The sequence below is a fragment of the Heterocephalus glaber genome, unplaced genomic scaffold (genome assembly GCF_053883595.1).
Source record: "Heterocephalus glaber isolate CG9 unplaced genomic scaffold, H.glaber_assembly_v1.0 deba00000594, whole genome shotgun sequence".
Lineage (NCBI taxonomy): Eukaryota > Metazoa > Chordata > Mammalia > Rodentia > Bathyergidae > Heterocephalus > Heterocephalus glaber.
Window position 1 is genome coordinate 17,429,644 of NW_028258151.1, and position 217,183 is coordinate 17,646,826.

Sequence of the window (217,183 nt, forward strand, 5' to 3'; positions counted from 1 at the left end):
GGATATTATTCCAAAGCCTTGCATCACGCCGTAGATCTTGCAGTGGGATAATAAAGTGTACAGAATGACAGTCATGAAAGTAACATGTATTCAGCCCTTACCAGGCACTGTTTCCAGGGTTCTGGTGCACTCTTTTGCATCTTCTGACAACTTCCAGAGGTGGGAAGCATTGTGGTTCCCGGTTTACACATAGGGAAACTGAGGTACAACTGGTCACGGTTTGAGACTATTATTCAATAGTCTGGTGAAAAATGCAGACAGCAAATAAATACTGTAATAAAGCGCATGTTACCGACCTCCAAGAAGTTGAGGTTGCCAATGGATGGCCGTCATACAGCTACCCTAAAGTCCAACTCACACCACCTTACCTCATCTTCCATCCTCCTCGACCTCAGTGGCAGACACGATGTTTCTTACTCCTTCTACCAATAGGAAACAGACACAGTGACTTGCTGAGGAGGGTGGGTACATAGCTACCAGCAGGGGAGATAGGTCTCGATCTTCAAAACCAGAATTCCTCCAACTGCCCTCATCCATCCGTTCCAGATTGGTCTCCTTTCTCCACAGGCCACCTTGGGGGTAGGGGTGGGTCACAGATTCTGGCATGTTTCGGTGTGCTTCCTGCTCTTTCACTTGGAAAACAGCAGGCCATCGATGGTATCAGAATCCACCTTGTCAGGTTCTTATTTGCAGACACAAGTAAGCAGCGATTGCTTTGGTCGTGTTCATTCTTGGTTTATCACTAAACTCTTTCCAAGATTTTTGTAATGCTTGGCTCCAGATACTCACTTGCATTCCAGAGACCCGTGGCTGCCACAGCCACTCCCACTACTGAATGCTATGGGAGGTGGGCACACCTGACCTGCTTCCTTTGGGCACTCATGGCCCTATGTTGACTTTCCAGTGTCTTGGTGCCCAGTCCCCAAGTCCAGCCACACCTTGGTTGCTCCAAATGCCAGTGTCCTCCCCACTCCAAGCTTTCCAGAGCTCACTCCAACCCAGCAGTGGATTCCATTGATCCTTCAGACTGACCCAAACCCCTGAACTCCCAAAAGCCAATGCCTCCATCTGTTCCCTGACCAGTGCCAGTCCTAGTGTTTTGGGCATTGCATTGCAAGAGGCCAGGATGGGTCCCCAGCCTGGCATGGTAAACAGATGAATGAACCCAGCCCAGCCTCCTGTCAGGCTCTGCAGTTCTGGGCCACCCTTCCACCAACCCCCTGCATTGCCTGCTGCTCTTCCAGCCTTAGCTGAGCAGTCCTGAGCTGAGTTGGGCTCAGGACCTTGGCAGAGCTATGCTGAACCTTTGGGGGCCTTTGAGGGTCCTGATCCAGGGAGGCAGGGCTGAGCTGAGCAGAGAGCACAGCTGGGAACCACCCTTCTGGGATGGACTGGAAATTGCACTTCTCCCCAGTGAGAGAAACCAGCTGGAGGAGTTTCTGGCCAGCTGGCAGGGGTGGAGGAGGGGGACAGGAAATAGGTAGCCAAGCACCTGCCCAGTCTCCACATGACAGGAGCCACTGGGATTTACACTGTGGAGCCTCTGGATGCCCCACAAAGGAAAGGCTGAGCCCCAGAGGCTGTGGGCCCCCACTCAGCCTGGCCAGACTGAAGGGATTAGCAACTCTAAAGAAAGTTGGAGGAAGGGGCTCAGCCAGCCCCGGAAGCACCCTGAGGCTATTAGTGACAGCCCAGCCTAGGGCTGGCCCAAAAGCGGTATCCTTGCCAGGGCACTGGCTGAGGCCACAGAGTCAATGCCAGTCTTCCCAGCAGGGCCAGCTCTGGTGTGCCCAGGGGCACTCCAGCCACCCAACCTGGTGCCACCAACCCTGCTCTGCTCTCCCAATTCCTTTTCCCAAATGTCAGGTTTACCCAAAGACCAGCTGGCAGGGTTTTGGTTGCTGGATCCTGTGCTCACTGGGAATGACTGCTGTTCATGCATATGCTAGTTCCAGGCTGGGGGCAGGTTGCTTCTTGCTGTAAAGTGGTATTTGGCTTTTGGACTCTGTACACACATCTTACCCCAAGGTAACACTGCTCTTCCATCATAAAGTGTTTAAAAGTGGTAGGCAACAAGGTCCTTACCTGGACATTCTAGTGACCCTCTGGATGATTGGCTGGCTGGCTTCCTGGCCATATATCTGAGTATCACTAACTCTCTGTCAGCAGGGCTTAGTATGAGTCTGACCCAGGCTGGAATCCCCAGTGTGCAATTTACTAGCTGCATGTTTCGTTTTTAGGGTTTTCTTTTTTTTGGTTCCAGGGATTGAACTCAGGATCTTGTGCTTGCGAGGCAGGCAGTGGAACCACTGAGCTAAATCCCTGGCCCGTAGCTGCAAGTTTTCGGGCAAATGATATTGCCTATTTGCCATTCCCTCTACTCTGAAAAGGCACCAATTGTGCAACCTGCCTACATAATCTCATTGGTAGCTTCAAGATCCTTTATAAGGCTGGGCCTATAGCTCAGTGGCAATGTGCTTGCCTACCATGTCCATGGCTGTGGTTGCATCCCCAGCAGCAAACACACACACACACACACACACACACACACACACACACACACAGAGACAGAGACAGAGAGACAGAGAGAGAGATCATTTCTGTACTTAAGATGGCCAAATTTGTCTGCAGCTTGGACTTCTCTGAACTTCAGACACTACAATGTGGATGTTTAATAGGCATGTCAACTACAGCACAGCTAAAATTGAACACAGGCACACATAAAAGCAAAGCCCCTCCTCCTGCAAACTACTGCTTCTCAGACAGATGTTCTTCCTGTCACCCATCTCCAATACCTCCTTCCCCTTCTCCCTTCACAGCAGTCAGGCCTTTTCTCCTTAGCAAATATCACTGCCTGCACCCTGCATCTTTGACTTATTCTCAGGTCTACCAGCTGCCTCTCTATTTTCTATCCCATAGGCTTCTTGAGAGAGGGGGCTTTGTCTATCTTGTTCGCTGTTGTCTCTCCAGCTTCTAGAACAGCCCCTAGGGCACCAGTGGAGAGGCTTGATTCATATTCAGGGAAATAGGAGAGGGAGGGAGGGAGGAGAGAGAGGGGAGAGGACAGGAAGGACCCTGTTAACCTTCCTGGATTGCAGCAAAGAATAGGAGAAGGTGTAAGGGGCCTCACTAAGCCCCCTCCCAGCACTGGGGACTGAAGCTTGTTCAGTCAGTGGGGCTTCTGTACCACCCACCCCACAAATTGTATCTCTTTCAAGCTCATAGGTGCCCTGGAATTTGGGTGTGAGGTGCTTACCTGCGGCATTCAGATGGGCACTAGGTGAAGTCCTGTGGCACCGATGGACATACTCTTTAGGGGTTCCCATCACACGCCCCATTAAACCCAGCTCTAACGAGCCCTGTTCTTTCACACTCACATCTGCAGGTAGACAAAGGGGAAGGACAGTCTTAATCCATTTTCTGTTGCCGGAACAGAATACCCAAGTACTGGGAAATTCATGAAGAATAGATTTCATTGGCTCACAGTTCTGGAGTTCTGGAGTCTGAGAAGTTCAAGACCGTGGCACCAGCATTTGGTGACTGCCTTCAGACTGATTCATCCCATGACAAGATTGCAAGTGTGCTGGCTCGGGGTCTCTCTTCCTCTTCTTGTAAAGCCACTCATACCCTCATGGGGGCCCTACCCCCATGACACAGCTAATCCTAATTACCTCCCAGTACAATCAGCATATGATTTTGGGGATTCAGTTTCCCACTGTGGGGGACACATTCAAACTAAGGTGAGGACCAACAGCAGTGTTACTGAGTAGTTACTTTAAAAATAGCTCAACAAACAAAAAAATGTTCCAGGTCTTTCTTGTCTCAAACAAGAAATTGGAAGAGACAAAGTAAAAATGTTGCCAAAATTTATTTTAAAATGATAGGTTAAGGGGTAAGGGAAAAACTAGTTCTGCAGAGCAAATATAGGACAGAAAGAAAAGTATAGAAAGTAACAACAAAGGTACATCCTGGGTCTGAGACCCAGGAGGGTTTATTGTGGGAGATCAGATAGCAAGTGAGTTCTCCCTTTTATACATTTAGATCTCTGGAATCTTGAAATTGACAACTCGGGCCCACTTTTCCTGCTCTCTCCTAGGGTCTTGTAATTGACATCTGCTCATTTCTGCAGCCAGTTTTGCCACCCCATACCTCCTACATCAGCAGCTGAACAACTGGTTTCCTTAGAAGAACCTAACCAGTTTCTGCCATTTAATCTTTAACTCCATTCAAGTTTTTCCAATAATTTTAATAATATCCTTAGAAGCAAAGGAACTTGCCCAGAATCCTGCCTTGCATTTAGTTGTCAGGTGTGTTCCGTTTCCTCCCGTCCTGGGTCAGTTCCTCATTCTCTCCTTGATTTGTGTGACCTTGGCACTTTCGACAGTGACAGGTTAGTTACTTCATAGGATACCCTTCAGTTTAGGTTTTCTGATGTTTCCTCCTGATTATATCAAGGTCATGGATCTGGCAGGAATGTCACATAAGTGACACTGTGTTCTTCTCATGCATCCTGGCTTATGGAAGAAGATTCCAGTTTGACCCACTACTGACAGTGCTCTCTTGGGTCACTTTGTTATAGGCTGTTGACCAGGCTCCTTCACTAGAAAGTCATTTGTTTTCCCTTAGTAAGTTTCAGTGGGGAGCTGCTTTGAGAGTATATAGCTATTCCATTCCTCATCACACTTTCAATTATATTACTAGGCCCAATAGGTAAGATCTGGAATAGTCTCCACAGTCCCATGTGGTAAAGACTGATCCCCAGCCCATGGAGCTACTGGGAGGTAAAAGCTTTAAAAGGTGGGGGCTCATGAGAGGGTGTAAGTCATTGGAAGTGTGTCCTTAAGGGGAATTGTGGGTCCTCAGTCTCTTTCTCCTCTTTCTCTTTCACGTCCCAGCCATAAGATGAACAGCTCTGCACTGCCACACCACACACTCCCTGCCATGGAGTGCTTCCTGGTCCCAGAGCCCAAAGCAGCAGGGCCTCCTATTGTGGACCGGAATCTGCAAAACCGTGAGCCAAGATAATCTTTCCTCTTTATTCATTGATTAGCTCAGATATTTTGTTATAGCAATGGAATGTTAAAAATTTTTTAAAAGATATCAGTATGGATTTATAGATTTTTATTATGGTCAACAGATTTCTGTTCCTTTCTCTTTCTCTTCATCCCTTTCTTCCTCTTTCTTTCCTTTCTTTTTTTTTTTTGGTACTGGGGATCAAATTCAGGACCTTGTGCTTGTGAGGCAGGTGCAGCACCACTGACTGAGCTAAATCCCTGGCCTTTTTTTGTTTTTTTGAGATAGGGTCTCACTATGTACCTCAGATGGGCCTTGAACTCACTATGTACTCCAGACTGGCCTCAAACTCATGGTGATCCCCCTGCCTCAGCTTCTTGAGTCCTGGGACTATAGGCGTGTGCCACCATGCCCGGCCAACCTTCCTTCCTTTTTCTTGTCCTTTCTCCTTTCCCTTTTGCTTTCTTTTACCCTTTCTTTCTTTTTTTCTTCCTTCCTTTTTTCTTTCTTTTGAGTTTTTTTTTTGGTACCAGGGATCGAACTCAGGACCTTGAGCTTGTGAGGCAGGCGTAGTGCTACTGAGCTAAACCCCTGGCTCCTTTTTTCTTTCTTAATATTTGTAGTAATTGTACTTAAAGCAACTTCAAATTGAAAACAGCCCTAATGCCAGTCAACCAAAGACTGGAGACAAATTATAGGCTAACTACATGATGGAATCGTGCTCAGAAATACAAAGGTATGAGCTACCATTACACACAACAATGTGGAAGAGTTTCAAAAACATTATTTTTTTTTCCAAAAACATTATATTGAGAAAAAGAAGCTGCAATCCATGGAGTGAAAATAGTTTGGTTTCAACTATATGATGTCATAGAACAGGAAATACCTACTCAGTGGGGATCAAAACCCAAGAAATCATTTGCCTCCATCCAGATGAGATCACCCAAATAGGGAGAGAAGAAATTTTCTGGTGACATGGAATCGTCTCTGGGATCCGATTACCCAGAGATGCATGTTGCAAAAATTCTTCAACTGTAAATCTAAATTCTGTGCAAATTACTGCCGGTGAATTATGCCCTAGAATAAAGAGGAGAGAAATTTGGAAGAAAAAAAAAATGAAGTGAACTTGGCTACTACTTGAAGAAAACTTCTTTTATTTTTCCATGACTTGTCACTGACTAAGTGAATTTTGCAACATGGTTTTTCCTTGGGTGTTTCCTAGATATTGCCCTGGGAATGACCTGGGTTCACAGGGCAAGTTCGAGGTTCAAGGTGAGGAACCTGGAGATTTTTGTTCTTTCATTCAGCACTGATAGTGCCAGTCATCACTGAGTGATATTTAAGGGGAGAAGAAAAAAACTGGCCCAGCTTCTGTTACATCTGGAAGCTTCTAGTAGCATGTGAGCATCTCAGGCACAGGCCCCTGGGCTGCCTCCTGGCTGCTGTTTGGCCTACACCGGACTTGAGTCTTCTCTGGACAGGATATATTTGCTTTATGTAGAACCAGAGATTCTGCTAAATTTCATAATCATTCTTCCCTGAAGTTGTACCTCATTTGTACACGATAAATGGCTTGATAAATTCCAAGGGGTGGCACTTCTTAGTTCACAAATTGAGATGATTTCTTCCAGAATATGCTGGGTGACCAGGCAAAGAGGGTGACCAGCAGCCTTGGCTCTTCATTTACAGTGGAGATGGCTTCAGAGGTGGGGCCTCTAGGCATCCCAGAAGCTTACTCAACAAGGCAGAAAGGAAGGGCTTAGGCTCTTTCCATGTAATGGTCAATTTTAGGTGTCAATGTGACTAGACCACAGGATGCCCAGACAGCTGCTGCATAAACTTTATTTCCTAATGTTGTGGCAAAGCAGAACAACTCAGTGCTATAGCCAAGTGTTATGGCTCCATGTTACAGCTCAAATGCTACAGCTCAAGTGCTACTGCTCCAGCAATTTGGTGACATGAGAATCCAAAAATCACTCAAAGAGGTGGAAAAAAACCTTTTATTACACCGGTAGACTCTGAGGTGCTCCTACTCTGAAGTCTGAGTGCTTAAGCAGAAATGGAAGCCTCCTTATATAGGGATCTGTGAGGTATGCGAGCATGCTCACTGAAGCAGGGGGACGGAGTTACAGAACATTCCTGAAACACATACTGGGTGAGCATGATCACAGAATCAGAGAGGCAGAGTTAACAGAACTTTCCTGAAAGGGGTGGAGTTAACAGAACATTTCTATAAGGGGGTAGAGCTAACAACATTCTTGAGAGGTCACAGTTCGAACAGTTACAAAATAATTTTCATACATTGGGCAGGAGCACTGTGCCGCACAAACTACTACATTTCTGGAACAAAACATTTTGTGGGAAAAAAAACATACAGGCAAGGCCAGGGCAAGGCAAGGGCCTGTCTTACTGTGTATTATTGCTCCATCACTGATACATGTGTGAGGGTGTTTCTGGAAGAGACTAGCCATTGAGTCAGTAGACTGAGGATAGCACATGCAAAAAGCCACCGTCTAATCCACAGAACTCCCAGATAGAGCATTTGAGCTTAACTCTAAATGGGAGGGGGCCAAAATTTAGTCTATATCTGGAAGGAAAAGGGAGAGGAAGAGCAGAGTTTAATTTTCAAACCCTTCCTGGAGGTGAGAAAATTTAATTGCAGTAAAAAAAGAAAGTCTATCTAGGTCTAGGCAAGTACAGCACACCTGTTACCATTCCATGTGGAGTCACCTGAAAGCCAGGGTCTTTCCATGGGGACCAGGGGCTGCTGCCATCAGAGAAGGCAAAATCCTTGGCCCTGGCACACATTCCAATCCCCTGTGTTTCCTCTTCATTCCCTCCCTCTGGGAACAGAGTTTCCAGTGATGGAATATAATGTAAGGGCCAAGGCATTCCAGCAGGAGAGGAATGCTAGTCGCCCTTATCCATTTCACTTATCCATTTTAGTTACCCATGGTCAAGTGCATTCTAGAAATAAACTGTTAAGTTTTAAATAACTTTTATTATAGTACACAGTATATTGTTATAATCATTCTATTTTATCAGTAGTTTTTGTTGTTAATCTCTTACTGTGCCTAATTTACAAATTGAAGTTAATCATAGGTATGTACATATAGGAAAAACATAATATATATAAGGTTTGGTACTATCTGAGGATGGGGGTCCTGGAATGTATCCCCCATCAGTAAGTGGGGGAGGCTACTGTACCGGTACTGGGTTCTGATCTCCATTCTTCAAACAATTGCTTATTTTAAAAACGTAGCACCACACACCCATGTCCATAAAAACATTACTTGCAGTAAGTGAAAAGTAGAAGCAACCTAATCGTCTACCCACAGATGAATGGCTAAACAAAGGTGCACAGCCCAGGGCTGTGACTCCAACCTCTTTTGCAGCAGTGATACTCTCACCATCTGTACCATCTGATTTTTTTTCTGCCCTCTGGCTAGACTATGGGTTTCTTTTTCAGTGCTGAGGTCAAATCCAGGTCCTCATGCGTACCAGGCAAGTGCTCTACCACTGAGCTACATCCCCAGCCCCAGATGGGTTTTAAAAAACGCTCTCCTGGGCTTTCTGGCTCCTAGTCCTGACAGCTGGTGGCTGAGCCTCTGGTCCTGGTCCTATGGATGTGGCCATCAGTACACTATCATCTGTCACTTCCACAGTTCTAGGAGCTCCTGCTGCCCATCCAGACCCGGGCCCCCCTTTTACCTGTGTCCCTTCCCAACCTAGCATAGGAGCATCTCAGCCACTGTGAGGCTACTGCAGGCCCCACCACCCTGCTCATCCTCTGCAGCAGGCAGCAGTTGATCTTAGTCCAAGGGACTGCTTCCCTAGGACCGCATCTGGCACCACTTGTCTCAGGCTGGGGCCCCAGAACCAGATCCTGGGAAGATTTGAGAAGGGTTCCCAGAAAGCACCAATGAGGTTCCAGAGAGAGAAAGTAAGCCAGGTAGCTGGGGGCATAATAGTTTGGTTGCTACTATGAGCAACTGTGGCTCAGTCCTCCTGGGCCTCTGGGCATGGTGTAAAACATGCCCTAGTTATCCTAGCAAATACGTAAGAGACCCAGTGTGTCGATCTGCCACTCTGGTAGGTCACTGGATAAGGATGACTTCCTGGGATTAACTCCCAGCACATCCCACCTGCAGGGCTGCAGGCTGGAGAGATGAGAAATCCTGGGGCAAAGGCTCGCTGCTGGCTGTGGGAAAGGTCAGTGGACATGGGCTAGTGGGACAGGGGAAGGAGATGGACATTGTCAGTGTCTGTTATCAAGTGGAAAAAGTGTCCCTGCACTTCACCTTCAGAGTCCTCTTTTGCATCACTAACTTCCACATTTCCCACACAGTGTTTGCCCTGAAGTTGGAAGACTGACTGTATGGTGCTTCCCAAGAACACTTGCTGCAAGGCTGAATTTTTGGAGAAAGACTTTGAGGCTGACCAGACATGCAGGAGGCTGATTAGAGACTGCTCTTGGGACAGAGGCCCGTGGAAAAGGATTGAAGTGGGAGAAGGGGAATGGGGGGAAGAGATCTGAGATGCAAATCCCCTTGGGAAATGTGAAACTAGGGAGAGGGTGTTGAGCCTTCACACCCTCATCCCTGTCTGTCATTGGATGCAGGCCACCCCAGGAAGGGAGTGTACCCTGAGGCAGGGAGAGCACATGGCCTGTTGCTGGGTAAAGAGTTTCTGCCTCTGATGGGGGCCTAAGGCACGCAACAGTGCATGCATCACAGTCCCCCTCTTACTGCATGGACCCTTCCTCCATCCACGTCTGGGAGCTGCTTCTCCAGGATCCAGGTAAACCCCTCCTCCCAGCAGAAACCCAAAAGGGAAGAGAAGGGAATGTGGAGGAAATCAGCAATGGTGAGGCCATTGCACCTGGTCTTGGGACCCCACTGATACCTGTTGTTTCCCTCCTTTACATTGAGTCCATGGCCAACACACTATACTTTCTGCCTTAGCAGAAACTTTATCTACTGCACATATTTCCCTGTAAGGCACAGTGCCACTTTCTCACACTTGGGAACACTAGACAGCACTTCAGCCCTGCAGATGGGAGACATTTTAAATGACAACATCAACAAAACCCACAAAACTGCAAAAGAATGTGTCACTAAATGAACCGTGAGGAGGACACCTATTTGTAGCAGGAAAGCTGAAACATGAAAGCAGAGTGTCACCTGTTCCAGCAGAGTGTGGCAGCATCCACCTCAGCTCCAGGAGAGTTGACTCAAACTTTTTGCCACCCTACACATACACATGGTCTTGAAAGCCTGCAGAAGGGCCCTTGGTATTGATTTTGAAGTTATAAATAAATTTTAGTTCGTGGTGAATCTTTAAACACAGAATCCAAGCCAGGCATGTTGCTGGACACTTATAATCTGAGCACTCTGGGAGGCAGAGACAGGAAGATTGCAAGTTTGAGCCCAGCCTGGAAAACTTAGTGAGACTCAGAGAGACCCTGTCTACAAATAAAAAAGTAAAAAGAGCTGGGACTGTAGCTCAGTGCAAAAGCTCTGGGTTAAATCCCTAGTACTAGGAAAAAACAAAAAACAATCCAAGAATAATAAGGATTGCACACATATATAGGTTTGACATGTTAGATAAAAGGATATATCTCTCAAGAGACAAAAAATGAAATAAAAATCAGAAGCCAGGCATGGTAGTGCATGCCTGGAATCCCAGCACTTGGGAAGCTGAAGCAGGAGGATCGCCGTGAGTTTGAGGCCACCCTGGGCTACGTAGTGCGTTCAAAGCCAGCCTGAGCTACATAGGGAGATTTTGTCTCAAAAATACCCAAAAAAAAGAAAAAGAAAAAAAAAAGACTCTATCTCACAATAAAAAGGTCTAGGGATGTAGCTCAATGCAAAGGCCCTAAGTTCAATCTCTAGTAACACTCATACACACATCCACACAAAACCATCTGATGACAAAGTAGAATTTATTTCATGAATGAATGCAAAGTTGTTTTAATAATGATGAAAACCAATATAAATCAAGTGGGCCTGCCAGTACAGACCTGTATTCCTAGCACCCTGGGAGGCTGAGACCAGAGAATCACAAGTTTGAGTACAGCCTGGGCAATTTATTGACTTAGTGAGACCCTAACTCAAAATTTAAAAAATGGTCTGGGGATTTAGCTCAGTGCAAAAAGTCCCTGTGTTTAAGCCCAAGTACCACACACATACACACACACTACATATAATTTTTTACATAAAGAAAAAAATGTCATCATAATAAATATATTTAATAAGGTATTTGACAGAATTCAACAGAAGAAAACATGAAATGTACTCGGGTCCTTGTGCTTTCCAGGCAGGCAGCAGAACCACTGAGCTAAATCCCTGGCCTGAAATGTATTCAATCTTATAAAGGTCATCTTTAAAAATTCACAGCTAAGGGGCCAGGGATTTAGCTCAGTGGTTCTGGCACCTGCCTCCCAAGTGCAAGGACCTGAGTTCGATCCCTGGTACCCAAAAAAAAAAAAAAAATTCACAGCTAATATCATTCTTAACAATGAAAGACTAGACACTTGCTTTTTTGTTTGTTTTGTTTCTGAGACAGAAACTTGTGAGCTCAAATGATGAATTCTCCTATCTGGCTTGCTTCTGTTTTTGATACTGGGGATGGAGCCCAGGGCCGTCTATTAGGCCAAATGTTTCATACTCTTATCACTGAGCCACACCCCAGTCCCAGACTTCTAGATGCTTTTGTCCTGGTGAGGGTTTTTGATCTCTCCATTCCTTCCGGCTCAGCACTCTGCAAGAAAGCATAACCAGGGTGACAAGGAAAAGAAAAAAAAAAAAATTAAAGCAAGGAGAGTAGAAAGCAAAGAGTAGGGCTGGGGATTTAGCTCTGTGGTGCTGCTGCCTGCTTCCCAAGTGCAAGGTCCTGGGTTCGATCCCCGGTACCAAAAAAAGGAGCAAGGAATAAAACAGTCCTTATTAGTGGGAAACATGATCATTTATACAGAATATCATATAACAACACATTAAAATAAATGAATTTAACATAGTCACAGGACACAGATTAATATAAAAAAATCAGTGCTGGGCATGCTGTTGTATACTTGTAATCTCAACACTTGGGAGGCTGAGATTGGAAATCACAAATTTAAAGGCAGCCTCGGCTACATTGCAAGCTCAAGGCCACTCTGGCCTCTATAGTAACATCTTGTCTCAAAAAACAAACAAAAAAATCATATATATTTGTCTAGAAACAAGCAATTGGAAAATAAATTTAAAAATTTTTCATTTATAATATGTCTTAGTTACTTTTCTTGTTGCTGAGACAAAATACCCAACACCCAAAGTTAAAGGAAGAAAGTTTTTGTTTTTGTTTTTGGTACCGGGGATCAAACTCAGGACCTTGTGCTTGTAAGGCAGGCATGGTGCCACTGAGCTAAATCCCCAGCCCTAAAGGAAGAAAGTTTTATTGTTGCTCACATTTTATAGAGGTTTCAGTTCATAGTTGGCTGGCTTGAAGGCTGGGCAGCATGGCAGAGGTACATTGTGGCAGAGAAAGAGTTCATGGTAGGCAGAAGGCAGCAAAGCAGCAAAGTAGTGAAGCAGCAGCAAGTGACGACTGACAAGCAACAACCCTCTTTCTGTCCCTTATATCCTATCCAGGCTACCCACCCTTAGAGCAGGTAACACTCACACCCAGGGTGAGGCAGCCTTATCCCAGCATTGAACCATGAATCAATCCCAGCATCACATCCTTGATCCCAGCATCACACACCCTAGATCCAGCCACCTCTGAAAAGTCCTACTTAGACTACATGAGGCTTTGGGGTGACATCTAGATACAAGCCATAACATAATAACACTAAGTAATGTAAAATATTTAGGACTAAATTTAACAAAAACTATGTAAGGCCTGTATACTGAAAAGTACAAAAAAAAATCTGAGAGAAACTAAAGAAGGTCTAAGTACAGTAAATGGAGAGACGTACCATATTTATGGCTCAGCAGAAAATAAACAACTTGTTTATTTATTTATTTCAGTACCAGGGATCAAACCTATAGACAGTCTATCATGGGACTATATCCCCAGTCCTTTGTTGACTTCCTATTTTGAGACAGGGTCCTACTATGTCACTCAAGCTAGACTCAAACTTGTGATCCTCCTGCCTCAGCCTCTCAAGTAACTGAGATTACAGGTGTATGGCACCAGCCCCAAACAATGTAATTTTTTTAAATGGGTAAGAGATCTAGACAGAGATCTCACCAGAGAAAACATACAAATGTGGCAAATAAGCATATGAAAAAATATTTGACATCATGTGTCCTTAGGAAATTGGAAATTTTAAAAACAATGGAAACCACTACATACTCAGTGGAAAGGCTAAAATCTGAAACCCTGACAATATAAAATGCTAGTGAGGGAGGGCAGCAATAGCAACTCTTATTCATTGCTAATAAGAATGCACAATACAGCCACTTGGTAAATAATTTCTTCCAACACTAAACATAGTCTCACTATAAATCCAGCTATCCCATTCTTTCATATTTACCCAACTGAATTGAAAATTTACGTGCACAAAAATACCTCCACATGAAAGCTTACAGCAATATTATTTATAATCTCAAAAAATGGAAGCAACCAAGGTGTCCTTCAATAGGTGAAAAGATAAAGCTCTGGTGGTATATTCTTCATCAATAAAAAGAAATGAGCTGTCAAGTCACAAACAGATGTGGCTCAGAAACTTAGATGTGTATTGCTGAATGAAAGAAGGGAATCTGAAAAGGCCACCTACTGTGTGGTTCCAGTAATTGGCATTCTAGAAAAAGTAATCTATAGAGACAGTAAGATCAATGGTTGCTGGGGGTTTGGAGGGGAGAAGGGGATAAGCAGGTGGAGCACAGGGGAGTTTTAGGGCAGTGTATGCTTTGTAATACTGCAATGGTGGATTTAGAGACCCATCCATCTCAGAGTGATTCTTAATATAAACCATAGACTTCAGTTAATCAGAATGAATTAATACTGGTTCATGAAGTACAACAAATTTGTAGCATGATAATACAAGATGTTAGCAATAGGGAAAACTGGCAGAGATTGAACATGGGAGTGAGGTAGAATAGAAGAAATAAAGATAGGTAGAAAAGAGACAAGAAAAATCACACTTTTAAAAATAAAAACTGCAGTTTCAGGACAGAAGCCCAGTTGAAATTTGACACAATAAGCCTGCAAAATTTCTTTTTGGCTATAAATGATCTTCAGCCATTCCCTGTACTGGCAATGGGCCTCTTTCACCTGTGAAGAGACCACCTCATTCACCTGTAAAATAGGCCTTTTCCTATGAGTGGGGCATCGCCCTTTTCCCACAGAAAGCGCTGTCACCTTTTATCTGTAGCTGAATCCCCTTTCCATGGATTTACAAGTTCTATGTAGATTTCCACCCCCAAATTGCCCATAAATATACCCAGCCCTGACTATGATTTGTCTCATTTCTCTGAACACCTGCACTCTTCTTCTTTGAGTATGTACTTTTAAAATTTTGCCTAATAAATCCTTTTATGCCTCTTTCTGCCTTCTTCTTCTATGACTGGAGTCAGTGAACCTGCAACTTATGCCACCAGTAGGGTGGGTTTGAGTTCCCCATTGTTGCTTTGGGAGCCTCCTGAGACCCTGTCTGGTGACAGGAACTCTATCTGCTCAGATTTTTTGTATATCTAAAACTGTTCTAAAAATAGTCTATTAAAAAAACCCCAGAGGATTTGAATTTGCAAATCAGAAATGCCATTGGATCCTGCAGGTCACCTGAATCAGGGTCATGCAAACCAGGCAGTCCTTAGCCAGTTGCTTGATGCTAAGATCCAGGGGAATTGTACCAAACTGGTCTGCAGAGAGAGGACAGCAGCTTTGAGGAAAAGGACTGAAGAGCAACACCAAGGGGCTCTAGAGGCAGCTTGGGAGAACAGTCATTTTTTTTTTTTTTTTGGTACTGGGGATCAAACTTAGGTCCTTGCGCTTGCGCAGCAGGTGGCGAAACCACTGAGCTAAATCCCCGGCCCCAAACAGCCATTTTTGTCCTGTGTCTTTCTAGTTTCCCATTTCAAAGTCCAAGGCAGCAAGCCTGGCAGCCCTTCCCAAGTGTGGGTACCACCTGATATCTGTAAGGGGTCAGTGTAGTACCATCCTCAGAGAGACAGTGAAGGATAGGGAGAATCCATGTAAGTACACAATAAATACTAGCTTGTATTCAGCTATTGTTTTGCTTCCGAGCATTGGTGTCCTGGGTATCAAGCCTTCGCTACATGAGTCTTTGGGGAATGCTTCATGTTCATCCCTCCTCAGCCTGGCCCCCACTTAGGACAACAAAAAATAACTCTAGACATTGCCAGGGCCCACTGGGGTGGAGGGAAACATCACCACGGCTGAAGAACCATTGCTGGCTTAGGGAGCAGTTTGCCTGAGCTATGACATATTTCAGAGGTTAAGCACTTCCTAGTGGCTGAAGGGCCCAGGGTGTAGACCTGGGTGTAGGAGGCAGAACTGGAGGGAGAAGAAGTCCCTGGAGATGCAGAGTTCAAAGTCTCAGGAAGCTGACCAGCTCTTCCAGGAAGGCAGAATGAGATAACCTAAAAATGTCTCTCTTCCAAACACCCAGAAATACTGCATAAAATGTAACAAAAACCACTTCTAATATATGACATTTTAAAAATTAAGACGCAGAAGGAACTGGCTCAATGGTGGAGCACTTGCCTAGCATGTGCAAGGCCCTGGGTCTGATCCTTAGTGCCACAAAATGAATGAACAAATGAATGAACAAATAAATAAAAAAGTTTTAAAAACTAAATGTAGAATCAATCCTTCCTTTCTCCCTCCCTCTTTGCCTTTCTTCCTTCATTCCTTCTTTTTTCCTTCCCTCTTTCTACATAGATTTCAGTAACCCCCACCCTGTTGAGGATACAGAACAGTCCCATCACTTCCCTTCCAAAAAAAAAAAAAAATCACCCTTCATGTTGCCTCTTTTCTTCAAGCCATTCTTAACCCTCCATCCCTAAACTCTGTTCTCCATGTATTCTTAGGATGTCTTATGAATAGACTTATTCAGTGTGTACCTTTTGAGACTGGCTGCTTTTACTTAGCATGATGTTTTTCAGAGTCTTCCTGCTGCTGCCTACGGCGATAGCCCATGGCTTTATATTGCTGAGTAGTATCGCCATTTATACCCATTCTCCTGTTGAAGGACATTCTGATTGTTTACATTTTTCCCCTGCTATGTACAATGCTTTTATAAGCATTCACATACAGATTTGAGTGTGAATATAAATGTTCATTTCCCTTGAGTAACTAACTAGGAGTGAGATGGCTGGACCAAATGGTATCTGTTTAATTTGATAAGTGTTACTTGTGTGAGATAGCTGATCTCCATTCCCTTCTTTGGTATGGCCAAGCTTTTTGATTTTATCCATTCTAGTAGGCATGGAGTGGTGTATCTTGTGATTTTCATTTGCATTTCCCTAATGACTCATGATGTTGAACATGGGCTTCTTTGCCATTTTATATCTTCTTTTGTATCTGTTCGAATATTTTGTCCATTTAAAAATCAGATTGTTTTCTTATAGCTCAGTTTTGAGAATTCTTTACTTATTCAGAACACAAATTTATTTTTTTCATAGGTTATTTTAAAAAATTTTAAAGGGCTGGGGGTGTAGCTCAGTGGTAGAATGCTTGCCTAGTATGTGTAAGGCCTTGGGTTCAATGCCCAGAACTGAAAAATAAAAAAGAAAAGAAACAAAAGAGAAAGAAGAAAAGAAATAAAGGAAAAGAAAGAAAAGAAAAAACTTTAATTGTGCTAAAATATATATGATCCAACAGTTACCTTGTTGGCTATGTTTAAATATGTCCAGTGGCATTATTAAATACATTTATAATGTTGTGCAATCATCACCACTACCCATTTCCATAACTTTTCATTTTTAAAATGGAAACTTTTTATCTATTAAACAATAACTGTCCATTCCCCTGTCTCTCAGCCCCTGGCAACCACCATCCTACTTTTCGGTCTCTATGATGTTGACTATTCTGAGTGCTTCATATAAGTGCAATTGTACAGGATTTATCTTTTTTGTGACAAACTTATTTCAATTAGCATAATGGCCTCAAAGTTCTTCCATATTGCACAATTTCCTTCTTTTTGAAGTTTGAATAATATTCCATTGCAGATACCAGCTGATCAAAAAATATAGTGAATATTTTTGAAAATTTTAAATGAATTACATGAAAAGATACCATGAAAAGATACCATTAATCCCCCTCAAAATCTCCCTTACTTCAAACATACCTATCCCACCATTTTTGCAACCTCGTGTTTTACTGTAATAAGTTTTCCTTAAACATTCATTATATTTTTTGATCATACCTTGTATATGCCACATTTTGCTTATTCATTCATCTGCTGGTGAAACTTGGGTTGCTTCCATGTTGAGCTATTATAAATATGCTGCTGTGAACATGGGATATACAAATATTTAAGTTCCTGATTTCAGTTCTTTTGGGAATATATCCTAACATGAAATTGCTCAGTTATATGACAAATTTATTTTTCATTTTGGGGGGAATTACCACACTGTTTTCCATAGCAGCAGGACCATTTCATTTTCCCACTAACAGTGTACACTATCTCCATAAACTCAACAATACTTATGAGATGGTTAATTTTGCTAATAAGCTTGATTGGATGGAAAAACACCTAGGAAATTAACAAAGCATACTTCTGGATGTGGCTGTAAGGGTGTTTTCAGAGATGATTGGCCTATGAGAAGCAAATTGAGAGGAAAACCTGCCCTGAGTGCTTTCAGGAGCATCCATTAGGCTGGGGGCCCAGATGGAACAAAAGGGGAAGGAGGAAGCTTGCCAGCATGTGCTCTATGCTCCCACTCTGTCCCTCTCTGCTTCCTGGCTTCCTTGAAGCAAGCAGCTTTCCTCTGCCACACTCTTCTACCTTCATGTTTCTGCCTTGCCACAGACTAAAAGCAAGGGAGCCAGCTGACCAAGGACTGAAACCCCTGAAACTGTGAGGTAAATCTTTCTTCCTTTAAGGTGTTATTCTCAGGTTATTTTGTCACAGCTACAGAAAACTGACTAATACAACTTCTTATTTTATGTTTTGTTTATAATTGTATGTTCTTGCTGTATTGAAATAGTTATTAATGTATATTGTTCTCTTTGTAGTGTGCAACCTTTTTTGACTGAATATCCATTTTGGGACTGAGGATGTAGCTCAGTGGCAGACCAACTGCCAAGCATGTGCAAGACCCTGAGTTCGATCCCCAGGACCAATATTAGTATAGCCACCCTTGTTCTTTTATGGTTACTGTTTGCATGGATATCTTTTCCCTTCCTTTCACTCTCTGTCTGTGGATCTAAAGCAAGTCTCTTGTAGATAGCTTGTAGTTGGATGATGTGTTCTTATCTGTTCTATCAATATCTGTCTTTTGATTGCAGAGTTTAATCCAAAATGCATCAATCCTTTAAGTTTTATAGGAAACAAAATGTGGAATTACAAACCAGAGTTACAATAGTACTGGCTTTTATACTGATTGTTTTTAAAAAGTGGATTAGTCTCTCAAATCATGTAGAAAATAAAAAGTGGAGTTATAATCTTGTTACAAAATAGTAGCTTTTATAACTTTCACTTATTTATTTTTATTGAGGTTTTTTTTTTAATTAAAAAAAATTCTTTTTGGTACCGCTGATTGAACTTCGGTCCTTGCATTTGCGCAGCAGGCAGCAAAATCACTGAGCTAAATCCCCAGCCCTATTGAGGTTTTTATTTCTCCCTTCAGCTTCAAGTTATTGTCCACTGCCCTTTTATTTTACCTTGCAGGACTCTGGGGTAGGGCAAATCTATTGGTAATGAACACCTTCAGCTTTTATCTGGTAATGTCTTAATTTTCTCCTCCCGTTTTGAAGGAAAGCATTGTCGGATTATAGGCTTCCACTATCCTCTCTTGGCTTATTTTAATTTTTTAAAAATAATTTCTGGGGCCGGGGATTTAGCTCAGTGTTTTCCCCACCTGCCTTGCAAGCCCAAGAGCCCAAGTTCGATCCCCGGTACAAAAAAAAAAAAAAATAAATAAATATAATAATAATAATAATAATAATAATAATAATTTCTGGGGGCCGGGGATTTAGCTCAGTGGTTCCGCCGCCTGCTTAAAAAAAAAAAAAAAAAAAAGAATTCTGGATGCTGTTTCCATGCAAGGATCAGCCTGAGGTAAACTTAAGGTGCTCCAAGTTTCTTTTTAATCTTGCACCTTTCCTAGCCATGTATAATCACTTTTTTTTTTTTTTTTTGTACCGGGGATCCAACTCAGGACCTTGCACTTGCGAGACAGGCTCTGCGCCCCTGAGCTAAATCCACGGCCCAGATTTATTTTAATGTTCTAGTACTTAGGGTCTGGCTCTTAAAAGGGAAAATGAAAAATGAAAGGAGGAAAAAGGACACTAGCCCTTTAAATCTCGTGGAAGACGAGAAGGTGGGGAAGGTGGCTTACAACAAAGAGGGAAGGTACAGCTGGCTAGTCAACTTCCGGTCTCTACACAACTGTGAACGGAAGCAGCAATTAAGATCCCCATGTTTGGGAGGCAGAGTCCTTTTGCTCACCCTGGCTCCTGCAAACTGTGTGCCGGTTGTTCCTGGAACGCAGGCTGCCACAGGGCTGGAGTGGGGGGTGGGTAGCTGCTGTCATACCCTGAGACCAAAATTGACCAAAATTAACCTCAATTCATTGGTTCAAGCCTTCCTTTGGAATTTGTCAACCTTCAATTGACCCATAGGTTTGAAAAGAGTTACATCAAACACTTTGTGCCAGGGTAATTGTTGTTGGAGGAGAGAAGGATTCCAACTGCTTCCCACCTTGCCATTTATCCAAAATCCTCTTCTGGATAGGTGATTTATAACCATTTTCCTAGTCTATGTCTTGTCTTCCCATTGTCTTAACAGTGTTTTTTGCATAGCAAAAGTTTTTAATTTTGGTGAAGTCCCATTCATTAAAAAGATCTTTTTTTTTTGGTACCAGGGATCAAACTTGGGACCTTTCCCTTGCGAGGCAGGTGGCAGAACCACTGAGCTACATCCCCGGCCCCCCAAAAAATCTTTTTAAGGATTGTGTTTGTTGTCATATCTAAGAATTCTTTGCCTAGCCCAAAGTCATGTACTATTATGTTTTCTTCCAAGAGTTTTATAGTTTTGTTGTATATTTAATTTCATGCTTCATATTTGTTTAATTACAGAAGGTATAAAGTAGAGGTCGAGGACATTTCATTCTTTCTGTTTTCTTTTTTTTGTATGTGGATGTCCAGTTGTTCTAGCACCATTTATTGAAAGACTATTCATTCTTTATTGACTTGGTCTTTTACCTTTGTTAAAAACCTAGGTAAGAATAGCAAAAGCAATTCTAGGCAACAGAGACATGGCTGCGGGTATCACAATCCCCAACTTGAAACTATACTACAAAGCTACCATGAGAAAAACAGCATGGTACTGGCAAAGACACAGACCCGAAGATCAGTGGAATAGATTAGAAGATGCAGAAACAACTCCAGACATACCTAGCCACTTCATCGTTGACAAAGGAGCCAACCACCCTCATTAGAGGAAAGATAGCCTATTTAATAAATGGTGTTGGAAAAACTAGATTTCAACCTGCCAGAGATTAAAACTAAACCCATATCTATCACCGCGCACTAAACTAAGATCAAAGTGGATTAAAGATCTAAATATTAAGACAAAAACACTAAACTTGCTGGAAGATAAGTTAGGTAGAACTCTTGATGACATTGGCATAGGAAAAGACTTTATGAATAATTGATAATTTGAAATAGGAAAAGGTCCAAAGGTGTAGGGATGGTGGGAGGGGAAGGGGAAATGAAAGAAGGGAAAGGAAAAATTATGAGAAAAGAAAAAAAATGGAAATAAAATCTATGTAAATAGGGAAGGGTGGATGGGGTAAAGGCTGCACAAGTAATGGGGAAAAAAATAAGAACCAAGATTCATCATGTACAGGTACAAGCACCCAATGATAAATGTAAACTTACTTTATACCTAAAATGTACCAATAAAAGAATTTAAAAGAAAAAAAAAAAACCTAGGTAGTGTCAATGAGCTCTCCAACTTTGTTTTTCTCTTTTAAATTTGTTTTTACTGTTCTACGGCCTTTGTCTTTCCATCTACATTTTAAAATAAGCTTTAAAAAAATCTTTCTGGTCCGGCGCCTGCCTTGTAAGCGCAAGGTACCGAGTTTGATCCCCAGTACCAAAGGAAAAAAAAAAGATGGCATTGAAAAAAATCTTTCTGGGATTTTTATTAGAATTGAATGAAATCTGGTCTATAGCCATAACACCCTGAACACACCCGATATCATCTGATTAGAATGGAATGAAATCTATAGCTCAATTCAGAAGAATTTGTCATCTCAAATGCACATGCACCACTGACACATCAAAACACACTAAATGTGTGTGTGTGTACAGTCTTCCAAACCAGAAACACAGTACATCTGTCTATTATTTAGGTTTTATTTCATTAGTATTTCAGTTTTCTACTAACAACCCTATACATATGTAGTTAGATTTAAACTGAACTATTTACAACTTTTAAGAGCTAAGATACATAGTTGTGGGGTTGTTTTTGGTACTCGTAAACCCTAAAGGAAAGGAAGCAAATGAGCTGAGCCCTAACTAAGGCAGAATCTGGAGAGTTTCCAGGCTGCACTAAAGGAGGAAGGACTGAGGTGCAGCGGGACAGCAGTCCTCAGTGGAGGAGGAGCCCAGACTGGCGTCCTCAGGGAAGAAGAGCAGAAAGCAGAAAGGAGAGAGGGACTGAGAGACTGAGATTGCATTCTGGAAATCTGCATGGCTTGCCTCATAATTAACCCGAGTAACAATCACTCCCTACCTACAGGGGAGAAAATGCTGAGGCTGGGAAAGAGCCATTTGGAAGGATCAGAGCGAGCCATCACAATAGCACCTATTGAGCTAGGAATACATTTCCTTCCTTCCCAGCAGAGCAGAAACCTTGCAGAGCATTGGGTGGGTCAAGTATTGAAAAGAGTTCTGCCTCAGTAGCAGGGAAAATTAGACCTGCACTAAACAGTGTCCTGGTCCTGCCCAACAGAGCGAGACCAGAAAGAGTCAACTATTGCCAAGGAATTTAACTGTGTCCCCAAACGAAGTTCAAGAATATTTATATGAGTATAAGAATAGCACACAACAAAGTAAAATTATTTTTAAAACTAGCAAAAAATGATGTATGGCAGCTAAAAAGTAGTTGCCAGGCATGCAAAGAAGCCAGAAACTGTGAACCATAATGAAGAGAAAATTAAACCAACTGAAACTAGACCAGAAATGACACCAATGATAGAAGGAATAGACAAGAACCTTAAATGACTTATAAGAGCTGTAGTCCATCCACTGAGGAAAGAAAAGGAATGGTTAAGAATGGTAAGTAGAGGACCGGGGATTTAGCTCAGTGGTTCTCCCACCTGCTTTGCAAGCACAAGGTCCTGAGTTTGATCCTCGGTACCAAAAAAAAAAAAAGAATGGTAAGTAGAAGCTAGGCATGGGGGGGTCACACCTATAATTCCAGCTGCTCAAGAGGGTGAGGTAGAAGGATCATAAGGTGAAAATCAGCCTGGGCACATTAATCAGATCCTATTGAAAATTTTAAAAAATATTAAAAAGTTGTGGGACTGTGGCTCAGTGGTAGAGCACTTGCCTAGCCTAGGTGAGCCCCTGGGTTTGATCCCCAGTATTGAAAAAAAAAAAAAAGAGTTAAGGAGAGACATGGAAAATATTTTTTAAATACCCAAATTAAATTTCAAGATATTAAAACTGCAATGTCTGAACCAGGTGTGGTCGCACATGCCTGTAATCGCAACACTAAACTGAGACAGGAGAATTGTAAATTCAAGCCCAGCCTGGACAATTTAGCGACTTAATAGGGAGACCCTGTTTCAAAATAAAAAAGTAAAAAAGGCTGGGAATGTAGATTGATACAAAGATCCTGGGTTAAATCTCCGGTACCACAAATACAACGTCTAAAATAAAACATATTGGATAGGATTCACCACAGATTAGACATGTGGGAGAAAAGATTAGGGAAACAATACGCCAAACAAGTCTTCCAGGCAGAAGGAAAATGTGTACCAGAGAAGAACTGAAGGAATGAAGAGTACTGGAAATATTAACGATGTGGGCAAATACACAGCACAACATCGTTTCTTGTTTTTAAATCTCTTTATAAGGGCGTTGGCTACTTAAACAAAAGTAGTAAGAATTTGTTGGTGTCCCTTCTGGCCTCATATGGTTGTTGTCTTGCATCAGAGTGTGGACCTGACCTGGTCTGGTCTGCCCAAGATCTGAGTGCCCACCCCATCCCCCATGTAGCCCCACTGCAACAAGACGAAAAGTTGTCAGGAACCAGGAAGAACTGGCAAACTTCAGGCACACATGCATGTCAGTGGGGAAGAGAGCTGTCACAGGAGGAAGGTGGTTCATAAAAGAGCTAAGGCTGATGGTTAAAAAACTAACAGACCTACTTTTGTTTTTCTTAAAGGAGTTAAGGGTTCCAGGCATGGTGGCCCACACCTGTGGTCCCTGAGACAAAGGGATTGCAAGTTCAAGTATAATCTGGGCAATTAGAGACTTACTGAGACCTTGTTTCAAAAAAAAAAAAAAATGGCTGTAGATGTAGCATAGTGCAAAAAGCCCTGGGTCCAGTGCCTGGTACTGGAAAAGATGAAGAAGACAGAAAAAGAGGAGAGGGAGAAGGAGAAGAAAATGTTGAAGAGGTTGCTGTTAGGGGGTGAACCCTATCTCTGGTAATGAAGAGGTCAGTATGATCAAGTGATTCACTATGACATCCCTAAAGCTCAGCCATCCCTGGCAGCAGACCCTACCACAATTACAGACCATTCTGAGACAAAGCAGGCGATAAAATGCTACCCAGCGTCTTAACGCAGCTTGGTACAGACAGTCAGACTAAGTCAAGCGGAAGCTCTGCCCATGTAGTCTGTGCATGGAAAAGCCATGCTTGTATGGTGAGGATGATGAAGATGAAGTTCCAGATCTCCTGAGGAGCTCCAATTAGGCCCCCAAGATGAAGCAATCTGAACGGAATCCACTTCTGACCATGATAAAACTCAAAGAAGTTATGGGGAGCTGTTATTTTATGTGATGACTGCTTTGTAAAATTATTCTGTTGTGGGCTCTGATAAAATCTAGATCTCTAATGTTTTTGAGCCCAAATGTTTTGAACACTGTGTTTCTTTTCAGCTTTTGCTTATATACAATTCATTCTTTGTAGTTAGTTGAGCTGAAAAGCCTGGGAGTAAAGTTTGAAGTAGGTTAGAAAAGATCTTGCCTGGTTTAGAAACATTTTATGAAGTATATGTAAAAGTAAATGTGAGAAAATAGTATAAAGATTTGGAAGGAAGAAATGGAAATATACTAATTGTATATATCTTATGGTAGCACTTGAAGGTAGACTATGATAAGTTAATGATGTACACTATAAAGGAATCACCAGAATACAATTCCAAGGGAATCAGCCAATAGAGGAGATAAAATGAAATCTTTAAAAATAGTCAAATTGGACCTTGTAGCACACTCTGGGAGGCTGAGGCAGGAAGATCAAAAAGTTTGAGCCTAGCTGGGTGTTATAAATTGTGTTTTTAGATGTCCCCTAAAGCCTCACATGGATGAGGTAGGACTTTCTTTTTCAGAGGTAGTTGAATCTGGAATGTGTGTTGCTGGGTTTAAGGGCGTGTGATTACTAAACCACTACATGTGAGTGATTAGTTTGGCACTGCCCTAATCCCCATAGTCTGAATAAAATAAAAGGAACAGAAAGATGCTGTTAAACTTCACTTGTTGCCTTTGCTACTCTGTGTGCACCATGTTGTTTCTCCTCTGCAATGCCTATTTGCCATCCCTGTCTTGGAGCCAGCTGACTATGGACAGAAACCTCTATTAATTGTAAGCTAAATAAGCCCCTTCCCCTCTAACTTTGGGTTTGAGTATTTTGTCTCAGCAATGAGAGAAAAGTAACTAACACACTGGCATGGTGGCACATACCGGTAATCCCAGCACTCGGGAGGCTGAGGCAGGAGGATTGCTTCAAGTTTGAGGACAGCCTGGGCTACATAGTGAGTTCAAGGACAGACTGAACTACATAGCATGACCCGGTCTCAAAAAAAAAGTTTGAGCCTAGCTTGGGCAATTTATCAACTTAATAAGATCCTGTCTTTAAAATAAAAAAACAATAAAAGGACTGGGGATATAGATCAGTATGAAGGCCCTGTTTAAACCCAGTACTCAAACAAACGAACAAACTCAATTAGTACAAAGAAGGCAGAAAAACTCAAAGAACAGACGGTAATATGCTAAAATTTAAGCCTAACCATATTGATAACCACAATAAATTTCAGTGGTCTAAAGATTTTAATTAAAAGGGCCAGGAATTTAGCTCAGTGGTTTCATCACCTGCTGTGCAAGTGCAAAGACCTGAGTTTGATCCCTGGTACAAAAAAAAAAAAAAAGATTTTAATTAAAAGGCAGAGATTGTTAAGCTATATTTTTGAAAGTGATCCACCTGTATACTATTTAAGAAATGAACTTTAGGGCCGGGGATTTAGCTCAGTGGCACTATGCCTGCCTTGCAAGCACAAGGTTCTGAGTTCAATCCCCAGTACCAAAAAAAAAAAAAAAAAAGAAAAAAAGAAAATGAACTTTAAGTAGATGATACAGATAAGTTAAAAGCAAAAAGGTGGGAAAAAATACAATGCTAACACTAGTCATAAGAAATGTAGGGTGGCTATATTAGTATCAGACAAAGTAGGTTTCAGAGAAAAGAACATTACAAGGTACCAAGATGATTCTATCATAGTGAAAAATAAGTCGATTCATTGAGGGAACAGAACAATCCTAAGCATTTATGCATCTGATAGCAGAGCTTTGAAATACATGAAGCAAGAAATAAAAGAACTAGAAGAAGAAATGACTAACCTACAACTTTAGCTGGAGACTTCACGTCCCTATCAATAAATTATAGGAGAAATAGAAAATGAGTAAGGAGATAGAAGACTTAAGCAGCACTATCAAATAGCTCAATACTATCAAATAGCTCAACTTTACAGAAAATATCATCCAATCGCAGAAAAATACATTCTTTTCAAATTCACATGGTACATTTAAACTAGGCCATAGTCTGAATTATCAGACAAATCTCAACAAATTTAAAACAGTTCATTCTCCAGTCACAATGAAGTTAAATTAGAGATAAGAAAAACATCTCTAGAAATTCTCCAAATATTTGGAACTTAAGCAACAATATTTCTAAATAATGAGTGTGTTAAAAACATCAGAATGGAAATTAGAAAGTATTTTGAAGTGGATGAAAGTGAACACAAACTGGGCGAGGTGGTGTGTGCCTGTAATCCCAGCAATCTAGAAGGCAGGGGGACCACAAGCAGGCATTCAGACTGGGCAATTTAGCAAGACCTTGGCTACAAATAACATATAAGAGAAAGGGCTGGGGGTGTAGCTCAGTGCAAAATCCCTGGGTTCAATTCCCAGCACTGAAGAGTAAAAAAGTGTGAGATAGAGCTAAATTATTTTAAGGAGAAATTTAAAGCTATCTATCTATCTTTTAAAAAAATTTTTTCCATGCTGGGGATTGAACTCAGTACCTTGTGCTTGCCAGGCAGGTGAGGTGTCATTGAGCTATATCCCCAGCCCCTCTGTCTGTCTATCTATCTATCTATCTATCTATCTATCTATCTATCTGAAAGTGAGAAAGGTCTCAAAGCCCTCAATTTTCATTTAAAAAAACTAGTAAGACTAAATTAAACTCAAAGTAGAAAAAAAGAAAATCATAAAGACAAAATTGAAAATCAGTGAAGTAGAAAACAGAAACAACAAAGAAAAATCAATTAATCCAAAAATAATTCTTTGAGATCAATAGTATTTTCAAATCTCTAGCCATACTGTTAGGAACAGAGGAGAGAAGATACAAATAACCAATTTCAGACATGAACTCATTGCAGAATCTACAGAAATTAAAAAAGCAAGAAGGAAAATCATGAATAACTTACCAACATAGATAAATTAAAAATTCCTTGAAAGATACAAGCCATTAAAGCTTACACAAAAAGAAAGACAACTTAAATAGCCATATGTCTATTAAATAAATTGAACTTGTAGTTAACTTTCCTGCAAAGAAAACTAGGCCCAGGTAGTTTCACTACTGAATTCTATCTAGCAAGTAAAAGGAAGACAAAAAACAATTCCACAAAAAATCTTCCGGAAAAATTATGAGGAGGGCTATTTCCCAACTCATTCTTTGAGGTCTTGATTACCCTGATAACAAAATCAGACAGAGACAATACACAGGGAAATATACAACTACAGACAATACTTCACATTTTTAATATATTTCAACATTTTTAACATATTTTTGGCAAACCAAGCTAAATGATATATTAAAAGGATAACGAATTGCGACCTGGCTCTGTTATTCTAGGAAAGCAGCATTAGTTTAATGTTAGACAATTAATAAAATTCACCATATTAACAAGTCAAAAGAGAAAGCTCATGCTACTATCTCAATAGATGCATAAAAAAGCATGAACAATATCCAATATCCTTTCTTGATTAAAAAAACCCAGCAAACTAGAAATAAAAGAGAATTTGCTCAACCTCATAAAGGAAATCTATGAAATCCTACAGCAACATGACACTTATTTGTCCACTGCTGTTACACCTATTCAACATTGTGCTGGAAGTTCTGGCCAGTAATTAGGCAAGACAAAGAAATGGAGGCATTGAGATTGACAAGAAAGAAGTGAGGGCCAGAGATTTAACTCAGTGGTTTCGCCGCCTGCCTTGCAAGCGCAAGGACCCGAGTTCGATCCCAATCCCGGGTACCGATAAATAAATAAATAAATAAATAAATAAGTAGTGAAATCATCTTTATTTACAGATGACAAGATTGTCTATGTTGGGGGCGGGGATTTAGTTCAGTGGCGCTGGGCCTGCCCCTCAAGCACAAGGTCCTGAGTTCGATCCCGATGTGCGGGGGGTGGGGGCGCTGGTGGGGGGGCGGTAGACAAAAACACATAAAAAGGATTGTCTATGTTTAAAAGCCAGAGGGATCTACAGAACAGCTATAAATAAGCGAGTCTAACACGTTTACAAGACACAAGATCAATACATGAAAAATCAATTGGATTTTACAAACTAGCAACGATGTTATGTTCAATAGGATCAAACATGAAATCCTTCAGGGGCTGGGGATTTAGCTCAGTGGCGCCACACCTGCCTCGCAAATGCAAGGTCCTGAATTCAATCCCCAAAACAAAATCCTGGAGCTCTTCCTGTTTTCCATCCTAGCGGATGGAGGTGGAAAGGAGACTCCCATATGGGAATTCCCAATCTGTGTGCTCTGCTTTGTCATCAGTGGGGAGAGTGGAGACAGCCTGACCTGGGAGCACAGGGTTGGGGCAGCTCACAGGCCAGAGCCCTGTGTTTTCCAAGACTAGATACACTATCAGATCCTTTGGCCCCAGGAGAAATGAAAAGCTTGTCATCCACTACATACTTTGGGCACCAAGGCAGAGGAATCCTGGAGAAATGTCAAGGTGCTAGAGTATGAATTATAAGAAAAATAACTTGGGAACTTTGTTCTTGGAGTCCAGGAACACATTCATCTGGGCATGAAATATGACCCAGGAAAGTATCCTCGGTTTGGACTTCTGAGGGGTGCGAGTAGGCAGCGTGCAGCATCGCAGATGAGAAACACCAGACTGGCGAGTTGGTGAAGAGGGGACCACACACTGGTTCCAGCAGAAGAATTTCTGGATGGTACCATGCCTCTTGGCAGGTAAATTCTGATTTCTATCCAGAAGGCCAATATAAAGTTTTCAGTGAAATGTTAAAGAAGAAAAAGAATCAAAGAAGGAAGGAAGGGAAGGAAGAGGAGGAGACAAAATGAGAATAGATGTGAAAAGACTTTGTACATCAAAAGCTGTAAAATGTTAAGAGAATGGGAAAACAAACAAAATACACGTATCTTGTTTTCGAGTTGAGAGTTTCAATACTGATAAGATGTCACCTTTCCCTCAAATTTACTTATAAATTCAACGTAATCTCAACTAAAATCATACTAGGCTATTTTGTAAGAAACTGACAAGCTGATTCTAAACTTTACATGAAAATCAAAGAACTAAAATAGCCAAATCAGTGGTCATATTCGAAGCCAAGAAGCAAAGAGCAAAAGAGAATAAAGCAGGTATGGTGGTGCCTGCCTTAACCCTGGCAGTGGAGAGGCTGAGGCAGGAGGAGTGCAGGTTCTCCCATTAGCTCACTGAGCTCAACTCGAGACTCTCTCAAAGAACAAAAACAAAAACTGAGAGAGGCACGCAGCACCTCCCATTACCCCAATACCGTACACCTCCCTAACTTCAGTCAGGCCATGATACCTCATAATACCCCACAAATGCTCTCTTGAAGGGTCAGTAACAGTGTTGTCCTGAGTTATACTGAAGCCTGATGAAAAACTGAGAGTTTAATATTTTGCTCATATGGATTATTTGCATTAATTTTGGTTTTTTTAATGTTTCACGAATTTTTTTCAGTACTCTCCAGTACTGAACCTAGGATTACTCTACCACTGAGCTACATCCGAGCCCTTCTTCTTGCTTATCTTTACATCGGGTCTTAATAAGTTGCCCAAGTGGGTCTCAAACTTGTGATCCTCCTGGCTCAGCCTCTCAGAGTGCTTGGATCACAGGTGGGTGCCATTGTGCCCAGCGTATTTAATTACTGGGTTTTGGGATATCCTAGTAAATTCTGCCCATGGTGTCTCACTCTCTGGGCCCTCATTCTGGCCCTGTCCCTTCCCAGCTCTAGGGCATCACAGCTCCTCCTCCAACTACATGAACATCAAACACCTACTGTTTTCTGCCCAGCTACTGATGTAGGAACAAAATTATTCAGAACAGAAAAGGAACGAATGGGAAAGTGGAAGGGATTCCTCACTTTAATATTTAGCTACCTGGTTTCTGTGCTTCCATTTCACTCTTGCCCTGGGTTCTCCAAAGCTGAGGAGAGGGGCTGCCACAGGCCGCAGGGAATCACTAAAAATTCTTCAACCAATAGATGTTTTCTGTTTTCACAAGAACTCCAGACTCAGCTTAAATATTAATAATATTTATTTCTTCTCTGAAGGAGATACTTACAATTCTTTAGTTATTTTTTAGTACTTGAATTTTTTTAGAAAATCAAAACTTTACTTTCTTACTTCTTTCCATTCCCTGCAAACAATTCCTGTCTCACCTTCTATTGTTAAGAGTTTAGTGTATCTGGTTCCAGAACTTTTCTCATCCTTTTAGATGTGTTTATTATTTAGAAATAACAAATATTGCATGCCTGTGATCCCAGAACTCTGAGAGTCTGAGGCAGGGGGACTGCAAATGGGAGTCCAGTTAGGGACACTTAGTGAGACCATGTTTCAAAATAAAAATAAAAAGGGCTGGGGATGTAGCTCAGTGCAAAGGTCCTGGGTTTGATCCTTAGTACCCCCAAAAAATGAAATAAAGAAGAAAAAAAAATAATATATGGGGCTGGGGATTTAGCCCAGTGGTACCACACCTGCCTTGCAAGCACTAGGTCCTGAGTTCAATCCCTGGTACAAAAGAAAAAAAAAAAAAAAGGAAAAAGAAATAATATATGACACAGGCAGTATGGTAAGTCTAATGTGGCTCCCTTGATCCCTGCTTCCTACTATTTATGAACTTGTGTAATCCTCCTTGAGTGTGGGCTGGACTTATGACTTGTTTCTCCTCCTTCCTTTCCTTTTCTCCCTCTCCCTCTCCTCCCTGGCTGCCCTCCCCCTCCCCCTCCTCCTCCTCCTTCTTCTTCTATTATTATTATTATAGAATATAACAGGGTCTGAGAAAATTTTTCTCAGGCTGGCCCTGAGCTTGTGATCCCCTGTCTTAGCCTCCTAAGTGCTGGCATTACAGACATGTAGCACCATGCCCAGCCCTTTGGCTTGCTTCTAACCAAAGGAATTCAGCAAAGGTGACAAGATGTACATGATTACATGTATCTGATTATATTATGTGGCATCACGTAAAGTGTCAGAGATGGACGCTCTATGAGTTGGTCCCTCTACTGAAACAAACATGGAGCCATTTTGGAACTCTAGAGCCTGACTGGATATTTAAAAACCATCAGCAAGGAGTTTAATGAAGGAAGAGGCTGCTGCTCTTTAGTGAGACAGAGATGCATGAGCCAGCTACCTGTCCCCATTTCTCAGTCCTGCCACAGCTGTCAGGACAGTGGCCCATGTTCCAGGAGTGATGGGCTGGTACAATGGTGGGCAAGAGACCCTGTGATCCAAACACTGGGGGTTGTGCATTTTGGGTGCTGGAACTTTCCTTGGTTTCAGCCTTCTAGGGTGTAATCAGCAGCTTCCCTCTGGTGGGATTTACTAAGGTATTTAAAGAGACAGATCTTTACCAGTTATGGATTTTGGAGCCAGACATTTAAGGAAACCTTTGTCAGGTTACTGGTTGACCACCAAGATAGTAGTAAAGAAATATCAGTGATCATGAACAACAAGGAATATTTTGCAAGAATAGTTTGGAAAAGTCACGAAAGGACGGTTCCAACTCTTAACAAAAACCCCCAGCAATTGCTGAATAGTGGGAGAACCAGATTTACAGAGTTACTACATTATAATATCCAGAATATCCAGTTCTCAGTGAAAATAACAAAACATCCAAGTAAACAAGAAAGAATAGCCCAGGGGAAAAAGGGAAAAAAAAGAGATCCTGATGTAAAACATATCTAAAAAAGTCCAGATATTGGAATTATAAGCCAAGTATGTTAAACAGATTGTTTAAAATATGCTCAGTGAGCTAATGGGAGAACTATAGACAATGAGCTAAAGGAAATCAGGAAAGCAACATTTGAAGAAAAATAATATCTGTAGGGATAGAAATCATAGAAATAACTGAACAAGTTCTGGAGCTGAAAATTACAATAACAAATGAAAAATTCACAAGAAAGTTTTAACAGTAGATTTTTAACAGACAGAAGAAAGGATCACCAAAATTGAAGGCAATACAATTAAAATTATCCTTAGTAGCAGAAAGAAAAACGAATGAAGAAAAAGAGACAGAACTTAAGGGACCTATCAGGTACAACCAAGCATACTGGCATATGTTTTATAGGATTATCAGAAGAAGAGAAAGTGGAGGGAGCACAAAAAGTATTTGAAGAAATAATGGCTAAAAACTCCTCACATCTGTTGAAAACATGAATTTACTGTTGTGGTTTATATCTAGGGGTCCCCCCAAAGACTCATGCACTCATAGGTGGGGCTTTTGAGAGGTACCTGGATCATGGGTGTGTGATACTGGATTAAGGGTGTGTGATAACTAAATTAGTCCACTGGGCCGGGGATTTAGCTCAGTGGTGCCACCACCTGCCCCGAAAGCCCAAGGACCCGAGTTAGATCCCCCTACCAAAAAATAAATAAATAAATAAATAAATAAATAAATAAATAAATAAATAAATAAAATTAGTCCACTGATTGGTTTAGCATAGTTCTGGGTGTGGATAATGGGAAAGCCCAACCATGTGGGTGGCACCCAATCAATAGGCTTGTGGACCGAATGGACTAAAAAGAGAAAGGAAGGCTTGCTGCTTCCTGTTTACCCTGTCATGGACTGTTTCTCCTCTGCCATGCCACCCTGCTTGGAACCAGCTGACTATGGACTGAAACCCCTACAAACTGTTAGGTAACATATACCTTTCCTCCTTTAATTTGTAGGTGTCGGGTATTTTGTCCCAGCAATGAGAAAATAACTAAGACATTTACATATCCAAAAAGCTCAACCAATCTCAATCAGGATAAACTAAGAGATCCATACTAAGATACATTATAGTCAAATAGTTGAAACCTAAAGACAAAGAGAATTTTTAAAGCAGCAAATGAGAATTGACTTGTAACACAATGTATCTTCCGTAATATCAAGAGCAGACTTCTTAGAAACCATGGAGGTCAGAGGTGGTAGGGCGTATATTTAAAGTCATGAAAGGAAAACAAACAAACATCTTGTCAATTAAGAAATCTACATCCAGGGCTGGGGATTTAGCTCAGTGGCATTGCTGCCTGCCTCACAAGTACAAGGTCCTGAGTTCGATCCCTGGTACTGCAAAAAAAAAAAAAAAAAAAAAAAAGAAAGAAAGAAAAAGAAATCTACATCTAGCAAAACTATCCTTGAAGAATGAAGGAGAAATTATGATATTTTCAGATAAACAAAAGCTAAGGGAGTTTATCACCAGTAGACTTTGCCCTGTAAGAAATGCTAAAAGGAATCATAGTCATTAAGTTTGAAAGGCAAGAACATTAGATATACTCAAAGCCATAAGAGTAAAAAAGAACTGTGAACTGGCCATGGTGGTGCTTGCCTGTAATCCCAGCACTCTGGGAAGCTGAGGGAGAAGGATCTAAAGTTGGAGCTCAGCATGGGCAATTTAGCAACTTAGCAAGACCCTGTCTCAAAATAAAAAGTTAAAAAATAATATTTTTAAAGGGCTGGGAATGTAGCTCAGTATGAAGGCCCTGAGTTCAATCCCCAGTACTGCAAAAAACAAAACAAATCAAAACATTGGTAAAGGTAATTATATAACTATATGTATAAGCCAGAATTACTACTCTTTTGCGGGGGGGGGGGGGGTACCGGGGATCGTACTCAGGTCCTTGTGCTTGCGAGGCAGGCAGCAGAAACACTGAGCTAAATCCCTGGCCCCTTGAATTACTATACTTTTGATTTGTAATTCATCTTTTGTCCTTCCTTCCTTTATTTTATTAATTCATCTTTTGTCCTTCCTTCCTTTATTTTATTTTTCAGTACTGTGAATTGAACCCAGGGAGTGTTGAATTACATCTCCAACTCTTTTTTTTTTAATAAGTGTTTTGATAGTTCCCCCAGTTGGCTTTGACCTGTCTATCTTCCTGTCTCAGCCTCCTGAATAGCTGAGATTACAAGGAAGTGCCACACCCACCTCTCTCTCTCTCTCTATTTTCTTGTATGATTTAAAAGACAAGTGCACAAAACAAAAATTACAAATTATGTATAAGGATGTAATTTGTGAAAATAACAATATAAAAGGGAAGGTATAGGGAGATAAAGGAGTAGAATTTCTGATATTATTAAAACAAAGTTGGTATATACAAACTAGTTTGTTATAAGTTTAAGATCTTAACTGTAATCCCTAAAATAACAAAAGAATGAAAATAGTTTCCTACAAAAATCAACTAAAGTGCAAGCTCAAGGACCCGAGTTCGATCCCGGGTACAAAAAAAAAAAAAAAAATCAACTAAATTTAAAAGCAAGCAGTAATAGGGCAGTAATAGGGCCGGGGATTTAGCTTAGTGGTTTCTGAGCCTGCTGCGCCTGCTGCGCAAGCACAAGGACCTGAGTTCGATCCCCAGTACCAAAAAAAAAAAAAGCAAGCAGTAATAGAGAAACTGAAAAAAACTATACAACATACAGGAAAATAAATAGCTAAATTAAATTAATAAATAGCTAAATTAAATAATATCTTCCTTATAACCTTTAATTTGTTAGATTCTCCAATTAAAAGGCAGAGATTGTAGGACACATATGTGTAAATACTAAATAGTTTCTCTGGTGTGAGAAACTTAAAGCATAAATGAGGTCCAAAATGTATAATAGATAATGTGAAATAGGAAGACAAAGTCCAAAGAGGAAGGGGAAGGGGAAGTGTGGAGGTAGGGGAAAGGAAAGAAGGGAAAGGAAAAAATATGAGAAAAGGAAAAAATGGAAACAAAGTCTTTGTAAATAGGGAGAGGTGGAGGAGGTTGAAGGGAGGGCAGGGGAATGGGGAAAAAATAAGAACCAAGATATATCATATACAGGTACAAATTCCCAATGATGAATGTCATCATATTATATACCTAAAATGTACCAATAAACTTAATGGGGAAAAAAGGCAGAGATTGGCAGACTGCATTGAAGAAATATGATTCAACTATATACTGTCTTTAACAGAATCACTTCAACCAAGATAGATTATGTAAAGATACAAAATTTCCAATGATGAATGTCATTATACTGTATACCTAAAATACACTAATAAAATTAATTTTAAAAAGAGAGAATCACTTCAGATATAAACACACAAAGAAATTAAAAGTAAAAGGATGGGAAAAATATTCCATGCAAATAGTAAGCAAAATAGAGTTGGGATAGAGATTATTGTTGGACAAAGTGGACTGTAATTCAAAAAGTTTATAAGAAATTAGAAAGATATCATATACTGATAAAGATTCAGGGCTGGGGATTTAGCTCAGTGGTTCCATCGCCTGCCTTGAAAGCAGAAGGTCCCGAGTTCGATCCCCAGTACAAAAAAAAAAAAAAGATTCAACCTTCCAAGAAGATTTAACAATCACAAATATACACACCTAACAGAAGAGTCCCAAAATATTTGAAGTACAAACTGACAGAATTGAAGGAAGAAGTAGACATTTCTGCAATAATGAGAGATTTTAACACATCACTTCCAAGAATGGAGAGAACAACAAAACAAAAGATCAATAAGGAAACAGAGAGGGCTGGAGATTGAAGTCAGTTGTGCTACATCTGCTTCGCAAGTGCAAAGTCCTGAGTTTGATCCCCAGTACTGGGGAAAAAAAAAAAAGAAAAGGAAACAGAGGTTTGAAACAATACTATAAACTAGTTAAACCTATCAGACATATATAGAATACTCCATTCAACAATAGCAGAATATATATTCTTCTCAAATAGACATGGAACTTTCCCCAAGACAGATCATATGTAAGGCCACAAAACAAATCTTATTAAAATTTAAAAGATGAAAATAATACAAACTATTTTTTGCAACCATGATAAAATAAAATTAAAAATCAATAATAGAAGAAAAACTAGAAAACTTACAAATATATGGAAATCAAACAATACAAATGAGGGAATGAAAAAGAAATTACAAGAGAAACTAGAAAATATCTTGAGATGAAGGAAAACTAAAATAGAAAAACAAAACTTACGAGATGCCAAGAAAGCAGTGCTAGAAAGAGATTTATAGCTGTAGAAACCTATATTAAAAAAGAAGAAGGGACTAGGGTCTAGCTCAGTGGTAGAACACTTGCCTAGCATGTGTCAAGCTCTAGGTTCAATCCCTAAATCACCATCTCCTCCAAGAAAAAACAAAAAACAAAAAAGAAAGATCTGAAATCAGTAACTGTACATCTTCAAGAACTAAAAAGCAAGAGCAAACAAAACACAAAGGTAACAAGAGGAAAGAAATAATAAAGATTAGAGCAGAGGCCTACAAAATAGAAAACAAAAATAAAATGGAGAATAAACAATATAGGACTTTAAAAATCATTGTATATTAGTCAGGGTTCCCCAGGGAAACAGAACCAGAAAAAGTTCTAGAAATGGATAATGGTGATAGTCACACAACACTGTGAATGTACTTACTGACACTGTGTACACATCAAAATAAGTTATATGTACATTTTATCACAAGAAAAATAAAGATTGTTATGAGCTCCTGTATGAGTCACCTTTGCATCACTGTAACAAAATATCTGAGACAATTGCATTATAAAGAGAAAAGATTTATTTAGCTCCTGGTTTTGGAAGTTCCAGTCCAACACTGGATAGCCCTATTGCTTTGGGACTTAGGCAAAACAAACCGCTTACATCATGAGCTAGGAACTAAAGAGAGAGATTGAAATCTTGGGGTCCCACAATCTCTTTCAAGGTCACACCCTCCAGTGATCTAAGGACCTTCCACAGGGATGCACCTCTCAAAAGTGCCATCACCTCCCAATAGTGCCATCCTGAGGACTAGGCCTTCAACACAGGCACCTGAAGGGAAAACCACCCTTATTCACATCACAGCAGCTACCTTTGGAGGGAGCCACTCGGCAAGGAAATGCAGAGCCTCCAGCTCCTAGGAGCCAGCAAGAAACAAGAGTCCTCAGTCTGGAGAGGGACTGAACATTGCCAACAACCCTGAAGTAAACCCAGGTGCACCTCAGATGACACTGCAGCCCTGGCCACACCTTGATCAAAGTACTGTGACACCCCAAAGCAGAAGATTCAGCTAAGCCATGTGCAGATTTGTGATTCACAGAAACTGAGATGTTAAATGTGGGTGGTTAAATAAGAAAGATGTGGTGATATTGTTACAGATCTGTAGCTAACAAATGCAAGCACTATTGCACCATGTTATGGGCGACTTATCCCCGTTTATTTTGCTCAGTAACATGTCTTAGAACACTGTGGATTCTGTTTCATACAGCTCTAGTGCAGTGGTGGCAAATCAATGGCATGCATGCCACAGCAGGCTGTTTATATTGTTGAAAGCTCTAAAAGGTTTGCCATCACTACTCTAGTGCTTTCCTTTTAACTGCTGCCCAATAAAGTATTTTGTAGCAGTATCAAATAAGGCCAATTAGACCTTTTGTAATTTTTTTCTATATAAATAATGCACCCCTTGTGTGCTTCTGTAGGGAAGAAATCAAGTTGTGTGATTGCATCTTTAGTTCTTTTGATTATTCACTTTTGTTTTTGTGGTACTGGACTGAACCCAGAGAGCCCTGAGCTACATCCCCAGCCCTTTTCATTTTTTATTTTGAGAAAGGGTCTCACTAAGTTTCCAAATCTGGCCACAAACTTGCAATCTTCCTACCTCAGCCTCCTGAGTAGCTGGGATGACAGGTCTACACCACCGTGCCCAGCACATCCTTAGTTTTAATGCCATTCTGAACTGCCTGAATGGTGCCTGTACTAATTCAGCTTCCAGATAGAACCTGGGAGTCTCCATTTTTCCTGCTTGTTACTGTCACTTACTTAATTCCCTGATGCAAATCCTTGCGGAAAGGAGACACAGCCTTTGGATCTTTATGCCCTAGAGCTCAGCTCAGAGCCTGGCATGGATACTAAGATGCTGGTATCCTTTCTCCTCTGTCCATGCTCTTTTCTTTTTCTTTTTTCTTTTTTTGGTACCGGGGATTGAACTCGGGTCCTTGAGCTTGCAAGGCAGGCGGCGGAACCACTGAGCTAAGTCCCTAGCCCCCCATGCTCTTTTCTTAACAGCTGGGCTGTGCCCACAGCCCCCTAGGGATGAGGTACTGGACCACAGGGGACCATGGGGGTTGGACATGGCAGCTTATATGGGCCACTGTTGATGCCAAAGTTAAAGCCAGAGCCCTTTGAAGCAAGCAGTCCCTAAGAGTCTTGTGAGATAAGGGCAGTGAAGAGAGCAGAGCAGTGATGGAATGAGAGAGCCGAAATGCTCAGGTCTGGGTCACAACTGTTTTTCTTTGTGATGACCTCAGGTTTTTGCTCCTTGCAACCAAAAGTTCCCTGAGACAAAGAGCTGCTCAGAGCTTACAGGTTTGTTCTCTGGGTACCTCAGAGGTGCTGAACTGGAGTCTCTGAAGACTCAGGAGCCAGGCCAGAGGGGCTAGGGTTTTCTTGTTTCACACATCTCCATATACTGGAGCCCTGGGGCTCACACATTGGGGTCACTTTGGTCACCTGGACATCTTTGTGCCATCTTCCTTTATACCCAGGACAACGAACTTGTGTGCTAAGAAGCCCCGACAGGCCACAGGGCCGTGGCAGCTCACCTGAGCATGCTGTGCTTTCATTTGATTCCACATGCATACTCTGCCCACAGGGCAGCAGAAAGCAGGGGTTTAGAGGCAAATAGACTGGGCTTATAGCCTGCCATGTCCCTCAGGCAACCTAACTCCCTGTCCTCAGTTTGCACATCTAGAAATGGACATAATAAGTTCCCACCACGTGGGGAAGCTGTGAAGCTTTCCCTTCACATGTGAGGCCTTTCCTGAACTTCTGACTCACATCTGATGGGCATCTCTACCTGACACACCCTCTGCAGAGCTCTACATTTCACCCACCTGCCCCTCAAGTCCTCCCACCTACCCCTCTCCCCATCAAGAGGCAGTGTAGCAAGAATGCAGAGGCTGGGGCTGGATCCCCAGGGGTGAACCCACTGGCTGTGTGGTATGTGTAATGCTGGGCAGATTTATGAATTCTGCAGGCCTCAGTTTTCCCCTGGAAGTGGCAGTGATGAGGATGATATTCACGTAGGGTTGAGGTGAGGATTAGATGACATAATATGTAAAGTACTGAGAACAAAGTGTCATTCTTCTCTTCTGTGGAAAGAAGCCCCCACCATCCCAATCTGTCAAGCCAAAAGCACAAGTATTACACTGGCTCCACTGTATGCCTGTGAGGTGTATGTAAAAAAAGAGCGGAGGTCATAGGGACAGTAGCTCAGAAGTACAGTTGCCCAGCATTGTGAGGGCCTCGGCTCCATCTCCAGCATGGGGGCCTGATACTGGAAGTCCTATCTAGACTGTCTCTGAAACACATCCCCAGAATCTCAGCTTCTCTCCATCTGTGTGAACATGCTTTGGTCCAAGCCAGCACCCTGCCTCCCAGGGCTGAAGTCCCAACTCCACCCTTCCCTTCCCTCCCTTCCTTTACTTTTTTCTTTCAACTTGTCATCATGGAAATTTCCATACATGCAAACCCAGAGAGGATGGGAAATGGGCCTCCCAAGGACCCTACCCTGTCTTGGTAGGCCAGCCCACGTGGTTTCTGGCTGTGTCTCTTCACCACTCTCCCCTGTGCTGAAGCCTTTTAAAGCAAATTGCAGACCGTGTCTCACTTCATCTGTAAACACTTCCATGCAACAAAATAATTGTTTAAACTCTAAATCCAATGACATGATTTCTGTTTAACACACACACACACACACACACACACACACACACACACACACCCATGTCTCCTAGCCTGGGCCCTCCCCACCCTCCCCAGCCTCGTGTCCATCCTGGGGGCTCTGTGTTTGCTGAGCTCTGCCTGAAGCCCCCATTTCCCTGGCTTTTCATGAACAGGCCCCCAACCCCCATGTACGTTTTAGTTCCAATGTTTGGATTTCTTTCCTAATTGCAGTGGGAGGCCACCAGAGGGAGCTGACCAAGGGAGCATTACAATCTGAGTTATGTTTTAAAAATACCCTCCAGGCTGTTGAGTGTAGGATGAGTTGGGGTGCGGTGGGGGGAACAGGAGGCCACAATCTGAGATAATTAAGGGAGATGGCAGCAGAAGAGCCTGGCATATAGTAAGTGCTCACAAAATAGGAGCTCTATACTGGGTAAATCCTCTTCTTTCAATTTTGTGTGTGTGTGTGTGTGTGTGTGTGTGTGTGTGTGTGTGTGGTCCTGGGGATTGAACTCTGAGCATTTGTCCTGAGCCATATCCCCAGCCCTTTTTAAATTTTTTCTTTATTGCCTCTTGTTAAGTTACAAAGGCTGAGCTCAGCTTCCCAGAGTGCTGGGATCATAGGTGTGGGGTACCATGCCCAGCTAGTTCCCCTCTTACTTCTAAGCAAAATGTAGATATAAGAATTGTGGTTGAAGCCAGATGTGGTGGCGCATTCCTGTAGTCCCAACTACTTTGGAGGCTGAGGCAAGATGATTGCAAATTTGAGGCCAGCCTGGGCAATTTATCAAGACTTTGTTTCAAATAAGAAAAGAAAAGAAAAATGGCCAGTGATGTAGCCCAGTCCTCCCTGGGTTCAATGCCCAGTACTGGGGAAAAAAAGGGAAAAATTTTGGCTGAGAATGGACATGGTTTGCTCCAAATGACCCACCTGGCTAGTTCTGGGACAGAGGCCCAGGGCAGTGAGCTTACTACTGTCTCTGTGAACTCATGCCACTTTCTATGGGGAGACAGTCACAGGCACAAAGGACATAATTCCACCTAGAACATGCTGTCCCAGAGAAGGAGACAAGACCTCTTGGTCTTGGAGCACCCATGAGGATGAGAGCTCTCTGGTATGGTGTTGAGGGAGCCAGCTAGAGCCGCTGAGTGGAGAGGGGTGGGCTGGGCAGGGAGGAGGGTGGGAGACCAAAGGTGAGAGGCTGTGAGAAAGTTTAGCCACGAGAGGGCGCCCTTGGACCTCCTCTGCCAGGGGACACCAGTCTGCTCCTCAAAGAAACTGGCAGCTCTGAGGCTGTTCCTGTCCCACCCCAGTATTGGAGACACAGCCTCCACTTCTCATGGCTGCCTTATGTGCCTGCTCCCCACCCAGCATCTGTGGATAGCACAGACACCATGGCTGTGAAGCTTGTCCTGATACTTGCCTGGTGGGTGACCTTGGGCAAATTGCTTGGCCTTTCTGTGCCTCAGTTTCCCCACTGTGAAAAGAAGAGAGCCTCTTTTAAGGCCAAACCCAAATCAGACTCTTACCTTTACCTTGGCCCGATACCTTTCAGGTGGACTCTCGTTCATCAAATAGGGACAGCATCTTCTGTGTGCCCTGGACCAGTCACTGCCACTGCTTTAGGAACAAAAGCCTAGTAGAGGGGCCAAGTGGCAAGGTGCCTGCTCTGTGCATCCATCTCTTTCCTTCCTTCACCACTGTTCTTCCCCTGAGGCGTGGGGTGGGGTGGGGCCTCACCACACTGAAGGCTCCTCATCCTGAATCCTGGGTTGGTTGGCAGTGCTCAGTTGCATCTGAATGAGCCAAGGCTTAGCTTACTGCACTCTGCCGTCCTCTGAGGCAAGCAGACAGGGTGGCCCTGAGCCTTCACAGTCCTGTGATGGAGGGGTCTTCCTCGGCCCTGCCCATGGGCCTTCTTGAGACTGGCTCTTCCTCTCATGCTCTGCTGGGCCAGGATCCCCTGGAGGGTAGAGAGCCTTGGCCTTTCCCCAGGGAAAGCATTTGGGTAGGGCCAGGTGGTTAGGTTTGTTTTGAGGGTGGAGGTGGAAGGTGTCAGGGCAGGGTGGGCTGGGGAGCAGAGTGGGCAGGCAGGGCCAGGGGGCTGCAGCCAGCCAGATTATAGGATATTCAGGATGGTGGGCCATGCTTAAGGATGACACACAGGTCCCTAGCTCAGGTAAGTAGGGATGTCATTAGGTACAAGGAGGCCCTTAGGAGCCATGGGTGTGAATCACCTGTGACCCTCTAGAAGTGCCATCCATGCAAAAATGATAGGGATGGCTGGGAATAGGATCCCCAATGGGTGGGAAAGTCTCTAGTATGATGCTGTGAGCTGGCCCAGAGGTCGGGATAGTGAGGGTGACAAGCCAGGGGCCAGAACCAGGCACCTTCCAGCTGCTGTAGGAGCTGTGATTAAGCATGCAGACATGGGAGGAGGCAGGAGAGAGCAGGACTCAGAGGAAAAGGGGTGGCCGGGGCCAGCCAGATTGCATGGTGAGGCAAGAAGGGCTGGAACAAACCTGCCTGGAGCAAGCTAGGAGGAAAGAGCCACATACAGGTCCTGGTCCATTCCTCCCCTATATATTTCTCATTCTTGGCTCTTCAAATGGTTGGAAGTCTGGTACCTTTGTCTTTTGTGGTCTTTGTCACGGGCCACTTGAGGTCCTTTTTGGACAAGATCAAACTTAGATGAGAAGTTGGACACCCAGCCCTGGCCATGGCAATCTCTGAGAGGGAGAGTGGAGACCACAAAGCTGGCCTTGGCTATGGCATTCAGAGAAGCTGAGAAGCAACAGTCAACTCCCCTCCCCAGATCAGGCCACAGATTGTCTTTCTCCATTCCCCATGTGAAGGAAGGTGAGCTCCAGAACATTCTACAATGTTTCCTAGGTCAGTTAGCAACCACATTTCTGGCCTGAGGATACAACTTAGTAAGATGCCTTGGCCCATACGTGGCTTACTGGCTCTGGGCATCTTAGGCAGGTAGACAGAGAAAAGCCAAAGGCCAAGCTCAGCCTGAGAGGGGCAAGAGAAGTTGAACTAGCACTCTAAAACCTGAGTTTGGTCCTGGCCCTCAGCTTGTGACTTCTCCCTGTGCCTCAGTGTTTCCAACTTTAAAATGGGGGTTGTGGTGCCCAGATGCTGGGGAGAGGGCTCATTATGTCACCTGCATTTGCAGAAGACAGTGCCTGGCCTGTGAAAAGCACAGAGCAGGAGTTGCCTATGTTGCTATTTGGGACAGGGGTCTGGGTTCCAGGAGGAGGACTAGGTTCCATGGGCAGTATGACCTATAGCAAGGGCCTCTGGCTCTTTATTATTAGTAATAATTGTCATTAGCAGTGTAGAATCAGCAGGATTCCGGCCTGAGTGGATCCAGGCCAGGCTGACTATGCCATGTAGACTGAGGGCTGGATTCAGCCCCTCCATGGCCAAGTTAGATTCCAAGAGACTCATCACCTAAGGAGGACCACAGGATGTTGATGGGGAGCCCCCTGCCAAGTACCCAGGTAGCTTTGGGTGTTAAGGAAGCTCAAGCAAGAGGCTTGGACAAAGCAGACCACTAGGGCCTCACGTTGTATGAAACAAAAGCAAACCAACTCCACCAGGCATCTCAAAAAGGCTCCAGGGCTTGGGTATAACTCTGTGCTTAGCACTTGCCTAGAGTGCATGGGGCACTGGGTTCCATCCTCACGCTGAAAACACAAACACACACAATGGTTCTAGTGGGAGCAACTGTGAGCAGGTCATACTGATACAAACGCAGGGAGGGGTCTGAGTGGAGAGCAGTCATTGCTTTAATTCTGGTTAAGATCTGACACACCAGGGGCCAAGTGGTCCGGGGCTTCTGCCCACCCCAGCCCACCCCACCGCAGAGTCACCACCTGCTCCTGGGTCATGATCGTTTACGAAAATAAATATGAAAAAGCAGCAACTCTTTCATGATGATGGAATTAATCTGACAGTGGTTAAATGTATCTAAGCATCTGGCATATCTCCAAAATTGCACCAAAAGGATTTGGAAGCACTTGGTTTGGTCTCAGAGGCAAAATGGAAGGTGGAGGAAGAGGCCCAGCCTTGCCCTGAGCTGTGGTGGTCCCAGGCCAGCCCCAGCCTGTGCTCACATCTCTGAGTCTGCGTACATGCCATTGATTAGATAGTCCACCTGGGTGTAATCCTTCTTCTTGTAGCTTTCATAGGCTTGCAGGGCAAACAAAACCAAGACTGTGACAAAAAGGGTTACTCCAAGTATAAGCACCGCCAGGAGGAACGTTTTGTTCACCAAAGATGGGATCAAGGGCTCAGTGGTGACCACTAGGTACTGGCCGTCAGTGCTTGGCTGGCACAAATCTGTAGCTGGCATCTTGGGGTCCCCTGGACTCCTAGGTGTCAGCCCAGCACAGGCAGTTCCAGGTGTGGCTTTGGTCTCCACTGGCTCTGATGTCTGGGGGGTGACTGGCCTTCCAGCCCCATGGGTAGATGACACAGGGCTTGGCAGTGTTGTGGGGAACATGGCTACAACCTCAGGGGTCTGGCTGGTGGGAGGTGCTGGCATTGTGCTGGTAGTTGGCTCCTTAGCTTGAGCCCGGGTGGTGGCCACTGCTGTGGAGGACACCAAAGCCATGGGAGGGGTGGTGGTGGCCTCGCGGGTGGTATTTGAGGGGGCAGATGGAGACCTACCTGCTGTGCTAAGCACTGACTGGGCCGTTGACACCTGGCTGGTGGGACCTTGTGCTTGAGGACCCACGGTAGGTGGCGGGCTCACTGTGGAGTAAGTGGGTGTGTGTGCTGAGGAACTGAGAGTGCTGGAGGGGCTGCCTGTGTTGGCAGCAGCAGTCTGGTTATTTGTGGCCAATGTTGCCCTTGCTGCTGTCCTTGAAGATGCATTGCTACTTGGCACTTGTGTATGAGGTGTGCTGAGAGTCAGAAGCCCAGTGGTAGCTGTGGTTGGGGTCTGCCACACTGATGTGGGGATGGGTGACGTCAGGATGGGTGACTTGGGCGCTGTGAGAGCTCTGGAGGTCGCATTGTCCATTGCACCTTCCGCAGATGCTAGAGTGCTCATGTTTGTCCTGTGTGTTGTCTCTGCTGTGACTTTAGTAGAGTTGAGGCTGGTTGCCAAAGTCCCTTTGGTGAACTCGACCAGAGAAGAAGTCACTGTAGTTGGTTTCTCAGACGTCTCATGATCCCCTCTAACTGTTTCCACTTTCTTGACTACTTTAATCCACACCTTGTTAGGGATTAAGGACCCTTAAAGTCAGAAAAAGGAGAAAAAGAGACATAATCACTTTTGATCAAAGCAGGTGGATCACTCAGCAATGCTCTCCCATTCCTAGGGGTGACCATGGCTCTGTTTTTTTCCACCTGTGTCCAGAGTGCAGCCCATCGGAGAAGCCACTGACACTTTGCTTTTAAAACTCCTTTGCTCTGTGTCTCCCCAGCCCATACTGAGGCTTAAGAGCTTCACTATTTGATCCAATTCCCAAAATATCAGAGTGAAAGTTTCACACTACAGTGTGAGTCATTATAAAAAAGAAACCAGGGGGCCGGGGATTTAGCTCAGTGGTTCTGGCACCTGCCTCCCAAGCACAACAACCCAAGTTCAATCCCTAGTACCAAAAAAAAAAAAAAAAAGAAACCAGGACCACTGCACACACACCCAGGTGTACAAGGCACATAGTTGGCTGCATGAACATTCACATCCCCAAAGAGCTCTTTGCTGCAGGAATTCTTGGAGATGAACAGCACCTGACATACAGTGGGAGTGCAATTAAATATTGGTTGTACAAGTGAATGAACTCCCCAAAGAAGTCAAGGCAATTTTCAAGGCCAAACCAGGGAAGCTTCAGGGCTCTGCTGCCCAGTCATGCAGGGGCCTCCTTACCCACACTGGCCCTCAAGAACCCATCCCAGCCCTGCCCCAGGGCACCTCCTCTCTCATGGGTCTGAGGGTGCTTTGGGGCCACTGTGGACTTGTCCAATAGTCGCACAGCCTTCTTCTCACTTACGCGGCTTGTCAGATGCCACCTGGCTTCCAGATAAGGACAAGGAGAAAATCCAAGCCAGCATGAGGGCTGTCCACATCTTGCAGGTAAGCTGAGAGCAGCGTGGTGTGGCCCCTGAGGCTCCCAGCTGGTTGGCTCCTCAGGCTATTAATGGTTCCCTTCTGCCTGGCCGAGGGATCTGGGGTCAAGAGAGCACACTGGTCAGAGGGCACTTGTTCAGCGACACATGTCCTTATCTGAGCCACATGGCTCAGCGCTGCACCTGCTATGGAAGCACCCAGCAAGGTCTAAGGTGCAAATTGAGCCAGGTTCTTAGGAAGAACACCAAATGTTGCAGTCAACCTGGTAATGGTAATTTTACCTGAGGCCTTGCCTTGGATAGGTTAAATCACTTGACCTGATTTCTTTAAAGCTCTCATCTTCTCCAAGTTTTACCCTCTTACCCCGGACGCCAGTCAACAGGGCCAAAACCTTGTCATCACCAAGACTGGCCATATCTTTCTCCTGGACTCTTTCCCACAGTCTGCAGGATACAAGTCAGGCCTAACGCCCGTGTTCACCCTGTGACAGCTGACGGTGACATTTACATGGGAGACAACACTTAGTCATAAATCCACCCATCATCCATCCATCCATTACCCACCTGTCTATCTAACCATCTACCCATCTACCTGTCCAGCCATCTGTCCATCTATCTGTCCAACCATCCTATCCACCATTCATCCATCCAATATTCCATTCAACCATCCACTTTTCCAGCCATCTATCTACCCAGATAGCCATCTACCCATCCACCTAACATACTGAGTGTCTATTCATATGCCAGGGAAGTACACATACAACCTTCTATCAAGGGGCCTGCAGCCCAGAGGGATTCAGAGGAAAGAGGTCATTGCAAGCTGTTACAAGCACTGAGTGGGGTATGACTTGGGCCAGGAGAAGGGAAGAAACAGCCTCTGTTTAGGCCTTGAAGTGTGAAGTGGGATGGTCCTATGGGTGGTGTCCCTGAGTGTGGCTGGGCTAGGCTGGCAGAGGACGGGGCATCACAGGGAGTTAGAGGATGCTGATTTACCCTGTGGTGGCTATGGGTGTGTCAAGGAAAGTTTCCTAGGAAAGTGACACCTGGGTACATTGTGAAAGCCAGACAGGGATCCACTTGTTGGCGAAGGTGAGTGGGAGGGAGCAGCTGATGACAACAGCAGAGTCAGTGATCAGGAAAGGACAATGAGATTCAGGGGAGGCCAGAGAAAAGCTGTGGACCCCACTAGCCATGTGGCAGTTTGGATTTCACAGCAGGAGGATAGGACCCTACCCACCCACAGACAGTGGTCGGGAGAAATACCTACAGGTCTTATTCACCAGGCAGCAATGGGCTCAGCTGCTTATCTGAAAAAGATCCCACCTACACAGCATTCTTAGAGAACCATCTCCTAATCTGATCTAACCTCTGCCCAGATGCTTCCTGCTCTGTCTTCCAGTGTCACCTTTCTTCCCACCTGCCTCAACCACATTGAGAGCAGGGCTATCTCTTTCTCTTTTTCATCCCTAGCATCCTGGGGACCACACACACCTGAATGAACTGGTGTGTGGAAAGAGATCAATCTCAGCTCCTGAGCTTGCTAACCAAGTGACCCTGACATGTCATATAACTTCTCTGGTCCTCCCTGAGGTGTGAGAGTGATCCAGGGTCACACAGGCAAGCAGCCAGCATGACACCTAGTTCAGCCCTCAGCTCACCCAAGAAGCATGTCCAGCTGTGGTGAGAGCCACAGACAAGCAGCTCCCATGCAACACGAAGGGATGTCCAGGGTGGTGGTGGGGGGTGGGTTTCTGCCACTTGTAACCCATGGCGAGTGTTGTAAACCCTGCATCCCCTCATGCACAAACTTCCGGATGGCTAGGACATTCCCAGAGGCCTCTATCCTTTCACAAGGATCACTAACTTTTTCTAGCTTTAAATAGCACTTTCCAAAATGATTATAAGGGCTCCTGGTGTCTTATAGGTTTAGGAAAGTTACCTTACAAACCATAAATTTGCATTTGTTTTCTAGGGTGCAAAAAGCATTCTTTGTACTGATGGAAAAAAAGTAGGGGTCAGCCCGGGGATTTAGCTCAGTGGTTCCGGCGCCTGCCTCACAAGCACAAGGTCCCCAGTTCGATCCCCTATACCAAAAAATAAAGTAGGGGTAGGCTGGGGAGAAGAGACAGAGCAACATACTGATAGGGGAAGAACTGAAACTAGAAGGTTTCAGCACAAAGAGCGCACAACCAGCTGTTAGCTGAGGCTTTGCTTCTGAGTGCTCTGTATATATTATATTCCCAACTCTGTTTGGTCACTCATATTTATATCTAATGGTCAAGGAGGATGGCTTCTCAGCCTTTTGGGTAAGATCAAGTGTAACGGTCAAGAAGGGTCTTGCTCCCTGAATACACTCCAGACCTTAGGGCCCTTCAGTAGACAAATTTTTTCTATAAAGGGCCAGATGGGAAATATTTTAGACTTTATGGATCATAAAGTTTGTGTCTCAGCTACTCAACTGCTGTTGTGGTGCAGACACCCATGGATGATATGTGAATGGATGAGTATGGCTGTATCCAAATAAAACTTTATTTACACAGACAGCCTGTGGGATTTGGCCCACAGGCTATAATTTGTCAACCACTGCTCTAGCATTTCAGAGTTGCTGCTCCAGCTAAGTAAGGCAGGGAGGAACTGATTCAATTTACCAAAGGATTTCTTCCTGTCTGGCTGGCTTCTTCTCACTTTGGAACAGACACAAACCACATCAATTCCTAGGGTCTCTATGTGGGCTTCTGGTGCCTCCCCGTCCTCCAGCACCAGTGAAAGCAGAATCCCCCACGCACTGAGGACCCCTGCAGGTGTTATATTACAACACTAGTCTGAGAAGCTCTTGCAGTAACTTGCATTTGTGTCACAAGAGCAGCCCACAGAAGAATGCATGGCTTCTGTCCCCTGAGTCCATCCCTGCCCATGGACCACCACCCTGGTCTACTCAGAAGGCAGAATCTCTGATTGTGAAGGACCACACACTGGGCACCCCCTGGGTGACTGGGTGATCTTTCCTTTTTCTGTGACCCTCTGCTGACCCTGCAAAACCTCCTTGGGATCCCCTCCAGCCTCACTATTCTGTTCCCGAACAGGCAGGCCCACCCTGCAGAGCCTGGGACACTCACCAGAGGCAGCTGCTCAGGGCAGGCTTGCAGGCTGGGACAGCTTCCTCCTTGGGGAGCTGTGGGCTTGGCACTGTCTGCTCGCCAGGTAAAGTTTGGCTTTGCAGGTGAGGGCACCTTGGTAGGGTACTCCCAGGCCATGGCATGCTTTGTGGCACACGTGGGACTGATGCAGATGCTCCACAGTGGTAACAGACGCATCTAGGGTTTGAAAGAGAGTCAATGATGCTTAGGAAAAGTATGGGGGAAAAGAGCCAGTGAGGAGGCAAGCAGGAAAGGACAATATTCAACAGATCATTGTACTAGAAAATGACAACATGTATCACAGCTTTCAACGTCAGAACTTCTGATGTGGCAATTTCTACTGCAGGAATTTCTTCTAAGGAAGCAACTGGACAGACTGTCCAAAGATAAATCTACAAAGATATTCATCAGAGCATTATTTACAATGGCAAAAACCTGCAAAAAAATTTTTAAGTATGGTCCCTTTCGTATATAAAATTTGATGGCAGTATTGAAAAATACATAAATTTTTATTTCTTGACATGGAAGATACACAGTAATACAGCATTAAGTGACAAAAGCAGGCTGTACAATAGCATGCATACAGTGATCAAATTTTGTTTAAACACATATATTAAAGGTTCTGAAAAGACTTACACTTGAATATAAAAAATGACTATCCTTATGTAATAGATTTACATGTGATTTTTAAAAATTTTTAAAAATTTTTTTGGCTACTGGGAATTAAACCCAGACAGAGCTCATGCCTGCTAGGCAAATAGTCTACCACTGAGCTATACTGCCAACTTCATTTTTTATTTAATATCTTGGTTTTGGGTTTTTTTTTTTGGTACCGGGGATCAAACTCGGGTCCTTGCGCTTGCAGGGCAGGTGGCGGAACCACTGAGATAAATCCCCAGCCCTTATCTTGTTTTTTTTTATAAATATGTATCGATTTTGGAAAACATTTCTGAAAGGCTCCAGTGATAGAAAACAACTGATTTTCTTCAAGTACTTTGAGCTAACAAGCAGCAGAACAGAGTAATCCCACTTGGTACAATTTCACCTGTAGATCTTAATAATTAAGAGAAATTACGTGATTTACATATCAGGAAGCACATTTTTCTAGGAACCAAACAAAACTTTAGAAGACTCTAGGAGTATAGCTGTAATGTAAAGATAGAAAGCAGCATATGGGCCGGGGATTTAGCTCAGTGGTTCTGGCTCCTGCCTCTCAAGCGCAAGGTCCCGAGTTCGATCCCCAGGACCAAAAAAAAAAGATATAAAGCAGCATAAAGGACTCTCTCACTGATGAATACTGAATGTAACATAGGAGATTACAGAAGGAGCTCATCACTTTCCATACTGGGCAGAGATCAGTAGGTGGTAATGCTTAGGGACAACCATGAACCTGCTCCCCAAAACAAATGCCCATGCATGCACACACAGCCACACACACATCCATACATGAAGTCACATTCATGTATGCAACTCACAGCTGCACATGTTCCTATCTGCACACAGCTGCACATGCATAAACATCACCACACATGTGCAAGCAGCCACAGAGGCATACATACAGTCACATAACACAAAGCTTAATGCATATACACGGAACATCTTCACAAAGCTACCTCCGAAAACTCCACAAGTTCCCAGAAAATTTTGCTGGATACCATCCTTGCTTATTCACTTCCACCCAGCCAAGCTGATGGTCACTCCCACAGAAACAAGAATTGGCCCCCATGTAAAGTCAAGAACAGGCCTTTGTTGTACCATGGCTTCATCTCTCTGGAATGGTCCTGCCTCCACTTTCAACAGAGCACTCTCAGTGTCAAGATCGTGTGTGGAGACTTGTACTAATCTTTACAAGTTGACTCAGAATGGATAAACTATTAATAAGATTTAAAATAATACTTTTCCCTGCAAGGGCTTCTGTGGGACCTAAATGAGAATCTGGCTCTCAGGACCTACCCAGTTATTCTCATTATTATCTAGAGGAAGAGTTAAGTAAACATTAAATAGGCTGGGAAGATGGGAAGCCTGGAGGTTATGCTAGTGCTGGGAATTCCCCATCTGTAGGAAGCAGCACCCTATAGTATATGCAAGAAAAGTACAGCAGGGATCCCCTTGAGCCAGATGACATCCCACAAGGAAGACATTTCCATACTGTGCCCCTGAGTATCAACTTCTCTATCCTTTGCTGGTCCATAACTTTTTTTTTTAAGACAGGGTCTTGCTATGTTATTCACACTGGCCTTGAATTCACTATGCACCCCAGGCTGGCCCTAAACTCAGAGCAATCCTTCTAACTCAGCCTGCTGAGTGGTCCACAACCTTGAGATGCCTCTTTAGTCCTCTTATCTCTGATCTCTTGTGCTCCCAAACTTGGTTTGATTTTTAACTCTTTAATGAAGCTGTTAGTGATATGTAGGTTGCTACACCCAAGTTACATGAAATTGGACTCTGGACTGGTTAATTCTTGTTTTCTGGCACAGACAGATGCAGCACAAGTAATCCTCAGGTTTGTTAAAGACTACAAGTATTATTTTCACATTCTATCATGCTATTAATACTTATTTATCAGCAGGAACATGGCTCAGTTGGTCCCTACTCCCAGCTGGGGAAGCTATACGTGCATACCAAAGAGTAGGGATTTCGAAAGTAAATACATACAGGGCAAACCACAGAAAACTAATTCTGACACGTCACCTGGCTGAACTTTGGTACCAGAAGCCCAAGAAACAGATATAGTTTCATGTATATTGACACTGTCCTGTGGTCCAAAGGATGTGCCCAAGTGGCAGATGAGAACTTGGAACATTGGATATTATCTAAATTACACTGCTTGATATTATCTAAATTATTTTGCTTGCTGCCAGGTTCTTAGAAGTTTTGGTATCACAGCTAAATGCTAAAATGTAGTTTTTGCTGGCTATGTGGGTAGACTCGACATTCCTTTGTCTATTAGTTAGGTCCAACACATAAATGAAGACTTTATATTTTAAATATTTATCTCGCTCGTTTTATTGAAATTTTAGAGATGCTTCCTGAGGGAGGGAAACTGCAAGTTGTTAAAGTCAGATTTCTGTTTCTTTCTTGTGGTAAACCGTATAGATGTGGATTCTTGCTCTCAGCCTAACATTTAAGTGCAGATGGCAAGAAGCCACATGGGGGAGGTAGGCAAGTAGATGGACAGGGTGGAAAATCTGATGGAAATTCACAGCCTCCTCCCAGGCAGAAAGGGTCTGGGTGAAAGAGGCCGGGGTCATGGGTCACCCAAAAGGTCAACTCTTTCTGAGACCAACACTTCTGGAGCCCAGTCTGGTCAGGGACTTGCTCCAAGACCTTTCTGTTCCCTACCTACCGGAGTGTCTCAACTGTGCTCCCAAACAGGAACAGTCTGGCGTCTCCTCTGCAGTCTGCGATTCCCTTCAGCCCTCCTTCCTCCTTGGGCCCCATCCATGCTCCTCCGGGGTCTCGACCCATCCTTCCTTCTTCTCTGCTTCTGTTCCTCATTCTTTACAATCTTGCACGCTGTGTCTCCATTCACTCTTTTTCTTGCCCCCTTCCTCCTCCCTCTTGTGCCCCTATTCATCCTCCTCCAGCCTTTGGTGCCCCCCATTCATCCTACTTCTGCCCCCGATCGCCCTTTCTCAGTCCCAAGCCGGTTCGGGGAGCCCTAACAACAGTTCCCTGGAAAGCAGTGCAAGCGCCTTACCCGGACGCGGCAGGTCCGCGGCCCTCCGCCGACAAGAAAGCACTGGTGGCCAGGCGTGGGACGTGGCGAGCAGCACAGCCGAACCAGATCAGGGCAGCAGCCCTTGCTCGGGCCCCGCCCGGGGGCCGCCCGGAAGTGACGTCAAGGAAGGCGGGTCTGGGCGGTGCCCGGCGCTACCCGAGGAGAGCCGGAAGCGAGGGGTTGGGCTGCCCTCGGCCCCGCTCACCCGTGGGCTGAGTTCAGCTCCTGCTAGGAAGAAGCTATTTTTGGTCTTTCCTTGCCGGAAGTGGGCGCTCCCAGAGCTCCGCCGCAGCTGTGCGCGTGGCGGTTTGGGAGAACCCCGGGTGCCGTGTTGGGATGGGCGGGCCCTCACGGTGGTCGCGGAGCGCCTCGCGAGGGCCTGTTGTCTGCTCACTCCTGCCTGGTTCCTGAGCTCGCTGGTTCACGGTATCCCAGCCCCTGAGGGCACCAATGGCGTTTCCTAGAGGTAATACTAGGGGCAGTTAGGCAGCTAACGTTTTCTGAGCGCCTGCAACTTCCAGGCCTGTGCTAATTACCTGCAGAGCCAGTGATTTAATTCTGCAACAGTATGGTGGGGAACTTCACCTTCATTTTACAGGCTCAGAAACAGACTTACAGAGGGCTTTGTAATTGTCACATGCGGAATAAAAGTGGGACGAGAGTCTATAGGACTTGACTTTAACTAGAAATAGGCTTTGCAAATCATTACTTCTGTTACTGAATCCCACTGTGTGTGAAACTTTCTTCGACACACACACCCCCGCCCCGAAATTCAAACCAAAACCTGTGAAGGATGATCTCATGAGAATAAAGTGGAAAGGCTTTATGTCCTTACAGTTTTAGAACTTGTTTTGAGCTCCTGGTCTGGGAAATTTAAAAGCTGGGAGTATGCAACCACAGTATCAACTATCCAGCTCTAAGTTGTGGGAACACTGGGAACGCGATGTCACGCCCCATCTCCAGTAACCTCACAGTTTCACCTTGTGTGGAATTTACCTGGAGATGTGTAGGTTTGCCATGACCCAGGCCAGCTGTGGGAGAGCATGTGAAGACAAGATCCTTCTGCTTTGTGTTTGCTTTAATTTCGCAACTAGCTTAGTTCTAACAAATAGTGTACCCTTGCTGCCTTTGCCAGTGAAAATACACCTGAACAGCTAACTGTATGTAGTTCTGTGTTTTCCCTCTTCAAAAATCAATGTTTAGAGTACTGCAGGCTAAAATAAGGAGACAGAGACCTGGGGAGTCCTCTAGACTGGAAGTTCTTGTGTCTACAAACGACTGGCATTTCCTAGTTAAAGGTGGAATTTTCCTTGGTTTTGTTGTTGCATCTGGGATGCTACCTGGATATGTTATACAGTTATCAGTGGCTAAAATGAAAAGCCCTGAGTGGTTCAAGAAGGCCAGTAGGCCACAGCTGCCTTATAGAAGAGTGGGTCTTTTTTCACCTTGCAAGCTCTGGGATAGTCTCACTGGATGCCTCCTGGTTTATTGGTGTGATCAGCTTTGCAGTCTGGAAAGCTTTAGGAATTCACAATAGCTTGTATCATCCCAATAGAGTGTCTGGTCCCTGCTGGCCTGGAAAGTGTGAAAACAGCAAGTGACACTGAAACAGTACCAAAGGAACGCCACTATTCCCCACAATTATCGTGCCCCTCACCAACTCCTTTGCTTATTGTTTCTGTCTTCCTGTACTGTATTTCAGTGACAGCAAGAATGAGAGTACCTTTTCAATTCCTGAATAAAAATAATTTTGTCAGTGTTTAAAAATTGAAACCTTTTCTTGCTGATTATGAAAGGGCTATATGCACCTGGGAGCCCCATTTTGGGAGAGGATAGTCTGTCTCAGAACAAGAGGGAGTGCCTTGAGCGATCATTACACTCAGAATGATTTATAAGTGGGGTGAAAGTGTCCTTACTTTTATTGGGGCTTTTATAGTTTATTAGGTTTATCAGGGTGTGCATTTCATTGGATGCAATGTTTACGTCTCCTCAGAAATTTAAAAGGAAATTAGTTCAAAAGACTTCCCAGAAAAATGCAGAGGAGGTTATTCATGCTCTTCCCACCATTTTGAAGTCAATGAAGACGAGACAGTAGATAGAGAGTTTACATGCCAAAGCTTTGGATAAAATTGAATTCCTAAAATTTGACAGACTCTTCTGTTTATTTGGCCCTCTGGTTCTTTTATTTAGCATCCAGATGCTAGATGATACTTTTTTTTTTCTTGTGGTACCGGGGATCAAACTCAGGACCTTGCACTTGTGAGGCAGTCAAGGTGACACTGAGCTAAATCCCCGGCTCAATACTTATTTTTTTATAGTTCCTAAGGGACTACATCAAAGATAGTATCTTTTATGTCTCTGATGTATCAGTACTTGTATTATAAATATATATTAGGATATTAGGGTTTATTGTGTTCTAGAAATTATTATTTTCATTAAGTGCTAACTCATTCTGGTCAGCTTATGTTTATCTCAGTACCACTTTTTTTTTTTTTAATAGATTTGCAGATTTATTGCTGTATCCACGATAGCACAATAAACAAAATTCACAATCAGTACCACTTTAAAAAGTTATGATTTCCTCTATAATATTGAAATAAAGTACACAGAAGTACTTTTTGCAATGGAAAAATGTCTATGACTGTTTTCATTTATTCATTAGCAAAATAGGGATGACTTTTAGTTCTAGTGCTGAAATTACAAAAGATAAGACACAGACTTTCTTCTCTCTAAAGAAGAGCACAGCTGGCCCTCCATTTGCTTTTGTAAATAAAGCTTTGTGGGAACACAGTTGTGCTACTGTTTAGGTATTGTCTGTGGCTGCTCTATCAATAAAAGGGCTGAGTTGAATAGTTGCAGCAGACCACGTAGCTCACAAAGCCTAAGATACTTACTCCCTGGCTTTTTAGAGGAAATATAGTGATTCCTTGATTGTCGAACTTAATTCATTCCAAATTCACGTCCAAATACTGAAAACATTGGAGAACGGAAAATATTTTTCCCATAAGAAATAATGGAAAACTAGGGCTGGGGATTTAGCTCAGTGGTTTCGCCGCCTGCTGCGCAAGTGCAAGGACCCAAATTCGATCCCTGGTACCAAAAAAAAAAAAAAAAGAAAGAAAGAAAGAAATAATGGAAAACCAAACAACTGGTTCTGAGGCCTAAAAATTACACAAGCACTATATATTGTCTGGGTGAGAGAGGTGCTTAGAGCAAAACATCACCCCTCTGTGTGCCAGGCAAAAGGTGACATGTGACTCACTCTCAGCCTGTACAGGGGTTTTCAAGTCAGATTTTCGGTTTGACTATCGAGCAAAGTTATGAACACCGAGCAGATTTTTTTCACACTTTGCTGTTCAAGTAGTGGAAAGTTCGAGCTTGGAGCCATTCAATAACTGAGGTATCACTGTATTCACTGATTTCCGGTGTAGAGTCTTACTAGAATGGAGGTTTCAGGCAACAGCAGAAATATCTGGCCAAGATGGCCCAGAGTACAAGGAAACATACTCTCTCAAATAGGACTCTAGCACCCGTCAACCAAGAAGTCATAAATGATGCTAAAATAGAAGATGGTTTTACTGAGTGAAGGATAGTTTTGCTAATTGGGAAAACATCGGCTTGTTTTACAAACTGACCAAGTCCTCCACAAAGTCAAGCAGAACCAAGGCTTTTATAACAAAATAATTCTTTGGGGAAAATAAGTAATATTGAGGTAAATTTGGTGTTTGGAAACATATGAGCTGACATAAACCATTTTGTAAGTCCATTGGAATGTCCAGATCTGTAGGCAATCTGGTCAATGTAATATTTCTCAGGGCTTAGAAAGTATTGTTTAGATTCCAGGAAATTACTGCCTCTGGTGGATTCCGTTCTGGAGATAATGTCTGTGTGGCAATTTACCTTGTCACAAAATCTTTTAAGGCTTAGAAAATCTTTTCTTTCTTTCTTTCTTTCTTTCTTTCTTTCTTTCTTTCTTTCTTTCTTTCTTTCTTTTTTTGAGACAGAGTCTCACTATGTAGCCCACCCTGGCCTCGAACTCAATGCAATCCTCCTGCTTCAGCCTCCCAAGTGCTGGGATTATACGCAGGTGCTACCACGCCTGGATTTTCTTTTAGATCATTTTAATTTTTATGTTATCACATCTTACAGTGGATCAGGGTCACTTGGAATGTGGTATCCACCGAGGGAAGAGCTCTGAGAACTGGATAGCTGCTCCTGGGAGTATTGTAAAGAGTAAGGCAGGGCAGACACGCTTTTCTCACTACAGCAGATAAAACAGAGAAGGATACACTTCAACTCTCCAGTGGTTTTTGTTTTTTTTTTTTTTTCTTGTCACAGATTGTTTCAAGTGCCTTCTGGGCAGAAATACCCAAACTCAAAGCTTGGTCGTCTTATTTGTTGAACACCCTTCCTTGCTTCCTTCCTTTCTTTTTTTTTTTCCAGCAGTGGGAATTGAACCTAGGGCCTTGCAATGAGCTTCACCCTTAGCCCCCCACATACATACATACATACATGCATACATTTATGTATATATGTACATGCATGCGTGTATGTATGTATTTAAAGTTGCAGAGGCTGGGCTCAAATTTGTGATTCTACCCCAGACTCTGGAATAACTTGGAGGCAGGTGCCACCCTGCCCAGCAATACAGTTTCTTGCAATCCTGGCTAGATGTCACATTTGAAAGTCAGGGCTCTAGAATGACACTGCTAGCTCTGAATTCTGATTCCTTCCCTTTTTACTGAGTGGTATCAAGAGGCTGAGACTTGTACTCAGTTTCATCAGTCAGTTCTTCTTTGTGGTACTTACATGTAATATAACCTCCACAAACACTGCTTAGCAAAAGCAGAGCCATTGCTCCTAGAGAAAATATAAGGTTAGGTTCCTGTGAGCCTATGATCACATTTTTATTGAGTAATCAATACATAACTTTGTCTCCTCTATGTTTCTTTTTTTTTTTTTTTGGTACTGGGGATTGAACTCGGGGCTTTGCGCTCGTGCGGCAGGAGCTTGAACCTCTGAGCTAAATCCCCGGCCCTCTATGTTTCTTTTTAAAGACATTTTAAAAGGCATTAAATACCTTTAAGCAATTCCACTAAATTAAGAACTTATTGAAATTAAAAACATATTTTTTAAAAGTTAAAATTAAAAGCTGAGTGTGGTGACAGGCTGGTTCGTGGTTCATGAAACTATACAGTTCATAGTACATGGTTCAAGACCAGCCTAAACTGTATAATGAGACACAGTCTCAAACTCCTCCCTCCAAAAAATTAAAATAAAAGTTCAGTATTAATCCATAGCAACCTGTTTTCATAACCCTTAAAACTTTTCTTCAACTGTCTGTGCTGAATACCTGAAAGGCAAATTGATGTTTCTGAATATTGTAATGACAAATCAAGTGGATGAATCCAAAATTACATATAATTATCTTCCTATCCTAAATTATTCATTCTCAAAATTATTGTAATTTTAATGTCCTCAGTTTTGTATTCAGGGCATAAAATGAACTAATAATAATAATAATAATAATAGCTATAGCATGAAGGGAAGTTTTGACCTCTTCCTCAGAGGACCCTCTCTTTGATGACAGCAGCCTCTTTGAGAAAGAGGAGGGAGTTTCTGTGACCAGCGAAGGGGTTCTGGCTGGTGTGACCAAGGCAGCTCTGTGGAGAGGTTTCAGAATGATCTGAGACCCCAGAGATCCCTATTCTAAATAGTAGAATTCTGCTCTTTGAGCAGATTTGTTCCTGTCAACACTTAGCTCCCAAGTATTGGCTTTCAAGCCATGAACAGAGACTTGGGTCCTGTAACATTACCACCCTTCTGTATGACTTGCTTAAAATTCATGGGTTTCTACTCATTTTTTTCTTTTCTTTAGTATATGTTTGTAGTACATAATGATTACTTTCATTGTGGGAAGTAGGTAGGTGTACATAACACATCTTAATTCTTTTCATTCCCCCTCCTCTCCCCTCCCTTCCCTGCCCTCCATCTCCAGATCCCCTTCTCATTTATAAAAGATCTATGTCCCTGTTCCTAGTATCTGTCTTTTCTTAATCCATTCAAGTTGACATCAGAATTAACTATCGCACCTAGTCTGTGCTGTTCTGTTATAGTCACAAGGAATGTGCTAAGATAGGAAACAAGTAGGGTTTTGAAAGTTTGTGCTAGATAGGAATAACTGGAAACTGCCCAAATGCCAAGCAATGGATGAATGAATGGACATACAGATTATAGTTCATTGTCAGAGCAGACACTACCTGGCCATAAACAGACACAAATTATGATGATTCTAAAAGACCACTATGCGATGGCACATGCCTGTAATCCCAGCACTTGGGAGGTTGAGGCAGGAGGATTGCTGTGAGTTTGAGGCCAGCCTGCGTACTACATCATGAGTTTGAGGCCAGCCTGAACTACATAATAAGACCCTGTTCAAAAAAAAAAAAAGTTATGCTAAAAAAAAGAAGTCTGCCATCAGAGACTATGTATAGTGTTTCTGTGTAGTATTTGACATTCATGAAGAGATAGAGACCAACAAAAAACAGTCATGGGGCTGGGGATTTAGCTCAGTGGTTTTGCCACCTGCTGCAGAAGTGCAAGGACCCAAGTTTGATCCCCAGTATCAAAAAAAAATAAAATAAAACGGGTGCATTTTATTGTATGTAAAATATACTCAATAAAGTTGACTTTTTAAAAAAGTAGTAGTATAGATAAAGAGGATCACCTGATAATGATACAAAATCCAACTTACCAGGAAGATGTAGCCATTCTACATATTCTAAATTGGTATGTACCAACAACAAGATCTCAAAATAGGTAAAGCAAAATTGGCAGAAGTACAAAGAAAAACAGAAAAATCCCCAAACATAAGGGGAAATTTTAATGTTTCTTTTAAGAATGTAAGAACAAGCAGTCAAAAACAAAAAACAGTGAGCTTATTGACTCTTGAGTGACACCACCAACCAGTCCTGGTCAAGGAACACATAGACTACTTCACTTAATAACTGACTGAAGGGGCCAGGGATTTAGCTCAGTGGTTTCGCCGCCTGCTACGCAAGCGCAAGGACCTGAGTTCGATCCCTGGTACCAAAAAAAACCCCCAAAAAACCTGACTAAATATACTGTCAAAATTCCAGATAACACTAAGTTAGACAATGTTATTCATACTAGAGAGGGATTTCACCCAGTGTACCTTAGCTTACTGCCAGGCCTTGGATGGCCCTTGGGTTGAACTTGTCAAGGACTCTGTGGTGGAACAAGCAGAGATTGAACCCTGGGGCCCCCTAGGCAGAGACAGACACCCTGGGCTTGACGGCTGCTGGGGACTCGGAGCCTCTCTGTCAGCAGTAGCTACAGAGCCCAAGGTTGTTATACCAAAAACTCAAGAGGCCTGGTTTATTTTTTTGTTTTGTTTTGTTTTTGGTACTGGGGATCCAACTCGGGACCTTGCACTTGCAAGGAAGATGCCAGAACCACTGAGCTAAATCTCCAGCCCTCAAGAGGCCTGGTTTAAAGTCGAAGAGGTAACAAGTTGAGGGTGGCAGAAATGGTTGTTGAAAAATTGTTTGAAGATGTTTATCTATTATTCAGACACTATATTTTGTATATCTTGATTAACAAAATTTGGAAGAGGTCATTTAAAAATCTTAAATAATATCCTGTGTGGTCTTTGTAAGCATATACCATATATCAAGTGTGAGCAAAATATATGGAAAAATGTTTAAATTTTAAAAATTAGGGACACATGGTGCCCCCCTGTCAAGATGCACAAGCAGAGTCATGCTGGATTCACTTCGTCCTCCTGACTGAAGGGCACAACTATCCACCAACTCCAACCTGGCTCTACATTTTCCTTCCACTTGGTGTGGGCCAGGAGAGGCAAGGACTGACCAAGCAACCCAATCCTGGATGAGGACAACACTTGGGGAGAAAAGGGAGCAACCGGACTCTATGACTGTCAACACTGAGTCCAATAGTCCACTTGAACCTCCGCCCAATGGCCTACATCCAGCAGAGACCAAAAGGCTGATTGCATTTCCCATCTACCAATGGGAGCAAGGACACACCTTGGATGGTTGCCCCCCCCCCCCCCCCCCGCCGTGTCTTATCTCTTTCCCCCTTTCATCCTTTTTTCTCTCCCTTACTGTCTTTCTTTTACTTCCTGTATTTTGTTCTCTGGTTAGCTTTTTCTTGTTTTTTCTTTTTTGTGATTATTCTCTAAATTGTTAATTTCCTTTTACTCCTCAGTAGGACCCCCCTCACTTTTCTCTCCTTCTCATGATCCATTGGTTAATTTTCCAAATTTTGCTTTTTTATTCTCCGGTTCCCCACCCCTTCTACCTTTACAAGTATAAGCAGTAAGCTTTATGAATCTCTGGATAGCTAGTTAACTTATCCTATGCTGTTGAATACTATTCTATTTTTAGTAGAGGTAAAGTAGTTCCATTTAGATATTTACTGTATGTCAATAGTAGGTCAATATTTGTTTTGTCTTAGTGGTCATACTATAATTATAGATCTCTTTTCTTTTTTTTTTTCTGGTACCAGGGATCGAACTCGGGTCCCTGAGCTTGCAAGGCAGGCGACAGAACCACTGAGCTAAATCTCCAGCCCCTATAGATCTCTTTTCTATAGTTAAGAGGGATACATTATTGGTTCTTAGGGTTTTTCAACATTCAGATTGTATTTGATGCTATAATTGATGAAGATTTTACCACTATAACCAAGGTTACATAGCTGTTGCTATTATTTGGTTTTCCTAGGATGCCAATGTCTGGGTTGCCTTGAGGTCATTAACAATACTGCGGCCCATTCCCAGAGAACTAGGTACTGGGCCAAATGTGCTGCAACCTCCCATCCCAAATAAATGAAGATGGTTGTTTAGCCAGATGTGGTGGCACACACCTGTAATCCCAGCACTCAGGATGCTGAGGCAGGAGGATCCTTGCAAGTTTGGACTACATAGTGAATTCAAGGCCAGCCTGAACTACATAGCAAGACCCTGTCTAAAAACCAAAAACAAACAAAAAAAGAAGGTGATTGCGTTCTGGGACAGACGCAAAGACCAATACTCAGCCACACCAGGAGATGGCACTGAAAAGTAAACATTAAAAAGGTCTCCATACTAGAAACAAAGCTTTCCACTACAATCAACATTCAAACCTCAACACAACAAACAAACAATAGAAACATGAGAAGACAAGGCAACAAAATGCCTCCAAAACTGCCTCAAAGTTGATCCTTGGGGAATTGAAGGGAAGGACTGCAAAAGCCACATACCCAAATTATTCAAAATGTCAGAGGAGATAACAAAATAGGTCAAAATGTTTGGCAAGTTCACAAAAAACAAAAGTGAATTGATATTGGGCCAAATGAAATAATCAGTGAGCCTACAGAAGACACTAATCAAAAGCTACCAGAACTGAACAAAATAATGCAAAACATGAATGACCAGCATAGAAAAGGTTAGAATCCATAAAAAGGTTCCAAATAAATTCTAGAGATTAAAAATTCTATCAAAATTATAGGCAGCAAAAGTGATCAATGTGAACACAGAGTGTGAGAAGACATGGCTGTTGTCAGTGACCAGCTAATACAGATTCCTTAAAAACAGCAAAAGAACATGAAAAATGGATCCAACAACTCCTAAATGATACAAAGAAGACTAATCTAAGATTAATTGGAATTAATGAAAAATTAGAAGACAGCATAAATGGCATAAAAATCCTGTTCATGAAATAATAGCAGAAAACTTTTCAAATAAAAGGAAAAATTAAATATACAGATAAGTACACATATTGAACCCCAAATAGCCATGATCAGAAAAGAACTTCTCCATGACACATCATAGTCAAAATTCTGAAAGTTCAACACAAGAACAGAACCTTAAAAGCATTAGAGAAATGCAACAAATTACTTATAAGGCAAACCCATTAAAGTAACAGCAGGCTTCTCAACACAAACTTTAAAGACCACAAGATGTGGTGGTGAAATGTTTCAAGCCCTAAAAGAAAACATTTTCCAAGGCTGATAGATCCTACAGAACTATCTTTTAAATTAATAGAGAAAAAAGGTATTTTCATAATAAAGAGCATGGAAAGAAATTCATGACCACCAAACCAGCACTCATGAAGATTCTCAAGGATGACCTAGGAAGAAACAATGAAGCTAACAATGACATTGATTACACCAGGAAGGGTGGGTAGTTAAGTAGAAGGAAAGATAGAAAATCAGCAACAAGAAAATAATGACAGGAATAAGTCAATAGCTATCAGTAATAACTTTTGAAGTGGATGCTCTCAACACCCCAATCAAAAGACACAGACTGACAGAATGGAAGAAAAAAAATCCAGTGGTATGCTGTGTACAAGAAACACATTCAACCCAGAAACCTACTCATAGACTAAAAAAACAAAACAAAACAAAAATCAAAGGATGGAAAACAATATTCCAAGCAACTTGAAAAAGAAAAAGCAGTTGTACACTGAGATTCCACTTCACTCCAGAAAGAATGGCTGCTATCATGAAATCAACCAATAACAAATGCTGTCGGGGCTGTGGGGAGAGAGGAACCCTGCTCCACTGCTGGTGGGAGTGTAGACTGGTGCAAGCACTGTGGAAATCAGTATGGAGATAACTCAAAGAACTAGGACTGGAAATCCCATTTGACCCCGCTATTCCACTGCTGGGTATCTTCCCCAAAGAATTAAAAGAATCATACCACAGTGATATATGTGCACCCATGTTCATAGCAGCACAGTTTGTAATAGCTAAAACTTGGAAACAGCCCAAATGCCCATCAACTGGAGACTGGATAAAGAAAATGTGGTTTTTTTATAAAATGGAGTACTACTCAGCCGTAAAAAATGAGAAATTAGAGACATTTATAGCTAAGTGGATGCACATTGAGGCAATACTCTTAAGTGAAATAAATAGGACACAGATGTGTAAATACTGAATAGTTTCTCTGGTGTGAGAAACTGAAAGTGTAAATAAGGACTAAATGTATAATAGGTCATGTGAAATAGGAAGAAAAGGGGCAAAGGGGAAGGAAGTGGGAGGGCTAAGGGAAAGGATAGAAAGGAATGGGATTAATATGAGAAAATGGAAAAATAGGAACAAAATTTTTGTAAATAGGGAGAGCTGGAGGGGTTGAAGGGAGGGCTGGGCAAGGGTGAAAAACAACCAAGAGAGACTATGTAAAGGTGCAAATTTCCAATGATGAATGTCATTATATTGTATACCTAAAATGTACCAATTATTAGAATGAATAATCGATAATGTAAAATAGGAATAAAAGGTCCAAAGGGTAGGGGTAGTGGGAGGCACAGGGGAAAGGAAGGAAGGGAAAGGAAAAAATGATGAGAAATGGAAAAAATGGAAATAAAGTCTTTGTAAATGGGGAAGGGTGGAGGGAGTGAAGGGAGGGCTAGGAATGGGGAAAAAATAAGAACCAAGATGCATTATATAAAGGTACAATTCCCAATGAGAAATGTAATTGTGTTGTATACCTACAATGTACCAATAAAAGAATTTAATACAAAAAAACAAGAAAAAGCAGTTGTAGCTACCCTATATTGAGACAAAGTGTACTTTAAGCTAAAACTGATCAAAAGAGACAAAGAAAGTCACTATATATTGGTTACAGAAGCAATCCAACAGAAAGAGATAACAATTATTAATATATATACACCAAACAATGGTGCACCCAACTTCATAAAACAAGTAATACTGAACGTAATATACCAGATAAACACAAACATAATTATAGTGGGGGACATCAATACACCACTATCACAAATAAATAGGTTAGACAAAAAAATCAACAAAGAAATATCAGAGTTTAAGTAAAGTTTTGAACAAATGGATTTAATAGATATTTATGGAGGGTTCCATCCAACAAAAACAGAATACACATTATTCTCAGCAGCACATGGAACAGTCTCCAGAATAGACCACATACAGCCAGGCATGGTGATACATGCCTGTAATCCCAGCACTTAGGAGCCTGAAGCCAGAGGATCATCACCCTGAGTTTGAGGCCAACCTGGGCTACATAATGAGTTCAAGGCCAGCCTGGACTACATAGTAAGACTCTGTCTCAAAAAACAAACAAACAAATAAAGAAATCACATACTAAGCAATAAACTATGCTTATATAAATGTAGAATTGAAATTGTAACATGCATATTATCAGATCATAGCACAATGAAACTAGAAATCAACAAAATAAAACACAGAAATTATGCAAATGCATGGAAACTAAACAATACACTCTTAAATAAACAATGAGTTACAGAAGAAATCAAAGAAGAAAGAAGACAGTTTCTAGAACTAATCAATAACATCAATACAACACACCAGAACTTATAGGACAAAATGAAAGCAATCCTAAGGGGGAAGTTACAGTTGTGAACGTCTATATAATAAAAAAAGAGCAAGCATGAATAAATAACTTAATGATTCACCTCAAGGTCCTAGAAAAACAAGAACAATACAAATTCAAAGCTAGTGCAAGGAAGAAAAATATAAAGATCTGTTATGGCTTGTGTCTAGATGTCCTCTTAAAGCCTCATGCAATCATAGGTGGGGCTTTTTCAGAGGTGGCTGAATCCAGAGTGTGTGATGCTGGGGTTGCTTCATGGTGCAATGCTAGGATCAAGGGTACTAGAATTAAGGGTGTGAGTGCTACATCCCCCTTCCAACAGTGGGTAGCCTGGATAAGATATAAGGGATAGAAAGAGCTATGGTCATCTGTTGTTGCTTTTGCTACCTTCTGCCCACCATGAACTGTTTCTCCTCTGCAATACCAATCTGCTATGCTACCCTGCCTTGGAGCCAGTCAATTATGAACTGAAACCACTACACACTGTGAGCTAAATAATCCTTTCCCCCTTTAATTTTGCCTGTTGAGTATTTTGTCTTAGCAATGAGAGAAAAGTAACAAAGACAGAATTTGGTATCAGAGACGTGGGTCATTGCTGTGACTGTATCTGACCATGTGGTTTAGGAGCCTTTGGAACTGGCTTATGAAAGGGGGGAAAGTTAAGAAAGGTTTGGAGATGCTGGCTGAAAAAATAGAGCTGGAATGCCTGAGGCTGTAATTGATGGGAGATTCTGGTCAGAGCTCAGAAGACCAGAATGTTGATAGAAATGGTCTCCATAAAGACAGGCTCAGGAAGTTTCTACTGGGAAGAAACACTGCATTGGCTCTTGTACTCTAGACGATGCATGTTATACTTTGGTAGAAAGGTTGTCTGCATTTTGTTCATTTCTAGAGACTTTGCCTGAGACTAAGATTAAGGGTGGTGGAATAATTTATCTTGCAGAAAAAATTTCAAGATGTCTAATGTTTGGGGCAGTGACATGGCTACTATTGAGGGATTTTAGCCAGACCTGTTGAAAATCAAGAGCAAAGAGGCCAGCAGAATGATTTAAAGTGTTTTGAGTTTGGCCAGAAAGGAAGCACCAGTAAAGCTGTGGACTGCAAAGATAGTGTAGAGAAAATCTTGATTGTTGAGAAAGAACGGGAGATAGAAAAATGGCCTGAGGGCATCACAAGAAGCAGCAGGACTCCACCCTTTGCAGCCTCAAAAATCACAAAAGTGAAAGACTTTGCTTTGAGAAGCACCAGAGCACTATATTCCAGAATGGCAGCAGCCTAGGGAAATTCTTCCTTGGGAATTAGTTCATAGGCACTGGACCCCTATAGCCAAGAGAGAAGGAGCTCTGGTTACTGCTCCAGCTAGCAGCAGAGTTTGGCATCATCTGTGTGATGCTGGTTTTAGGTGCATGCAGAATGCAAGAGTTATGGGGTCAGGAAGGCTTCCACTCAGATTTCAGAAGGTCTAGGATTCCAGGCAGTGTGTCCCTGAGAGGGCAGTGTGTGAAGCTGTGACTCTGAAGTGGAAGACACAGTGGAGACCCTAGAAGTTTGGAGAAGCTGGGAATGTGGATCATCTGAGAAATACTATAAGGCCATAGCAGAGCCAGCCCAAGAAAGAAGTCATAGGAGCTACAACCACCAGCAGTGCCGTAGAGGCAGGGTGACCCAAGCCCTTTGGAGTTCACAACTTGCCACCGATTTCTGGGGATGCTGGAAGTGGAACTGTGGGATTTAATGTTTGCCCTGCTGAATTTTGGACTTGGTTTGGTCCTGTTCCTTAGTATCCACCTGTTTGTGATTTGGAATGGAAATGTCTGTCTTGAGCTATTGCATGTTGGAAGTGTTTAACTTTCTTTTCATTTGTATAGGGATTTGCAGCTAAGAATTTGCCTTAAATCTCAGAAGAGACTTTGGACTTGGACTTTCAGCAATGCTGAAACTGTTAGGACTTTGGCAACTATTGGAGATGGACTAAATGCTGTCATAGGTGGGGCTTTTTCAGAGATGTCTAGATCTAGAGTGTGTTACACTGAAATTGATTCATGGTGCAATGGAAGACTCAAGGGCACTAGGATTAAGGGTGTGAGTGCTACCTGCCCTAAGTAGTCTGGATAAGATAAAAAGGGGCAGAAAGACGATATTCAGGTCCCCTTTTGCTTTTGCTGTCTTCTGCATGTAATGAACTCTTTCTCATCTGTGACACCCCTCTGCCTTGTGCCACTCTGCCTTGGAGTCAACCAACTATAGACTGAAACCTCTACAAACTGTGAGCTAAATAAACCTTTTCTCCTTTAACTTTGGGTGTTAGATATTTTGTCCTAGCAGCGAGAAAAGTGACTAAGACAAGATCAGAGAAGAAATCAATGAAATTGAGACCAAAACAACAACAAAAATTCCAGTATAAAGAATCAATGATTTAAAGAGTTGGTTCTTTGAGAGAATAAACAAAATGGACAAACTCTTAGCCAATGCAACAAAAGAAAAGACCCAAATCAATGCAATTGGAAATGAAAAAGGTGAAATCACAACCTCAAAAAGATTATTAACAACTAGTTCTCAAACCTTCACCACCAAAAAATTGGAGAATTCAGAAGAAATAGATTCCTAGATACATATGAATTACCACAACTGAACTAAGAAGATTTAGAAAACTTGAATAATCCAATAGCAAGCAATGAAATTAAAGCAGTGTCAGGCTGGGGATTTAGCTCAGTGGTTTTGCTGCCTGCTGAGCAAGCGTAAGAACCTGAGTTCGATCCCTGGTACAAAAAAAAAAAAAAAAGAAATTAAACCAGTGTGTTAGTTACTGTTCTCATTGGTGAGATAAAATATCCAACATACACAAGTTAAGGGAGGAAAGGTTTATTTAGCTCACATTTTATAGAGGTTTCAGTCTATAATTGTCTGGCTCCAAGGCAGGGTGTCATGGCAGACAGGCATCGGAGAGGAGAAAGAGTTTGTGGTGGGCAGAAGGTAGCAAAGCAACAAGGGATGACCATAGCTCTTTCTTTCCCTTATATCTTATCCAGGCTACTTAGGGTGAGTAGCACTCATATCCTTGATGCACCATGAATCAATTCCAGTGTAACACACTCTGGATTCAACCACCTCTGAAAAAGCCCCACCTATGACTACATAGGCTTTGGAGGGACATCTAGACACAGGCCATAACAAGCAGTAATAAAAATTCTGCCAACAAAGAAAACCCCAGTTCTGGATGGATTCACTGCTGAATTCAACAAAAACTTAGGGAAAATCTAATTCCAGTACTCCTCATGCTCTTTAATGAAATTGAAAGTACTCCTAAATCATTCCTGCAAGTTATTATTATCCTGATTCTAAAACCAGACAAAGATCCATCCAAAAAGGAGAACTATAGACCAATCTCTTTAATGAATATAAATACAAAAATTCTCAACAAGATTCTGGCAAACAAAATGCAACAAATCATCAAAAAGATCATACATTAGCTGGGGATTTAGCTCAGGGGTTCTGCCACTTGCATCGCAAGTGCAAGGACCTGAGTTCAATCCCTGGTACCACAAAAAATTAAAAAAGAAAAGATCATACATCATCATCAAGTAGGTGTCATCTCAGGAATGCAAGGATGGTCCAACGTATGCAAATCAATAAATGTAATACATCACATAAACAGAAGCAAGGACAAAAATCACGTGATCATCTTTATACATGTAGAAAAAGCCTTTGACAAAATCCAACATCATTTTATGAAAAAAATACTGAAGAAAATAGGTGTAGAAGGACCTTATCTCAATCCAATAAAAGCCACTTATAGACAGGTGTAGTGGTGCACATCTGTAATCCCAGCACTTGAGAGCCTGAAGCAGGAGGATCACGGTGAGTTCAAGCTCAGTTTGTGCTACATAGTGAGTTTAAGGGCAGCCTGAACTACATGGCAAGACCCTGTCTCAAAAAAATAAAAAACAACAAAAAAAAGCCACTTATGACAAACCTACTGCCAACATCATATTAAATGGGAAAAACCTAAAAGTTGTCCCTCTAAAATCAGGAACAAGACAAGGATGTCCACTCTTAACATTCCTGTACAACATAGTATTTGAAACATTAGCAAGAGCAACTAAGCAAGAAAAGAAATAAAAGGGATATACATAGGAAAAAAAGTCAAATTATCATTATTGTAGATAGTATGATACTCTAAATAAAGGCCCCCCAAAATCCATGAAAAGACTCTTAGAATTAATAACAAAATTCAGTAAGGTAGCAGGATACAAAATCAACACACAAAAATCAATAGGGTTTCCATGCACTAATAATGAACCCACTGAGAAAGAAATTAGGGGGAAAAATGCCATTCACAATAGCACCAAGAAAAATTAAATACTAAGGAATTAACCTAAGGAAGTGAAGGACCTCTTCTGATATAGGGGAAATAAATGTAATTCCCAACCTACTAGATGTCAGATATGCTGAGCTGGTGTTCCCTAAAATCAAAGAATGAATTCTAAGAAGCAATGGAGGTTAAAAGTAGGAAAAGTGTATGGGGGGGGGGGGCTCCTGAGACACAGGAGGGGACCTAAAAGTGGGTTGCCAAAGAGCCTACTTCTCAAAGGAAGTTTTATAGAGCAAAATCATGAGGTAGACACAACATGGGTCAAAACTATGATCAACCAATGAGATTACAAGTATAGCCACTTAGGTAATAATTGATCCAATGGGGAAGCAAGTCATGTAGCAAGTGTACATGGAAAGAAAAAAGACCTTCTTTAGGAAGGGATGGATCAGGGGGGTCTTGGTCACCCACCAGGGTGACTGATGTCTATCTAGACTTTACTGGACCGGGTGATACCAATTATCTTCTTCCCTAGGGAGGTATTGTGAGACCTGAGTAACTCCATTTTAAAATTTGGCCCCATCTTAGAGTAAGGTGGCCTGGACATAAATTCTAGTTCCAAGAAAAGCCGCAAGATGTACTTTGGCCACCTGCCTGTGATAATGTTCAGCAGTCCCCTAGCAACTAGCCTAGCAACAGCTAATCAGTACCTGCCTCAATGTCCCAGATGCTCTTCTCATGGCCTGCGACAGCTAATCAGTAGTTACCCCAATACCCCAGTATCCCAGATGTTCTTTTCAATGACTTGAGCAGCTGTTTGCAGTTCAGCGCACAAGGCACAGCCAATCAGGTTTAAACTTTCAAAACTTGCTAAATGCTAGCCAATCGTGCGATTTATGTGTGATTTGAAACCCCGCGCCTTGCTGTAACCTCTATAAAAACCCCTGGTGTTTTAGAGTCGGGACTCTCAATCTTGACCCGCTGCGTCGGTGACAGTTGAGAGTCCCTGCTCGAGCTTGAATAAACAACCCTCGTGTGCTTGCATCGGAAACGGCTTCCTGGTGGTCTTTGGGACTTTGCGATCTGGGCACAACAGTATGTAGGCCTAGTCATTCCGTCTTTATCTTGAGGCCTGTCCTTCAATGGATGAGCCTTCAGCCACAGTTGTAATTTGTTCTCATCTTCTGCACTGACTCCATTGAGGGCCTAGCCTTGTCTGACTGTCTATAATATTTCTACCTAACTTAGCTGTCTATAATACTACAATGAAAACTACAGTACTCTGAAAAAAGGAAATAATCAAAGAGGACATGAGAAAATAGAAAGATATCCCCTGTTCCTGGATAGGCAGAACCAATATAGTCAATATGGTTACACTTCAAAAATTGATATAGAGATTTAATACAATCACAATCAAAATAACAGCAACATCCTTCGTAGAGCTAGAGAAAACAATCCTAAAATTCATATGAAACTAGAAGAGACCCAGAATAGCAAAAGCAATTCTGTGCAACAAAAGCAAAGAAGGATGAATTACAATTCCAAACTTCAAGGTACAGTGACAAAAGTACAGTGATAAAAAGAGTATGATATTCAAAAACAAATAGTTGGATCAGTGGAACAGAATAGAGGGTGTAGATCAAAGAAGCCAAAATCTTTCACTGGAGTAAAGATAGCCTCTTTAACAAATGGTGCTGGACAGTTTGTAATAGCTAAAGCTTGGAAACAGCCCAAGTGCCCATCAACTGGAAACTGGATAAAGAAGATGTGGCTTTTTAAATAAAATGGAATACTACTCAGCCATAAAGAATGAGAAACTAGAGACATTTATAGCTAAATGGATGCATACTGAGGCCATACTCTTAAGTGAAATAAATAGGACACACTTGTAAATACTGAAGAGTTTCTCTAGTGTGAGAAACTGAAAGTGTAAATAAGGATTAAAATGATTAAAATGAATAATTGATAATTTGAAATAGGAAGAAAAGGTCCAAAGGGGTAGGGGAAGTGGGAGGGGAAAGGGAAAGGAAAGAAGGGAAAGGAAAAATTATGAGAAAAGGGAAAAAATGGAAACAAAGTTTTTGTAAATAGGGAAGGGTGGAGGGGGTGAAGGGAGGCCAAGGAATGGGGAAAAAATAAGAACCGAGATACATCATGTACAGGTACAAGCACCCAATGAGAAATGTAAACGTATTGTATACCTAAAATGAATCAATAAAAGAATTTAAGCAAGGGCCGGGGATTTAGCTCAGTGGTTTCACCGCCTGCGCAAGCGCAAGTACCTGAGTTCAATCCCCGGTACCAAAAAAAAAAAGAAAAAAAAGAAAAAAAGAATTTAAGCAAAAAAAAACCAAAGCAAAACAAATGATGCTGGGAAAACTGACTGTGCACATACAGAAGATTGAATCTTGACCTATATCTCTCACCATGTACTAAACTAAAAGGAGAAAAGATCTAAATACTAAAACAGAAATAATCTGCTAGAAGATAAAATAGGTAAAATTCTTGAAGACATAGGCCTAGGCAAGGACTTCTGAAAAGGACTCCAATTGCACAAGACAGAACACCAAGAATCAACAAATGGGATCATATGAAATTAAAAAGCTTCTGCACTGCAAAAGAAACCACCAATAGAGTGAAGAAACAACCTACAGAATGGAAAAATAACGTTGACTAATATTTCTCAGGCAGAGGACTAATACCTAGAATATATAAAGAATTCAAAAAATTACACTCCCCCAAAATAAAGGAGCCAATCAAAAAATGGGCAACCAAGATGAATTGTCACTTAGAAAAAGGACAAATGGCCAATAGATTCATGAAAAATATTCCACATCTCTGGCCATTAGAGAAATGCAAATTAAAAGAACACTGAGATTCCATCTTACTGAAGAAAGAGTGGCTATAATCAAGAAATCAGACAACAACAAAGGCCTGGGGGTGGGGGAGGAAGGAGCCCTTCTGCTTTGTTGGTAGGAATGTAAACTAGTATAACCAGTATGGAAACCAGTATGAAGATCCTTTGAAAAACTAAAACCAGAAATTCCATTTGACCCAGCTATTCCCTCCTAGGTATCTTTCCAAAACAGCTGAAGACACCATATTACAGTGATAAAAGCATACCCGTGTTTATAGCAGCACAATTCCCAATAGTTAAATCTTGGAAGCAGCCTATATGTCCATCAACAGATGAATGAATAAAGAAAATATAGTATTTATACACAACACAATACTACAGCCATAAAGCTATAAAGAAAGATAAACTTGAATCATTTGTAGGAAAATGGATGCATCTTCAGACCATAATGTTAAGTGAAATAAATCAGACACATAATCTTAAATATTGCATGGTTTTTCTTATGCAAGAAACCCAAAATATAAATAAAGAGCAAAATAAAGGATAGATAATAAGAAAGGAAGAGATAGAGGCAAAGTAGGGAAAAAATGCAGGTGGGAGGGAAGGGAGAGGAGGGGATATAAGAAGTATTAAGATGTGTTATTACACATGGTAACTCTTCCTGATGAATGTAATCATTGTGTACTGCAAACATGTACTAATAAAAAAAAAGAATCTAGCCAGATACAAAATAGGTATATCAGTAGATTTCTTATATACCACCAGTAACCAAATAAAAATTTAAATATCCGTCATTCTTATAACAAAAATGTAATACCTAGGAATACATTAATGGAAAACCTTCAGGACTTGGGTAAGTTTTAGAATTTTTTGTATGAAGGACTTAAACTTGAATAAATGAATAGATATGTCCTGTTCTTGCATGGGAAAACAAGATCTTGTAAAAAGATACATTTCCAGAATTAATTCATAGGGCTGGGGATATAGCTCAGTGACACCGCATCTGCCTGCAAGCGCAAAGTCCTGGGTTTGATCCCCAGAACCAAAATAATAATAATAATAATAATTCATAAGTTTAATATCTATCTATCTATCTATCTATCTATCTATCTATCTATCTATCTGTGATACTGGAGATTGAACCTGGAATCTTCTCACTGAGCTACATCCCGTCTTTAAAATTTTTAAATTTTGAAGGAGGGCCTCTTTAAGTCTCTAATTTGCTAGGCTGGACTTGAACTACCTCAACCTCCCAGAGTGCTTGGATTTTAAGCATGCACCACCACACCCAGCTAATGCAATTTTAATACAGAACTAATTTTTTATTCCTTTTGGAAATTGACAAAATAATTCTAACAGTCGTCTATAATACTAGTCAAAAATAGCAAAGAAACTATCATGCCTTTCTGTATTTCTCAAAATATCTATGTAATATGTATTACTTTTACAATAGAAAATAGGTTTTTATAATAGAAAAACTACTTTTAAGGAGAAATGCTCATTAATAATAAAAGACAACTGGGCCGGGGATTTAGCTCAGTGGTTCCACCGCCTACCTTGCAAGCGCAAGGTCCCAAGTTCAATCCCCGGCACCAAAACAAACAAAACAAAACAAAATAATAAAAGACAACTTAGTCCCAATACACATGTGGAGGTGTGAAGCATACAGTGACTGAGGCCTCCAGTGTTTCAGCCCATCCTTTACAGGTTATTGTTACAAGTTCAAGTCTCTCCGGCCAAAGTGACAAAAGAGTGGAAAACTAGTTCTTTGCTTAGAGACAAAACAAACAACAAACCCAATATAGTCAGTTATTCTAAGAATGATGTCAATCAGGGGCTAGGGGAATAGGTCCTGGATTCCATCCCCAGTGCCAGGAAATAAACAAAGAAGAATTGTATTGATAAAAAAAAAAAAGAATTGTGTTGATCAGCTGATTGTACATGGGACCAAAGCAAAAGAGCTACCAGTTTGAAGGATAGTATGCTGGGGAAGTAAAGAAATGGCTGTTTCCTGTTCTTTGAGATGTTTACAGCAACACAACCTTATCTTTTTTTATATATATAATTTTTAAATTTTATTAGTACATGTTGGCAATTTATGCAATTTACAATCATCTTGGGAAGTGGTTACATGTACATATCACAGCTTGTTTCTTTTTTCTTAATCCCTTTCCCCTTCCCTCCTCCTCCCCTCTCCTCCTCCCTGTCCCCTATCCTATTTCTTATACTTGTTAATATTATTTGTCTTGGCTCCTGTTATGGCATATAGTGTTTACATTAATTGGGGTTATTAGGTTCCTGTACATGGTACATGTTTATTCCTAACATTTCCCCTTTCCCTCCACCTCATCCCTTGCCCTTGTTCCCTTCGACCACTTCCCTATTACAAGAGATCTGTCCCTTTGTCCCTTTCTATCCATACTTTATCATTTTCTTTGTTTTACTTTGCCTCACTCAAATGAGGGCTACCATATGGTATTTAAACTTGTGTGTCTGGTTTATTTCATTCAACATTATATTTTCAAGGTGCATCAATTTTCCTACAAATGTCTCAAATGTGTCATTCTTTACAGCCAAGTAGTATTCCACTATATGTAGATACCACATTTTCTTTATCCAGTCATCCATTGATAGGTATACAGTCTGCTTCTGGGATTTAGCTATTATAAATTGTGCTGCCATAAACATTGATATGCATGTATCGCTGTACTATGGTAACCTAAGCTCTCTGGGGCAGATACCTAGCAGGAGGATAGCTGGGTCATGTGAAATTTCTAATTTCAGTTCTTTGAGAAATCTCCATACTGATTTCTATAATGGTTGTACTAATTTGCATTCCCAGCAACAATGAAGGAAGGTTCCTTTTTCACCACAGTCATGCTAGCATTTGTTATTGGTTGATTTCCTAATGTTTGTCATTCTTTGCAGAGGTAGATGGAATCATAGTGTTGTTTTAGTTTGCATTTCTTTAATGGCCCTAGACATGGAACATTTTTTTGTATATTTGTTGCCCATTTTTATTTCTTCTTCTGTGAAATATCTGTTCATTTTCCTTGCCCATTTCTTGACTGGTTTTTCATTTTAGGTTGCTTAATTTTTTTGAGTTCTTTATATATTCTAGATATTAGTCTTCTGTCTGAGGAGTAGCTTGCAAAAATTTTTTCCCATTCTGTAGGTTGTTTCTTTGCTCACTGACTGATTCTTTCACTGTACAGAAGTCTTTTAGTCTGATATAATTCCATTTGTTGATTCTTGCTATTTCTTGTGTGATTGAAGTTCTATTTAGAGAATCCTTTCCTACACCTATATCTTCAAGTGCTTTACCTATTTTATCTTCATGAAGTTTTAATGTTTCTATTATAATGTTTAAATCTTTGATCCATTTTGATTTTAATATAGTGAGAGATAAAGGTCCAGTTTCATTCTTCTGCAAACAATTAACAAGTTTTCCCGACACCAGTTGTTGAATAGGCTGTCTTTCCTCCAACATATGCTGTTGGCCCCTTTGTCAAAGATCAAATAGTTGAGGTTTCTGTATCCTCAGCTCTGTTCCACTGAGCCACATGTCTGTTTTTGTTCCAGTACCATGGCATTTTTATCACTATTGCTTTTTAGTATAGCTTGTAGTCAGGTATTTCTATGCCACCTGCTTTGCTTTTATTGCCCAAAATTACTTTTGCTATTCTGGTTTCATATGAATTTTAGGATTGTTTTCTCTAAATCTGTAAAATATGCTGTTGATATTTTGATTGGGATTGCATTGAGTTTTGTGTAACAGTTTTGAAAGTATGACTATTTTGAGAATATTTGTTTTGTCTATCCAGGAGCAGGGGACATCTTTCCATTTTCTGAGGTCCTCTTCAATCTCCCTCTTCAGAGTACTGTAGTTTTCTTTGTAGAAGTCTTTCACTTCCTTCATTAGGTTAATTCCTAGATATTTCATTTTTTCTTGAAGCTACTGTGAATGGTATTGTTTTCATAATTTCCTACTCATCCCAATCATTGTTGATATACACACAAACCCTATCTTGTCATTTGTGTTCATGAAGTCATTTACTTCCAGCCAAACAAATTAGAATGCCCAGGTGTATTTGATGGATTCTAAATGCTAAACCTCCCACGGTGCACGGCCCCTAACCCAAGTCATAAGGGCACCATCTCATAGTGGATCACAATCAGGAACCCTGGGAAACTGCTGCCTATTTCCTCTCATCTACGTTTCTGATTTCACTTATATTTCCCTATAGCCTTATAATGTGCTGGATCATCCCTTCTCCTTCCCCTCCACAATACTGTCCTCTGTTGGATTGTGTATGTTTTGAAGACTTCCTGTTGTCCTAAGGGCTGTGTTAAACTTGCCGTTTCTGGAAGACAGTCTGCATGAAGTACTAGGAAAAATATTTTCATGCTTTGAAAAAGAATATATTCAGAGCTGTTCCTCATCTGAGCTTCAGTGGGACTATACCACCCTCTGTGCTCCCTGGCACAGCGTCTGCCAGTCTCTTCATCCAATTTTGATGGCGTTGCATTGTACCTCTGTCTCCAGCCCTGAGGTGATGAAGGTTGACTCCATCCTTTGTGTGCCTCTGGCTTTCTTCACCTCTCACCCAGTGACCTTCCTGGCTTTTCCTCAGTCCAGTGCCTCCAGGCCACACTCAGACCCCTGTCATCATTTGTGAGCAGAGGTTCCATTCCTTGGAGGCCTCTGCTCTGGGGCCCTCCAGGCAGCTGTCCCACATCTTTACCCTGCTGTACTCACTCCTGAGCCTCAGTCCACCCAGCCCCCCAGGCCTCTCTGTTATTTTCCCTTCTTCTGCTTGGATGCTGTGATCCATTGCGAAGGTCACTCTCTTGCTGACATAGTATCTTCCCAATGCACCCTGCTGATGCTACTACCCCTCAGAGGAATCCAGCTGTCTCCTTGCTGATGCCTATACCCGAGTGCTGAACAGGACCCATGCCTTCCTGCCTGCCCTTCTTGGTAGGTGCCTGCCATGGTCTGGGTAAGGTCATGGTGTTTCCCAAGGGTCCACATGTTGGAGATGTAGTCCTCTGGGTGGCAGTGAGGGGAGGGAGGCTGGCAGGAGGCCCTGAGACCATGGAGGACCTTGCCCTGAAGGACTTGAAGTGATTCTTGTGACAGTGAGGTGTTATAAAACCTGGGCTGGGCTTCACTCAGCTCTCTGGGTCTCCTGGTTTGAGCTGGGACAGCTCACTGCGCATGCTCCTATCAGGATACCTGGATGTGACACCGACCCACACTCACCAGAGGCAGAATCCATAAGGCCACCTGATCTTGTCCTTTCAACTTCCAAAATTGTGAGCTAAATAATCTCTTTTGTTTATAAAGTTAACCTGCCTCTGGTATTTTATTATGATACTAGAAAGCTGACTAATCCAGTGCCCATTCCTCTCCTCTTTCCTCCTCTCATTCGGGAGAAGATCTGGCCTCTTTATTCAGAGAGACAGCAGCTGTGTGACAGGAGCTCCCTTAACTCCCCACCTGCTCCAGACCTCCATCCACATCACTGCTTTCCTCCCCGCTTCCTGTCAGGTTGGAAGACGTGACTCCCTGGGTAAAGGTCTCCTCAACTGGGATATGGGATTAGTCCCTACTGTTACCATAAGAACTTTGTCCTGCTGATTAACCACCCTCACCCCATGTTCCCTTCCAGCCACCAGCCCTTCTCTTCTCCCCTCACATCTCTCACCAACTCCTCAGTTCCCATTTAGTTTTTTCCAGTATTGGGGAAATTAAGAAATATAGAAAAAAGGGCATAAGGTATGTATCTGCAAGAGTAACTAATAATTGCAAACTGTCCATTTAATCTCATCAGAAACACCTTTACAGACACATCTAGAGTAATATTTGATCAAATATTTAGGCACTCATGACCCAATAAAATTAATCTGTGTGTGTGTGTGTGTGTGTGTGTGTGTGTGTGTTGGGGATTGAACCCAGGATTTCACACATGCTAGGCAAGTGTTCTACTGTTGAGCTACATCCCCAGAGATTTTTTAAAAAAATGATTCAACAAGGTCTTGATAAATTGCCCAGGTTGGTCTAGAATTTGCAATCCTACTGCCTCTGCCTCCTGAGTAGCTGGGATTGCAGGCATGTACCACCACTCCTGGTTCCCCATTTATATTCAATGTTTATCCTTGAATTTCAGAGATGTCTCTTTTTAATAACATGCAGTTAGATTTTTCAAAAATGTAATCACAACATTTATCTATACCCCACCCCCAATTTAGTATAACATAGTGTAATATAATAATGGATTAAAATGATTACATTTAATGTAATTATGAACTCATTCAGTTTTAAATCTACCACCTTATTTTGTGCTTTCTAATATGTCCTACTTATGTGTTTCTTTTTCTCTCCTTTCTTTTGAATTGATTTTTTTCAAAATTATTTCATTTCCCTTTGCTACTAATTTAGAAATTACCTTGTTTCATATCTACTTTTTCAGTGGTTACATAGTCTCAGAATGAAAACATACTCAGGGGCTGGGGGTGGAGCTCATGATAAAGCATTTGCCTAATGCATAAGACATGGCATTCAAACCCCAGCATCAGAAAAAAAAAGCCAACATACTTAATGTATCTTATCAATATCTAAACTTAATTGGTACATTTACTCCTACTACCAGATAACATAGAAATCTCAGAATCTCTAACTCCATTAATCCTCTTCCTGATTTATGTGTTATTATTTTATTTTAGTTGTATTCATTTTTTTGGGTGCTGCTGGGGATTGAACCCAGGACCTCTCCATGATAAACACACAGCCTACCACTGAGCTACACTTGTAGCCCCTGTCATGTATTTTAATTTGGTGTTGTTTTTAAAACCCCACCAGGTGAGTGAATTTACATCATTTACCCCCCTGTTTACTGTTTGCCTTTCTTCTTGCTTCCCAGGCCTCCCATCTGTGGTCAATTTTCTTTTCCATAGTTAGGATCTCTGTTTGTAAACTTTCTTAACTTTATTTAATTAGTTACGATTTTTTTTTGCCTAAAAACGTCTATATTTCTTCCTCATTCTTGAAACACATTTTCCCTAGTTATAAAAGTTGAGATGGGCACATTGAGAACACCCTTGTCTCTGCTGGGGATTTAGCTCAGTGGTGCTGCCGCTTGCCTCGCAAGGGCAAGGTCCTGAGTTCAATCCCCAGTACCAAAAAAGAAAACAAAACAAAAATCCCCAAACACCCTTGTCTTGTCTCGGACTTTGACTGTTGCTGTTGAGATGCTGTTACAGTCCTACTGCTGCCTCTCTGAGGCCATAAATCTTCTTCCCTGTAGCTTTTGGCGAAGTTTTCCTTGACTGATTTTACCATGCTGTATCTCAGCAGGAATTTCTTTTTCTTTTTCTTTTCTGCTGCTTGCCCCCCTGGGCTGCCTCCCCAACCCAATTTGTAATCATGAAACGGAAATAGAAATAATAGCAAAAAATTCCATTCAGAAGAAGAAATAATGAAAGATACCAGGGAGCTGGTGGAAGAATGAAAGATGCCTGAGAGCCAGAGATCATTGAGAGGATGAAGTCCTGCTGGGCAGGCTCTGCAAGGTCCCTTTGCTCTTACGGAGACTCTGGTGCTGCTCTTTAGCAACCCCTTGTCTGCTGTTCCCTGTCCTGGATCTCCTTTGAAAGACAGATAATAGGCAGACCATCTATGAACACAGAACTTCAGCCCACAACTTGCTGGAACCAGCCCAGAAAACCTACCTGTTATCTACAATAAAGAGCCCAGGAAGCCAGCTTGCTGTCTAACAGACTGCAGAAAGCCACATTGTCCTCGCCAGCAAAAATCCAAGGAGTTAAATGACAACTTCTGTAAAAAACCAGCCCAATATATCAGGGCCTTATTAGAAACAGAGAGCTTCCCCCAAAAAGAATGCCAAATATGTCCTCCTACCCAGCCACACAGGAGACCCCATTTCTAGCGAGCCTGCCTATAGCTCCCATGCCAATAGGGTCTACATGGAGCCTTGCCTTCTGTCCAATATAAAGGTTTTCCATTCCTCTCTACCAAAATATGAGTAGTGGTGAGTGTCGGCTCCCTGCCATAACAAGTTCTGAAATTATTCTTTTTTTTTTTTTGGTACCGGGGATCAAACTCTGGTCCTTGCGCTTGCAAGGCAGGAGGCGGAACCACTGAGCTAAATCCCCAGCCCCAAGTTCCGAGTAAATAGGCTTTACTTGTCGTCATTGCTTGGTCTTTGTTGGTTTCACGATTTTTGTTCACTGCTTTGGCTGCAGTGGAAATGTCATTCCTGGGGAATGTAGAGTGCTTGCCCCATCACAGGCACCCTTCAGCTTGCACCTGAGAAGGCAGCACCCCACCTGACAGGCCTGCATAGAAGGTCCCAACTGCTGGGTGTCTCCCCACCAGGCCCCTATGACAAAGATGCCATGTCTTCCACTCCCTGGGAGCTATTGACCAAGAAACATTTGGCAGGTGGGTTTCCTGAGGCTCAGCCTCTGTTGCTGAGACCTATGCACAGGTGGTTTACTGGAGACTGATGCCTACGGGAAAGCAAAGGAAGCAAACCTAGGCAAAGGAAGAAGCTGAACTGAGCTGTGGTCACTGCAAAGCCTCAGTGTTTTCTACAGATCTCTCGAGCTGGGACAAAGGGGTTGGGGCTTCACACCCCAAATCCACCACCATCTGCTGTCCGCTGCTCAAGGCAGAGCCATGACCTTGGCAGGGGCAGCTTCTGTTGTCCAAGAGTGCATCCAGAAGAGGAACTTTGCTGAGTGTCAGGGGCACACACTGAAAGCAGCTGGGGGGTGATTGCTTTAGTCCTGGGTTGGGTGTGAAGCAGCCAGGAACCACAGAACTCCAGCGCCTGCTGTATCCAGAAGCCAAGGATCTGTATGTTTGGGTTTGCAGAAAAAAAGAACGACAACCCATTTGTCGAGGGAAAGGGATCAAGCTGAACAGGTGGCTCCTACTAAGTCAGGAGTAACAGAAAAGACTTTGAGAAAGAAAAATGGGAATCCCACACAGGATGCAAATAGGCCATAGCCAGTGTTTGGAAATTAAAAAGACATAATTTCCAAAGCTGAAAAGAGGAAGTGAAAAAAAAGATAGTCACTGTTGAGAGCCTTTTGTAAAATTAGATAGAAAAAAACTGACAATATAGGGTAAAATTATATTGGGAATAGAAATCAAGATAAAAGAAGATAAAAGAGATAAGTGTTCTGGCGTCAGGCCCAGAAGGTCCAAGATGTAAATAATAAGATTCCCAGCAGAAGAGAGAACAGAGAAGCTGAAATAACTGAAGAAACACCAAAGCCCTGTCCTCACTCCCTGGGTCCTCCCATGGCCACTGTTGTCTGGGGCCACATCTGAAATATATATTAGAGACAATGACCACCCAAGGAATATACAGCCCTGGCAGCCCATTCCAACCCATGGAAGTTTGGAGACCTGAAGGTCAGTTATATTGGGTTGGTTGATTGATTGGTTGATTGATTGATTGAGTGAGTGAGTGATTGCAGTACTGCGGATGGAACCCAGAGCCTTGCACATGCTAGGCAAGTGCTCCACCCCTGAGCAACATTTTCCAGCCCCATTTTTGTTTTAATATCTGAACAATACAGGGTTTTATAGTCTGATCCCATGATTTCCTTATCAGTTCAATTCCCTCAAAGAAGTAGTAGGCTTCTGGTCTGTTTCTTCCTAGTCTGTTTGCATGTACACATAACCACCCAAAATTCTTTCCTAAATGAAATTCTCAAGGTTGATTTTCTTTCTTTGCCTCCTTCTCCCCCCCCCCCTTTCTTTCTTTGCCTGCTTATCACATTCTCCTCACCACCTATGGGTCAGTCCATCTGATCATTGTTGCTGAGTTGAGACTTCATGGGCCTTTGCCGCTCTAAGCCATGTGGTACATAGGAACAATTGGATTTTCTTAATGTACAATGTCACACATTTAGGATTTGGGGGGGGGTTACTGGGGGTGGAATCCAGGGCCTTTGTACTAAACTACATCCTCAGTCCTTTTAAAAAATCTTTTTTTTTCTTTTTGCCTGAGAATATCTCTTTATTCTATCTTTTCTTTCTATCTTTTCTTCTTTCTGACTAGTAAGAGCCAAGATCCACTATTAATGTTCTGTTTACAATGTCTTTCCCCCGGTCTATTGGCCCAGTATCACCTCATCTAGGGGACAGCTGGATCAAATGTTTGCCACTGTGTAACATGGGTCTGTCTGGCATTGGTTTCTACACTGTCTGACTCCTGAGACAATGTCATATAATTAATTTTTTTTACCTTTTCATGTTTAACAGCAACACCCTACTTCTGATACCAAAACTGTTATTAGGATAATTTTTTTTTTTCGCACTGAGGATTGAACTCAGGACCTTGGGCTTGTGAGGCAGGGATGGTGCCACTGAGCTAAATCCCTGGCTATTAGGATAATTTTAACACATTAGTCTTGTATTCTTTTTCCAGTGCTGGGGATTTAACGCAAGGGCTTTGCCCTGAGCTATATCCCTTTTTATTTTTTGTGACAGGGTCGCACTAAATTGCTATATTATGCAGGCTAGACTCAAACTTGCAATACTCCTGCCTCAGCCTCCCAGAGTGACACACACCCATCTAACATTTTGAACTTTAATGTTACAAAGTTCAAAGAGTTCATATACTTTCAGATTCCATACTATAATGAACCACTAGAAATCTACAAATCGTTGAGTTCTGGTCTAGTAACAAAGAGACTATTTGCAATTATTTGAAGAGGTAATCAAAACACTCTTCTAAGTTCACACCTGAGTGAGGCCACATTTTCTTATGAACTTCAACCAAAACAACATTTTACAATAAACCGAATGCAGAAGCCAGACTTAGAGAATCACAAAAATTTAATACTATGCTACTTTCTCACTGATTTTTGTTTAGATGAATCTAGTTGTTTTTCATAAAATATATTATTTATGTTAGCATACAATAGATTCAATCTTTGTTATTTTTCAATCAAATAATCTTTACAATTCTGCTTTTATTTCTAATATGAGAAATATAGAGTTATTTGGGATCCTAAAAATTTTTAAGAATTAAAGGGCTTCTGGGGCCGGGGATTTAGCGCAGTGATTCTGGCACCTGCTTCAAAACCACAAGGTCCTGAGTTCGATCCCCAGCACCAGGAAAAAAAAAAAAAAAAGAGCTTCTCTAAGTGAACTATGAGCAAAACTGGCCATGGCCCTCCTGCTTTGGGCTAGGGAATTTAGCTCAGTGGTTTCGCCACCTGCTGTGCAAGCACAAGGACCTGAGTTCGATCGCTGGTTAAAAAAAAAAAAAAAGAATTAAAGGGTTCCTGGGACCAGAGTTTAGAAACAAGTGCTTTAAACATTGCCATTCCTTGGAGCTTCTTCCCAACTTTATGGTCAAGATCACACGTGCCAATAACTTCTCTGTACCTACTGCCTCTTCTGTGAGCCACAAAATTCTGTTTGGCAAGTCCAAAGCTAAGAATAAACTTTTGTCTTGTTGTTGGCATCCTGCTACATCTGCTGGGATTAGTTCAGGTTACAAAGTCACCCTTCCTAGGTTCTGCCATGTGGCCTAGAGGCACACAGAGAGCAGTGCGAGAAGGAGAGAGCTCTTCTCTTATTATTTTGGGATAGAAAATGCACCTGGCTTTCTTTTTTTGGTACCAGAGATCGAACCTGGGTCCTTGCGCTTGTGAGGCAGGCAGTGGAACCACTGAACTAAATCCCCGACCTGCATCTGGCTTTCTTGTTTTTCATGGAGTTCAGAAAACAGTTTTGCAGCTGGGCTTGGTGGCATATTCCTATAATCCTAGCTCCTTGGGAGGCAAGTTTGAGGCAAGCTTAAGCAATTTAGCCAGCCCCTGTCTCAAAATGGAAAAGAAAAACTGGGGTTGAGATTGTAGCTAAGTAGTAGAGTTCTTGCTTAGCATGCATGACTCCCTGGGTCCAAACACCAGTACTGCAAATGAAAGCAGTTTCGCAACATTAAATGTGTTGGGCTGTGGATTTAGCTCAGCAGTTCCACCACCTGCCTCACAAGCGCAAGGTCCTGAGTTCAATCCCTAGTACTAAAAAAAAAAAAAAAGGAAACATTAAATGTGTTAAGGTTTGGATCTGAAATGTTCCCCAAGGCTCTTCTGTGGAAGGCTTGGTCCTCAGTGCAGTGGCATTCAGAGATGGGACCTTGGGAGGGGGTCAGATTGTGGGGGCTCCAACCTCTTCAATGGATCAATCCATTGACCAATTCATGGCCACGTAGGAAATTGGGAGGTGGTGGAAACTTCAGGAGATGGGCTCTGTCAGAAGAAGCAGGTCACTGGGTATGCCCTGGGAGGGGACATTTTGTTCCCAGTCTCCACTCCATTTCTTTCCTTCCTGGCTACCATGACATGACCAGCTTTGCTCTGCTACCCACTCCCCAACATTATGTTTGGGACAGAAACAACAGGGCCGAGTGACCATGTACTAAAATCTCTGGAACCATGAGCCAAAATAAGTCTTTCCTCCTTTAAGTTGATTTTTTCAGGCACTGGGTAACATGGAATGATATGAAAAATGCTTTTGTGTTTAAAAAAACAAGCTGGTTCTCAAGCCAGGAACTATGCCCTGGCTCTCTATTCTGTTTGGAATGTCCTTCACCTAGATGTCCTCCTGGCCCGTGCCTCCCTTCCTTCTAATTTTTACTTGAGTCTCACTTCTCCATGAGACCTTTCCTAACCATCATGTGCTTCCCTGATTCCCACTACTCTGCCCTACGTTTTCTTTTCTTTATGTAATAAGACTTCTAACATGTTATATAATTATTTGCTACATCTCTTACTTATTGTCTGTCTCCCCTTTCTAAAGTAAAAGTTCCACAAGGCAGAGATCTTTATTTGGTATTCACAGCTGGTGGAACAGTGCCTGGCACAGAGTAGATGCTCAATGGATATTTGTGGAATGAATCAATGAATAATGAATGCGCAGTTCTGGCCTGGTTTGTCCTTCCAGAAACTCGTGATGAGGCTTGTTCCTCAAAAGAATAGTGTTGAGAGGGGGTGAGATCTCTACAAGGCACTTGGATCACAAGGGATCTGCCCACTTGAAGAGATTGGTATAGGTTCTTCAAGAGTACATAAGTTACAGGAGGAGCAGATTGTTATAAATGAGTTCAGTTTCCTTTTGCCTCTTTCAGCATGTGATCTCTTCCCCATGATGTGCTTATCAGGAGCCTTGCAGTTGCTGGAAGTGTGCTCTTAGACTCCAGAACTGTGAGCTAAATAAGCCTTTTCTCTTTATCTATTTTCAGCCACAGGTACTTTGTTATAGCAACAGAAAATGGACTAAGACAATGAAAAAATGCCAGGTTGATATTAAAGAAGAAACAAATTTTTTAAGTGCTTGAGTGCTTCTTCTATAAGTGGTAGAGTGCTTGCCTAGCAGGTTCAGGTTCCATAGGCAGCACTGCAAAGAGGAGAAGGAAGGGGAGAGGACAAAGGGAGGAGAAGGAGGAGAGAAATAGAAGAGGATGGGGAGAAGGGGAGAAACAAGAAGGAAGGAGGAGGGCCAGGGATTTAGCTCAGTGGTTCTGGCGCCTGCCTCGCAAGCGCAAGGTCCCGAGTTCCATCTCCAGTACCAAAAAAAAAAAAAGAAGGAAGGAGGAGGACGGGAGGATTTGGAGGACTGGGGGGAGTGGGGGGGAGAGGAAGAAAAGAGGAGGAGAAGGAGGGGAAAAGGAGAAGGAAGGGGAAAAGAGGAGGAAGGAAAGAGAAAGGGAGGAAGAGGAGGAGTAAGAAGAAAAGGAGGTGGCAGCATCCCAAATCTGACTCTCATGAAGCACACGGGAATTGGGAAGAGTGATGTCACCCTATGCCTCAGCTCTAATTCGAGCCCTGACCCATGAGTCTTTCTCCACTCCCAGTCCTGTGCTATACCTATGAAATCCGGAGCTTACATAAAATGTAAACGTGGAGCTGGAATTTATTTCAGTGGTTCCGCCGCCTGCCTCGAAAGCGCAAGATCCCGAGTTCAATCCCTGGTACCAAAAAAAAAAGTAAATGTAAATGTAAGACACTGGTAAATGTTATGTTGTTTTAAATGGTTATTTAAAATAGTTAATGTTGTTTAAAATAGTTAAATAAATTATAGTATGGTCACAAGAGAAATTATTAAGCAGCTATGAAAAATGATGCTGAAATTTTTTTTTTTTTTTTGTACCGGGGATCAAACTGAGAACCTTGTTTTGCAAGACAGGTGGCAGCACCACTGAGCTAAATCCCTGGGCCTAGATTTCCTTTTTTATCTTTTTTGCAATGCTGAATATCAAACCCAGGGCCTCTTTCAGGTTAAGCTTGAATTCTATCATGGAGCCACATCCCCAGCCCAAAAATGATGCTTTTGAAGAACCACTAAGCATATGAAGAAATGCTGATGACATGTTAGGTAATAAAAAGCAACATAAAAATTACACGTAGAGTTGGGTGTGTAGCTCAGTGGTAGAGCATTTGCCTTGCATACTCAAGGCCCTGGATTTCATCCCCAGTGCCACATAAAATGCAATTATTCTTTTGTAGCTCATGAATTTTATGTGACTATTCTACCTGCTTAAAAATATAGAAAAGACTGTTATCATGAAATCAACTAATAACAAATGCTGGCAGGGCTGTGGGGAAAGAGGAACACTGCTCCACTGCTGGTGGGAGTGTCGACTCGTACAACCACTGTGGAAATCAGTATAGAGATACTTCAAAGAACTAGGACTGGAAATCCCATTTGACCCAGCTAGTCCCCCTGCTGGGTATCTCCCCCAAAGAATTAAAAGAATCATACCACAGTGATATATGTGCACCCATGTTCATAGCAGCGCAGTTTGTAAAAGCTAAAACTTGGAAGCAGACCAAGTGTGCATCAACTGGAGACTGGATAAAGAAAATGTGTTTTTTAAAAAATAAAATGGAGTACTACTCAGCCATAAAAAATGAGAAATTAGAGACATTTATAGCTAAATGGATGCACATTGAGGCCATACTCTTTGTTTGCTTTTTGTTTTTTTGGTACCGGGGATTGAACTCGAGACCTTGCGCTTGCAAGGCAGGTGGTGGAACCACTGAGCTAAATACCTAGCCCTTTGAGGTGATACTCTTAAGTGAAACAAATAGGACACACGTGTAAATATCAAATAGCTTCTCTAGTGTGAGAAACTGAATGTGTAAATAAGGACTAAAAGATATAATAGATAATGTGAAATAGGAAGAAAAGGGGCAAAGGGGAAGGGGAAGTGGGAGGGGTAGGGGAAAGGAAAGATGGGAATGGAATTAATATGAGAAAATGAAAAAATGGAAACAAAGTCTTTGTAAATAGGGAGGGATGGAGGGGTTGAAGGGAGGGCAGGGGAAGAGGGGAAAATAAGAACCAAGAGAGATTGTGTAAAGGTGCAAATTTCTAATGATGAATGTCATTATATTGTATAGCTAAAATGTACCAATAAAATTCATTTTTAAAAAATATAGAAAAGAAGGGGGCTGGGGATATGGCTCAGTGGTCCAGTGCCTTCCTGGCAAGTATGAGGCCCTGAGTTTGATTCACAGTACTCCCTCAAAGTAAACAAAAAAATATAGAAAAGAGCTGGGGATGGTGGCACATGCCTATAATCACAGCACTCAGGAGGCTGAGGCAGGAGGATTGCCGTGAGTTCAAGTCCAGCCTTGAACTACATAGTGAGACCTTGTCTCAACAAATAAACAAACTATATTTATAACAAAATACAGGAAAAAAGAATAAATATGTATAAATATTGTAAAGAAACTGATTAAATCATCATCTTAAAAAATTATCCAGTGTGATTAAACAGCTAGAAAGCCCAAGATAATCAATTTGTATTTATTTTTCAAGACATACCCAGACCCCAGATTTTGGTTTCAAATGCCATTCTTTAGTAAAAGAAAGTAGAGCTCCTTGAAGAACCAATTAACTTCTTGGTTCTAGGGCTGGGACAGAATGTATAAGACAGTCTTACAAGAAGCACCTTGTAGAGCCAGAAATTAAGGAAGTTCTAAAAAACAAAAAGGTACCCACTATAGTTGGAATGTGTCAAAGGGACACAGGAGCCAACTGAAAGAGCTCCTAATGGCCATAGCCATAAGTAAAACAATATTGAAATAGACTCAAAGTATAAAATATTTTAGTATATGTGCTGCTGAACCAAGCACTCAAAGTATAAAATAAGAATCTATGCTGGGTACGAGAGTGGATTCCTGTAATCCCAGTCCTCTGGGAGGTTGAGGCAGAAGGATCATAAATTCAAGCCCTACTTGGGCCATTTAATGACTCAGCCAGATCTTGTCTCTAAATAAATAAATAAATAAATAAATAAAGGACTAGGGTATACCTCAGTGTGAAGGCCCTGGGTTCAATCGAAGTGCCACTAAAGAAATAAATAAATATTCATGAGTCCATACTGATGTTAGTAAATGATTTCATAAGTAAATGAAAGGAGAATAGACTAACCTCCCATGCAGAAGAATTTTAAATAATTTCCATAGATATACCTCAAGGAAAGGACACAACTCACTTTCTTATATCTAGATTGCACTTGGCAATTTCCTTCCAAAGAGTGCAGTGTGGAAAGGGCGAGAAAGAGTAACTTCCCAGTGGACAAGCCTGACAAGCCCTGCCTCAGCCAGATGGTCAAGGTCAACACTAACAGCAGCCACCCCTGTTGCTCGTGTGCACCTCTTGAACAATGTGTAAGCATGTACCTTACCTCTGTGTTGTCATCCCCAAACTCACCACCCAGTCTAATCATGAGAACAAAATCCTCATGGGAACATTCTACCAAATAGCTGACCAGTTGGTATGGACAGGATGTGCCCCCCAAATTCTTGTGTTGGAAACTTAATCCCCAATGCAACAGTGTTGAGAGAGGTGGCCTGTAGGACATGTTTAGGTGACCTCACTAATATATGGGTTAATGCTGTTACAAAAGGGTTTGGTCAGTTCCTCCTTTTTGGTCTTTCCACCTTCTGCCATATGAAGACACAGTGTTCCTTCTCTTCACAGGATGAAGAAACCAGCCGCCATCTTGGAACCAATGACCAAATCTGTTGGTGCCGTGACCCTGGGCTTCCTAGCCTCCAGAACTATGAGAAATACATTTATTTCTATTCTTTATAAATTGCGTAGTTTCAAGTATTCTGTTATAGCTGCACATCAAGGACAAAGTCACCAACCCTTAAAGAGGTCAACAAAAACAAGGAGGGTCTGAGGAACTGAGTTACTTCTGAGGAGCCTACGAAGACATGATGACAAATGAGATGGAGTATCCTGGGTGGGATACTGAATAAGAAAAAGGACAGCAGGTCAAAACTCAGGAAATTGCAATATAAATTATGGATATTAGTTAGTAATAATGTCCTTGGCTCAGTAATTGTGTATCATGTTAATTACAGGGCAAATCAGGTGTGATGTATACAGAGCTTCTCTACTATTTTTGCAGCTTTTCTGTAAATCTGAAACTATTCTAAAGCTAAAAGTTTACTTAATAGTGAAGTTAGATAAAAGAAAAAATGTGTAGAAATACTGGGGGTAGCAAAACCATCTTTTTTTGTAGTTAATATGATTAAGTTGCTAAAAAACCCAAGATAAGAGCTATAAAATAAAATTTTAAAAATTTTCAAAAGGTGAGAGAGACCTAGCTCTCCAGAGCCTGTCTTCTTTCCTTCTTTGTTTATTTCTTTCCTCCTCCTTCTCCTCCTCCCTCTTCTTTTGTGGAACTGGAGATTTAACCCTGGGCCTTGCTTATGCTAGTTAAGCATGTTCTGCCACTGACCCACTCCTAGATACTCCCCACCTTTTAAATGTTTTTTGAGACAGGGTCTTGCTAGGTCACTAAGTTGCTCAGGCTGGGCTTGAACTTGTGATATGCCTGCCTCAGTCTCCCACAGTGCCAGGATTACAGGTATGTACCACAGTGCCCAGTGAGAACTTGTTTTCCAAATACCATTATCCCATAACAGGAAACAGGGATCCTCAGGTCCTGAAATCCCAGGGAAAATATAAGATAATCCTGGAATGTGTTACAGTGCCAGAAAAGTGAGATAGTAAAGAAGGGGTGGGGGACATTAAAAGGTCCCAGGAACCAGACTAAAAGAGCCCCTAATGACCAAAATTGAAACAACCCGAATAACAAAATCATGATCCTATTCAATTAAAACCCATAACATCCAGGAGTTCATTTTGGTATCAACCTTTTCTTGAAAAGGAATAAATGGGAGAGAAGTTACAACTCTTCCTTACAGAAGGACCCTAATTAATGAAGGTGGAAGGAATGAGGGGAATGGAAAATTACCATTAAAATGTCACATCAATCACTGCTATAGATACAATTCATGGATGATGTTAAAACTAATGAGCAAAAGTTGAGTTAGAAACAGGATATTTGCAGTCTCAAGGTATCTTCTCTAAGACATTTGGTAATTAAAAAGAGACAAAAAGTCACTTAACAGAGGAGACTCCTAGCAGACACCATCTTAACCAAGTGCTCAAGATTAATCTGTGTAAAATTAACCCACACTGAGTACCCCCTGTACAGCTCATTAAGAAGACATATTGTGTCTGTGATACCTTTTCCAATGACGATAACCTTGACCCAAACTGAGAACAGTCTATGAAACAACTGACCACTGTTCTTCAAAAGTATCAAAAATGAAAGGTCACGGAAAGACCATGTAATGTCACAGACTGGAGGAGCCCAGAGAGAAATGTCCACTGGATACACTTTGGGGTGCAGGACTGGAGTCTGAAGGAGGTCGGGTGTCCATGGGAAAACCAGGGACTGCTAAAGTCAGGAGTTAATAGCATGGTGCCAAATGCTAATTTTGACAATTGTTTGGTTGTTACATAAAATGTTAACATAAGGGGGAAACTGGGTTAACATAAGGGGAAACAGGAACTCTCTGTACTATTTTTACAAGTTGTCTGTAAGTCAAAATTAGCTCAAAACAGAAAGTGAAAGAATACCAAAAAGAATGGCCATTTTCAAAGTAATAATAAGAAACCTCAATAGATGTCCTATATACACACATCAGCCCATTAGAGCAGATGACAGATGAGCCAGGACCAGTGGCCTGTATTGTAGTCCCAGCTACTTGAAAGGTTGAGGCTTGGACTCACGAGTTTGAGGCCAGCCTGGGCAACATAGTGAGGCCCAATCTCAGGAAAAAAAAAAAAAAAAGACAAATAAAAATACTAATTAACAGCCATCTAGAAAGCATGTAGAACCAAGGGATAAATTTTACAAGAAACTGCAGGCCAGCTATGAAGAAAACTATAAAATGCTGTTGATGCTTTGAAAAAGATTTGAATAAATGAAAAGTGGTATTGTGTCCTTGAATAGAAAGACTTCACTGTGTAAGAGTCTTGATCCTTTCTAAATGAACCTAATATTTCAATATTATTTGATCAAAATCCAATGGGGCTTTTTGTGAAGGAAACTTAAAACAATGATTCTGAAATTCATTTGAAAGAGTACACATAGGAGACAGGCCAGGGAGATTCTAAGAAGAGGCACAATTTTAATGTTAAAATATGTCATCATATAAAGCCACAAAAATAAAAACTACAATGGTGTTAGGGTAAACAGATAGGTAAATACAATGAGCTAGAGATAGGTCAAATTGTCCACGGAATTTTAGAGATATTTTAGTGATAAAAGGTGGCTTTTCAAATCAGTAGGGGAAAAAGAGATCATTCAGTATATGGTGATCCTAACTAAATGGCCAATTGGAAAAAAATAAAATTAGATGCCTACTTCTTATTCCAAAATACACCAGGCTTGTAAGATGTAAGTATCAAAATGCAAACAGTGAAAATACTACAAGTGATACCTATATAAATATTTCTCTAAACATAGGGGTATGGAAGGTCTTTCTAAGCGTGGAAGAAAACTCAAAAGACAAAGGCAGACAATTTGACTGTATAAAAATTAAAAGTATTATAAAGTTAAATACACATTAAGTATCACTTATCCACCACAGTTGGGACCAGACTGATTTTCAATATTGATTTTTTAAAATTTTAGAATATTTGAAATATACATGATAAAGTATCTTGGGGGTGGGACCCAAGTCTGAACACAAAATCTAATGATGTTTCATGTCCACCTCACACACATACCCTGAAGGTAATTTTATCCAATATTTTTAGTGCACTTGCATTTTAAGTGTGACTTCTCAGGTGAGATCAGAGGTGAAATTTTCCAGTTGTCACATTGGCCCTGAAAAAGTTTCAGAGTTTGAGACACTTCAGACTTTGAACTTTCAGATTATGCTCAACCTATATATGTTGGGAGATGTTTTGCAATCTATGTGATGAACAAAGGTCTTATTCCTGCAAGTTCCAAAGAGATTGTTTGAATATTTGAGATACTCATTAGAAAAATCGACAAAGGGTATTATATGAGTTTGCTAGGATCACAGATTTGGCATGTGCCATTGCCTGTTCCCTGGACTCCTCAGTTCCCGCCTTCCTCATGGGTGGGAGCAGCCTACCGGGCCAACAAAGGGTTAGTGGGTTAGAATCATCGCTGCTCCTTTGTGCCCACCAGTTTGCTCTCCGAGTTGGCTGAACCCCTAATGAGAGCCAGGCGAGGGTGACAGTGCCACTCTGCCCGGGTTTTCCTTTCCAGATCTGGCAAACCTAGTGGGGGCCAGGGAGGGACAGTCATCAAAGCGTCCCTCAGTAGCCTTGCCTTGGTTAAGAGATCCAGGAAGCATTAGCATCCTTGACCCTGCACAAGTGACAGACTTTGAGCAGCGGCTTGTGACGGATGCAGTGGGCAGAGTCCCAAGTGCACATTGCCCCCGAGTCTGCAGAGGACAGAGGCTGTGGCTCCTGGTTAGCTGCTTAGCCTCTCTGAGCCTCAGTTTCCTTAGTACAAAATGGAGATTGGAAGAAATCACTTGCTGTGGGTACTTGGGTCTCTGCAGCAGACACAGATCTGTAGACAAAGGAAGGACAGGTCCTCCCAATGGAAGTCATGGAAGGCCAGGAAGACTTGGAGGGTTCCTTCCCTGAGAAGCTCACAGGTTAGTGGGGATCCCACAAAACACACCTGAGTGTCACCATGCTGAGAAGTGCTACAGGAGAGGTAGAGCACAGGCATGAGGGCTGGGGGAAGCCCCACACTAGTTCTAAGCTGGGTGAAGAGCCAGGGCAAAGCATTGGAGACACAGGGAGGAGAACTGGAAGGCACAGGGGCATGAGGGTGATAGGTGGTCAGCAGCAGGAAAGCTGGGCCTGGGTTTACCAGGAGGAGAAGGAGGAGGAGGAGGAGGAGGAGCGAATGCAGTTGCACAGGCAAGTCAGTAAAGAGGCCATAAAGTCCATGTCAGAGAGCTGGAACTTAAGTTTGCAGACAATCTGTCGATATGAGCGGAGCATTTATTTCCGTGTAGCAGTGCCAGGCTTGTAAGCAGACTTGCCCAGATGTGAATGAGGCCTCTCCTCCAGGCACTGGCTGGGAAGCTGCAGCCCCAGACACTAATGCTGGGCCAGTGTATTTGCTACCCGGTTATCTCACTCAATCTCCATCACAGCCAAGTGAAGTGCCTACCCTTAGCCCACTGGCATGAATTAAAACAAAAAGAACAACAACAAAATCAAGGTCCCCTTGGATTCAATAACTTGCCCAAGGTCACCACAATGGACAGTAAGTTTCCAAGCATGTCTAGAGACCTCTGAGACCATGGTCTTTCCTTTCCGGGCATACAGTTGCTGTCTCTCTAGCCAAGTCTGTGACTTCACTCTGCCACCTCCCATTCCTAGTTAGACAACAGATGTTCTTTGTTCATTGTGGAGAGATTGGTTCCCCCCGCCAGGATTCCTGCCGGCAGGGCAGGATGCTGCTGCCCCCTCGTGGCCACATGGCAGGCGAGTGACACCTTGGCCTTTTTCCCCAGAACAGTGGCCTTTGGGAAACAGAAGTAAGGGGGACTTCGCTGCCACTCCTTGTTTGTTGAGGAGCCTCAACCCACCTGCCACCCCCTGTAGAACAGACATTATTTGAGACCTTCCTGATGGGCCAATAGGAGGATTTAATGAGCAAGCTGGGGTTCCATGATATATTCTGCAGTCTCTGGCTCAGCCATCACAGGGAGGAGAATTGTGACTTGTCCCTCCCTTGTGTGGGGAAACAGTCTTGGTGAAAAGTTCTCTGCCATTTGCTGACTGTGAGACCAGTGTTCCACATCAAAGTTACCCATGCCCTGTCTGCTTTTCCCAAAGCCTTGGCCAGCACTGTGGCCTCCGGTCAGAGTGCCTGGGGTGTTAGAGGATTACCAACCAGCAGGGAAAGGCATGTGACTTGGCCAGCAGTGGGAGAGGGAGCTGGAAGGAGGGGAGTCCTCAGTGCCTGGAACCCCTAAGCAGTGGGCTCTTAGCTTCCCCGAGCTCTGAGAGCTGTAAGCCAGCTCAGCATCCTCCTGGTTGGCTTTGGTGAAGACTGCATGTCCTTGCTGCCCAAATCCCCCAGCAAGAATGTCTTTAGGCTCATTCTAGTGCCAGCTATTCTGCAGGTCCTAGAAGCCAGAAAAGCTGCTCCTCACTCCCACCAGAGTCTGGGGCTACTGCTGCTTCTAAGGCACGAGCAGATGGAAGGAGGGGACTTGGTGGGACCAGCAGAGACCCAGGACTCATCTGGTGTTCTCTTGGCCAAAGCTTGAGGCCTGCATCCTCCTCCTCCACCACCTCCAAGTGAGGTATCCTGTCCTGGGCACCTGGGCACTCTTCTCATCCCAGCTGCTGGGGATGTCTATGTCAGGATCCCAGTGGGGTGGGATTGTCTCCAAGAAGAAACTATATAATATTCCACCGGATTGGAGCCTTCATGTCCCCTTCTCTGTCTACACCCAACCAACAAGCTGCTCCTGGCCCCAGACCTGGGAGTCACCAGTCTGTGTACATCTACTTCCTCCCCACCCCCCACCCCCGGAGCACCCAGCCCTTCCCCAGCTTGCTGGCCACCGAGAATGAGCATTTTAGGACCATCAGGCTGGACACACCAGGGGACAGTGTGAGGCAGGAGGGCCCAGAGTAGGGTAGGAGCTGGGAGAGGCTGATGGTGGCTCAAGGGGGCAGGGGAGGTGTAGGGTGCTGGAAGCTGCAGGTTCTAGAAGCGAGATGCCACAGGGGCAGGAAGGGAAGACAAGAGGTTGTGAGTGTAGACAGTGATATGACATTGACTGAGAAAAGAATGAAAGGGTTGGCTAGGCATTTGGGGTTTTTGTTTTTATTTTTTTAAGAAAGGAGACTCCTATAGGTGCAGAAGCTGAGGAGGGGAGCTACAGAGGGGGCCCTGGAAGGCTTCTTATAGTGTGAAGACCTGGTGATCGTGAAGGAGCTTAGCCTGGGCCTAAATCCCAGCCTGGCCATTGTCTAGTTTCTGACCTTGGATGGGTGACACTCCCATTCTGAGCCGTCTGTCTCTCTCAAGGGATGATCTGGACAAATCAGAGGTGTTAGGATGGGACTTTTTGCCTCAATTTTCCTAGAAGTTTTGAAAGCTTCAAACAAAGCACAGGTACCCTCCTGCCCAGGGCCAAAACTTTACCAAGCCCCTCCCAAAGCCTGCCCAGCCCTACAGTCCCCAAGCCCCTCCCAGGCTTGGACCTCGACCAATTTCCTGCCCAGTGAACACATAACTACATGGGTGCCTCCTCCAGAACCACCCCCAGAATCCCCAAAGCTCCATAAATCACCTTCCAAGTCTTATGAGCTATATTTATCCAACCAGAACGATGGACTGCTCCTTATCCATGGCTTGTTGACTGATATATATCTTTTTTTTTCTTTTTTTTTGCTGTTATCACCCATAATTTTATTACCTAGGTTTGAAATACATTAATGTTTTGCCATACCATCCAGAAATATAAATACTGAAAGTTATGTGGTAGACATCTGATGTTTCCCCATGACATAGCATAGAAGAGATTTCCTAAGGCCATTTTACATAATCATTTTGTCATATCTACAAAGACACTAATAATTCTTAGCATTGCCAGAGTTATTTTCTAAGCAGGATACAGTCAGTCAGAATACCTCTTTTGTCCCCTTTTGTCTAGAAAAATCTCATTAAAAATGGCATTGATGTATTGAAGTGTGATTTATAAGTCATGTGTGTATGGGTTTTTTCCCCCCAGTACTGGGGACTGAACCCAGGGCCTTCACATTGATCTATATCCCCAGACCTTTTTTATTTCTTATTTTTGAAACAAGGTCTCGCTAAGTCACTAAGTCACCATGCTGGGATTGAATTTGTGGTTCTCCTGACTCAGCCTCCCAGAGTGCTGGGATTATAGGCCTGTGTTATCACACATGACTATGATTTATAGCTTTTAAGTTGTAGGCCCAGAAGTGTGGCCTGCTTTGTTCTCTGGTCAGGGATCCCAGATGTGCTCAAGGCCCAGGGTGACTAATTATTCCTTTTTGATGGTGACACCTCCAGTTTTAGCCCCTGAAGTCCAATGTCCTGGGAACCCCTCAGTTTTAGTTAGCCCACTGCCCACCCCTTCATCTCAAGCCTAACAAGAATGACTTCAAGGGACTGAGTGTCCCTTGGAGCTCTGAAGAGGGTAGGGAGATAGGACATTCATCTGGTGTTGTTTGGCCTGAGAACTTGAAGGCCAAGTCCTGTAGCTGCCTGCCAGTCTGTGGAGCTGAACAGGTGGCCTTGTGGGGTTCGCTGCCTGATGATCAGGCACACACGTGTGTTCATGGGGAGCAGATACTGAGAACTGTCCTCGGTGCTCAGAGAGCTCGTGACAGAAGGAATCCACACTTAACATCTTCCAAACCTACAGTGTCCTAGGGCGCCAGTCTCCCCAGGCCTTTCCTGTCCCCTCTGTCCTTTCCTGCAACAGTTGTAGCCTAGGGAGCTGGGAGAGGGGGGTGTGGAAAAAAAGGAGAGGCCCAGCTGCACCCTGTCACTGCAGCTTCCCTGCCCCGAGCCCAGGCCCACTGATGAGGGGAGAAACTGAATTTTTGAGTACATTTGAGAATTTTGATCAGTAGACTGAAACTGGAACTGCAGCTCCTGAGCTGAGTCTGTCCTTCGGGCCAGAAGTGACCCAAGGACATTGTGGCACCTGACCTTAAATACTGAAGATTCCCATGTCCCGTGCCCAGCCCAGCTCCCTGAGCTATAGCCCTGCCCATGCTACTCCTCCAGCCTGTCTAATAGAACCTCCACTGAAGTTCAAGGTGCGACCCCACATCCCAAGTCACAGTGAGCTGAAGACCATTCTTTCGCTATCTCTCCTTTTCCCTCCACAGGCACCTGTCACCTCAGCAGCTGGCAGCCCAGCCACCCCATTGCTCCGCCAGAACTGTTTGATGTCCTCCTCCTCCTGGCCTTGACCTTGCTCTCCTGTCCTCTCTATCCTCATAGAGACCCAGATTCCAATCACTTCTCACCATCTCTGTTGTTGGCATCTGGTCATCATCTTTCCTTTTTTTATACTACTGAGGATTGAACCCTGGGCCTTCGCAATGAGCTACATCTCTCTCTCCCCCTCCCCAACCCTTTTAAATTTTTTGAGACAGGGTCTTTCTAAGTCACTAAATTGCCCAGGTTGGCATTTTTCACGTCTCAGCCTCCCAGAGTGCATTAACATTGTTGGCTAACAACAATAAGAACTTGGATCATTGCAGTGCTCTTCACAGGCCTCCCTGGTTCCTCGCCTGCCCCTTCTATTTCCCACATAAGAGCAGAGAGAATCTATAAAACAAAAATTAAATCATTCTCCCTCTGCACATGGCTGTCCCGTGGAGTGCTGGCTCTGCTGCTCTTGGCCTTGGCTTTCTTTGCTTCAGCTGTGCCAGCCCCTGTCTTTGCCTCTAGGCCTTTGCACTGGCCCTTCCCCCTGGCTGAAAGACTTGCTCTCTCCCCTTCCATCAGGCCCTGGAATAAACATGGCCTACTTGCCCTTGAACTTCTCACCCTGCTTTATATTTTTCTAGAACAGATATTGCCTTCTGCCCCTCTGGAGCAGGGGGTGGGCAGAAGTTTCTGTAAAGGACCAAACTGTATATGTTTTAGGCTCCACAGGCTGTACAGTGTCTTGCAGCTACTCAACATTGTCATCCTAGTGTGAAAATAGGGACGGTAACATGGGCAAGCCCCTTTCTGACTTCAGCTTCCTTCTCTGTAAAATGGGATGGGGCCAATTCTGCACCAATTTGGTGGCTTAGGACAATTTCTCTCACAGTGCTGGAGGCCTATGATCCAACATCAAGGGGTTTCCAGGGCAGCACTTCTCTGAAGGCTCTTTTGCAATAAGGCCCTTCCTGCTTTTTGCAGCTTGTGGTGACTGCAAGTGTCCCTGGATTAAGACTGCATTACTCTAATCTCTGCTTTGTCTTCAGTGACCTTCTCCCCTTCTCTCGCTACCTCTTCTGTCTGTTCCAAATCTCTCTCTGCCCTTTTTTTGGTTGTTGTATTTTTTCGAGATGGAGGTCTCACTCTGTTAGCCAGACTAGCTCTGACCTCCTGGACTCAAGCAATCCTCCTGCTTTAGCCACTCAAGCCTGGAACTAAAGATGTGTTCACCACATCTGGCTTGCCTTCCGTCCATAAGGACATTTTTGGATTTGGGGCCCAACTGGATAATTCAGGTTTATCTCTTCATCTCAAAGCCTTTACCTTAATTCTACTTGTAAAGACTCTTCTTCCAAATCAGGTCCCAGGGATTAGGATGTGTTTGGGGGCCACCGTTCAACCCACTACAGGAATCTTGAAGGCATTCAAAAAGGACAACGACATCGGACTGTCCACTCCCTTGGCTGGCGTGAAAAATGAAACCGTTGAGTGGTGCAAACACTCCTGGGGCCTGTCCAGGGCTGCCACAACTGGCTACAGAATCACAAGGGACTGGGGAGGGAGGGAGAAGCAGGGGGTGACTGCTGAGTGGAGCCTGGTTCATCCCTTCTCCCATGTGTTCTTGGGTCCATGTCAATCACAATTGAAGTGAATTCAGAGCTCTAAGGTGTGGGCGTTTCTGCACGGCTTCTCTGAGGTCAGCATCAGCACTGAGAGAGAAATTTCACACACCCATGTGTGATGGTGCACACTTGTAATCCCAGCACTCCGGGAGGCTGAAGCAGGAGGATCAAAAGTTCAAGCTCAGTTTGGTCTGAATAGTTTAGTAACTTAGGAAGACCTTGTCTCAAAATAAGAAATAAAAAAGATCTGGGATGTAGCTCAGTGTGAAGGTCCTGAGTTCAATCCCCAGTACCAAAAAAATTTTTAAGAAATTGAGCAGATGTCATTATTCCTGTATTATGAATAAAGAAACAGGCTCAGAGAGGTGAAAGTCTAGCCTGCACCCTTCTGGCCCAGGCATCTCCTTAGAAATTACGCCCTGCTTGGGCTGAGATTTAGCTCAGTGGTTCTGGCGCCTGCCTCGAAAGTGCAAGGTCCTGAGTTCTCTGGTGCAGGCCACTGGGAGACAGTGCCTGGTGTGGGGTCCGAGGGTTGGCCGGTCCGTGGGCTTTCCCACCCGAGCCTCCCCAGCTGCTCTCCGAGAGTGCCAGGGCTCAGCCCAGGGCACACCTCTGGCCACCCAGGCGGGCCTGCCAGGTGGGCGGGGCTCTCATACCCAAAATAACTCTCCCGAATCAGCAGATTCCCGCTTGGGAAGGAACCCAAACAGACGCTTTCCACCAAGTGTCATGGGCCCTACGTGGATCCCAGTTGAGCCCCTGTCCCCGGAAGCGATTAGATCAGACAGGTGCTGGGCTCTGATTACTTCCCTTCCCTGGAACTTGCATCTGAGGAACAAATTGAGAGTGAGCACTTCCAAACGCCAGGCCTAAGAAAAGTTCCTAACAGAGCTGTAACAGGCGACCTTCTGGGGAAGAGGAAGCTTAGCACATTCTCTGGTTGCTTATTACATTACTGAATGGTCTAAAAATTACTGTCCTTGTGATGTCAGAATTCTGAAGAATGAAATAGTTGTGAGTTCTAGTGCATTCTTCGCAAATGACTTTTCTAGAAGTTCTGATGGGAGTCTGGGATCTTGCATTGATGTTCCTTAGGACCCAGGGCCTGATCCCTTCCCACTTGGGGCTCTCTGGTGGCCCCTTCTTGAGACATTTAGAAAAAAATTTATATTCCCAGTACGTTTTCCTTTTAATCATAAACATAACTAACTCTAAGGTCTTTGCCTTCTCCATTTCCTTTCTCCAAGTTAGAACCCAGACTGGAACTTTGGATGAGCAGACTACAATTACAGTAGGCCACCCTGAGCCCACTCCCCACAGCCAGTGCCCTTAGCAAGTCCCATCAGCTCTTCCAGAGAAGTGGGGCTCCAGCCCCTCTCGCCATCTATGCCACTGGAGCCCCAAGAAGACACCCTCTTCTGTGTCTCCCATCCCATCCCTATCCAGCAGCTAGAATTCTCCCTTTTTAAACAGAAGTCAAATCTTTCATTGTATTCATTTATTGAGGACTTACTATGTGCCAGTTCCTGGCCCAGGCACAAGAAACATAACAGGGAACAAAATAAACAGAAATAGCTGGGTATGGTGGCACACACCTATAATCTCAGCACTCGGGAGGCAGAAGCAGGAGGATTGCTGAGAGTTTGAGGCTAGCCTGGGCTACATAGTGAGTTCAGAGCTAGCCTGAGCTATACAGTGAGATCCTGCCTCAAAAAACCAACCAAGCAACCAACCAACAAACAAGAAAAAACACCAAAACCCAGAAACCTCTGGTCTCCTGGAGCTTCCATTCTAGTGGAAGGAGAAAGATAAATAAACATGCAGTGTGTCCACAGTGATACATGCAAAAGGAAAGGAAAGCAGAGACAGGGAGCAAGGAGCAGAGAAGTGTGAGCAAGGTTGGGTGGTGGAAGAGAGTGGTTTACAATTTTCAGAGGGGATGGAGGAAGACTTGGCTGAGAAGCTGAAGTGGTAAGGGAGTGAGCCAAGTGGATAAATGGGGTAAAAGAATTCCAGCAGAGAGAACAGCAAGTGCAAAGGTCCTGAGGCAGAGTAGGCCTAGTGTGGCTGAAGACCAGTATGGAGGCCATTGTGGCCGGAGCAGGTGAGGTTCTTCAGTCCCTGCAATGGCTCCTCAGGCTTCCCATAAATTGCTCTTGGGATCCTATCTCTGCCGACATGTGCTGGCCCCAGGAGGCTTCTCCTCTCCCATGGCCTGACGCCTTCCACCCCACCTCCAGCTTCTGCAACCTCATCTTTTTTGGTCCCCTACAAGTCCTGCAGCCAGGCTCCTGCCCTGGGGCCTTAACCCTGGTTTTTCTCAGCTTGATTGCTCTTCCCAAGCAGAGCCACTCTTCTGTCCTCAAATGTCCTAAGTCAGAATCTCCCATCAACAGTGCAGCCCAACACCCTTGGTTTTCCTGGCATTCCTCACAGTCTGTTAATGGAACTTTTGCTTTTTTTTTGGTACCGGAGATCGAACTCGGGACCTTGCGCTTGAGGCAGGCAGCAGAACCACTGAGCTAAATCTCTGGACCTGCTTTCTGTTTTAATTTCTCTTGTGTTTGTGTCCCTCCCTAGCATACAAACCTCATGAGGGTGGGGTGCACTGTTGCAAGTGGATGAAGAATGCACGAATCAGTGTACCAAGTGTTGGACATGTGCATGGGTGTACCGGGTGCTGAATGTGTGTGAGTCCCATCTGCACCTGCCCGCTTGGCAAGGCCATTGTCATTACACAGGGGAATTAAGAATGCTGGGGAGCTTACATGTAGGCCTAGAAAGCAGCAGAACCGGGCTTTGAACTTGGGCCCACTGGTTCCATAGTCCCCTTGCTGCCCCTTCCCAGCTCTGGTGGGTGACTTTTCCCTTCCCAGGCTCCCTTCCCCCAGGGCCTCTGTGGCTGGGGTCAGTGGACAGAGAGGGTAAGAAGCTGGAGCTCGGTATTGGAACTCTGGAACTCTCTTGGTGGGGTCTGCAGTTCAGACAGGTGCTTGCTTCCCTGGCCAGCAGCGGAGAAGCACTGTTAAGGCAGTGAGCCTACTGATCAGTCTTCGTGTGTCACAGGAAGGTAGAGGGCAGACATTTGGGTCAGAGATCAGATCTCAAGCTCGCCCCGGCTTCCAGCCAGTCCAGCTTCATTCACTCGGTCTCTGCCCGGAAGCTATGGCCCTCTCAACTACCTTCCCCAACCCCCAACTGAGGACAGGTGGCAGGGATGCCTCAGGGGGCCCTGCCATTCTCAGGAAAGCCCAGAGACCTGGCTGGGGCCCTGACTTCTAGCCTGAAACTGACTTCCCCTGTGTCCGCGCACAATCCTGCCCCGTGCCTCAGTTTCCCCCCTGGTAAAAGGCCACGTCCTCGCAGGTGGCTCTACAGGTGACACACCTGCTTCAGGGATTACCAGGCAGCCGGGCCTCGAGGGTGGAAATCCACCCCGAGCCCGCGCCCAGCCTCCCGGGCTGGCACCTCCAGGCGGGCGACCCCAGGCGGGCGGGCGACCCCAGGCGGGCGGGCAGGGGGGCGCCGAGGAGGGCGGCGGGCCGTAGTGTCCGCCTCGCCGCCGGCGGCTCCGGGGGCGCCCGCGGGAGGGCGCGGCCGGCGCGGGGGGCGCGGGCGGCGGCGGCAAGGGGCGGAGACCGGCGCGGCTTCCGCTCCCGCGCGCCCTGCTCCCTCCTCCCCGTCGTCCTGGTCCGCGGCGCCCGAGGGGGAGGCGGGAGGCGCCGGGAGCCGCGCGAGGAGCTGCCGCCGCCGCCGCCGCGCCATGGAGCCCGAGTGAGCGCGCGCAGGCCCGTCCGGCCGCCGGACAACATGGGCGCGGCACCGCCCCGGCCGCCGCTGGTGCTCCTGGCCTTGTGCTGCAGCCTGGCCCCCGCCGCGGGTAGGTGGGCGCGGGCCGCGCGGGGGGGTGGGGGGTGGCGAGCGGGGACGGGCGCGCGGACTGCGGGGACAATGGCCCCGGTGCCCCGCGGCCAAGTGCGCGGGGGCGCGCCCCCGCCTGGAGAGCGACTTTGCAAGTTGGGGGCGAGTTGGGGCGCGCGCCCCGGACCCCCGGCGTCCCCGCCGCCCAGGCGCCGCGCGCGGGCCCTTTGTCTCGCCCGCCGGGGGCCCTCCCCGGGACGCCGAGTCCTGGGCCGGTGAGCGGAGGGCGCGGGCGGCGCCATCCGCGCCAGGTGCGGCGCGGGCGGGTCCTCACCTGCCCGCCGCCCGGGGCGCGCTCGGAAACGCGCCGCGGGCTCTTGGGAGGCCGAGCAGCCCTGGCCGGCGCGGCGCGGAGTGTGTGGCCTGGGGCCGGCGCGGCGCGGGGACGTTCGGCCCGGGGCAGGCCTCGCCTGTCGGGAACTAGTTGGGAAACTTTCGCGAGCTTGCTTCCCGCGGCCGCGCTGCCGGCCTGAGAGCTCCGAGAACTGATTTAAGTTGAGGCAGGAAAGTTCTGAGCTCCGGCGCGGGGCTGCCTGGTCTGTGTTGCTGACCCTTTGATCTGCATGGCTGTAGGTTTCAAAACGGACTGACACCTGCCAGGTGCTCCAGCGACCCAAATGATCCATCGGCCCCTGGGGGCCCACATGGTGTCTCCTGGCCGCCTCCGACCAGCGTCCAACCCTCGGGTGGGTTTCCTGGGGGATGACGTGATCCCAGAGTGTGGGGAGGTGTGCTTCTGCCTCAGTTGTACCCATCGGCGGGGAGGTGAGGGTCTGGGGAACTATCTCCGACTTTTGATGTGTCCTGAGGGGTGGAGTTGAGGTCAGAAGGACTCGAGAAACCTAAGTGGTTGGAAACGATACACATGTTCTTTTAATTTGGAGGTTACCATGTGGTTTTTGAAGTTAGCTTCTTGCTACCTAAATCATTCTCTTCGGATGTGCGTGTCTTGTTTTTCTGGAGTGTGGCTGTGCGAATGGGCACAGTTAGCAAGTGCCCGTGCACTCCAAGCTGCTCTGTTGGTAGCTCTGTTTGGGGTGGGGTGGGGTGGGGCCTCTGGTCCCTTTGTCTGGGCTTCATTAAGGCAAACAGCTGTCTTCTTGAATATCTCCAGTGTGGACGCTGCAGGGAGGTGGCCAGGCCTGACTCTGCTCAGAATTGCTGTGCTGCAGCCTCTCCGTGGCGGTTTGGAGGACAACGTGGAGCAGAGAGAACTTGCTACTGGCTTCTTCAAGTCCTCGTGCTCCTGAGCCCAAGCCTGGAGTTCTGTGGGAGTTTCACCCCACATGTGTCTCTCTCAAGAGTATATTTACACATTTGTGTTGTGTCTGGTGCTAGCAAAACAAGGGGAAGACAAAACAGTGACAATCTCTTCATAGTTAAGGCCAGTGCTGCTCCGTTTCTTTCCGGAAATATTTGGGTCAGGGCTGCAAAAGGGGTTTTTTGGGAAGCTGTTTGTTTTAAAGGTGGAGTTTCTAAGGCAGCTGCGTTGCTTCTCACCTTGTTGTAGTTTTAGATTTCCTGTGCATTTTGGAATGGCTTGGCTGGAATCCAGTGCCTGTTGTTGTGGGATTGGAGACCCTAAGGAGAATTACATGTGTGGAATTCAGTTGTGTATGAGGCAAAAATAGAGTTGATTATTTTAACATTAGGAAGCCAGGCCTGGGAACACCAGGCTAATGTGGTAATCCAGTCCTAAAATGGAAGGAAAGGGAGGAATCTTTTGGGGCACTATTTTGACTGTTCTCGGTGTCCTGATTTTCTATGTTAGATCTATGCTTCATGAAGTTTGAAGTGAGGGCAATAAGTCAGCGGCTAATTATTTTTCCTGATTGCTTCCTGTTGCAATTTGAAGCTGTGAGCCCACGGAAATCCCTTTGTTCTAGTGGTCCGGGTGTAGAGAGTGGCATTCCCCTCTGGGAGGGCCCAGTGGGCATATGTTAGCATAGGTTAACTCAGAGCTGTGGGGTCCCCTCCATAGTAGGGCCCATGTGCCTTGATCCTACCAGTTCAAGAAATTACCTAGTCAACTAATATGATCCAGCATTTGCTTAGCGCTCCTTGGGGGAGATCTACCTCATGGTTCCTGTAGTATTTGAACCTGTTTAATTTTTGGCTGCGTGGTATCACTGCTCAGGCATTTAGCAGAATTCACACATGCACATGGGAGTTGGGCTCAGTCAGGTAAGGACTGGCTACTGCTCTCTGCCTTGCAGCATTGGGCTGCCAGCACAGGGGCTTTTGGGTCAGCTATGCACAGTTGCTGGGTTTACAGGCACAGTTGCTGTTTGACTTTGGGTGACTTGTTAGCCTCTCTTTGGTATCCTTATGTACCTCCTCCTCTCCAGGTGATGGGGAGCTGTGCTGGACCCGCAGCACCATCCCTGGCCCAGGTGAGGGATGGTAGTGGCAGAGCTGCAGAGACTTGATCTTTTTGGTGCTGAGGTCCACAGGCCATTATGACAGTCTAGACTTTTCTTCTGGGTGTGACCTTGGGTATCCTGTCCACTGAGTGATGCATTTATTGCTGCAGTGCCGGAAGGGGATTCAGAAGTACTGTAGTTAGCAGCGTGGACAGAGTCCTGGCCCTGCCACTTGCCACACGGAAAGCTTGGGCCACTGACCCCATCTTCGTGTGCCTTGCTTTTCTCTCCTGTGACATGGGGATGACGATCATCTTACCACTGTCTCTGCTAGTTAATGCTGAGCTGAGGCCGGCCTTGTTTTCAGCCCTTGTTATCATGGATTTTTCTTTATGTATCTGGTACCATGTTAAGTGTGGGGGACAAAATGGAGTAGGGGGACGGATAGGGCCAGTCCCTGCTGCCAGGGCTCTCCGTGTAGAAGTTTGGTCATCGGGAGGTGTGTCCTCACCCACAGCGTGTCCTGCCGGAGGTCCCAGAGCCCTGTCCTCAAGCGCAGGTGATCTCTGCTGAAGGAGACCAGCTCCTGTGGCAGAGTCTGACTGTGACCCAGAAAGTGATGGAAATTTCTGGAAGACTTCAGGCAGGGTGATCAGAGATGTAGGCTAGGGCAGGACTGTCCTAGGTGAAAAGTATGGAATTGATTGTTTGTTTTCAAAATTAAGGTGAAACTTGCAAAATATAAATTAAACATTTGAAAGTATGCAGTTCATAGGCATTTAGCGTATTTAGAATGCCTCAAAAAACTGTAACCATTAAACAGTGATTTCCCTTGCCTGTTCTAGAATCTCTGTTCTGTCTCTTTAGATCTGTCTGTGCTGAACATTTCCTGTAAATTGGTTTTATTTATTTATTTTTGAGGTGTGCTCCCCTCTCCCATGTTGCCCAGACTGGTTTCAGATTCTTGGGCTCAAGTGATCTTCCTGCCTCAGCCTCCCAAATAGCTGGGCCAAAAGATATGCATTGTGGTTCCTGGCTGCATTTCCTATAAATGGATTGTACAATACTTTCTTTCTTTTCTTTTCTTTTTTTAAAATTCACAACAAATTGTATCCTCAGCCTTTTTAAATTTAATTTATTTTATTATTATTATTATTTTTTTTGAGTTAGAGTCTTGCTAAGTCCTGAAGTTGGCCAGCCTGGGCTCAAACTTTCAATCCTCTTGCTTCTGCCTCCCACAGTGCTGGGATTACAGGTGTGCACCACTCTTTCTAGCAGTGTGTCTGATTTCCTTATGTGGCATAATGTTTGGTGGTGTTTGTCAGTATTTCCATTCTTTTTGTGGCTGAATAATATTCCGTTGTGTGGATATACCCCACTTTGCCTATCCATTCATCTTCCAGTTGAATTGATCTCAATTTGTTCCTTCTTTCACTGACAGCATATGGGGACCAAAATGTCCTAGTGGAGTAGGAAAGAGGCAAGATTTGGTCTTAAATCCTCCTGGTGAGGTTCAGAAACATGACAGGCAACGGGAACAAGCTAGAGAGCCAGTGCTGCACTTGGGAGAGGAGGGCCAGGGGCCAGGGCTGGGAGAGGAGTGAATGCTCTGTTCTGCCACCCAGAAATCCCAAGGGTGCTGGACGTTGTGGCATAGAAGGCTTCATGGAAGATCACTTAACACAGTCTCAAAATGGGAAGTCTGGAGGGCAGACCCTGGGGAGCTGGGGGGCTGTGTCCAGCACCTTGGCTTCATGGCTCTGTTTACACATTTGTTTAGAAAGCAGCAGCATGTGGGTTCCAAGCCAAATGCCCTGCAGGGTTGTCCTGGGGAGGACAGCAGGAGTCCAAGTGTGATGGGTGGAGGCAGCTGTGGGGCACATTGAGGAGGGCTGTGTAGCCCCAGGACATCCCTGGCAAGTCGGTGCTCTGCTTGCTCTTCAGCTCTGGAAAGCCAGTTTCTGGCTCTTAGCCTGAGTTCCTGCATGTGCCTAATTGGTACTGTGGTGTGTGCCTTGGCAGCAGCGCTGGTGGGGATCAGGGTAGGGATGTGGAGGCCCTTCCTTGTAGACCATTGTTGGAAAGATGCCCATAGATCATACCCTGGGCATCCAGGTTTCTTTTGAAAGGGACCTGGAGGACATGATGGAGAACCAGAGTCCCCAGTATCCATGTCCATATGGGGGCCAGGAGGTGGATAAAGGTGACTGGGGTCTGTGCTGGCAAGGGGTGGCCTCCAAGGAATGGCTGGAGCCCCAAGCCAGGACCAGAGCCAGCTGTTAGCCTGGGTGAGTGGGGGCCACTTTCTAGGGCAGGAGTGAGGGGTCCTCGTGCCTCTAACTGGTGTAAAGGTGTGTGAGGTCTGGGCTACCCTTGCCCACACAGCCAGTACACAGTGATCCCTGCCTATTCTTGGACCCTGCATAGTTGTCCTGCAGCTCCAGGCCCAGCCTTTGGTTTCTGGTTTGTCCTGGTTTGCCTGCCACCACATAGGGACAGTTCACACTTTGTGGCCTTGAGTGTGCCCCAGGAGTGCTGGAGCCTGTGGCCTACGGGGTGGCAGCAGCCCTAGGGTGTGAGCCTCAAACTCGGAAGGAGCCTGATGTGTGGTAGATTGTGTCACATGTCTTCTGTCCTCTGACTCTGGAGCTCAGAGTCTCTGTCATTGGACTGCCTGTGAAGTCCCCACTGAGGCCTTTCTGGGGCTTGTTCTTTTCTTTTTTGTCCTGGGGATTGAACTCAGGACGTCCGGCTTGCCATGTGCTACATTCCTGGCCCTCTTACTTTCTAGATACTTTGTTACCTGCTTTATTGGATATTTAATTCAATATACTTTTTGTTTTTTTGAGCATTTGCTTTCAGTTTTCCTGGATACAGTTTTTCTTGTGGTTGAGCTGAGGTAGGTTTGCCAGGGGAGGAAAGGTTTTAGCCTTTTTGGGGTCTCTGGTGCCCTCTGGAGAATCTAATGATGGCTGCTGTCCCAGGATGGCGTGTGGGGAGGGCAGCACACACTTAGTGCACATCACTGCAGGAGTCCGGGCTCACTACCCTTGCGGTGTGGCTCAGTTTCCTTGTTTGTGTAATGAAACCAGCTGGCCACAATCTCTGAGTCCTCTTTAGCCTGAGGCTTTATTTTTCTTTCTTTTGGAAGAAGGTACCTCCTCTGCCACTCTCCCTGGCCCTGTTCCTCCTGGTTCTGTTGGGCTATGTGGGTCCCCAAGAAGCTTTCCGACTCTACTTCAACTCATCCTTAACCTTTCCTCTCAGGCCTGCCCTGTCACCTCCCAAGCCCATGATCCCATTTCTTCAGTTCCTGAACCTGGGACCCCAGCCCCATCCTGTACCTCATCTCTGTGGCAGAGTCTGTCCTTTCTCTTGGGCTGGAGACACCAGGGGACATTAGCACATGCAGCCTCCAGGGTGCTCTCAGCCTGGGAGGGGGTGGTGCAGGCAAGCTAGTGGCCTGCAATGCTGGCCTGGACCTGAGCCATCTGCCCTCCCAGCCTCCCGGAGAGCGCCCCCTCCCCCATCATGAGGCAGAGCCAGGACTCCACTGTGCGTCCCTCCACTCCAAGTCCTATGTAGCCACGCTGTACTGTGCTGCTGGAGGACCCGCCAGTGGGACATCTGCGCCCCAGGCCTTTGCTGGGCCTCCGAACATGTCTTCTCCGAGGTGGTCCTGTCGAGGTGAGTGGCTGTGCGGCCAGATTGCCTGATGTGGGCCCTGCCACCATCTGCCCATGTGACTATAGCAGGACCCTCCAGCTGCTGTAAAACATGACAGTGGTACTCTCCATATGTAGCTGTGCGAGGATTAAGGGTCCATTCCAAGCTGGTGGCCGAATGTTTGTACATTCTCTTTGACGCAGCTGGGCAGGAAGGATGTGCCCATGGAGCTGCTCCCAGGCCTGTGGCAGGCTGGCCTGGCCACATGGGGTCTGCCTGGTGGCATCACATGGGGAACCATCTCCAGTGCTAAGGCCTGGTACTGTCCCCATACCCCTCTGGTGGAGATGGAACCCAGGTCCTCACACATGCTGAGTGTGTGCTCTATCCAGCCCCTGCCACAGATTATTTTCCATTTGGAACTACTTTTTGTTTATTTTTGTAATATATATATTGCATACAATTTTGTCACCTTGACCATTTTTAGGTGTACAGTTCAATGACACAAATACATTCTCAGTGTTGTACAATCACTACCACCATCTATTCCAGAAATATTTTTTATCACCCTCAACAGAAACATTGGACCATTAAACACTCACTCTCCATTCCCCCTTCTCCCCAGCCCTCGGTATCCTCTATTCTGTGTTAGTTTGTTTGTTCCAGGTACTTCCTATTTATGGACTCTCACAATACTTGTCTGGCCTAGTTATATAATGTTTAGTGTAAACATTTAGTGTAATGTTTTTAAGATTCATCCAAGTTGTAATATGTGATAAAATTTCCTTTTAAGACTGAATAATATTCCCTCTTAGGGAGGTCCACGTTTGGCTGTCCTTGACACTTGGTTGGTTTCTGCCTTTGTTGTGAATGACACTGCTGGGAGCACTGACACACAAGTGTCTGTTTGAGTCCTTGCTTTCACTTCTTTGGGATACATACCTAGAAGTGGGATGACTGGATCAAATGTTAACTCTGTGTTTAAATCTCTTGGAACTGTCCTGCTGTCTGCATAACAGCTACCCCTTTTACATCCCGCCAACAGTGCACAAGAGTTCCATTTTCTCCCATGGTGGCCAATACTTAGTTTTTCTTACCTTTCTTTTTTTTTTCTTTTTTTTTTTTTTTCTGAGTATTCTAGCTATCCTAGTAGGTATGAAGTATTATTGTATTGTAATTTGGATTTGCATTTCCCTTTTGAGTAGTGATGTTGAACATCTTTACTTGTACTTCTTGGCCACTTTTTTTTTTAATACAAATACATATATTTTAAATGCAAGAAATACACAAATATTATACACACACACATTTACCATGGTTGTCTTTTTGTGAAGATGGATGTCTTCTTTTTTTTTTTTTTTGGTACTGGGGATTGAACTCAGGACCTTGCACTTGCAATGCAGGCATAGTGCCACTGAGCTAAATCCCTGGCTGGATGTCTTTTATTATTGTTTTATTTCTCCACTCAGAGATGACCAGACCTTTAATACATAATTTAACATGTTAGGTTTTTTTAAACATGTACTTACTTTTATGTAAATCTAATTGCTCTCTACCAGTCATTTGTCCCAGACTTTCCTCTGATCTGTAGCCTATCTTTTCTATTTGTTGAAGTATCTTACACATTTTTCTTCCTCCTTCCCTTCTCTGGGGATTGAGTCCAGGAGTGCTCTACCATTGGAGCTCCCTTCCAGGCCCCCCCACCCCCTTTAAAAAAATTTTTAGACAGGATCTCACTAAGTTGATCATGCTGAACTCAAATTTACAATCCTCCTGCATCAGCCTCTCTCAGTACTGGGATTATAGGTTATCTTATACGTTTTCTTACCATTTTTTGTTCAGTATCAGAAACCGAACTCAGGACCATGTGCTTGCCAGGCAGGCACAGCACCACTGAGCCAAATCCCTGGCCTTATCTTATACATTTTCTATACCTATACTCTTGGATCTTCATTCTCCTCCTCCTCCTCCTCCTCCTCCTCTTCTTCCTTCTTCTCCTCCTTCCTCCTCCCTCCTCCCTCCTCCTTCTTCCTCCTTCCTCCTTTCTCCTTCTTCCTCCTTCTTCCTCCTCCTCCTCCTCCTTCTTCTATTTTTTTTTTTGAGACAGGGTCTCTCTGTGTAGCCCATGCTGGCCTTGAACTGTGGTGATCCTCCTACTTCAGCCTCCTGAGTGCTGAGATTTCAGGTATACTCCACCAGGCCTGGCTGGATCTTCCTTCTTCTTAAAAGCCAAGTGGTATTTTGTGTACCATACTTAATAACATCCACACAGTCAAGAAGCATTCAGGTTTTTTTTTTGGTACCGGTGATCGAACTCGGGACCTTGCGCTTGAGAGGCAGGCAGTGGAACCACTGAGCTAAATCCCCGGCACATTTGAATTTTTTCTGGGTTTTGATTCTGTTAAGGGATGTGCAGTGAGTACCTTCTTGCCTATCTACTCATTCGGTATAAACATCTTTGAAGGATACCTTCAGAGGCAGAGTATGTCCACTGATTTTTTTAAAAACGTATTGACACATTCTTTTAAAAAGACAGCACCAATTTATACCATACAAAGCATCTATGAGAATACATGCTTTACCTTATCTTCTCCAATGCTAGCATTTAATAGATTCTAAGTTTTTTAAAGTTAGTATCAATTTGTTTAAAAATTATAACACATTTTGATTTGTACTTCCCTCATCACTGAGGCCATTTGTATTTATTTTTCTGCATATTACCCACTCTTATCCTGGGCCTATTTTTCTATTGTTTACCTTTTTCACATTGATTTGTAGGAGCTCCTTATTGGGTGCAGATGCTAATTTGGTATATTTGACTCAGACTTTCCTTCTGGTCTGTAGCTAGTCCTTAATCTTTTTTTTCCCCAGCATTGTATTATCATAATGACATTAAAAAGTTTCACGTAATAAAAACCCTCGGTCTTTTCCCTTATGGCTATTGGGTTACATGTCTTATTTTTCTGTCCTAGATTATAACTACATTCTTTGTTTTCTTCTAGGACTGTTACTGTTTTCTGTTTTACATTCAGATGTTATTCTACCTGATTTTTAAAAATACGGTGTTGAGGGGTCCGGGGATTTAGCTCAGTGGCACTGCACCTGCCTCACAAGTGCAAGGTCCCGAGTTCAATCCCTGGTACAAAAAAACCAAAATGGTGTGAGGTAGGGATCTGACCAGTGGATAGAGTTGTCCCAATGGCTTGGCCCAGCCTGTCCCTGTTCATTTAAAAACCACTCCTTAATGTGTGCATGGTGCCCACAGATGCCTGGCTTTTAATTCTGGACGTTCTTGTCACATGGCCTGTGGGTATCTCTCTCTGTGCCACTGTGCTGCTGTTTTAATCTCTGTATTATCAGAATATCTTTTGAGATCAGTTGTGCAAATTCCCTCCTCATTGTTCTTTTAAGAAACTGTTGATTCTTCTTGTAGCATTTACTCCTTTGTGATAAACTTCAGAGCCAGCCCATCATGATCTGCCTTTTGATCTCTTAGTCTAGGGACAGTAAATGGTGACATGCAACAGGTGTCAGTGGGCTGGATTTTGAGTGGTTTCCGACAAGCTAGCCAGTTCCTGGCTGTAGAAATCAATTCATCTGCCGCCTGCCATGGAGCCAGTCTTGACATTTGCAGTTGTTCTGATGTTGTAGAGTGCATTCAAGGTGCCGATTGTGCCAAATAGCCTGCTGCCACACTCACGCCAGTGTCTGCCCAGGAAGCAAGTGCCAGTGCAAACTAATTTCAGCATTAGCCCAAGGCAAATATAATTACTGAGTAAATTATTGCTCCCCTCCCCTAGTTCATTCCAGAATAAAATGTGAGCACTTTAATTTCTTCCCCAGGCTGCTCCCCTCTATTAGCCCAGATGGGGAGGCGGTACCTGCCTGGCAGAACGCTCAGGAAATTGCTCAATGGGGCATTAATAGCTGCCTGAGCATGTGGCCCTGCCCAGCACTCGTCAGCCTGGGTGTCCTCCAGTCTTTGTCCACTCTCAGGCAGCTGCCACCACCTCGGATCTGCCCGGGAAGGGGTGGGCGGTCTCTGTGATGGGAGCTGAAACTAAATGTGATGTGCTTACTATGGCCAGGTGGTTTCCAAACAAGACATGTTGGTCTTCTTGCTTTCTAGAACTCTTCAAGTCCACTTAATTTACCCACTGGCCAGAATAATTTTTCCTAAACTAATTGTCGCGTCGTTCCCTTTCTCAGTAAACTGTACCAGTTCTTCAGTGTCTAAAGCTAGGACTTTTGGGCGGGCAGGCCTTCCCCAGCCTCTGCTCCCTGCCACAGCACTTCTTCAGCCAGATTTATCTTCTCAGGGTCCAGAACCTTCAGTGGCCTGCCACCCACCAAGGAGGGTCTTGAGGACAGTCCTGTCCTTCTATCTCTGACATCTGATACATACTCAGCATCTGTCTCAAGACTCCTGGAGGCCTCGACTGTCTAAGCCATGGCTCTTACCCATTCTGCCTCACCTGTCCCCGAATGTGGCTGCATCATGAGCTTCCTCCACCCTCCTGTGTTTCCCAGAGTGTAAGAAACTGTCCTCCTATGTGATAGGCTTCTGGGGCCACATGTAGGGACTCCCTCACTGCAGAAACAGCCTGTATTTCTGAGGTGTGACTCAGAACACCTGCAACAAACACAGCTGTTTTACTGTGGCAGAACATGACGTACCCCAAATAAACTTTACCATAAAGTCCCACGTCCATGTGATACTGACTGACCCTGTACAGCCTGGGCTTTGAGATGTTATGGTGGGGCTTGTCACCCATGTCCTTGACTTCGTGCTTTCATCATTTTCAAAAATCTATGTAAATGTTTTTAATCATGGAAAAGTGAAATAATGGAACTATGAATTTTTGTGTTGAAAAGTTTTGGTGCTTTTGAGTTAAAGCTGCTGAGTAGATGGCTGAGTGAGGGATGTTTCTAATGCAGGAATTTGTTTTTTGTTTGATAACAGGATTGAACTCGGGTCCTTACGCTTATGTAGCAGGCGGCAAAACCACTGAGCTAAATCCCCAGCAATGCAGGAATTTGAACATGGAGTGTATTGCCCTTCCCAAGTCATGCCCTTGGGATCCCCAGCAATGCAGGAATTTGAATCCCCAGCAATGCAGGAATCCCCAGCAATGCAGGAATTTGAACATGGAGTGTATTGCCCTTCCCAAGTCATGCCCTTGGGAGTCTACATGATTAGTCTGGTCTCATTGTCACTGCTGGGGGTAGGGAGTGGGGTTTGACCTTGACGTACCACCATGCCAGGAAAATGGGCCTCCCCTGCCATGGGCACTGCTTGCTGCTTCAGGAGGCTGCTTATGCTGCTGTGGCCACTGCAGCCCCAGGTTCTTGCCTTACTGTTTCTGCTGCAGCTTCTATAGGTAGCCTGAACCAGTGGCCTGCTGACTGGCCCAGCAGGGACTGCAGTGGGGTTTGCACTGGCTTTGGTGGTGTCACTTGTGTCTGCCTCCTTAGGGCTGAGTTGCTGTGTATCTCATTCTGCTATGGACCAGCCCCTGGGCAGAGACCATTTATGTACATGTGCATGCATCATTGTGTCTCCCTGTAGGCAGGTGGCCATCTGGCTGGGATAGGAACAGTGGGCCACTGCCTCTGGTAATGGTCTGTGAACAGCGTGTCATTCTGTGCTGGGGCCCTGGGGACCTGATGGACTGGGACAGAGAACTGTGTCCATGAGGAAGGCTCAGAGATGGGCAGGGCTCTGTGTGGCCCTGTCTGCTAACCAAGATGTTGTCTGTACTATGTGGCCCTGGGACCCCCACCCAGGCAGTGTCCCCCAGATGATGTTGGGCATAGCTGGTGGAATAGCTGGCTGAAGATTTGTGTATTCTCGGCCAGTCCCCCACTTTCTATCAGAAGGCTCTTGTACAGTGGACCTTTGAGATGCGTGGAAGATTTGCTCAAAATGAGAGCAGAGCAGACAGCTTCTGTCCATTTTAACTTTTTTTTTTTTTTTGGTGGTACTGGGGATTGAGCCTAGGGTCTTTGGACTGAGCTACATGTCCAGCTCTTTTTAAATTTTTTATTTTGAGACAAGTTCTTGCTAAGCCACTAAATTGCCCAGGCTGGACTTGAACTTGCAATCCTTCTTCAGCCTCCCAGTATCCTGGGAGGAGGGGTATATGCTACCATTCCCAGCGTGTTTTAGCTTTTGAAAAATACTGTTTTGAAAGAAACAGGAATGGTGTGTTTGCTAAGTAGCAACTTTTCCTGTCTGTGTCCCAGCGTGGGTGATGGCTGACCATGATGGCTGATGGCTGCCATCATGGCTGACGGCAGAGGCTCGTGGGCTCCCGTCTGTGTACAGGACAGTTTCTATTAGCTTGTTACAGTGTGGAGAGCCCTCAGGTGCCAGGAGGCCTTTGTGGCCCTGGGCTGGGAGTAACTGATTTGGAGGGATATGGATCTGCTCCAGGACACAGGCAGGGCTGGCTGCAAGGCAGTCACTAGGCTCCAGGTGGTCTCCTTTGCCCACCTCTGAGGTCCATGCAGCCCTGCTCCAGGCTCCTCTGATGGACAGGGCTCCTGTGTCCTTGACTGCTCTGCTTTGGAGACCTGTCCAGTTTCCTCTGAACTCATCAAGACCTCCCTAGTGCTCATCCTGCTGGGATAGGACGTGGCTGAGATTGGGACCGCACCACGCCCACTGGTCCCACTCTTGAGGCAGTTGCCATGTACCTAAGGGAACTTATTAGGGAACCTTCCCAAGCACCTCCTGGCCTTTGAACAGTGACCTGGTCTTAGCCAAATGAGGTTTTAAGGTCTCCTGGGGGCAGAGGTCTTTGGGGGTGGTGTGCGTTAGATGGGAAATGGTTCCGGGTTTCCCACGCCTCTCTGGCTTGTACAGCAGAGCAGGATGCAGAAGTAGAAGAAGGCTCAATTAGGAGTATATCCCGATCCGTGACCCACAAGGTCCTCCAGCAAGAGGACATGTACAGTTAGTGACCCCCTCTTACTCTTTGTAGACAGATGTGAAGAGTTCCTTTCTGGCTGTCTGTAGTCCTTAAGGTACTACGGACCTTAAGGGGGCACTCCAGCAGGCCACCCCACCATGGCACAGGTGGCTTGGTGTGTATGTCTGTCCAGCAGCCACAGCCTGGTGCTCACTGTCTGGGGCACCTCTGCTCTGAGGAAGTGCTGCACCTTCCCACCAGATTTGCTGTGAACAGCGGAGGGGGCAGCAGCAAGCTGCAGGGGTCCTGGGGCCACCTTGGTTGGAATCTGGGGCACTGCTGGTTTCCTCCACCTGTTCTGCCCAACTCACAGTCCTGCTCCATAAACAGCTCTGTGATCCTGGCCCAGCCTTTAACTCTGGGCCTCAGTTTCCTCTCCTGTAATGGGGGGTAATCATTGTGCCCCACTCCTGCATAACCAAGAGGATGTAAAGGGAATGTTGGAAAGAATTTATTATAGGGCTTGATAATTGTGGGCTATTAGGATTCTTATTGCCATTGTAATTGTTCCCATGGAGGAGGGCTTTCAGGATTTTGGCCTTAGGATCAGGGGGAGCTAGAAGGCTGCAGCACTCTCTGCTTCACGTTTCAGCACATCAGTTTCATTGAGAGGTAGAGGGGCCAGTTGCACGAATCAGCCGATCCATTCACTGCTAATCTTGGGCCCTGCAGAGGTGGAGCCACATTTATTTTGTAGTGGGAACCCTGCTGGTGGGGTGGGCGTAGGGTCCCAGAGGAGCAGGTGCAGGTGTCCAAGATGACCCTGTTCTGTGGCCAGTGGATGGTGTTTTGGAGGCTGGCCAGACCCTGGTGGGTGTTCCCATATACTCCCCGCTCTGTTACCCTCTGGCAGCTGTGCTGCCTTTCTTGTGACCCCTGATACAAGGTGCTGGTGGCCTAGCTGGCTTCCTCTCTGGTGGACTTCCCTGCTGACTGAAGCCCTTTCTGGTTTTCTTGCCTCTGTTGGCCTGCCCACTTTTCCCCTCCCCACATTACCAGCTTCCCCAGGGTCTTGTCTCTGAGACCCAAGTCCCTGCTAATCACCCTTCCCTTGCCCTGGGACGTGGATGGCCAGTGCCTTTTCTCTGGATTGCTGGCCAGGCCCTGGGCCTGGTAGGTTCTCTGTGATTACTGAGGGCTGCTGCTCTCCAGCCCATGTGCCAGACTGACTCTCTACTGTAGTAGAGGGTGGAGCTCACCGCCTTTTCTTGTACAGCCTTTTGTGGCTCCCCATTGTCTGTCAGAGCCCTGAGCTGTTGGCCTTCCAGCTGTGAAACCAGGTGGGATCAGTCAGCTTCTTCCTTGGCCTGGGCAGACTCTGGCCTTCCCTAACTTCCTGTGGTTGCCTTGGGACTAATACATGTCTCCAGCAGGTCTGTGCTGACCTGCTACTCCATGCCTGGCATAGATCTAGGGGGCCAGAAACAAAGTGGACACATATAAGCAGGGGCTCCATCCTCATGGCTGCCCTTGGCCGGGCCACACATCAGGGGACAGTATGCCCTGGCCCTCAATCCATGGTGATTACAGCATGGGTGAGGACTGTGAGCCACTCTGGTCCTTTCTTCTCCTGCCAGGCCAAGACTCCTGTTCTACCTGGACCCCCAGATTCTTTTAGATCAGTCTCTCCCCCTAGGGAAAGCAGGGCAGCCTCTGGCTGGGAGTGTTTGCCTTCCGCTGCCTAGTCTATTATTTTTCCACCCTTTGACCTTCACATCAGATTCATAGGCAGGAAAGCCAGCCTTATCTCTGTGGTCATAAATGAGGCTCAGAGCAAGGATGTGGGTTTGTGCACTGCTCCCTCCCTTCATTCCTATGCTTCCAGCTCAGTATGGTGCAGGAGCACTAGTCTTGTTCATGTAGGAGACACATGGCTCTACTCTAGAGGCCCAGGGAGCCCAGGGAGCTCACCCTGAGTGTGGCATCTCGCTTCTGGCTTGCTGTGTGGCTTCTGTGCTTGATCTGTCTGTGGCCCCATCCTTCAGATGTGAATGCTGAGTCTGACAAGAACAGGGACCTTAGTATTGTGCAAGGAGAGTGGGGCCAGGCTGGAGCCCCCTTACCTTCCCTGACTGGCCAATCTCTGCTGCCCGTCTCTGCCATTCCTAGCAGATGAGGCTTGTCTGCCAACCCACCAGCCTGTTCAGGAAGATGAGGGTCCCCTCAGCATCTCTGGAGGTGGATCTGCCCCACCCCCTGGATGCTACTCCCCTGTCTTACCTTTTGTCAAGAGATCCAGGGGTCATTTAATTGCCCCATTGGGCAAATTGAATTGGTTTGAAGTATTGTGGAAGATACTGGGCATTTGGGACCCTTTCTCACTGATTGGCCAAATGTGACTTTGCACAGTTACTTGACCCCCTTGGGCCTCAGTCTCCCTGTCTGTAACACCAGTGACAGGAATCCCAGCTCTTGTAAGGACTGAGTGATGTCAGGTACAAAGAGCAGCCCACACAAGGCAGAACTCAGAAAGGGTAGGTAGGTATGAGATGCTGGGGCCTGGCAAGGCAGACCATATGCCCACCAAAACAGAGCTGCTGTCCCAGCTTCCCCTGTAGGGAATTCAGTGTCATCTTTATGTCCCTGTTAGCAGAGTCACAGCACACGGTGAGCCCTCATGGGAAGGGCTCATGTCAAGGCCTGGGAGCCAGACCACTGCTTTGCTGGGTTCCGAGACAGTCTGAGCTGGAACTCTGTGCTGACTTCTGTAGGCCACACCCAGCCTATTAGGGATTTGAACTAAATACTCCCCAAAGGATGTTAACGTTTGGAAAAGCTTTGGCCAAGGCCAGAAGGCAAGGGGTTACGCGCAAACCATGCCATCCCTAAAGGCAACTTGAGTTTTTCCCTTGATTGTTTTCATCTGTCTACTCAGTTGCACACAAGACAGAAGTGTCATTGGAGTCAGTGGTGGCGTCTCATTTGGTTCCAGGCGGCAGGCCCTGGGGCCTTGGCACCCACATCACCACTGTTTTCCAGGAACAGTAGATTATTTGAAAGCAGAGCCTCCAAATTTTGCTCAATAAACAGATTTTGTAGAGTGATGGTACATTTGGCAAGTCTTTATTATTGCTGTTTTTTTTCAACACTTAAAGAAAATAAGAGCTGATACAAAGGTATGTTTGTTTCTGAAATGTGTTTCCTTCCCCAGATGTTCCTTTCTGCCAATTCCAAAATGCATTCTGAGCTCAGTTCTCCAGTTTCCTCTCTGCAGGGCAGAACAATGAGATCTTTGTGACCACACGGGAACCGCTTCCCTCCCCAGTGGCCATGGGGGAGGTGCTCAAGTCATCCCACCTTCTCCCACCTCTGTGGAAACAAGTCTGTGCCAATGCAGGCGTGGGGTCTGGCTCCCTGGTGGGGATTGGCGGTCTCCTTTCCCATGGTGGTAATTTTCGAGGTCGTGGCTTAGGGCCACCTCCGAGTGCACCTCTGTTCTCAGATCCTGGAGTTGGAAGAGAAGGTTCTTGCAGAGTTCTTACATATTTTGTACTTGCAGGCGCTGGGACTCACTTGGTCCTGTCTTTGTTACCTGGAGTCAAACTGGGCCTTTTCCGTGGCTGTGTTTTTCTTGCGTCTATGCTGGTTCCTGTCCAGAGGGCCGTCCAGTCTCCAGGACACCACACAGATGCAGAGCTGGCGGGGAGCCAGGGAGAACCTGATGGGAGTCAGCAGAGTGCAGCAACCCAAGCCTCAGACTTGGCCACTTGTTACTTTTTGCTGGGGGGGGCGGGTTGAACCCCAGCATTTGTGCATGCCAGACAAGTGCTTGATCACTGAGCTACGCCCCACCTTCACTGAGCTATGGGTCACTTCTTTACTTGAGATGACTGGCTTTTGGGAAGAAGGAGTCGGCTCACTGGGGGAGACGTGACCTTTATACACACATGTGCACACACACATGCACACAGCACTTTAAAAGTGTCTCCTTGGTTGATTGCAAAGGACCGCCAAAAGTCCTGTATAATGCTTGTACTTTGGGTGGTTTTGATACCAGCCTAAATTAAGAGCAGTCTATAGGGGGTTGCTTTATTTGGGGTGTGTACTTAATGAAAATCTTTATTTTAAAATAAATGGATCCTGCTTTAGAACACCCAAGATTAAAAAAATTAGATAAAAACAGCTGATGTTAGTTGCACATTTTCAGTGTACCAGGCATGTTCTGAGAGATTTTGAGTGGATTCCTTTAATCCCTCCACTGCCCTGTGGGTGGGGCACCACTACCCTCATAGCATGGAAACTCAGGCTGAGAGAGGTGGAATAACTTGCAAGATCCATGCAGGGACTAGAGGCCAACAGATGGTAGCTCTGTGCATAAGGCTGTTTGCATTATAAGATGTTTTCTTTGCAATTAATAAGCCCAGTGCTGAGTTGCCCTTACCATCCCAGTCCTTGGCCTTTTTAACAGATGGGGAAATTGAGGCCTAGGGGAGTGCAGCATTGTCAGAACTGTCTCCTAGGTGTCAGTGGAGCTGGTCCTCCCACTAGTGAAACTACTTTACTGCCTGTGTAGACAGAGCCTCCTGACTTTGGGGGAAAGCTATGACCCCAGTCACAGTTTGTAAATCAAACTCAAGGATCTGAGAACAGAGGTGCAGATGGAGGTGGCCCCCATAGCCCTGAGTGCGTTTCCATCCCAGGATCCTTTCTCTTGCTCTCTGCCATGGTCATGGGCCACTTCCGGGAGCCTGGCAGGCTGGGAGCCACGGAGCTGAGATGGTATGTAATCAGGATGCTATATTTTGTCGAAAATAAGAATGTTAGTAATGGGCTGGTTTCTGGCAAGTCAAACTGGGACTCTGAAATACATATTTTTCTCTGCTTTGCCCTAAACCTTCTAATTAGTTAAAACGCACATTCGTAGACATAAATCAAATGTCATATTCCCTCATGACTTGTCCTGGACATCACTGACTTGGTAACATTCCATGGTTGCTAAATTAGGGCTTGTTGACTGTGTGTGCACATGTGTGTGTGCGTGTGCATGAGAGTGAGAGGGAGGGAGAGACAGAGGTGCCTTGGGGGACCCTGGTGGCCCATTTCCTTCCCCCTCAGGCTGCTCCAACCCGTCCACATGTGCATGGTCTCAACGCTGAGACAGACATCCACCCAATTAAAATGTAATTTATAGGGGAAATGGCTTTTAGAGAAAAGTGTTCTTTAAGGAACATCTCTCCTGTGCAGTGTCCCACAGCTTGACCCTCACTGCAGTGGGTTCCATTAACAGAGTCCATTAACGGAGTTTGAGGAAAGGTAATTTGTCTCTGGGAACTGGCCCGGCAGCGGACATTTCCTTTTTTCTCACTGGTGTTTTGGCCGGATGCAGACAGTTTGTATGAACTGGCTCTGGTGGGCTCTGTGGGGATCTGGGCTGGGGCAGGAGGTAGGGAGCTGGTCAGCTGGGGTCACCTGTCCTGTCTGGGCTAGTGGGGTTGGCTGCATGAAGCAGCATAGCAGGGACGCTTGGGTCATTTGTATTTGTATCTGGTCATTTGTCATTTGTACCTGGGACAGTTAGTTGCACAGTCTTAACAGTGGTCAGATCAAGAAAGTCACTGGTCCTTTGCAGGAACCCATGTGGTGTGGGAAGAGCTCCGTAGTGGGCCCTGGGTGAGTGGACATTGATCTCCTGATCATGAAGGGAAGAGCAGGTGTGGAGCGAGCCCAGCTGGGCATTTCTCCCCTTCTTGGCACTGCTGCCTGGTCTGGCTTGGGTCTCCTATCCAGTTTGACTTTTGTGTTTTCCATCTCGCCTCTCCTTCTAGGCTAGTGTTTTTCTTTTTTCTTTTTTTTTTTTTTTGGTACTGGGGATCGAACTCCGGTCCTTGTGCTTGCGCAGCAGGCAGCGAAACCACTGAGCTAAATCCCCAGCCCTAGGCTAGTGTTTTTCAAAAATGTTTTCCCTGGGTCAAGACTAAAAAGCTCTGGGAAATCCTGGGGGCAAAGGAAATGAACTGCCTTTCCCTCACTGTGGGACTTCTCAGAGCCTTTAAAATGGTTATTAGACTCCACTGTGTCCCCCTCTACCTAGACAGGTTGGGAAGAGAGGGCTGGTGTCAAGCCGACCCCTGACACTGCTAGTGCTGTTCCTTATATTGCCTTCACTTTAGTGTGGCTTTGTTGGGGTTGTCATGAATGGGCAGTATGCAGTGACCCAGCGTCATGTCCGAGTCCAGTGTCAAAGTAAGCTCCTGGTCACTTGTGTTAAGAGAGTTGTCTGCTTTCACATTCTCTGAGGTCCTCTTCTGGATTTCCCCCTTGAATGGATTTCATGTGTCTGGGGGGCCTGGTGAGAGGTCATGGAGTAGGAAGCAGCCTAGGGTTGGAGGCCTGGGCTGGAGCTTGGCCTCCTCATGGTACTCAGCACGGGAGCCTCAGATTGTGGGGAGAATTGGAACTCTCATAGGCAGCTGTGAGGCTCAGCTAGGCTAAGACAGTGCCAAGCACCCAGTAGGCATGCAGCAAATGCTGCTTTACTCCTCTCCCCATCTGTGTCTCTGAGTCTACTGTCCTCATGGATGTTGGGCCAAGGGCCATATGTAGGGGAATCAGCGTCCATTGAGAACAGGTAGCTGGGACTTTGAAGGTCAGGGGTCTCCATGACAATCTGATGGTCACTCCTGGAGGTGTCCTGGGTGAGAGTGACCCTCTGCTGGGTAGGAATTAGGGTCCGATACCACAGCGATATATACACACCCATGTTTATAGCAGCACAGCACAGTTTATAATAGCTGAATCTTGGAAACAGCTCAAAAGCCCATCAACTGACGAGTGGATAAAGAAGATGTGGTGTTTTTTTGTTTTGTTTTTTGTTTTTTATAATGGAGTACTACTCTGCCATAAAGAAGGATGAGCTTCAGACATTTATAGCTAAATGGATGGACCTTGAGACCACACTCTTAAGTGAAATAAATCAAACACACTTGTTTAAATTCCGCATTGTTTCTCTGGTGTGAGAAACCGAAAGTTGAAATAAGGACTGAGATACATAATGGATGTTGGGAAATGGGAAGAAAGTGTTCAAATGGGAAGGGGAACAAGGGAGGAGGGAGGGAGAATAGAAGGAAGGGACAAGAAGAAAAGTGGAAATAGAAGGAAAAATGGAAACAAAGCTTTTGTACATAGGGGAAGGGGCTTGAGGGGGAAACGGGACAAAATAAAATAAAATTTATTATTTAAAAAAGGAATTAGGGTACACACACAGTGACGTGGGCATGTGGCTCCTGGAGTCAGCATCCTTGTGATGCTGACTGTGGTGGGAAACTTAGCTTGCAGTGGGGGCCCCAACTGCCCCCCTGGCAGGCGCACAGCAGACTTGTTTCCGGTTCTGGGCCTTTGCTTGTCTCCCAGGACTTCCTGGAGTGGTTGAGCAGGCTGTGCCCAGAGCAGAGGTCTGGGGACAGCTGGCTGTTGTCCTCAGCCCAGGGGTGCAAATCCTCCTACCTGCCCTAAGGCCTTGGTGGCCCTGGTTCCGGGTACAGCCCACAGCTCTGGGTAGTGAGGACCCTTCAGCCTGACTCTGGTCAGTGAAGATCTGGAAGCTCCTGTCTTGCTTCCCTGTGCTAGAAGGTGACTGAAACAGCTACCTCACTTTCTTCTTATCTTTTGCAAGTGATTTCTTATTTCCTGCTCCACCAGCAGACCTGCCCCCTGTATGTTTCCTGTCCGCCTGCTTCCCTGACCTTTGAAATGTGGTCTCCGCTCGGGAAACTTCCCTGGACCTCAGAGTTAATTACGGCCTTCCTCTAGGGCTGTGGGTGTGTGTGTGCGCGCGCGTGTGCATTTTTGGGTATGTGAGAGCATGAATGTGAGTTAGGATTGGAGAGACTGGGATGAGGCACTGGTGCTGGCAGGCAGCAGAAATGGAGGTGTCAGGGCTGAGAGGCAGAGGGTGAGCTTGCAGCTGCAATGGAAGTGTGTGGATGGAGAGGAGGCAGGTGTGAGATGTGAGTGTGGGGAGCAGGGCATCTCTTCGTGGCTAGGCTGGGAGCAGGAAGGTGGGAACCCAGCATGAAGAGGTGGCCTTGTTCCATAACCATGGATATGCACTGTCCTCAGGAGTGCATCGCCATGAATGGGCCCAACTTACATGTTAGCTGGGTCAAGGGGAGAGCTTGCAGTGCTCTGGAAGCTTCCTCCTTGCTGCCTCCGGGCTCTCACCTGCCTCCTGTGTCCCAGAAGGTTCTGCTCTCCTGACTTCTGCAGCCGGGCTTGGTTTCATATGCTCCTGAGCTCCCCTGCTCTTGTGGTTGTAAGAAACGCTTTTTATAATCCCAGCAGTCTGGGTTTAGGAGGAGAAAAGCTGCCCTTCAGAATGGGTTACAGTCAATTGCCAGTCTTGGCTTTGTTCTAGACTTGTTGCAACTGATGGTATTTATTCACTGTTGTGATGCGAATGTTAGCAGCTTTCCTGCTCCATCCATCATTCCATCACTTGCAGGATCTTGATTGTGTCAGAAGCTGGAATGGGAAGGGCAGGTGGGGCCAAGGCTGAAAGCGCTCCTCCACCCTGGCAGCCCAGCCCTGCTCTGCCTGCTGGGGGGCATCAGCCACACCTGCCTTGAGCCTACCTTGTGGGCTCCACTCAGGGAAATACCAATGACACATGCAGGGAGGCAGGATGGGCTGTGCTGGGCCATGGAGGACACAGGCTTCCTTTGGGCCCCGGGAGCCTGACACTGTCAGCCAGGTACTCATTAGTGGCCCAGGTGTAGAAACACCCAGGAGGGGTTTCTCAGGGTGAGAATGGCTAAGAGCATGGAGGTGGCCAGGGTACCGTCTGTCAGTGACTTGGTCTGCTTGATGGGAGTGGGATTGGGGGTGAGGCCGGGCCAGGGGGAGAGGAATTTGGGATGTGTTCTAGCTTCATGGGTCCCGAGGTGGGAGGCCTGGTGGATGAGTGAATGGATAGACGGATGGATGGTGGAGGGCCAAGGTGAGCAGGGCCAAGGTCGGAGTGGAGGAGGAGAGCCATCCCCAGGGTGCTTAGAGATGCTCTCAAGGATCCCAGTCCAGCCTGAGTTTGCTAAGCTTCCCATAAAAGTTGGAACATGTGTTCCACTAAAGGAAACCTAAGATGTCATTATTATTGTAAATGTCTAGTCTTTCATATAGAATAGACAGCTGCAGAATCTGTGACTGGCATTGTGGTCATAGTGGCTGCTTGTGGGTTTAAGTGGCATAGTCACTGAGCACCTGCTGTGTGCCAGGTGCAGGGGATGGGAACGTGGGGGTGGGAAGATCCCTGTCTTCACCGAACTGTCTATGTACAAGTGAGTTTGGGTGTTTCATACTTCTACCTTCAGTTCTGGGCTGGGGGTGGGATATAGCTCCTTGGTAGAGCACTTGCCAAGCATGTTCGGGGCCCTGGGTTCCATCCTCAGAAAAAAAAGAAAAAGGCCTGTGAGAAGCCAAGCTAATGATTTTTGCTGAGAATGTTGTTAATGGCACAGCAATGAATTTTTTTAGCTGCTTAAGGATGCCTGACCTTTGGCAAACAGTTTGGCCTTGGATTTGGAGAGGAGGGACCGGACTTGGCTTGATGCTTTCAGGGACTGTACCCATTTTTCCTTGGTCCTTGTCAATTAGCCTGATCAGTGCTGTTCACATTTCCTCTTAGAGGGAAATAGAGGGTGAGGGAGGTGGAACATTGCCTCCTACCCCAATCTAAGTGTTGCTGCAGTTTCATGTTTTATCACAAAGTTCATGGGGAGTTTGCAGACTCTCTGTCATAATCACTCTTGTTTTATTTTTTTAAGTTTTTTTTTTTTTTTTCGGTACCGGGCATTGAACTCGGGACCTTGAGCTTGTGAAGCAGGCGCCGGAACCACTGAGCTAAATCCCCAGCCCCCTTGTTTTATTTTTTAAAGCTATGGTTTGAGGGCCAGGGATTTAGCTCAGTGGTTCCAACGCCTGCCTCGCAAGCACAAGGACCTGAGTTTGATCCCTGGTACCAAAAAAAAAAAAAAGAAAAGAAAGCTATGGTTCGAATTTTAAATATGTAATATATTTAATAAAATTTGTAGGATTATATCTGAGAAATAATGTGCAAGACCTGTATGCAAAAAAAGAATAAAACTTCATAGAAGGACATTACAGAGGATTGAAATGCGTGTTTATGGATGGGAGGCAACATCACAATGTCCGTTTCTCCATCTGGATCTTCAGCTTCCATGCAGTTCCCCACATTGCTTCTCCCTTCCCCATGTGGAAATGTTAGTGTTTGCGCCTGAAGAAGTGGAGAGGCAAGGGGGTGCTGTGTAGAGCTGCTGGGGGCCATGGCCTGGTGCTCGCCATATGTGGGAGCAGTGCAGGACAGGGCACAGAGGTGGCAGCAGCAGAGGCCACCAGCAGGATGGTGGTGGGTCATGTGAGCAAATGTAGCCAGAAATGACTGAAAAGATGAGGAAGATCGAGGGACTGTTTAAAATTGCAAAGACTACAGCCAGGCGTGGTGGCACATACCTGTAATTTCATTACACTTGGGAGGCTGAGGCAGGAGGATTATCAGCCTGGGATACATGAGTTCAAGGTCAGTCTGAACTACATAGTGAGACTCTGTCTCAAAAAACCAATACATAAACAAATACAAAATTGCAAAGACTGCCATGAACTCATGGGTTTATACCTTGTGTACATGCACAGAAATAGATAAATAATAGGTATGTGTGTGTATAAAAGTGTGCATACATCTGTACGTGCAGTGGTTCCTGTAAGCATCTGGGCACTATATTTTGGGGGGAGGATACTGGAGATTGAACCCAGGGCCTTCAAACTGAACTACATCCTCAGCCTTTTGTTTTTTATTTGTTTTATTGGGTTGTTTTTTTTTGTTTTTTTTTTTTTTGAGACAGAGTTTTGCTAAGCTGTTAAGTTGCCCAGGTTGGCCTCAAACTTGCAGTCTTCCTGCCTCAGCCTCCAAGGCTGCTTAGATTACAGGTATGCGTCACCACACCCAGATTCTGCTCACAGCCAAGACATAACCCTATTTCATGTTTCTGTTTAAAGTCACCTCACTACTGATTAACACTGATTCGTTAACACTGAGCTCACAGCCTCCAGTGCTGTGTTCTACACCAAAGGCAGCTCACCCAACACCTGTCATTCTCCCTGAGGCCCAACACAGGCTCTCGCACAGACAGCACTTCAGCACCAGGAGTGGGGGACATTTTAAACAGCAAAATTGAAAAATGTAGCAGTTGCCAAACTGAGAAAAGGACCTTTGGGGACAATACAGTGACAGTACAAGAGTTGAAACAAGAAGCCCGCATGGGGCTGGGGATTAAGCTCAGTGGTTCTGCTGCCTGCCTCCCAAGTGCAGAGACCCGAGTTTGACCCCCAGTACCAAAAAACAAAACAAAACAACAAAACACAAGAAGGCCGCCTCCTTCGGCCTCACCTGGTAATGTGTACCAGTGACTCCGTTTTTTCACTTCTCAGCACAGATCCGTAGGTTATAAATAAATGTCATGGAGAAGGCAAACCCTTCACCGTGGAACCTGGGTGTCCTGAGGATGGAGTGTGCACATCTTTCTTGGCTCTGTCAGCCGACAGGCCCAGAGCAGCGGCCCCATAGCAGCAAATGTCCCAGCCTCTCCGTGTGGTCCCTGAATGACAGTCCCCTCCAGAAGGAGCCAGAGTTCTGAGGCTGAGGGAGGGAAACCTACAAGGTGAGCAATGCTGTCTTTGTGCCAGAAATTGAAGATGTACTCCAGGCATGGTGGGGACCATCATGGGGGTGGCTTGTGGGGGGACCTTACTGTCTAGATCTTGGAAGATTTGGACAAATCTTGGAACAAATCCTGGAAGATTTGAATATCAAAATAAATGAGAAAATATTGGGTTTTAACCCGTGTAACAAAATAGGAGTAAAGGCATCTACACTGACTTAAATAAAGGAGTAAGTGGTATGTTGTACATATGCCTTAGTGATCAGCCCACATTTATAACAAAATCCCGTGTGAGGACCATGACTATGGTTCTAGGTCTGTCCTCTTTGTAGCTCATAATGTTCCACAATATGACACCACGTTTATATTTACTTATATTACATTGTAAAAACCACTGTAGCCTTTTTTTGTTTTTGGTGGTGCTGAGGATGGACCCAGGGCTTTGTGCATGGTGCACAAGTCCTCTGCCACTGAACTACACTCCGGCCCCCTCTTTTGAAGTGTACAGTTTGGTTGCATTAAGAGCATTCATATTGCTTTATAACCACACCACCATCATTCTCCTTCCATAATTTAATAAACTTAATTTAATAAACTATTAAAAGCAGCTCTTTGCTGCCACAAACTAGAGTGAAGCAACATTGTATGTCTTTTCCGGGGGCGGTGCCATTTCTGCTTTTTCTTACTGTAAAACCTTTAAATAAAATGCTGTGAAAGTCCTGATGGTGGTTTGGGCGGCACATGAGAAGCTGGTTCTAAGATGTGGGTGGGTCCAATGGGTCCAGGGCAGTCAGGGCAGTCAGGGCAGTGCGGGGCTGAATCAGGGCTGAGGAGGAAGCCTAGCCTTTATCAGGAGGGCTGGTGAGGGCCAGACAGGTAGACCATAGAACAGGACTGGAGCCCGGAGGGGACTGAGGCTGTCTTGAGTTCTGCTCTGGAAGGGGTGCAAAGAGATACACAGGTGGTAGTGTGAGTGCCCACGCTGAGAAACCCACGCTGGGAGGTAGCTGGAGCCATGGTAGTTGTTGGGGAAGCAGTGTACATTGTGAATGGAGCTGATTAACTCGCCCATAGCTGCTGCTTGGTGTTGGACCTGGGCATGCTCAGCATCTGCTAAGTCAAGCTCCTCTTTCAGGGTTCCAGTCTGCCCTCTTCCAGGAGGCCTGGCCTGCCCACAGCCAGTTCTTCCTCCCCGGGGCTCTAAATACCTCCTGTCCATGTCACTCACCTTTTCTTCTTTTTTTTTTGTACCGGAGATTGAACTCCAATCCTTTCGTTTTCGAGGCAGGCGGCAGAACCACTGACCTAAAAAATCCCCAGTTCACCTTTTCTTCTTGCATAGGTGGTGGTTTAGCTCTGTGTGTGTGCACGCTTGTGTGTGTGCATGCATGTGCGTGCGTCCCACAACCCTAATTTCTCCCATTTTTGGGCCTTTCTTGTTGGCCGGCACTAGACAAAAGATCATTCCTGCCTGATAAGTCCATAGTGTGTGTCTAGGCTCCAGCGAGCCGTTGGAGGCCCAATGTTATGCTTGGTGAATATAAATAAGGCGTGTATTAAGAATGTTGCTTATTTTGGTGTAGTAGCAGAGGATTGGATTACCTTGAATTGGGCCTTGTTTGGTGTAACCATGTAAACAGTGTAAAATATAGGCTATCAGGATGGAAGCCCTGACATCTGTTATGAATTCTATATATAAATATTGGATATGCTTACATGGTTTAAAATGGGATTGTTGGCTCTTGGGTCTTCAAACTCCTGATTCTGCTGTGGTGGCGACTGTAAACTGACCATGGGACTGGCTCCCCACAGCTGGTGGGGGCAGAACGGCCTCTCTCCAACTCTGATTTTCCAGAGTCCTGGGAACAGCAGGTGTGTATCCATCCAGAGATAGGTCTGGGGCTGGGGCTGGGGCTCAGTGGTAGGGCATTTACCTAGCATGTGCAAGGCCCTGGGTTTGCTCCCCAGCACTGCAAAACAAAACAAAATAGAATTAAGTCTGAGCTATGTGCTCCTACTCCTTGATCAGGAGGTGCTGAGAACCTCAGGAGAACATGGGGTGTCCTGAGTTCCTGCCGGAAAGACCTACATTAGATTAAATCACCTGCAAGGTCAGGCAGGATAAAGGAAGCATGTCATGGGGAATTTAGCCTTTTTTGTGAGCTGTGATGCTTTTTTTTTTTTTTGGTACCGGGGATCAAACTCAGGTCCTTGTCCTTGTGCAGCAGGTGGCGAAACCACTGAGCTAAATCCCCGGCCCTGTGATGCCTCTTTAAAGATATTATTTATGTTGTAATTCTAGAGCATTTCCATCACCCCAAAAGGAAACCCTGTAGTTACTGCTCATTCCCTTACCCCCAGCCCCTGGCAACCACTGATCTACTTTCTTGTCTACATTTCATATAAAGGGAACCATCTAGTGTGGTCTTTGCGTCTGGCTTCTTTCATTGAGCTTGATAGCATCAGGGTTCATACACATTGTAACCTGTGCCAGTGCTTCCTCCCTTTTCATGGCTGAGCGATGTTCCACTGGACCAATAGACTTCATTCTGTTAATCTGCTCATCAATAGATGGACACTGTTCTACCTTTTGACCGTGTTAGTACCACCATGAACATGTGTGTACATGGATTAGTTGCAGCGGCAGTTTTTAACTAGTTTGGGTGTATCTATAGGTATGGAATTGCTAGGTCATAAATTTTTTTGTGTTAACTTTTTGAAGAATTGCCTATCTCCCACAGCCTCCAGAGGTGACTTTTGTCACTGTCATTTCCTGCTTTCTGAATGAGTAAACTGAGGCTCAGAGAGGGGAGGTGAAAAATCTTGCCTCAAATCACACAGCTGGAGGCCTGGCCAGGATTTGAACCCAGGCTTGCCAGTTTGAGTTGACATGTGTTACTGGAACCGGCCCAGGGCTGGGTCGATGAAACATTTAATTGACAAAAACTGCTACTGTTGCCCAGCGGCATTTATTGAGACCTTAAAATGTTCTGCCACTAGAGTGAAGCTTTGTCTGGCTTTTAGGCCTCGCAGTCTCTGATGTGGTGATGTAGTAATGAGCCCGATGGCACAGGGAGAATGTCGAGGTGTGGGGAGAGCTTTGCCCAGGCCAGGTGCGGCCAGGTTGCAGCCCTTGGAATCCAACTCAGAGCAGTCATCCTGAGTGGCCACAGGGTTCCCATTCCAGTGGGGTAAGCTGTCCTTTTGCCCTGTGATCAACTGTCCTGAAAAAAATATTTGCACAAATAGCCTTATAGCAACATACATGGAATTTGAGCTTATAATGTTTACAATAACATGTTTACCAGTATATTACCCATGACTTGTCTCCCAGACAAGGTCGCTTTCCTTTATCAACCTTTGTCCCCAGCCAGCGCTTTCTTAGGACTGCAATTCTAGTACACACTGGGCCACAGTTGTAGCGTGCATGTGTGGTTTCTGTCTTTGCCTGGGAGGTGTTTTCTGATGCTCATCACTACCCTCAATATGACTTTGCCACTGAAGCCACAGCCCAGGTACCACTGACAATAGTCTTTTGATTTTTTTCTATTCCAAATAAAGTCTCTGACAGATACTGTATCTAAGACTTTTCCTTCTCTTGGGTGTTCCTTAGTATAAAGTCCTGCAGGTTGACCCGGGGAAGGGTTTAAATACTTTACGGCCCTTGATATCACAGCTGCCATGGTGTTGTCTGAACGGATTGTTCAAGTGTCTGTCCTTGGCCATCCGATGACAGCTGTGTCTGTTCTCGTGACTTCAAGTGGGTCCTGGGGCATAGTGCAGCCAGACCCAATAGTCCAGCTCACACCTGTCACCGCCCTAGGCTGGAAGCTCTCAGAAGCAGCCCCAGGGCCATATGGCCTCCTCATCCTTCTTCAGTATTCCTGAGATTTCTTCTAGTCTCTGCCTGAAGCTTAGGCCAGAGGCCAACATGTTGTCACTGGGTGGTGTGGCCCCAGGCAGGTGGAGGTACCTTTCTGAAGGCTGTTGCCTTGCCACTGGGATGCGTGGCTATGACCCATAATTCACAGGACAAGTCATCTGGCAGGGGAGGAGCCCATAGTATAGAATCCGCCATGCTCTCCTCACAAACTCTGCCCTCATGTGCTTCCACCCCAGGACCTTTGCACCTGTCCACCAGCTCCCCCACTTCCCAGTGAGGCCTGCTCTGACCATCTTGCATACAATGTAGCCACATGTATTGTGGCTTGTGCTTGTGGTCTCTTTCCCCAACTGGAGCACAGCACCTTGAAGGCAAGCTCTAGTTCAGGTAGGTGCTGGATGCTCAGTAATATCTGCAGAACCATGTCTTATTGCCCTGTGCCCTAGTGCCTGGTTCTCTGCTTCCAAAGACTTCTGCTTCTACTCTGCTGTATTCTCTCATCTGGCTTCTCTCTGTCTATGCTGCTTCCAATCTTGAAGAGGAGGGGTTTGTGTTGCCCAGGGTGGGGCCCCACCAGGCCATGCCCCCTTGGATGGGCCTGGGCACCCAGGTCGCTGGATGGCAAGGTGCCCACATCAGCCAGGCTCCCCCAGGCAGGTGCAGGAGCTGTGGTGCCAGCTGGGCAGGGAGCCACCCACGCAGAGGCCCAGCTCACTGTGGGCCCTGAGGCCACTGCCCATCATCCTCCGGGAAGGGCAGTTCCCCAGGTGACGTGAACGTGATGTGGGCTTCTCTTAAAACTTAGGAATTAGTGTGTGGTTATTTCTCATGGCTGGGAGCAGCTCCTGGGGGGAGCATGCCTTCCTGCCATGCTACCCTGCTACCCTGGCTCACTCCAGCTCTGGCAGTCAGTTGTAGGTTAGGAAAAATCACAGGAAATTAAGAAACAGCCCCTTCTCTGCCTTTGAAGAGTGCACCTGAACTGTAAACCTTGGTGAAATGTGAAATGTGGTCTTTCCGGTTTGGGAAGAGGGAACAGGACTGAGCTGGGGTTCTGTGTGCCTGGGGCAGCTTCCAGGGGCTCCTGCCTCCCTCCCTCCCTGAGCTGTCCCGGTCCCCAGGCCCCCTTTTCCCGCTTCAGGGAAGGGGTTATTGAGTTCCTGGGCAGCTGGCCACTCTCCCCTTGGGGTATCGTGCTTCCTCCTGCCTGGAAGCACAGGGGAGGCCTTGCCCCAGGACCCTCCAGTTTCAGAGTCACTTGACCATATTCCTGATGTTGCTCACACCCTAGGAGTCCTGTCCTGCACCTGGTGTTCCTCAATATCTCCTGGTGCAAATCCTTTCATTGGCCACCCAGAGGAGCTGGGTTCAAGCAGAAAGCTCTATGTCAAGTCTTTCTTTCTCCCTTGCTTTAGCAAGGGGTTCTTGGGCTGGGGCTGGGGCCTGGCGGTAGCACTGTGTGTGTTGTGTCTGGGGAGAGGATCAGCTTCTCAGAGGGTTTTGTGACCCCTCAGAAGGTCAGGAAGCACAGTGTGAAATTTTAGTTTGCCCGGGCAGATCACATCCTTGCTGGATGCATGGGGACAGGCCATTGACCTTGCCTCAGAGAGCTGTGTGGGACAGTCACCCTCACACATGAGATGGGATTATTGGTCATCCCTGCTCTGGGCAGCTGGGATGATGACTGGGCACATACTCTGGGAGCACCAGGTTGCCCAGTATGCCACGGGGTTTCTTTGGTGGTGGCTGCCTGCTTAGGCTGCTTATGCCCTGTTTCTCACACACAGCCCTCTACCCTGGGGAACCGCCCCCCCTCCAGTTTTCTTGCCTTCTTCCTTCTCTGAAGATTCCAGACTCTTCCTGATCCTGATCCATTATCCCACTGTCCCCCATAGGGTTTGGCATTTCACCCCTTGCTGCTGTGATAGGAGCAGGGCCACCTCCAGAGGGCACAGTCCCCTGGGGTCTTTGGCACCTTGAGGAGCATTCTCATGAGCAGCCAGGAGGGTAGTCTTCAACCAAGGAACAGGGAAAGTTCTGTTTTAAATTTTCAGTACCTTTTCTTTTTTTTTGGTACCATGGATTGAACTCGAGTCCTTGCGCTTGTGCAGCAGGCGAGAAAACCACTAAGCTAAATCCCTAGCCCTCAGTACTTTTTTATTGAGGTATGCATACATGGAAAAGCGCTGTCCTCTTACAAACTGAGCACACCCAGGAACCAGGCCAGCTGGGGCCTCCCCGCGCTGGGGCCTTTGACCTTCACTGTTCAGGCTCCTCTCCGAGCCTCAGCTTCTCCCGTGTCCAGAGGGTCACTGTCACCCACAGCCCTGGCGGATGTAGGACTAGGTGGTGTCCCTGTGTGGCTGCAGAGAGCTGCCAACTCTGCCCTGGAGTTTTCTTCACTATTTGTCTGGGGGAGAGGAGCGGGATTTGGGGACAGATGTTCTTTGCTCTGGCCGTCTGTGAGAGAGGTCAGAACACCAGGTTCATCTGTAGTTGTCACATGGCATTGTTTGATTTAAAATAAAAAACTTTATGATAGTAAAATATACATAACATAAAACTTAGCATTGTGGCCATGTTTAAGTGCACAGTTCAGTGGTCTTGCGTACGTATTTTACTGTGGTGTAGCCACCACCATCCACTTCCAAAACTCTTTTCATCGCTCCAGACAGAAGCACTGACTCCCTATCCCCCTCCCTAGCTCCTGGCAACCACCATTCTACTTTCTGTATCTATGATTTTGATCATCTAGAGACCTTGTGTAAATGAAATACAGGTTTTATTCTTTTGTGAGTAGCTTGTTTTACTTAATGTAGTACACTTAAGTTTCATCTATGTTGCAGCAAGTGTCAGAATTCCCTTTTTGTGTCTGAATTATGTTCCACTATATGACTAGACCTCATTTTGTTTATTCATTCATCTGTTGATGGACACTTGGGTTGCTTTCACTTGTTAGCTATTGTGAATAATGCTGGTATGAACATAGGCATGCACGAATCTCTTTGAGACCTTGTGTTCAATAACTTTGGATATAGTTCCAGAAATGTGGTTGCTGGGTGAGATGGTACTTCTATTTTTAATATTTGAAGAACCACCGTGCTGTTTCCCAGTGTCTATACCCTTTTACATGTCCACCAATAGTATTCAAAGGTTTGTTTCTTCACATCAGGGCCAATGCTTTGTTTTCCTTAATAGCAGCCATCTAATGCGTGTGAGTTGACATTTCAGTGTAGTTAGGATTTGCGTTTCCCTAAGTAGTGTGGCCAAATGTTGCTCACTTGCTTATTGGCTACTTTGTAGATCATCTTTGGACAAAAGTCTATTCAAATTCCTGGCCCATTTTTGGATTAAGTTGGGTTTTTATGTTGTTGAATTTTAGGCATTCTCTGTACATTCTGGTTATTAATCTCATCAAAGATTAATTGATTTGCAAATTTTCTCCCATTCTGTAAGCTACCTTTTTATTCTGTAGGTGGTGTCTTTTTTTTATTCCAAGTACTTCGGATTGAACCCAGGAGGTGGTGAGCTACATCCTCAGCCCTTTTTATTTCGCTTTGAGACGGGTTCTTGCTGAGCTGCCCAGACTGGGCTTGAACTTGGAATCCTCCTACCTCAGCCTCCAGAGTAGCTGGGATTATAGGCATGCAGCACTACGCCTGACTATAGATAGAGTCTTTTAAGGCACAGAGTTTTAAAATTTTTGTAAAGTGTGATTTGTTAATTTTTTTTCTAGCTTGGCCGTGTCTTTCTGGGTTTGATTTTCACCGTGTCCCCTCCTGCTTCAGAGAACGGTAGACCGGATATAGCAATGACAGTGGTAGTGGGATTGACAGAGCCCCTGTGATAGGTGGTCGTGCGAGGGTGTCATCCTGGCCATGGAGGCCGAGCTCTGAACCCTGCTGCCCGGCCAACACTTGTCCCCTGTGTCCTGGGCTGGGTACCTGGCGTGGTCTCAGAGGAGCAAACCCTTCCCCCGCTGAAACAGAAGCCACTTAGGTGATTTCCAGTGCCTGAGTCTGGCATGTGTGGATGTCGGCAGGCCCCTCCTGGTGGGACAGGAGTGTGGCTGGCCAGGTCCCCTCTGTGCAGGGGGAGACCCTCATGGTCTGCAGCCCCTAGGAGGAAGGCACCTGTTTCTGGCCAAGTCCCAAGATGGTGTTTCAGGGTGCTTGTGGCCAGACCAGGCTATCCTTGCTGACCACTCAGTAATGGAGCTGTCTGGGGGCCCCTGCCCCTTTGTGTCCACATCTCCTGTGATTTCTGGACCACTCTGGCATGTGGGGGTGTGGGTTGCTCCTAGGTTGGCCTCTGAGGTGTGTGGTGGGGGATGGTCTACAGGTTCCCCGGCCCTTATGGAGCCAGGTGTGGAGATGAGACGCTCATTGAGGGAGGGATCTTGGGAAGGCAGATGAGGCTGAGAGCCATAGGTGGTAGCAGGTGAAAAAAATGGCCCAGCGATGGAGCAGACCAGGACCTCCGCATGGGGGTTGTGGGGAAGAAAAGAGAACAAGGGACACTGGTGACTGGGGGCACTGACATAGGGAGCCATGGAAGGTGTGGGGCTGAGGGAGTGGGTCGCAGGGTGCCCCTTTAAGCCTGTTCTTTGTAGGGGTGTCTAGGTCCAAGGTGGGGGAACCCGGAATACAGAGGTGGATGAGAAGCTGAGGACACAGTTACTGGAAGGGGCCTGAGACTAGACAAGGAAGGGAAGGGAATCTTGGCTTTATCCGGCCTAGGCTCCCTCTGAGCCACCTCTCAAAGCTTAACCCTAGCCAGGACTGTGCTGGACATTGTGTCCAGGGATGAGCCCTCCAATGCATCAGGGTGACAAAGAGGGTGTGGCTTTTCTGCAGAGCAAGGCCTCTGCAGCATCTGGAGGACCCCATGGTCTCCTCTATAGCACATGTGTATGAGACAGGGGATGTGGCAGGAGGAGTCACGCATGCCTAGGAGGACAAACATAGCAGTTGCTCAATAAATGGTGCTGTTAACACATCTAGAAATAAGACCATTTTCAGTTCTAGGGCTGCCCAGGCAATTTCCTGGCAGCAGGCTGGGGTGTGGAAGGAAGAAGCCCAAGGTCTCAGGTGCAGGTGGGACAGGTGGGACATGCACACCCCTCCCATCCTGGAGCCCTGTGCCCACCTGCTCGGTCCTTACAATTTTCTTTCACCCCACAGCCTCGCCGCTCCTGCTGTTTGCCAACCGCCGGGACGTGCGACTGGTGGACGCTGGTGGAGTCAAGCTGGAGTCCACCATCGTGGTCAGCGGGCTGGAGGATGCAGCTGCCGTGGACTTCCAGTTCTCCAAGGGTGCCGTGTACTGGACAGATGTGAGCGAGGAGGCCATCAAGCAGACCTACCTGAACCAGACAGGGGCGGCTACACAGAATGTCATCGTCTCCGGCCTGGTCTCGCCTGATGGCCTGGCCTGCGACTGGGTTGGCAAAAAGCTGTACTGGACAGACTCAGAGACCAACCGCATTGAGGTGGCCAACCTCAATGGCACATCCCGGAAGGTGCTCTTCTGGCAGGACCTGGACCAGCCAAGGGCCATTGCCCTGGACCCTGCTCATGGGTAAACACACCACTTCCCTCCTGGATCCTTAGGAGGAGGAAGGGCAGGGTTTCCCTCTTGGATTTACTTACGCCTAAGCCTTGATTCCTTCTTCAGAAAACACGTGGCAATCTGAAAATGAACTCACCTTTTGGAATTTGCCATTGCTGGGAGTTATTTCCCCTCTATCCTATACAAATGCAGTTTTTGTTTTATTTTTCACTATTAGGGATTGAACCCAAAGATACTGAAGCCATAGGCATGTTACATCCTCATTCCCTTTTTATTCTTTGTTTTTTTCAGATACGATCTCAGTAAGTTGCCTGGGTTGGCCTTGAACTTACAGTCCTGTCTCAGCTTCCTAAGTAGCTGGGTTGACAGACGTGTACCACCATGCCCGAACTTATATGTCTTTCTAAACTTGCTGTATCTGAGGCAACCCATGTGGTGGGCTGGAGATGGGAAGGTTAAATGTCTTTGTTGTGGGGGGTCCAGTAAGTGTGGACCTCATGGGTGGAAGGTACGTCTTGCTTCCATTTCGTGGCTGCACTGACTGAGATGGATTGGAAAAATGCCTCCCTTTGACTGGAGCAGAGCCTGCAGGGGTGGTTTCTCTGTGTACTCTGGAAGCAGCTCCACCTGCTTCAGGTCTGGCTGAGCTCACCTCGGCCCTTGGAACCTCAGCACAGCCACCATGCCAGGAGGCAGAATATGAGTGGTGACAAAGCTGAGAACGTTCGTGGCGCTGTAGGCTGGGGTGCAGAGTGGCGGGGAAGTGGCTGGGCTTCCTAGGCCTGCTTGTTCTAGACTTCCAGAAAGGAATAGTTTCTGCGGTCACCCCTTCACGCTCCCTCATCCCTCCTCAGTGACACTGGAGTGTGACACGCACAGTCCTACTTAAGCTGGCCCTGCCTGTCCTATTCAGAATGGTCAGATGTTTTGAGCAGCACACCTGAACACTTTGTTTTGGTTTTTGCCTCAGGCCTTGTTAGAAGTACTGTATGATTAGCTCATTTAATGTCACCAAATCTCTGAGAAGTTCCAGCCTGGGTTCTCCAGGTGAGGAGCATGGTGTAGAGGTTCTGTGGGACTCACCCAGGTCTCCTGAGTTAGAAATCCCGGAGATGAGCTGAGCAGCGTCCTGGTGTGGGAGCCCATGATTGCCACTGCTCCACTCTACTGTCCTCCCCAAAGTCTGGATCTAGAGGCCTTGTCTTGGCTGTCCCCAGTAGTGAGGTGCCACTAGCTCTGAAATAGAACTGGAGATTTCTGTGTTCTAGTCTAGGTGTTCCCAATTTGCTCTTGCCCCTGGCCTTGGTCTCCCTGCCCCAGGCGACACTGGCTGCGCTGTTTATTGCCTGAGCAGAAGCTGGGTGCCTTCACCCCTGTCCCCACAGTTGAATGAAGGCTGGGAGGTAGGGCCTGTCCCCTCCAGTGCTCACATCTAAGGGTTTCGGGAACAGTTCAGTTGAAAGGGGTGGGTGGTGGCTGAATTAACATGTTAGCTCTGAGGCCACTAGACAGGCATCTGAGTGCATCAGAGCAGCTGGGGCCTTTGGAATTGGCTGTTTTATGTAAAGCCTCTTGTCTGTGTGTGCATCTGAGTGACAGCAGGAGTATAGGAGCTGTGTCTGTGTGTATATGAGTATGTGAGCATTTGCTCACGAGGCTGTACGTAAGTATGATATATGTGTGCAAGTTTGTATACGCATTGCATGAGCATATGTGTATGCGTGAGAACAAGAGTGCATGACAATATATCTGGATTCAGGGGCGTGTTTGCAAGTGAGTATGTGTTAATATTGTATGTGTATGACATTGTGTGCCTGCAGGTATTGTGTTGTAAATAGGCACCAGTGTATGTGTGACTGAGACGTGTGCAGGTAGAGAGATGTGTCTGCGTTCACATTCATGTTCATACCCACCAGGGATGGGGTAGGATAGAATTTTCTGCCCAGGTAATTTGATTCCTTGAGGTCAGGCCAGAGCAACTTTCTCCCTGCCCCAAGGACACCTCTGTCCTGAGTCTCAGGGCTACCATGTTGGGTGGCCACCAGTTCCTGTGGGCCCCTTCCCCTCTCTAAGTGAGCTGGTCACCCACCACTGCCCAGGGCTCAGGCCAACCTACCAGGATGGTCTCTGCAACCAGAACAGTTTCTGTAGACCTCTCCCTGGACTACAGTGAGACTCCAGGTGCCTTGGAGTCCCTGACTCCTTTCCTGGGAGCTGATGGCTGAGGTGGCAGTCTCCCTGGCCCAGAGGGGCATCTATCTGTAGCGAGTGAGGCTGAGGGAGCAGTCACCCGGAGAACCCTAGCCCAGGGCTGACACATGGTCTGCCCAGCACTGGATGCCATAGCCATCTTGTCTCCAGTGACCCTGTTCTCCTTCTCCCCAGCCACTTCCCTCGACACACATACACCAGACTCTGCAGCTCTGTCCCCTCCCAGCTGGCGTTTTAGCAAGCGTTCGTAAGCATGCGTGCCCAGGGCCATTCCCCATGCTGCAGGTACAGCCATTCTCTGCCCTTGGACCTTTTGTGGTGCACCTGGGAGAAGAGGGTAAATGGATGGTGGGTCTCAGAGGGACATGTGCTACCAGGAGGATAAAGCAGAGCTTGAGAACAGAGGGCCATGGTGAGGGGTTTCTTGCCGTAGTTTGGAAGCCTCAAAAGTCTTGGTGACGGGCTGAGGATTTAGCTCGGTGGTTCCACTGCCTGCCTCACAAGTGCAAGGTCCCGAGTTTGACCCCCAGTACCAAAAAAAAAAAGTCTTGTTGACTTTTGAGCAGACCTGAAGCAGAGGAGGGCAAGAACCCTGGGAGAAGAGCATTCCAGACAAAGGGAAAGAGTTTGAAGTCCTGGGGTAGCTGGAAGCTGGAGCTCATGGAAGGCTGTAACAGAGTTTGAATGGTTCATTTATGCTGAGAGGAGGCATGTGATGTGACTTGAATTGAGTCATCTGGTCCGACTCATACTGAAGGGGCTCCCCGGGCTGGTGGAGGGAGAGTAGGCTTTGGGGTGGGCATGGGGCAGGGGTCCTGATAGCAGTTATTACTGTGATCCTGGCATTAGAGGGCAGTAGTTTGGACCAGGGAGGAAGTGGGCTTTGGGATCTGTTCTGAGGGCAGAAGCAACTGGATTTGCTGGTATTCTGCATGTGGGTTGGAGAGAAAGACAGGCAAGGATGACATGGTGCTGCTCTGTGCCTCGGTGTCCTAATTTGTACAGAGGTGTGACTAAGTTGTATGTCACAAGGAAAACAGAGTTCATGGGTTCAATAAATGTAGCGGTTACAATAAAAATGCCCTTCCTCTGCTACATGAAATACACTGTGCATCTATGTGCAGTTCTCTTTTTAATTCTTGTGGCCTGGACCAGTCTGATGGGGTTGCAGTGCAGCACAGTCTCCAGTTAAGCCAGGGTGAACTGCACCGCTTTGTTAAAATGCAAGCAGCCCTGCCGTGAGACAGCACAGACACCCCTGCGGTATCTCTACCCCAGGCCACGCTGCTTCTCGGAAGCACGGGCTCCTGTTGGAGCCTGTGAGACCACACACAGGCATGTCCGCAGCATATCCACGCCATGCAGCTGTGGTAACGGCCGCTTGCAGATTCCCCATTTAAGGAAAGCAGAGGCCTTGGCTGTGCGACGGGGTGTGTGTGTGTGTGTGTGTGTGTGTGTGTGTGTGTGTGTGAATTAGGCCCCACGTGGAGCTCCTGGAGCTTTTCCGGCTTTGTCACTGGGCCACAGTGCAGTGTTTGGGGAAAGCTGTGTGAGTCACACTGAGATCCTTCTGATAGCTCTCAGCAGGCAGGGGAAAGGGGGGCCAGGGAAGGAAGGGCTTGCACCCCAGACCAGCCAGTTTCGCTGCCAGGCTGGCCACCAGCACCTTCAAACCTCAGACTGCCTGGAAGATTTCCCCCCACACCCTGGCCCCACTGGTGAAGAGGTGAGTCGTACTCGGCCTGGTGCAGGTCCTCACCAGACAGCCATGCTGTGCTACCAGGGCCACCACTTAACGCCATGACCTGGGCAGGTCAACCTTTCAGTGTCTCACTGTCCTCATGTATTTACTGGGAACAGCATTTCTGGCTTTCCCTGTGTTGGTTGGGCTTTTACTAGTAGCAGAGAGGACAGCATTGAAGACATTGTTTGAAGAGAGATGGTGTGAAATGTGTTCTCGTTTGTCCCCCTGGGGCTGGAGAAGAGGGCTGGGTAATAAGTCAGGTCCAGTTGGCCCCTGGCCCTGCTGCCAAGAGGAGAGAACATTTTATATGTAGCCCCTATACGCTCATTGTCATTGTGTCATCACAGCTTCTCTGGAAGGCAGTGGTGTTCCTGGCTTGGAAATGACCCCTTCTGGGAAGCTGGGGTTGGAGACCCACAGTAGAGGTGTCCCCTTGGAGTGACTGAAGCCCCTGTGGCCACAGAGATCCCACAGTGGCAGAGGAGGTAGCTGTGTGTCTGTCAGTTTCCTTCTGGTGATGGACACCCCCAGGGGCAGGACTGAGCTTGGTCCCTGCTGTCAGCTCAGCTCAGAGGTTGTTGAATGAAGTTTTACCTCTAAAAAAATGGAGCCCAAGGTGGGGTGACTTGCCAGACACTAGAGAAGATGGGCTAGAGGAGAAAAGTTGATCAGCCCATGGAATTGGGACATCCAAGAAGTGCCACCGTGCTCCATCTTATGAGGACCAGGAGTGGGAAGTGGGCTCCTCAAAGGACAACCACCACTGTCCCCTTCTCTGCTTCTATGAGGGGCCACCTTTGTGTCCTTTGGCTTGTCCATACCCAACTGGGATGGGAACCTTGCAGCCGGGTGCTGGACCTGTCATCCTGGACACTGGTGTCACGGCACATTGTGTCTGTGCACTCAGTCTTGGCTTACTAGCGAGAGACTAAAAGAGAAAGGCTTTGAGGATGTGGTGAGTTCTTGAGGATGTGTGGCACTTGGCCCTTGTTCGAACCCTGGGGACGTGGATAAGCAAAGCCAGCTCGCCCACAAACACCCAGGAGTAGCTGCTGTTATTTCTGTGCACCCCACCCACATGTGTTGTTCTTTTTAAAATAGACTTTATTGGCCACAGAATTAACTCAGTGGTTCTGCCACCTGCCTTGTAGGCACAAGGACCTGAGTTCCATCCCTGCTACCAAAAAATAAAATAAAATAAAATAAAATAAAATAGACTTTATTTTTTAGAGTCATAGGAAAATTGACCAGAAGGTAGAGAGATTATCCGTATGGCCCTAGGCCCCCAGGATGGGCCTCCCTCTCCAGAGAAGTATGTCTGTGAAAATCAGTGGCCCTTCACCAGTGTGTCATTGTTACTAGGAATCTGCAGTTTACATTACAGTTCATATTGGTGAGCGCATTTTGTAGGTCCGGACAAATGTGTAATATCCTGTAACCATGTAGGGCATTGTACAAGAAAGTGTCACTGCCCTATCCTGTGGATAGTGCTCCACCTACTTGTCTCTCCCACTCCCTAACCCCTGGCAATGGCTGATCTTTGTGCGGTCTTTGTATTTTGCCTTTTCCAGAAGTCATAGAATCAGAATCATGCAATATGCAGCCTTACCAGACCAGCTTATTTCACTGTGTAATAAGCATTTGTGGTTTTTGCATGCCTTTTCATGGCCTGATAGCTCATCTCATTTTAGCACTAAATATATCCCATTCAGTCTTTAATTGCCTTTTAGAGGTTCGTTTATAGCATTTTCATAGTAGCAAAAGATCCAAAATAACCCAAACATCGAACACAGAGCTATTTAAGTAACTTATGGGACAGTGCACTATACCACTGTTAAAAGAACAAGAAATATTTCTCTCTGTGAAAGAGAAAGGTGCTCAGAACATATTGTTAACTGAGGGCAATTTGGAAATGTAGTCATAGGCCACATAATGGTGTTTTGGTCAATGAAGGCCCAGTGATGACTGACATTGTAGCCATCTTAGTCTGTGTAAATCCCACACTTTGATATTTGTGTAACAGTGAAATCACTTAATGATGCATTTTTCATCAGTTTGAAGAATGTTGTTTATGTTCTTAACAATGTGTTCCTAGCTGGGCGTGGTGGCATGCTCCTGTAATCCCAGCATTGAGGAGGCTGAAGCAGGAAGATGACAAGTTCAAGGCCAGCTTGAGGAGTTTAGCGAGACTCTATCTTCAAAAAAAAAATTAGGGGGAATATGGTTCATTTGTGGAACACTCCTGGGTTCAATCCCTGGTACTGCCAAAACAGACAGACAAACAAAACCCCACAAAATTCCTGTCATAAGCCATGCATGACTCTATTCTCAGAACCCTGAACACTGATTATCTCTGGTAGATGAGCTTATAGGGTGCATGACAGAAATCAAAACCAGTCCTCAGATCTGTTATCTCTCTTTGTTCTTATCCTTACCTTCCTTGGTAGGTACATGTACTGGACAGACTGGGGGGAGACGCCCAGGATTGAGCGGGCTGGGATGGACGGCAGCACCCGGAAAATCATTGTGGACTCAGAAATTTACTGGCCCAATGGGCTGACCATTGACCTGGAGGAGCAGAAGCTCTACTGGGCCGACGCCAAGCTCAGCTTCATCCATCGCGCCAACCTAGATGGATCGTTCAGGTAAGTGCCCACTGGCCAAAGGACTCCCCTTCCCCTCTGCACCCTGCTGGTTCGAAGGCCACCCTGTATTAAGTATTTATTACTGCCTAATTAAATATCCCCAAACTTTGCTGTCACAGCCTGTCACAGCAGATAGGCTTTGCCAGCACCTCTGGCTCATGGTGTGTCCTGAGGTTATGATCAGGCTTCTGGCCAGGGCTTCAGTCCCTGGGAGCCTGAGGCAGAAGGTCTGATTCAAAGCTCTCTCGTGGCCTGAGGCCTCAGTTCTCCTGGGCTTTTTCTTACATCTCACTGTGCATCTTGGGCTGCTTGGGAACACACTGTCCCATTGTCCCTGGGGACACAGACTGCCCAGGTCAGGGCCTGCTCTGAGATTTGGAAATAGCCACCTCAGGGACTGTGGTTCTTGGGAGCGAGTAGACCTAGTGGTTTTGAAGGGTGGGTTAGGGGCTGGAAAGGTTGTTGGGGGTGCCCTGGTTAGGGGATCATGACAACATGATGACAGCTAAATGACAGAGGTGGTGGCAGTAGCTGACCCCCCCATAGCACTGACTGTTTGCAGAGACGTTTATCACTTCATGTAATCTCCCAACAAACCTGCGAAGTTAGTTACCATCTCTTATCATGAGTGTGCACAGAGAAACGTGTGAGCTTGCACAAAGGCACACAGCTAATCAGAGCCTATTGGTGAGGCGGGTCATTAAATTATCACACTTTATGGGCCGTGTCAAATTGCAGTCCTACTACTGGTGTCTGTAATCTCATGAAAACATGAGTCTCCCTTGCTGGACACTCAAAGCACTTCTAAAAGACAAACTTTCTTGCTGGGATACAATTCAGTGTTAGTGCACTTGCCTAACATATTGTGAGACCGTGCATTCCATCCCCAGTACCACAACCCATCATTCAGTAATGCAGGGTTTTTCTCATGTTGCTGCCGAGTTTAATTCACTCTGAAATATAAACTGTGGGCTCTATAAGAATAGTCATGTGTGTTTGGTCAGATTTCCATTAAGTCGTTAAAGCATTGGAGGAGGAGAGCTGTGCTTCTCCGCAGCAATTTATACCTAGTTGTGGCTCCTCCTTGGCAGTTGCTTCCTCCTGTTTTCTCTGGGGGTGCCCCTTTGCCTGGGAACATAGGCACTGTCTTAGGCAGTAGGAGCTGGCTGGGTTTGGGAAGTGTCCCTTGTGTGCCAGGAAGGGGTGGCTGGAGAGGGCTAAGCAGCATGAGCACTGATGGTCCTCAAGCCCCCCCCCCCAGCCCTCCTGAGCCTTCCTGACGACTCCACCCTTGGCCTCCTGCTGCAGGCAGAAAGTGGTAGAAGGCAGCCTGACGCACCCCTTCGCTCTGACGCTGTCTGGAGACACGTTGTACTGGACGGACTGGCAGACCCGTTCCATTCACGCCTGTAACAAGAGAACTGGTGAGAAGAGAAAAGAGATCCTCAGCGCCCTCTACTCGCCCATGGACATCCAGGTGCTCAGCCAGGAGCGGCAGCCTTTCTGTGAGTGCCTGGCAGGCGCCCGCCCCTCCACCAGGGACCTGCTATCTGAGCCTTGCACGCCAGACCAGGGCCCTTCCCCTACAGAAGCTCCTGGTTGGGGGGAGGCAGTGTCCCTAGAATGGTGCTGGCTGGCTTTGAAGGATGTGTTCAGAGCCAGCCAGGCTAGGAGTGGCAGACAGAGGGCCCTTCATGGATCTCGTGTAGTACAGCTTCCAGGCCCAGAGGCGGATGAGGCCCCAGGGAAGGCTGCCCTATCCTGATGGCCCAGGAGAGTTTGTATGAATGAAAAATCTCTGAGTCAGTGGTTCTCAGCCTGGGGTTCTCATAGGGTCCTGGCCCAAGTCTTGGATGGTGACACATGGGCTTCTGGGATGGGTGACCAGCAGGCCATGGTTGTTGGTTCATCCAGTGCTGTGGGGACCAGGGGTGGAGATTTCTGGCCAAGCTATTGTAGGAGGTTTGAACTTGGAACTTCAGGGTGGGGGCCCAGGGCAGGACAGAGGGGAGAATGGGCTCTCTAGAATAGTTTTCAGGCGAGGATATCATGCTCCTTGCCCCCAATTGCCCTTGGGACCACACATGCTTCTCAGCCAGAATTAGTAGGGGAGAGGTTCATTGCATTGAAGCTGTTGTTCCAGTTAAATCTGTTCTGACTGAGGTGGTGTTGAACCTCACCTTTGCCTGGGCAGAAAGGGTCCTAAGGGCAGTTGGTGCCTTCAGTTGGTTGTTGGTCATAGAAGGACTTGGGGAAGTAACCAGCCCACCATGAGGCCCCACTCAGGCCTGAGCATGGTCACCTGGTTTGGAGCCTCCCGGGTCTCAGCATATTGAAGAGACAAGACAGTGTGGGTGACAGGCTGTGTGCTCAGAAGCCTGCTGTCTTGGGTCCATGTTATTGCCATATGGCCAGGTCTTGAGATTCTGCCATGGGTGTGTAGAGGGTGGCCTTTGTAGAGAAAGTGACCCTGAAGAAGAAGACAAGAGTTTTTCTTGTTGGAGGAGCACAGGGTGGGAAGGATGGATGCCTGCTCAGGCAGGGCATGCCTGGGCCGGGAAGGTTGTGGCTGGTTTTGTAGAAATTGCAGACCAGCTGGCAAGGCTGAAGGCCCAATATGGTGGGTGGTCAGTAGGGAGGTGGGACTGAGCAGAGCCTGTGGGTGAAGGTCCTGATGCTACCAGAAGGTGGCTTATGGATGGAGGGACACACTGGGGGCACTTTTAAGGGACAGATCAGGAGAGGGGATGCTGGCCCGTTTGGGAACAAAGGATGGCGCAGTGGTGGGCGCCTTGGGCCCTGTTCACTCTGTCCTGTTTTTTCTAGTCCACACACAATGTGAGGAGGACAATGGCGGCTGCTCCCACCTATGCCTGCTGTCCCCAAGGGAGCCTTTCTACACCTGCGCCTGCCCCACCGGCGTGCAGCTCCAGGACAATGGCAGGACGTGTAAGGCAGGTGAGGCAGAGGATGGTAGGGTAGAATGGGATCCCGGCTGCCCCTGGCTTGGGTAACCTGTTCACAGTTTTTGCTCACTGTAGCAGAGGCTTTGGGCATTAGCCAGCTCTGTATCAAGGTGGACTTGGGCAGGAAGTGGTTGGGATTTACAGTCAGATCTGGGCTCTGATGCCTGACAGGTAAACAGTCTCAGGCCTCGTCCCAGCTTGGTTGGAGCCTTGCAGTGACCAAGGTGTGCCACCAAAGTGTCAAACACACCATCAGCACATAGTAATCAAACTCTGAAAGCTCTGTGTCATTGGCTTTTAACCAAAACCTATGTTGAATAAAAAAGGACAGTGGCATTAGAGGACACTGTGGGCAGGGAGTGACCCTGGAATCCCACCTACGTACCCCCCTTGCCTGTGCCTTTCCTTCCTCTGGCCTTTTTTCCCATGTGTTCACCATCTGTGCAGCCTCGGGAGCCCTGCAGGGTGGTTTTGCCTACTGCTATCCTGCCTTTTTTAACGCATTTTTCCGTGTCAATGGGGATTTGTAATTCATTTTTACCCTTGCATCTCATTCCCACGGAGTCTTCATGCCAGAGTAACTCCCCTGTGGAAATTTAGGCCCCAAGCACATCGTTAAAGGGAATTTTCTTTTGGATGCATGGAGCCGAGTTGATCTCCCTCCCCACAAGTGGTGGTTTTCTCTCCTTCAGATGTTTAACACCTTCTTGCTCTCTGCCTTGGTCCTCAGACACTTGGTGTCAGGGCTCTTGTCAATATTACTCTGCACTTGCAAGCACAAGGTCCTGAGTTTGATCTCCAGTACCAAAAAAAAATAATTTTACTCTTCAGTGAGAAGTCTTTTCCTCCTATGTGGCACCAGCTGGACCTTGATTTCTGGGTGTCAGGTTGAGGTTGGGCTTTCCTGGAACTTACACACGGCCAGGGGCAGGCTTTGTCTGGGATGCTTCAGGCCAGTGAGACTAGTCTAGCTCTGGGGCTGACTCCGGGGCTAGGCCCATAGAGGTTAGTAGAAGATGCCAGGAAAGCAGCCATTCCTAGGACCAGTCCTCCATTTTATGGAGGCAGCAGGGCCCTGCTAGTAAAAAGTGGGCCAGGGACAGGCCCTGGTTCCTGTGTCATTATCTCACTTGGGGGAAGAAAGAGGAAGGCCGGGCTGGCTTCTCAAGCAGGCTTGCTTCCAATATGGGATGGGCCTAGAGGCAGGGTTTCTGGTGAGCAGACTGCTAGAAGCACTGTTGGAGCATTCATGTGGGTGGAGGGATTTTCTACCTTGGCTCTAGCTGCTGCTCAAGCATACAGGGTCCTAACTTTGGAGTGGTTTCCTGGTCTTTCTGCTCTCAGCAGGTCACGGTCTGTATTTGTGTGCAGTGTCTGGGGACCGTGTGGGTCATGGTAGTAATGGGATCTTTTTCTGCTCTGTGGCAGGGCTTCTGCTTTGGGGGAGGACTTTTCAGGTCTGGATTCGCTGCTTCTCTTTCCCAGAACACAGAGTCTTAAGTGAAAGGGGACTTGGCTGTTTTACCAAAGGAGCTGTCAGCTGTGTTGGCTGCTTTGGGGACAGTTGGGGAGTCTCTGCCTCACGGCAGGCCTTACTTTCCCAAGTAGGGAGAGGGAGCAGCACTGTCATTTGGGTCACAAATCATGTGGGACACAGCTGACCCTTTCTTCATGGTTTTTTCAAAGTAGGACCTTAGCTGCTCAGAGTGAGGAGCTTGCTCAGGAAGCCATCTGGACTGAACCACGTTTGCTCATCTGTTCAATCATCCATCCATCCACCCAGGAATTTATTGAGCACCTGTTGTGTCCTGCACTATTCCTGGGCACTAGGGTCCCTGCGGAGAGCAGTGCAGGCACAATTCCTGGCTTTAGAGCTCACACGGTAGGGCAAGGGTAAGTGGGGAGAGATGGGCAACCCATGCCATTGAGTGATTTGGAACATCCTGGAAGTCTGGCTCCTCGGTCACCTTGGGCCATCTGCAGTTTGCTCCTCGCCTGGGTGGGCAGGTGAGGCTGAGGGAGAAGCTGGGCCCTGGAAGGGGGTCTGGGGCGGTTGCCTCGTGAGTGACTCAGGCACAACAGGGGTCTGGACTGAGCAGGTTAAGGGTAGACTGGAGGGACTGGCTTGATCAGCTTAGATTAACCCTCTCGATTTTGCAGGTGAGAAAACTGAGGGCAAGTCACCAGCCTGCGGTCACCCACACAAGTTTAGGAAGGTAGACTCTCCCAGCTCTCCTAGGATATGGGTGGCTGCTGCTTCTGGTATATAGCATCTCTCTGTGTATCATCTGGCTGATGATGCCATGTACCCTGGTAGAGTGAGCCCCTGGCCTCCCACTAGCCTGCCCAGGGCCCCCTGCCCGAAGAGGGAGGATATCTGAGCTTTACAGATTCCCCCAGGGAGGGATGCTGTCCCCGTTGGCTGCTGAGGAAGCTTGGCCTTCTTAGAGTTTTGCTTCTCTTCTTTTTGCCATCTTCCTGTCCATCATTGTGAGGGGAATGGGGATTCAGTGGCAGAGCTGGACCCTGTGTTCTGTAGCCTGTCAGTCAAGATCCCAGTGGGAAAGAGATTGTCTTATTGATTGGTGATGCCTGCCTGAACCCTGTATTGGATTGGTTGGTGATGTCTGCCCTGGGAGAGAGATGGACCTGGCTGGATCAGGTGTGGGTGCCATCTCTGCTGCTTAAGGTATCCTGAGCTAGGCTACATGTACATGGACATTTGTGGAAGGAGTCAGGATGGACAGGGATCCCCAGAGGCAGATCATGCAGTTGTGCCCTGACAGGAATTCGTGTGGGCCCTGAGGATGGGCAAAAAAGGATGCAGGCCCTGATAAATCCCAGAGGCACAGTTCAGTAAAGTCATAAGCTAGAGGAACCTGGGGTTCTGCCAAAAGCGTGCTGAGGCCGTCTTGGGTTGCTGCTGTCCTTCAGAGGTGGATAGAGCCTGGGACTTGCTTGCTGTTCCCTCATTTGTGAGGCTGGAGTCACAGGACCACCTCCGCCTGGGGGACCATGGGGGACCCAGTGGGTTAGGAACAGGGTGTGCAGGGCAGGTATCTGGCACACAGTTGGTGCCTGATCTGGAGCACCACATCCACCATCCATGCCCCCATCTTGTCACCCTGACCTGGTACTGTGGCTGGCACTGGGCATGTGAGAACTAGGGTGGGGTTGCTGGGGGAGTGGCTTTGCCTCTTCCAGGAATCCTGGAGGTGGCTGGCAAGGGGATTGTCACTGGAGAACCCTGGGGAGGTACTGATTTCTTTTCCCACTCAAAGAAGCATGGGCTTTTTGGGCTGACATGGTGCCCTTACCCCCTCTTTGATTCTTGGCTTTCCCATAGCTGGATCCTCTAAGCCCTGGGGACTGGCCATCCATAGCCGAGTCCTTTGATGGCATGGCGTTCTTTCTGCAAATTTCAAATCCTTGTCCCCAGGTCTTGGCCCAGAGCAGTCCTAGGGAGTCTGGGGAACTCACTGGCCTTCAAGAGATGGTCCAGGTGCTGGCCTGTGTGGTGAGGAGAGGAAAAGAAGCCACCTAGGGTCATAGAGTCCTGCTGTGCAGCCAGAGTGGGCAGGCTCCCCAGAGGAGGTGGCATGCAAGGTGGCTTGCAGGCTGGCAGTGACCTGGAGTCTTTGGCCACAGTCCAAATGGCTCTGGAGTATTGCGCTGACCACAAACACCTGTGGAATGGAAGCAGTGGATTAGCAACACACTCTGCCCTTCCTGCCAGGAGCTTCTCCAGTCCAGAGCTGTTCCAGGCTGTTAGCCTGGCTTCCGGTTTTCTTCAGCAAGGACAGTCAGTGACCAGATTCTCTCTGGATGGCACCTTCCCCTGCTTTCCTAAGCACTGTTCTTACCCCCAGCTGTGAGAGGCACTTTTACAAAGACCCTGTTGGAGAATGCCAAGCATACAGGAGAAAAGGGTTTTTGTTGTCATTCAGAGGCTCTGCTTGCTTGGGTGAGAGTATGCCCGGCCAGGCATCCGCATAATGTGGAGACTTTTGTCCCCAGAGCCTGAATTTTTCTGCTTTGGCTGCAGATACCCTGCCTAGGGTGTTATGTCAAAAGAAGGAAAAGTGGGTAGATGAGACAAAAGGGGTGGGCCAGAGTCGTTTTTCTGCATGAGAATGGAACTGTTTTCTACCAGCCGTTCCCAAGCTGGCCTCTCTGTGGGCTTCCCCTTGATTGGCTGTTTAGGTTGGGTGCTGACCAGGCCTCTCTCTCTCCCTGCCTGAGACACACTTGAAGTTTGAAGTGTTGCCAGGCAGCAAAGATGGAACAGGATAAACAGAATTTCCTTAAAGATTTAGAGCTGAGAAGAAACCTAAAATAAAGAGTTTACCACCAAGATGGCTTTCTGTAAAAGATGCTTCTCAAATATCTTTTCATCTTTCTGAATCCAGAAATCTAGGGGTGATGAAGAAAAGGTGTGTCCTTGGGGAACTTTGAATCCACTTGGGGAACAGATGCAGCCCCCCGACTGAGTTGTGTGCAAGACCCCAGGGGTTGGGGGCTTCAGATCTCACAAGAAGACAAGACTGTACTGGCAAAGGGGAGGTTGAGGATGCAGATTTCCTCCTCCACCACTTCTATTTCTTGCCACAAAATAGCATGTTAAAGGAAGACTTTTTTTGAAAGACATAATCCCATCACCTGAGCTCTGTGTCTGGTTTCCTTTTCTCCCCTGGCGTTCTAGGCTGCATGCCCACAGGATGTGTGTAGTTTTGTGTCCTTGGGAACTAATGAACTGCTGACTTCATACTGTGCATCAATTGTGAAAACCGCCTGGCGAGAGTAGCTGGTTATGCAAGGGCACACTGAAGAAACTGCTAAATCCTCTTGTCTGTCATAGCTGGCAGTGTGGTTGGAGGTCTTGGTAGGCACAGGCCCTGTCCAGGCACCCCGCCAGTGGAGATGTCAGAGCTCACCGGAAGGGAGCAGTGCCCATGGCAGGCTGCCAGTGCTTGGGGAGTCTTCTGAGGTATCCAGTTGGCGGATGGCATCTGGGGTGGGCAGAGGAGGTGAGAGGTCGTGTGGGGATGTCCTCTTGGCTGTTGGATCCATGAGGTCTGGTGCCTTGGGTGTGAAGAACTGAAGCCACCTGGTAACAGCCCTGCAGGTGGCCCTAGGCTGGAGCAGAGAGCACAGAGAAATGAAAATGGCAGCAGTGGAGAAGGAGGCTGTGCTTGTGGGCTTGCTAATATTCCATAAGGGAGCCTTGGAAATAATGGACACTTAGGCCAGGTTGAGTGGAGATAGAGGACATGCCTTGCTCTATAGTTGGGAATCTGCCAAAGACTCTAGTAGTGAGGAAGCTCAGTGTCAGACACACCTAGAATTCAGGGTACCTTATTTTCAATTGTGTGACAGGTTTCAACTTTCAGGCTTGGGTTATTTTATCATGTTTTAATCCATGTCCTGGCTATGTGGCCAGTGAAAAGGATTTAGCTTCTCTATGCTTCAGCTTTCTCATTTATAGAAAGAGGATAATAACAGTACTCACTTTGTGGGGTTAATTGAAAGAAGGCCTGGCTGCTCAGCACACGTGAGCTGCTCTTGGATTTGAACTTGAACTTGGAGCCTGGCAGGCAGTCTGATGTGATGCCAAGAGACCATTCTTCCCTGAACATTTGGAATTGAAGTAGATGGCTAAGACTTGGTGGTGTGATGAGGAGTCAGGCTCGGGTGATTGGGGCGGGGGGGAAGTCCTGCTCACATGGGTGGGTGGCAAGTGACTTGGCCAAGTAGGGTGTCTGTCCTGGGGACTCTTGAGCACTTACAGCTCCTTTTGCCCTGGATAGAAGGCCAACTTGTTCTGGGCTGGGGCCGGGGCCTGGCCTGTCAAAATCACGTGGACTCTGATGACACATCTAGGTTTGCTGGCCCACCACACACCCACTGATTGGCATTTCTGGAGAAGGGTCAGGGTGGCGCAGCATGTAGGGGTCCCTGGCACAGCTGGAAACATCAGTATCTAAAGCTGAAGCCCCAGGCATGACTCAAATTCCTGGGCTCTTGCTGCAGGAGTCTGACCTTTATGCTTCACGGAGTTGGAAATGAAGAAATTTGTGCACTGCCATGAATTCTGCTTCTTGATTTTGAGCAAATGAAAGTGGGCCTGGTGTTAGGGAGTCAGGTGGCCTCCTTGAGGAAGGGGCTGACATGGTGGCCATGCCAGGACCCTCCTGAACAGGCCAGAGGTATCCCTGGAGTGCACAGGCATCCTCCTAGACTCTAGGAAGTGCAAGGTGTTGTGGGCCCTCATGCTCTGTGCACAGCAGAGCAATGCTCCTCACGTCATCTGAGCTGCGAGTTTCTTTCTCGTGACGTGAGGAGAGCAGAATGACCCTCCCCTTAGCATGGTTGGGTCAGGAGAGGCCTCATGGTGAGAGCTTCTCACAGTGCCTGATGGGGTCAGTGCGGCATAGATGCTAGATGTGACCCTGCTTGTAAGGGACTCCCTCCCTTGTCCATAGCCTTTGTGCTCAGGAGTGGCTTGGGTGCTGAGGCCCCTATGGGTGGGGTAACCTTTGGTTGTGGGATCTATGTCTCCTGTTCCCCAGCCCTTCCTAAAGTGGTACTGGTGAGAGTAGGAAAGGATGTCACCCCTCTTGTGCCCAGCTCTGCCTGGTCTCAGTGAGCCCTCACTGAGCCCTTGTGGGTCTCTGTGTCCTGGGAAGCAAGGAGACCGAGAGCCCTTTGCAGGCTGGCCGTCAGCGCTGGGCCACCTTCCTCCCTACCCCCTCCGAGGCAGCCTCCAGCCTCCACAAGCAGCTGGCTTTGGTTTTCCCCATGTTTTTCCAATTATGTGGATTGGGCTAAAAACAGCAGTAGCGGGGCCTTATTTGGGAGTTGCCGCTGTCCTCTGGAGCTGTTGCTCCCTTGCTGCCAGCACCTCAGTGTCCTGCTCCTGTGGACTGAGCTCTGCTGTTTTGACTTGTCACCCATCCACACCTTCCTATGGTCTGAGGCTTGGGGGCATTGGGCTTAACAATGTGTATCCTGCTGTTCGAGGCCACAGATGACTAGGCCAGGTGACTTGTGGGGTCCTCAGTGGCCTGTCATGTCCAGAGTGTGATCAGGCAGAGCTGGCTGCCAGGCCCATTGCCTTCTACCCAGGCTGGTCCTCTGAAGACAAGGCCAAGGCTGAGCGACAGGGCGGGCAGTGGGTGCAGACTTAAGATTTACAGTCCCCTGCTGTACCTCACCAGGACGTGGTTTTAACATGTTTGTCCGTCAGTGACAGGAAACAAAGAGAAGGGTGGCTGGGCAGGGCAGTGACAGTAACAGAGGACCCCACTGTTGGGTCTCACAGGCAGGGGGACAAGCTGGTCGCCATCTCCCAGCCCCTCACATCCATCCGTCTGTCCGGGTGGATTAGCTGAGGTAATGTGGCCTGAAGTTCTGTGCCTAGAATAACGGGCCTGTTTGTTCCCAGAGTCTGGGCAGCTCATCACTTATCAGGGAAGTAGGTCAAAGGGAAAAGAAAGGAGGCCCGTTGGGGGAGTCTGCGTGCTGGCCTTGATCGGCAGTGACTTTGCAAACAGAAGGCAGCTGCTGTTCTCAGCCATGGACCGTGAATTTTTAATAGCAAGAAAATAGGATCACTCAGTACAGGAAACAGTGGGGCCAGCCTGAGCGCTGACATTTTTCTTTTTAACTAAGGTACAACTTGTAGACAATAATAATGCACACATTGTAAGTGTATATTTTGATTGGCTTTGACAGTTGTATACATCTGCATAACCACCACCCCAAACCAAATATAGAACATTTCCACCTCCTGGAAAATTCTTTGCTGCCCCCCCCACCCCCGCACCCCACCCCTTCCCCACAGAGGCAGCTCCGGCCTGACTTCTGTCACGGGGAATTAGTTTTGCCTGGACCGTCACAGAAATGCAACAGCACAGCGTGTACTCTCTCTGAACACTAGCTTCAAAAGCAAGAAGAGAGGGCCGGGGATTTAGCTCAGTGGTTCTGCTGCCTGCCTTGCAAGCGCAAGGTCCCAAGTTCAATCCCTGGTACCAAAAAAAAGAAGCCAGAAGAGGAGAGGGGAGCACTCTATGTTCTTAGAGAAAACCTGTCCTGGGGCTGGGGCCATAGGCCAGATAGAGCCTCCTGGGTCGGTGAGCTCTGCAGAGTTCTGTTGTGGTCACCCCCTGCCACTGGATTTGTCTCCCATCTTCTCTGGTGTCCCCCTTACTCCTGTAGCCCAAGCCCAGCTCCACTCCCAGGCCTTTCCGGAGCTCAGATGGTTCTGCTTTTCTTCAGAGTCCAGTTTGGAGATCATGGGTTCCAGGCTGTGAGGGAGCCCCTGGGGTGCTTGGAAGGAGTCCCCAGATTACATGCCCCTCTCCCTCTGCCTTCTCTGTCCATGTCCATGTGCTCAGGGATGGCAATCAGAGGTGCTGTCACTAGGCCCCAGATGTGCTCAGCTAACACCTTGGGCCACCAGCTTGTCTTTCAGAAAGACTAGAAGGCTCCAGCCTCCTGCCCAGCCTCTTCCCTCCTTACCTTTCCCTACCATTCCATGGCAGTGGGCCATTTGCTGTTCCCTGGCCCACCACCGAGCTCCCTCCTCCGTGGTGCTGTGCCTGTTGCCTGGAGCATCCAGGAGAAGGGCTGGATATCATTAAGAGAGGCCTCCTTTGTCCCTCCGTGTCCCCAAGACATAGTGGCTATTGCAGAATCCAAGTTCTGGCCTTAACCTTCACCCTGTGGCTGTGTGTGCAGGTTCTTTGTGCCTTGTCCATCTGAGAGTACTGAATGGGATCCTCCTCAGAAGGGCCTTATAAACTGTAAAGCCTTGTGATCGAGGTAGGTTGAGCCAGGTGAGCCACTGATAGTCAATCATCTTTGACCCAAAGAAATGGTGTTTTCATGTGGTTCTGCTTAATCCATTACTTGGGCTGCCAGCAGCCACTGAGGCAGGGGAGGCAATGGTGTAAAAGCATCTGTTGGGGGCTTCTACAGTGGGCACAGCCCTGAGCCCTGTCCTGGTTCATGCCTTGCAGGGGCTGTGTGGTGTGCATCCATGGGTGGCCTTGCTTCCCTAATGGGGGACCTGCAGCTCACAGTGTGGGGAGCATGTCACAGCCGGAGACGGGGTGGGGGTTGGGGTGAGGGGTGTACAGATGGGATTTGGGGCTGGTGTCCTGGGGCCAGGTGCTGTCCATCTTAACCCGTATCCCCACTACCTGGGGCTCCCTCCCACAGAAAGATTCGAAGGGCCTCGGCACAGAGGGACCTAGGTGTGCATCAAGCCATAGAACACCTTTGGGAGCTACGGAACATCATGTAATCAACAGCAAGAATACTCACTGTTGCTTATTGAGCACCTGCTGTGTGCCTGGGCAGAAGCGAACACTGTGCTGGCTTTTTGAGGAATTGAGCATGTGCCCCATTGGTTGGGACAAAGCCTCCTCCTGCACTACCAGCTGTTCTGTGGTCTCCCCCACCTCCTAATTCCTATGTTTTAGAAACTTGGGCTGCCTGCCTTTAATTTTCTGCACACTTCACTTACCACTGTCTCCTGTTAGGGTCTCCAGAGGTGTGTGTGCCATACAAAGAGGGCTGCACTGGGGCTAATGTCACAGGGTTTATCATGGGATCCTCACCCTCAATGAAGGGTCTTGTCCACCTGAGTCCCCCACGTGGGAAACAGAGGTCAGGTTGCTTGCTCAAGGTCGTTCCATGAGGAAGTTGGGCTGGGATCTGAAGTCAGGTCTGTCTGCCCTGGGAGCTGGTGTGCTGATCTTTGGATGGTGCTGCCTGGGGGGAGCATCATTCAGTGGCCAGAGGGTTGTGCTAGGGCGTGTGGGGAGGACAAAGGCAGCAGAAGACCATGTGGGTGCAGGAGAGGGAGGGGCCGGCCTGCAGGAGGGTCCCAAGGATGACCTTGACTTTGCCTCTCACTGGCTGCCTCAGGTCCCTGGCCTGAAGAGTGACTTAATCATGTTGGAGCTGAGCAGACAGAACCAGACTTTAGGCCAGGTGTCTGCCAGCCCCTCCTGGTGGACTGGACTGCACCCTTCCTGCTCATGCTTGCTGGGCGGCTCGGGTGGACAGCTGTCCAGGCCTCAGGCTTTGAGTAGAGCCAGTGGTGGGCCTGGCCACTTCCTCTGTGCCTTGTGATCCTGTGGTCTCTTGCCGTGGTTTCCTGGGCCAAGGTGCAGGGCTGTGGTCTCAGCGTTTGTCCAACCGCTCACCCCAGGGGGCCAGTGGAGAAATTTAATCAATTGCTTAAAAAACAAAAATAATCTGGCTACCTGCCAGATGGGAAGCTGCCCGGTCAGGCTGTTTACAGCTTTAGCAACTGCAGAGTGGACAGTGGCCTGGACTATGACCTGGCTCTGCCCACGCAGCCCCAGGCCTGGGAGGTGGCAGCAGTTGGCTATACCTCCTGTGGGGGCAGCTGAGCAGGAGACCCTGGAGCCAGGAGCAGAGAGGGGCAGGCGTCAGGGAGGCGGAGAGGGCTGGCTCTCAGCTTTCCTCCAGATCTCAGCTTGCAGCCTCCAGCAGGGAAAGAAGTCAGAGAGCAGTCATCCTGGGATGATGCCTGTGAGGTGGGACCCCCATTGGTGACCCAGGCCTTCTTGGGGCACTCTGACCTTGGGGCTGCAATTGGTTCCATGTGGGAGGGTCTTGATATCTGCTCTGGCTGCTCAGATGGCTGGGCCTCTGCTTCAGGGTGTTGGGAGGTTGGGGGCCCTGCCTCCTTCTCTGGTCAGGCCACACCCTTGGATGTGTTGTTGTTTTGCTTGTTGTGAAAAAACCCTTTTCCCACATTGGGACGTGGAGGGGATTTACCCATGGTGGCCTTTCAGTTCCTATGTGCCCAGTGACCTGTCAGAGGGTCTCCTCCTGGACTTGAGGAGAGGCTGCAGAAGCTGCTGGCCATAGTTCTGGGCCTGCAAGTGGGTCCTTGGCCTGTCTTCCTCTTCCTCCTGGTCTTCACTTCTACACACTCCGAGCCTGGAAGCCAAATAGGCTGCCTAGCCCCAGCCCCAGTGCCGTGAACAGAGGTGTAGGCAGGTCCTTCTTTCCCAGGAGGAAAGTGCTGTCCCACAGGCCTGGCTGGATAAACCTGTTGCCCGAGTTTGAAAGCCTTGTTTTTGGGGGTTTTTTTTCCTATCATAAAGTAAAATTATGTTTACTGTAGAAAGGTAATCATTGGAAAAAGTAATGAGGAAAATTAAAATGACTCATAGCTTTGCCACCTAGAGATAGCCGCTCTTGGCACAATTGTGTTTTTTACTCATTTTTAATGCATATATTTAAATCTACTTGTGCATGATTTGTTCACATTATATAAACCTATGTGCTGTGTTGTGTCTAGTGTTTCCCCCACTTACTGTTGTGAGTTCTATCAGGAACTCTTCTTTAGCCTGGTGTTCTGTGCCTAACTACCTGGAACTCTGAATGCCCTCATTTATTTAAAATAAACTTTTCCTTTTTCTTTTTTTATCTTTCTTTCTTCCTGTCTTTGTTTGGATCTAAACTGATCACAGGTTCTTTTCTTTGGCTTTGGTTTTTGCTTTTGTCAAGAAGCCGTGGTGACTATGTACAGACCTGTGTGCATTTCGTCCCCTTTCTTCAGCCTGGGTTCTCAGAGGTGAAGTGACATGGCCAGGAGGTCCCCATGTCCACAAAGCTGGGGCTGACTCACAGCACTTGGGGAAGCACAGCTGCCCCGACATTGAGAATCAAAGCTGTCCACCTGTGTGGTGACCACAGGCCACTCACTCTCTTTGCATATAACCCATTTTTCTTGTTTCTTGCCTGTATTTTTTCTTCTGTTAATTTGTTTATGGTCTTTGACCATTTATTGCTGGGATTTAGTAGGGTTTTTTTTTTTAACTTGACTTGTTGTATACCTTTAAAAAAAAAATAGGCAATAAACCTTTTTAGGTTTACAGAAAAACCGAGTGGCACGTACTGAGAGCTCCCGGGCCACTCTTTGCTGCCGTCCTCTGTCATTGTCATTTACTTTCTAATTCACAAGTCACACATACTTCTCGTACAGTGGTTCACACTCTGCAGCTCATGGGCCCCAGGATGCACTGCCTGTTTTGTACTGTCCAAGAGCTCAGAATGGTGTTTTACCTTTTTACACGGTTCAGAAGAAAACCAAAAGAATAAGGCTTTGTAATGTGTGGAAATGATATGGAGCTCAGATGTGAGTGTCCATATGACAGGTTTTGTTTGAACCCAGCCTTGTGTGCTCCTTTATGTGTTGTCTGTGACCGGCTTCTCTCCTGAGGCGTGGGAGGGGCTCGATAGAGACCATCGTGGCCTGCTGCACCGAAAGCATTTACTTCTGGCCCTTTATGGGAAATGTTTGCCGATCCAGTTCAAGAACTAGAAGGCAGGATCAGCATCATCTAGGGTCGCTCATATGGCCTTTGAGAACATCCTCTACTGGGCTTTTATTTAGTGGCTGGAGCCTTGCTGTGTGTGTGGCATGCTCATTACACGGAGCTTCCTTGGGGACAGAATAGGCTTAGTGCTGCCCTGGCATCCTGCACATGGTCTGTCCTCAGCAAAGAGGTGTGGCTCGTGGGACAGCTCTTTCTATTCTGTGAGCACCCCAGTCTCCAGGCTCAGATCAGACCAATGCCCTGGGTCTCCACTCCCAGCTGCAGAGTGGCTGTGGGGGTCACTGTCCTTCTGCCTGGAGTTCCCTGCCTGGTATGTTGGTGTGGTCCTTCCGTTGAAGCTTTTCTTGTGTCTTCTCCCTGCCAGCTGGTTACAGGTGGAATTGTGCTCCTCAAAAACCTCTGTTGAATTCCTGACTTAGGAGTCTAACTTGTGACCTAACTTGCAGTTGTGATGAGGTAGATCTGAAGTGTACTGAAGCAGGATGGGCCCCGAGTCTACAGGATGGGCTCTTTATAAGAGACACACAGGTCTTTGTGAGCCTCTGAGCAAAGCTTTGTGAAGCCAGAGCAGAGACACAGTAATACAACCATAAGCTATGAGATGCCAAGTATTTGCAACAACACCAGGAACTGGAAGGGTGGGAAGGATCCTCCCCTGGTGCATTTAGAGAGGGCTCACCCCTGCCATACTTGACCCTTCACTTCTGGGCTCCAGAACTGTGAAGAAGTGAATTTCTGTAGCTAAAAGGCACCCAGGTTGGGATAAAACCTTATGGCAGTCTCTTTGATGTTCCACTGTGTCCATATGATAGGGTTGGGAACAGCTTGGCTGGGATTGAGGGTGGCAAGGAGGGACAGTGTGGAGCCAGTTGTGTCTGTGACATTGGGTCATCCATCTCTCAGGACAGCTTTTGTGTGTTGGAAAGAATGCCTCTGCTGGGGAGGCTGTGCCCTAGCCTGGTCCATGCCTCATGTTCTGTGCCTGGCCCTGCAGCAGGGTGCTGCCCTTCTATCCCACGTGTGTGCAGGAGGGAAGAGGGATCCAGGAGCCACCCCAGGAGACTGCAGGGACTGCTGGGGCCCACAGGGAAATCTTACTTTCTTTGGCAATGCTATGGGGCCATAGGGCAGGCTATTTGTTGAAACAACCCCAAAGAAAACCATTTGGCCAAACTGTGAGATTCTGAACAGTTTAATTCTCTGGCATTTAAACAAGCTCCTATCTAGGCTCTATAGCCAGTCCCACAGAGGGGCCCAGTCTCTCCTCTCCATAGCCAGCACTACCTCCCCTGCATCTGCCCTACCCACCCGCAGCCCTGCAGGCCCACAGTCAGGGCTGCTGCTCTGACCTTGCCACCAAAGAGCCCTCTCAGAAGCCAGCCATGGGCACCAGCCCTGGCAAACATTGGCAGAGCCCAGGCCAGTGGTGCATGGTGTTGGCCTGGCCCTGGACAGAGGCCCTCGGTGCTGCACTGGGGACGCCTGTAGACTGGGACTCAGCTCTCTCCCAGGCCTCCTGGTCCTGGTCTCTGTGTTTTTCTTGGCCAAACTAAAGAACTTCCAAAGTCTTGCAGCCTTAGGGGTGTCAGAGACCCATCTTGGGAGTCAACGAACACCTGTGGGCTTATCCCAGCAATGAGGAACTGCCCCAGCCAGACTTACTTCTGGTTATTATGAGGGGTGCTGGGCATGGGCTTCCTGGTGGTAGGGTGTGCTTAAGGCTGTGTGTTGACCTTGTGTTAGAGGGGTAGGCCCGTGTGGTATGATACCCTGATGACTCTGGGCCTGTGTCAGGATCCTCAGCATGGAGACAGGCTCTGAGTCATAGAGCAGACACCTCAGCCCCAGGAGGCCCCCTTTGTGCCCCAACCCCAGCTGTCCTTTGCAGCACTAGCCATGGTCTGTGGTTGTGTGCTCTTCGATGGTCTTGTTCATTACATCTCTGCCCTGTGACCCCGGGGGAATTATGGGGCATATCCTGAGTCTGCTTTGCCCACACCTCCATCCTCTGCAGTGGGTCTGCGGCTTGGTCTAAGGTAGCTTCCTGCAGAGATACTGGGAAGATGACTGAGCCATCCAGCCAGCAAGTAAGAAACGTGCATCCTGCCTGTGCCTGTTGCATGGAAGGGTCAGTGTTCAAGGGACCTTTTTTTCCCACTTGTTGCTTTGTGTCCTTGGGCTGAGAGCTTATGCTCTCTGTGCATCAGGTTCCTCATCTGTACAGTAGGACACAGTCATACTTGGTGTGAAGATTGTACTATTTTAGGTGACGAGTTTCCATCAGGGAGCATCATTTCCTGTGGAGTCATGGTGAGACCCTCTTGCAGACAAGTGACACACAAACCTTGTCCTTGGCTCAGGAGCCTAACAGCCTCTCTGGGAAGTCTCGCCGCAGGCACCCTTTTGGTTGGGAACCTTCCTGACTGGGCCCCAGGTATCCTTGAGCACCTCTCCTGTCATATTGCCTGATTAAGCTGGAACCCGCCAGTGACATTTGGTTTACAAAACACTTAATTTCAGGGCTAGACAGGGACTCGGCTCTATTGAGTCTGGCTAAGTCTTTACTGTAGATGAGGAAATAGGCTCAGAGATAGCCAAGATCCTGCCCAAGGTCATGCAGTGGCAACAGGCCAGGTTTCTGTCCTGACTTCTGCCTGCTTGTCCCGGGATGCAGAGATGCCTGCGGGCAGGCAAGCTTGATGGCCGCTCTGGGTGCTGTGCTGTGTGAAAGGGCACAGGCCAAAGGATCCCAGGAGCCTGTAGGGGTGGCACCCTGGCAGGCAGCCAACTATTGGGGGCAGGATCAGCCTGTCCACTGGGGTAGAGGAGGCAGGACTGATTTCCCAGAAGAGTAGGAGATGGCCTGTGACCTGGGCCTTGAAGGACAGGTCAGATGTCAACAGAGCATTTTGGGAATGGAGCCCAGGGGAGAGTTTTTGTCAAAATTCCCTGGCCAGCAGACACCAAGTCAGAACTTAGCTGCTCACCTCTCAATAAATCAAATTTGGGTTTCAGTAGGCTCTGTTACAGTTGGGGCATCTTCTGAGTGCTGCCTGTACCTCACTTCCCCTTCCTATCTGCCTTCGTTTCCCCAGCCCTGAGTTCAGGAAGCCGATGCGTATCCACCCTCCAGTGGAGGAATCAGATTGTGAATATGGACTGGGAGCGTCAGGAGTGGCCCTGCCTTTTCTCGAAGAGCAGGGCACTAGAACTCTGGAAGGACCCTGACTCAGGTTCTCCCTCCTGTGACAGGAAGCTTAACACCAGTTGCAAGAGGCCACAACTTGTCCAGGCACCATGGAGATGGGCAGTGGGCCTGGGGACCAAGGTGTGAGGGAGGACCTTCTCATCCTGCTTTGTGATTAGAAGCAAGTGTCCCCAGAATGCTGAAAGTCATCTCTGACCCTGACATCCTTGATTCTGTGGGTCCTTGAAACCAAACAAGGCAGGAATAAGCAAGTGGACAGTGACCCAGCTGTGTAGGACAGGGCCATGTCCTGACCCAGGCAGCCTTGGGAGGCTTCTATGCTGGGGGTGGAGAGGGCATGTCTGGGGTCCCCAAGAATGTACCAGGATCCATGAGGCTCCATGTGGATCTTCTGCTGGGGGTTCTGATAAATCTTCACAGTGGAGGCCTGGACAGGGTTAGCAGTGTTCATGTGTTTCGTGACAAGGCTTCTCTCCTTCTTTGGGCCCTGAGTTTCAGCCTTGGCTCTTAAGGTGTTTTTTACCATAGGTCCTGAGGATTGGAAGCATGTGGGGAGCAGGCTACAGGGCCCAGAAAAGGCTCTTGTATCTCCCTTTGCCACCCACCAGGCCCAGCTGTAGAGATCTGAGCAACCCCTGCACTAGAGGGGTAGATGGGCTCCCAAGACGGTCCTGGGATTTGCTAACCACTGGACCAGAGATGCAGGATAACAGTTGCAGCTTGTCTTGGTTACTTTTCTTGTTGCTGAGACGAAATACCTGATGCCAAACTTAAAGGAGGAAAGGTTTATTTAGCTCACAGTTTGTAGAGGTTTTAGTTCATAGTAGGCTGGCTCCAAGGCAGGGTGCATGGCAGAGGGGCATCACAGAGGAGAAATAGTTCATGGCAGGTGGAAGGCAGCAGGCAGCAAGCAGCAAGAGACAAGCATTAAACAACTCTCTCTCTTTTGGGTCCAGGCTACCTGCCCAGGGCAGGTAGCACTCACATCCTTAATCCTAGCATTGTATCCTGAATCATTTCCAGCATCACATCCTTGATTCCAGCACCACACACCCTAGATCCAGCCACTTCTGAAAAGTCCCATCTATGACCACATGAGGCTTTGGGGGGACATCTAGTTAAAAGCCATAACATAGCTGATCTCTCCACAGCAGCCAAGGAGGGTCCTGGGTTTGGCTTTTCTTGCTGATGTGTTCTTAAACTGCCCTGGCAAGTTAGGCCAGGCAGAGGCACCTATAGCAGAGATGACTTTTGAGGACATAACACACAAATCTTCAGGGCTGGCAGATTCTGTACTCAGGTAGAGGAGGAGGCTTTTGCTTGAGACCAGGCTCTTTCTGTGCCCAGCTAGTACCTGGCCTGGCTGCAGGCCATCCTGGGAAGCCTGGGCTCTCCCCTTCTTCACCAACCCAAGTATTGTCCTCAACCCCATCTACTCATATTACAAGGAACTCAGTCTCATAGCTGCCTGGCCCCTCAGGCTTGGTCCTAAGGTATAGTAGAGATCCAGGTGGCTGTGGGGTGGGGACAGTATGGTGTGGTTCTAAAATTGCATTGGTAGTATGTGGACAGAGCTTTGCCTGTCCCCTCTGGAACCCCTATCTGCAGGCCCCTGTTCAGACACCAGGTCTGAGTCCCCAGGGTGATCACTGTTTTCTGGTGGCCTGTCCTCAAGGCCCCACTGTGCAGAGTCCACGGTGGCCCTCCTGGATCATGGCCACTGGATCAGAGCTGTTGGGTCTAGTCCTGGCTCAGATCAAAACACATGTGACAGTCTGGGGATTTAGCTCAGTGGTTCTGCTGCCTACCTTGGAAGCACAAGGTCCCGAGTTCAATCCCTCGTACCAAAAAATAAAAAAACAAAAAAAACACTTGTGGCACCAAGGTGTTACTTGTCTCTCTGCCTTGGCTGCCTGGTGTCAGATGGGCCCTAAACTCCACGTTAGTGCTTGGTGTAGCTGAAAGTGCCCCACAGGTCCCTCAGAGCGAGGGTTCCCTCCCTCTCAGTGCACTGTGCCCATCTCAGGGTGGATAAAGAGGTTAATTCACCGGATGAGCAATGTTGGTCCCGCATGGAAGCTGGACAGAAGAACAACACGGGGGTTCTTGCTCCAGGTTTAGCCATGAGGCCTAGAGCTGCCTCCTGGGTGGGATTGGGGAGGGTATCAAAAAGGAAGAGGCATTTACATGGAGCCAGGCAGGGTGAGCAGCTGTAAGGGGGATCTTCTGGGGGCCTTGAGGAGTGGGGCTGGCACATAGAGTCTGGGGCCCACTGTCCCAACAGGACGGCTTGTGGTGGATAAGAGCGCTAACTGAGGCAGCTCTCACACATGGGTTGAAGGCCATCTCATAATAAATAATAATAAATAGTAAATAATGCCCACCTCACTGAGCTCTCAGGAGAATGAATAAGTAACCATAGTAAGGGTTTGGTGCATGTTTTCTATTGTACCAAGAGAGCTGCAAGGACCTGGCTGGGACCCTTCTCTGCTATGCCATCCCCAATCCTAATCTCTTGTGTCTTTCCAGGGGCCGAGGAGGTGCTGCTGCTGGCCCGGCGTACGGACCTGCGGAGGATCTCACTGGACACGCCAGACTTCACAGACATTGTGCTTCAGGTGGAAGACATCCGGCACGCCATTGCCATTGACTATGATCCATTGGAGGGCCACGTCTACTGGACGGATGATGAGGTGCGGGCCATCCGCAGGGCACGTCTGGATGGCTCAGGGGCACAGACACTGGTGAACACTGAGATTAACGACCCCGATGGCATCGCCGTGGACTGGGTGGCCCGAAACCTCTATTGGACTGACACGGGCACCGACCGCATTGAGGTGACACGCCTCAATGGCACCTCCCGCAAGATCCTGGTGTCCGAGGACCTGGATGAGCCCCGGGCTATCGTGCTGCACCCTGTGATGGGGTAAGGCTTGGCAGGGCCACCCAGGTGCCAGGGGGCCTTAAACATGCTGTCGTGGAGCTTTCCCTGGCATCCAGATCCCAAGGGAAGGCTTATTAATTGCAGAAGGCAAGGCCACCCCCGAGTCCTGATTCAGGGGGTCCAGCCAGTCTGAGAACTTGCACTTCTCAAGCTAATGCTGCTGATGCTGCTGGTCCTCAGAGCCAACTTTGAGAACCAGCAACATAGGCTGTGTGCAAAATGTAGAAAGCCCTGGAGACCATTGTGAGCTGCTGCTTCCCAGGTATTAGTTTCCTCATCCTCTAGCAGACCAGTCTACCTGGGTGATTTTTGTGATGCTCATGGTGACAGTGTGGATGATGGTTGTATGGCACCTCCATAACCCAGCCTCTTATGAACACAGCCAGTGACTTTTCTTTTTCCACTTACCTCTGGGGTAAGCACAGTTGTATAGTGGAGGACTCTGAAGCCCAGAGAGGTAAGGGATATTCCCTAGGTCACACAGCCGATAGATGGCAGATTGGGGATTGGATCCAGCATTCTGGTTCCAATTTTCCACGTTAGGAGCCTGTGTGAACAAAGAGCAGAGTCACAGAAGCAGGTAGACACAGCAGCTCGATGTTGGTGGCTGAAGGTAGGATAGTGACCCAAGGAGGATGGGTAGGGTAAGGAGCAGGGTCCCCTAGGGCTTTGGGACTGAGAGGGAAGAGGGGCTGGTGGTCAGCTCCGGTGGAGGGGACTTGCCCCTGAGGTCAGGAGGTTCAGGACCTAATTCCTGCTCTGCTGCCAATATGCTTGGTCAAGCCACAGCCCTGTGGGCCTCAGCATCCTCATCTGTGAAATGGGCTGGGGGAGCAGACTCTCGAGTCCTTCCCAACCTTCATTTTGAGTCTTAGGATCCCTAGCTAAATAGGTTTGGCAGTCAGGTGTGTGAGATCATGGGGTCCAGGAAGAGCACCTGAGAAGGAAGGGCGCCCAAGGGACTGGTTAAATATAGCAGCAGCTGAGGCTATGGCATGGGCTTAGCCTGGGCTGGTTTTCCCTGCCCTGAAACCTCAGCTTCCAGCTGCCACTCAGGATGTGGTTGCCCTCCTGAGAACACAGATTATCACTGTCCTTGGCACACTGGGGCCCTTCTGTGTTGCAGAAGTTTCCGCTGTCCTCCCGCCTTCATTTGGTAGCCTCCAGGTCAGATGAGAGGCTGTGCCAGACCCTCAGCAGGGTACCTCCTATCAGCCTGGGGCCAAGAGATGAGCCCCCAGCCCCTGCGAGTCCGAGGGTACATGCGACAGTGTCACCTTGGGCCAGCATGATTCCTGTGGAGCGCAGGCTGTGCACACCCACCTTGGCTCTTCCTGGTCAGCCGGCCAGTGATTCCCAAGCCCTCCTGTGATGGGCGAGCTGGGGGAGCAGTCACACTTGGAACTGGGTTGGTGACAGAGGGGAAACAGATGCTGTCACAGGCACTTGCTTCTTCTGTAGCCTCATGTACTGGACAGACTGGGGGGAGAACCCCAAAATCGAGTGTGCCAACCTGGACGGACGGGAGCGGCATGTCCTGGTGAACACCTCCCTCGGGTGGCCCAACGGCTTGGCCCTGGACCTGCAGGAGGGCAAGTTGTACTGGGGAGACGCCAAGACGGACAAAATTGAGGTGAGTCCCACTGTGGGGAGGGCCCATGGATGGAGGGGGAAGCCGCTCAACAGGGGTGCTTTGTGCAGTTCCTAGCCGTACCTGTACCTATCACATGGACCTGGTGTGGGCATGGCAGCCCGTTTGCCTGATGTTTGGCCGATGGAATCCTTGGAAAGTAATTTCTGACGATACTTTCTGACGCAGATAGGCCTTGAGAAGGTTCTTGTTGAGTTAATGGCCTTGTACCATGCACCATGATGTCGTCATGGGAAGGGGATGGGAGCCCCTACACTGTTGCTGCTTAATCTATTTGAAAACAAATTTATTAGAAAAAACAAGTAACAGATCCCCACATATCCACCCAGCAGCTTAAGACATAAAACACTGTTGTTGTTAAACCCAGATATCACCACAGTCCTGAATTCAGTGATTCACTCCTAAGTGGTTAAAGACAGATTGGGGTTTTCAGAGGACACAGGCCCCACCACCACCACCCAGCAGCATGTAGTCTTGTTCTGTGTGGTTTGCATGGTTTAATTTAAGTGGCATCATCCTGTATGGGTTCTTTGGCAACTTGCTTTTTGCTCATCATGGAGCCTCTTCTACAGGCGATTTTTTTTTGAGAAGCAATCAATGGCAGTTATATTTGTCCTTGTCTCAGGTATATCCCTGCTGTTGGTGCCCCTTTTTGGGGTGGATGCCGCCCTCTGTTTCTGGTAACTTCCGGACAATCCCAGAACATGAGTGTGTTTGTAACACTCCCTGTCACTGGGTCCCCCTCTTCTGGCTTCTGGGGGAGGCCTGAGCCAGGCAGCTTGCAGGGGAAGAATGGGGTGAGAACATGAACATGTGTCTGTGTTGTAGGATTTCAGACCCTTCTTCTTAGTGGGAGGAGCCTTGGTGCTGTTGGGGTCAAGAACTTCGGCTTTTACCGTGAAAACCCAAGGGGCTATAATTGTAGCCATTTCCTGGTGGAGTTCCATATAAATGACCCTCTCTGTTGTTTAAAAAAAGGATCTTGTGCAGGGCGTGGTGGCAGGCATCTATAATCTACTAGGGAGCTATAATTACTATAGCTACTAGGGAGGCTGAGGCAGGAGGGTATCAAGTTCAAGGCCAGCTGGACTTTGTCTCAAAAAAAGAAAGGAAGAAAGATGATTTTGTTGCTAACAGAATTTTGAAGACACCTGTCTCCTGGTCTCCTGGGCCTGTGAGCCCGAAGGTGAGGATGCTTTCACTTCATGTACCCCACTCGCCCTGGAGCAGGGATGCCTGCGGCCAGAGTCACCGCAGGACCCGTTGCAGGCGCCCCTCAGCCCCTCCCATGGTGTGGCATTGAGCCCGTTCCCAGTGTGTGCAGCTTTTGCTGTGTCTCCTTTCGGAAACCTCTCATCACCCCAAAGGAAACTGTCTGTTGGCAGTCACTCCTATCCTCCCCCAGCCCCTGGGCCTCTGGCAGCCATGAATCTACTTCCCGTCTCTGTGGATTTGTCTCTTCTGGGCATTTCCTGTGATTGGAATCCTACATATGTGGCTTCTGTGTCTGGCTTCTTTAGTTACATAATATTCTCAAAGCTCTTGCACGCCATACACATATCCATACCCCTTTCTTTTCATGGCTATATAATGTTCCACACATTCATCTGTTCATCAGTTGATAGACCTTTGTCTTGTTTCCACCTTTTGTCTATGAATGATGCTGCTGTGAATATTTGTGTACAAGTTTTTGTTTAAATACCTTTTCAGTTCCTTTGGGTATATGCCTAGGAGTGGAATTGCTCAATCATATAGTCATTTTATGTTAGACATACTGAGGGACCATTAGAGTGTTTTCCATAGCAGTTGTGCCATTAACATTCCCATCAGCAGTGTATAAGAATTTGTTCTGATTTTTATCTGATTGGTAACCCTTGTTCTTTTCTGTTTTTGTTTTGTTTTTTAATTTTTTTTTTGGTACCGGGGATTGAACCTCAGGACCTTGCGCTTATAAGGCAGGTTCTGGAACCACTGAGCTAAATCCCCGGCCCTTGTTTTTTAATTTTTATCCTAACCATTGTAGCGGTCCCCCATGTTGTCAGATTTGTGTTTCCTTGATGGCTAATGACACTGAGCATCTTGTCATGGGTTTGTTCTATGGCAGAATTTTGATAAATGCTTCATAGTTTCCATTTACAGAGAGGAAACTGAGGTCCAGGGGAAAATGACCTGTGCAGGGCCACCAGCTCAGTCTATCAAGCCCTGCCGTTTCCTGAAACCTTCCCCATGAAGCTTCACAGTGTCAGGGACAGGGCCCCCAGCATGTCCCACATTTCAGATGAGGGCACCACAGCTCAGAACAGGAGCGTTTAGCCCAGACTGGATATACAGTACACGTGGGTCAATCTTAAAATCAGCCCACATCTGGAAGTCTGATTGGAGTGGGACAGAGGGCTTCAGGGCAGTGGAGGGTGTCTTCAAGAAAGAAGTCTGGATTTTCTCCCTATTCTCCTATTCCTCTTCCTCCTCTTCCTTTTCTTGCTAACCGCCCCCCCGCCATCTTCCTCCTTTGGGCTGAGCATGGAACCCAAGCTCTTGCATGTGTTAGGCAAGCACCCTGCCACTGAGCTACAGTCCTGAATCCCAAATTCTTTTTTTTTTTTTTTTTTGGTACTGGGGATTGAACTCAGGACCTTGCGCTTGCGAGGCAGGTGGCAGAACCACTGAGCTAAATCCCCGGTAGAACCCAGATTCTTGATGCTGTCCTTGGGAAGTTAGAAACATCAGAGAGTTTGGTGAAGTCAGAAAGTAAGAAGAGAAATGCATTCTGTAAGAATCAAAGATGTCCTGGGAAAGGGGTGTCCCTGAAAGTCATTATTGACTGGTGTCTTTACTGTCACAATGCTGTGAGCATGATCTTTTTTTTTTTGGTAGCGGGGATCAAACTCGGGTCCTTGTGCTTGTGAGGCAGGCGGTGGAACCACTGAGCTAAATCCCCGGCCCTGAGCATGATCTTTTGATTCTCCACTCTTAGAAGGAATCCATGTATCGGCAAAGCCCTATAGATAGTGTTGGGCCACTGTAGTGGTAACAAATAGAAGTTGGAGGGAGAGCAGATGAGAAAGTGACATCCTCCTGCTACCAACTAGACAGGTGAGAGGTTTTCTGAATGTGGGAGGCAGGAAAGGTCAGAGGACATTAAAGTTTCACGCATAACTAGAGAAGCTGAAAATGGTGACATTGGGTAGTGGAAGGGTGGGGGACGAGGAGTGAGTGGCAGACAGTGGGGGTGCAGACACAGCTCCTTCAGGAACTTTCACTGTAAGCACTTGGCCTGACCATGGAGAGCTCACTGCTGGACACAGAAAAGCAGCACTGAGGAGCGAGGGGCATGTGGGTGGAGTCTCAGAGCTCTGGTGGGGACCAGAGGGCACTTCCCCATGGGCCTCCCCCTCAGAGCCTGCACTGTGCTTAAAATACTTGGTGCAGGGAGGGGAGTCAGTCACAGAAGCATTCTCAGACTGCTCTTCCCCTGCTGTGGCCCTGGGTTGCACTTTGGAAATGCGGACCCAGGCCGAGGGTTCAGAGCCATCAGCTGAGCTGAGGGGTCTGTGCTGGACACTCATGGGCCCCAGGGAGGCTGCCTGGGCAACATGGATGCGGAGACCAGTTTCTTGTTTTCTACCGGAACTCTGTGCAGCCTTCTTCCTCTCTCAAGAGCAGGAGTTGAACCTGGATGCATCGGCAGGTGCTGGAGGGTCATGGCTCCTCCCAAGGTCCAGCCCAGATCCTGGAACAAACCTTGTGGTGTGTTTGAGTGAAGAGACACTGCAGGTCCGGGCTGCTGTCATAGTGGTGGGTGTTAGGGAGTATGCCTGGGGATTTGCCCACAGGTTTGTGCCGTGGATGCTCACCCTTCAGGCACAGTCAGAGCACTTAATGTGCACCAGCTGTATTCTAGGCATTGGGGGCCTTCATAAACACACCCAATAGATGCTCCTGCAAAATGCCCGTTGGCTGCCTCTCACATAGACCATTGCAGTAGGCTGCTAGCCCAGGCACAGTGGCTGCTGCTGGCTGGAGGTCTTGGAACCTTTCAGGGAGTAGCTGATACATGCTCTTTCAGGGTCGGGACACATGCTTACCTTTCTTGGAATGTTGGACACTCCAAGTAGGAAAGATAGTCAGGAAAGGTGTGAGGGGTCAGGAAAGAGACAGGACATGCTTTGAACCATGGTGATATTTCCAAGAGGTTATGTCAGAAGAGAATGACATGCCCAAGCCACATTTTAGTAAACCTGAGCACCAGCCTGAGGCATATGCTGTCGATGGACTTTGAGAGGGAGGAAGGGTTCCATTCAGCATGCTTGTTGTGTCCTGGCTTTGGAGGCACTGTGCTCGGGGTAACTGGCTCTCCCTTTGAAGAGGCAACCAGGCTACCCGTGTCCTAGCTCTCATCCCCCAGGAGGACTTTACAGGCAGCTGGGGCTGATCCTTTGATGAGTTGGGCGGACAAAGGTCTGAAAGTGTCAAGCTGATGAAGTGGGTTTCATCTGGATGGCATTAGTACACCGATCAGGTTGACGGAGTAGAGGTCCGGGTGGCTTCCTGCTGGCCTTTTATGTGACAGCTGCCCTGGAAGTCAGGTTCAAGGCATCAGCACAGTTTACACGCATGGTGGTGGAAGCCCTACCTGATGACCAGCTGGTGATGTCATTATTGGGGATAGCTGAGAGTCACGGGGAGTGGGCTGAGGCCAGTGCCTCGCTGCCTCCTTGTGAGAGATGGCCCTGAGCTCCCCTCCCACCTGCTGGGGCAATCCAGGTCATTCCTGATGCCAGCAGGTTGCAGTTGTGTTCAGGGGCCTGCCCTGTCTAGATGGGCATGGGCTGGGGTCCTGAGGGCTGCCCGTGTTTTCTCTAGTTGCTTGGAGTAGCTCGTTCTGTCCTTCTAGCCTCCTGGACTAGAAATTCCAGCTTGATGCTGGCTTTGCCAGTGGGTTGCCTCCTTAACCTTCTTCCCAAGTCTAGAGCCCTTGGGGTTGGAATTTCCTGCCCCATGGATGCCCTTAGCCAGTTTTAGCCCATTTGGGGATCTTCTAGCTTGGATCCTGCCTTCCACATGCCTGTCTCCCTGCCCATGGGGGCTTCCAGGTCCAGCTGGAGGCTTCTCCTCAACCTGCCATGGGCTTATTCATGTGCTACTAGATGCAGCTTCCTTTGTAAAAGTGACCAGGGTCTGTTGTCTCCTTAAGGGGTCCCTGGTTGATGATACTTGGACCCTACTCTTTTCTCCCTCCAAGTGTGCTTTTTAATGGGTACTGGGCCCCCAGCAGCTCAGTGGGGTCACCCCAGTCTGTTCTTTTTGTCCAGAACACTTTCCCAAGTCTCAGACCTATGTGCCCTGCTGCTCCCTGGCCCTTTCCCAGGAAGCTGGGTCATCTCCAGCCATGTACTGTGGGCTTCTGTATGGAGACCATGTGTGGCCGGCCACTCAGGGTCTTCCTTTCCAGAATGAGACACTTTGATCTGTCCAGCCTCATGTGTTCACCTCACTTGATAGAGTCATCGTCATTGTCGTTATTGCCATCGTTTCACCTATATGTGGGTAGACGTTGCCTCTCGAAGCAAAGCTCTGTGAGACCCAGTTTGAGTTGGTATCTCTGTGCTGCCCCCTGGAGGACACACAAGACACTTCCATGTCAGGAGTGATATTATTCCCACCTATGCTCTCTTGATGGCCCTACCTGCTCCTCACTAGGCATTTGTCCCCTGGCCTGTTATTTTTCTAAGCAACTGGTGGTGACATGGAGCATGACCAGAATAAACACTCATAGAAGGAGTGCCTAGTGACCAGAGAGACCTAGTCACCCTGGTGGTGAAGGTAGTGGCCTGGCATTCAGGCTACAGAGCTGGGTGTTCAAAATCTTTCTCCTTATGTGAAACAAAATCACCATACTCCTCCCCTGTCCCTCTCCTTTCTTGCTGCAGATTGAACCCAGGGCCATTACACTGAGGTGTACTCCCCTAGTCATTTCATTGTTTATTTATTTATTTTTGAGAGAGGGTCACACTAAGTTGCTAAGTTGCCCAGGCTGGCCTTGAACATAAGATCTTCATGCCTCAGCTTCCCAGAGCTGTGCACTATCCTAACCAGCCACTACAGTGGATTTCATTCGGGGTTTGTGCCTGAACTCGCTCATCATTCCCTCAGGAGCAGGACAGTCTTCCCTTTAAACACATGCTGTCAGGAACTGGCAATCTGGTAACTTCCTGGAGCCCAATTTTCCATGGTCTGACTTGTAGACAATTGAGGGTGGGCTTCTCCGGGGTCTGCCCACCCTTCCTTCCCACCTCATAGCTGCTGGTTTGCCAGCTGCAGATGCGCTGGTCAGGAAGGCAGGGGTCTGCTTGGGGAGAGGACAGAGCAGAGGGCTGTGGGAGGCGGGCTGGCCCTGGCACTGAGGCATCTGGCTGTCTCCGGATGTAGCTTCTTGGGTCTAATTTCCTTTCCTGAAAAACCAGAGCATAGGAGCTCCCAGGGCAGAGGCCAGCAAGTCTGACCCATAGACAAATCCAGTCTGCTGTCTGTTTTTAAACCATGTTCAAGCTGAGAGTGGTTGACATTTTTAATGGATTTCATGACCTACAGAAGTTATATGGAATTTGAAGTTCAGTATCCAAATTTCATCCATGAAGTTTCATTGGAATTCAGCCACACCCATTCTTCTGTGCCCTCTCCACAGCTGGTTTTTTCCCTGCAATTGTCATGGCCTCAAAGCTGGAAATATTTTCTATCCTGCGCAGAAAATGTTTGCTTACCCCTGTCATAGAAACTCTGGCTCCATATTCTCTCCTGGCTCTAGTGCTCATTGGTGTCCAAGATTGGATCCTGCTATTCTGAATTCTGTTTTGACTTGTCACTTCCCAGGAGGCAGGACAGGCACATTCTGTGTCTCATCTTATACTCTGCAGGAGCCCAGCCTGGCTCAGGGATTCTGAAAAGATCCACCCCCAGCGTAAGTAGAGGCTGCTAACTTAAGTGCAGAGGCAACCTGAAAGACCACCCCGACTCCTTGTGTTCCAGATAGAACAGGCAGCCCTGACCCTGATTTTACAGGTGCATTGCAGCTGGCCAAGGGATGTTGAAAATTGTCATTAAAAGGCTACTCTGGAAAAAAAAAAAAAAAAAAGGCTACTCTGGAGCCAGGTGCAGTGGTGCACGCTACTTGTAAGGCTGAGGCAGGAGGATTGCAAGTTTATGGGCAGCCTAGACAACTTAGTGAAACCTTATCCCAAAATAAAAATAAAAAGGGCTGTGGGTGTAGCACAGTGGTAGAGGTTGTGCTTGGCATACACAGGCTCTGGGTTCCATTCCCCAGAGCAAAAACAACAAAAAGGCCACTGTGGGATCCTTTCTGTTCCCCTGTGATAGAGCAACCAAGAACTGTTCACTGCAGGCCTCATGTTCTTCTAGGCTAGTGGTGGCAAACCATCCATGCCACAGTAGGCTGTTTGTTATATTGAAAGCTCTAAAAGTTTTGCCATCACTGTTCTAGACTGTTGTGAGGTTCTGTAATCTGTGTGCAAAGGCGTGGGGTAGGGTGTGGCTTCCCAGTCATGGTAGAGGTTTGAAGGAGGCTCTCCCTGCTCAGGATGCCCTGTGCCAGCCAGAGCTGCATCCTGTCCTTCCCGTGGGTGTGACTGGACCCCACCTAGCAGGAGTCCCCAGCCCCTTTCCATTTGGTGTTGGCACAATAAGGAAGTGGGGAGCAAAGGTGGAGAGAGAGAAAGTAGGCTGCCAACCAGTGCCCTGTCACCCTCTGTCCTCCTGGGTACTCTGCAGGCTTCTTTTCATTGTTTTGAATGAGGCCAGGACAAATGTACTCTTCACCTCAGTTCAATTCAACAAATCTGGAAATTTATATCAAAGAAATTAAAGTATGGAAATAGAGGAAAACAAATCTCTAAAAGACAGAATACTAACCTCCTAGTAGATTTAAACTTTGAGTCCTTTCTTCTTCTTCTTTTTTTTTTTTTTTGGTACCGGGGATCGAACTCGGGTCCTTGCGCTTGCATAGCAGGCGGCAGAACCACTGAGCTAAATCCCCGGCCCTGAGTCCTTTTTTTTCTTGGTGTGGATTATTTTCTTCCTAGTGTGCATGCACTGCATCTCTGGTCCCTCCTTTGGCCCTGGTATCGAGAATCCAGGAAGGGCAAGTCCCCAGGCTGGTCAGAACCCACCTCTAATTGGCTTCTTCTACCTGCACTGCCCGGCTTTAACTTGGGAAAGACCCCTCCCAGGCCTTCTCCATGCTGAGATGCTGTGTCTGTGTCATCTTTATGTGCCTTCTTTTTGTGGGGGCAGAAAGCAAGAACCCTAGACAGTGTGGACCCAGCCATCCCATCACCCCTGCTGCTCACCTGAGCAGCCAGTGGCGAGCCTAGCACAGAGGCTGGTGCAGCCCGAACTCCCACCTGCAGGTGTGGCTGAGGTTTGGGTCTGGCCTGCTTGGGAGCAGCATTTATGAGTCTCTGATCATGATTTAGTGGCTCCGGGCTGTGGCCCAGCTTTTGTTCTTTGTTATATTCCCTGGGTGACTTAGCTACTGGCTGGTCTGTTCCTTTCAGTTACAGGTGGAGAGACGGAGGTTGGGTGTGTGGCGCAAGGACTGACCCAAGGATGCTGACTACTGGGGCCCCCTGATTGAGGCACCAGAGCTGCCAGTTCTTCCCAGTTGACCGAACAGTGTTGCCCCGTGTGTCCAACTGTACAGAACCAGTCTTTTCTGCTCAGCACGTGTTTGGCTGGCCTTGTATTTGGGCTGCCTGCAAAATAGCATTTGTAGCTTCTAATGAGCCAGAAGTGGACGCTGGCGCCGAGGTCTGCTGAGACTTGCCTCTAATTGTCTCATGTTTCCTCATGTCAAGAGAGCCTGAGTGCTTCGTGTTGCTTCTGCAGGATCCTCAGAATCCTGCCTGTCCAGTGACGGTAGCCAAAAGCTTGTTAAGGCATTTTATGTCTGATGGTGTTCTCAGTTGCTTTTGCAATGATTACTTTTCATTAGCATTGACCTTTCAGGTAAACAGTTTAGCTTTGGCATCTCAGAGTGAATAGAGGAAAGGGCCTTAGGCCTGCAGGCCTGGACTTTGAACAGGAGGCACCCTGGGAGTCCATCTGTGCCTGAGTTAGGGCACAGAGAGGTGGGAGGAACTTGCTCAGGTCCTGTAGCTGCCCAGACTTTTGAAACTCTGTGCTGGAGTCTTCAACTCTGAGCCTCCCCAACTGTACTGTGGCAAGCACTGCTAAAGAATCCTGAGTTCACCCGGTTGAGGCCCACCCCTTGGTACTTGAGGCAGCCATACCCAGGTAGAGAGGCTGTGGAAGGACCCCTGAAGTGGGTCCAACCCTGCTCCATGAGCTGAGGACGTGGCATCATGATGATTATGTCACTTGTACAGCATCCCCATGGGCTGTGACTCTTGGCAGTTTCTCATACCTAGCAAGGTGTAGGCAAAGCAGAGGCTTGACCCCCTCTTTTGGGACAGCTCAGACCCAAGGCAGGGTCAGGGTTGACCCTCAGTGGCCTGACCCCAGCCCCCAGACCTTGACCCTACCATCTTGCAGGTGATCAACGTGGATGGGACAAAGAGGAGGACCCTCCTGGAGGACAAGCTCCCACACATTTTTGGGTTCACACTGCTGGGGGATTTCATCTACTGGACTGACTGGCAGCGGCGCAGCATTGAGCGGGTACACAAGGTCAAGGCCAGCAGGGATGTCATCATTGATCAGCTGCCTGACCTGATGGGGCTCAAAGCCGTGAATGTGGCCAAGGTCATTGGTGAGTCTGGAAAAGCCAAGGAGGATGTGACATGAGTGTCCAGCAGGGGCCACACTTGGGATGGACAGGACAGGACAAGGTGATAGTATGTACATTGTTAAGGACAGGTAGGAATAGGGGTAACATTTTGCTCAGGGATATGGACTAGGTAGTGGTTATGGACCAAGCATGTTGGTAATAATTGTAGTTAATATTGCTGAGCACCAATTATACCAGGCCCTGGCTAAGGGTCAGAGTGCCCATTAGCCTGTATGCTAATCATAGTTGCTTCCATATTGACACCAGGGAGAGGGAGGCAAGGGTATGCAGCTAGTGAGTGAGCAGGTCCAGGATTCACCTGGATGTGCCTTGTTCTTGTCACTGGATGGTACTGTGACTGCTGTCCACTATGACCAGGCGGGGACCCTCACACATAACACCTTTTATCTGAAAACCAGGATCAGCTAAGAGCTGTCTTAGGAGACCTTTGTTTGACATGACCATTTGTCTCCGAGAAGAATTCCAAGTGCAGGCCCATGGGTTATATTGTTGAGAGCCATATCCAGGTGTGGGAGGTTGGGACTGTGTGCTCCACAAGGCAGGAGCCCTGTTCCCAGCTGGGACCCTGCTGCCTAGTACTGTGCCTGTGTGTCCGAGACACTCAGGGAACCTTTGCTGGGTGGGAGAGAGAGGACCCAGCTTGTAGTTGAACACTTATCGTCCAGCAGGTGAGACACCCCTCGTTAGCCCTGCTACCGAGCTGGGGGCTGCAGTTGTGAGTTAGAAGGGTGCCTGGCTCTAAGAGATGAGACAGGGGCCTGAGCTCAGAACTGAGGGTGCAGGTTGGTGGGCCAGGGTGTCCCTGGCAGGAAGGACAGCTAAGCAAACACCTGGGGTGAGGTGGGTGACCTTGGGGACAGCTGTGCTTCCTGTCACTGTGCCCAGGTTTTTATCCAATCTGTGCTCCTGATGCCAAGGCTGTGGACGGGACAGGTTTAGTTTTAACAACCACCTTCAAAAACACACTCATTATCCACCTTGGAAGGTGAGACTGCCTGTGAATGAATGTGCAGACACACCAAAATAGAACTTGGGAGACAAGGAAAAGTCTCCATGGGACTGTGATTTAAAGTTGAGAAATTACCTCCCTCTTTCTTTGAATCTCATGATTTTTTAAGGGATATGGTGAAAAGAATTCTTTTTTTTTTTTTTTTAATGTAAACACCGAATTAAAACTAATTTTAACACCATGTCAGTAGCAGAGTGAGAAAACAGGCTGGCCTAAAGTAAGTGAACATGATACTGTTTGCTTAAAAAAGAGGCACCTTTGAGTGTCTGGGCAGAGCTGAGATTTGGAAGTCTCCGAGAGAGTGTCAGTGAATTAGAGGGAGCGTCTGGGAGAATCTCAGGAGCCAGTCTGTTAGCAGGCCAGGGGTCAAGGCCCTGGGAGGAGCAGCTTGGCCAGTCACTGGCCCAAGGCATTGCTCCATCCTCACTGGGCTGTGCAGAGCTCAGGCCAGGAGGCTGGGCCACCAGGGTTTTCACCAAACTGCTCCGTGACTTCCTGACTGCATTACCCTCAGAGCCTGTCTGTGCTTCAGTTTTCTTCACTGAAAAATTGGGATGAAGTTGGGTGTGGTGGTGCATGCCAGTGATCCCAGCACTCTGGGAGGCTGAGGCAGGAAAATCACAAGTTTGAGCCCAATCCTAGCAACTTAGTTTCTCATTGCAACCTGTCTCAAAATAAAAACTGAAAAAAAAGAGAGCTGGGGATGTAGTTAGTGGGAAGCCCTGAGTTCAATCCCCAGTACTACAAAACAAAACAAAATTGGGGTGAAAGTAACTCCTTCTCCTAGGGCAATGGAGTGAGTGAAAACAGGTGACACCCTGGGTTCAGGGGCTGGAGAATCGAAGGGCCCTTTGATTGTGCTGTGAATCCCTCTCAGCCATGCTGAGGAGAGCTCTGGTTGAGCAGGGCTTTCTTCCATACACCTCTCCTCTCACCCATCCCCCGCCCTTGCCATGTCCCCGTCTGACATGTGGCAGGAACAAAGCCAGGCACAGCTGTGGAGTGTGCCCCTGTCTTTGTGACTATAGCTCTCTTGAGCTGTTTATTTGCCTCCAGGAACCAACCCGTGTGCTGATGGGAATGGGGGGTGCAGCCACCTCTGCTTCTTCACACCCCGAGCCACTAAGTGTGGCTGCCCCATCGGCCTGGAGCTGCTGAGTGACATGAAGACCTGCATCGTCCCTGAGGCCTTCCTGGTGTTCACCAGCCGGGCCGCCATCCACAGAATCTCCCTGGAGACCAACAACAACGACGTGGCCATCCCTCTCACTGGGGTCAAGGAGGCCTCCGCGCTTGACTTTGACGTGTCTAACAATCACATCTACTGGACAGATGTCAGCCTGAAGGTACTGTGCGCCAGACTGCACGCCCACAGTTTTTATGTGGATACCTTGCCTTTGGTGTGACACCTTCAGGTTCTGTTGGCTGAAACTGTCTTTTTTAAAGAGCTATAATATTTCCAGCTACACACTTATAATCACAGCTGTTCAGAATGCTGAGGCAGGAGGATCAAAAGTTTGAGGCCAGTCTGTCTCAACCAAAAGGACCGGAGGTATCACTCAGTGATAGAGCTCTTGCCTAGCATGCCTAAGGCCCTGGGTTCAAGCCCCAGTATCATAAAATTTTAAAAACCTATAATATTCATTGTAACATGATTCAAGCTAATGAAAGATGAGTGCACTTTTTTTTTTTGGTACCAGGGATCGAACTTGGGTCCTTGCACTTGTGAGGCAGGCGGCGGAACCACTGAGCTAGATCCCCCGCCCTAGAGTGCACTTATTTTAATAAGCAAACATGAATGATTATAAGGAGCAGAACCAGAAGATACACCCATGGGCTCTTGTAGAGTGCTGTATAATGAACTGGCATTGACTGCAGACTTCCCCCACCTGCTTTCACACCAGTTCCTATTTACATAGCAAACTCTTTCTGCATTCACAGTGAATATAGAAACATCCCAGATATATCCCAGATACCTGCAGAAAATGAGTTGTTTGTCTTCTAAAGCAGGGTTTGGCAAACTGGTCCTGGGCTGTCCTATTTTGTAAATAAAGTTTTATTGGAAGATGGCGATGCCCCTGTGTTTAGGATGGTCAGCCACTGCTTTTGTGCTACCAAATGGAGGAGTCGGGCCAAATCCTAGAGCCTGCGAAGCCTCAAATACTATCTGGCCCCTTCCAGAAAAAATTTGCTGATGCTTGTTGTAAAGACCTGGACTACTAACACAGTTTAATCATCTTTCTCTTCTGCTATCTGTATGAAGTATCTTTATTTTCCTTTTAAAAAATTATTATTAATACATATTTGCAGTACATAATGATACATTCATTGTGGTGAGTTCATACCTATATATAACACATTTTAATTGTTTTTTAATTCCCTTCCCCTCTCCTCTCCTTCCCCCTTCCCTCCATCTCTTAATTCTTTTCCCGTTTACAAAAGTTCTATCACCCTGTTTACTTTTTTTTTTTTTTTTTGTACTGGGGATAGAACTCGGGTCCTTGCGCTTGCGCAGCAGGCGGGGAAACCACTGAGCTAAATCCCCGGCCCCACCCTGTTTACTTTTAATCTGATTTAGAAAGTCATAAGGGTTTTCTTTGTAGAAGAGGAAATATTACCCCAAAAAAGGTAAAGAAAGTAAAAATCACCTATGACTTCACCAGCCATAGTCAACTTCATGGGTTTTCTTCTGTCTCTCTGCTTCTCTCACTCATGATCATGATCATGTGCTACCCAGAATCCTGTGTCCTGTTTTTTTTTCTTTTTCAGTTCACATTATAGCAGGTATTAAGCTATTTCAGACTCTTGTAATTCTTTTTCAACATGTGAAATACTCTATTGCTCAGGTGGTCCTTATGACACTTCATAGGGTATTGTTTTTTTATAAACGTTCTGCTTGCTTTGTCTTAATTCTAAACAATCCCACAGTAAAACCTTTTTGGAATTTTTAATAGTTCTTCATCTTTTGCATTGTTAGTCCCTTGGGATAAAGTTTCAGGAGGAAGATTACCGAGTGAAAGTATACAAGTATTTTTAGTCCAAATAAATATATACCTATACTTTAAAAATACAACAATGCATATGAATACATATTTTTTTCTATATATAATTCTTCCAAGTGGTTTTTGTAAAGAGGTTGTATTTTGCTGCATTTCAGTCATTGGAATATGGACAGTCTGATCCCAGATGTGCTCATTCGTTTCTCCAGTGGTCAGGCATCTCATGGTTAGATGTCTGTGAATGGTGTTGGTTCCTAAAATGTGTCCCTTTTCCTCCTAACTTGCCCCAGACCATCAGCCGAGCCTTCATGAACGGGAGCTCTGTGGAGCACGTGATCGAGTTTGGCCTGGACTACCCTGAAGGCATGGCCGTGGACTGGATGGGCAAGAACCTCTACTGGGCCGACACCGGGACCAACAGGATTGAGGTGGCTCGGCTGGATGGGCAGTTCCGGCAGGTCCTTGTGTGGAGGGACTTGGACAACCCGAGGTCACTGGCTCTGGATCCCACCAAAGGGTAGGGGCCGTTTTGTCTACCATGTGCTTCCCTGTTCCCTCCTCTTTGAATCAACCAGTGCAGTGCTGCCCAGGGGGCCCAAGTGGTGGCTGCCCGCCTGGTACTCTGTAATTGAAGTTGTACTGCTCCCTTGAAGGTGGCCCATGGAGATCACCTAGTTCATTCCCACAGGGGAAACTGAGGCCAGAGTGGAATGAAGGCATGGAAGCTGCTATTGGCCATTATGCTGGCTGCTTTTACCTGGGCTGTCTCGAAGTATCCAGAGAGCTGCCCAGGTTGGTATCTGTATCTCTGATTTTACAGATGCAGTAAATGAGGCTCTGAGAAGCTAAGCGACTCACCCAAGATCACGTGGCCAGTTAGAGCTGTGCTGGGCCCCACCCAGGATGCCTTTCATGGCCTTTTGGCCAGATGGTATCTGAAACCCAGCCCTGAGGGGGTGACAGCTAATCAAAAATAGCATTTTAGGCCAGAGGTTTAGCTCAGTGGTTCTGCTGCCTGCTTTGCAAATGCAAGGTCCCAAGTTTGATCCCCTGTACAAAAAAAAAGGCATCTTGCAGACTACTGGGCCACAGCCTGAGAGCCATCTCTAGAGGCAGCCTGGAGTCCTGCCTTGGGCACTGGGGTGTAGTCTCTCTGGATCTGAGTGGCCTTTTCTGTGCAGTGGGACAGTGCCCACCCCGTAGAGCATCTGTGATGGTGGAGCAGCCCTCCCCTTCCCTGTGCACACTCTGTGAGGGAGGGAAGATTGCAGGTGGTGGAATAAGGAGTACGAGGTGTAAGTTTTGGTGAAAGGGCAGTGGAGCTTTCAGAATTCTGGAATGGTGGTGTGAGTTTCGTTTTCAGGATGTGTCAGAGAAGGAAGGAGCCATTGGTGGAGTGGCACAGAGCATCCTGGCCCTGCCTTGCCACCTTTAACTTGGGGTATGGCTTTCCACTCTGAGTAAGGGGGCCATCCATCCTGCTCTAACCATGTCACATGATATCCTGGTCAGCTTAGATTGCATTTGTCCTCATAAAGTACTCTTGTTTGAAGCCAAGGCTGGTGGCACACACCTGTAATCCCAGCACCATAGGAGGCTGAGGCAGGAGGATGGCAGGTTTGAGCCCAGTCTTTAAGGACTTAGTTAAACTCTGTCTCTAAATAAAAGAGCTTGGGATGTAGCTGGGTGTGAAGTTCCCAGGTTCAATCCCCAGTACTCCCTTTCCCTGCCAAAAAGAAAAAAATTATCCCTGCTTGGGCAGCCTATTCATTAATCATCTCATGTGTGTACCTGTTTTGTGGCTGCAGGTGGGTGTTTACCAGCCTGCCAGGTGAGCTCCTAGGAGAGAACTTGGTGTCACGTGCTCGGTCAGGGTCTCACTCTGTCTTGCTTCCTGGAAGGATGTCAATGACACGGGTTCCTCCAGGAAGGAGAGGGCTGAGCCGAGAAAGTAGCGGCAGTTATGTCCTCCTACTGCTACCTGCCCTGTGCTGAGCCTGGACTCACTGAGCCTGCTTTTCCCATCTCCTTGGTACCTTCCAGCTACATTTATTGGACAGAGTGGGGCGGCAAGCCAAGGATTGTGCGGGCCTTCATGGATGGGACCAACTGCATAACACTGGTGGACAAGGTGGGCCGGGCCAACGACCTCACCATTGATTATGCCGACCAGCGTCTCTACTGGACCGACCTGGACACCAACATGATCGAGTCATCCAACATGCTGGGTGAGCACTGGGGGTGGCAGGGTGTTGATTTCCTCCCAGCCCACCTCACTGGCTTGCAGGAGGTGTGGACACAGCCACAAGTGCCTGTTGGCCTCCCCCTCTCTGGGGGCTTGTCCCTGGGGTAGCTGCTGGTGCCCTTGCTCTCACTGTGTGGGAGAGGCCCTGGTGACAGCTGTTTCTGGGTGCCAGGTCCAAGCCCTGTGGCAGGGCTCTAATTTAATCCCTCACCATGTGGCAGAGGTTTTCAGTGATGGGGAAACTGAAGCATAGGGAGATCATGTGACTTGCCTCAAAATACACAACAGGGGAGATGTAGAACCCCTCTAGGACTCTGGGGCCTGCACTCAGCCTTTACCCAGCCCAAGCAGCTGCCCTGTAGGACAGTTTATGAGTTCCCACACCCAGTGGGCATTCTCATCACCCTTCCACAGATACAAATGAGGCTCCAGGAAGTTAAAAAACAAACATATCTGGCCAAGGTGGCACACATTTGTAATCCCAGCACTCTAGGAGGCCGAGGCAGGAGGACCACAAGTTCACATCTAGCCTGGATAACTTAGCAAGACCCTATCTCAAAATAAAAAATAATTTTTTTTGAGACAGGGTCATGCTGGATAGTGCAGGCTGGCCTTGAACTCACTTTATACCCCAGGCTGGCCTCAAACTGGCAGTGATCTTTCTGCCTCAGCCTCCCAAGTACTGGGATTACAAGTGTGTTCCACCATGCTCGGCTTCAAAATAAAAAATAAGGGGCCAGGGATTTAGCTCAGTGGTTCTGGTGCCTGCCTTGAAAGCACAAGGTCCCGAGTTTGATCCCCGGTACCAAAAAAAAACAAACCCAAAAACAAAATAAAAAATAAAAAGGGCTGGAGTGTGGCTCAGTAGAAGGCCTTGGGTTCAATTCCAGTACTACAAAAAACAAAAAAACTTGTCTCAAGTCACGCAGCAGCAGGACAGGATTTGAAGCCAGAACAAGAGACTCCAAACTCTGTTCTGCTAGTGGGAATGGTTGTGTTAGCCATCCAGGTGGTCTACCAGGTGATGGGATATCACATGTAACAAACACCCCCACCCCGAGTTGAAAGAATGGAAGGATGAAAGGTACCCAAGAGTCTCTGATGGCACAGTGTAACCATGAGGTCGAGTGATTGTCATTGTCAGAACCAAGTGGCTAACAGGCTTTTACAAGAAAATTAAACAGAGCCAAGGTGGGTGGTGCACACCTGTAATCCCAGCACTCCAGAGGCTGAGGCAGGAGGATCACCATGAGTTCAAGGCCAGCCTGAATTTCACAGAGTGAAACCCTGTCTCAGAAGCACCCCCTCCCAAAAATTAAACAGAAGCTGTATATTTCATGGCTTCCCTTTCATTCTATAACTCATTACAATTCTACATGTTTAGGCATTATTTACTACTATCCTATTTTAAAAGTTTGAAACAGACTCTTGCTAAATTTCCCAGATTGGCCCCAAATTTATAATCCTTCTTTTCCAGTCTCTGGAGTAACTGGGGTATCTGGGGTGCATCTCCACAGCCAGTGCTACGTTCATCAGTCAGGTGTTAAAACAACCCTGGCTAGGTTATAGCTCAGTGTAGAGCAGTACTTAGCATGAGTGAAGATCTGGGTTTGATCCACAGCGTCAAAGAAAGCAAACCAAAAACATAAAACAAAACAAAAATATACTCTTCAAGAGAGCAATCTCTCTTCTCTTCGTTTTTTTTTTGTTTTTTTTTTTGGTACCGAGGATCAAACTCGGGTCCTTGTTCTTGCGAGGCAGGTGGCAGAGACACTGAGCTAAATCCCCGGCCCCTCTTCTCTTCTTTTTAACCCAAACTGTCTTTTAACCAGTGAGTTTTAACCTAGGAATTTTTTTTTTTGCTGTAATTTTTTTCTTTATTGTAGAACACATATAACAAACTTTGGATTAACATCCCCCCCCCCCATGGCATTGGGGATTAATCCTGAAGAAGCTGAACTATATTCCAGTCCATTTTATTTGTTTATTGAGGCAGGGTCTCACTAAGTTGCATAGGCTGGCCTCAAATTTGTGATCCTCCTGGCTCAGCCTTTTGAGTAGCTGGGATTACAGGTGTGTGTCACTTGCACAGCTCATTTTAACCATGGTTAAGTGCGTAGTTCATTAAAATACACCCCCATCATTGCACAGTGATCACCATCATCTGCTTCTGGAACTTGCCATTGTCCCAAATTGAAGGTCCATCCTCATTAAGCATAGTTCCCTCCTCCCCGCTCTGCCCAGTCTCCAGCACCTAGCATCCTACTTTCCATCTCTCGGGTTTGGCTATTCCCTTAATTAGGACTGTTGTATTTGCATGGGGCCCTCCCAGATAATCCAGCATAATCTTTCCATCTCACAGTTTCTAGTCACACCTTCAAAGTTCCTTTTGCAGTGTAAGGTGATTTATTTGTAGCCCCTGGAAGTGCAGATGTGGGCTTCATGGTATAGGGAGCTATGGTTCTGTCAAGGTGTGATAGAAACATACAGTGAATGTTTAAATTAAAAAATGACTACAATAAAAGACACACTGCCATTAATCTCCCCTTCAAATACTCCCTTTGCTTCAAACATATGTATTCCATCACTGTTGCCACTTTCTGAAGCACTTTCTGCAAGTCTTTCGTATCTTTACATGGTGTGATCAAAACTATGGTGAGCGCTGTTGCCAAGGGCCATCCAACAGAAGGCAAGCTCGCAAAACCATCACAGTGGGGACCTGGCACCGTGAGACCTCTGGCTCTTTCCCAAAGTCAAAATGGCCGTGAAAGGTACATGTTTTGAATTGATTCAGGACATTGAGGCAGTTACAACAGTGCAACTAAACACGCTCAGGAAAGAGGACTTCTAGAAGTACTTCAGAAAGTGGCAAGAGCAATGGGATGTGTGTTTGAAGTGAGAGTGAGTACTTTGAGGAAGATGAATGGCAATATATCTTTTACTATAATAAATTTAGGAAAAACATTTTTAAACATTCACTGTATTTTTTTATCACACCTCATCATTTGTCTGTATATTGGCAAGAGAGACACTTTACCTGCATGAAACTGAATATGTGCCTCAGTGATATCATGAGTCTGGCTGACTATTTCCCAGTTTATTACAGGTAAATATCATGAGTACACGTGAGGGCACCCTTTAAGATCACTCATTTTGGAGTTGAGGATGTAGCTAAGAGCACTTGCCTCACTTGTGTGAGGCCCTGGGTTTCATCCTCAGTACTGTATAAAAAAGGGAGTGGGGAGAATCCAGATAGGGAGACTAAGGGCTGAAGATTGACTTGGCTTTCTAAGGTCACAGCAGAGGAACAGAGGTCTCAAGCTAAGTGACTGCAGAGTTGTTGTTGTTGTTGTTTAATAAAAAGGTAGATTTAAATTTTTTTTTTTTTTTTTTGTTACCTGGGATTGAATTTAAGACCTTGCGCTTGCAAGGTAGGCGGCAGAACCACTGAGCTAAATCCCCAGCCCTTAAAAATTTTTAATAAAGGGCCAGGCATGATAGTGCACACCTATAATCCCAGCAGTCAGGAGACTGAGGCAAGAGGATCACCATGAGTTTGAGGCCTGGGCTACATAATGAGTTCAAGGTCAGCCTGAACTACATAGCAAGACCCTGTCTCAAAAAACATAACATTTTTAATAAAGTATAACATGTATTGGTAAAACAGTAGTCCCCAACCTTTTGGGCACCAGGAACCAGTTTTGTGGAAGACAATTTTTCCATGGAATGGGGGGGATGGTTTTAGCCATCCCCTTATGATTAGATCATCATAAGGAGCACCCAACATACAGCCCTCACGCATGCAGTTCACAGCAGGATTCGCAGTCCTATGAGAACTGGACTGATCTGACAGGAGGCAGAGCTTGGGCGGCAGTGAGAAGACGGGGAGTGGCTATAAAAACAGATGAAGCTTCCCTTACTTGCCTGCCACTTCCTGCTGTGCATCCTGGTTCCTAATAGGCCACGGATTGGTACTAGTCCACATCCTGGGGGTTAGGGACACCTGTGGTCAAGCACAGAAATCTAAAATGGACAGGTTGGTAAATTTTTAGGTGTGGATACGTATACATGTTCACGAACATAATCCATGCAGCTCCCACCCAGAGTGATGCAGGGAAGTCTCTGACCCCCTAAGATTCTCCCTCTTGCTCTGCCCAGTCCATCCCACCATCCTTCTGGGGTTAATTTGCTGCTCTGACTTTGTGTATTATTTTTGCTGTTCTTGAACTTTGTGCAGCCTGTGTTCTTCGATGGCTGAGACTATCCACATGACAGTTACTCTCTTCATTGCCATGGCATTTCTGTCAATGTGGCGATGCCTCTGCGTACTGCGCTCGGGCTGCCTGGAGCCATCTCATGCCATCTTGTGGGTGGACGTCACATGAGTTTCTCTTGCACATGCGCCCTGGAGTAGGGTCACTGGCTGGGTGGACACTTAGCGTTGATCAGTTGGCCCTGATTTCCAGAGCCAGGGACACAGTGGCGGGCTGCGAGCTGCCCCACACTCTGTGCCCAGGCTGAGCCACCGTGTCCGTGTGTCCACACACAGGCCAGGAGCGGGTGGTGATCGCCGATGACCTGCCGCACCCCTTCGGCCTGACGCAGTACAGCAATTACATCTACTGGACTGACTGGAACCTGCATAGCATCGAGCGGGCTGACAAGACCAGTGGCCGGAACCGCACCCTTGTCCAGGGCCACCTGGACTTTGTGATGGACATCCTCGTGTTTCACTCCTCCCGCCAGGACGGCCTCAATGACTGCGTGCACAACAACGGCCAGTGCGAGCAGCTCTGCCTCGCCATCCCTGGTGGCCACCGCTGCGGCTGTGCCTCGCACTACACCCTGGACCCCAGCAGTCGCAACTGTAGCCGTAAGTACCTCAACTTCCCCTCTGTACCCTAGCTCTGTGCTAGAGCTAGTGGTCCTGGGGGTTGAAGGAAAGGAGGGTCTCATCTAGAACACATTGGTGTTTGTGGATGGTTGGGGAGGTTGTGTATTGCATAAGCTTCATAATACCACCCAGTGGCCCAGGCTAGGTGAAGGACCCATGGCTTCATCAAGACACAAATCAATGGACACAAGGCCTCAGCTATGACTGAGATTCCTTGGGAGGATCTCTGGATGTGAAAACCAATAACTGGACAAGAGTGCTCACTCATCTTGCCAACGCAGTTCTAAGTGCGTTCCATGGCACTTTTTTGATCCTCAACCCTGTAGGGTAGGGCATATCCCAAGCCCCACTTCAGACAGGGAACCTGTGGTACAGGGCTATGTATTCACCTGTCCAAGGTCACGCCGCTGAGAGGGTTGGAGTCAGGCTCTCTCCAGCCAGGCTGGCTCCAGAGCCCCTGCTTTTGACTCCTTGTGGGTGACCTCACAGCAGCCTGTGTGACCTTCACAGCCTCTGAACTAGGCCTCTGTTCTTATCCCAGAGATAAGTGATATTCCCACAGCCTGTAGGGACCACAGGTGCATCCTTTTGGCAGGTCTTCTGTGATGGCAGCAGAGAGCCAGCTTTAATTCAGCCTCTGTGCACCCCTTGATAGTATGCAAAGCTCCACGGTACCCAGGCTCTGTCTGAGCTTTGAGCAGCCCTGGACAGAGGCAGGGCTGGTCTTTCTGGTCCTGAGGCTTTGGAAGTGGAGGGGACTTTTGGAGGGCCCCAGCTGGTGTTCAACGAGCCTGTCCCCCATCCCTCCTCAGGCCTCAGCTCCCTTGGGCCTGTTTTACACCCCACTGTGGGACCATGACCATCTGGGGGGTACAGGAAGGGTGCTTTTCCTTGGTGTCCCCTTTCCTGTGGGTGGCAGACTTGGGGTGGTGACTGGGATTCAAATCATCCACTGTTGGGCTGGGTATTTAGCTCGGTGGTTCCGCTGCCTGCCTTGCAAGCGCAAGAACCCGAGTTTGATCCTTGGTACCAAAACCAAAAAAACAAATCACCCACTGTGACTTCTGACTGTGACTGTAGCTGGTAGCCCCACATATCTGGGCTCTGAATCCCAGCACTGGCCTTGGGTCCCTCAACCTCTGATTTTTGTGATCCTATTTTCTGGTCCCTCTGAAAACAAGCTCTTCTGGTCCTCAAGCAGTGAACTCATAGAAAGGCCAGAAACATTCCAGGCCCTCCCAGCCCAGCTTCTTTGGAAACCACAGAACCTCGGACCCAGGCCTAGCCTGATTCCCAACTCTGTGTCTTCATATATATGTGCTGCTGAAGCAAGCACAACTCTGTGTCTTCAAGTTATCTGTGGCTCCCTGACACTCCCCTCACCCAGTGTCCCTCCTGTTGTTACCCTCTCTTTACATGACTTTCAGCTCTTCCCTTTGGCACGTACAGGCAGATAGCAAATTACAGGGTCATCCCAGCCTTACGTACCTTGGGGGTGTGCGTTTAATGTTTGCTATCATTACTTTCCTTCCGTCTTCAGTCTTGATAACTTTTTGTGTGTGTATGTGTGTGTGTATGGTACTAGGGATGGAAACCAGGGTCTCATGTGTACTAGGCAAGTGATCGGTCTACCTCTGAGCCATACCCCTAGCCTAATAACTTAAAAATAAGTATATATTTACTTTAAAACTAACACACTTAAGAACAACAGAGACGCACAAAAGGTAAAGAGCCAGATTCCTACCTGTAACCCGAGAAGCAGCTCTGTGTCCGTTCGTCTTCTCCATGGGTGTATGGTGGGTGTACGTGCTGGTCCACTTTTATGAGGAGATGGGATACCACGCCCCCCACCCGGCTGCCTCCCCCATGACTTCCAGATGCTGATGTGGAGCCCTCCGGTCTGTTTGCCCCACTCCAGCACCTTCCACCTTCTTGCTGTTCAGCCAGAAATGTGCAATCAGCCGGATGATCCCTGATGACCAGCACAGCCCAGACCTCATCCTGCCCTTACACGGGCTGAGGAACGTCAAGGCCATCGACTACGACCCACTGGACAAGTTTATCTACTGGGTGGATGGGCGCCAGAACATCAAGCGTGCCAAGGATGATGGTTCCCAGGCAGGTGCACTCACAAGAAGGGTGGGGGAACCTTCTGGGTGGAGTTTGCCTGGTGACCTCCAGGCTGCCGCCTCCTGTGCTGGGGGTGGGGCACCCTGAGCAAGGTTGGGGTAAACAGTGGACCAGGGTTCTTGCTTATGTCATTGCAGGATATGATACTGGGCGGGTGAACCCTGAACTGTACGTGTGAACCATGGGGTCAAGGCCCCCAGGATTTTTTTCTTTTCCAAGGTGGTTTTGTATTGTGCAGGGGTAGCTAGTAGTGGTTACTCCTTTGTTTCATCGGAAATGTATAATCAGTTCTGCTGTAATGCAATCCATGCTGCAAAAACAGCAAGGTTTATAGGGGAGAAAGGGAGTTGGGCATCACTCCCCAAAACTCCAACATTAGGGCCGGGGATTTAGCTCAGTGGTTTCGCCGCCTGCTGCGCAAGCGCAAGGTCCCAAGTTCGATCCCTGGTACCAAAAAAAAAAAAAAAAAAAATTCCAACGTTGACACATGAAAAACAGACTGGGAAGATGATGGATACAGACACTCCTTTTGCACCCACAGTAATGCACACATGGAAACAGTACAGTAAGCCTGGTAGGTAGAGACCTGAAATTGGCTTCTACACATGGATATTGGAGGGGTGCAGCTTGTGAGCTTCTTGTGAAATGGTGGAAGGAGGATTGTGTAGAATGGGGCTGGAAAGTTCCTACCCCAGGTGTGGATGGGTGTGGCTCGCAGCATGTGACTGAAGGTGGGTGTGTCATCGGGCCCCCTGCCAGGGGAGGGTTTGTACATTTGTTTCTCACAAGTGAAATCATGTACAAGCGGATGCAAACTCTGGGTTATGCTCAGATTGTCTCCTGATGCAATAGTGTCTTGGGACAAATTTGCATGTTCAGAATGACCTGCTAGCAGAACTGACCACTCTATGGTGGCATGTGACCTGTCCCAGGAAGGATGCCCTCACATTCTCAGACACACCTGGCTCCTGGTGCCCATTTCTAATGATTTCTTCTACACAATCTACAGAACCAAATGGTCCCTTTCTTGATATAGTCAGTGTAGGGGCTCATATCATGAGGTGAAATCTTGGTGGCTTTCTAACAGCGATGCAGAGGAATGCTTGTGCACGGGAATTTTAGAACGATTTCCAGTGTTGTTGTCCATTTCTTCTCTTGCACCCTGAGCTGGAAGCTGGCCCTGCCCATACAGGCAGGATCTCCCTTTAGACAAAACTCTTCACCTGGCAAGTAACGACTCCTAGTAGGAAGCCTGTGTCCTGTTGAGGGTAAAGTCAGTGAGTTTGACTTCACACCCGGCCAGCACTTTCCTCTTAAGCAGCTGTGATGACTGGCTCTGTGGAAATGATGGAAATGGTTCCTTTCATCTGGCTGAGTGCAGGTGGCAGTCACTTGAGTGCTTTGGAGAGTAGGAAGTGCTAATTGAAGGACTGTGCCTTCCCTGCTGAGAAAGCTCCTTGGCGGAAATTGCATTGAAGTCCCCTTAGAGAAGTTCTTTGTGGTGTCCAAGCAGTGGTAGGTGGGTGACAGGCAGGTGACAGCTTTGAAGAGGAAATGGAGGAGGAGGATTTCTGGGCCTACTTCATTTGCCAGTGCCCTTCCCTTCCTGTGCCTCTTGCTGGCACTGCCTTCTGGGGCTCTGACTTAGATTTTTTTAGTTGGGGTCCCCCCACTCCTACACCAAGGATGATGTTAAATTGTTACTCACTTGACTAAGGTTTTGTTTTGCTTTCCATTGATCTTTACTTTTTATTGTGGTAAATATACATAACATAAATTTTATCATTTTGTTGGGTTGGGTGGCACAGGCCTATAATCCCAGCACTCAGGAGGCCTAGGCAGGAGGATTGCCACTCAAAAAAAAATTTTTTTTATCATTTTAACCACCTTTAAGTGCACAGTTCCGGGTTAAGCTCATTCACACTGCTGTACAGCTATCACCCCCATCCACCTCCAGAACTTTCTCGTTTCATCTAAACTATAGCTCTGTACCCATTGAACACTGGCTCCCATCCCCCTCCCCAGCCCCTGGCACTACCATCCTACTTTCTATGGACCTTGAAACTCTGGAGACCTCACAGAAGTGGACTCCTGCAGAGTTGTCTTTCTGTAACTGGCTTATTTCCCTTAGCATGCTGTTTTCAAGGTCCACGTACCATGTAGTGGTGCCAGAGCCTCCTGACTGTCTTATTCCTGAGTAACAGTGCAGTGTATGGATGGACCACATTTTGCCTCTCCATTCATCCATCCATGGTCTCTGGGCTACTTCTGCCTCTTGTTTCTTATGAATCCTGCTCCTGTGTCAATTGCTCTTGGCTTTTTGACACCAGTGAGGAAAAGGGATATTAACTAGGACATTAATCCTGCTATTGACTAGGATTCTGGTAAGAAATTGTACAATAGTTTAGGTATTGTTTCTTATTTTAAAATCAGAGCTGAGGATTTTGAAAAACAGCCAGCTGTGTGAAATTTGCTACCTCTGTTTTGTCTGCCTGGGCAGCAGGTCACTCACCCCTGCACCTTTTGCAGGTGATTGTTCTGATGGCTGGAATCCTAAAGTCTAGTTGTACGCTGGGGCCTGATTCTGGCCAAGACTAGCTGGAATTGTGCTTCTCTTCTGGCCATCAGCTGTACTAGGCCGAGGTCCCCAGCCGGAAATTTCTGAGGCTTTGGGGAAGGAGTATGCCTGCCACAGTTGGTGCTGGCTTCCCCATGCCAGCAGCTCTGTGGGGATGTGGGTGTTAACTGCAAAGCCCCATAATCCTTTAAAGTGGCACTTCAGGTTCAGATGAAGCAATTGACTTGCAGCTGCCCAGCAAGGCTGGGCCAGAGCTGGGGTGTGTGTACCTGTGGGGGTGCGTATCCTTTCCATCTGGGTCCAGGAGGCCAGGCCTAGGGAAGGGCTTTGTTTTGGCTGTCTACCCCTCTTGCCACTTGGAGGCTTCCTGTTTTGTTACCTGCTGGAAGCAGTAGACAAAGTCTGAAACGCTCCCTGTGCTTGGAGTGTTAGCCTCAGACCCCACCCACAAGTCTCGGAGGGCACAAGGGACCAAGGTGCCTTCCAGGGAAAGGAGCTTTCGTCCATACCATTGGCTGGAGCAGCCCTGGTGCTCCAAGCCTCCTTTGCCCCAGGCCAGGTCACCGAGAAATCAAATATGGGTGGCTTTTAGGATAACTCAAGGAGACCAGATGTACCAGGTTTCTGGTAAGGGGCAGATGGAGGTGATTCCAGCTTTCTCCTTCTCCTGCATCAGGTCGGCAGGGCACCTTTTGAAGGATTCTCAGTCAGGGGCTCTAGGAGCCAAGGCTGGTCCCTGATCTGCAGCAATGACACAGGCTCAGGCTTCATTTTTGGGAGACTCTCCAGGTGCACACCCTGGGAATTGTGGAGAGGGAAAGAGGCTTCAGGAGTTGACATGAGAGACATGGCTGGCCCTTCTCTTGCAGGAGAGCTGTGGGTCATCTCACACCTGTCCCATCCTTCTCCCTGCTTCATACACCTCACTTGCCCTGTACCTTAACCTGCCCTGCATGCTCTCCTGGCCGTGCACCCTTGACCTCTTTTGGACCTCTGGTCTCTACACCTACTGTCCTGGCTCTCTAAAATAGAAAAAATACAAGATTTGAAGGTTTAAAGCCAAAGGCATAAGTCCTAGAAAATGGGAAAGAAGAGCAAAGGTCCCTTGAGAGAGCCTGTAGTCCTGGGCCTTTTTTACTGACAGACAACAATGATCTGGTGATGGTCTAAGGATGCACAGCTGGAACCCTCTGGCCCATTCACTCTTGGGGGCCAGGGTCCAGGGTCAGGCCGAGACCGCTGGAGACGACTTCCAGATTGAGCTTTGCACTCTCCGGTGTGCATGTAGCTCAGAGTTGATCCCAGAGGAAATATCCCCAAACCGGATCTGGAGTTTTGACTTTCAAGCTAAACTCGGGACCATGTTCTCCCTCAAGCTGTGCTCAGAGTCTCATAGGGCTGAATGTTGATCTCTTCCTGTGTCACAGACCTTTGTTCTGACCTCTCCGGGCCAAAGTCCAGACAGACAGCCACATGACCTTAGCATCGACATCTACAGTCGGACGTTGTTCTGGACGTGTGAGGCCGCCAACACCATCAATGTCCACCGGCTAGATGGGGACGCCATGGGTGTGGTGCTCCGGGGGGACCGAGACAAGCCAAGAGCCATCACGGTCAATGCCGAGCGAGGGTAGGAGGCTGCCACAGTGGGTGGGTGGGCCCTGTGGGGGGTGAGGCTGCTATACCAGGCTAAGCATACAGCCCTTCTGGGAACACTGGGTTTACAGAGCCTGCGAGGGGTTTTTTGCTCTAGTGTTCTGATCAGCAGCTCTGCAGGAGCCCAGCCTCAGCAGTCTGAGTAGGGACAGAGGCATGCAGTCAGCCATGGCTGCAGCCAGCAGCAGGAACACCCAGGGCAGGCTTAGCAAAAGTAGGTACAGAATGGGAGGTGGGTAGTTTTGCTAAGGGACATAGGGAAGAGGAAGACTTAAAAGACTGTGTCAGAAAGGTATAAGGTCTGATGGTTTTTGCACAAATCTGTCCCAGCTGGAGGCTTGTCCCTTACACATTTCCCACCATGTGCTCCTGAGAGATGCTTCCTTCCTGGAAGGCTCTGTTGGTCCCCGGAACCTCTGATAGATGAGAGGCACCCAGTATGTCATAACAGGCTCAGAGAGTCCTAATGGGAATAACCAGGGCAAATGGGGATCTATAGTCACATGCAGTGCAGCTCAGAAACAAAACTGAGCATGAAAACTTTTGGGACAGAAGCACCTCTGGGCTGACATACAACACTTAGGCTTATTGAGGCACTCAACTGCATGGTCGAGTTCATGCCCGGGGTGGCTGGAGTAAGCACCATTCCTGGGTCAGGGACACCTGAGTTCAAATCCAAACTGGCATTTACTACCTGGGGACCTCAGGTGGATAACACAGCCCCTCAGAGCCTGAGTTTCTTTGTCTTTAACAGTGCAGAGGGAAGTAGTGCCAGGCCCAGGGGCACACAAAGGATGCTGAGTGGAAGCCCCTATTACAGCTGAAGCAAAGTGAGCTGGCCTCAGGGAGGCAGGGACTCTCTAGCAGTTGTGCTGAGCATGGATTGTTGTTCTGTGGCTGCCATAAGAAACCAGAAGGTTCCAGGGGAGCTTAGAACAATAGACGTTTATTCTCTCGTAGTTTCAGAGGCCAGGAGCAGGGCCTCACTCCCTCTGAAGCATCAGGGGACAATCTTCCTTCCAGCTTTGGTGGCTCCAGGCATTCTTTGACTTGTGTCACTTCACTTCAGTCTCTGCCTCTGGCTGCGCATTGTTTTCTTCGTTTCTGTGTGGCCTTCCCTGTCTTTTTCAGAACACTCATTGGATTTAGGGCCCACCCTAGCCAAGTGTGGTCTTATCTTGATCCTTAGTTACATTTGCAAAGATGCTGTTTCCTGGAATGCACATGAATTTTGGGGGGACCCTAATCCCTAGGTATAGGGATGACTTCTAATCCTCTGGGGCCAGGTCTGAGAGGCCTGGGATGTTTGCTCAGATGCCTGCAGGGTCAGGGATTGGTTTGGCACTTCCGTACACTTGGTGCTGGCCAAGGACATGCAGCAGGGTGCTGGCAGGAGTTCCCAGTGCATGTCTGTCACCTGCTGCCCTCTGACTCTTGTCTCTCGTAGGTACCTGTACTTCACCAACATGCAGGACCGTGCAGCTAAGATTGAGCGTGCAGCCCTGGATGGCACAGAGCGCGAGGTCCTCTTCACCACAGGCCTCATCCGCCCTGTGGCCCTCGTGGTGGACAATGCTCTGGGCAAGCTCTTTTGGGTGGATGCAGACCTGAAGCGCATTGAAAGCTGTGACCTGTCAGGTATATTCTCTGGGGTCTTCCTGGTTATTGGGTTCCTCAGCAGCTTGAGGAGTGGCCATCCTGAGAATCCGGTCTGCCTTATTACTCATAATGATAGCAGATACTGCCTTGTCCAGGACCTGCTGTGAGCCTGGCACTGTGCTGAGGGCCTTATGTATCATGTATAATCCTAACCCTGTGGGTTCTCGAGCCCCAGGGCTGGAACAGGCCAGTGCTTGGAGGGAGCTGAGGTCCAAACAGTGTTTCTTCTAAAAAGAGAGGTGGCTGGGAGGGGGGGACCACGCTTTGCAGAGGCCAGTGACCAGGATCCAGTTTAGAGGCCCTGACCTCCAAGGCCAGCCCTGAGGGAGCAGCCTAATTCCAGGAGATCTGCCCCAGCTTCTACTCCTGGCCAGAGCATGGACCCCTCCCTCCTCCCTCCTCCCTGGGCTCCCTGGTGGCCCTCTCTTTCTCTTGAGCCAAGCCTGGGCCCAGCTCCCGAGGCCAGCTGCCACACAGGGCCCCTTGTCCTACCTGCAGGGGCCAACCGCCTGACCCTGGAGGACGCAAACATCGTGCAGCCTGTGGGCCTGACAGTTCTTGGCCGGCATCTCTACTGGATAGACCGCCAGCAGCAGATGATCGAACGTGTGGAGAAGACCACGGGGGACAAGCGGACTCGCATCCAAGGCCGTGTTGCCCACCTCACAGGCATCCATGCTGTGGAGGAAGTCAACCTGGAGGAGTTCTGTATGTTGGGGTGGGCAGTGGGGTGGACAGGGTCCCCACAGGGAGGGTGGTATCTGCTCAGAGCACAGTGACCTCTGAAGCAATCTTTGGTGACAGAGCCTACATAACCTCAAGAAGGAGCTCAGCTAGACACTGAATGTTGTCCCTGGGGGTCAGTGCTGAAGGCCAGCAACTATCTACATATCCCAAACCTCTGAGGTCATATTTGTTTGCTGCAAAAAAAGAAATGACTACATGTGTAGTGTTTCAAACAGACTCATTCACTATCTCAGTTCCATTGATCAGAAGTCTGGGCACAGCATGGCTCCATGGGGTTCTCTGCCTAGGGTCTCATGGGGACAGAATCAAAGCGTCAGCTGTGCTGGGCTCATAGTGGGAGGCTCTAGAGGAAAAACCACTTCTACACATCCAGGGTGTCAGTGCTTGTAGGACCGGCCCTGTTTTCTTTCTGGTTGTTTATTGGGCCTACTCAACACTCCTAGATGCCACCTTGTCCTGTAGCCTGTCATGTTAGTCAGCTTTCTGTCACTATGACAAATACCTGTGATAATGTATAAAGAGAAAAGCTTTATTTTAGTTTGTGGTGGCCGGGGATGTAGCTCAGTGGCACCACATCTGCCTGGCAAGCACAAGTCCTGAGTTTGATCCCTGGTACCGCCAAAAAAAAAAAATTTAGTTTGTGATTTGAGAGGTTTGGCCTCATTGCTTTGGGGCCTGTGGTGAACCCTACATCATGGAGGGAGCACAGGCAGAGCGGAGAAAAACTGCCAGGAATCAAAACAGAGGAAAAGGAGGAGGCTGGGGTTCCACTCTCATGAGTGCACCACCAGTAACTTCAAGACCTACTACTAAGTCCCAGCTTTTAAAACTTCTACTACCCTCTAGTTACACCATGGACACATTAGCTCTTGGGGACTGCTTGACCAAACTGTATCTCTGCCCCCTCCCCACCATCAGCAAGGAAGACTTCTCCGTCAGTCCCTGTCATGCATTGAATCCCTCACTCCCTCCTTTCCTGCCCCCTGGGAAGCTGCTTTGCTTGCAGAGGGCCCTGTGATCTGATTTGCCCAAATTTAGATTAGTTTTCCCTTCAAAAAACTCAGAGTTGGCCGGGGATTTAGCTCAGTGGCACCACATCTGTCTCGCAAGCGCAAAGTCCTGAGTTCGATCTCTGGTACCAGGAAAAAACCCAACAACTCAGAGTCAGCTGATTAGTAACTTTAATCATGCCCACAGAATCCCTTTTGCCATGTAAGGCCATGAAACCATGGGCCTGATAGGGCATCATGTCCACAGTGCTGGGAATTAGGGTGGAAAATTAGGGGACATTTCAGGATCCTGCCTACCACTTCCTCACTTTGACCACAGGCCTAGGAGAGTGGGGGACCCCAGCTGGGGCTTCTTGATTCTCCCTTGCCCTTGTTACATAGCTCTGTGTGTACGTAGGTGTACGTGTAGGGTTCTATGTCTACCTGTCTCTTCTTACCTTTTCACCAGTGCATATGGTCTCCCACCTGGCTGCTTGGCATTGGGGGCACAGCAGTGAGCAGCTGTGGTGTCCACAGTCTGGCCACATGGCAGACATGACCCATCCCCAGTGATGAGGGCAGTGCCATCCTTTGCATCTGCCTCTTTCTCACTGTGTCTCATCCTTCTTCTCAGACCTGATGGCTTCTGGCTCCTGAATCTGGCAGAAATCCATTTACTGCTCTCCACCTGGTTGTAGCGCTGTCTGCCATCATTGCAGCCTCTCTCCCGGCCTCGCTGCTCCCTCAGTTGTCCCCTCAGTTCTAATGTCCATGCATCTGGTAGAATGATCTTGTCCAAGATGCACCCCTGTTTTGGGTGTGCAGCTACTGCTGTCTCCACCCTGCTTGCCTCAAACTCACCACATGCCCCAGAATCAAGGCTTACCCTATCGTGCTGCTGGCCTTCCAGGCCCAGCGTCAGACCTAAGCTCCTAGATGCTGAGCTGTTGCTCTCTAGAGTCCCTCTCCTTTTCTTTCTCTCTCCTCCACCAGAGCACCCCTTGCTAATTCTTTTACCTCACAGGCTCAGGTGTCAGCTATTACCCTTGCTCCCCCTTCGCCGGCACCATGCTTTGACTCTTGTGTCTCAGATAACTGAGGTGTCCATGGATATGGGTAGCATATTTGTGTTGTACTGGCCCCTTACACCATATTCGGCAGTCATAGATTCCTGGGTGCCATGGCCCTTCAGAATTAATGGATATGCTCAGAACAGTGAATGTTGAGCCACACATGTCTAAGCCCATTGCCTGCTGCTTTCAACTGAGGGCCAGGCCCACTGACCAATAGCTCATTGGAGAGGAAGGGACAGGAAACCCAGGAGACCTTGAGTGAGCAACAATCAAGTTGAGCACTGGGATGTCCCTGTGGTGCTCATGTGAGATGTCCCTGGTAACAGGAGAGTCACCTTGTTTTGGGCAAGGCCAGGAAATACTTGGATTAGTTCTTCTGTGTTGTCTTGGAATGTGTGTCCCCAGCCTACTTCCCCATGAGATCCCACAGCTGAGCTCTGAGCCAGAACTGAGCCCAATGCAGCCCACAGGCCAAATCCAGTCTGTTGCCTGGTTTTGTAAATAAAATCGTATTGGCACACAGCTCTGTCCACCCATGTATGTCATCCATGGCTGCAGCTAGCAGAATCTAGTGGTTGTGAGACAGGTTGGCCTGGGAAATGAAAATGTCTTGTTTTACAGCTCTTTACAGAAAAAAATTTGCTGACCTCTGCTGTAAATCCTAACACCTGTGGTTTTTAAGAACACCTAATCCTTGAGGTGAGGGTGTGTCTAAGTCACTTTTCTTGTCCCTGGGACAAAATACTGTATCCAATACCCACTAATTTAAAGGAAGAGAGATTTATTTTGGCTCACGTTTCAGTCTGTGGTCAACAGGCTCCAGAGAGTAAATAGCATGGCAGAGGTGCATGGAAGAGGAGAAGCTGCTTACCTCATGGCAGACAGGAAGCTGAGCGAGTGAGGGGAGGATCCAGGAAGGGAGTTACACCCTTCTGGTCATGGCCCTAGTCACGACCCCTCTTCCAAACAGACTTCACCTCCTAACAAGTCAGCTATCACCCCATGACCCAGTCATCTTCCAAAAGCCCCACCTATGAGACTCTTGGGGGACATCTAGATATAAACCATAATGGGTGGGACACTGTGATTTTTTTTGGTGGGGGGCTTTAGGAAGGGAAAAGAGGGTTCTCTGTCGATTCTTCTCTCCTTGGAGTGGTCAACTAGCCTCCTGGCTGCCTCTTCTCTTCTTTTTGGTTTAGGTGTTGGATGCGTCCAGTTCATTGCGTAGACTGAATTCCCTGGGGTCCTGGTGCCTTTGTCATTTTAGTGTGTGCTAGCACCTTCTGGCTGCTCTAACAGATCCCACAAATTGAGTGACTTAAATACCCAGTAAGCATTTGTTCCAGAATTCCGCAGGCCAGAATTTGAAGATCAAGGTGTTGGCAGGACCTCAGTAAATTCCCAGGGAAGATCTGTGCTGTCCCCTGCAGTGCTGGTAGCTGCAGGTGTTCTCTGGTCTTTGGCCTCCTCCTCTGTCTTCCTGTGGCCATCTCCTCTGTCTCCTCACCTCTTCTGTCACCTCTTTTTTCCCCCTTAGTACTAGAACTGAACCCAGGGCCTTCAAGCTGAGCTAATCCCTCGCCCTTTTTATTTTGTTTTATTTTATTTTATTTTTATTTTTGAGGCGGTCTCACTAAGTTGATAAGTTGCCCATACTGGGTTCAAACTTGCAATCCTCGTGCCTCAACCTTCCAGAGTGCTGCTGTTACAGCTGTGCCCCAAGTCACCTCTTCTAGGAATCCTTGTCATTTGGATTTAGGATCCATGCAAATAATGCAGAATGACTTCCTCTGGAGAGCCCTTTCCTCAGTTACATCTGCAAAGACCCCTTTCCAAATGAGATCATACCCCCAGGTTCTGGAGGCTAGCACGTGGCATATCTTTTGTGGGGCACCATTCAACCCACCATGGCATGAGGGAGTGCAACAAAGGGGCAGTGAAGAGTGATGGTTGTGGGCAGTGACTTAGGGACTGGTGTAGATGAGCAGGCTGGTGACATCGGTCAAGATCTCTAACTACTTCCTGACTGCATTTTTATGTCAATTTCTACATCATTAGAAACAAACTCTGCAGGCTGCTGAGAGGATCATGTGGAAGATCTCCTGGAGGAGAATGGCCCTCATCCCTTCCACCCTTCACACCATAGTCCTCACCCGCCCATCTCTCATTTTGTTCCTGCAGCAGCCCACCCATGTGCCCGAGACAACGGCGGCTGCTCCCACATCTGCATCGCCAAGGGTGATGGGACACCACGGTGCTCTTGCCCAGTCCATCTCGTGCTCCTGCAGAACCTGCTGACCTGTGGTGGTAGGTGTGATGTTAGCATTTTCTGTTGGGACTTTGGACAGGAACCTGATTCTATCTGCCAGGTTGCTGCCCTGCATCCTTTTAAAATTGTAGTCCCTGTGGGCATCTAATCTCCACAATCTGTCATCTCTTCATTTTTGTATTCATCTGTAAAACTCACTCATATATACATAGGCATACACAAGTATATATGCATTTAGTGCTCTGAATTTCCCTCTAAGCACTGCTTTTTGTGCATCTTACAAATTTAGATAAGTTCTATTTTTATTTTCATATAGTTCAGATATTTTAAAAATTTCTCCTGAGACAATTTCTTTGTTCCACGAGTTATTTAGAGGTGTGTTGCTTAATCTCTAAATAGTTGGGAATGTTCCAGCCATTCTTTCGTTACTGATTTCTAGTTTAATTTCTCCTTGGGGAGAGCTTACTTTGTATGATTTATGTTCTTTGAAGTTTACTTAGGTGTGCTTTATGGCCCAGCAGGGCCCGTCTTGGAGAATGTTCCAGTGTGCACTTGAAGAGAGCGTGGCTTCTGCTGTTGTTGGGTGGAGTGTTCTGAAAACCTTATTAGATCCAGGTGAATGATAGTGCTGAGCAGTCATCTGTGTCCTTCCTGAGTTCATCCACTTGAGTTGCCAGTTACTGACAGGGAGGGGTGTTGAAGTCTCTAACTCTTAATAGTGGGTTTGTCCATCTTTCCTCGTTGTTCTTTTTCCTTGCTCTTGCCTTCTATACTCTTCTTTCCCTGGGGCACATGGTGGTGGGTAGTCAAGAACATGAACTCTAAGGTCAGACAAACTTGGGTTCAAATCCCGGTTCTGGGACTTCCCAGCTGAGCACACCCAGGCTGATCACTTGCCCTCTCTGAGTCTTCACTTTCGCCTCTGAAACTGAGAGCTTGCCTGGCATGTTGTTGTAAGTAACAGAGCAGTCTGTGAGCCCCCTGATGTGTGGCATGTAGGAATGCCAGGTACTGTGCGTCATGGCGTTGGCTGTAGTAATAGTGGCAATCTTCAGCTTCACCATGATGAAGCCTGACCCCTAGGTGGCCCTGGTTGTGCCATTTCTGTGCTTTCCTGTTTTCTTTGTCCTCTGTGAGCTCCTGGGGATCAGGCTTCACCCCACCCCACCCCCTGTCCAGCCCCAGCCAAAACTCACGGGCTCCAGCTCGGAATGGAGACACTTACTCTCTCAGCCGCTCGATCTTCTCCGGGAAAGACTGGCTGCTGCCCACGTGCTTGGGGATGGGGCCATACACAGGGCCTGGCCTTCTGGAGATTTCTCCCACCCTGCCTCAGACCTCAGACCTCAGATGTGCAGAGCAGAGGGAACACTCTCTGAGCTCCACCCTCTGAGCTCCTGGGCTCTTCCCCGAGGCCAGCCTAGGGTTCACATGCACTTGTGGCCTGAGCACATCAGTCTCTTCTGGTATCAATGCTATTCCTGCTGGTTGAGCCTCTCCCCGGTCAGGTGACTTTGCCTCCCCACCTCCAGTTCTCCTCATGTGACACCTGTGGCCTGGAGTGGCTGCTTGGGTTAGAGAGATGAGGAAATGGAGGTTTTAGGAGATCAGAACTGTCCTTCCCTGTCCTGCCCTTACCCTTTATCCATAGATGCCTGGTCTGTGGGTCCCCGAGAGGACAGACCCTCTTCTTCCCAGCTGGCATCTGTGGAAGCAGATGTCCCCAGGTTTCTGCTGATCCTGGCAGGTTATACCTTGGCTGAGTCCATTTGGGATAGCCAAACTTGTTTCCTGAGGGCTTTTGTCCTTGTTCAGGTCCCTGTTCTACCTTTCATCCCTGGATGAACTCAGCACTTAGCAGGCAGCATGTGGGTTCCAGATGTGCAGAATTTGCATGTATCATAGCTGCTTGAAGTCCTGTTCTTTGCTTGGATTTCAAATGTGTGTTCAGCATTAAAGTAACACAGACTCTCCCCGCCTTCCCTTCCCCCAGACCAGTCTCAGCTAGTTTTGTGTCATTTTCCATGCAGAGGAAGGTGGATCCTGGGAAATGGGGGCATGCTGAAGCTGGGCACTGGCTTCTCTCTGCTGGTGCCCTGGCACTGTGCCTTATCTGTGCCCCTATCACTGTGTACAGTGCCATTTCCTGTGTGCCTCACCCTAACTTGCACTTGGCCTGAGCTGTTGTTTTAGTTTAGGGTAGTTAGGCTGAAGAGCATCCCCCAACGCTTAGAGGAGATATAAGATGGAAATAAAGGCCTGGAGTACAGCACAGTGGTACAGCGCATGCCTTGTGTGCACACGCCTCTGGGTTCCATCCCAGCACCACAAAAAGAAAGGAAAGGAGGATGGGTGGGAGGGAGAAAGGAAAGGAAGAAAGGAAGGTTTAAATACTTACACAACCTGAAGGAGTGCCCCTACCACCACACAGGTCAGGGAATGCAGGGGAAGAGAGAGAGACAGGGGACCCATGGGGCAATGGCTTTCTTGGGTCCAGGGCATTACCTAAATAGATTTCCCTTGGGGAGTCTGATTGGTTCGTTTAAAGCAAAGAAGCGTGAGTCCCAGGAGGTCACACTGAGGAGGAGGTGGTCACAGCAGCCTGTCTGCACAGTCATGCAGGATGGAGGGTCAGTGGGGCCAGCCAAACTGGCTGCTTGTAACTGTCCCAGAGGGAGATGGTCACAGAGGGTGGTTCTATAGGGCAAACATCTGGCTTGCTGATAGTGACAAATGGAGTCAGAGCCCACTTGGAACCCAATCAAACCCCACTCCTGGTGTGACAAAGTTCAGCTGCTATTCAAATAGACACAGAGGCAACATAAAATGTTGTGTTTACTCTATTGGCGAGTCCTGAGTGAGAGTGACTTCTGTGGTCACCAGGAGTAAGTAGCCCTTGGGCCTCCCCCACCACCCTCAGTGACCTCTGGCAGGATGTGCCCATGCTACTCGCCCTGTGAGTGTCCTAGGCTCTCTTCTCTGCCTGTCCTTAGCCACTCCTCAGCAGGGTGCTGAGTCCTCTGTGAGCATCACCAGGCTCTGGGCGTGATTGCCCCGGGAGAGTCCTGACCACCTTTCCTGGTGTGGGTGCTGACCACCTACTCTGTCTCTCCACCTCCTGCTGTGCGGTAGTCACTCAGGTGTACCCAGGCTGGCATGCTGATATATGCTGGATCCATAGCCTGGCCTGGCTGGCGCCCTGAGGCCAGTGGAGGCTTGGAATGCCAAGCACTGGCACCTGGGTGCCCAGGTGTCTGTGGGGAGACCAAGACCGAGGAGTGGCTGGCCCAGCCCCTCAGCAATCAGGGCTGAGTTTCCTACCTGTTGGCTGCTGTGTTGGATGTAGTGGCTGCTGAAATCACAGGTTTGCATCAGGCCTCTTGCCCAGAGTATCTTGCAGCACACATTTCTCACCCCTGCCGTGGCTCTGCTGGACAGCGCAGGAGACACAGTGCTGGCGGCCAGCTGGGTACACAGCCTGGCATCTCGGACTGTGGAGCTGGCACCAACTGGAGCCTGCCTTCTGCTTTGTAGCCCCGTCGCACCCTAGCCAGGTTTAACGGGCAAGACTGTGTGACCCTTTTCTCTGTCCTGCCTGCAGAGCCTCCTACTTGCTCCCCTGACCAGTTTGCATGTGCCACTGGGGAAATCGACTGCATCCCTGGGGCCTGGCGCTGTGACGGCTTCCCCGAGTGCGATGACCAGAGTGATGAGGAAGGCTGCCCTGTGTGCTCGGCTGCCCAGTTCCCCTGTGCGCGTGGCCAGTGCGTGGACCTGCGTCTGCGGTGTGACGGTGAGGCCGACTGCCAGGACCGCTCTGATGAGGCTGACTGCGATGGTGAGGTCCCACCTTGGCTGCCTGCCGTCTTCCTCAGTGGCTGTCACACCCAGGCTGTGCCAAGGCCACTTGCCCTGCCCTCTTGGACAGGGAGCTTGGGGCTCTATCCAGCCTCCCATGAATAGGAGCACTGCAAAATCTCCACCTGGAGGAAAATTGCCAGGCCCTCCACAGTCTGGGAGGGAACACGGTTAGCTTCAGATTTCAACAAGGACCCGCTGCAGTCTGACCCCATCTGACTTGGCCAGCTGACTTGAAGGCAGATTGAATGTGTCTCACCTTCCTGCATTCCATCAAGAATTTTGCAGAGACCCAACCTAAATCCTGAAGTTGGCTGCAGATTTCCATGACTCTCATTCTAGTATACCCCTGTCCTAAACAGCAGTGCTGTGTTCCACTGAGCAGTCTGCGGAATAACCCTTATAACCTGGGCCCACTCTCACCAGCAGGGTCTTCTTGTAAATCTTGACAGTGAAACATACTGTTCTATACTTGCTCTGAATTTCCCTTCCATAGGGAACCTGCCTGGTTAGCTGCCTGCCACGTGTCAGTACCCTGGTCCCAGAACTGCCGCGGATCTGTGGTCACTCTTGCTGCCTCTCCAGAAACCACCAGGTCCTTTTCTTACATATCTCAGGCCCTCTCTGGTCATTGTCCCCCATCCTCGTGTTTTATAGATGAGGGCCTGGGAGTAATCCATAAAGCCATACTAAGTCTTTGCAGCTCACCAGCCCTCTGAGAATTTGGTAGAGGCTGTGGACCACAGGCCAAATGTAGCCTGTTGCTTATTTCTGTAAATAAAGCTTCACTGGCATCAGTGAAGCCCACTCACTCATTTACATATCAGCTGCTCTCATGCTAAAACAGGAGAGCTGAGGAGCTGGCGACAGAGCCCAAGAATTCACTACCATGTTCTTTATGGAAAGGTCTGCCCGGGAGACCTGGCCTGGCAGGTCATGACCTGGCGACTGGGCATGACGTCAGGGATCACATGAGCTCTTCTCGGAAGCCATCTCTTGTTGCCCTTCCCATGCTTTTCCTCATATGGGATGTGGCGCCAATGACAAGCCTCCTGCAAGCTCAGGCTCAATGCTGCTCCCCAGCCTCCTCACCATTGAGTCACCAGCAGGTCACCCCTTACACCGAGGGGACAGGGCCCTTGTCTACCATTCCCAGGGTAGGCACCGGGAGCAGGACAGCTGAGGAGTCAGATGGAGGCTCATTGTGCTGGGCGATGCTCGAGCCCCAGCAGCTGCCTTCCTGGCAGTGCCATGGATTCTGCTGGCCAGCATCTGGGGGCAACGGAGGAGGCTGCTGTCGGTGCCCATCCTGCTTACTCTCCTCCCAAAAGCAGGGCCAGGCCACATAGCTCCCTTCGAGGGCTGCTTCTGCCTTCTGAAAGCTCTACTGTGCACCCCACCCTGTCTGCATTAGGGAGGCAAGGCCCTTCCTAGAGGTGTGTCAGGACCCCACACTACCACCTCCCTAGTACCCTGGGAGGACCTGGGGGCAGAGGTGGCCGTCCTTGCTCTGGGCAGGCCTGACCCAGGGTAATGTCCAGCAGATGCCTCTTGGGGGACTGGTGGGCCTTTGAGGTCTCCTCCTTGCCAGCCCCAACTTGGGATGGGGTTGTCAGGGTGGGTTTGCCACAACCACTTCTGGTCCTGTCTTAGAAAGTGGACTGTCTGTTGGCTATTTGTGGCCAGGCTTGGGGGACAGGGCCAGAGGTGCTGGTGGCCCTCTGGCCTCCCTGAACTTGCGGCTTCTCCTTGTAGCTGTCTGCCTGCCCAACCAGTTCCGGTGTGCCAGTGGCCAGTGCGTCCTCATCAAGCAGCAGTGCGACTCCTTCCCTGATTGCGTGGATGGCTCTGATGAGCTCATGTGTGGTGAGCCAGCTTCTGGCAGGGATGGGATTGCTGCATACAGGGTTCCCCTCACAGTGTGGAGTCTTAAGAGGAGATGTGTGTTCTGGGCAGGCCTGGACTGTTGGGTGCACTTAGCCTTGGGGAGGCAGTAGCCAGCGGGGCGACTGAGCTATGGGGACAGAGGGCCTGCAGGGACAGAGGCACAGTAGCTGGGCCCACTGTGGAGTCTGCCTAGTTGTGGACCTACCATGTAGAAGGCTGCCCGTCGGCCATGCTTCTGCCACAGGGTTCTTACTTTGTAGCATCTGTCCTGAGGAAGGTTGCAGTTCACAGTCTGAGGAGGAGCAGTGTGTGCACACTCATACATACACACGTCACACACAGCACACATGTCACATACACAGCACACATGTCACATCTGTGTCACATATATCCATTGAGTGGCATGACCTGTGTAATGAAGGGTACAGGGATTAGAAGACGTATAGCCAGGGATTCAGGGGAGGCTTCCTGGAGGACCTGCTCTTGAAAGTCTGATTCGGACAGGATGGGAGCTGGAGTTCTAGACAGGAAGTAGGATGTGTGCACATATCCGGGAACATGGCTACTCCCATCTCCTTCAGGGGACTGGGCTGAGAGCTGTAAAGCAGGAGGGAAGGAAGGGTGAGGGTAGGATTGCGATTTCCCCATGGAGTTCACTGAACTCTTGGAACCCTTCACACCAGCCTAGGCCAGACACCTCGGGCGCCATCTCTTGAGCATGGCCTGGTCCAGCAAGCAGAGCCAGGGGCCACAGGGTCCCCCACTCCTCCACTCGGGAGCTTTCCAGTCTGGGGGTAGGGTGAGAATCTGTGCTGTGGACTCCAGTGTCAGCTGATGCTTGTCCCCAGAGCCAGTAGTCCTCCCCCCATTCCTCCAGGTTGGACTGCTGGGAAGGATGTAGCTGATGTCCTCAAGGTCATTGGGCCAGCTGATGGGAAGGTGAACAGGAATTTGCCAGTTGATCCTGGGGTCTGCACATGCCTTCCATGCTCTGGAGGCCTCAATGGTGAACCACCAAGAGCCCACCCAGCAGACCCCTGCCCCACACCTGCAGCCTGCATACCTGCTCCAGGGGCCTCCTAGCTGACCTGACACCCAGGGTACCTGGGGCACTCATTTCTGGCCACCCCTGAGGGCCCCTGACAAAGGTGTGTGAGTGTGTTCAAGGGCCTTCAGGAAGGAGGGCAGGGCAGCCAGGCAGAGGAGGGGGAGGTGGGCACTCTAGCAGGCCAAGGAGCCTCAGGCAAAGGTGAGTGTTGTCCCCAGACCCACCCCCTCCTTTTTCACACCTCTGCCCATGGATGCTAGGGCTAGGGCACAGCCAGCCCATGAAGGGTGCCCCACCGGAGGGCCCATCCCTCGGGGGTTGACGTTGGGCATCTCTTCCCCTTGTCCTCTGGCAGAAATTACCAAGCCGCCCTCTGACGAGACCCCAGCCCACAGCAGCGCCATCGGGCCTGTCATTGGCATCATCCTCACACTCTTCATCATGGGCGGACTCTATTTCGTGTGCCAGCGTGTGGTGTGCCAGCGCTACTCGGGGGCCAGTGGGCCCTTCCCACATGAGTACGTCAGTGGGACCCCCCATGTGCCCCTCAATTTCATAGCCCCTGGTGGCTCACAGCATGGTCCTTTCCCAGGTAAGGAGCACAGGCTTGGGCAGAGGTGGGTGACTTGTCTGGGCAGGATGTGGGGAAGGATGCAGCTCTCTCGCTCCCCTTTGGGTATGTGACAGACATTGCTCATCTATCACTGCACTCAGGCTTTCCTGCAAGCCCATACTTGGCATCAGCATCCTTCTCAACATAGAGCCCTGCGTGCTGCAGCCCGTCTTTTGGCATTGGAGTATAGGGAAAACTCCTTGGACTTGGCCTTCAGCATTGTAGTAGGATATTCCCTGAGTTGTCCTCCAAACATCTGTCCCCTAGAAATGAATATGGGGTGCAGCTGGGCTCTCTACAGGCAAAGGAGCTGCTCCCTATGACCGGCAATTTTGCCTGGAGTGCAGTGTGAACTGCGGCTGGGCATTTACACTTACGAGCTGCCTCCTCACTGGGAATTCAGGTTATGTCCACAGATGCCCAGGGGGCCACACCACAAGGCTGAACCAGGCTGGTTCATATCCGTGGATATGGTGTGTCCAAGGAAGTCAGTTGGTGCTGTGTCCTGTGGTGTCCCTTTGAGAATGGAAATCCTGCAGGTCCAGGGCCACCATGGGTATTGCTTTGGACCTGCCCATCCCTGGGTTCTTGTCTTGTTCCACCCTTACCCCCACCTACTAGGATTCTGGCATCTGGGTACAAATACGATCCAGTTCTTCCTGGGGCAGGGGGAATGGGGTGGCAGGGGTTTCTCAAGAGCTCCTGGAAGCTTGTGTTGATGGCAGTGTCACTGTCATGCAGGCTCCAGAGAGCAGGCCCCTGTCTGTGCCTGGCGTGTTCCATGCTGAGCCCCTACTGGGATCCCTCCCGTAAGCCCATGTGCCCCTTGGGGGAGGTGCTGTGCATCTCCCCATCTTACACAGGAGACTAAGAAAGCCCGAACTGATGTTGGCCCAAGTGGCCTGCAGCAAGCAGGGACATGCGTCAGATAGGACTTACCCCAATCTGGATCTCTTGGGCAGCAGGAGCAGAGGCAGGGGGTATGTCTGACCCGCTTGTTGTCTCCTCTCCCTCCCCTGAGCAGGCATCTCCTGCAGCAAGTCCGTGATGAGCTCCGTGAGCCTGATGGGGGGCCGGAGTGGTGCACCCCTCTATGACCGGAACCATGTCACTGGGGCCTCGTCCAGCAGCTCGTCCAGCACGAAGGCCACACTGTACCCACCGGTGAGTGTGGTGGGTGGGCCCAGGAGGTTGGAGGAGTGGCTGGCCAGCTCTGGCCTCTACATTGGTGCTAGCCAGGGAGCCTTCCTGGGACCTTAGGATTTCTAGACCTAGTCTACCACAGAAGGGAATGGTGAGATGTGCAATTTCCTTCCTATCCATGCCCTCTTGGCTTTTTCTTTAATGGCATTACTTTGTTTAGAAAATCTTTGAGCCAGGTGTGGTGGTGCATAATCCCAGCACTTAGTAGGCTGAGGCAGGAGGATCACCCTTGAGTTCAAGGCTAGCCTCAACTACATAGTGAGACCCTGTCTCAAAAAACAGCAACAAAAAAGAAAATCCTTGTTTGTTGTGAACGGTCTGGAAACCACCTAGTAATATTCAGAGCTGAAAGCTTGTCCCTGCTTTTTGCCTCCTAGGGCTGCTCCCAGGGTCATCATAGTATCTGCATGGCCCCCTGGCTTTGTGCCCTGGCCTTGCTCTGCAGTGCCCAGGCCCTCTGTGCTGCCCTGCTGGGCCTGTCTAGTTTGTGAACTTCCTGTCAGCCTTTCCACCAGGATCAGCCTGGATGCCCACCCTAGGCCTTGCTCATTCCCAGAGATTAGCAGATTGCTTCCTTAAGGACAGACATGGGGTGGTTTTTGTGGCTAAAACACTCCCTGTAACTTTTGCCAGCCCAAGTCAGTGAGAACCTGGCCTAGAGCAAAGTGATTATAGAGTGAAGCATTAACAACCTCCTGGTTCCGCAAAAGGGCCCTTCCCAAGGTTGGGAGAACCTGTTCCTGAGAGCACAGCCTGAGGGTGCCCAAGTGAGCTTGCTGCTTGCATACTGGAATCTGTGTGCCGTAGTCCCCCCAGCCCCTGGGGATCTATCCCATGATCCCCCAGTGGGTGCCTGAACCCACGGGTAGTACCAGACACACATACACTGTGTTTTTCCTGTACATGGGGAACTATGATAAAGTTAGTTATATGTTAGGCACAATAAGAGATTAGCAGTCACTAATAATAAACCAGAACAATTACAGTGATGTGCTATAATAAGTTATGTGAATGTGGTCTCTGTCTCTTAAGAGAGTCAAGACAAATACTAATATTTTCAGATTGTGGTTAACCACAGGTAGCTGAAACCGCAGAAAGCAAAACCACATAAGGGGGACTTCTGTATTTAAACGCTGGGGTCAGACTGTACACACCCTGTAAACCCTGTAGTCTTCCCAAACCGAAATCTTCCTGCAGCCAGATGTTCTTCTAGAGTGAGAACAGCTCCTTGAGTTCTCCTGTCTCCCCCAGGGAGCCCCACCTAGCCAGGGCTGCTCCTTCCTCTGGGCATCCTTCTGTGTGTTGACACCTTCTAATCGCCCCAACCTTGGCAGGGCCTGAGAGGAGGGGACTGAGGATGGTGTTATCTCTGGGCTGCAGGACAGGAACTGAGCCTTCTGGAAGCTCCAGGGCCTATTTTTAGGGGCAAATGAAGCACAGAGCCAGAAGCCTGGAGTTGAGACTGCCCCCATTCTGCTCCTGCTACTATCAACTCTCTGTGGCCCATGGAACCATCTCAGGCTGCCAGGACCCTGTCAGAGGCCAGGGGCACTCTGGTCACCCCCGGTGTCTGCATGGGGAGCTCCGGAAATCACATTCTCCCTCGCTGGGCTCAGCTGGGAGCTGGGCATCTTGCTAAGCAGAAAGACCTGGCACTGACCAGGCAGCTGTTTTATTTAAACACTTTAGTGTTTAACCTTACAGTTCACTCACTCAAAGTATGTTTTAGCGTGTTCACGGATGGGTACAACCATCACCACAGTTGATTTCAGAACACTTCATCCCTCGCCAAAGAAACTGTATACGGAGCCAGCTATTTTAAATTAGCTAGTTTATTTTGCTTTAGTAATATGTGTGTATGGTACAGAATTCACAAGGGTGCAGGAGAATGTATGGACTAAAGAAGCCCCTACTTACTGCAAGAAGGACACCTCCAGAGGCATGTCCTGTGGCAGGTTTCTTGTACACCCCTGCATCTATATGTATGCAAGGTTTGGACTTCATTTTCCCAGCAAAGAGTGATTTTTTTTTTTTTACTTTTTATCTTCAGATAATTAGAGACTTACACGCAATTGCAGGAAATCAGAGGGACCCCCTTTACCCCCTGCTTCCTTTCCCCATAGTAACATCTTTCATAACTGTACCACAATACCATAATCAGGATATGGACATGATCCTTTGGGCTTATTCACATTTCACCAGGTTTTTGTTGTGTTGTTGTTTTTTCAGACAGCATCCCACTAAGTTGCTAAGTTGTCCCAACTGGGCTCAAATTTGTGATTTTCCTGCTTCAGCCTCCTGTAGTACTGGAATTATTACATATGTACTCTTGAAAATCCAAAAGATAGCAAGCACCTAGAGTCTTCTGAGCACTCCTGAGGCCCCTACTGTGGTGTGTGCTTAGCCATCCTGGGAGAGGCACTGCTGCCTTTATCTCCATTTCACATGCAAGGAGTCTAAGGAGCTCAGTGGAACCTCTAGCCTGCATCATTCCTCAGTAGGTGGGGGAGCCAGGCTGTCCCCATACTCCTGACTCTGCCTCTCCTATTCCTGAATCCTGTTTCTTCTGTGTCACGGGCAGGATGATCCCAGCCTGAGTGCCTGGATCCTGGCACGTCTATGTGCCATTTTGACCACTACGGTATTAGTATAGTAGCCTTCATAGAGGACACTTTGTCTCCCCACCAGCAGGGGGCCATACCAGCAAGTCTGTCCCTGTCAAACTTCCTCTCCGCTCATGTAACCTAAAGGGGAAAATGGCATCATGTTGAAATCTTATTTATATTTCTTTCATTACAAATAACATCAAACATCATTTTTTGTGAGTTTAAGGACCTTTCTAGTTTTATTTTTTAAGCAGGATTTGTTTATGTCCTTTTGATACTGTGTTGCTCATAGTGATTTGTCAGACCATTCATTTATGTAGACAGATAGGTAAATAAAGGTTTTTAAGGAAATTAGCCCATTACCTGGGATATGTGTTGAAAATATTTGTTTCTCAGTGGTTTTTTTTTTTGTCTTTTGGTTTAGGTTCTAGTATTTTTGCCATATAGACAATGAAATAATCTATGTTTTCTTTTATGATGTCCAGTTTTTCAGGTCATGCTCAGAAAGGTCTTCTGTACACTGAACATAAAAAACAATTTCTTGAGCCGGGAATTTAGCTCAGTGGTTCCACTGCCTGCCTTGCAAATGCAAGGTCCCGAGGTCAATCCCTGGTACCAAAAAAAACCAAACCAATTTCTTAGCCAGATGTTTTGCACACCTATAATCCCAGGATTCTAAGAGACTGAGGCAGGAGAATCACAAATTTGACCCAGCCTAAGCAGCTTAGTGATTTAATGAGACCCTGTCTCAAAATACAAGAGGTATGGGGATACATCTCAGTGCAAAGACCTTGTGTTCTGTCTCCAAGACTGCAAAAAACAAAAACAAAGCAACAACAGTTTCTTTCCCTGTTCCTTCTCTTAACATCCTCACGATCTTGTGTTGTGTATTTAAGCCTTTGACTCTTATGGCATGTAGTCAGATGTACTGAATGAGGCAGGCATCTAATTTTCTTAATTTAGGGCCAGGGATTTAGCTCAGTGGCACCACACCTGCCTCACAAGCACAAGGTCCTGAGTTTGATCCCTGGTACCAAAAAAAAAGTAACCCTGCCGTGGTAGGGCAGGCCTATGATCCCAGCACTCTGACAATTTTCTTAATTTGCTGATGGTTACAGTTGGCTTGTGTTAGTCAAGTTCTTCTGAAGTTTTTTTTTTTTTTCCTGGTACCAGAGATTGAACTCAGGACCTAGTACTCATGAGGCAGGTGTGGTGCCACTGAGTTAATTGTGTTAGTCAAGTTCTAATCCAGAGATAGAACCACATAACTTGTGAATGGCTGGAATAACAGAATCCGCCAGTGAGGGGGAAACACTCTCTGTGAACTCAAGATTGCAGATGGGCTGAGGTTGAGCACCCAGGGATGGGCCTTCTGGGCCAGGCCCAGGCCCAGGCCTAGGCCTATCTGCAGAGGGCATAGCTGTGCTTCACAGGATTCTGAGAAGTCATAAGGCACTGAACTGGCAGGACTTGCCAGGAATCTGCATCTCACCAGCTCCTCCCCCAGTTTTGTCCCTTGCTCCTCAGCCCTGGGCAGAGTAGTACTTATATCCAGCCCAGGAGGATTTGGGCAGAGCCCTAAAGTTTGCCTTAAGAAGTAGATGTGATACGGGGCATGGTGGCACACTCCTGTAATCCCAGAATTTGGGATGCTGAGGCAGGAAAATTGCCTCAAGTTCGAGGCCAGCCTGGGCTACATAGTTCAAGGCCAGCCTGAACTATATAGTGAGACCCTGTCTCAAAAAGTAAAACAAAACAGGGCGGGGGGGATACCAAGTCCAGTCAAGTTCATGAGCAGACATGGAAACAGGACTCCATGGGCCTGAGCTAGGGAAACTTCAGGAACCCTTTCTGCTGCTCCCCTGCATGAGAAGGTGAGGACCTCATGGGCTAAAGGTATCCCCGCTGTCCATGGCTCTAACTGTGCTGACCTTTGGGCCAGATGACTGTTGCTTCCCCTCTGCTTTCTGAATCTCATCAGCTCTGGCCAGAACCCAGAAGAGAAGGTGGGGGGCATGGACAGAACCCCCTCCCTGCAGGCAAAACTTTTAGGCAGGTGGGTGGGCGGAGCTGCATGGCCCTGGGAGACTGGAATGACCCTGCCTGGCTCTCTGCAGATCCTGAACCCACCACCATCCCCAGCCACGGACCCCTCCCTGTATAACATGGATATGTTCTACTCTTCAAACATTCCAGCTACCACCAGAGCGTACAGGTAGGAGCCCACCCAGCCTTTCCTGTGCCCGGAGGAGGCCTCGTTCCCATTTTATAGGGTTCAGCCCCAGCCCTTCCCTTGACTTTCCCACTCCCCCGCCCCGGGGGGTGGAGCACCTGATGGGGTAGGTGGGGTGAGCCCAGAGCCTGTTGTCTGGCACACTTAACTTTAACTCCTTGGTGCCTGGGACCCTGGAGCAGCAGGGCCTTCTGAGATGGTGTTGCCTGCCATCTAGTGGCCAGCTTTGGGAACTCCTGGACTAGAAAGCAATCTCCCTGGAGCTGGGAACAGCTGCATTAGGCAAAGACCCACCTCCATTTCCAGCCGGTCTGTATTGGGTCCCCTCCCTGCTCAGTGACTTGCAGTGGCTCCCTAGTGCTGTAGCATTGCATCCAGCCTCCATTCCTCATCTTAAGCTATCTCCATCATGGTAGCCCTGCCTGCACTGTCCCCAGAGTTGTCACATCTGTGCCAGGCAAGCCAGTCTACTTTGTACCTTTGCTCATGGCATCCTGCTCTGGGCCCTGTCTCCAAGATGTCTTCCTGCTACCTGCCTAGGTGTGTGTTCTGCCTTCCTACTGGATCTGCCTTCTGGTCCATTAAAGTCCCCACCATGGTGGGAGCAGGGCTCTTAGACACCACGAGCCTCACCCTGGACTCAGGTCACACAGTGTGTTACTGGCTTTCTGGGCTGTAACTGGATGCAGGGAGCCTCCGGAGGCTGGGAGACACCACCAGGGTCTAGCTGCTGTAACCCAGAGTGGAGCCATTTGAGGCCTATGATCACCAAAATGATACTGTGGCCGCGTACTGCTTCTAGCCCCTTCCATGCAGAATCTCATTTAATCTTCACAAGCCCCTCATGGGGCTGTTTCATCTTCTTCTGTTTATCAGTGAGGAGAGGTTAAGTAATTAGTCACTGCCCAAGGTCAGCCCCTCAGGTTCTGCAGTCCTTGTGCTCCCTAAAGGCAACTTTGGCCTGGGGTTCCCGTTCTTGCTAGAGCCCCAGGCTCAACACACCTGCCAGGTAAGTGCAGGCCCTCCGACTCTGTGGGGATATTTGGGCTCAGAGAGGGCTACTCAGCTGGGCTGAATGCTGAGTCAGGGCAGCCGCCTCCAAAGCATCAGTGCATGTCCGGGCAGATGTGACAAGCGGCCTCCTTTTCTTTATCTGTCTTCTTCAGGCCATATATCATTCGAGGCATGGCACCCCCAACAACACCCTGCAGCACAGATGTGTGTGACAGCGACTACAGTGCCAGCCGTTGGAAGGCCAGCAAGTACTATCTGGATTTGAACTCAGACTCAGACCCCTACCCACCCCCGCCCACACCCCACAGCCAGTACCTGTCTGCAGAAGACAGCTGCCCGCCCTCGCCTGTCACTGAGCGGAGCTACTGCCACCTCTTCCCACCCCCGCCGTCCCCCTGCACAGACTCATCCTGACCTCGGCCAGCCCACCCTGGCCTCTATGCGCCCCTGTAAATATTTTTAAATATGAACAAAGAAAAAAATATATTTTATGATTCTAAAAAATAAATATAATTGGGATTTTAAAAACACAAGAAATGTGAATAGTGATGAGGGTGGGCAGGGCTGGGAAAACTTTGTACAGTGGAAACAATATTTATAAACTTAATTTTTTTAAAAAACATGTAACTGCCATTCTTTCATGCCCTGTGTGCATTTGAGGTGAGTGTCCTCATGGAACGAAGGCCAGCCCCTGGATGGCTATTGCATGCTTGTCTTCCGGTGTGCCTGTGTCCCTCTGTTAGTTTCCCATGGGGAAGGGTGGAGTCTTCCCTGGGAGGCATCCTTGTTCCCAGATGTGACTTGTGCAGTCCTGGAGGGCTTTGAGCCTGGTTTCAGGGTCAGCTGTTGCTGTCTTCAAATTCTCAAGTGTGGAGGCCAGGGCCTTCCCTATCCTTTTTGCACTGGGTCCTGCAGGTGATGTGCCTGGAGTTTGGGCTGCCCCTTGGTCTACGTTAGCTGCCATCTGTCCTCTTGTGTGTTGGCTGAGGGATGCTGCCAGTGAAGAGAAAGGGACCAGAGTTCTCCTCCTGACCCCACTGGATGGGGCTCTGTAGGGAACAGGGGAAGGGGACGTTACCAGAACCTCTGGAGTAAGTCCTGGTCTCCTGCGACCACGGCAGCACACGGCGAATTACAGGAAAGGTAGACAAATGAGACTAAGAAGCTGAGCTTTGGGTCTGATCAGTGCTGCTCTGGGCAGCAGGGACAAAAACCCTAGCTTGCAGCACTTTTTATTGAGTACATGGGGAAACAGATGTAACAAGTGAAAATGCAGAGTTCAGTACTTCACATTGGGATAAACAAGGTGTAACAAAAGGCTGGGGGGCAGTGGAAATCTAAGAACAATGAGGAACTATGCAGATGAAGATTTGGTTCCTCCCTGGCGTCTCCTGCAGGTGTGGTTTTGTCCTGGAGCCTTACAGCATCGTGGGATCACTGTGGTCTCAGTTGTGACCCGAGGCCAAAATGCATTTATGTCTGGAATGTGGTAGCTGGCCTGTAGGCAGGAGAAC

At 47.1% G+C, this 217,183-nt stretch overlaps 2 protein-coding genes and 1 long non-coding RNA gene across 4 annotated transcripts; 2 read left to right on the forward strand and 1 right to left on the reverse strand.

Moving 5' to 3' along the window:
- Positions 1–43,630: 43,630 nt before the first annotated feature.
- On the reverse strand, positions 43,631–52,930 carry CUNH11orf24 (chromosome unknown C11orf24 homolog). Its single transcript, XM_004852191.3, has 4 exons — positions 52,777–52,930; positions 49,056–49,253; positions 45,864–46,038; positions 43,631–45,105 (listed from the first exon to the last, which is right to left on the reverse strand). The coding sequence occupies exons 3-4, from the start codon at positions 45,937–45,939 to the stop codon at positions 43,976–43,978; spliced, it is 1,206 nt and encodes a 401-aa protein (XP_004852248.1). The 5' UTR covers positions 45,940–46,038; positions 49,056–49,253; positions 52,777–52,930; the 3' UTR covers positions 43,631–43,975.
- A 6-nt stretch (positions 52,931–52,936) lies between these two features.
- LOC110350655 (uncharacterized) lies at positions 52,937–90,022 on the forward strand. The gene is made up of 2 exons (XR_002397360.2): positions 52,937–53,263; positions 89,399–90,022. It is a non-coding gene; the product is annotated as an uncharacterized LOC110350655 (long non-coding RNA).
- Positions 90,023–103,038: 13,016 nt separating this feature from the next.
- Lrp5 (LDL receptor related protein 5) lies at positions 103,039–216,291 on the forward strand. Of its 2 annotated transcripts, none has more exons than XR_002397359.2 (23): positions 103,039–103,214; positions 136,994–137,390; positions 143,784–143,981; positions 145,290–145,486; positions 146,808–146,939; positions 165,071–165,467; positions 166,947–167,118; positions 176,704–176,920; positions 179,025–179,314; positions 181,258–181,484; positions 183,011–183,195; positions 187,762–188,085; positions 190,025–190,224; positions 194,242–194,444; positions 195,918–196,108; positions 196,628–196,837; positions 201,120–201,245; positions 204,809–205,045; positions 206,821–206,931; positions 208,356–208,518; positions 209,638–209,777; positions 214,540–214,637; positions 215,822–215,912. XR_002397359.2 is itself a non-coding variant. In XM_004852629.3 (23 exons), the coding sequence occupies exons 1-23, from the start codon at positions 103,145–103,147 to the stop codon at positions 216,081–216,083; spliced, it is 4,821 nt and encodes a 1,606-aa protein (XP_004852686.1). In that variant the 5' UTR covers positions 103,040–103,144; the 3' UTR covers positions 216,084–216,291. The 2 variants fall into 2 exon arrangements, 1 of the variants encoding a protein (XP_004852686.1); XM_004852629.3 differs by having other exon boundaries at positions 103,040–103,214; positions 208,356–208,592; positions 215,822–216,291.
- The last annotated feature ends 892 nt before the right edge of the window (positions 216,292–217,183 follow it).

Bases quoted from the DNA above. Each gene is read 5' to 3' on its own strand.
- CUNH11orf24 (XM_004852191.3), bottom strand. From the start codon at position 45,939: ATGTGGACAGCCCTCATGCTGGCTTGGATTTTCTCCTTGTCCTTATCT. The intron at 45,106-45,863 runs GTAAGTGAGAAG...TCTGACTTTAAG, and splicing joins GGTGGCATCTGACAAGCCGC to GGTCCTTAATCCCTAACAAG.
- Lrp5 (XM_004852629.3), top strand. From the start codon at position 103,145: ATGGGCGCGGCACCGCCCCGGCCGCCGCTGGTGCTCCTGGCCTTGTGC. The intron at 143,982-145,289 runs GTAAGTGCCCAC...CTCCTGCTGCAG, and splicing joins AACCTAGATGGATCGTTCAG to GCAGAAAGTGGTAGAAGGCA. The intron at 181,485-183,010 runs GTAGGGGCCGTT...GGTACCTTCCAG, and splicing joins GCTCTGGATCCCACCAAAGG to CTACATTTATTGGACAGAGT.